This window comes from Microcaecilia unicolor, chromosome 1 (genome assembly GCF_901765095.1).
Source record: "Microcaecilia unicolor chromosome 1, aMicUni1.1, whole genome shotgun sequence".
NCBI classification, from domain to species: domain Eukaryota; kingdom Metazoa; phylum Chordata; class Amphibia; order Gymnophiona; family Siphonopidae; genus Microcaecilia; species Microcaecilia unicolor.
Genome location: NC_044031.1, coordinates 127,300,940 through 127,579,173, shown reverse-complemented (window position 1 = coordinate 127,579,173; position 278,234 = coordinate 127,300,940). Strand labels below are relative to the sequence as shown.

General features: G+C 43.3%; 3 protein-coding genes across 4 annotated transcripts; 1 reads left to right on the top strand and 2 right to left on the bottom strand.

The window, feature by feature from the left end:
* Nucleotides 1-40,862: 40,862 nt before the first annotated feature.
* LOC115468395 (pituitary tumor-transforming gene 1 protein-interacting protein-like) lies at nt 40,863-181,782 on the bottom strand. The gene is made up of 7 exons (XM_030200069.1): nt 181,526-181,782; nt 164,481-164,533; nt 154,991-155,099; nt 145,786-145,894; nt 131,412-131,480; nt 78,911-78,957; nt 40,863-41,207 (listed from the first exon to the last, which is right to left on the bottom strand). The coding sequence occupies exons 1-7, from the start codon at nt 181,629-181,631 to the stop codon at nt 41,158-41,160; spliced, it is 543 nt and encodes a 180-aa protein (XP_030055929.1). The 5' UTR covers nt 181,632-181,782; the 3' UTR covers nt 40,863-41,157.
* A 274-nt stretch (nt 181,783-182,056) lies between these two features.
* On the top strand, nt 182,057-210,323 carry DUS3L (dihydrouridine synthase 3 like). Of its 2 annotated transcripts, none has more exons than XM_030200047.1 (14): nt 182,057-182,219; nt 182,704-182,802; nt 184,779-185,073; nt 188,605-189,255; nt 191,260-191,301; nt 194,501-194,653; nt 195,099-195,215; nt 195,755-195,820; nt 195,909-196,019; nt 196,469-196,565; nt 199,483-199,558; nt 203,702-203,890; nt 205,334-205,462; nt 210,190-210,323. In XM_030200047.1, the coding sequence occupies exons 1-14, from the start codon at nt 182,134-182,136 to the stop codon at nt 210,260-210,262; spliced, it is 2,184 nt and encodes a 727-aa protein (XP_030055907.1). In that variant the 5' UTR covers nt 182,057-182,133; the 3' UTR covers nt 210,263-210,323. The 2 variants fall into 2 exon arrangements, with proteins under 2 accessions (XP_030055907.1, XP_030055917.1); XM_030200057.1 differs by having other exon boundaries at nt 182,157-182,219; nt 182,654-182,802.
* An 11,989-nt stretch (nt 210,324-222,312) lies between these two features.
* Nucleotides 222,313-268,952, bottom strand: SRI (sorcin). Its single transcript, XM_030200034.1, has 8 exons — nt 268,845-268,952; nt 262,271-262,345; nt 257,221-257,290; nt 246,018-246,061; nt 242,350-242,497; nt 239,230-239,343; nt 224,834-224,892; nt 222,313-222,720 (listed from the first exon to the last, which is right to left on the bottom strand). Exons 1-8 carry the CDS (start codon nt 268,866-268,868, stop codon nt 222,694-222,696), a joined length of 561 nt encoding a protein of 186 aa, XP_030055894.1. The 5' UTR covers nt 268,869-268,952; the 3' UTR covers nt 222,313-222,693.
* Nucleotides 268,953-278,234: the final 9,282 nt, after the last annotated feature.

Genomic DNA, 278,234 nt, shown 5'->3' with positions numbered 1-278,234 from the left:
ACAGCGCATATGCATAAAAAGTATGTGCATAGTGGTCTCAGCATGGGCTTTGGCAAATTTTCTAAAGGAAAGCATGGGCATAATTCTGATACCCCAGGAAAATGTGTTTGTTCTTTAGCACACACAAATCTGGATAATTAATGTGTGTACATCTGCACTGTAGAAACTTTGAGTGTAAAAGGAAAAAAACCCTCATGAATTCTACCCCAGGACTGTCTCTGTTCCATCTGGGAAAATTTACATGTGAGCCAACACACACAGAAGGTGTTCTCTCCACAGAAAAACAGCGAAGCAAAGGAAACAGTGGATCCAAAAAAGTCCTCTCACAAGTGGTGTCTCCTTAAACAAGTTCTACTTGTGGATTATTGGTTTGACAGATCATTTTAGCTTGCAGAAAGTTAACTGGTTGTTAATTTTATCCACATGATTATTTTCTATATTGGAAGTGAATAGACCCCTGACGCAGGCCTTTATGGCCGAAACACGATTCGTGTCGGGTCGTGGTTTTATTGATTTGAAATAAAAAACTTGTTTAAGGAGACACCACTTGCGAAAATTTACATGTGTACAGGCCATACATAGATAGCTTTTCCTACACATTGGATCAGCAGCTGAAGCCTATTTCTGCAGGTGAATCATTGTTTTACAGACAGAAATTCTTTTTGAAAAGTATCCTGCCTCTAAATGACTGTAGGCTGAATAAAAGTGTTTGATGCCTAATATTACATTTTTTTGACCGTAACATGAAAAAAAAATCATGTGATCATGATGTTAGTTGCATTGGACTTGGAAAAAGGCTTCTTTTTCCAAGTCTAACATCATGATCACACAATATTTTTCATATTAAGATCAGAAAAATATTATAGCATAGCAGCACCGACCTTTTCATGCACTCATTTTTGAGTGCCATTTACAGAATCCAGCCCATTAACTCTTAACATGGAACATTAATAGTCAATGTGTGTTAAAAACATAGAAAGAGAAACATGAAGGCAGATAAAGAGCATATGGCCTATCCAGTCTGCCCATCCATACTATCTACTTTCCATTTCACTCCCTTAGAGATTCTATGTACTTGTTTCAAGCTTTCTTGAATTCAGATACAGTTTTCATCTGCACCACCTCCACTGGGAGGCAGTTCCACAAATTTATCACAAGTGGAGGTATTGCCTAATGGTTAGTGCTGTGATATGAGAACCAGGGGAACTGGGTTTGAGTCCCACTGCAGCTCCTTGTGACTCTGGGCAAGTCACTTAAGCCTTCATTGCACCAGGTATAAAATAAGTACCTGTATGTAATATATAAACCACTTTGATTGTAAACATAGAAAGGCAGTATATCAAATTCAATCCTCTTTCCGTTACAAAGTACTTCCTCAGGACAATTAGCACCCAGCCAAATGTATGTGAGAATAGCTTTTGAGAGCTTTGCTCCCTTCAGGTCAATGCATTGATGCTGTTCATTTTCTTTTGACCTGAAGCAGGGACGTAGCTATGTGGGGCCACGGGGGTCTGGACCCCCCCTGCCAACGACCCTCTTGACCCCCCTCCCACCGCCAACCCGCCGTCATAGTAACATAGTAACATAGTAACATAGTAACATAGTAGATGACGGCAGATAAAGACCTGCTTGGTCCATCCAGTCTGCCCATGACAAACTCATATGTGTATACCTTACCTTGAATTTGTACCTGTCCTTTTCAGGGCACAGACCATATAAGTCTGCCCAGCAGTATTTCCCGCCTCCCAGCCACCAGTCCCGCCTCCCATCACCGGCTCTGGTACAGACCGTATAAGTCTGCCCACCCCTATCCTCGCCTCCCAACCACCACCCCCTCTTCCCCTCAACTGCTCCGCCACCCAATTTCAGCTAAGCTTCTGAGGATATATTCCCTCTGCACAGGATTCCTCTATGCATATCCCACGCATGTTTGAACTCCGTTACCGTTTTCATCTCCACCACCTCCCGCGGGAGGGCATTCCAAGCGTCCACCACCCTCTCCGTGAAAAAATACTTCCTGACATCTTTCCTGAGTCTGCCCCCCTTCAATCTCATTTCATGTCCTCTCGTTCTACCGCCTTCCCATCTCCGGAAAAGGTGCGTTTGCGGATTAATACCTTTCAAATATTTGAACGTCTGTATCATATCACCCCTGTTCCTCCTTTCCTCCAGGGTGTACATGTTCAGGTCAGCAAGCCTTTCTTTATACGTCTTGGAACGTAAATCCCATACCATCCTCGTAGCTTTTCTTTGCACCGCTTCCATTTTTTTAACATCCTTCGCAAGATACGGCCTCCAAAACTGAACACAATACTCCAGGTGGGGCCTCACCAACGTCTTATACAGGGGCATTAAAACCTCCTTTCTTCTGCTGGTCACTCCTCTCTCTATACAGCCTAGCAATCTTCTAGCTACTGCCACCGCCTTGTCGCACTGTTTCGTCGCCTTCAGGTCCTCAGATACTATCACCCCAAGATCCCTCTCCCCTTCCGTGCCTATCAGACTCTCCCCGCCTAACACATACATCTCCCTTGGATTTCTCCTCCCCAAGTGCATCACTTTACATTTCTTCGCATTGAATTTTAATTGCCAAACCTTAGACCATTCTTCTAGCTTCTTCAGATCTTTTTTCATGTTTTCCACACCCTCCGGGGTGTCCACTCTGTTGGAAATCTTGGTGTCATCTGCAAAAAGGCAAACCTTACCTTGTAACCCCTCGGCAATGTCACTCACAAATATATTGAACAGAATGGGCCCCAGCACCGATCCCTGAGGCACTCCACTACTCACCTTTCCTTCCTCCGAGCGAACTCCATTTACTACCACCCTCTGGCGTCTGTCCGTCAACCAGTTCCTAATCCAGTTCACCACTTCGGGTCCTATCTTCAGGCCGTCTAGTTTATTTAAGAGCCTCCTGTGGGGAACCGTGTCAAAAGCCTTGCTGAAATCTAAGTAGATGACGTCCATAGCACGTCCTTGATATAATTCTCCCGTCACCCAGTCAAAGAATTCAATGAGATTCGTTTGGCACGATTTCCCTTTGGTGAAACCATGTTGTCTCGGATCCTGCAACTTATTGGTTTCCAGGAAATTCACTATCCTTTCCTTCAGCATGGCTTCCATTACTTTTCCAATAACCGAAGTGAGGCTTACCGGCCTGTAGTTTCCAGCTTCTTCCCTATCCCCACTTTTGTGAAGAGGGACCACCTCCGCCGTTCTCCAATCCCTCGGAACCTCTCCCGTCTCCAAGGATCTATTAAACAAGTCTTTAAGAGGACCCGCCAGAACCTCTCTGAGCTCCCTCAGTACTCTGGGGTGGATCCCGTCCGGCCCCATGGCTTTGTCCACCTTCAGCTTTCCAAGTTGTTGATACACAATCTCTTCCGTGAATGGCGCTCTATCCACCTCCTTCTCAGGTGTACTTTTGCCAGTCCCTCTCGGTCCTTCCCCAGGGTTTTCATCAGTGAAAACAGAACAAAAGTATCTATTTAGCAAATTGGCTTTTTCTTCATCATTTTCTACATAGCGTTTTGATGTTTCTTTTAGTCTCACAATTCCCTTTATAGTCTTTCTCCTTTCACTAATATACCTGAAGAAGTTTTTGTCTCCCCTCCTTACATTTCTAGCCATTTGTTCTTCCGCTTGCGCCTTCGCCAGACGTACCTCTCTCTTGGCTTCTTTCAGTTTCATCCGGTATTCCTCCCCGTGTTCCTCCTCTTGAGATTTTCTATATTTCTGGAACGCTAACTCTTTAATCTTTATTTTCTCAGCCACTTGCTTTGAGAACCATATTGGTTTCCTTTTTCTCTTGCTTTTATTTACTCTCCTTACATAAAGGTCTGTGGCCCTGTTTATGACTTCTTTTAGCGTGGACCACTGTCCTTCCACTTCTCGTATGTCCTCCCAGCCCATTAGCTCCTTCCTCAGGTATTCTCCCATTTTGTTAAAGTCAGCTCGCTTGAAATCGAGGACTTTGAGTTTAGAGTGGCCGCCATCCACATGAGCCGTTACATCAAAACAAACTGTTTGATGGTCACTGTTTCCCAGGTGTGCAGCCACTCGGACATTTGACACACTATCCCCATTCGTGAGCACCAGATCCAACGTGGCTCCCTCCCTCGTGGGTTCGTTCACCATTTGTCTGAGCAGAGCACTTTGGAAAGCATCCACAATCTCTCTACTTCTTTCTGATTTTGCAGACGGAACCTTCCAATCTACATCCGGCAGATTAAAATCTCCCAACAACAGCACCTCTCTTTTCTTCCCCAACTTTTGAATATCAGCAATCAGATCTTTATCTAGTTCTTCCAATTGTGTCGGGGGTCTATAGACAACACCCACGTGGACCAAGGTTCTATCCTCTCTTTTTAAGGTGATCCATATCGCTTCTTCCTTTCCCCAGTTCCCTGTCATTTCAGTCGCTGCGATATCATTTCTGACATACAGAGCTACTCCTCCACCTATACGTCCCTCTCTATCCTTCCTAAAAAGATTATAGCCTGGTATGTTTACATCCCATTCATGGGAACCATTGAGCCATGTCTCTGTGACTGCAACTATGTCCAAGTTAGACTCCAAAATCAGGGCTTGAAGGTCGCCTACCTTTGCTGGTGGGGGACCCCAACCCCCGCCAACCGAGGTCCTCTTCTTCCTTCGTTCTGTTTCTGAGTCTGACATCCTGCACATACAACCTGCCGGACATCAAACTCACAGAATAAAGCCATGCAGATCGCAAGGCTTCATTCTGTTTCTGTGAGTCTGACGTCCTGCACGTACAATGTGCAGGACATCAGACTCAGAAACAGAACGAAGGAAGACGAGGACCTCGGCTGGCGGGGGTTGGGGTCACCTGCCAGCAAAGGTAGGCGATGGTGACGGCAGGGGAGGGTTGGCGGCGGCAGGGGGGGGGTCAAAGTTGTTGGTGGTGGTGGCGGGGGGGGGGAATCGGCAATGGCAGGGGGGTCGGCGGCGCCTGGGGGGGCTAAATGAGCCTCCTCACCTCGGGCTCTGGACCCCCCTCCCGACGAAGTATGGGTACACCCCTGAGTCCTGAAGAACCTAGCTCTTGAAAGCAACTCACAAATATATTCAGTCCAGAAAGGAGAAAAAAAAGTACTAACTACAACTTATTTGTTGACCTTTATTTCTACAAATTTTAGTATGCAAATCCAAGCTGTTTGGAGACAAGTAGGATAGTGCCCAAAATGCACTAGTATTTTCTGTTCATATAGCGAATGCTACATACCTGTAGAAGGTATTCTCCGAGGACAGCAGGCTGATTGTTCTCACTGATGGGTGACGTCCACGGCAGCCCCTCCAATCGGAAACTTCTCTAGCAAAGACCTTTGCTAGTCCTCGCGCGCCCGCGCGCACCGCGCATGCACGGCCGTCTTCCCGCCCGAAACCGGCTCGAGCCGGCCAGTCCAGTATGTAGCAAGACAATACAAGGGAAGACACAACTCCAAAGGGGAGGCGGGCGGGTTTGTGAGAACAATCAGCCTGCTGTCCTCGGAGAATACCTTCTACAGGTATGTAGCATTCGCTTTCTCCGAGGACAAGCAGGCTGCTTGTTCTCACTGATGGGGTATCCCTAGCCCCCAGGCTCACTCAAAACAACAACCATGGTCAATTGGGCCTCGCAACGGCGAGGACATAACTGAGATTGACCTAAAAAATTTACCAACTAACTGAGAGTGTAGCCTGGAACAGAACAAACAGGGCCCTCGGGGGGTGGAGTTGGATCCTAAAGCCCAAACAGGTTCTGAAGAACTGACTGCCCGAACCGACTGTCGCGTCGGGTATCCTGCTGCAGGCAGTAATGAGATGTGAATGTGTGGACAGATGACTACGTCGCAGCTTTGCAAATTTCTTCAATGGAGGCTGACTTCAAGTGGGCTACCGACGCAGCCATGGCTCTAACATTATGAGCCGTGACATGATCCTCAAGAGCCAGCCCCGCCTGGGCGTAAGTGAAGGAAATGCAATCTGCTAGCCAATTGGATATGGTGCGTTTCCCTACAGCCACTCCCCTCCTATTGGGATCAAAAGAAACAAACAATTGGGCGGACTGTCTGTGGGGCTGTGTCCGCTCCAGGTAGAAGGCCAATGCTCTCTTGCAGTCCAATGTGTGCAGCTGACGTTCAGCAGGGCAGGAATGAGGACGGGGAAAGAATGTTGGCAAGACAATTGACTGGTTAAGATGGAACTCCGACACGACCTTTGGCAAGAACTTAGGGTGAGTGCGGAGGACTACTCTGTTATGATGAAATTTGGTGTAAGGGGCCTGGGCTACCAGGGCCTGAAGCTCACTGACTCTACGAGCTGAAGTAACTGCCACAAGAAAATGACCTTCCAGGTCAAGTACTTCAGATGGCAGGAATTCAGTGGCTCAAAAGGAGGTTTCATCAGCTGGGTGAGAACGACATTGAGATCCCATGACACTGTAGGAGGCTTGACAGGGGGCTTTGACAAAAGCAAACCTCTCATGAAGCGAACAACTAAAGGCTGTCCCGAGATCGGCTTACCTTCCACATGGTAATGGTATGCACTGATTGCGCTAAGGTGAACTCTTACAGAGTTGGTCTTGAGACCAGACTCAGACAAGTGCAGAAGGTATTCAAGCAGGGTCTGTGTAGGACAAGAGCGAGGAGCTAGGGCCTTGCTGTCACACCAGACGGCAAACCTCCTCCACAGAAAGAAGTAACTCCTCTTAGTGGAATCTTTCCTGGAAGCAAGCAATACGCGGGAGACACCCTCTGACAGACCCAAAGAGGCAAAGTCTACGCTGTCAACATCCAGGCCGTGAGAGCCAGGGACCGGAGGCTGGGATGCAGAAGAGCCCCTTCGTCCTGCGTGATGAGGGTCGGAAAACACCCCAATCTCCACGGTTCTTCTGAGGATAACTCCAGAAGAAGAGGGAACCAGATTTGACGCGGCCAAAAAGGAGCAATCAGAATCATGGTGCCTCGGTCTTGCTTGAGTTTCAACAAAGTCTTCCCCACCAGAGGAATAGGAGGATAAGCATACAGCAGGCCCTCCCCCCAATCCAGGAGGAAGGCATCCGATGCCAGTCTGCCGGGGGCCTGAAGCCTGGAACAGAACTGAGGGACTTTGTGGTTCACTCGAGATGCGAAGAGATCCACCAAGGGGGTGCCCCACGCTTGGAAGATCTGGCGCACCACTCTGGAGTTGAGCGACCACTCGTGAAGTTGCATAATCCGGCTCAGTCTGTCGGCCAGACTGTTGTTTACGCCTGCCAGATATGTGGCTTGGAGCACCATGCCGAGACGGCGAGCCCAGAGCCACATGCTGACGGCTTCCTGACACAGGGGCGAGATCCGGTGCCCCCCTGCTTGTTGACGTAGTACATGGCAACCTGGTTGTCTGTCTGAATTTGGATAATTTGATGGGACAGCCGATCTCTGAAAGCCTTCAGAGCGTTCCAGATCGCTCGCAACTCCAGGAGATTGATCTGTAGACTGCGTTCCTGGAGGGACCAGCTTCCTTGGGTGTGAAGCCCATCGACATGAGCTCCCCATCCCAGGAGAGACGCATCCGTTGTCAGCACTTTTTGTGGCTGAGGAATTGGAAAGGACGTCCCAGAGTCAAATTGGACCAGATTGTCCACCAATACAGGGATTCGAGAAAACTCGTGGACAGGTGGATCACGTCTTCTAGACCCCCAGCAGCCTGATACCACTGGGAGGCTAGGGTCCATTGAGCAGATCTCATGTGAAGACGGGCCATGGGAGTCACATGAACTGTGGAGGCCATGTAGCCCAGCAATCTCAACATCTGCCGAGCTGTGATCTGCTGGGACGCTCGCACCCGCGAGACGAGGGACAACAAGTTGTTGGCCCTCGTCTCTGGGAGATAGGCGCGAGCCGTCCGAGAATCCAGCAGAGCTCCTATGAATTCGAGTGTCTGCACTGGGAGAAGATGGGACTTTGGATAATTTATCACAAACCCCAGTAGCTCCAGGAGGCGAATAGTCATCTGCATGGACTGCAGGGCTCCTGCCTCGGATGTGTTCTTCACCAGCCAATCGTCGAGATATGGGAACACGTGCACCCCCAGCCTGCGAAGTGCCGCTGCTACCACAGCTAGGCACTTTGTGAACACCCTGGGCGCAGAGGCGAGCCAAAAGGGTAGCACACAGTACTGGAAGTGGCGTGTGCCCAACTGAAATCGCAGATACTGTCTGTGAGCTGGCAGTATCGGGATGTGTGTGTAGGCATCCTTCAAGTCCAGAGAGCATAGCCAATCGTTTTGCTGAATCATGGGGAGAAGGGTGCCCAGGGAAAGCATCCTGAACTTTTCTTTTACGAGATATTTGTTCAGGGCCCTTAGGTCTAGGATGGGACGCATCCCCCCTGTTTTCTTTTCCACAAGGAAGTACCTGGAATAGAATCCCAGCCCTTCTTGCCCGGATGGCACGGGCTCGACCGCATTGGCGCTGAGAAGGGCGGAGAGTTCCTCTGCAAGTACCTGCTTGTGCTGGAAGCTGTAAGACTGAGCTCCCGGTGGACAATTTGGAGGTTTTGAGGCCAAATTGAGGGTGTACCCTTGCCGGACTATTTGGAGAACCCACTGATCGGAGGTTATTAGAGGCCACCTTTGGTGAAAAGCTTTCAACCTCCCCCCGACTGGTAGGTCGCCCGGCACTGACACTTGGATGTCGGCTCTGCTCTGCTGGAGCCAGTCAAAAGCTCGCCCCTTGCTTTTGCTGGGGAGCCGAGGGGCCTGGCTGAGGCGCACGCTGCTGACGAGAGCGAGCGCGCTGGGGCTTAGCCTGGGCCGCAGGCTGTCGAGAAGGAGGATTGTACCTACGCTTACCAGAAGAGTAGGGAACAGTCTTCCTTCCCCCGAAAAATCTTCTACCTGTAGAGGTAGATGCTGAAGGCTGCCGGCGGGAGAACTTGTCGAATGCGGTGTCCCGCTGGTGGAGAGACTCTACCACCTGTTCGACTTTCTCTCCAAAAATGTTGTCCGCACGGCAAGGCGAGTCCGCAATCCGCTGCTGGAGTCTATTCTCCAGGTCGGCGGCACGCAGCCATGAGAGCCTGCGCATCACCACACCTTGAGCAGCGGCCCTGGACGCAACATCAGAGGTGTCATACACCCCTCTGGCCAGGAATTTTCTGCACGCCTTCAGCTGCCTGACCACCTCCTGAAAAGGCTTGGCCTGCTCGGGGGGGAGAGCATCAACCAAGCCCGCCAACTGCCGCACATTGTTCCGCATGTGTATGCTCGTGTAGAGCTGGTAAGACTGGATTTTGGCCACGAGCATAGAGGAATGGTAGGCCTTCCTCCCAAAGGAGTCTAAGGTTCTAGAGTCCTTGCCCGGGGGCGCCGAAGCATGCTCCCTAGAACTCTTAGCCTTCTTTAGGGCCAGATCCACAACTCCAGAATCATGAGGCAACTGGGTGCGCATCAGATCTGGGTCCCCATGGATCCGGTACTGGGACTCGATCTTCTTGGGGATGTGGGTTTAGTTAGAGGTTTTGTCCAGTTCGCAAGCAATGTCTTTTTTAGGACATGGTGCAAGGGAACAGTGGACGCTTCCTTAGGTGGAGAAGGATAGTCCAGGAGCTCAAACATTTCAGCCCTGGGCTCGTCCTCCACAACCACCGGGAAGGGGATGGCCGTAGACATCTCCCGGACAAAGGAAGCGAAAGACAGACTCTCAGGAGGAGAAAGCTGTCTTTCAGGAGAGGGAGTGGGATCAGAAGGAAGACCCTCAGACTCCTCGTCAGAGAAATATCTGGGGTCTTCTTCTTCCTCCCACGAGGCCTCACCCTTGGTGTCAGACACAAGTTCACGAACCTGTGTCTGCAACCTCGCCCGGCTCGACTCAGTGGAGCCACGTCCACGATGGGGGCGTCGAGAGGTAGACTCCCTGGCCCGCATCGGCGAAGCTCCCTCCGCCGACGTAGTCGGGGAGCCCTCCTGGGAGGTGGCCGCAGTCGGCACCGCACGCGGTACCGACGTCGGGGACCTCACCCCGGGCGATGGGCCAGCCGGCGCCACACTCGACGGTACCGGAGGCGCAAGCACCGCCGGTACCGGAGGGGTAGGGCGCAACAGCTCTCCCAGAATCTCTGGGAGAACGGCCCGGAGGCTCTCGTTCAGAGCGGCTGCAGAGAAAGGCAAAGAGGTCGATGCAGGCGTCGACATCAGAACCTGTTCCGGGCGAGGAGGCTGTTCCGGGCTGTCTAGAGTGGAGCTCATCGACACCTCTTGAACAGAGGGTGAGCGGTCCTCTCGGTGCCGATGCCTGCTGGGTGCCGACTCCCTCGGCGACCCAGAGCTCTCGGTGCCGACGCGGGGAGGCGACCGGTGTCGATGCTTCTTCGATTTCTTCCGAAGCATGTCACCGGAGCTCCCCGGCACCGACGAGGAGGACGTAGAATCCAGCCGTCGCTTCCTCGGGGCCGAGGCCGAAGGAGGTCGGTCTCGGGGGGGCTGTACCGCAGGAGCCCTCAGGGTAGGAGGAGACCCACCCGAAGGCTCACCGCCACCAGCAGGGGAATGGACAGCCCTCACCTGCACTCCTGACGATGCACCACCGTCCGACGACATCAGCAGACGAGGTCCCGGTACCACCGACGTCGATACAGCTATCCGATGTCTCGGCGCCAATGCAGAGGCCCGATGCCTCGATGCACTCGATGCAGGGGCGGTCGAGGAAGATGGTCTGGACGCTGACGACGTCGTTGCACTCGAAGATCCCGGTGCCGATGCCGACGAAGAGCCCGAGAACAACACATTCCACTGGGCTAGTCTCGCTACCTGAGTCCGCCTTTGAAGCAGGGAACACAGACTGCAGTTCTGAGGGCGGTGCTCGGCCCCCAGACACTGAAGACACGACGAGTGTCGATCAGTGAGCGAGATAACCCGGGCGCACTGGGTGCACTTCTTGAAGCCGCTGGAAGGCTTCGATGTCATGGGCGGAAAAATCGCGCCGGCGAAATCAAAGTCCGAAATGACGGAAAAAGAGCACCAAAAAATTTGTAAGGGAGAAAATCTCGACCGAGGCCGAAAAGAGGCCTACCCCGACGACGAAAGAAAACTTATCGGGGCAAAAAGCTGGAAGTACGGGGAGGATTAACACGAAACCCGGGGGGGGGTTTCCGGAGCACTTCCCGACACTTGAAAAGACTTTTCCGAAGAAAAAACACGTCAAAATAAATTTGGACGCGCGAGGTCGACTTTCCGGGGCTCGATGGCGAAAACACGACCGTACCGAGTGCGGACAAAAGAAGACTGGCCGGCTCGAGCCAGTTTCGGGCGGGAAGACGGCCGCGCATGCGCGGTGCGCGCGGGCGCGCGAGGACTAGCAAAGGTCTTTGCTAGAGAAGTTTCCGATTGGAGGGGCTGCCGTGGACGTCACCCATCAGTGAGAACAAGCAGCCTGCTTGTCCTCGGAGAATATGGTCTGCACTGTTGACCATTCTACCACTATTTTCATTGTTGCCTCTTTTTTAAAAGTATGAAAAAGAGTTTGGTTTTCCATTTGATGGTTGGCATTGGTTTAATGCCAAAAAATAAGTTATGTGTATTTCCATGTTGCAGTATAGTAACTTCTGGTCTAAGAATCATTGTGTAGTGTTGTCTTCAACAGGACGAGTCACAACTTTTCTTTTTCACAGAAATTTATGGAGAGACACCAAGCCTCTGCGGAAATATAGAATCTGATGAGTTGATGTCCTTTGAAATTTCTATAAAGAAGTGTAATGCCAACCCCAGTATGATTTTTCCTTGAAAAATATGACATTTGTAAAAGTTGGGTGCTTTTTGTTGCAACTGTAAATTGTATTTTTATTTCTCATTTTCAGGAACATGTATAACATGATTTTGCAGTATTGTTCATGCAACAAATAATCTCATGAACCCATCTACCTTACATATACTGAAGAGAAAACGACATTGACCCAGAATTTATCTCCCACCTTACCCTCCTCTCTCTATCACCTGTCTCTACCTACCTACCCATCCATCCATTTACTACCCATCCATCCTTCTATTATGTTATACTTAATTTCCTACCTTACATAACAAAATTCTGTGTTACCTATTACTATGTAAGCCACATTGAGCCTGCTTTTAGTGGGAAAGTGCGGGATACAAATATAATAAATAAATAAATAAATAAAAATAAACTCATAGGAGCTAGACAAGCTATAATCCATTTCTCACTTTTCTACATTGTTTAGAATGTTATATTTTGTTACCTGGTTGACAAAATTAACTTTCACCCACTATTTATTTTGCTTTAATTTGTATGTAATGGCCAGGTAATTAAGTGGTTTCCCTGATTTATGTGACTCTATTCCTTATTTGCTGCAATTGTTCAACTGGATTTGATTACTAATCAGACCCACATTTAGGCAGAAGCAACACAGCACAACTGCCTAGGGCGCCAAATACCTGTGCTACAGAGGAGCTGATTCCACTTGTTCTAGAACAATGTTCTATAATCTCTGAGGCAGAAACCTGCTCTCCCCACCACTTTCAGGTTGTGCCTATAAGTGCCCTGCTACTAAAACCTGGAAGTAAAAGGTCTCTGAGGCTAAATCTTGATTTATGAGTAAATTGGTTGCTGAGTTTAAGATAAAGACTGTTCTGACATTCGTAGAATGATTGTACTCTTATGAGAAAAGAGGAAACTACTGAAAATCAGAACAAAGACAGAATCCCATTATTTCCAAGAGCGTGTTCTGTTGGAATCATTTAAAGCTATCAGGGGTGTGTTCAAAATCCTTTTTTAAAAGCTATTCAAACTCTCAGAAAAGGTTGGTGGAGGCTTTTCCTAGCTAGGGACTATTGTACCTCCTGTTGAGGTCACTCAGTTCAGTGTTGTTTGAAGAATCTGCCATCACAATTGCCCATCTTTCCCTGTGTCCTCTTCTTTCTGTGCTGTCCTATTTGATACTGTATTTCCTTTCCAATTTGTACAAATTTTAAATATTGTATATTTAACCAGGTTTCCCATTGACTCAGTATATCAAGTAGGGGCAGTCCAAGGCAATCTGCCTGTTCTGGCATCTCCTTCCTACCCTCCTCAACCCTCTTCCCTGTGCTTACCTTATTTTATTCTTTTCCAAAAGATGGCAATGATTCCTATAAGCTGCCCTGCTGTGGTGCCTTTGGCACCAGCCCCTGTGCTCTACTGTGACCCACCTCTGAGGAAACAGGAAGTTACATCAAGAGGTGGGCCACAGTAGGGAGAAGAGGCTGGTGCCAGCAGCAAGGCAGCTTATGGAAATCGCTGTTGCTGCCACCTTTTGGAAAAGAAAAAAAATAAGGTAAACTTTGGAAGAGGGTTGAGGCGGGAAGGGGAGCATGCCACTCCCTTGAAAGTGCCACCTGAGCCCCTGCCTCAGTTGGCCTAATGGTAGGGACACCACTGATATCAAGTATGAATAAAACTTGGAACTTGGTTGAGGTAGATATTCAGCTGGCAGCAGTAGAAGTTTTTCTAGCCGCCGGCAATGTTATTCCCACCATGTCAGGGCAACAGCATCGAATATCCAGGTTTATGCAGACGGCTATCTCTTATAAAGTTAAGTGCACTATTTAGCACTTAACCATCTAAGTGACACTGCATAATGATAGGACTAACTTTTATGTCGTCCTATTTGGCTGCTTAACTTAGGTGGTTAAGTGCCGATTCCGTCCCCCGGACTGCCCACAAAATAGCTGGCTCTCAGTTTAGCAGTCTGTGGTGATATTCAGCGGCACTAACTGGGCATCAGTAAAGTTAGTTGACGCACCCCATATCAGGTGATACAGTAGATCTTCACTAGGTCCTTAATGGGAAATCCTTTCCCCCTCAACAAGAACGTACTGCCTTGGAGAAGAGTATGCCTGTGCTGAGTAAAGGAGGGGGGACAGCCGGGGATAGCTAAATATTCTGTGGATCCTTGGGGGTGAACCAACTAATAGACTGTTTTGACGTAAGGTACCCCTTACATATATGTGCTGATAAAAGCATGTATACTTTTTATTTTATTTTATGTTTTTATTAATTCACAATATAATAACCAAGAAACAACTTGTACAGAAATATAAGGACACCAAAAAAGAGAAAAAGAAGTTAAAAAAAAACCCCCATTACATCCAGAAAATCAAAAATCTTCTGTCCTTTACATCTAATTCACAGTTAAGGAGGATCCTAAAAGAACAGCATTAAGAAATCGTCCCAAAAAGGAAGAAAGGTAAACTGGCAGAAACACCTTACAGTCTGTTACAATCAAGGCTTTTTTTTGAAGGGGTACTTGGGGGTACTGAGTACCGGCACCTTCTCCATTGTCTGCTAAAATTGACCCATGGACCCAAAGTTTTAATGAAAGAGCTCAGGCTCTACACACAAATTCTGCCTTGTCATAGATTCTGTGACTGGTTGCAGGGGACCTGGCTATTGTGGGGTGGGTCCCTCAGTGATCACCCCACCCTGGAAGGGTAGCCTAGCATTTGAGTACTGGCACCTTTTTTGCTAGACAAAATGCACTGGTTACAATACACAATATCAAGATGGCGAAACTGGGGAGGCATCTAAAGGAGCTACAAGTGCCTTATTCATGGTGACAAATGTAGATAATTGGGATGGATTAAAAAAAACACATATTTCCTATTTTTATACTTAACAATACATTTAGAAGGAAACTTCAAGTAGAAAACTGCTCCCAATTAAATTACAGCTGGCAGATATAGTAAAAACTGTTTCCTCCCATTTCTGTTTCTTTGGAGATGTCTGGGAACATCCTAAGAAAAGGCACCTGATGGTTTCTAAAATAAATACAAAGTAACCAGTCCTGGTCAACCACCAATGCCAATTGGATTAATAAAGCATTAGCAACTAAGGGGCCCTTTTCCAAAGGCGCGCTGAAAAATGGCCTGTGGTAGTGTTGATGCATGTTTTGGGCACACGCAGAATCATTTTTCAGTACACCTGTAAAAAATATCTTTTTAAAATTGTTGCCAAAAATGGACATGTGGTAAAATGAAAATTGGTGTGCGTCCATTTTGGGTCTGAGACCTTACCGCCAGCCATTGACCTAGCGGTAAAGTCTCACGCGGTAACAGGGTGGTAGTGACCTATGTGTGTCAAATACCACTTGGCACGCACACATCCAATACATGTGTGCGAAAAAAATTTTCACATGTGCGCCAAAAATGAAATTACCACAAGAGCCATGAGGTAGCTGGGTGGTAACTCTAATTTGGCATGCATTGGGCATGCGTAGATGCTTACGCGGCTTAGTGAAAGGGCCCCTAAATCCTCAGAATTTGATTTTTCCAAGAAAGCCGAGATATCCAATGTATCCATCGTTTGACCCCCCACCAAAAAAAAAAAAATCTTTGTCTAGTTGTTTCTTAGACACAAGAAGATGGAGGCTTGTTACCTGCTGCCTAGGCTCTGCTGTAGTGCTGGTGATTGAGGTGAATTGGGCTGCTCTGGAGCTCAGTGATACTGAACACTACATCGAGCAGAAGTCCTACCCAGTGTGACATCATCAGGCTGCTGCTTAAAATCATATCTCCCTGGAATACTTTGGAAATACCCTAGGATTATTTAGTGGTAAGATGGGAAAGTAGAAGGGAACAGTGAAGCTTGCACTATGGCATCTGGAACCCCATAGGTCCTATGGATAGACATGTTAGCTTCTAGTTTCCTGTTGTATATGTTTTAAGATTGCATGTTTTGTTTTTAAACCTCTTGCTGGCCAAAAATGCAGTTGGAATAACAAATCATTGTCTTTTACTAAGGTCTAGCAAGTCCTGTCGATTGGATCAAGCTTTCGCTATTGGGCTCATTTTCGAAAGAGAAGGACGCCCATCTTTCGACTTAAATCGGAAGATGGACGTCCTTCCTACAGGGTCATCCAAATCGGTATAATTGAAAGCCGATTTTGGATGCCCATAACTGCTTTCCGTCACAGGGACGGCCAAAGTTCAAGGGGCATATCGGAGGCGTAGCGAAGGCAGGACTTGGCATTACTAACACTAGGACGTCCTAGACCCATAATCGAAAGAAACAAGGACATCCCTGACGAACACTTGGATGACTTTACCTGGTCATGTTTTTCTTATGACCAAGGCACAAAAAGGTGCCCGAAATGACCAGATGACCACTGGACAGAATCGGGGATGACCTCCCTTACTCCCCCAGTGGTCACTAACCCCCTCCCACCCTCAAAAACATCTTTAAAAATATTGATTGCCAGCCTCAGATGTCATACTCAGGTCCATCACAGCAGTATGCAGGTTCCTGGAGCAGTTTTAGTGGGTGCAGTGCACTTCAGGCAGGCAGACCCAGCCCCATCCACCCCTACCTGTTACACTTGTGGTGGTAAATGTGAGCCCTCCAAAACCCACCACAAACCCACTGTACCACGTCTAGGTGCCCCCCTTCACCTGTAAGGGCTATGGTAGTGGTGTACAGTTGTGGGGAGTGGGTTTTGGGGGGCTCAGCACACACAAGGTAAGGGAGCTATGTACCTGGGAACAATTTCTGAAGTCCGCTGCAGTGCTCCCTAGGGTGCCCAGTTGGTGTCCTGGCATGTTAGGGGGATCAGTGCACTACAAATGCTGGCTCCTCCCATGACCAAATGGCTTGTATTTGGTCGTTTCTGAGATGGACATCCTTGGTTTCGATTATCGCTGAAAATCAGAAATGACCAAGTCTAGGGACGACCAAATTTAAGGATTTAGGCGTCCCTGACCATAATATTGAAACAGAAGATGGACTTCCATCTTGTTTCGAAAATACGGGTTTCTCTGCCCCTGGATAGGGATGTTTTGTGAGGACGTCCTCATCAAAACTTGGACATCCCTTTCGATTATGCCTCTCCACATTATTTCCAAGCTGTAGAGGGGTTAAGCTAAAAAAAAATATTTGGAATCTTCTTTCCAATATTTAGCCACTAACATTTGGAATGGGCTGCCAAATTTTGTAAGATCGACTTTGTCTTATCTCTTTTTTAGGAAACACTCCTATGTTTTCTGCCGTTGGTATTGATTAATTTAGGTATGATTTTTTTTGTCTTCTAATTTAGATCTGATTTCTGTTTGCCATTTTATGCTTTTTTATGTAATGCAATTCCACCTGACTAAGGTGCTTTTTTTCCTTGATTGTAATCCGCAGTGAATCCAAATGGAGATATTGTGGAATATAAGTCAACCATAGCATAGCACAACATATTGTTTCAAATCTTCCAACTAAAATGCTCTCTCCAAATGTAAGCATGTCTCAGCCTTCTCCTTCTTCAGGGGTTTCTTTAAGCCTCATTTTGAAAATGCCTCCTCCTATTCCTGGGAATAATCCTGTGATTAGTGGGCAGGGGAGAATCCCCATAGAAGCTGGCCTTTCTCTCTCATAGTAACATAGTAGATGACGGCAGATAAAGACCTGTACGGTCCATCCAGTCTACCCAACAAGATAAACTCATCACACATGGTGATACTTCATATGTCCTTGTCCTGGATAGGGATGTTTTGTGAGGACGTCCTCATCAAAACTTGGACATCCCTTTCGATTATGCCCCTCCATGTTATTTCCAAGCTGCAGAAGGGTTAAGCTAATAAAAAAAGACTGTAGAAGTCTGCCTAGCACTGTCTTTGCTTCCTAATACCGGTGTTGCCACCCATTCCTTCTAAACAGGATTCCTTTATGTTTATCCTACGCATTTTTGAATTCTGTTACCGTTTACATCTCCACCACCTCCTGCAGGAGGGCCTTCCAAGTATCTACCATCCTCTCTGTGAAAAAATACTTCCTTACATTATTCCTGAGTCTGCCCCCCTTTGACCTCAATTCATATCCTCTAGTTCTGGATCCATATTATCCCTTGGTCCCTCCAGTTTGGTTCCTTTACTGCACCCAATTCTATTGTTAATGGAAGTAGCATTGAAGGATAGTAAGCCTCAGGAGGTTACCTTAATAGATGTTTGGATTTTGCTTCAAAAGACCAATTTGTTTTTGACTGGCAACATGAAACTGAACTTTTCACAAAAGAATGCGCTAAACTGCAGGATCGGGACTCTAGGTTACAACAAACTGAGAAGATAATTCAGAAATGAGATGCTCTAGTGAAAGTACAGTCTGTGGGAGTGGCCCATATTATAGATACTTTAACTATACATAAGCAGATGGAAAATTAAAAAAAATCTATATAGGGCACGGAATTGAGGTTTTTTTTTTAATTTTCCAGAGACCTATCTTCTATCACCTGTGATTTTATTGAGGTCTTGTTTGACTAATGTGTTTCAACCTCACTAATTCTGATACTATAGTTATTTCTAAAGTGTACTGAGTTTCCTCTGCTTCTAATCTACCTAATGGCTCAGCAGGGTGAGAAGCCTTCTATAGCTAACAGATTTCTTGGCATCTTCACAGGATTTCATATCTACTAGAGCAATCCTGGTGGCTACCTTTGGAATTGATGTAGATAAAGTTTAGGGGTCAATATTCAATGCGATTTAACCGGCCATAAAGGGCTCCTGGCATTTTCAGGAGCATTTAACTGATTAGCACTGAACTCAAAACTGGCTATTTGGGGGTGTTCTGTGGGCAGAGTTGGCACTTGGCTAGTTAAGTGGCGATATTCAGCCAGTTTAACCACAATGGACACTCGGCTCTACATCTATGCAGATGACGTGCAGCTACTCATACCCACTGAACCTGACTTACCCATAGCCCTGAATAAACTCACTACCTGTCTAACATCAATTTAAGAATGGGCTAAAAACAACACACTTTGCCTAAACCCCAAGTAAAACTGAGCTTCTATGGGTCCCTAACACAACATCAAAATCTCTTTTGGGAAATATGAATTCCTCTCAGATAAGTCAGGAACCTTGGAATACAGCTGAATTCAACACTTACTCTGATCCCCCATGCAAGCAACCTTCAAGAGCAGCTTAGTATGCATGCCATAATAACATCAAGACTGGATTATTGTAATGCACTCTACACCGGTCTGACTACAAAGGGTCTGCACCAGCTCCAATTGATTCAGAATGCTGCAGAAAGACTAACAGAATGTTGTATGCAACGTGACCACATCACACTATTTTTGCATAAACTTCACTGGCTACCAATACAATACAGAGCTAAATTTAAAACTGTCTGTTTGACTCAAGGCCCTTAAATGAAATGACCCTGAGTACTTGAAGAACAGGATCTCCCGCTACACACCTTCAAGGTCACTAAGGTCTTCCCAAAGAGTTTCTCTAACACACCCTCTCCAAAGGACATCACACAATGTGATACCCACATGCGAACATTCTCCGGAGTAGCCCCCACACTCGCTGGAATGCAGTCGCTGAAAGGCTTCACTTAGTACAAGACTACCTCTACTTTAGAAAGCAGGTGAAAGCTTGGCTCTTCAACCAGGCCTTCAATGGAAGAAGTAAATGACACCAGCTGCACATATTATAGCAGGACATGTTTATCCACTCCTACCCTAGCCAAGATAAGGTTCAAGCACCTTTCTGACCTCATAAGCAACTCTCTTTAACTAGTCCCTTATTTTCTTAGTCCTGTTACTCTATCATATCTGTCTGTATGTTCCATCTTTGCTTACACCCTATACTGTCTATTAAAATGTTTTATTGTGTATTGTGTTGGCATTGTAATGTAGTATACTATGCCATATTTTATTGTTGTTTGAATATTTTTACTGCTGTAATTGTCTATTGCTTATGTTTGACTTATTCTTCCTGTACATCGCCTTGAGTGAATTCTTTCAAAAAGGTAGTAAATAAATCCTAATAAATAAATAGCACTGCATAAAAGTCGGTCTTATCTTTCGGGCCCTTTTACTAAACTCCAGTAAAAGGGGCCCTGTGCCTTTGAGCAGGGACTGTCCTTCTTTGTTTTTTGTACAGCGCTGCGTAACCCTGGTAGCGCTCTAGAAATGTTAAATAGTAGTAGTAGCAGCGGTGGCCATTTTTGCTGCACACTGAGGCCTTTTTAACCGCAGTGGGTAAAAAGGCCGAAAAAAAATGCACTTACCACATGGCCATGCGATGGAGGGGGAGCACTTATTGCCACCCATTGAGGTGGTGATAAGGGCTCCCTTGCTTACCTGGCAGTAACCAGTTTACCGCTGGGTAACTGCTGTAGTAGAAAATAGGGACTTGTTTTCTCTAGCGCTGGAAATGGCATGCGCTAGGATTGGAACTACTGCCAGCACCCACGTTGGGCCGGTAGTTCCAGATTGCCACGTGGTAAGCCCCACAGTGGGCTTACCACTGCTTTAAAAGGGCCCCTTTATGCAGTAACCCATAGCTGGTTAAGTATGTGTTAGTTGGCTACTGCAGCAGCCCAGTGGTACTTCCCACCCCTAGTACACCATCATATCCGGTGTTATACTGAGAGCCTTGCTTTCCAACATATATGCTTGTGGGATCAGGTTTGTTACTGCAGCTTGATCTCTGTCTCAAGATAAGTCAAATATCTGCAATCTCTCATTTTATTTTATCTGACCTGAAACTTCTGACTTTCTGTTCTGCTTCTCCATACTTTTTCTATATTTATTGAAAAAAAAATTTCAAACTTTGTTTTCCCACAGTATCATATACACTGCTTACTAGCTTAAACTGTTAAATTTCTGATACTCGATTGTTTACCTGTATGTTGTGCACTGCTCATACTAGCTTAAAACTGTCAGATTTCTGATATTTGATTGTGAGCACTGCTTTAAAGGTTACTTTGTATTAGCCTCCTGCCCCCCCCCCCCCCCCCAGTTTCTCTATAGCAGTGGCCAGGAGGCAGGCTTGTGTTGCAAAACAGTGGTGTAGTAAGGTGTAGTAAGGTGGTTTAATACAACATTTGGAATTGGTTTCACAGCTAACACATTCTACAGTGGAAAAAGGTAAAAGATGGATACAGCGGAATTCTTGGGATCCTCCCGTATTCGATTACAAAACCTTTAAAACTTCATTTTTTCTTTGCCCAGTCATTTAGATACAGATGTCGCTGCATACTGTAAGCTGCGTCGGCCATCAAAACAAAAAGCGCTCAAGTCTTAAGGTAGTACTTAACAGATCCGTAAGATCCCAGGATCCCCCAGATCTGGCTTTTACACTGTCCGTATGGGGGCTCGCCACTTTTAAGGAGAACGAGATTGGTACGCAAATAGGAGGGTCCAGGTGAATATCCCCAGAGTTAAATACATCAACAGTCTTCTTTTTTCTGAGGATATATGTAAATGTACATATCTAAATGACTGGGCAAAGAAAAAATGAACTTTTAAAGATTTTGTAAACGAATCCGGAAGGATCCTACTCTATCCGTTTTTTTAACTTTTGCTTTCTACAGTTCTTTGATGTCACTATATTTCACCTTGGTGGGAAGGAAAAAGGCCTCAGTTACAACACAGGCAAATTATGTTTGTCCTATAAGAACTCCATCACAAGCCTAAAAAAATCTTCCTCTATCCAAAATTTATATATTATAAGCACTTTCAATATTCAATTATTCAAACTTTTTTCTTATTTTTCCTTTATCTGTTACATAACAACTTTTCAAGGCTGTTAAAACACTTGCATACTGTGAATAATTGCAGGAAGTTGGAAGACTGGGCATTCAATGGCAGATGAAATTTACTGTGGACAAATGCAAACTGATGCACATTGGGAAGAATAATTTGAATCATAGTTACCTGATGCTAGAGTAAACTTGGGGATCAGCACCCAAGAAAAGATTTAGGTGTCGTTGTAGACACTACATTGAATATTCTGTCCACTGTGCAGCGGTGGCCAAAAAAGCAAACCGGAGGCTAGGAATTATAGCAACGGATGGTAAATAAGACCGAGACCACTATAATTAATGTCTCTGTATCGCTCTATGGTGCAACCTCACCTGAGTATTGCGTTCAGTTCTGGTCTCCGTATCTCAAAAAAGATATACAGAATTAGAAAAGGTTCAAAGAAGAGCGAGCAAAATGATAAAGGGGATGGAAATCCTCTCGTATGAGGAAAGGCTAAAGAGGTTAGGGCTCTTCAGCCTGGAAAAGAGATGGCTGAGGGGGAGATATGATTGAGGTCTATAAAATCCTGAGTGGTGTAGAACGAGTAGAAATGAATTGATTTTTTACTCTCAAAAAGTACAAAGACTAGGGGACACTCAAGGAAGTTACATGGAAATAATTTTAAACCCAAATAAAACCACTAAACGAATAGGTAAGCTCTTGAACTCTTGCTGGAGGATGTAGTAACAGCAGTAGTGTATCTGGGTTTAAAAAAGGTTTGGATGATTTCCTGGAGGAAAGTCCATAGTCTGCTATTGAGACAGACATGGGGAAGCCATTGGTCGACTCTTATGGCTAGACTATTCTTATGTTCTTACAATTTGTTTTTCAAAATGCCATAGTGATAGCTGTATCACAGTTAATTAACATAATGCAGAATGTCAAAATGCATATTTATGACTGAAATGTATAGAGGTATAGGTAAAAGTGGGATGTCTGACCACGAAGATACCAAACCTAGAACGATAGCTTAAAAACTTCTTTATTGATGAAAATAAAGACGTTTTTAAGATACCGTTTCCAGGTTTGGTATCTTCGTGGTCCAGACATCCCACTTTTTACCTATATCTGTGTTTTCCCATGGGCGTTCGAGTTCTCCGCTTAACTGCAGATTTTTTTAAATGTATAGAGGGGCATTCTTGATATGACAATCACATGGCGAAATAAATGTTTACCTGAAGATGCTTAAAACACAAGTCCCTAATGGAAAAAAGAAATAAACATGTTTTGATATTCGAAAATACACAAAAGTTTTTTTTAGAAAGAGCATGTACTGTAAACGTCATAGATGTTCTGATATAAGTGTATCCGTTAAGCAAAAATACACTATGCAAATTTGTGTAATGGCGATACTGGTCCCTGCATCAAGAAAACATCTGCAGCAGTGGCAGCACATTCTTTCCATGTGCAAAATGTGTACATATACCTCCTGCATGTGGAGGAATGTTCCTCAGTGTGGATAGTCATGTCTCTTCGGAGGGAACCTAATTTCAGTGTTGCCAGAGACAGAGCTCCTGGTCCTCCTGTGTGCCTGAGAAATTTTTAAGTGCCACCACCACGTGCGACCCTACAACGTCTCCATGAGGGCATGGAGATCTATCAGAGGCAGCTGGTAAGGTGAGTGTGAAACAGTGCCCTCCCCCCCCCCCCCCAGGATCACAGCACCACTCGTGTGCAAGCACCAAACATAGGCAGGGGTCACCTACAATGAGATCCCTTTGTTGTTGCAATGTTATTGATTTTTTTTATAAGAAAGAATAACAAAATATAGGCGAATATTTAATGACAAGTAATTATGCCCCCCCTCCATAACCATTCAATGCTGAAATGAGGGGCTGCACACATCTGGATCCTATTCCCCTCCCCCCCCTGTGCCAGCATACTGATGTGAATGTTGGCAGCAGCTGACTAAAGTACATTGAGCCACCCAAAAGCACACCTTTACCCCACTGCCCATCCCCACCTCCCAGCAGCAGTGCACATGCTCCACAGAAAGGCCACCATGCCATCCTCTGTTCCTATGGTCAACTCAACTCACACAGCACCTGTGCCTGTGTACTGCATACCTCCTCCCCTCCCACCCCCCACCCAAAAAAAAAATCTGGCTGTAGCCATCTGTCTCTGGCTATGTGAGGAGCATTGCACAACATGTCTTAAAAAATAATGTATTTCATGCCAAGTAGGCCCATCATCTGAACACTGTCTCCACCAACTTTTATAGAAGGTTCAGCATACACGGGAACCTTGAGGTGCTTTGGTGCTGGTACCATAAAATACGGTGTGAAGATCCAGGCCTCATCTGTCACATTAGGGAGCGCCTCAGGACCCAACCTAAGTACCATTGACATTGCATTCCTATAACAGCTCTGTCCTCGATCAAAACCTGAGTATGCAGCTACACTCATTACAGTGTGTCCCCTACCCCCTATCCACTAGGATGTGCTGCAGCCAAACTCCAACCTATGAGATGACATGGAAATGGGGGAGGGGAGAAGGGATGTTGGACAGCACACTCCTGTGACCCAAGGAAAAATAGCCAGCATATCACACACATCTACCATGCACATTGCAGCAGCTATGGCAGGGTGCAAAAAACTGTAACCAGAAAGAACCACAGTGGGAATCAAACCTTCATCCCAATGTAATCCTATCCATGACAAGTAGACCACACTAGTCCCTACGAGAGGTTCAAGGCGGTTAACATCTCAAGACACTCACAAATAACAGTCATCATGAGTTTTAACAACCTTGAATAGTTTTGTGTCATCTACAAATTTTGTCATCTCACTTGTTGTTCAGATTTTTTTAAGTTTATTTTTAAGAATGTTACAAAATTTCTAAGAATATATCTTGATACAGAAAAAATGAATAATAAAGCAAATTTTTTTACATTTACAAATTGTATCAAGGAGAAAAAAAAAAAAATATATATATATATTATCGATTTTTAGTCCACTATTGAGGAGGGGAACAAGGCACAATACTCAGGAAAAATTATCAATCGCTTGTCAAAAATTAGGGACAAGAAGGAAGAATCACAGGAATAAATCAAAACAGATTAGGGTGTAGAAGACAACACCACTCCTGGATGCGGAGGTGGTGTTGCTACTATCTTGGAATCCAAAAAGGAACTCAAATGCAAAGGATTAAAAAAAAAAAACCATACTTCACTGAATTCAATTTGACAACACACTTGCATGGAAAATTCAACCAATACAAACCACCCAACTGAAGGACACGAGGACGTAATTTAAGGAAACATTGACGCCTTTTTATGGACCACTCTAGGTACATCAGGAAATATTCTAATCATAGAATTTAAAAAATCTAATTTCTATGACAAAAAAATTGTTTTCATATCCAGTCTCTGTCAGGCTGCAACACAAAAGTCACAATTAAGGTTGTTGGTATTAAACCTAGATTATCATCTTCAAGTGTTTGCGTGAGGTTTAAAGTCTCAAAAACAGCTTCACCTCCTTCAGGAACAGACTGGTCAGTCATTGTTTTTCTATAAGGCTGCAAATAGTAAATTTTTGAGATTGGAGGATATGCTTGTTCTGGTATTTTCAATTTTTCAGATATATATCTTTTAAAAGTTATTAGAGGTGCCACTGAAAACTGTCAGGAAATTTATTACCTGTAACATTTTAGACCTCTGTTGGTTCTCTAAATTTTCAATTTTATTTTGCAGCCACAAAATTTCTTTGATAATATTTGTTTGAATTTGTTAACAGGATTTTATGTCTTTAATATTTGTCTCAATTTTTTCTCTACTGTTGTAATTTTCTTTTCCAATGTAGAGACCTTTTCAAAGGGAATTTGGACTTGTTGAGATAGAAACAACAGTTTTTGGGAGAAAGATGTCTCTAAACCCAAAAGCCTCCCATATAGTATCCAACATTATTGTTGAGGGTTTATTTGGAAAAAAAAAAGACTTACTTGATTCAGATAGTTGCTTCTCCATCTCCGCAGTTGTCACACCAGAAGCGCCCATGCCATGCTGCGGCACACCTATCCATGCGGAAGTGCTCGGCAATCCACAACCCTGCTGTAGGAAGTACTACCGCCCCTTCGGATTGCAGGGGTTCCTGCTCAGATGATCCTTGCTCGACTGCCGGAATTGGCGGTGGATGCCTAATCTCAGGGCTGAAAGATGTATCGGCTTCAAGCTGGGGGAGCGACTCACCTCCTGTCGCTCCCCCTCGCAGCAAAGAATCAAAGCGTCCTTGGTTTCCTGGAACAGCAAAACGATCGATGGGCCCCACTATCAGTGAGACAGGTATAGCGGGGCTTATACGCTGTCTGCCTCTCCGTTTAGGCATAAAGTAAGCTAAGTAAAATGCTTAGAACATAGAGGAGTCAGCGTGAGACCAGAAGTGACTTCACTGAACTCCCTTCAAGCCGCCATCTTGTTCCCCTTTGTTGTTCCAATTTCCAGATCATGTATACATATGTTAAATAGAACCAGTCCCAGGACAGATCCCTGTGGCACTCCACTATTCACCTTCCTCCATTGAAAGAAATGACCATTTAACCCTACCCTATGTTTTCTGTCCAATAAACAATAATTTTTAATAAAAAGTGTTTATTAGTTGAAGAGAATCTAACTGTAAATATGACTTTTGTTGACTTTCTCTTAGAGCTTTCTGTAGAGCCCTTCCATTGCTTACAGATATGAGATTCTAAGAGGCATGCTGTAGCATGCAATGCCCACAATCTAACTATTCTTCATTCTTCAGCCATCCTTGATGACTCCCTTCACACCCTTTCAGCTGTTTTTCCAATCTCCTGGGCTTTCTTCTGCCCCAATATGAAAATCAGCTTCAGAGTAGCCAGGCCAGAATGGTATGATAAGACAGTGGATAATTTAAAAAAAAAACCTGGAAGAATAGTCATGATTTTGACAACTAGGCTGTAATGAAAAAAAAAAAAGAAAAAATACAAAATCAAGCATTTGGGTTCAGAAATCCATGGGCCAAATATAATTTTGGAGACTAAAAGTAGTACAACCAAAAACCAAAGGGGCAGAGAGACATCTCTGCTGACCTCAAGGTAGCTAGGAAGTGTGTCCAAGCATTTGGGAAAGCCAGTAATATACTTAGATACATAATAGCATAATGCTAGTAGAAATAGAGATCATTACCTTTATTCAGGTCTCTGGTAAGAACTTACCTTGTAACATAGTAACATAGTAGATGACGGCAGAAAAAGACCTGCATGGTCCATCCAGTCTGCCCAACAAGATAAACTAATATGTGCTACTTTTTGTGTATACCTTACCTTGATTTGTATCTGTCATTTTCAGGGCACAGACCATATAAGTCTGCCCAGCACTATCCCTGCCTCCCAACCACTGGCTCTGGGACAGACCGTATAAGTCTGCCCAGCAATATCCTCGCCTCCCACCACCGGCTCTGCCACTTAATCTCAGCTAAGAACTTACCTTGTGTTTTGAGTAACAATTCTAAAAAGCAATGCACAGAAGGATACTGATAAGGAGACATTGAAAGGCCTGGAAAATAAAGCCACACATAAAGAGACCGACAAAGTCAAAGATGCAAGGAAAGAAAGACACAAACATGCAAATATTGAGCTGTCTTCAATATGGCAGCACAAGATAACATTTTCTGAGGAATGAAAAGCTTGAGGACAACTGAGTTATCATATAGAGCTGACTGGAAGACGGCTACCCTGAAAGATACATCCAAGACAATACTTTTTCACTGAGAGAGTGGTGGACACTACTACTACTACTTATCATTTCTATAGCGCTACTAGACATACGCAGCGCTGTACACTTGAACATGAAGAGACAGTCCCTGCTCGACAGAGCTTACAATCTAATTAGGACAGACAAACAGGACAAACAAGAGATAAGGGAATATTAAAGTGAGGATGATAAAAGAAGGGTTTTGAACAAGTGAATGAGGGTTAGGAGTTAAAAGCAGCATCAAAAGGTGGGCTTTCAGTTTAGATTTGAAGACGGCCAGAGATAGCGCTTGACATAACGGCTCAGGAAGTCTATTCCAGGCATATGGTGCAGCAAGATAAAAGGAACGGAGTCTGGAGTTAGCAGTGGAGGAGAAGGGTGCAGATAAGAGAGATTTACCTAGTGAACGGAGTTCCCAGGGAGGAATGTAGGGAGAGATGAGAGTGGAGAGGTACTGAGGCGCTGCAGAGTGAATGCACTTATAGATCAATAAGAGGAGTTTGAACTGTATGCAGAAATGGATAGGAAGCCAATGAAGTGACTTGAGGAGAGGGCTAATATGAGCATAACGACACTGACGGAATATTAGTCGTGCAGCAGAAATTTGAACAGATTGAAGAGGAGAGAGATGGTTAAGTGGGACACCTGGAACAGACTCCCAGCAGAGGCTGGAGGAGCCAGTGACACAATTCAAGCACTTAGTGACAGACAAAGGGAGAAGACCACACATCAAGTGAGACTTGGATTATCAGTGCAGGGGTCAGGCATAAATTAGCAGACTGGGTGGACCAAGTGGTCCTTACGTGCTGTGTCTTTATCTTTTGTATGCCAGACCCTGCTTGGGAGCAATACGCAACAAGAGCTCAGTTCACTTGTCAGGGGACAGACCAGCAACACATGGCCCAACTTGGGTTTTGTTTGGTTTAATCAGACTATTTGAATCATCCGTTTTGATGAACTTGTAGTACATACCTTTAATTCTGCTTGGCCCCCATCAATAGCTCAAATATGAGCAGAATTCATAGGAAGATGCCAACTGACTACATCTGCTCTTTAATTCCCTTGCTACCCATCCAATCCTTAAATCATACGACAGCATTTGGTCCCCTATTACCAACACATGACAGCTATTCATACACTGTAGCCACGGCAAAAGAAAAATGCTTTTCTATTAAGTCACGCATGTCTCTGTTCAGCGATGCTGTGATCAGCACACTTCCATCATCTTTGCCAGAGAGGTCCCTTGGGACACTAGTCCTTTTAACCTGTTTCCACACTATAGCCTTGCCCTTATCACAACCCCTTGTCTTTAAATGACAGGCACTTTAAATAGTGGTGCAGGCCTGAAATAGCTTCAGTTGGTTAACTCTTTCAGTATGGGAGACAAACAAGATACCTGCCCAAGCTAAGCCACTTAAACACACAAGAATAAAGATCAAACTCTGAAGGGAATGGGGTGCTTAAATGTTAGTCACATAAACCCGGATTATATAAATGGCGCCCACAGTTGCTCACGCAATTTAAGTAACAAGTCAATTAACATGAATAATTGGGGGCTAACAATTATTGATATCAATTGGCAACAATTTGGATTTACATGTGTATCTTGCTAAGTGCTATTCTAGAAAGATGTGTAACTACTACTACTACTACTACTACTATTTAGCATTTCTATAGCGCTACAAGGCATACGCAGCGCTGCACAAACATAGAAGAAAGACAGTAACTGAGGGGGTGTGGCCATAGGCTGGTCAGGGGCATTCACTAAAGCTGTGCGCAGCATTATAGAATTCGAGGGATCTGCGCCTGATTTACGCATACAGATTTACACCAGATTTCAGTAGCTATAAATATTTGGGTGCGAATCCTGGTGCTATGTGATATTCAATAAAAGGTGCCCAACTTGAAGCATCATTGATAGAACAGCATTCAGCATCCATGCTTTCAGTGCCCAAAGAGAAGCTGGGGCTGGAGCGCTGCGCTTTGCAAAGCCTGTCACAGCTGGGTGATCTAGTTTACCCGATGCTTCTACCATCAGAGCCGAGCCCCTTGCTGCCTTCCTCTGCCCATCAAGCAAGCCAATCTCACGATAGTGCAAGGAAACTGCCCACCCCAAGAGCTTGCTATGCTTTAACAGCTGCACCATCCAGGCTAATTTTGGAATTTTATATGAGCTTGTGACCCTGATGCAGACATTTGTACTGGTGAAACATGGCCATGTCGGGCATTTTATATTAAAATTCTGGAAGCTTTTAATGTATTAATAAAAACTGTGTTTTTTTTTTACAAGGTCTGCCTTGTTGTTTTAGCTTACAAAATTCACATACACAATTATTAAAACACATCTCCAAGGGGGGATTCCATAAAGGGTACCTAAAGTTAAGTGCTGGGAGGATCCGCACTATACTGGCATTTTATAAAGGGCACTATGTGCGGACCACCCTTTACAGAGGTCCAGCTTAGCACGCATCTCACACCTAACTTTGGGCGTGGCCCTTACACCTGCTGAAACTTGGTGTAAATGTTGGTGCACATAAATGATTCTAATGCGACTAATTGCTGGGAACGCCCCTGATTTGCCCATGTCCCTCTAATGGCCACACCCCCTTTTGAGTTGCACACTATAAAATCTAGGTGCACATTTTATAGAATAGGGCAAAGGGCACATCTACGTGTAAACCCATATGACTGCCAATTAGCACCAGTTATTAACAGCTCATTTATTAGTTTGCACACAGATCTGGGACCCACACCCAAATTTGGGCAACCTATATAAAGTCTGAGTGATAGGAGCAGATTAATAAATACAGTCTTTAACTGTCCTTTCTGTATCATGATAACCCAAGTTGTAGCTTTTCTTTCTCAAATGGACCTGAAGGTTAGTGTCAGCACCGAGGAAGATTCTCAGCAGTCAGGAGAAGGTACAAGGTTGGCAGAGGAGCTTAGACATAGTAAAAGAATAATTCAGAAGGAACACGCAGGAGCACAGAGCTGTGTGGACCTTGTACAAGGTTAATAAGACTTTCTTGTTCAAAAGTATATGCAAAAAGTCAGTTTGTAATACTCCAGTTACTTGGGTCTGATATTCAAAATGATTTAAATGGCTAGGAGAAGCCTCTAGCATTTAAATAGCTGATCCAGGGCTAACGGGGCATTTTCAGTGGCAGTATCCAGTTAAATACTGCTCAAAATGCCTTGTTAGTGCCCAAGCAGAAACTAGTTATTTTGGGGCGTTCCGGGGGGGGGGGGGGGGGTGGAGTTGGCACTTAGGCTGAAAATCAGCAATTAACCGACTATGATAACGGCATAAAATGCACTCCAGCTTTGATATTGATTTCTTCATTTTATTTACTGCCTTCTTGAAGGAATTCATTCAAGGCAGTCTACAGCAAGAATAAGTCAAAATAAGCAACAGACAATTACAGCAGTAAAAATATTCAAACAAATACATAGTAAGCTACCAATGTCAGCACCATGCACAAAAAACCACCTTAAGTGTGAAAGTCGTTTACGTTTTGCTTTGTGTGGAAACACATCTATTCTGTTCTTCTGTCCTCTTCCTGTAAGGATCTTTGAATTCTGTCGATGTTTTCGTCCCCATCACCTCCTGCAGAAGAGCAATCCGGGCATCCACCACACTTTCTGTGAAAAAAAATGTCCCGATGTTGTTTTTAAGCTCCCCCTTGCAGCTTCACATCCTCAAGTTCAATAGCCTCCCCGTTTGTGGAAAAGGTTGCTTGTTCATCAATATCTTTCAAGTGTTTAATTCTCTCTCTCCTGTCTCTCCTCTCCTCCAGGATACACACTCATGGGCCGATGATCAGAAGCAACCACGGGCGCTAGAGGTTATTAGAGCCATACTAATGCCCACATTTGCTACCGTCCCAGATCAGAGCCCCTGAGCGCATGATCAATGCACTCGCGGGCTCTGACTGCCAAGTAGCATGCAAATGGATGCTAAACATATTCCTCCCCAATGATCAGTGGGCAGGATGCCAAACATTGGCAAACTGCATGCGGCAAACCCTATGCCAGCTTGGAGCTGCGGTTAGGGTTTGTGGAATACTGGGGTGGAATGGAGAGCCCAGTCCAGCATGCATTTGTATGCTAGCAGGCCCCCATCCCATTCCCACCTGCAGGAGCCCCAAGCCCCACCCCAAACTGGCAACACAGGGGCTGGAAGGCTGGTGGACCTCCAGTCCCCTGCCCCCACCCCCGACAATTTCACGCCCCAAAAATGGATATGGCCTGGAACTGAATACTAAATTTATGCATATAAGGCTAGATTCTATAAATGGCGCCTAAAAAAATCTCTGTCAAAAAACCCCCTCTTAAACATTAATCTATAAGCCATGTGTAAAGTTTGGCATGGTTTCTACAATAATGTGTAAATTTAGAGGCCACCATTTGCATCAACAAAATGTTGCAAATGTCTGCACCTAGATTTATGCATGGAGCACCCATATTCTGTAATTACATGTGTAACTCAACACCACGCCCCCGATCTGCTCATGACCCTCAATTTCTTTGGCCCTTTTTTGGGCCACATGTAAATTTTAGGCGTGGATCCCACATCTAAATTTACATGTGTAAGTCCCACTTAAATCTAATTAGTGCCAATAATTGCTTGTTAAAAAGACCAATTATTGGCACTAATTGGTTGTTATTCTATTAAATTGTGCATGCAAATCGGGGCATGCCTGTACTTGCACACACAATTTTCATGACTTATAGAATCAGGGGGATAATGCTGATTGCCACTGGCTGAACATTGGGCCCCATATTGTTACAAAATTCGGCTTTCTTTCAAATCTGCAGTCATGTATTCTTTTTATTCTTTATTTCAAATGAATACCAGAGGTTCGCATGGCCAAAAAAAGGAGTTCATGTTTCTTTTAAAACACATTTTCCCCATTTTTATTAATTTTTCATGTCCATTGCATCTATTTGTTTCTCTAGGCATGCACTGGATGGATTCAATCCATTGAACATGCATTAATTCATAAGTATATGCACATACAAGCGATTTGTGCATACATATTTTAACCACCTATACAAACTGAATGCATGCTCATGAAAGTACACCTGCAAAGAATATATATGCTTTGCTCACTAATATTATAAGGGGGCCCTTTTACTAAAGGGTTGCAGAGTGGCAACCCGGCACTACCGCCAGCCCAATGAGTGCCGGCAGTAGTTCCACCCCCAGCACGTGCTATTTCCAGCACTAGCAGAAATAGTAAAAAAAATATTTCCACAGGGGGTTATTGCTGTAATCGGGCAGTATTGAACGCTGCCCGGTTACCACCAGGTTAGCGTGGGAGCCCTTGCCACCACATCAATGGGTGGTGGAAGTGCTCCCCCCCCCCGAAATGGCCACGTGGCAAGTGCGAACTTACCACACAGCCATTTTATTTTTTGCCCCTTTTACCCATCGCAATAACAGGGGTCCTGGCGCATGACAAAAACAGCCACCATCACTAGCGCAGGGCCCCTTTTACCTCAGCTTAGTAAAAGGACCCCTAAGCCCCTGCTTATGACATAAGATCATGCTACACCACTATGTACAGCTACAATTTTAGAGAAAGGGAAAAAATTGATTTCAGGATGACAAAGATCTTCATGCAAATATGACTTACAAAATACAAAAACTAATGGAATCCCAACTATCTGAACACATCTATTCACACATTTCTCTAAGGTGTTTTATCTTTAATGAACGATTTCTTATCTAGCAATGCTGGGGATAGGGACAAAGAAAGAAGAAGAAGAAAAGAAAGAAAAAAAGAAAACTGGCGGGTGAAATTCTTGTGTGCAGTCAATTGAATACATGGTACAATGGATGAAAAGAGCCTTATTTGAAATTCATATTACAATGAAAAAGAAATCTGGGGGAAACTAAAAAGAGGGAAGGGTTATGTTATCAGTGGAGTCTAGAAGGGAAAGGGTGAATGGGAACAGGAAAGGGTTTTGGATTAAATTCACTCCTTTTCAGAAGTAGTTCAAGGTCAGTTACATTCGGGTACACTAGGTATTTTCCCCAGAGGGTTTACTACACAAGTTTGCTGAGGCAATGGAGGGTTGAGGGCTAGCTTCTGTAAATGCACCCAAAGATGGACACCAAATGATGCGTGCTAAGGTAGTATTCTGTAAAGCACTGGCTACCAAACCTGGTCCTGGAGGCATCCCCCCCCCCCTACATAGTAAATGACAGCAGATAGACATCCAGTCTGCCCAACAAGATAAACTCATTTTACATGGTATGCGATACTTTATATGTATACCTGAGTTTGATTTGTCCTTGTCATTCCCAGGGCACAGACTGTAGAAGTCGCCCACTGTTCTTGTACTAAAAGTTCTGAAGCTAACGTTGAAGCCCCTTAAAATTTACACTCCAGCCCAACCCTATCTATTCAGTCACGATCAGGGCACAAACCGTAGAAGTCTGTACAACACTGGTTTTGCTTCCCAATAACCCGTGTTACCACCCAATCTCTGCCAAGATTCTAAACACAAAGGAATCCTTCTAAACAAGATTCCTTTGTTTATCCCATGCATGTTTGAATTTCATTACCATTTTCATCTCCACCACCTCCCGCGGGAGGGTATTCCATGTATCCATCACCCTGTGAAAAATACTTCCGACATTACTCCTGAGTCCGCCCCCCCTTCAACCTCAATTCACGTCCTCTAGTTCTACCACCTTCCCGTATTTGGAAAAGGTTTGTGGATTAATACCTTTCAAACATTTGAACGTCTGTGTCATGTCACCCGTTTCTCCTTTCCTCCAAGGTAAACATGTTCAGGTCAGCAAGTCTCTCATATGGTTTCCAACGCAAATCCCGTACCATTTTTGTAGCTTTTCTTTGCACCACTTCCAGTTTTTTACATCTTTAGCAAGATACAGACTCAAAACTGAACACAATACTCCAAGTGGGGCCTCACCAAGGACTTGTAGAGGGGCATCAACACCTCCTTTCTTCTGCTGGTTATATCCCTCTCTATGCAGACTAGATAAGATTTGCATGTAAATCTTGTCATGAATATTCATTGTGGTATCCTGAAAACCTGACTGGCTGGAGTGTCTCCAGGTACAGGTTTGGGAACCACTGCTGTGCATGGAATGACTTTTACAGAATACTAGTTAGTGTGCACCCCCCCCCCCTTTTTATTCAGGAACAGCTCCTGGCCGGTTAAATAGTATGTATCCAGCTAACTGCTAATATTCATTGGAAAGGTAGCTATCTATCTCCACTGAAGATTCAAGGTTAGCGCCGATATTCAGCACTGGATTAAGCGGTTAAATAGATTTGCATAAATAGCAGTCCTATCATTAACCACTAGGAACTTAACCAGTTAGCACTGAATATCAGCTTAACTGGTTAAGTTCTGGTAGGCAAAAATGAAACTGGGTATTGAATGCTGGTCACCGGAAGTGGCCCGGCACTGAATATCCAGGGTCAGCGCTGACTGTGGGATGCCTCCTGCCGGCTGAATATTGGGCTCGTTGTGTCTAACTTTGGGCAAGAGCATTTATGCTTGCCAAATGCTGGTGTAAATGGTCACACCTAACTAATGGCAGTTAAGTGCATAAATGCATTCTACAACATCACACTTACTTTCTGGGATTGTTTCTGACCCACCTATATCCCTCCCATGGCCATGCCCATTTGGGGTTGCATGCTATAAATGTAAGCACATTATAGAATAGCGTGTAGAATAGATCTGAGCCAAACTCTTAAATACTGCCAATTAATTGCTTGTTGACACCAATTATTGTTAGCAGGGCCGCCAAGGTGGGGAGGGGCCCGGAGCCAGTAAGCTTTTCCTTCCCGTCTGCTTCCGGGTTGCCTCTTTCTCCCTGTGTGTCAGGACCCGGATGATTGTATTAATGCAATAAGACAACAGACCAAGGGAGGAAGATAAGGGGGCAGGTGTGGAGGGTAGCCCAAGTGTGTGTGGGGGGGGGGGGGGGGGGGGGGGTCACAGGGTGGTGGCCCTGGGGGTGGCCGGCCTGTGTCTCTCAGTGGGCCTTTTTTAGCACCTAATTAGCTAGTTTACACACAGATCTGTGCCCAAATTTGCACACTCAACTTTGGGCAACCTATACAGAATCTAGCGATAAGCGACTTGTCCAAGATCACAAGGAGCCACAGTGGGGTTTGAATCAGGCTTCACTGGATCTCAGCCCATTGCTCTAATCATTAGGTTATACAGAGATAATAATCAACAATGAATAAGATATTTAGGGGCCCTTTTACAAAGGAATGATAGGGCTACCATGTGGGTAGTGCATGACAAATCAGCTCTACCACCAGGGTAGTGCAGGAGCCCGGGGTACTTCCGAAGTTGGTGCACACAATTTCCCGTGGTAGAAAATAACTTTCTATTTTCTACTGTGGGTGACATTCCCGGTGGTAATCAGCAGTATGACCACATTGTCACACACTGCCCAATTACTGCGGGGTTAGCGCATGAGCCCTTACCAAGTAAATAAGAGGTAGTAAGGGCTCATGCGGCAAATGGCCAGGTGCTAATTTTGACTTAGAGCCTGGCCATTATTGCCAAAAATTGAAATCTGGCTTTTTGGCAGACCGCTGTGTGTGTGGGAAAATCATCCGCTCAAAGTAGCGGTCACTTGTTATTCATGCCTTTTTAAAAGGGCCCCTTAACTTGGTAAATGGAGGCAAATCAGAGACTGATCTCAGATATATCTGCTGCCTTTGATCAAATATACCACCGTCTTTCAGTGGCTCTCAGACCTTCATATCTCTGGTAGCCTGTATTCTTGGTTCCAATCTTACCTTGCCAAAAGGACAGCTTGAGTTTTCTGGTCCTTACTAAAGGAATGTACCTTCACCAATGGAACATTAAATAGAGTTGAGTGATGAGTGAATTGGATTAAAAAGTAAAGCCTCTATCAGATAAGTGCACTAATAACAGTTTTTCATGAATTATTTTCATTATTTTTTGGGGTCACGTCTTGTGCTATGATTAAACAAGTTGAGCTATAGATTCTAGATCTATTGATCTATGTTGGCCACTCAACTATTATGAACACATAAATATAATTCAAAGAATTTCAATATGCACATATTTAAAGTACAGTTATTTATTATTCATTTTTGTGCTGTGGGTCTATTGAAGTGTGTTAAAGATTGAGGAGACTGGATAGACCATTCAGGTCTTTATCTGTCGTCACTTACTATGTTACTATAATGAAACTGTCAAGAATGGAGGACAAGGGAGAGAGGGAAAGAGAATGGAGACAGAAGAAAGGCAATATGGAAAGGAGACAGGAAAATGATTTGGGGGGAAAAAAGACGAGAAAACTAAGACACCAAAATTAAAAAAAAAGAACTTTAATGTTACATTCATTCAGAATGCAACTTACATACAGTATGTACAATCAATTACATTTTTAATTGCATCTTCTAATTGACAAATGGCACTGCTCTAGTCAGCTATATTGCCTGGGTCTAACATTTAAAACACCTGGGTTTAACATTTAAAATGCCTGAACTGCCTTGGTCTAACATTTAAAACACCTGAAGTGCTATTTTTCAAGATAAAATTTTTCTTCAGAGGACATCGGAGACCAGCTATCAGTCATTTTGTTGTTTTAGTCAAACACAAGCCTGGGTTTATGCATAAGCCTTCTCAGAAAAAAGTACTGGCTGCCCTCTCTAACTTCCAATTCCACGCCATACCTCTAATTCTATCTTCCAAGTTAATGGATTCCTTCTATTCTCCACCAATGCAGCCTGCATGCCTGTTCTGAGGGTATGACATCAGAAAGAAGCGAGTGTGATGACCAAGTCAACTTGTGGACCTGCAGTTACAGGCCTCACCTCTGTGTTGAAGCCTTGAGGAGGCAGTGATACTACAATGCATGTGAGCTGGGGCCATGGGCTGACTTGGTGCCCACATTCATTGTTTTCTGATGACAAGAGAGCTGGGAGCTCTGAAGACTTCAAGGGATAAAGGCAAAGTATCACAGATGTGGGTTGAATGGGGCGGTGGGAACCAGAGGTCTATTGTGGTGAGGCACCGAAAGTTCTAGGGCTGTAAAAGCTGTAATCATTCACCGGTCAAGACTTTGTATTACTGCAGCAAATTGGAGGCAGATTCCACAAAGGTCAGAAAACTCTTGTGGCACATTTGCACACATTTAATTATACAGTGGTACAAGGTAATTTTCAAAGTGATTTACCCAGGTAGGTTGGCGGGTCTGAAACTATCCTCCTTTGCCATAGCACAATTACTTTTAGCCAAATGAAACAAGGCAATCTTTGATTTGAGCTGAGGACAAAGGGAAACAGAACATATGCACACGTAGGACGGTCAATGGGTGTTTTATATTGCCCCTCTCCTCTGTTTGCACAAATAGCAGGTCCAAAGTCTGTAGGGGTTTTACTGCAAAAGTTTTTTATGTCTGGGTTATTTCTCTTTTAAAATCTGCAACAAAGTTGGATGTGATTAAAGTATCCATATACTTTGCAACCATGCAGCTATTTGCAAATTGCTCACATGTGCACAAAAAAAAAATGAATGTATTGGCAATTCTAGTTTCAAATAATTCAGTAAATAAAATAGTTTTCTAACCTTTGCAGTATGTTTGTATTATTTTTTTTTTCTTGCTTCAGCTTTCTCTCCATTTATTCCTTTCACTGACTTGCCTGGGCTGCATCTCTCTCCCATTACAATTGATTCTTATGCTAACAATCTGCTGCAGCAGCCTTTCCTCTATTCCTCTCACCCCCTGTTCAGGCAAAAGACTCCTCCTCTCTCTCCCTTTCCAACCCAAACATCAGTCTCCTCCCTCTCTCCCTAATCAGACCAAAGCGTTCTCCTGTCCTCTGCATAGCCTCTGACATCCTATTTTCCCTGCTCCTCTGCTGTTCCGCCTCAGCCAACCATCTCTTCTTCCTTCCTTCCCCCCCACTTTCCCCTAGACAGTCACTGCCTGTCCCCTTCTTTGTCCCAGTTGCTGGTCCCCTGTGTTCCACAGCAGTGACTGCTGCTCCACTGCTTCAAATCTTTTGCCACCAGTGTCATCGTACTATTGTTCACTATGAAAGGCATGTGCAGTGCTAATTCTGTGATTAGGTGGTGGGAACTCATTTTGGAAACATTTTACTACCATAACCCTTGTGTGAAAACTTATGGAGTGTAAAGCAGATGAGCTATTCTTTTCCATAGTCAAAAACATAGCATTTCCCCATTAATGAGGGCAACGGCTTACTGCTATCATTTCTCCAGAATTCACCTAACACCAAGGATTTCAGAAGAAACCGCTTTAATACTATTGTGCTAAGCGGTATATTAAGTCAATAAATCTAACCAAAATCAAATGTAAAGTAGCATTTTCGGCAATATCATTTTAAGTCACTGGATTTCAGGATTAAACCAACAAAAAAGTAAGTTGCATACATCCCTTGAAGTAGAATTTCAAATTTAGAATTAAAACCCCTTCGTAAAAAGTCTAAGATTTATCATAAAACAAACCACTAGTCGAAAATGTTGACTCATTCCCATTCACAGATGGCGTAGACTCTTTCATCATGTAAGGGAAAAGGTAGCAGCATCCCACATCAGGTCTGGAAAAGTTACAGCATTGAAGGGCGGAGGTAAAGACTTTGTAGCAGGAGGGGTTTTTTTTTTCCAAAATATGGAGAACCTCGAAAGCTCTCGCTGTTTCACGCCCTCCTGCTTGCTGCACCTGTAGTCTGGGCCTGTATTCCTGCAGTAGGGCTTCCAGGATGGAGCCAGAACGCAGAAATGCACATTGACCCTTCAAACTCTGTGATAAAGGGTCAGTCCAATATCCAACACCCAAAGCAAACCTTCAAGCCATGTACACCCTCCCCTCTCAGTGGCGGCTCAGGGTTCTATCCCTTTGCAGTCCAGCATCTACCCTTTCCTACCTTTCCCAAATGTCCAGCATCCCCTCTCTTCCCTTTCCTATCCACTCCTCAGTATGTAGCATTTCTCCACCTGTAGAAAATTGAAGAGGGTGCCGTTGCTAGTGCCCTACCCCACCAGGGCAGCCCCCCCAAAAACCAAAGCAAAATCAGCTGGGGTGGGGCCTTGAGTAGATGCATGCTCAAGGTCTGTTACAGTCTGCCTTCTCTGAACTTCCTGTTTAGAGGAGGTAGACAAGGCAGGGTGTGACTGGCTTGAGTGCACACATTTGTTCAAGGCCTCACACTAGCTGGTCTTGAATTGTTTTAGGGTCATGGCAGACAGGACTGATTTAGGTATGGGCAAACAGGGCAATTGCCCTGGGCCCCCATGTTAAGGGGGCCCCAAACCTACCTGAAGTTGAAAGAGGGACTGCCTACAAGTAAGCTTTGGGGCTCCCTCCCTGGTGTCTGCCCTGGGCCCCATCCTGTCTAGCACTGGTCCTGAGGGCAGGGCAAGCCTGGTGGATTAGCAAAGACAGGCTCCTCTGCCTCCCAAAATTAGCCATCTTCCTTACTGGGGCTGCTGGGGCTTGGGTTTCCCCACCAGCTCATTTATATTTTGTACTCAAGTGAGGGTGTGGGTAACTAGGGGGAGGGCAGAGAGAAAATTTGGTGCCCATCCACTTTGGGCTCAGGCCCACCCAATCAGCTGCTGGCTATGCCAGTGCTCAATAGAAATTTTCTCACAAGGTTCCTGCACTAAATCAGGCCACAAATGGTAAGGGGGTGACTGACCCTTGCTCCATTGCTAAATTCCCTGCAGTAACCCTTTCAGGGCCATTCCCCACTTTCTGCCAAGAGAGACAGAGAGAGAGAACATTTATTTACACTTGAGCCCACGTTTCATCAATAAGTGCAAAGTAAGTTACAATAAAAGGACTTACATTTAAATAATCAACTGGCAACCGTCTGAAGTAACAAGAGGAAGCATGTAATTATGCGGACCAATAAGGCTCAGATTAAAAAAAAAAAGCAAGGAGTGTCAAAACAGAACAATTCTGTCAGTTAATGGTGACCTCACAGTTTGTTTTTATGCATTCCAACAAGGATGGCATCAGACTGTTACACTTTAAGCAAGAGAAGAGTTAATTCAAAAACAGAATTTTACAGTTAGGATAAGTAGTCCAAATTAGACTTTTGTGAAGAACTGCCATGCTTCGTTCTCAAATTTTAACATGTTTTAAATTCTACAGAAGCAAGACTTAAGGTGATTGGAATCAACAGCCATTTTCCCAGCTTTTGCTAAAGCCAATGCATCCGTTAACATTTTGTCTTTTTATTAAGTCAAAAAACTCTTCTATAATGGTTTGTTGAGAAGAAACAGTATCTGAATATTAAGCTTAGTATTCTGTACTAGAATTCAATGTATTTTCAGTTACACTTTAATCTTGAAAATTTTTAGGAACCTTGTATTATTTTTCCAACATTAACAAAGACAAAAAGGCTACAGAAATGAACTTAACTTTTTTTTTCTTTTTCAAAAGTGCATTATGCAACATAACTGCAAATCAGAATACCAAAGTGTATAGAGTTTATGACAATAAAGATGCAATTATTAACTAAGTCAAGTGCTGGCCTTATAGTGCTTTAAAACGATGGCAAACATGAGAACAGAACAAAATATTTCACACCTCATATCTGAATTGCAGAAAATGTACCAGGTTTAAGAATGCTGTGATTTTATAAATATAAACTGTGTAAAGAAAAAAAAACCCCTAACACCTCTTAAAAGAAATGTCAGAAAAATGCACAGCTATTTCCCACTCAGAACTGTTCTGTTTAGTTTTCTGGTTGGAAAATACTTGTGGAATATGGCATTATGAACACAGCAGGTGATAGGTGAGGTGCACACATTAGTTTAGCAAAGTTCATCCATTAGCAAAGCATGGGGCAAAATGGCCACTTTGTCCACGACATTTTGCCCAAGATAATTTTCAGATTTTTAATCATTTTCAAACTTGCTGTAAGGATGCTCTAAATCCTGAAGCAGACCTGCAAGACAGAAAAAAGTGTAATAATCTTTGGACATCACTATAGTATATTATTATATCCAATAGCAAGCGTTGCTTATTATGAAACTTAAAACGTAGCAGCATAAGAAGATGGTTAATTCAAAGTCGCAAACACAAACAGAAGGTGATCTCCCACAGGAGAACCGAAGACAGGAAAAACAAACAGTGGATCCAAAAAGTCCTCTCACAAGTGTCTTCCTGAACAAGGTCTTATTCAAATCTACACGATTGACCCGACACGTGACGTGTTTCAGCCGTAAAGGTCTGCGTCAGGGGTCTATAGGATAAAAAATAATAATAAATTACATGAACATGTAATACACATCAATATTAAAACTGAGAATACATGTTAAAACCATTATAAGCTGGATAAAAATAATAATATATAAGAACATAATATAAACAATGAGAAATAAATAATTTACATAGAGATAATGAAAATCAATGCACATAATAATGTAACACATCAGTTACTCACCATCAATAGTACAAATATTTGCATATCCTATAGACCCCTGATGCAGGCCTTTACGGCCAAAACACGTCACGTGTCGGGTCAATCATGTAGATTGAAAAGACCTTGTTCAGGAAGACACTCATTGTGAGAGGACTTTTTGGATCCACTGTTTGCTTTTCCTAATTCAAAGTCGCAGCACTTTTTAAACAGTTATGATCTTGCATGAAATAAATGTTATTTGGACGTTTGTCTTTTATTAAACACATGGCAGCTACCATAATTTAGCAGTTTTATGTTTTAAACCTTGACCATCAGGAATTCGATGATGTATTAAAGTAGCTAATATGGACTGTTAGGACATGTTATCACATTGCAGCTACTTTTCTTATACTAAAGTTAACATATTAACATAAAAAAATCAACTATACATCTTAGTTTCTTGCATCAATGGGTCTGCCTTAATGTTAGCACATTTCAACATGTGTTTACGGCTAATGGGATGATTCGCTTAATTTTGCGGCTCATTATTTTACATAATTTGTACACAGATATTTGTGAAAGCATGTTAAACACACTGATAGTGCAAGTCTACTACATATGTTTACACCTATGCAACACACATACATGTGATACTATAGTGTGGAAGAAACACTTGAAAGTAAATTTTGTCATTCATATTTACGTGCCAGTATCTAATGTCAGTACTAATCACAATAGTAAAAAGGTAACGACCAGAGGGAAGAAACAGTGACCCAACAGGCAGACTTTCCTTAAGGACCACGTCTGAAAAGAAACCTGAATTACCTTCAGCTCAGGAAATGGACACTCCTTGATATTAGTGTAAGAAAACAAGGCAATATATCTGTAAGAAACACATGGAGGGGGGGGGGGGGGGGGGTCACGTGATGCTGCCTGGCTGAATGGACACCTGGTTACCAGCTCTGGGGCACTTCAACTTTTACCAAAATATATGATCTCCATCCAATCTGATCCCTGCTTGCAATGCACTGGAAGGAAGGGAAGAGGTTCCACTATACTCCTTCGAATTTTGGTGCTGATTGTTGAGGATGGCCCAAAAACAAGCAAAAAACTTAACAGCTGTTACAGAGGATAAGCTGGCTAAAATACATACTGCCATCAAGAAAAAGAGGGGTTTGAACTCCAAGCCAACCATACATGTAATGAGGATAGGATAGTGCAGCAGGAGGACAGAGCAGATAATTTTGAGGAACCTTAGAGACAGTCAACAAAGCATGATGGAACGCAGATGGACCAGGAAAATTGGCCTTCCTGACATTATTAAGGAATCTGACCTCCACAATACACTTGCAAATAGCTTCTGGAAGCCTTGGCCTAGTGACCATGCATGTGTCTCTCTATTGAACAAGTACACTGGTTGGGGAAACGGAAAGAGGGAGATCACAACCTAGACCAATCACCCCCAGATTCCTCAGCTACACTGATAAGGAGTTGATCATAGCTAAATACCACACCTAATGTGAGCTGAAGTAGGAGAACATAATATTCTGCTTTTCAAGAGTTCTCAGCACAAGTTACAGAAAGTGCTGGGTCACGGCTCCTCTACGTAACAAGATTTTTAACTGGAAAATAAAATTCTCTTTATTATACCCGGCCTGAGAGCAGACTCCGGCATACGAATAAGGTCTTGTATATAGACTCTGTTAAAGGAACTACTTCCTGCACAGCCTGCCTCCACCCCCTGAAAACATGAGGAATTAAAAAGGTGAACTGTCTTTTTGCAGACCTTTTGCCTTTCTGTGATACAATGCAAATGGAGGAGAAAAATGCATTCTGCCATTTGTGTTGAGATGCTTATTGCTAAGCTTATATCATGAAGAGATCAACACAGTTCTTATTACATTGATTTCTCTTCCACATCAGCTACCGGATTCTTTCATTGTGCTTTTAGTTGCATGGATTCACCCCTGAGGTGTTCATCTGGGTGTATTGCAATTTTTTGCAGATAAGAAGTGAGGGACTTGAACTGCAAACCTAACTTTACACGGCCTTTGCCCCAGTAGCTCTCCAAGTCTAAACTATAACCTATAGCAGACTGGACTATACAGAAACTAGTCTAGTTTGGTTGTTGCTATGATGAATCCTTTGAATACTATATGTTTTGGTTGAAGATCTAAATGACTGACTTTTTATGGTATAAGAGAACCCAGAGCTGGCTCTACAGAAATATGGGTAGACTAAATGGTGGGGGGGGGGGGGGGGGGGGGGGAATGGGGAAAGAATGACTGTGAAAGGGGAAGCATGTGAGTGTTCTTTGGGGTCAGGAAAGACTACACATATCACCCACATTAAAGACAAACAAGAGGTTTTGTACACCTCCCACATGATATCTCCAGCCTGCTACAAAAAGAGAATACTGGCTTGGTTGCTAAGAGCAGGAATTATGAGGCACAACTCATTAGAGTTCTCTATCTCCACCTGCTGGTGGATGGTTACAACCCATTTGTCTGGATTGATCCTTGGGACGTAATGGAATTAAGGGGTCCTTTTACAAAGGCACGCTGAAAAATGGCATGTGGTACTGTAGGCGCAGGTTTTGGGCGCGCGCAGAATCATTTTTCAGCGCACTTGTAAAAAAAGGCCTTTTTTTGCTGAAAATGGACATGCGGCAAAATCAAAATTGTCATGCGTCCATTTTGGGTCTGAGACCTTACCGCCAGCCATAAACCTAATGGTAAAGAATTTGGGCAGTAATGACCTACGCCTGTCAGAAAAAAAAAATATTTTGCGGACGCACGCCAAAAATGAAATTACCGCAAGAGCCACGCGGTAGTCGGGCGGTAACTCCATTTTGGCACGTGTTGGGTGTGCATAGATGCTTACGTGCCTTAGTAAAAGGACCCCTAAGTTTTTATGCACATGGGCCTACAGTTGCAGGAATAAGGTGTGTTAATATTTGCATGTGCTATAAGTGACTCACCCTCCCCTCTCTTTTGGTTACCCACACTGAAACGCCACTTTAAAGAAGTACTATGTACATGTAGATATTAATTCTCTTTTAAAAATCAGCTCACAGCTGCCTCTCCCACCTCCCCAGCATACTTCAAGGGGAAGGGGTGAGGGGATGTCTCTACCTGTACATGACACCTAGTGATCAAACTCACACGTACTAATTCCTAAGGGAGCTGTGGTCTGTGGCCCCTTGCCAAAAGGCAGACTTCTGCTGCAATGGCTATATGAAAATGAAACATTAAAAAAAAAAGAGAGAAGGGTGTGTGGAAAATCCCTGGCTAGTTACAAATAAAGGTTTGCAATATTATAGGCCAACAGAGGCTAGTTACAACTGAGCTGGAAACCTTAAAGGAGCAGTAAAACTGATGGGTGGGAAAACCCCCTCTGTTTATAACTGCTCTCAAAGAGCCACTAATTAAACCTCTTATCATTGCTACATATTTGTTTAATTTTCTAGTAGCAATGGCTTTGTGTTCAGTGCGGTAACCTGATAATTGCCTTGGACCTCCTTGATGTGTCCTTGCCTCAGGGAATAGCTGTCTGAAATTGCCAATTATTAGGTAGCTGAACAATGAGGAGGAAAATTATATAAAGACTTACTGATGACAGACAGCACCCCGCAAATATACAGGACAAATGGTTTGATCTGCATGTGAACAGTCTGAAACATCTAATTCATTTTCAACATTTCATCTGCAAAACAATCTCTAATCTTGTATGAAATGAATTGCACAGAGATCTGAAAGCATGACTTGAGCTACCGAAGTCTTTTTGCTTACCAAAGAAAAGGTCTCCAGTTATGGGGAAAAAATGTTTTATTCTACTTCCGCTCTTGCTAGTGGGCCTGCACACGATGTACTGGATGAGTGTAACCCTTAAACCAATATACATTACAAAATACTACAGCAAATTAATATCCTTTTTAAAAATGGGGGCTTCCCATAGCACTCCCAAAGGACCTGATTTCCTTTTGTTCACAGCAAAAGGGGCCACCGTAATAAAACCAGCAAACTTTAGCAGAATGTATTTGAGGAAAATGATGTGGTAACAGCGGATAGCGTATCTGGGTTTAAAAAGGTTTGGACACGTTTCTGGAGGAAAGTCCATAATCTGATATGCGATAGACAAGGGGAAGATACTGCTTGCCCTGGGATTGGTAGTATGGAATGTTGCTACTAATTGGATTTCTGCCATGTACTTGGGACCTGGATTGGCCACTGCTGGAAGCATGATTCTAGGTTAGATGGACCATTGATCTGACCCACTATGACTATTCTTATGTTCTTATAAGTATGAGACTGGCAGATAACATTATGTGGTTGTACCTCAACTCTCTTTCCAAGCACACTGACCAATCAAGAGGCAGTTTTAATAGTGGCTGATGACATCACTATGGACCCCTTTTACAAAGGCGTCCTAGCGTTTTTAGTGCATGCTAAAAATTAGCGTGCGCTAAACGTTAAGATGCCCATTATATTCCTATGGCCATCTTAACATTTAGCACATGTGAATTTTTAATGTGTGTTAAAAATACTAGCACGTCTTTTTAAAAGACCCCCTATGTGCTTAAACTATACTGAAACGTCACCTGATATGTCTGAATAATCAGCAAAGGAAATACAAAAAATCAAATCAGAAATTCTATTTAAAAGCAAACTGTGTATCTTTTGGGATTTGAAAAAAATGCAGAAAGTGAAAGAAAATAAAATCAATAGAAGATCTATAAATAAATAAATAAATAAAATGATGAAGCCTACTTACACTAGAAAAGGGACCAGAGGCTTCACTCACCCTTTTTGTGCTACAGTGAGTCTTATCGGTATTTATTTTATTTAGAAACAGAAGGAATAGTGTAATCAACAGGACAATTCCAGACAAGACACATGAGAGAAGATGTTATATCAAACTCAAGTTTATTCCTGAGAGTTATTTTATTTAACCATGTATATTCCACCTATAGCTAAGTGGATCAGAAGTTCAACACTTCAGTTGCTACTAACTGTACAACAAACGATTTTTCCATTAATATAACCAGTGCTGCCAGCAAAATGGATTCTTTTAATCTTTTTTACAGTCCAATTATCACTAGGGTCAACCTTAAGAGTCAGCACTCAAGAAAAAGATCTAGGTGTCATTGTAGACAATATGCTGAAATCTTTTGCCCAGTGTGTGGTGGCGGCCAAAAAAGCCAACAGGATGGTAGGAATTATTAGGAAAGGGATGCAAAATAAGACCAAGAATATTACGCTTCTGTATCGCTCCATGGTGCGACCTCACCTTGAGTACTGCATTCAATTCTGGTCTCCGTATCTCAAAAAAAGATATAGCAGAATTAGAAAAGGTTCAAAGAAGAGTGACCAAATGATAAAGGGGATGGAACTCCTCCCACAATGAGGAAAGGTTAAAGAGGTTAGGGCTCTTCAGCTTGGAAAAGAGACAGCTGAGGGGGATATGATTGGGGTCTATAAAATCCTGAATGGTGTAGAACAGGTAAAAGTGAATCGATTTTTCAATCTTTCAAAAAGTACAAAGATGACACAATGAAATTACACTGAAATGCTTTTAAAACAAATAGGAGGAAATATTTTTTTCAAACAAAGAATAGTTAAGCTCTGGAATTCGCTGCCGGAGGATGTGGTAATGGTAGTTAACGTATCAGGGTTTTAAGAAAGGTTTGGAGAAGTTCCTGGAGGAAAAGTCTATAGTCTGCTATTGAGACAGACATGGGGGAAGCCACTGTTTGGTAGCATGAAATGTTGCAGCTATTTGGGTTTCTGCCAGGTACTTGTGATCTGGATTGGTCACTTCTGGAAGCAAAATAGTGGGCTAGATGGACCACTGGCTAGTCTTATGTTCTTATCTGGAGAACTATTCTAGTGGCTCACTTTCTTCCACAAGCAGGAGTATGGTAATTGAACATGCCTACTGTGCATCCATATTCTTCATATTCTCCTTGCGCTTTTAGCAAAGAAGAGGGCTCTCTCCAAGTATGGAATAGTTTTTAACAATTCACCGGGGTTAGACAACTGTGTCATCTTCGGTTGCTCCACACTTATTATTATTATTATTTATTGTACTTGTATCCCACATTTTCCCACCTCTTTGCAGGCGCAATGTGGCTACAAAACATCATGGATAATGGAATGAAAAGAGAATAGACATTTGGTGTTACAGAAGGATGTTGGATTGCATGGTAATGGAATACATGATAGTAATATAATAGAAGGCATTATTAACGTTTCTGGAAATATGTAAGTTTCACATGATTTGATCTTTGTGGTATATCTTGTCGAAAAGAAGGGTCTTTAGTAGTTTACGGAAGTTGGTCAGTTCATAGGTCTCTTTTAGGTTGCGTGGCAATGTGTTCCAGAATTGCGTGCTCATATAGGAAAAGGTTGATGCGTGCATTAATTTGTATTTTAGACCTTTACAGTTAGGGAAATGAAAATTAAGGAATGTGCGAGATGATTTTTAGCATTCCTGGGTGGTAAGTCTATCAAGTCTGACATGTAGGCTGGGGCATCGCCATGGATGATTTTATGTACTAGGGTACATATTTTGAACATGATACATTCCTTGAGTGGGAGCCAGTGTAGCTTCTCTCATAGGGGTTTTGCACTTTTGTATTTTGATTTTCCAAATATGAGTCTGGCCGCCTTGTTCTGGGCTGTTTGGAGTTTTTTTGAGTATTTCAGGTTTAAAAAAAAAAAAACCAAACGTCTCTTAGCTTAGGTTCCCATGTTTTGTTTTGTTTTTTAACTCACTACTTGAGAGACCAAAACTTGCTTCCAAGAAAAGAAGACAATAAATATTCCTACCACTACAAACTGCACAGGATTGCTAGACCTACCACCTGCTGGTGACTAAGAATACTGGTTGGATAGGTGCTGCACAGTGTTCTAAAGTTATGACATCACAACTCATTAGTCTGTACTACTGGTAGGATGTGACAAACCCCAAGCGTCTGGACTGGTTTTGTGGTACAATAAGGAATATAAAATTAAATGATTAATACAATTCTCAGTGTTTCCATTCTGAATTAGACTGAATTGTTTTCCTTTTTTTTAGCAGGTTCTACCCAAGCAATATTTAGGGGGAAATTTATCAAGGAGTGATAAAAATTCACCTTTTACTGTAGCTTGGTAAGTACATAAGTATTGCCATACTGGGAAAGACCAAAGGTCCATCGAGCCCAGCATCCTGTTTCCAACAGTGGCCAATCCAGGTCACAGATACCCGGCAAGATCCCAAAACTGATCCCAAAAATGATCAACTGTATTTAAATTATGTATTGACTTTATCATAACCTTACTCTGTAAGCCACATTGAGCCTGCAAAAAGGTGGGAAAATGTGGGGTACAAATGCAATAAATAAATAAATAAAATGTACAAAACATTTTATACTGCTTATCCCAGAAATAGTGGATTTTCCCCAAGTCCATTTAATAACGGTCTATCGACTTTTCCTTTAGGAAGCCCTACAAACCTTTTTTAAACTCCGCTAAGCTAACCGCCTTTACCACATTCTCTGGCAACGAATTCCATAGCTTCATCGCATGCCCCCTATTCCTAGTATTTTTGGAAACATGAACAGACGCTTCACATCTGCCTGTTCAACTCCACTCATTATTTATAGACCTCTATCATATCTCCCCTCAGCCGCCTTTTCTCCAAGCTGAAGAGCCCTAGCTGCTTTAGCCTTTCCTCATAGGGAAGCTGTCCCATCCCCTTTATCAATTTCGTCGCCCTTCTCTGCACCTTTTCTAATTCCACTATATCTTTTTTGAGATGCGGCGACCAGAATTGAACACAATATTCGAGGTGAGGTAGTTCCAAATTGGCGCACAGGCGCCTATGTGGTTTAGTGAAAGGGCCCCTAGGTGTTACTGTTGAATTATATTAGGTGTTCATTCCTCCCCTTACGCTAGCCAGAAGTGAACCCAGATTTCCTCTATGGCAGCGTACAGCCATACCAGAATCATGAGGATGGCTATTTTCCATTTCTTTTATGACAAGCTAAGACACTCCATAGATTCATGGTAATATAGTAAACTAGTAAAAGAGGCCCGTTTCCAACAGAAATGAAATGGGTGCTAGCAAGGTTCCAGGGTCCCCTCCCTACCTCCCTCTCTCTCTCCTCCGAGTTCCAGCCCCCTCCCCTCTGAGTTCCATGCCCCCCCAACCTGCCTCCCTCCCTGTCCTCCGAGTTCCAGGCACCCCTCCCCTTCGAGTTCCAGGCCGGCCCTCCCCTTCCAGGCCCCTCCCCTCCCCGCCCGGTCACGTTCCAGGTCCCCCTCCCCCCTCTCTCCCCCCTCCCTCTCGTCCCGTGCCCTCCGAGTTCCATGCACCCACTGTCGTCCGAGTTCCACAACCCCGCGCCTCCCTCCCTCTCTGTCTGTGGCCTCCCAGTGGAAGCAGGACGTGTGCGGCTGCTCCTCCCTTTCGTAAGTGCCGGCTGTTCTGTAAAACCTTTTACCTCGTGGTGCGCCGGCAACAGTGAAGTCGAGCAGGCACGGCAATTCAGACTGCCTTCGCTTTCGCCTTCTGTTTCAGCTCTGCCTCTGGTCCCGCCCTCATTTCCTGTTTGCGGAAGGGCGAGATCAGAGGCACAGGTGAAACAGAAGCGAAAGCGAAGGCAGTCTGAACGCCGTGCCGTGCCTGCTCCACTTCACGGTTGCCGGCGGACCAGGAGGTAAAAAGTTTTAAAGAACAGCCGGCATTTAGCACTTACGAAGGGGAGGGGCTGCCGCACATGCCTGCTTGCACTCAGAGGCCACAGACAGAGAGAGGGAGGGAGGCGTGGGGTGGTGGAACATGGAGGAGAGGGGGTGTGGAACTTGGATGGCAGTTGAAGGAGGGAGGGAGGTAGGGGGGCATGGAACTCGGAGAGGTGGAACTCGCAGGAGAGGGGGGTTGTGGAACTCGGACGGGAGTGGAAAAACTCGGGGGCCCAATTCTGTACTCACCTCCGGTGGCTGGTGCTGGCTTCCCTCCCCTCTCACTTCCCATTGGTCCGTCCTGTGATGTCATCCCCAGGGTGGACCAATGGAAACTGTGTTACGAACCCCGGCATCCAGACACAGGTGCAAATTAATATATAGGATGATCAACCAAGATAAACAGAGGAAGGACAGAATTTAGAATATTCTCCTGTATTTTTCCTTCCTGTTTATCTTGATTTATATTTGAGAGGGAGCGTTTTTCTTTTTTTTGGTGGTTTATTAACATAGTAAATGATGGTAATTAAAGACCAGCATGTTCCATCTAATCTGTTGCTCCGTACTGGTTATCTTCCTCTACTCCTTTGTTTAGGGTTGCTTCTCAACTCATTCTGTAAGCCTTTAACCTCAGTTGTACAGTTTAGAGCCTGACCACATTTTAACATTTCCATTAGTGCTTATAAAGAAACAAAAATGACATCAGATTTTGGGAAGAGTGCAGTTTTCATTTTGTTCCCTCTACAAATGGGGTTATAGTTCTGTCATCCATCATCCCCAAGCCTGTTCAATGTATTTTATAAAACCATGCAGAGAGGATGGGACAAATCAGTTACACAAAAAATTGAAAACACTGCTAGGATCATTGCTAGAAGCAACTGTGAATATTAATGAAATACGGTTAGCCAATATATGCTAATAGTAAATTAGCTGAAGTAAAATGTTAATTTATTTACATCAATAAAAAACAGCAATAGCCATGGAAACAAAAACAATGGCAACCCCTTGATGAATAACACCCATCCAGTGGTGTGCTGGAGCAGGCTCTCACAGGCTCTCGAGAGCCGTTTGTTAAGTTTTTAAGAATTTTGGGAGCCGGTTCTCCATGGCTTCTTTAACAAATGGATCCCAAAATGTGGGCTTGGGCCCCTCCTGAATTCTCTTTTACTTTGCTGGCGAGAGAGAGCCCCCTGTTAACAATTTACCAGCACACCCCTGCACCCATCTAACAGGAAAAAAAAATGCTGGAAGTATATTACTTCTCCTGGGTGCTGTAATAATCTAATCTACAGCTGGTTCTCAGTAGCATCATAAGGACATTATATACATATGAAGGTTAAGTCTATAAAGGGACACCTCCATTTAAGTGACTGTAATGCACCTGTTCTGTCAAGAAAAGCAGGCACCCACTTTTCTTTATAATATACCAGAGTAACGTGCCAAGACTTTGCCCATATTCTAGGTGTGATCTCTTACTCTAGCCATAAGAACATAAGAGTAGCCATACTAGGTCAGACCAATGGTCCATCTAGCTCAGTACCCTGCTTCCAGCAGTGGCCAATCCGGGCACAAGTACCTGACAGAAACCCGAATAGTAGCAACATTCCATGTTACCAATCCCCAGGGCAAACAGTGGCTTCCACATGTCTATCTCAAAAGCAGACTGTGGACTTTTCCTTCAGGAACTTGCCCAAACCTTTTTTAAACCCAGATACGCTAACCGTTGTTACCACATCCTAGTGAGTTCCAGAGCTTAACTATTCGTTGAGTGAAAAATATCTCCTCTTATTTGGTTTAAAAGTATTTCCATGTAATTTCATCAAGTGTCCTCTAGTCTTTGTACTTTTTCCCGTTCTACACCACTCAGGATTTTATAGACCTCAATCATATCCCCCCTCAGCCATCTCTTTTCCAAGCTGAAGAGCCCTAAACTCTTTAGCCTTTTCCTCATATGGGAGCAGTTCAATTCCCTTTTATCATTTGGTCGCTCTTTTTTGAACCTTTTCTAATTCTGCTATATCTTTTTTTGAGATATGGTGACCAGAACTGAATGCGATACTCAAGGTGGTCGCATGTGGAGCGATACAGAGGCATTATAGAATTCTTGGTCTTTTTTTAACCACCCCTTTCCTAATAATTCCTAGCATCCTATTTGCTTTTTTGGCTCCCGGCGTACACTAATCTACACACGTAACCGTACACCCGGTCTATACTCCGCCCAAACATTGCCTAGGTGAATACCTACCAATAAACTACATACTATGGCACATATGCCCATATTTGCATAACAGCACTTAGCTCGTAAAATAGTCATTTACACGTATATGGTGCTTCAGTTCAGCCTACAAACCAATGCACTGCATCAGTTCCAGAAGGATCTGTTGGTATCCTGACCTCCCAAAGCATGTGCACCAACAGAAAATATGACACATCCAGAGCCCCTGTGAACTGAGGTCCTCACAGTGCTTATATATGACTAGGAAGGTGGAAGTTCTGAGTAATGATAAAGACCAGTCAGTCCCCTTTAAAGACTATGGTCCCAGGAGAAAACTCCCAAATTATAGACAGAACAGGTATAGAACCCCTGGGGTAGAGGAAAATACTGGTCTGGCCACTGGAAGGGATTAAAGGGCCCCACCCTGACAGGCTGAGAACAGTAAAAGCAGCTAGCAAGCAAGGAAAGAGGTCCGGATGATGCTCAGTTTCCGTGGCTAACCAAACAGTTTGTGATGAAACCACAGAAAGAATGGGTGTGGGGGGGGGGGGGGGGGGGGAGCTCTCCAAGTCCAGGTATGAGCAACATCAAGTGGGATTGAAGGAGCACGTAGCTGGATATTTGAGGAATGCAAATCTTATGAAAGAGAAAACAGAGGATTGGGAGAGCCCACAGATTCCCACTGCAGAAGAAAGCATGGAATTCCTTGATGAGGGTGAAGAGATGCAAGATAATGAAATGGACTTTGATATAGAATAAATCCAAGAATGCTGTAAGCACTTAATTCACTTTCACAACCGGTTTATACACAAGTAGAGGTGGGAAGCCACAGTATATTGAAAGCTGTGGGAGGCAGAGGTGAGCTGCTAGTCCCACTTGACTGAGGCTGTATAAATGAAAAGAAAATTATTGCTTTGTTTTTTTAATATAAACCTGTGAAACAGGCTATTGGTAAACTTTGTGAACAGAGAGCCAGCTCTGCCTTTGTGGAAACCTTGTGAGAATGGAGAAACACATGCATTACTTTTGGTTCTGTATACTTTAAATGAATTGTCTGTGATATTGTTTGGGATTACAAACTGCAGGAACTTTTGTTTCTGAGTTGGAAAAGAAACAAAAAAACCTAGCCTGGAATAGTTTATGGGCCCTGGAATGAACTTGCCAAGATTTGAGTGATCCCAGGTTGTAAACAGAGAGGTTTCTGCGGCAGAGGGGGGCGGGCCCCTGATTATCACAGTATGCAGCAAAATCAAGGTCAGTTTATAAGCAAAGAGATGAGGCAGGAAATCTTCAGAGACAATGATCTTTATTTCAATATTTGGGTTACCTCAGAATTCTTTATATGCAACCCAAACGGGCACTTCCATCGCCCATGCTGAATCAACAAAAGAAAATTTCCATAAACAAAATGTGAGAGGGTTTATATTAGTCTGTAATGATTTGTAATGCCTGGGAAATTGGATGGCAGGGCAGATTACATTTTCCATTAACTCACCAGGGTTAAACTGTTGGGGCAGTTACAAAAAGACAATGAATTAGTCAAACATTTAAACACTAGCCTGGCACCAAGGTTAAATACGTAGGGTCCTGATAAAATCACATGTGTCTTTATTGTCTTACTTTTTTCTTATATTTAGTTCCAATGCAAACAAATGTTTAAGAGTAAATATTGTATATTTTTCCCAGTATAAGTATAGACAAAACAAAAGATACATCTGTGTATTTTCTTTTAGCAGGCCAAAGACTTTGCAATGTCCATCACGAGCTCCCTTTTACAAACGCTTGCCAGAAAATTACTTTTAATAGACGGTAAAAGTGCTTTAGAGGCTCAAACGCCCTTTACAAGTACAAAGTGAAGATTATTATGGTCCTTTGGGCAGTTCCTTGCAGGGAAATAAATTAGAGCATTTGCTACGAGATTATGGTGCTCATTTCAAAGCACATAGACTTACAAAATAAATACAGTACCCTATATAACTTTGTAAGTCTATATGCTTTGAAAATGAGCCTGTATATCATTTCAAACTTTGGGGCGAGGCATTTATTACTCAGGTCATGAAAATGACAAAAGGCTAAGATGTCCCTGTTGAGATCAAAAGCTTGTTTATGAAGTTAAGGGCCCTGTTTATTAGCATTTTTAGTGTGAATTAATGCTAGAGACACCCATATATTCCTATGGGTGTCGCTAGCGTTAGCGCACACTAATATTTAGCATGCGCTAAAAAATGCTACAGCATCTTAGTAAACAGGCCCTAAGAGTCTTTCAGGCACTCTCAAGCTAGAACATATCTTGTCTGTGTCTGAAGCTGATATATTTCTCACAGATTTTACTTCTCCAAAACACCTGTACCTCTTAAAGAGACAGCACACATTAGAAAGCGTTTTGGCATAAGAAACCTAGGGGTCCTTTTACTAAGGTGCGCCGAAAAATGGCTAGCGGTTGTGTAGGCGCAGGTTTTGGGCATGCACCAATCCATTTTTCAGCATGCCTGTAAAAAAGACCTTTTTTAAATTTTTGCCGAAAATGGACATGCGGCAAAATGAAAATTGCTGCACGTCCATTTTGGGTCTGTGATCTTACCGCCAGCCATTGACCTAGTGGTAAAGTCTCACATAGTAATCGGGTGGTAATGACCTACGTGTGTCAAATGCCACTTGCAGCGCATCCAAAAATAAAAAATTATTTATCGGACGCACACTAAAAATGAAATTACCGCAAGAGTCATGTGGTAGCCGGGCAGTAACTTCATTTTTGCGTTACGCAGCTTAGTAAAAGGGCCCCCTACTCTCAATATAAAGAGTTCTGAACAACAAGACATCCGAGTTCTTGGCATGCCACAACTAAACCTCACATTGAAAAAAAAAAAAGAAACTGGATTTTGATGAAATAAAATTCATGGAAGGAAGCTTTTGAATTGATTTAAGTTATCTTACATCCCTATCTTACTTTGCTCTCAGATGCTAGTCAGTCTGTATGTGACACACAGCCAACGAGAAATGCTTAAATGTTCCGAATGTGGAGTAAGTTTATCAGTGCGAGAAATAAATTCTCTTCTTTAAAGCAGACAAGGGGATTAAAATGTCTCTCTTTCCTCTCTGCTGCATCCATCTTTTAAACAATGGACGGGGAGTTTCACATTAGTAAAAGCAGAATAAACCACAAAATCAAGGCCCAAATATAGAAAATTTCACATAATGCAGAAATCATGTGTAGTTAGTCAATTTCCAAACTATATATTTTCCCTATTGTAGGTATAATTTTTTTTTGTACTGAAAGAAACTTTTTCCCACGGGAACACTACATTGAAAATCTCAAGGATTAGCCCAAATCCCCCAAAATGATATAAAATAACATGTGTGCTAGAGAGAAGAGTTTATCCTCAGTGACAGTCCCCGGCCTCCAGTTCTTAAATTATGAAGATAAAGAATGCATCCGGATAATCACGTCTTCCAATCGGATTCCTGCCTTTTCTTTTACCTCCAGTCTGATCACATGCAACATGATATGGAATGAATGCATCACTTTTAGCGGACTCACTAGGCATCTGAGATTAACAATGGTATGCTTGCGTTTTTAAAATGAGCAAACGATCCAAAAACAGCTGAAGTAAAATATGCAACATAGTACTGTTTTTTCTGCACTAGCCTGTATTCTAGGCTGGGCACTTTAAGAAAAGATGTACTGTTAAGATTTATGAAGAATATATTAATATATCAGCTGAACTTTTACATCACTAGCCAGCAGTATTCTTCAGCAGTTCATACTATATAAATGTAGAAAATGCCATATATCTGTGCTTCCTGGACCAAAATATGTAAATTAATCAGAAGCTACAGTCACTATTATCAAACATGTCCCAAGAATTCTGCTATATGAATATCCTGGAGTTAAAAATCTGCAGTCCTCAAGGACAAGATTTGGCAACCTTTGCATAAAATAAATGCCTGTCAACAAGATCTAATCATGTGCTACATTGCATTGCAAAACCCTGCTTGACATGGGCAACTTTGCCCTCCAATCTACCCCTTCACCTACGAGGGCAGCATTCTTCCCTCACTAAGGGACTTGTTTTATTAAACAAGTCACACAAATTAACAGTGCATATACGTAAAATCTGACAAGAGTCAGAATCCTACTGCTAGGTTTGGCGACACAATTTGTAAGATTTGCATTCCTCAAGGGAAAGGGGATGGGTCTTGATATACTGCCTTTCTGCAGTTACAATCAAAGTGGTTTACATATTATATACAGGTACTTATTTTGTACCTGGGGCAATGAAGGGTTAAGGGGTCCTTTTACAAAGGCGCGCTCCACGCTGAAAAATGGCTTGCGGTGGTGTTGGCACAGGTTTTGGGCGCGCGGTGAGCTATTTTTTAGCATGCTTGTATAAAAGGCCTTTTAAAAATTTTTGCTGAAAATGGACGTGCGGCAAAATGAAAATTGCTGCGCGTCCATTACATGCACCTGAAAATAAAAAATATTTTTCAGACGCTCTTATCGGACGTGTGAAAAAAATGAAATTACTGAAAGAGTCACACAGTAGTCTGGCGGTAACTCCATTTTGGTGCAGGTTAGGCACGCGTAGACGCTTACGCGGCTTAGTAAAAGGGCCCCTTAGTGACTTGCCCAGAGTCACAAGGAGCTGCAGTGGGAATTAAACCCAGTTCCCCAGGATCAAAGTCCTCTGCACTAACCACTAGGCTATTCCTCAAATATCCAGCTATGTGCTCCTGCACTCCCACTTGAGGCTGCCCACCACTGGACTTCGTCTGTACTGCAACACCACTTCTTTTGAATTCTCTCCCCTTGACTCTGCGTACGAACATGCATGCATGTTTTGCAGGAAGCGTCATCAGGGGAACGTTATTCTGTAGCGGGAACAGCTCAACTTCTACCTTCACCCGGCTGAGACGTGCTGTTCCCGCTACAGAATAACGTTTCCCTGATGACGCTTCCTGCGAAACATGCACGCATGTAGGGAACCAAAAATGCAATGAAGATAGGGAACATTCTTTGAATCACATTTATTTTACTGCACGTCATTGAATGGACTGGGGCCCCAGCTGGACTAAGCTGGATCAACTACCACCACCTCACAGCACCAAGATAAGTAGCCCATCCTACGCTGAAGTCTATTTAAAAAGATATGCTTTTTGAAGCTTTGACTTGTACAAAGTTTGCCAATGTATAAGCACTGTTGACAATAGTAATACTATAGCACCACAGGTAGGAGGTAGGCGCTGGTGCTATGATGTCAGGTCGGATATGAAGCAATTCAGGACTGCCAGTCAGCCCAGTGAAAGCTACCCAATCACTGAGCACCATTAGCATATTATATAAAAAATTGCACATAGCATTGTAGTTAGTTTTTTATGGTTTTTTTGTAGGTAATACTAACCTAATAATAGGAAAACTGAACGTTGTTGCATACCCCAGAGGAGTTTTGCTATTAAATTTTAACTGCCAGACCCTTGACCATTCTTCTAACTTTCGGAGATCCCTTCTCATCGTTTCTACTCCCTCCAGGGTATCCACTCTATTGACTATCTTCGTGTCATCTGCAAAAAGGCAAACCTTTCCTTCCAACCCTTCAGCAATATCTCTCACAAATATATTAAACAAAATGGGCCCCAGCACCGACCCCTGATGAACCCCACTGCTCACCATCCTTTCCTCCGAGTGGATTCTATTTACCACCACCCTCTGCCACCTGTCGGTCAACCAGTATCCAGTTCACCACTTTCGGTCCTAAGTTCAGCCCTTTCAGCTTATTCAGCCCTTACAATTTAAGAACACCACATTACAGAATACGCTTGGCGAGTTGTGCGTGTAAATCTTGATTAATGCCAATCAGTGCTGATAATTGCATGTTAACATCCAATTGACAGCACTGATTGGCTAGTTAACCAATTAAGTTAAACCAGTGCCGTAGCGAGGGTGGCCGACACCCAGGGCGGGTCGCCATTGCGCAACCCCCCCCGGGCGCAGCACAGCGCACCCCCTCTCCCCGGAGCGCATTCTAACTAGCATAGGAAAGCGGGGAGCGGGCCGATCCGCCCCAACTGCATGTCGCTGGGAGCTGCATCGGCTCCGCTGGTTCCCTGCTCTCTCTGCCCCGGAACAGGAAGTAACCTGTTCCGGGGCAGAGGGAGCAGGGAACTAGCGGAGCCGACACTCCCCCAGCGGCATGCACCCGGGGCGGACCGCCCCACCGCCCCCCCCCCCTTCCTACGCCACTGAGTTAAACACATTGTTATAGAATTATACTTCAATTTCCATGCATAAAGTAAGGCATAATATATAGAATCCTGGGGTAAGCGCCTAAATTAGGTGCAGATCCCCCAAATTTGATAATACTGTACACAAATTCTTGGAATGCCCATACCTCTTCTTGTGGCCACGCCCCCTTTTTGGATCCACTCACAAGAAGTTAAGGGCACATCTTTATAGAACATGCCTAGAAAGATGTGTGCATAAATTCTAATGCTTGCCAATTACCGCTCAATTACTGGTGCTAATTGGTTCATTATTCAATTAAATTGTGTGTGCAATTTGGGCGTGCGCCATATATAGAATCCAGGGGTAAACAATAACCTATACTGGCCTGTTCTTTGCTGGACTCCTGGCATCAGTGAACCCATCAGTGTAACACTGAGCGTGCCTCCTGTCACACCGTGCACCTCTATTTGGCAAATCTGTTGACATTTCTTTTCCTGGTAATTCTGCAGTGGGGAAGGGGCTCAGGGTTTCTGTTCTGCTTCCTACCACTTAGGGAGACCGATGTAACAAGGTGCGCTATGCTTACTTCCAACCTTTTGGTGCACATTTTTGGTACTTTCAATTTAGTACAAAAAACTGAGCCGGCCCAGATGCACTAAACTTAACGAGCCAATAACATGCCATTAGTAAACCCTAGCATGCAACAAATGACATTTCCCGATCACAGTAGCAGCTAATGAAAACGGAATGCAAATCATTATAATGAGCTGCAGTACCACTGCAAGGCTATTATAATGATATGCACTAATGTTTACCGATTCCCCTTACAGTGGAAACCCTAACGCGAGGTCTGCACCTCTCATTAGGCAGGGGCTGCTGTGGGAAAAAACAAGCTGCGCGTCTGTGCCTAACATTGACGTCCTTCAAGGACATCCCTGACGAGCACTGCTTTCTTTTTTCCCTTCTGCCGCCCCCCCCCCGCCCGAGGTCGCAGCCGCCGCTGCCGCTCCCCCTCTCTTGAAATGACAGCTTCCCCGTCATCCTCTGCACCCCCGTGGCCCTGCCCCCGCCGCCGCTCCCCCTCCATCTGCCACCGGGCCCTCACAGCGCCTCTCACCCCCGTGTGAAGACGCTGCACTGGCCGCAGCAGGCAGCAGCTGATCGCTTGGCTTGGGCACTTCCCTTCTTTCCTCCTTGGCACCAGTTACCTACGTAAGTTACTTATGTCAGACGAGGGCGGGCCAAGGAGGAAAGAAGGGAATTCCCGAAGCCAAGTGATCAGCTGTTGCTGCTGCGGCCGATGCAGCGCCTTCACACGAGAGTGAGAGGCGCTGTGAGGGCCCGGTGGCAGATGGAGGGGGGCGGGTGGAGGGGGGAGTGGTGGCGGCGACGACCTCAGTGGGGGCGGCGGGGGCGAGGCCAACGGGGTGCAGAGGATGGCAGGGAAGCTGTCATTTCAAGAGAGGGGGGAGCAGCGGCAGCAGCCTGGGGGGGCGGGGCTGTGGAAAGCTCTTTCAATGCAGGGGGGGGGCGGCGGCGGCAACCTCGGGCGGGTGGGGGGCAACGCCGTCTATAAAGGCCAACCATAGGCACGTCATTTTTTTTGTTTTGTTTGTTTATTTTTTGATGTCCTTGGCATGCGCAGAGCAGCCAGCATAACGCTTGGCTGCTCGCTGCTCTGCGCATGCTCTACCGGCTGATTCTCCGACCGTTTTACGAGGGATTAGAGAATGCAAGTGTAAGCTCCTTTGAGCAGGGACTGTTAAACTGTACAGCGCTGCATAACCCTAGTAGCGCTTTAGAAGTGTTAAGTAGTAAGTAGTAGCTGCAACGAGTGGTGTAGAATGGGCGTAGATAATGGCGTAGAATGGGTAAATATAATCGATTTTTTACTTTTTCAAAAAGTACAAAAATCCGGGGACACTCGAGGAAGTTATGTAATACTACTTTTAAAACCCACAGATTGTAATACACTATTACATTTTTCTATTTGTCATCCGTGCAAGCTGCATGAAGGAATCTCTGTAGGCCAATTTTTACGTTTAAAATGGATTTGTTTATCAGTACAGGAATTTAAGTATTAAACTGCCAATTTGTTTCAAAAGTTTGTATAACGTTACTATCCCTATACTGTTTTTAAAAAGGCTTATCAATGCACCTGGTGAGGGTAAAGAGTCCATCTGTTGTTACGTGCTATTCAGGAACCGAGTGAGATTGACGTGTTTTATTGTATTCCCTTATGGTTCATCGAGTTCGTGCAGTGATTTTGAAATATTGGCATGTTCTTCAGTTACATCAGTGTTTCTCCACTTCCCCACTATTTGCCTTTAAAAAGTGATAGGACTCTTAGGGATATTTTGGTTCCATCTTATCATCCCCCTCTGCAAACCGGTGGGGCCCCTTTACTAAGCCGAGTAAGCATCTACGCACGCCCAACGCACGCCAAAATGGAATTACCGCCCGGCTACCGCGTGGCTCTTGCAGTAATTTCATTTTTGGCGGCATCCGAAAAATAATTTTTATTTTCGGATGAACGTATTGGACGTGCGCCTTGGCATTTGACATGCAAAGGTCATTACTGCCTGGTTACCGCGTGAGACTTTACCACTAGGTTAATGGCTGGCGGTAAGGTCTCAGACCCAAAATGGATGAGTGGCAATTTTCATTTTGCTGAACGTTCATTTTTTAGGAAAAATTTTAAAAAAGGCATTTTTTTGTAAGTGCGCTGAAAAATAATTCTGCGCGCCCAAAACACGCGTCTACACTACGACAGGCCATTTTTCAGCACACCTTAGTAAAAGGACTCCTTAGTGACTTCTGAGATTGTTAAAGGTCATTTTCCATGTGGACACTGCAGTGTTTGTGGATCTTCTTTTTCTGGTCCTCCATTGTTTCTGAATGCAATTACTAACTGTTTTCACACTACCTACATGTCAGACTTCTCAAGCAGTATTTGCTATCTAGTGCCCATGCCTTTTGGTATGTGTTGGTAAAATTATGAGACCTTTAAAAACTAGGTTAACTGAATACCGTAGACGGCTACAATGCCAGGATTGTATTGCACTGTTTGGCTTTGTCCCACTCTTTTAATGATCTATGTTTTGCTACTATAAAAGTACTTACCTCTTCTCCATGAGAAGGTGACCTTAATGCTTGTCCTTTACAAAGAGAGAAATGATGATACTTAGATTATCCAGTTGAGAACCTAATGGCCTGAATAGGTCTATTGGTAAGTAACTGTCTGGTTTCTAATATTGATATCTATGGTGTTGGTCAATAAAGTTTGTTGTGATTACGTTTTGGCATCATCACATATTAGACGTCATCTGCCTCTTTAAAACTTGCTGTAGTCCTCTTCTCTTCTGCTTAGAGCTGCCATTAAGAAGATCGGTGGTACATTGCTTTGAAGATTTGTGAGTCATTAAGTATTTTTATCTTTTATGTTTAAATCATTTTTATTGATGACAATCAGATCATATACATTTCCACATTGATTCTATCATCATTTCCATTTTTATTCCGTCCCCCCCTCTCCTCCTCCCCACCCTCCCCTCTTCCCCTTTCCTTCTCCCTTTAATTTATCTTATACATACAGAGTTGGCTATTAATTATGGATTAGTTACATATTCAACAGTTGGCTTTGTGCAGCCGGGGTTAGAGTTCTCAAAAATGGGGTCCATCTTGTCAGAAATTGTTCAAATTCTTGGCTTGGTCTGTCTTTGTGGTATAATCTCTCCATTCTTAGAAGGAAAATCATCTGGGTCCGCCACAGTTGAATCCGCGGTCCCTTTGCTTCCAACCAGTCTACGAGTATGGTCTTTTTTGCTACCATCACTGCCCGTTTTGCAAAATCCGTGTATCCTCTGGGCCTAGATGTACCCAGCTCCAGCTTTCCAAACAACATCAAGGGCGTACCTCTCCATGTTGCGTCCCAGGTTCTCCGAGTATGTTCTACGATAGTCATCCAGAACTTCTGAACTTTCGGGCAACTCCAAAACATGTGCCCCAATGTTGCTCCTTCCCCCCCAACATTTTGGACACGCCCCATCCGGAGACAAGCCCATGTGGAACGCTCTGCGAGGGGGAATATGGAGTCGTGCCGCAAACTTATATTGGAGCTCCCAGTATGCTGACCAAGGAGTTGTTCTTCGGATCGTCAGTATATGAGACTTAAACACCGTTGCTGGAATTGGCATTGGTAAGTCTCCACTCCAGACCTCAGCTTGTTTGACATAGTCCATTTCCAGCTTGGTGTCTTTGATATGTCTATGGTGGAATGATTGGGGCACCTTCTGTTGTGAGTTCAAAGACAGAGCTGAGGTCAATTCCTCCTGGGCATCCTCTGTCAATGCCTCCCATGGCAAGCTCCTCACGTAGTGCCCCAATTGCCAGTAGTAAAATTGATCTTTAGGTCCAAAAAGTTGTGCTTCTTTTAAGTCATTAAAAGATTTTAATCTCCCATCTTCAGTGATTATATTCAACAAATATATTACTCCTTTGGCTTTCCATTTTCTAAATGTTTCATGTAGATCACCCGGAGGGAACGCCGGGTTTCCGCCCACTGGCAAGAAGGGAGTGACTCTGTGGGAGAAATGATGCAATCTGCAGATCCATGCCCACGCTCTCTGCAGGGTGGGCAGTATATGAGATGTCATCAGCGCTGGTACCGGCGTGCATCTCAACCCATGTAGATAGCTACTGAAATGATAGTTTTTAAAGAGGGTCATCTCGATTTGAGTTGCAGAAAAGTCTGCCGTGCCTCGGAACCAGTCATTTAAATGTCTCATGGCACATGCTATTGACAGTGTTCTTATGTTCATTAGGCCCAAGCCGCCATATTCTGTCGGAGCGCACACCATGCCCAGTGCCATTCTTGACCGTTTCCCGTTCCATATGAATTTTTGGAGTGCAGCGTTCAACTTCAGTTCATCTGCTTTGTTAAGGTATAGGGGCAACATCTGGAATCTATACAGCCAACAAGGTGCTATCATCATGTTACACATTGCTATGCGCCCCAGCAGCGAAAGCGGGAGCCCCTGCCATTGCTTCAATTTTGTTATGGTCTCCTTTAACAGTGGGATAATGTTACGCTCATATAGTTTTGTTAAATCTTGTGGGATTTGCACTCCTAAGTACTTCACCTCCTCAACTCTCTGTAAATTAATTACACTTTCCCTCTCTCTCCCTTCTACCTGCCCCATAGGGTATAATTGCATAACATTGGATTTTTGCATGTTTATCTTAAATCCCGAAAGTGCTCCAAACTGAGTAATTTCTCGAATTAGAGATTTGACTGATGTGTTAGGTTGCTCTGTCACTATCAACAAGTCGTCTGCAAATGCCATTGCTTTGAGTTTTCTTCCCCGTATTTTTATCTTTTAATAGTACTGTGTTGGTGGTTTTACAAATATATTGAAAGTTACATCTTTTGTAGTTTCCGGCAATCCTATATTTATTTAGTTATTTATGAATTTGTATCCCACATTTTCCCACCTATTGGTAGGTTCAATGCGGCTTACAAGATTCTGGAGTAAACTGGTTACAGTTTGTTCAGAACAAGGTTACAATTTATATTGACCAATGCGATTAACAGATGTCATGATTATGACAGGTTTTATGTGTTTGTATCAGGGGCGTATCTGCGTGGGGCCACAGGGGCCTGGGCCCCCGCAGATTTCGCCCTGGCCCCCCTCCCCGCCGTCAACCCTCCCTTGCTGCTTACTTTTGCTGGCGCCGAGGTCCGACCCGCAATCTCCGTTTTTCGTCTTCCTCCGTGGCCATGCTTCCAGGAAGTAACGCTGCAGTGCTGATTCGTTGAATCCAGTTCGGCGTCTGACGTCAGACGTCGAACTGGAGTCAACGAATCAGCACTGCAGCGTTACTTCCTGGAAGCATGGCCACGGAGGAAGACGAAAAACGGAGATTGCGGGTCGGGACCTCGGCGCCAGCAAAAGTAAGCAGCGGGGGAGGGTTGACGGCGGGGAGGGGGTGGAGAGAGGCGGCGGCGGCGGCGGGGGGGGGGGGGGGGGGGGAAGGGAGGCAAAAATGTGCCCCCCCTCTCTGGCTCTGGCCCCCCCTACCGCCGGATTCCAGATACGCCCCTGGTTTGTATTTGTTTCAGGTAAGTCCGTTAGGGATGAATTGGGCGATGGTAGCTTAGTTTAGTTTCTGTTCATTGTCGTTGTCTTGTGTTGTTATTCAGTAATGTGGTTGGCTAATTTAATATGCTTGCAACAACTCAGGAAGCAGGCCGTATGCCGAAACGCCTTGGTTTCATTGTTGGCATTGGGCATTACTGTTTAGTTTGGTGCTGACGTCTTGTTTCAGATAAGTGATCGCAACTTATTCTACTTACCTCTGGATTGCTGGGATTCTATATTTGATACATAGGATCCTGTTTACTAAGCTGCACTAGCATTTTTAGTACACACTAAACACTAGAGTGGTCCATATATTCCTATGGGTGACGTAGAGGAGCATTTTCGAAAGGGACGTCCGCGTTTTGATGACATCCTCGCAAAACGTCCCCATCCAGGGGTGGGGAAACCCGTATTTTCGAAACAAGATGAACGTCCATCTTTCGTTTTGATAATACGGTCAGGGACGTCCAAATCCTGAAATCTGGTCGTCCCTAGACTTGGTTGTTTCTGATTTTCAGCGATAATTGAAACCAAGAACATCCATGTCAGTAGCGACCAAATGCAAGCATTTGGTCATGGGAGGAGCCAGCATTTGTAGTGCACTGGTCCCCCTGACATGCCAGGGCACCCTAGGGGGCACTGCAGTGGACTTCAGAAATTGCTCCCAGGTACATAGCTCCCTTAACTTGTGTGCTGAGCCCCCCCAAACCCACTACCCACAACTGTACACCACTACCATAGCCCTTACAGGTGAAGGGGGACACCTAGATGTGGGTATAGTGGGTTTCTGGTGGGTTTTGGCGGGCTCGCTGTTTCCTCCACAAACGTAACAGGTAGGTGGGAGATGGGCCTGGGTCCGCCTGCCTGAAGTGCACAGTACTCACTAAAACTGCTCCAGGGACCTGTATACTACTGTCATGGACCTGAGTATGACATCTGAGGCTGGCAATCAATACTTTGAAAGATATTTTTTGAGGATGGGAGGGGGTTAGTGACCACTGGGCGAGTAAGGGGAGGTCATCCCCGATTCTCTCCAGTGGTCATCTGGTCATTTCGGTCAGCATGACCAGGTAAAGTCCAAGTGTTCATCAGGGACACCCTTGTTTCTTTCGATTATGGGTCAAGGATGCCCAAGTGTTAGGCACGCCAAGTCCCGCCTTCACTATGCCTCGGATTCGGTAATAACAGCATAACCCTTTTGTTTCTCTTTTGGAAGTACTACCGGACCTTTCTTATCCTCTGGAAAGATCAATTTTTCTTGAGTTTGTTCCCCTTCAATATTTATTTCTTCTAATACAAATTTTCTTAACAAATCCCTGTGAACTGTTTTATCCCCAAACTTTTCATTTCTGATTTTTACAACATTGAAATTCTCCCCAAACATTTCCACCACGGTATAAGGAAAAGGTTCCCAGGTGTCCTGTATCTTGTGTCTGCCTGGAAATCTCTGTCTCCGCAACAAGACCCGATCCTCCACCTGCAGCACTCAAGACATCTGTGAGGAACCTGGACCAACATCCTTTCTTGTGTCTGGAGGAGATACATAAACTCTGGTTGAATTTCTCTTTGCTCAAGGACGATTCAGCTGCTGGACCCTGTCTGGCTCCACTGACAAGATGACCAGAAAGGGTAACTGTCCCAGCCTTCCTTTTCAGTTCTACCGCTTCAGCCTCTGCATACTCCATATCTACGACAACCATTTTTTCAGGATATTCTTCCGAACCTGTATCCTCCAGAAATGGGCGGTTCAACTCTTGAAGACTTAGTCCCTTGGCTTGTTTAATGTGCACGTCTTCTTTCCATTTTTGAGCCTCCAGTTTCAGGGTACTCTGTGCTAGTGTTTGCTTCCGATCCCGTCTCTCCCTCTCACGTTCCAGACCATACTGCTGCAGCCAGACCATCTCACTCTGGAAACTTGCAGGCCTCTCGTTCTCTTTGCTCTCTTCAAATTCTTTGGTCATGTCCATGATGTTGGAAAGATCAGGATCTGCCTCACATGGTACCACCAACTCTGCTATTTCCAACAACTCAAAGTTACCCAGCACTTTCTGTATCTCTTTCTCTTCATATTCAGTGTCCGGGCAACTGGTTAGCTTTTCTTCTTTCTTCTGTCCAAAAATCAGCATTTCCTTCTTGCTCGTTTCCAAGCCAGTCACGATCACTTCTTTTTTACTCTTCCCACAAACGTTACCTCTTAACGATTGATCACTGTCTGTTCTGGTTTGTTTTTCCCTGTGCTTCTGTGTAACCAGGTTATCAGCTACTAGGCTCCTCTCGGGTAAGTTCATCTTTTTGGTAGCAGAAACCAGTACCGCTGTTGTACTCTTCCTTGTTTGATGACCAATTAAGAACTTTTCTGGCATTACCGGTATGATTTTGCTCACATTTCCCTGCATCTTTATCATGCTAATAGATTCCCTACTTTTGTTGCAACGCTTCTGGGAAATGCTGGACCGAATACTCGCCATCTTCACGGGCTCGCCCATCAAAGAAAACAGGTCTCTGAATAATCCCTCCAGGTACCGAAGGACATTCATGCCCACTATGCCGTGTACTGTCTGACTCTCTACTTGTCCATTATTGAAATTATCTTTAACAACGAAAATACACCGCTCCGGCACTAATTGTCCCAAGCACTGGACATCGGCATCTATATATCCAAGCACAGGCAGATCAGTCCCATTCACTGCTACCAACTTCAGTTGACTGGCATCTTGCAGGCAAGCGGTATCCGGGAAGTTTTTATAGAAAAAGCTCGCCAAGATGGTTGAGACACTGGAGCCAGTATCTACTGTGCAGAGCGTTTCCACTCCATTTATTAAAACTTTTAGTATCGGGCTGTTTCCAATCGCTCGCTCCCCAAAATAACTTTCTTCCGGATTCTCTTCTTTATTCACATATTTCTGCATCCGGACAGATGGCTTTCCATCACCCCCCTTCACAGGAGCCAAAGTATCCTCCCGAGCATTATTTGTTTTAAAAGTACCACTTGTACTGGGTTGCTCTGGGTTATTCCTGTTGTCCCTAACAACCGGATTTTTGCCTCCTTGCTCACTTCTTGGAAGGTTACCTCTCTCAGACTGGCAATTCCTAGCTATGTGCCCCGGCTCCTGGCATCGATAACAAATCAGCTCACCCATGGCAGTTCTTGAGGGTCTCTCTCCATAGGAATTCCTAGGGTATTCTCTTCTAATATTGGAGTACCTCATTTGCTCTCTCTCCATCCTTTGACGTCTCCATTCTTCATCTTGCCTTTCACATAATTTAGCAACCATGTTAGTCAACTGCTGCATCATGGAAACCGTTGCAGACTCCTCAGGACGATAATAATCTCCGGCATCTTCTCTTGGTCTTTGTAGAATACGTTTAGGCCCTGACTCCCAGGTTGCCAGACCTCTCTCCTCCCCAGCCCACCTGATGGCTGCTTGCATCAGCTCCGCGAAAGATAATCTTGGGTTATCCTCGCTTCGCTTAGCCACTTCTCGCTTCAATGACTCATCTCTCAAGCCCAAAATAAACTGCTCCTTCAATGTCTCGTCAGGGTCTCCAACTCGTCTTCGGTCTCGGGCGATGATTGCCTCCAGCTTCTCCTGCAATTTATATGCATACACTCGGATAGAATCCCTATCCCCTTGGCGAAGATTGTAGAATTCTTGGATTCGTAAGCCCAACGCCACCTTGTCGCCATACACCTGCTTCAACAGTTCAAAGATCTCCTCAACTGTACAATCCCTGGGAAGAGAGTACTTTACTGTGTCCAAGGCTATCCCCTTCAGATGGTCACGCACCATGTCAACCTGGTCTTCTGCTGGAATCCTCATAAGTCTCATCCGGGTCCTCATTTTTTCAATCCACTCACTGATCTTTAAATCCTCTGGTCCTTTAGGAAATCCACTAAAGTCAGGAACAGACCTGTCCTGCGGGATGATCACCGTATGCGCTACGACTTGAGGCACGGGAACAGCGTGAGCTCCAGATGCTTCCCCTTCCATGTTCTTCTTGCTCTAGGAACGGGCGTTACCACCGAAACAGAGACTCCAGACAAACTCAAGAACACCTAACCAGAACACTTAACCTTATCCTAAATAAATCACACTTTTATTTAATTAATTATCTTTATTGTTAGTTGCCTCCCTTTAAAGAATCTCGTCCGGAGTGGATATACCCACACTCCAAATTCTGCAGATTAAGCCCCCAAATTCAGGAAAATCCTGCCGACTACGCCAAATCTGTACCTAGTCCCCCCCCCAGACAGGGTTAATTCCCAGAAATGTGGTCTCAAATCAGCGATGTTATAGTCGTGGCTGCTGTCAGAAAACACACTCAGGATTAGGGGACTAGTGCAGGATACTATCCTCGTCTTCCGCCCTCAAAGGACGGAAGAGGAATGAAAACTAAAGTTCAGGATTTTTCTGATCAAGGAGAACAAACTTATTTTCCCAAGTTGTTTAAACAAGTTTAATTTAATAACTAAAGCATTTAAAACGAACATAAACTCAACTTTCTTGTACAGTAAATCAAATTTTGCTTAAAACTCTATAACCAAACATATACTAATAACTTTTTATCTTCCTACAGATACCAACATCTACTTGTATCTAGCGCACATTCAGATAAGTGTCTTTTTCTGCAATCTGTTCCTTAGGAAATGTAAAGGTTATTATGTATCATTCACGTGAGTATAGTCTGACAAGAATTTGATTCTTTGCTTTGCTCTCTTTTCAGGTTTTCAGTCACTTTTCTTTGCCCTGGACTTTGGGTAAGTATCTCTTTTTTTATTTTCTTTCATGTGTTTCTGTGTATGTCTCTTTCCTATTATGTTTCTTGTTCAGTGTATACAGTTACTTAGCTGTCGAAGCTTTGTCTCTTTTTTCTTCCCGGCCTTGCTTGCGTTGGAGCTCGTGAGTTGTCCGGTTTTCTTCACTTTTTCTTTGGTCTTCCTCCTTCACCTCTCTCTTAATTAAAATAATTGGAAGGAAAACCTTACTCTTCCTACTTTCTTCTTTTAATAATCTTTATCAGGGAGTGCTGTCAACAGCGGAACTGTGGGCTCTATTTAAGTAAAATCAATATAAATAAATGGCCCTTACTTTCCAGTGTCTATGCTATTGATTTCTTTTCCCTACTTATTCAGAGAGAGATGGACCGTCCCTTTCACACAATTACTCTTGCACAATTCTCAATCACAGTTCTTCAAATTCCCATTGGTAAATTTTCCTTTAACTATTACTCTACCTCCCTTGGATTATTCCTTAAATTTATCCCTAAAACCTTACCCAAATACACCTAAAGCTACTATTACTATTACCCCAATAACCCCTTATTAACAAATTCCACTTAACTCCTACCCTGTACCCCAGTTCATACCAACCTAACAAAATTTTAAAACTTATACTAGAAATCACATCCTCCTTACACACCTTACTTTCATTCACCAACAATTCCCAGAAATTTCCCCCAAAATCCTCACTTTTACTTTTGAAACCCTCCTCTCACTACCAGCACCTTCTCAACACCTCCACTCTCTCTGACCAACAATCTCACTCTGACCAACTGCAACACCCCGGTTACCTTGGTAACCAGCCTTGGCTTGCGTTCCAACCCAGCCTTGGCTTGCGTTCCAAGACCTTTCCAGCCAATCCCTGACTAGAACCAACATTCCACTCTCCACTGCTGACCAGCGGAATTCTGGCCAGCAGTGCAAAATCCCCATTTTAACCCCATAGAAACTAATGGAAAAGTAATAAAATTAAATAAAAACCCTATAAAACTATATCCGAATCACCCCAAAATTTCTACACCAATTAAACTTCCCATTCCCTATTAAATCCTGCTTTTAAAATTTAAAAATACCATTTTTTTCAGTCCACCCGCAATTATCTCTCCTAAACCCCCCTCAAAAATCCCAAAATAATTTAAAACCTACTCTAAAAATTCAATCCCCCTCCCCTCTACCTGCTACGTCGAATTTAAAATTTTACCATGTAATTAACCCCTTAAAACCCACACTACACCAGAACACCCCCCAAAAATATTAAAATTTAAAATGTAACCCCCCCACAAAAATAAACAAAAATACCCCGATCCCAAATATGCAAAAATATTTCCAATCCGTCAAACCCCCGATTTTTTAAAAATAAAAAACCCAATTTATGTAAATTAAAAATCAACCAATTAAAATTCCGGGCCAAACGACCCCTTACCTTAATGTATCTTTTCCCCTCACTTGATCCCAACCAACGGATCCGGTCCCGCTGGTCCTGGCCCGAAAACGGAGTCAAAAACAAAAAAAGAACCGAAGCCGGCCCAAAATTTAGGCCCCGGCTTCGGCCTACACGGAGCTTCGCGCCTCTCGTGCACGCGCGCGCACGCCAACTCGTCGTGTTTCCTCTCCTCCTCCTCGTTTCTCCAGTGCAGAGGGCCCGCCGGCCCCAAACAAACCCGAAAATGCTGCCGCTGCCTCCCGCAGCTCCGTAGCAACTCTTCACCCCCGGGGACATGCTCAATCGTCCCCGGGAGTCGCAATTCGTGGCGCTGCCTGGCCTCCACCCCCGGGAACGTACCCAACCGTTCCCGGGAATAAAAAAACACGGCGCTGCTTCGCCAGACTGCGATCGGGCCCACACCTGCCCAGAAGACACCCCGTCCCTCCGGACCACCCGAACAGCCCCAGAACGACCCCTCTCCCCCACAAGGTGGGACCGGACTCCCCCACAAGACTCCCCAGGTAAAAAAAAACTTTTCTTCTTTATTTTAACCCCCTGTTACAATACACCCCCTTGAACTTTGGCTGTCCCTGCGACAGAAAGCAGTTGGGGACGTCCAAAATCGGCTTTCAATTATACTGATTTGGATGACCCTGGGAGAAGGACGTCCATCTTCCGATTTATGTCGAAAGATGGGCGTCCTTCTCTTTCGAAAATGAGTCCACTTGCGTTTAGTGAATGCAAAAAATGCTAGCACGCCCTTAGCGCTGCTTGGTAAACGGGGCCCATAGTGTAATCTTTATATAGTAAAAAGATTTTTTGTAGTTTGGGAAGGAGTGACAAATGATTTGAAATTTAACTTGAGTCTTGGACTTGGAATAGTTGTGCGCTATATGAAGTCCAATGACCATGTTATTTATGTTTATGATGTCACCCTTCTTTTTTTACACGTTTTATATTTTGGTTAAACTTACAGCTGTGTTTAGTTTGTAAGTCACCCAGATACCTTCTCCCTTTTATTATTAAGGGCCCTGTTTACTAAGCAGTGTTATAGGCGCGTTAACATGTACGCACGTTAACCATGTATGTGCCTATAATATCCCTATAGGTGCCTTCATAGCTAGCATGCGCACTAAGTGTAGGCGTGCTAAAAACACGAACACACCTCAGTAAACAGGGCCCTTAGTGACCAATACTGAAAGGGTAGGTTTGATATTCCTCTTGTTTTTTATTACTTTTAAAACAAACATCAGGAAATATTTTTTCACTCAACGAATAGTTAAAGCTCTGGAATTCATTGCCAGAGGATGTGGTATCAGTGGTTAGTGTATCTGGGTATCATAGATTTCAGTAACTTTCCCAATGGGCTAAAACAGATATTAAACAATATGGGAGACAGTAAGGATCCTTGTGGGACCCCACAGCCCGATGACCAAGGGGAAGAGTTCTCGTGGTTGACGGTCACTGTGTAATTCATTTTTTTTTTTAAGATGAAAACTATTCAAGCACCCTACCAGAAAGGCCAATTTAATTTTATCTATATAACAGTTACAGCAGTTCAACTGGGACAAGAGAATTTGTACTACTAACCAACAGACAGATGGATCAAGATAGCTCCTGAGTTTCCTTAATTTTTCCAATAATAAAAAGGATTTTATTAAACTACCGCATTGATCTGTAACTCAAGTGACTAAATACTTGTACAAAAATACCCAAAACCTTCAGGCTAGAATTGAACTTAAAACTGGCCTTGTCTAACCTAAACAGATCATTATTCTAGATGTCATCCTGATGATCTTGTTTTATCTCTATTAAATTTCAAAAAAATGTCTCAAAATCCAATGATCTATTAAATCAATACAATCCTGTATTCTAGCGGAAGTTTCCCCAACAGTCTAGGAAATTGGGAGTAGAAGCATAAAATTATCTGCATAAAAGGAACATTAAGGGCCCTATTTACTAAGGCATACTAATGTTTTTAGCTTGCGATAAACGCTAGAGACACCCTTAGGAACATATGGGTGTCTTTAGCGTTTAATGCGTGCTAAAAACACTAGCGTACCCTTGGCGCAGCTTAGTAAACAGGACCCTAAATAAAATGGGGGATAGTGGTGACTTTTGAGGGTCACTACATTGCATTCTATATGTTTAGTGAAGTTCCCTGCATCTTCACCCTCTAGGATCTTTGGTTCAATCCCCACCCCCCCCAAACCAGTACAAAATATTTCCCATAATTCCAATCTCATTTAACATTGACAACAAATTATTTATTTATTTATTTGTTGCATTTGTATCCCACATTTTCCCACCTATTTGCAGGCTCAATGTGGCTTACAATACATCATGAATGGTGGAAGTATATTAGAAAATAGACATTTAGTGTAACAGAAGAATCTTGGGTAACATGATAATGAAGAAGCATGATAATAGTATAACAAGCAGATATAACAAGCAGATATTATAAAACAATTCTGAATATATGTGGAGGAGTGGTGTATGGTCCACTAAGTCAAAAGCACTGGAAAGGTCGAATTGCATAAGGATAGTCTTTTGTCCTTTACCCAAGAAAAGACCTTCAGCTAACAAAGAGCCCAAAACTGTTTCTGGGCTGAGATGGGCGACTGGTAAACCAGTGTTCTTAGCATGATTAAGAGTATTAAGTTTGAAAATGGGCCTGCCCAGATCTAAGCAACAAGATACAAATACAGATGACTATGTGTATGCATGACTATATGCAACAGAGGGTTTGGAAAGAATTCCATGAACCATGCGTTCCCCACCTATTAAAAATTGGTGTTATGTTGCCCACTCTCCAATTTTCAGGTACTATAGATGATTTTGATGATAGTTTAAAAAATGGTAATGGCAGGTCTGCAATTTCATTTTTCAGTTCTGTCAGCACGCTGGAATGTATACCATCTGGTCCAGTTGATTCGTTAATTCTTGGTTTGCAAATTTGCCTTATTACATCTTTCAGGTTTACCGAGATTTATTTCAGTTCCTCCAAATCATCACCTTTAAATATAATTTCTGGCATAGCTATCTCCCTTACAACTTTTTTCAGTAAGGACTGAAGTAAAGATTTAATCTGTCTGCTATGGCCTTGTCTTCCCTAATGCCCCTTTTATTTCTCAATCATCTAATGGCCCAACTGACTCCCTCACAGGCTTGCTTCAAATATATCAGAAAAGTTTGTTGGAAGTTTTTGCTTCTATGGCAACCTTCTTAAATTCTCTCTTTGCCTGCCCTGCAAATGCTTTGCACCTAACTTACCAGTACATATGTTGTTTCCTGTTTTCTTCAGAGCTACAGATAAAATTAAAAGAACTGTGGATTTTTCAGCATAAGCACATTAATGACAAAGAACGTGGCAGCATGCTACCTCTGAAGCTGTGAATAGGGGGCCTTCCACAGTACCAAATTAATACAGAATCTCCTGAGGTGAAACCTTAAAACTAGATGTCTTCAAGTCCTCTTGATGGCACAGCCAGGAGACCTAATGGTGTAATTTTTGCTATGCCAGAGGTCTAATGGAAAGTAAAAAAAAAAATTACATTTTCCATATACTAATGTAAACCACCTCACAGTGTATTTGTCACACACTAACATTTAAGCACAAAAGGTGTGAGCACACTTATGTGAAACACTACTTTGCAACAAAACCATCACACAGATCAAAACTCAGAAGTCAGTGACTAAAACTGCTGCTTTCTGTGTTCCCCTAGGACCAAGGCAACTGTGAGTGACATCCGCAATGCATTATAAATGTGTAATTACCATTTAAATTAAGTTAGAAGGGCTGGTTGTAAAATAGGAAAAGAAAGAGACATTTCCTTAAAGCCAACCAAGGGTTGACATTTCTGACAAGATCATCCTAGGGGCTAATAAAGCTATCGTTATTCTGCCACTCATCCTTTCCCCATTTAGCCCTGAATCCCCTTTGCTGGGCAACTGAGAGAAAAAAATGATATAATACACATCTTCCATAATTATTTTGTCTTTCATTTGACACTAGTATTTTTCAAACACACTTGAACATCATATGTATTTAGCATTAGAAAGCCGAAAGAAATGAGAACGTGAATGCACAAACCTGAAAACTTCAGGTGCAGTATTACTTTTCAGAACCAGCTCGATTATTCTCACAAAACTGAGACCAAACTACCATCGGCGGAGGGTACACTAACATTCACAGTATCGTGTATCATTTTAGACAGAAAAGCCATTAGGTTAGCAGCAGGAAACTACCCAGGCTAAGAAAAGCAAAACCAACAAAATCCTCATTAGCCTGTACTGAAATACATTTTAAAAAATCCAATTATTTGAAATCTACTGATTGTGATGTGCCATGAATTAAACATGCACCACAGTCACAGCAATAAAATGTCTTGTTTTCAACACAATTATCACTGGATAAATCATAAGCAGTTTAGTGGCTGCCAATATTTTTCAATTAAAGCACAATTCTTGTTTCATTTTGGGATGGTGGGGTTATTCCTGCTATTTCTGTTTTAAAATGGCACATCACGGTCCCCAACTAATTCTGAGCACCTCTGCTATTGATGCTGAGTATCTTACAGGCAAGGCATCTTCTGGGTAATTAATAAGTTGCCTAATTTCTGTAGCAGTTATGTGCACAAGTTATGCCTATTTTACAGAAGGAAACATGCACGTTTTCTTTAAAAAAAACCCCCAGAATTTACTTCCCCTCCTCAGAGTAGCCACATCTGCTCTGAGGCTCACACAAATATACCAGCAAATTTTATCTGCATTTGCGCTTTTCTTTAATTTTAAACAAATGCAGCCCAGACTCTGGGGCCCTTTTTCTAAAGCTTACCCTAGAATTCTATAAAAAGCCACTAAAAATTCCATGTGCAATTTCATCAAACAACAAGCCAATTAACGCCAATAATTGAGATCTTAAGCAATTATTGGTGCTAATTGGATTTAATTAAAATTTACATACATAAATTTTACACGCGAGTGCAAAAAGGGGGCCCAGCCATGGGAGGGTCATGGGCGTTCCTTTAATTTATGCATGGTTATAGAATAAAGGGGATCCAAATCTAATTTAGGCATGGGGATTTACACTGTTTCATTAGTGTAAATGATCACGCCTAAATGTAGTCGCAGTTCTCGGCTCTAAGCTCCATTCTATAAAACAGTGCCTAACTTTAAGCGCCATATATAGAATAGCGCTAATTGCTAAGGGGGACTTTTACTTAGGCATGCTGGCGTTTTTAGAGCGCACTAAACAATAAAGACGCCCATAGGAATACATTGGCATCTTTAGCATTTAGCGCACGCCTATTTTTATCGTGCGCTAAAAACACCAGCACACCTTAGTAAAAGACCCCCTAATTTTTGTTAGGTACCATTTATAGAATTTAGTCCTTAGTGTGCACTAAATGCTAAGAAGCCCATAGGTATAAAATGGGGCTTCATAACATTTAGCACACACCAATTCTGTTAGTGTGAACTAAGCTTTACTAAAAGGGACCCTCTGTCCCGACTCCACTCCTGGAAATGCTTCAGCTCCTTCCTGGTAAAAGCATGTAACCCACAAAGAGCCCAGGAAATTTTAAATGGCTTGTAAAATGACACTCTTCATGTCCTAGTTACCTGAGGCAGCGTTAAATATTTTGATACCCAGGCCTTGAAATTTTGTAATTAAGGGCCCTGTTTACTAAGCCGCGCTATAAGCATGCTAGCGTTTTTAGCACATGCTAAATGCTAGCACATCTTAGTAAATAGGGCCCTTAATATTTTAAAATTTAAAACCACAAAATGTAAAAAAAAAAAAAAAAAGTTGAATTTTAAAAAATTCCCCATGGAAAGTTTATTTCTAGGAAATAAAACAATAAATTATTTTTTTTAATTTAAAGATATCACAATGAACATGTTCTTTACATATATCAGGAGCACTTACAAGCGCAATGAACAGTGGACATCACTCAATTAGAATGCTAGGATTCTGGACCACATCAGTGTGGTTTCATTGTGCTACACCACACCGTATGCTCTTCGGTGAAGAGAAATTTGGAAACCAAAATAACTTGAAAAGATTGCTTTTGAAGTCTATTAACCCTACCACCTTTCCTTCCCTGGTGATTCCACAGCTCACACAGGGTCCAATGAGTGCCCTTCTATTTCATGGTCTCCTTGCACTGGACTGACCAAGGACAGAGAGCAACTGAGATCAGTTAACACTGGAAAGAAGAAAATCTGATTTGATTTATTTTTCATATAATACAGTGCTGCAGGCTAAAACTATTAATAGCACAGAAAAATATTGTTGGAGATCAATTCAGGCCTTCAGGCACATTTTATTCAACCATACACTCTTTCTGCATGGAAGGGATTTCTATTTAATGTTCCCTCTAGAACTGTTTCTGATTCCTAAGATTTCAGTTTTGCATGAATACAGACACTTTCATTTTGATAAAACAAAGCTATAGCCTCCATGGATCAAATCATCACCCACGGCCAAGTCCTCCACCAAATTCACCATTCTCACTGCTGAATACTTAAATAATTCCCCCGAAGTCCATACAGCAACTAGTGGCACAAAATACTCTACATGCAAAGGGATTGGATTAGCTCATACAGAGTATATCACATGACATCATAACCACTAATGATCACATTCCATAAGTGTGACTAAACAAACATGGTTTCTCCTAGAAGTTAAAGGCAATTGTAAAGGAACTACCATTTTTCTTTTAATAATGGCAAGCAGTAAATATGTGAAAGGCAATTCTATTAGATAAATAAACAGTGTACTAGAGGGTCCTTTTACTAAGCTGCGGGAAAAATTTTCCTGCGCGCCGGGGTCCTTTTTACCGCAGTGGGTTAAGAGCCCCTTAAAAAAATGGCCATGCGGTAAGATTACTCTTACTGTGTGGCCATGCAGGGGGAGCACTTTGCGGTAAGGGCTCCTGCGGTAACCTGGCAGTAACTGGGCAGCACACAGCAATGCCCGATAACCGCCAGGTTAGCGCCGCATTATAAAATAAAATTTTTTCTGGCATGCTGGAAATGGCGCACGCTCAAGACAGAACTACCGCCAGCAGCGGCGTTGGGCCGGCGGTAGTTCTGGGTTAGCATGCAGTAAACCCACACTGGGCTTACCGATGCTTTGTAAAAGGTCCCCTTGGTTTACAGAAGAGTAGTGTTTATGTGCGAAACTGGTGCCAATAAATGGCCTTTATGCGTGTAAGTGCTGGCACTATTCTTATAAACCAATGCTTCTAATCCACATAGGGGTCCTTTTACTAAGCTGCGATAAGCAATTGCGATCATTGACTGGTGCATTTAGTGCACCCAGTTACGCCAGGCATTGGTCTGTTTTGAGCAGGGACTGTCTTTTCTTCATGTTCATTTGTGAAGCGCTGCGTACGACTGGTAGCGCTATAGAAACGATTTATAGTAGTAGTAGTCATAAGTGGGCATGCCTAGCTTTTGGCGCACCAATGTGAATTTGGGCTAATATTCTATAACAGCTTAGGCACACCCTTAAACCATTGCAGAATTGGTGCTAAGCACATGCCATTGTGACACCTACATTCTGGGGCCAGTTCATTGAATTGTCACCTTAGCTTATACTGGTTATATATTTCTACTTGTCAAGTCTGCACAGACAGCAGGGGTTCTACTGTATTTCTTCTAATTTTAACTCTGTATAGCCATTACACAGGAAATTATTACTCATACTAACAGAAGCTTAATTTCACATACCGTATTTCTTGCGTATCTCATCATGCTTTGCCTTCCTTTCATTCTTCCTATAATAGGAATTAGAATAAAACAAATATTACACTTTTGTAACCCGATGAGAGGAAGAAGACCATTTTCATAATAATGTTTCCAAAGGCACAAAATGGGGGAAGAACATCTTTGAAAGCATATATACAAAGAATGTAGTAAATCCCTGTGTTGTTTCACATCATTAAGGGGCCCTTTTACTAAGCTGCGGTAAAAAGTAGCCTGTGCTACTTTTGGCATGTGAAATTGGCATGCACTGGGCCATTTTTTAACACAGCGGGAATAAGGTCTTTTTCAAAATGGGGCAGTAAATGGCTGTGCGCTGATATTAAAATTAGCGTGCGGCTATTTACTGTATGAGCCCTTACTGCCACCTATTTAGAAGGCGGTAGGGCTCATGCGCTACTTGTGTGGTAATCTGGCAGCGCACAGCAATGTGGCTGCACTGTCAATTACCGATGAGAATGTCCCCCATGGTAGAAAATTATTTTCTACCATGGGAAACTGTGCACGCCCAACTTTGGAACTACCGCTGGGTGCCCACGCTACTCCAGCGGTAAGGTCAATTTGGCATATGCTACCTGCGTGGTAGCTCTACTGCGGCTTAGTAAAAGGTCCTCCAAGTTAGAAAGTTCTGATGGGAAAATCAAATAGTCTCAAACATTTGAGCTACCAGAGAAGATCACAGCCCTTGTACTAATTATCTACATGGTGTCTGGAAAAAACGGGACTCCTTACATAGTTTCAAAGTATTTTGCAATTTTTTAAAAACTTAGTATGACCTTTGAAAATATATTAGTATATGGGTTTTTTTTCTTATTTAATTCATAACTTGCGTTCAAAGTGTCCTCATTCAGCCTTGACACATTCACGTAGTCTTCGATACTACTGAGCTGTTGACTCTATGAATTCTAGGGTTTCATGAATTAAGAGCTCAACTGTTTTGTGCGCTCGATGTGCTGGAGTTCCATCCTGTTGAAAAATAAAATACCTATAAATGTCTCAAATTTCAGGCAGAAATTTCTGCTGCAGTAGGACCTTTTGGATTATTAGGAAAAATGTTGGGGGTCCTGTTATTTCCTGACACCGTGTATATACTTAGATGCTAGCACAGTGAAGAGGACACCTTGGTAGTTTTGGTCTGGGGGCAGAAGTGAAGTTACTTGTAGCAGGTGTTCTCTGAGGACAGCAGGCCGATATTTCTCACAACTGGGTGATGTCATCTGACAGAGCATGGTGTGGACTCTGCCTAGTGCTCTGTCTCTTTAAGAGGCTTTTGGCAGCATACCCCATGCATGTGCGGGTGCCTTTCCGCCCAACGTATGAGCGCAGGACCAGCAGTCTAATGACATAGCTAGGAGGGAGGGTTTGTGAGAATGACTGGCTTGCTGTCCTTGGAGAACATCTGCTACAGGTAAGTAACTGGGTTTTCTCTGAGAATAAACAGACCATATCTTCTCACAACTAGGAGAAAGGCACTACTAGGCTCACCAAAAACAATACTAGGACAACAGGGACTTGCAACGGCAAGGCCTAAACAACCAATCAACCTAAAAACAAAATAAACTGGATGTGAAGGTGTAGCCTGGAACAGAAATAATGGGCCTAGGAGGGTGGAGTTGGATTCTAAACACCAAATAGGTTCTGCAGCACTGTCTGCCCAAACCAGCTGTTGTGCCAGGTATTCTGCTCAAGGCAATAGTGGGATGTGAACATCTAGACTGAAGACCACATTACAGCCTTGCATACCTCTTTGATACAGGCTGACCTCAGGTGGGCTATTAACACAGCCATGGCTCCGACATTGTGAGGCATGACATGATCCTTCAGAGTCAGCCCAGCTTAGGCATAAGCGAAAGAGATGCAGTCTGCCAGTCAACTTGATAACATGTGTTTGCAGATGACTACCCCCATCCTGTTTGGATTTAAAAAAAACCCAAAAGCTGGGTGGACTGTCTGGGCTTTAGTCTGTTCCAGATAGAAGGCTAAGGTTCACTTGCAGTCCAAGATATGAAGTGCACTTTTGCCAGGATGGGCATGTGGTTTGGGGAAGAATGTTGGTAGAACAATCGACTGATTAAGATAGAACTCTGATACTACCTTAGGAAGGAACTTAGGGTGCGTGATGAGGAATACTCTGTTATGATCAAGCCTAAAGCTTACTGACTCTGCGAGCTGAAGTGACCTCCACCTAAAACAAGACCTTACAGAAATCAAGAGTCTCAAATGGAGCGTTCATCAGCTGGGTGAGGTCAACGTTGTTCAAAAATACCATCTTGAAAGCCCAGACCAGATGCATTCCATGTATTAAAAAAGATGGACAGAAAAGAAAACGACAGCCAGCGTGGTTAAAAGGTGAAGTGAAAGAGGCTATTATAGCCAAAAGAATGTCCTTCAAAGAATGGAAAAAAAGACCCATATGAAGAAAATGAGAAGCAACATAAGCATTGGCAAGTCAGATGCAAAGAACTGATAAAGAAGGCTAAAAGAGAATATGAAGAGAAACTTACCACAGAGGTTAAAACTCACAGTAACAACTTCTACAGGTACATCAGAAGCAGAAAGCCTGCGAGGGAATCCATGAGACTGTTAAATCACGAAGGAGCAAAAGGGGCACTCAGAGAAGATATGGCCATAGTGGAGAAACTGAATGAGTTCTTTGCTTCAGTTTTTCTGGAATAAGATGTAAGACATTTACCTGTACTGGAAATGGTTTTCAAAGGTGATAATGAAGAGGAACGGAAAGAAATCTTGGTGAACCTAGAAGACGTACTGAGCCAAAATGACAAATTAAAGAGTAGTAAATCACCTAGACCAGATGGCATACATCCAAGAGTACTCAAAGAACTCAAGCAAGAAATTGCTGATCTGTTGTTAGTAATATGTAACCTGCCATTAAAATTGTCCTAGTACCTGAAGATTGGAGTGTGGTCAATGTAACACTGATTTTTAAAAAAGGTTCCAGGGGTGATCTGGGAAATTACAGACCGGTAAGCCTCTCGTCAGTGCTGGGTAAAATAGTGGAAACTATTATAAAGAATAAAATTAGGGAACACATAGACAAACGTGGTTTAATGAGTCAGCATGGGTTCAGCCAAGGGAAGTCTTCTCCCACCAATTTGCTTCCTTTCTTTGAAGGCGTCAATAAACATGTGGATAAAGGTGAGCTGGTTGATGTAGTGTTATTTAGATTTCCAGAAAGCTTTTGACAAAGTTGCTCATGACAGACTCCTGAGAAAATTAAAGAGTCAAGGGATAGGAGGCAATGTTCTGGTGTGGATTAGGAATTGGTTACTGGATAGAAAACAGAGAGTAGGGTTAAATGGTCATTTCCCTTAATGGAGGAGGGTGAATAGTAGAGTGCCGAAGGGATCTTTATTGGGACCGGTGCTATTTAACATATTTATAAATGATATGGAAATCGGAACAATGAATGAGGTGATTAAATTTGCAGATGAGACAAAACTACTGAAGGTTGTTAAAACACATACGGCGAAAAACCGCAGGAAGACCTTAGCCAATGGTTTTCAAGGGTGATGATGTAGAGGAACTGAAAGAAATCTCGGTGAACCTGGAAGACATACTGGCATCCAAATTTAATGTGGACAAATGCAAAGTGATGCACAGTGGAAAGAATAATCCGAATCATAGTTACCTGATGCTAGGGTCCATTTTGGGGGTCATCACCCAAGAAAAAAGATCTAGGTGTCATTGTAGATAATACACTGAAATCTTCTTCTCAGTGTGCAGCAGCAGCAGCCAAAAAAAGAAAACAGGATGCTAGGAATTATTAGGAAAGAGATGGTAAATAAGACTGAATATACTATAATGCCACGGTGTGACTTCACCTTGAGTATTGTGTTCAGTTCTGGTCGCCGTATCTCAAAAAAGATAAAGCGGAAATAGAAATGGTTCAAAGAAGAGCAGCCAAAATGATAAAGGGGATGGAATTCCTCTCATATGAGGAAAGGCTAAAGAGTCTTGGGTCTTCAGCTTGGAAAAGAGACGGATGATGGGAGATATGATTGAGGTCTACAAAATTCTGATTGATGTAGAACGAGTAGAAATGAATCGATTTTTTTACTTGTTACAAAAGTATAAAAGACTAGGGGATACTCAAGGAAGATACACAAAAATACTTTTAAAACAAATAAAAGTGTATATGCCTTCCTATGCTTAGGCCGTTCCTAAGGGCTAGGCCTAAAGCCTGTACTTTGCTCAGTTTGGTTCTCACATATTAGCCTACTAACTCAGCATCTTGTGTAACAATCATTGCTTTCTCAGGAGCTGAGACCTGACATTTCATAACATTTAGTTTGCAGCTGAGTATGTTTTTCATATAAGGTGGATGTAACCTTGGCAGTTGCTGACAGGCTGAGGACACAGTGTGAGGGTTAAGGGAGATAGACAGAGAGAGGACACAAGGGTATTGTTCTGGCTGTACACGCAGAACTGACACAGAACTCATAAGTAATTAACCAATGGCCACAGACTGTTCACGTGCAAACACATCAGGAGAGACTACATGACCAATCCATATATGGTATAAGACTACCTAATGGTTTTGGTTTATGGGAAATCACATGATTTCTGGGAAAATGTAACTTGTAACAGTATATATGTGATGTCCGGGGCAGTATTAGCTGAGCAGACCTTGTCTGTCAGGATGTGCACAGCTGATTGGCAACCTGCTCCAGGGAGAGAATTATTTTTTGTATTTGGCTCTGCAAGATATCAATAAAGATAATAACCGATTGCGCCTGAGCCTAAGTTCTCTGTCTTACTATTTTTTGTGTTTTCCCCTCCCTGCGAGGGCTAAGGAAGGGAGAAAATAAATCACAAAAGGAAATATTTTTTTTTCACGCAACGAATATTTAAGCTCTGAAACTCTTTGCCGGAGGATGTATCAGGGTTTAAAAAAAGGTTTGGACAAGTTCCTGGAGGAAAAGTCATAGTCTGCTATAGACACGTGGAAGCTACTGCTTGCCCTGGGATTGGTAGCATGGAATGTTGCCACTATTTGGGTTTCTGCCAGGTACTTGTGACCTGGCTTTGCCACTGTTGGAAACAGGATACTGGACTAGATGGACCTTTGGTTTGACTCAATATGGCTATTCTTATGTTTTTATGTAATGGAGCATGTAACCATGGTGGACAATTTGGAGAACACACTGGCTGAAGGTTACAAGGGGCCACCTTTCCTAGAAAAAAAATCAGTTTCCTCCTTACTTGTAAGTCGTCCGGAATATCTACCCTGGATGGCGGCTATGCTGTCTTGGAGCAAGTCAAAAGCTTGTCCCCTGGTTTGACTGGGGAGCTAGCTGGGGCTTCGGAGTGTGCTGCTGCTAGGGCTGGGTAGTGTGGGTAGAAGGAGTGAACCTACGCCAATGAAATCTGAAGGCGCTCCTTTGAGGCCCAGCTGAAAATCTCTAGAAGGAGGCTGCCGAGAGAAGGACTTGATGGTGTCAGAGTGTTTCTTAATGAGGTCGTGACCTCCTCTACCTTGCCCCTAAAAAGATTATCTCCTCAGCACAGAATGTCCACCAACCTCTCTTGAACCACTGATTCGAGGTCTGAGATGCGCAGCCATGAGAGTCTATTCATCCCAACTCCTAAGGCAGACATAAGAACATAAGAGTAGCCATACTGTGTCAGACCAATGGTCCATCTAGCCCAGTATCCTGTTTTCCAAACAGTGGCCAAGCCAGGTCACAAGTACCTGTAGAAACCCAAATCGTGGCATTGGATGCGATGTCAAAAGTATGCAATGTCAAAAGGTATATCCTACACTCCTTTTGCTCCATAGCCAGCTGGCAAAGCTCTGAAACTTGCTCTGGTGGGAGAGTGTCAAGAAGGTTCAGCACACTTTGCACCATGGTCTTCAAGTACAGGCTCGTGCATAACTGGTAGGCCTGAATGTAGGAGATGAGCATTGAGGTCTAGAATACCTTTATTCCAAAAGAATCCAGAGTCCTGGCCTCCCTGCCCAGGGGAGCTGAGAAATGAGTCCTGGAGATTCTGGCTCTCTTGAGAGCAGATTCAAGCACAATGGAGTGATGTGGCAACTGGGCTTTCTTGAATCCACTTTCTTAGGGACAACTTGCACAGAGAGCGGAGTCTCCCAATTCTTCATCTGTGCATCCATGAGGACGGCATGGAGGGATATGGTGACCGCCTGCCTAGGGGGAAGAGTCATAGTCCAGAATGGTCAGCAATTTTGCCCTAAGCTCATCCTCAGTCTCTTAACTTACAGGGGATAGCAACTGCAATCCTTTTGACAAAACTGGTGAAGGAGAGACTCTCATGTGGGGACTTCCTTCTCTCCTGTGGCAGGGAGGGATCTGAGGGCACATCATAAGACTGCTCCTCCAAGAAGTAATCTGGCTCCTCATCAGAGTCCCACTATTGGTCCATCTCAGATTCAAAGAACTCCTCCTTGAAGAAATGAGCCCATACCTGCCTCGATCTACTGAAGGAATTTCCAGGCTAGTCCGGGCACCACAGTATGTATCCGCCACCTGACCCCAGAGAAGCGTGCTCCCCATGATGTCGAGCAAGATACTGCATGGTACAACCCAGAGCCTGATGTCAGCCGAGGAACCGGTGTCAGCAGCTGCTCCATAGGCGAGACTTGGGCCTCCAAAGAGGGCTGGAGCTGTGATGTAGGTGGCACAAGCACCCTTGATGCTTATGCACTCTGCTGATGCAGCAAGCCCACCAGTTCCAACCAGACCATGACCTGGAACCGGTCATCGAGGGTAGCTATCAGCAAAAGTGGGGCCAGTGTCAGTGTGGTGATAGCCTGCAAACCAGTTGGTGCCAAATTGGAAGCCTGAGCCCGTCTGGAAGGCAGCTGCAGTATTGGCACCTCCTCAAGAGAGGGGGAGTGCTTCATTTGACACCAATGCCCCTGTGCTCCCGGTACAGAGTTTCAAGGGGGACCGATGCTTGCTGTTCTTTGGCTTGCCTCAATGCCAAGCACTGGAGTACCACGGTACTGATAAGGACATCATTGAATCCTCATGTCACCTCGGTATCAGGTTCAATCCAGACCAGTAATACTAACACAGTGCCTGACGTCAAGGAAGGGAGAGACCACCTCGATGCCGGTGTATTCCCAGAGTCTGAATGAGCTGTCTCAGCCATCAAGGCTGATGCTTCTGATGCTGATGGATGGACTTGGCACCAAAAATATTTTTGTGCTGGATCTCCCTGGCTCTCCGAGTCCTCTTTTGCATGTGTAAGCAGAGGACACAGGAATGAGTATGTGTCACTGGCCATGATGTGTGAGCCTTTGGATCATAATGGGGCCTCTGAACTGTTGGTGGGATCTGGAATCGTCCCACCAAACAGTTGATGGATTGCCTTGTCGAGAGGGATCCAGAGGGTGGCCCTGAAAAGAACCCTTGAGGGCAGGCCTGACAAACCAGGACCTGAAGTGGCCCTGCAAAGGACCCATAGGAGCAGTCCTGGCAAACCAGGACCTGAAGTGGCCCTGAAAAGGACCCTTGGGGCCACTCTGGACTGGAGGCAGGACGTTTAGGCAGGCTGGACAGGAGACACAGAGGCAGGTTGAACTGGAGAGAAAGGGGCAAGCTGGACAGGAGATGATAAGGCAAGCTGTACTGGAGAAACAAGGACAAACTTGACTGGAGACGCTGAGGCGAGTTGGGCTGAAGACACAGAGGCAAGACCACAGTTGAGAGAGAGCGAGGGCTGAGTGGGTCCGGGTGACATCACTGAGGAGCGTCCAGAGGGCTAAACGACTTGCTCAAGATCACAAGGAGGGTTACTTGGCCTGAAGGGGTCCCCAAGACCTGCCAGTGGAAGCTTTTCTCCACACAAAACCTGGCAGTTGGCGGCGCTTTTCCTGGGCTGCTGCAATGCCAGTCACCCCCTCCCCCACACATGCTTGATTGTTCTGAAACTGAGTGTGCACGAGGGAAGCCCGCCCTCTCGTGCATGATCAGTTTTCGCACATGTGTGGAGGGCCGACCTCCCTTGGGCATGCCCTGTTTCAGATACACCAAGCATCAAAGTTGCCAGTTTGTGGTATTCCCGCCAAATTGGGTGGCTGCGGGATTTTTTTGAAAGCCGTGGACTGTGGGGTTTTGGGCTCCTTTTTTATGCTGTGGCCCGGGTTGGGTGCATTTTCACTGCTGCGGCCATGGGTTGGACACTCTGTTTGCTTGCCCTCTCCTATTGGTCCTAATTGGACCAACAGGAGGCCGAAGGATGCGGTATCTGGTTCTCTTAAATTGCTGCATGCAGTGCACACTCGACAAGCCTGCATCTTTGGTTCTTCAGAACATGTTGAAGTGCATGCCACCGGCTCCAAAAGTTGTACCTGCGGTGCTCTCTGAGAAAGGGAGGGATAAACCTTTCCCTTTACCCTGCTCGCTGGGTTCGGCCACACTCCATCGGGGATTCAAACCTGTACTTTGAGTAGGGGGAGCTCATTGAGCATGGTGGCATGTGGCGGGGAGCAAACTTCCAGTCTTAAGGTGATATTTGGGTCAAGAGGCCATTCTTTACCCCCTCAGTGGCTGCTGTGTCAGAAAATAAGACTGTCATGTTGTGCCCATCACACATTTTGATAGGACCAGCCGCAGCTGTGTTTATGCTTCACAGGAAAAGGAAAAACACGGTGAACTTCACAGGCAGGCAACTGGCCAATCACCATTTTGGTTCCTATGCACTAACCATTGCAAATCGCCAGAGTCCTTCCTCCTTCCTGAACATCAGAGCCGCCGCCTGGCACCTACTGCAGTGCCAGTCCAGCTCCCAAGCTGATCACAGCTGCCTCCTGCCCAGCCATGGCCAAAGTAATCACAGTGAAAACCAAGCCCTACAGTGATCAGAAGCCCGGTGCCAGCAGCCTCAGGAAGCAGGTCAGCATCTTCTAGAGCAAGGCCTACAACGTGGAGAATTTCATCCAGAGCATCATCACCACCATCAAGGCGCCCAGGAGGCAGGACGTCATGCTGGTGGTGGGGGTCAACAGCCACTTTTATATGAAGGAGGCCATCTAGCTTATCATCCAGATAATGGTTGCTAACGGGGTAGGTGCACCGAGCATGGCTTAATGCTGCTTGGCCTTCGGTTTCAGCGCTGCCTCATTCATAGCACCCAGAAAATCATCTTGCAATAACCTTGGGCTGGAGCCTGTTGGGAGCTGTGCAGGAAGAGGGAGAGTAAGTATCTGGGAAGGCTTCCTGAAGATTATGCTGTTGGGGCTGGAGGGAGCACTCTGCACTTAGGCCTTAACAGAGAGATTGTGAATCACCCAGCTGTTCTATCTACATTGTTCTTTATTGTGGGTAGCATTTTTATTTTATCTCACTAATATTTTCAAACATGCTGTCTTGTACAGCATATGTATGTACACAAAGGAAGAACTGGTTTCATCGGTTAGAGTAGTATTAGCTCTAAATTGTAAATCATTGTGCCATTTGGAGGGGCTGCTTACAAGGACTCCTTATATTCGTGTAGAGATGTTTTCACCTAGTAAAGTACCACCAAAACAGACATCATGTTATGAGAATCAGGAACTTAACAATCAGACTTACTAATTATAAGTACAATTTTTTTTAAAGCATTTATTAGGTTGAAACCTGGGAGCATTTAATATCTTGTTTTCCTGTGCCTACAGGAACAAGTTCCCACAAGCCATCTTTTTTCTTTTGATGCAGGCACAGGAAAAAAAAGACGTTAAATGCTCCCAGGTTTCAGCCTAATTAATGTTAAAAAAACACAAAAACAAATTGTACTTATAAATAGTAAGCCTGGTTTTAATCACCTGATTCTCATAACATGAAGTCTGTTTTGGTGGCCTTTATCATCATCACTGTGATGTATTACAAAAATGCACTTGACTTTTTTTATTACTATTTTACAGAGAGGGATTGAATAATGAGGGAAGGGCTTCCTTCTTATGTTGTGGAAAAAATATGTTGGTTCAAGCTGCTTGCTATGTGAATATCCCCATTATTGCTACTAAGTATTACATATTAAGGGCATTTGCTTTGAACTTTGTTTATCCAGTCCTTACATGCATATGGTTTTGCTTTTTAAACCCAAAGGTGAATCCTAAGGGTGGTTGCACAATTAGGTATAAACTGTGTTGTTTTTGACTTTACTTGTTGTGGACTGCTAAATACTTACACAAATTAATGTTAAAGTCTACTTTTTATGAAAAAGAAAAATGAAGATAGCTTGAAAATATTAATAATATTGTGCTGTTGCTGATTATGATTCTTATGATGATGCTGCTGGTTATGCTGATTATGCTGCTGATGATTACAATGATTACAATATCAATATTCACATCAACCTTTTAATATTCAAATCAACATTATTAATATTCATGTTAACTTATAATATTGGCTATTTTTGGGCTACTTTTGGCCAGAAATTTGGCTGGAAAATTTTTCGCAATCTGGCAACTCTGCCAAGCATGTGCCAACTGCCAGGCTTCGCATAGAGGAGGGCTTCCACTGGCAGGGCCTGGAGACCACCACTACCCAAAGCAGCAGACAGTGCCTCAAATGGGGGAGGGGGAATCCAAATTGAAAGGGCCCAGGCCCCCAAGGCCCATACCACTGGATTCAGCTTTCTCTGTAAGCTTGAGCCACACAATACAGGAAATTTAGGCTTATTTCGCAGTTTCATATCCCTTGAGACTTGAAATAGTAAGACTTTCTGAACTTCCTGCATCATGCTGCTGAAACTTACAGAGACAGCTGAATCGTGCTGTGGTAAAAGAGCAGAAAACTCGTGAGGCTGCTGTACAAAAAACAAAATTTGGGGACATGAAACCCTGGGTGCCAGTGTCCAATTTCTAGGTATCCTGGTGACCTGATGCCCAGGATTTGTCAAGTGCTGTATTAGAATATGTCAGGTTTTAGAATATACAACATGGCTGGAGCCTGTGAGAAAAACCCCACTCATTGGCCTTCAATCTCTGGCACAGCAGTGGTAAATATCCAGTTTTGGGGTGGGCTATCCTTGGAGTCTTTGAAGCCAGAGAGGCCCTGGGATTAGCTAAAGGAAGAATCCAAGATCCTACTACTACTATTTAGCATTTCTATAGCGCTACAAGGCGTACGCAGCGCTGCACAAACATAGAAGAAAGGCAGTCCCTGCAATAGTGGAGGGAAGCCTCCAAACCCTGCCAATCATAGCTGAGAGACTGCTAAGGATTGCTAAGAAGAAAGATTTGAAGCATTACAGCCAGCAAGGTAGGGCAGGCTTCTGTATCTGGTGGCAGACTGTTAGAGAACCTTTAGAGACCGCTGTGTTTGCATTAAAATAATATGTATGTTGAATCGGAACTGCTAGCTTGAGAAGGGAGACAGGCTTATGGTGTGTGTGTTGAACCTAATCATGGGGCCCTTTTACTAAACTGCAGTTAGCCCAATGCAGGCTTACTGTACACCAAACAGGAACTACTTCTGGACTACTGTAGCAGCCCAGCGGTAGCTCCCACCCCCAGCATGCTCCATTTCTGGTGGTAAATGCTCCCCCCTGAAATGGCCACGCGGTAAGTGGTTCACTTACTGCATGGCCATTTCTTCAAAAAAAGAAAAAAAGACAGTCTTTTACCCACTGCGGTAAAAGGGGGCCTCATTGCGCAACAAAAACATGTGCTGACCCTAGCGCAGGCCCCTTTTACCACAGTTTAGTAAAAGGACACCTATATGAATAAAGGATTTGTTTTGCTGCCTTTAACTATTGTTTGGCTGTGTGTTAAGATGCTCAAAGTCCCATTATCACAGTGAGACAGAGATTGTGTGTGTGAAAGGATGGCGGGAAAGGACAGATACAGTATCTGGGTCAGGTTAGGGCAGAAGGGGGTAATCACAAATTTTCTGCTAGTTATGTTTTATCTATGGGTTCTACTGGAATGTCTGTGTGTGTGTGTGTGTGGGGGGGGGTGTACGCTGGAATTAATTTGCATAGCTTTTATTTCATTATTAGATTTTTTTTATCTTTTGTAATTTCCCACCTTGAACTTTAGGAAATGTAGTAATAAATCTAGTAATAAATCAAATAAAATGAACGTATAAATTCTGTGTCACATTTAGGAATTCAATCTCAGCTGAATTTCGTAAGTTGAGGTCCAAAATAGCTCCTAGTAGAAAGTCCAGCATAACAGGTGTCCCTCAAAACCAATAATAATAAAAGACTGCTCGTCATTATTTCAAACTTCTGTGACATTTTCATACTCCTGAAAACATACCAAGACATAATTACATTTTATCTTTACTTAAAATGAAAAGACTCCTTGCAAATATATGCAATATGCAGAATTTGACTTTTCTTTTAAATAAAAATCAGTATCTTAATATTACAGCACATGAACTAAAATATTTTTTTTATTAAAAAGATTATGAAGCACAAATAGCAGGCGGTTAGTCTTAAGAATTATAAGCCAGTGGAAAGCTATATGACATGCAAGGCTTAAGGACAGAAAATAGAATGTAATTAAATCCATTTCAGAATGATTTTTAACTGATGCTTTTTCACATATAACATTACCTCCAGTGACATACTGCTTTGGAAGCAATCATGGGCGTAGACTGGGGGGGGGGCATTGCCCCCCCAAACGACGACTGGAAAGGCAACTTTTTTACCTGAAGTCGCAGCGACGAACGGGCAGGCAGCGCTGCGGTAGCAAAAGCAACAAGGAGGCAGGTTCGACTCCGCCCTTCACTTCCCTGCCCTCTCAGCGTCCCGCCCGCCCGAAAGGAAATGACATCAGGGGAAGCCTTTTACTACCGCAGCGCTGCCTGGCTGTTCGTCGCTGCGACTTCGGGAGTGGAATGGAAGTGAGCCAGCCTATCTCGTCCACTGTAAGTAAGGAATATATCACTGTTTCCACTCCCCCGCGCAGCCGTCGCCGTTCACTTAACACAGCAAGCAAACCTGTGAGCTGCTGCATCCACGTTGTCGTTTTACAGATGCTGCGAAGGGGGAGAGAGGGGGGGGGGAGACGCTGGATAGAAGGGGGAAGGGGATGGACAGAAACAGAATGGGCAGGGGAGAGAGGAGAATTGCTGGACAACAGGGATTGATGGAGGGGACAGGGGAGAGAGGAAATTTGATGGAGATGGATGGAGGAGAGGCCAGGGGAGAATGGAGAGTTGCTGGACGGAGCGGAGGGCAGGGGAAGGAGGAGAATTTCTGGACATGGATAGATGGAGGGAAAAGGGGAGAGAGGAAATTTGCTGGAGATGGATGAATGGAGGAGAGGGCAGGGGAGAATGGAGAGTTGCTGGACGGAGCGGAGGGCAGGGGAAGGAGGACACAGGAGGATGGTGGACATGGTGAGTGAAAAAATATCAAATGGAAAGAAGACACTGGGACCAAAGCGAATAGAAAAACGAAATGATCAGACAACAAAGGTGGAAAAAAGTATTTTATTCAGAATTTATTAATTGGAATATGTCAGCTTTTGGAAATGTGCATCTGTGGTATGGGAAAGGGGGTGGGGAAATACTACTGGAGAGGAAGAGGGAGTGCTGGGTAAGGAGGAAGGAAGGAAGGAAGGAAGGGAGAAAGAGCTGGCTTTTTTGGGAATAACCATAATGTATATGTATGAGATATCTCATACATACTCATTATGGTTATTCCCCCCAAAAAAAGCCAGCTCTTGCTCCCTTCCTTCCTTCATATTAGCATAATTTGCATATACATATATGCAAATGAATATGCTAATATGCCCCACCCCTTCCTTTGCCCCCCCCCCCCCAAATGAAACAGTCAAACTACGCCTATGGAAGCAATGATACAATTCCATGGGATGTCCAGCTCCTAAAGATGATTTTCAACCTCTCTAAGGGTTACAAAGTGGAACTAGCGATTCCTGCACAGTAAACGAGACAAAGTCCATTCAAGTCCTATGGGCTTCCTCTCATTTGTCACTTGGCTTTGTAAAAGAAGCTCTAACTTATTTTTATATAAAAATATCATATGGATAACATTAAAAAAGAACGTATTAGGGGAGTCACCTCTAATTCCCTCCAGTGGTCAGCTGGTCATTTAGGGCACCTTACGCCCAAATCCCACCCTTAATATGCCTGACACACCCCCTTGAGATTTGGACAAACTGAAGAACAGCATAGAAAAAGGTCTGAAAAATAGGTTTTGAAAATACTGATTTGGACGTTTTTGTGAGAAAAAAAAAAGTCCAAATGCTGCTTTATGACATTTTTTAGACCTTTTTCTCTTTCGAAAATGAGCCTCATAGTTTTTAATTTAACGGTTACCAACTGCCAAAAATTAGTTGGCTCAGTCTTCTTTCTCTGCATGTTAGTTCAAATCTGCTGAGACCCACTACAATTAGTTGTAAAAGTTTTTAAAGTGGAAGGTAAGACAAAAACGATCAGACCACATCAGAGGTTCCCAAATTTGATGACTTATTAAAACATTCACTGAAGCTCCAGAATACGCAATAAAATCTAATTTATGGCCCTTTTCATGTGTGTGGGAAGTTGAACCTGCAGTAAAATGTTGGGATTCCAAAAACTGAATAAACTGCAACACATATGGATCCATATTATCCTCAAAATGTAGATTAAGATCGCCTAGAATCACTAACCCCCTATTTACAAGCCGGGTCGCAATGTGACACAGCCCGTCGGCATTACTGTACCGGCAGCCACTAAAAAAATGTGGAATAATAATAAGATATTGTCTCAAATTTTTTTTTTTTTTGTTACATTTGTACCCCGCGCTTTCCCACTCATGGCAGGCTCAATGCGGCAGGCAATGGAGGGTTAAGTGACTTGCCCAGAGTCACAAGGAGCTCCCTGTGCCGGGAATCGAACTCAGTTCCTCAGTTCCCCAGGACCAAAGTCCACCACCCTAACCACTAGGCCACTCCTCTAATAACTTTGTTGAGTAAGATTCCAATTCTTAGGGGGTCTATATATCAACATCAGTCCCAGTTTACTAATATGACTTGACACAGCGACTGTGTTTCGGCGCAAGAGCGCCTGCCTGCCTCAGGACTTTTAGAATGTCATGTATGCTTTATTTTACCATCTATCCTATCTATCCAATTCTATGTATATAGAATGGAACAAGTTGCTAGGCAACCATATGCTGTAGAAAAGCAAAGTCCATATATAAAACCCTCGCAATTCTTGAAGTAAATCGCAAAAGAAGCCCACTGGCATCTGGGCGTCTCCCTTGTGTTTTTATGGATGAGCCTACCCACCCTAAAGCTCCTGCCTCATGTGCCGAAATACAGCCACTGTGTCAAGTCATATTGGTAAACTGGGACTGATGTTGATATATAGACCCCCTAAGAACTGGAATCTTACTCAACAAAGTTATTTGATTATTCTGTCGGGCATGTCGTTCATAGGGATTGAGCGTTCCTCCACGTCCTGTGGCTGATCTCTCCTGGATTAAACTTGACCAGAGTCACAAGGAGCTGCAGTGGGACTCAAACTCAGTTCATCCCACTGCACTAACCACTAGGTAACCATTTTTATTTTTTGTGTCCTCTTTTTTTTTTCTCTCTGCAAATACGGTAACCTTAATGTCAGCTCTACTCCTCAAAATGGCTGCCGTGACCTCTTGTAGCAGTCTCGTAAGACTGACACTGTAGGTCATGGCAGCCATTTTTAGAGCAGAGCCAGCATGGGCAGGAGCAACTGGTGATCACTCCTGCCCTCACTGCACCCCTAAATCACCAAAGATTGTAAGACATGCCCGAGGGGGGCACCTAAAGGTGGGCAGGGCAGAAGAGGCAACTCCTGTTTGGAAGGAAGGGGGAGGGAAGGAGACAACGCACACAGTTTCAGCTTCCACTGAAAACACAAGGTCAGTTTTGGCCAAAACTGAAACCATGGCCATAGCCTTTTGGCTGAAACCGAAACCAGGCAGAAAAAGGATTCTGGGTCAATTTCAGGAACATAACTGAAACCAAAATTCGATAGGCCTCTAATTGAAGTCAGTGGTCAAATTTAATTTACTGGAAGAGTGGCAGCATCTTTAACCCACATGTAGAGATTATAATGTATTCTTGTGTTCACCAAACCCACTCTAGCATAGATATTGGATAATTGATAAGGATTCTATATCTGCTATCTCAATACTAAAATAGGAACCTGGTCAGACCATGCGCCAGTCGTGACCGAGATGCATATGGGTGGAAAGACTAAGGGTCAACAATACTAAAAGTGGAATGAGCCTATTAGTAGACTGAAAATAATGCCAGCAATTGAGAAAAGATATTAAATAATTTTGGATACTTAATGATATAGGAGATGATACTCTGGGAGAATTTGAAAGCAATTATAAGGGAGAAAATAAGTGTTGCAGGAATACACAGGAAGCAAACGAGGGCAGAAAAAGCACTTCAGCTCCGTAGAGAAATCATATGCTTAAAAGTAGAGCATGAGGACAGCAGGCACCAGAGATGTTTATAAGAAATTAGAAAAAGATTAAAGATTAACCAGACTGACAAAGATTACTACCTACTGAGAGAGAGAGAGAGAGAGAGAAGCTCGCAAGCCCTATTACAGTCCAAGAAGCACTCTGGGAAAGCAACTACCAATGGGCAAAGCACCAGAGCCAGACTGTTTTTCTTCCAAATTCTATAATGGCTTGCTGACTGAGCCATTAATTAGGATGCTTAATGATTTAGAGAGGGGAGAATTACTGCAGTCTCTATGTACGGCGGAGGGGGGTGATGATTATTCATAAGCCCCTTTGGTCTGTGGGTCATATGGACCTGTTTTCCTGCTGGGCACAGATTATTTTATTTATTTATGACATTTGGATCCCACATTATCCCAAACAAGCTCAGGTTCAATGTGGCTTACATTCATGAAAAACATCAAAAATATTATACAGATAATTAATTACAACATTTAACAAATTAGGAATAATTGTGTGCTTGTCATGAAGTTAGGCTAGAATATTGCTTATGTTGAACCATATAAGACAGACGGCAACATTAGTTTATTGTCTTTTGATAAGATATGTACTTAACAGAAAAGCCTTTAGTAATTTACAGAATCCCAGATAATCTTCTAAGTACCTTGATTGCTTGGGTAGAGAATTCCAAAGTTTTGTACTCTGATATGTGAAGCCTGTGACAAGGATTGATTTGTAAGAAAGACCTTTGCAGTTTGGATAATTGAGTGTGAGGTATTCTCTAGATGTTTATTACGTGAAGGTAAATCAATTAGTTGTTGCATGTAGGAAGGTGATTTGGTAAACAGTCATACATATTTTAAAGGTGATCCTTGCGTTTATGGGAAGCCAGTAAAACTTTAACAAGAGAAGAGAAGCCTTCTCAAAGCAAGGCGCACTGCATACAAGGCGGGCAGTGGTATTTTTTGCTGTTCGTAATTTTTTAAGGAGTGAGATTTTAATACCTGCATATATGGAATTACAATAATCAAATTTGGATAGTACTAGAGATTGGGTGATAGTACAAAGCGTGGAGCTTGGGAAGAAAGGACGCAACCTTTTTAACTTCCATAGTATATGGAAGACGCTTGAGAGACCACCTTCAAGTATTCCATACAGGGACAGCCTGAAGGTCTATCAAGCCCAGCATCCTGTTTCAACAGAAGGCAATCCAGGTCACAAGTACCTGGCAAAATCCCCAAACAGTACAATACATTTTCCCCAAGTCCATTTTAATAATTGTCTATGGACTTTACCGGTCGGTGATTCCTCATGTGGAACCTTGCATTACATAACTATAATTCGGGGTTCCTCTTTCCCACACGCATCACTTTGCACTTGCTCACATTAAACATCATCTGTCATTTAGATGCCCAGTCTCATAAGGTCCTCTTGTAATTTTTCACAATCCTCTTGCGATTTAACAACTTTTTACCTCACTAGTTACTCCCATCTCTAGATCATTTATAAGTATGTTAAAAAGCAGCGGTTCCAGCACAGACCCCTGGGGAACCCCATTAACTACCCTTCTCCATACATGCGCACACATCTAAAAATCGATTCACTTCTACTCATTGTAAAACACTCAGGATTTTGTAGACCTCAGTCATATCTCCCTTCAACTGTCTCTTTTCCAAGCTGAAGAGCCCTAAGCTCTTTAGCCTTTCCTCATATGGCAGGAGTTCCATCCCCTTTATCACTTTGGTTGCTCTTCTTTCAACCTTTTCTAATTCCGCTATATCTTTTTTGAGATATAGCGACCAGATGGGTGTATGGTAGACCAGGACCAATTCTCGGAAGATTGTGTTTGTGAGGAGCTGGCTAAAGTAGATAAAGCGAAGGGGACTGATGGGATACATCTGCGGGTACTCAAGGAACTCAAAGAAGTTCTGGTAGCTCCATTGTCTGACCTGTTCAATGTTACCCTAGAGTCTGGCGTGGTCCCAGAGAGCAAGAGAAGGGTAGATGTGGTCCCTCTGCACTAGAACGGAAGCAAGGAGGAGGTTGCGAATTGCAGACTGGTCAGTTTGACCTCAATGGTGAGTAAACTAATGGAAACGCTTTTAAAGTGGAGGACTGTGAGGTTTCTCAAACTGAATGGACTGCAGGACCCGAGGCAGCATGGTTTCAATAGAGGCAGATCTTGTCAGACAAATCTGATTGACTTCTTTGACTGGGTGACCAAGCAGCTGGACATGGGAGGCACACTAGATGTGGTGTACTTAGATTTTAGCATAGCCTTCGACACGGTTCTGCACAGGCAACTGATTAAGTAAACTGAACGCCCTCGGTATGGGACCTAAAGTGACCGGCTGGGTTAAAAACTGGTTAAACAGAAGGAGACAGAGGGTAATGATACGTGGAGTTTGCTCTGAGGAAAAGGATGTTATCAGTGGTGTACCGCAGGGATCAGACCTTGGGCTGGATCTTTCTAACATCTTTGTGAGTGATATTATGGAAGGGATGCCTGGTAAGGTTTGTCTCTTTGCGGATGATACCAAACTCTGTAATAGGGTGGACACTCCGAAGGGTATGGACAGAATGAGGAAGGATCTAGCAAAGCTTGAAGAATAGTACAAAAATTGACAACTAGATTTAATGCTAGGAAATGCAGGGTCATACACTTGGGTCACAAAAACCCAAGGGAATGGTACAGTATAAGGGGTGAAGTGCTTTTGTGTACGAAAGAAGAGAGGGACTTGGGGGTGATTGTGTTTGATGAACTTAAGGTGGCCAAACAGGTAGAAAAGGTGATGCTCAAAGTCAGAAGGGTGCTCTGGTGCATAAGGAGAGGGATGACCAGCAAGAAAAAAAGAGGTGATAGTGCCCTTGTATAAGTCTCAGGTGAGGGCCCATTTAGATTACTGTGAGCAATTCTGGAGACCATACCTACGACAAGATATAAAAAGGATGGAGTTGGGCCAGAGAGCAGCTACAAAACTGGTCAGCGGTCTCTGTCATAAAACATATCGGGACAGGCTCATGAACCTCAACATGTATATGCTGGAAAAGAAGTGGGAGAGAGGGGATATAATAGAGACGTTTAAATAACTCAGTGGCATTAATGCACAGGAGGTGAGCCTTTTTCAAATGAAGGAAAACTCTGGAATTAGAGAGCATAGGATGAAGTTAAGAGGAAATAGGCTTAGGAGGAATCTAAGAAAATACTCCTTCATAGAAAGGGTGGTGGATGGGTAAAATGGCCTCCAGGTTGAGGTCGTGGAGACAAGGACTGTGTCAGATTTTAAGAAGGTGTGGGACAGACACGTGGGATATCTTAGGAAAAGGAGGAGTTAGTGTGTTACTGAGGATGGGCAGACTGGATGGGCCATTCGGCCCTTATCTGCCGTCATGTTTCTATGCTTTCCATTTTAACCATGCTGGCTGTCGTTTTCTTTCCACATTCTAAATACGTGAAATGCATCTGGTCTGGGCTTCCAAGATGGTACTTTTAAACAACGCCCATGCCTGGTTGAATGTCCTAACCTTTCCAGCCGATCCTTTTAGCTTCTTTTTAACCATTTTCCTCATTTTATCATAGTCGCCTTATTGAAAATTAAATGCTGCTACAGTAGATTTCCTTTGTGGCTTCACTCCAGATAGTAGCTCAAACTTGATCATGTTATGATCACTGTTTCCCAGTAGATCCAACACCATTACTTCTTGTACTATGCCCTGCATTCCACTAAGGGCTAGATCTAAAATGGCTTCACCTCTTGTCGGATCCTGGACCAGTTGCTCCTTTATTATACCTAGGAATTTTATCTCCCTGGTGCTCACTGATGCAACATTTATCCAGTCAATATTGATGTAACTGAAATCAGCCATTATTATACTATTGCCCAATTTGCCAGCATTCCTAATTTCTGTAAACATTTCTTCATCTGTCTGTTCGTTCTGTCCTGGCAGACGGTAGTCCAGCCATACAAAATATTCCTACCCTTTGCACATGGAATTTCTATCCATAATGATTCCACGCTGCTATCTGTTTCATGTACAATGTTTATTTTGTTTGACTCAATTCCCTCTTTAACGTATAGTGTAACCCTCCCTCCAATTTTACCTCTCTATCATTACAATATATTTGAATTGCATTTGGAAGCAAAACTTTGTGCTAAGCTCTACTGCAAGGTTTCTGCATTAGCTCCTTGGTATCTGTGGCCTGCATAGTGCACATACACATCAGTATATCATTGATCATGTGCAGCTCTCTTGAATTTCTGCATCTCAAATACATAACTGCATTTTTTTTGCATACAACTTAGCTTCCGAGCACTTTTGACCACTCCTTGAACTTTCTTAGGTTGTGCCTCATTTTGTTTACTCCCCTTGGGAGTGTCCATTCTGTTGCAAATCTTGTCATATTGAAAAAGCAAACAAACAAAAACCCTTTTGCTTACAGGGACCAGAGTGTGACCAAGTTAAAAATCCCTACAGGGGAACAGAACAGAGAGGCCCAGAACAAGGAGGCAAGGTTTTCCAGGGAATTCCCAGGAAGGGATGCAGTGTCCAAAGATGGGACAGAAGGGAATTGCACTTCCACACAGGTCTCCACTATAATGCGACTAGAGTTGTGTGCGCAAATCAGGTCCTATTCTGATTTGTGCGTGCAATTTAATTATCTTAAGCCAATCAGTGCCGATAATTGGCACGTCACAAAGAATGATTGTCACTAATTGGCATTCATTAGAATTTACGCACACACCTTGCTAAGCATATTTGTAAACTGATGCGCATAAATTCTAATGTGCACAGCTGAAAAGAGCAAGGAATGGGAGGGTCGTGGGTGTTTCTAAAACAATTATGCACGCTAATATAGAATACACCTGCTCTGTGCCTAACTTAGTCACTGGCATTTGCACCAAGGTTTACTTGGCGTAAATTCCCACAACTAGATTTAGTTATGTGGACGGGCCCTAGGTGTAGTCTATAAACTGTGCCTAACTTTAGGCATAGTTTATAGAATACGCCTAGGCATATTTTTTGGTGCCGATTTTTATGGCACCATATATAGAAACTAGTCCTATAAGTATCTGACCAGGCTGAGAATAGAAGACTGCTAAGGTAGGATGTCTTTTCCTGAGAGTTTTAAACCTGTGTGACTAGGCATTGGGTAGGCCTGGGTTAGAAAAAAAGCTGTCTTTAACCTGCTGCATCCTGTGCTTCAGGTCGGGCAAGAAGCTAACACTGGGAGGACTTTTCACTGACTTTATATGTGCAAGACAGCTAAACAGGCTTCAGTATATTTTGGTTTAAGAAATAAAAAGCCCTATATTCAAAATAATTTAAGCAGCCAGGAGTAGCTTCTGACCACTCAAATTGCTTGTGTGGGGCTTTCCGCTGATATTCAGTGAAACTTACCCGGTTAGTGCCGCTGAATACCACTACAAACCGAAAAATGGTTATTTTGTAGGCGGTCCAGGGCTGGAGTCAGCATTTATGCAATTAAGTGCTGATATTCAGTACTTCGCCACTTAAGCGGCTAAATCAGACTGCATAAAACATAGTCCTATCGTTATGTGGCATTGCTTATATGGTGAAGTGCTGAATATTGCACTTAACCGTACAAGAGAGCTAGCTGCATAAACCCAGATGTTATTACTACTACTAACCATTTGTATAGTGCTACTAGACGTTTGCAGTGCCTGGACATGGCCTGGCATTGAATATCAGGGCATAAAGCTGGTGAATGTTCACTGTCACTGGACAAATATTTACTTCAAAGTAATCTCGTTCATATTCCATACCTGGTTCAGCTGTTCTGTGAAGGCTCAGCACTCAACCCTCCCTTATGCTATCACAGTGGATCATTCTGAATGTAAACAGGACATCCTTGCAACCCAGATGCCATAGCTGTGCTACTTTAAAGCTTATGAGAAAAATATATATTTGTCAACTTTAAGGATACGACTTAAAACTGAACAGCAGCCAGAAGAGCATTGTGCATCCAGTATTAAGTGAAGTAATATCCTGATAGAACAAAAAGTACAGATGTATTCATTGTTTGTATTAGAATGTAGGTTTCTGAGAAATAATTGTTTAATTTATTGTGAGGATTAGATCTACATGAGTTGCCTTTTACATGCAATTAGAGAGAAGCCAGAAGCCCACGCTTCTCGGTATATCTTGAGACTGCCTGCCAGGTGTTTCTGTGATGTTGTTTTAGTGTGAAATAGACATTTAAGAATTAAAATCTCTAATTTATGGTTAGTAATCTACACCGTGGAAGTCTCTTTCAGGGCAGTAATGGATGCAGACTTTGTTTATATGTGATAAATAATAGTGATGGGCATAATCGAACGGGGAAGACCATCTCTAAGGGCATCCATCTCTAAGGACTTTCCAGCGAAGGGGCGGGAAAACCCGTATTATCAAAACAAGATGGACGTCCATCTTTAATTTCGATAATGCGGTCGGGGACGCCCAAATCTCAACATTTAGGTCGACCTTAGAGATTGTCGTCCCCGGTTTTTGGCAATAATGGAAACCGAGGACAACCATCTCAGAAACGACTAAATCCAAGCCATTTGGTCATGGGAGGAGCCAGCATTTGTAGTGCACTGGTCCCCCTCACATGCCAGGACACCTACTGGGCACCCTAGGGGGCACTGTAGTGGACTTCACAAATTGCTCCCAGGTGCATAGCTCCCTTACCTTCGGTGCTGAGCCCCCCAATCCCCCCCCAAAACCCACTCCCCACAACTGTACACCACTACCATAGCCCTTAGGGATGAAGGGGGGCACCTACATATAGGTACAGTAGGTTTCTGGTGGGTTTTGGAGGGCTCACATTTACCACCACAAGTGTAACAGATGGTGGGGGATGGGCATGGGTCCGCCTGCCTGAAGTGCACTGCACCCACTAAAAATTGCTCCAGGGACCTGCATACTGCTGTGATGGAGCTGGGTATGACATCTGAGGCTGGCATAGAGGCTGGAAAAAAATGTTTTTACATTTTTTTTTGGGTGGGAGGGGGTTGGTGACCACTGGGGGAGTAAGGGGAGGTCATCCCCGATTCCCTCCAGTGGTCATCTGGTCAGTTCGGGCACCTTCTCGAGGCTTGATCGTAAAAAAAAAGGGACCAAGTAAAGTCGACCAAATGCTCGTGAGGGAGCCCTTCTATTTTTCCATTATTGGCCGAGGACGCCCATCTCTTAACTATGCCCCCGTCCTGCCTTCGGTACACTGCCGACACGGCCCCGTGAACTTTGGTCGTCCCCGCGATGGAAAGCAGTTGAGGACGCAAAAAATCGGCTTTCAATTATGCCAATTTGGGTGATCTCGGGAGAAGGACGCCCATCTCCCGATTTGTGTCGGAAGATGGGCGTCCATCCCTTTCGAAAATAAGCTAGAGTGTGACCCAGCGAGGGGACACTTGCTGTCATCACTAATCAACTGAATAACATTTACTGTCTAGTTTAACAAAGCACTTCTGGGAGTCTAGGCAGCTACAGTGTTCTGATTAAACAGATGAAAAATTGCACACCTATGGAGTGGAGTAGAAGTCCAGTGGGTAGAGCACTGGGCTTGACATCCAGAGGTGCCTGGTTCAAATCCACTGCTGCTCCTTGTGATCTTGGGCAAGTCACTTAGGGGCCCTTTTACTAAACCGCGTAAGTGTCTACGCACGCCCAACGAACACCAAAATGGAGTTACCACCCAACTACCACATGGCTCTCGCGGTAATTTCATTTTCGGTGCACGTTCGAAAAATGTTTATTTTCGGACACGTGTATCAGATGCACGCCAAGTGGCATTTGACGTGCGTAGGTCATTACCGCCCGGTTACCGCCTGAGACTTTACCACTAGGTCAATGGCTGGCAGTAAGTTCTCAGACCCAAAATGGACATGTGGCAATTTTCATTTTGCCACACGTCCATTTTTGCCAAAAATAAAAAAAAGGCATTCTTTACAGGTGCGCTGAAAAATGATTGTGTGTGTGCTCAAAACACAAGTCTACACTACTGCAGACCATTTTTCAGCGTGCCTTTGTAAAAGGACCCCTTAAGCCTCCGTTGTCACAGATACAAAATTAGATTGTGAGCTCTCCAGGGATAGGGAAATACCTAGTGTACCTGAATGTACAGAAAGGCGGTATGTGAAATAAACATGTTAAGAAAGGGGGGAAGACAGAGGGACCCGGGGGGAATAAGAGAGGAAAAGAATAGAGGGTAGGACAGTACTAAGGAAGACAAATGAGGGTTAAAAGAGGGGAAGTCTGGAGATGGGGGACTGAAAGAGGGGTGGGGGAGTGAGAGAACATAAGAGTTGCCATACTGGGACAGACCGAAGGTCCAACAAGCCCAGTATCCTGTTTCCAACAGTGGCCAATCTAGATTACAAGTACCTGGCAACATCCCAAGAACAGTAAAACAGATTTTATGCTGGTTTATCCTAGAAATAAGCAGTGGATTTTCCCAAGTCCATCTTAATAATGGCTTATGGATTTTTCTTTTATGAAATTATCCAAACATTTTTTAAACCCTGCTAAGCTAACTGCTTTTACCACATTCTCTGGCAACGAATTCCAGAGTTTAATTACAAACTGAGTGAAAAAATATTTTCACCAGTTTGTTTTAAATTTACTATTTAGTAGCTTTATTGTGTGCTCCCTATTCCTAGTATTTTAGGAAAGAGTAAACAAGCCATTTACCTCTACCCATTCCATTCCACTCAGTATTTTATAGACCTCTATCATATCTGCCCTCATCTGTCTCTTCTCCAAGCTGAAGAGTCCTAGCCGCTTTAGCCTTTCTTCATAGGTATTCCCACCCCCTTTATCATTTTTGTTGCTCTTCTCTGTTTCTTTTCTAATTCCGCTATATCTTTTTTGAGATGCAGTGACCAGAATTGCACATGTATACATGGTGCGGGAACAGGTTGGGTAGATGAGAGGGAGACTGCGTGAAGCAGTGAGGCCCCTGAGAAGGGACTAGTTGAGACTGTGGTGACAAGTAATGTAATGGCACTTTAAGGGTCTGATATAGTGATGGGTTTTATTTTTTCCCTGTATAGGCAGAATAGGAAAACAGCCTTAGTATAATATCAGGCTCTATATAGGACATACAGTAGACCTAGGTGGGGGAACAATCAGTGGCTACTAAGTTAGTAGGCTGGCACCTATATCTGAAGAAAATTTGTCAAGGTCTTAACTACAACTGTTTGTGACATGATCCCTTCTCCCATTTTAGAGGCCGCAACCATACTTTGGATTGACTATGAATTTCCACTTGTGAAGAAGATGTGTTCAGTGCCCTGAAAAGGGTCCATTTACGTGAGGCAGAGTAACTAACACGAACAGATGGCTGGCAGTGCTGCTCACATTTATTCCACAGGAGGGTCCAATTATTTACACCTCAAATGTTGCTAATAACAGAACCCTGTTTCATGTCTAATGCCACAATGGTGTAAAGTGGATTTATGTGCCCAGAGCCAGTAAATACATGCATTCACTAGAAGAATACCAAGCTGCTATAGGAATGGATGAATAGATCTGTTAAGCACAATACAAATGATTCAAAACATAGGAAGTATTAGTCCTATGAAGTCAATTATTACAAATTCTTTTAGTACGGATGCTAGTGGTGTTAAAAGGAATCTTGGGGCCCTACTTAGTACAGATATTTTGACACACACCCTCCCCCCCAAACAATTCCTCCTATTATGCAGCTTGACCATTTAATAAGCAGTAGCTAGAGACCAAACTAGAGCTACTGTACTTCCTTATCCAAATGTGCCTGCAGAGACATAAACTGGCTAGAAGTATTTCCCAAGTTTTTTTTCTTCATTTTAGCAGCTGAAAATTAACATAACCCTGGATGATAAACAAAATAAATTATTACTCAAACATATAGAGCACAGCTGTTGTGTTTCTCAAAGATTAAACAAAATATAAATATGTCAACTAATGTTTAACGTTTTTTAATGTTTTATTATGTGATTTTAATATACTGCCATTTCTGCGAACAGGTCACAGTGGTTTACAATAAAAAAATATGTCATAAAAGTATGACAAGGAAAAAGAAAATAACTCCATTAAATATAGGAAAGGCACAGTCTCACGAGTTAAAACCACACTAAAATAATAAGGGCCCTGTTTACTAAGATGTGCTAGCGTTTTTAGCACGCACTGATCTTAGAGACACCCATAGGAATATTGGCGTGTCTCTAGTGTTACTGCGCGCTAATTTTTAGCTTGCACTAAAAATGCCAACTTAGTAAACAGGGCTCTAAATGACAAAAGTCTACACTAATAATAAAGTGAAGGATCTGCACATAGGCAAACCCGACTCTATATAGCAGGTAAATCGAAAGCTAGATTGAAAAAAATTAGTTTTCAGTAGTACCTTAAATTTATATAGATAAAGTTAAGTTCTAAACGAATGTGGGGAGATTATTCTGAAGCTTCAGTATGAGAAAAAAATAGGCAGAATTCCTGGTTGATTCGTAATGAACATATTTGGGTGATGGAAGAAGGAGTGGAGGAGTGGCCTAGTGGTTAGAGGAGTGGAGGAGTGGCCTAGTGGTTAGAGTGGTGGACTTTGGTCCTGGGGAACTGGGTTTGATTCCCACTGCAGGCACAGGCAGTTCCTTGTGACTCTGGGCAAGTCACTTAACCCTCCACTGCCCCAGGTACAAATAAGTACCTAAGCTGCATTGAGCCTGCCATGAGTGGGAAAGTGCAGGGTACAAATAAAAAAAATAAAAAAGAACAAGACGGTGGGCATATGGAATTATCACAGACACCAAAAAAGATGGAGTACAAGAGTATAAGAACTTATGTACAATACATAGAATTTCAAACCAGGCTTGGATAAGCAATGTCAAAGTGACTGAAAGAATAATTGCACATCAACTTACTTTCATACCTTCTCCGTTTTATACAGTTCTCAATCCAGATTTAGACTGTCCTACAGTACTGAAACTATACTAACCACTCTCAAGGCAAATTTCAGAAAAGAATTGAGTATAGGCAGAAAAATAATAATTCATCAACTTATTTCAAGTGCTTTTGACGTGGTTAACCACAACATATTATTACACTTATTAGATCTATTCGGGATCTGTGGTAAGGTCTTATGTTGGTTTAATGGTTTATTAAAGTTCAGAAACTATCAAGTAAAACAATCTGGTCACTAATCTCGCCATGATCACCCAACTGCAGTGCTCCTCAGGGTTCACCACTTTCATCCATATTATTCAATGTCATGATGACTCCTTTGGGTAGTATACTTGAAGCAAATGGTTTTAACACCGTCGTGCATGCTGATGACATCACAATTTATATTCCCTTTGTGAATGACTTACAAGACATCTTACCAATCACTAAATCAGCCCTAAACTTAATGGAATCCTGGGCAGCTGATTTCAAATTGAAACTTAACAGAGATAAAACTAAACTCCTTATATTAACCAATCAGTTTCATCCCACACCTTATAGTAATTTCTCTATTAACAATATAACATATCCATTAGATACAACAATGAAAAACCTGGAAGTATACATCGATCAAGGGAAATCCGCAAAAAAGTGGAGAACTCAAAGTTCCCACGAGAAATACACAAACTGAAAAGGAAAAAAGTGGGGAAAGGACCATGGACTCCAGAAGCAGAAGGGACAATCTTGTGCTTAAAAATGTTTATTGATGAAAGACTTAACACAATGCTGTGTTTCGGCCCAAAAGGCTTGCTGACTTTATCTGAAGGCTGGTATTGTTCGTCACTAAGGTCTTTTTCAAAACCATCTTCTTGACTGATACATTCAGAAATATTTAACATCTGAAGATTGTTAGATCTTTCCATTCATAAGACTCCTGATGCAGGCCTTTTGGGCTGAAGCACAGCGTTGTGTCAAGTCTTTGATCAATAAACATTTTTAAGCAGAAGATTGTTCCTCCTGCTTCAGCAGTATACATCGATCAACACCTGACTTCCAAATTTCAAAAACAGTCGCCTCTATCTTCAGCTCACTACAGAAGTTAAAACGCATTGGCAAAAATTCTTAATACTTTCCAAGCTCGACTATTGCAACGCTATTTATGCTGGATGCAAGAACCATAAATTTACAAAAATTCAAACAGCACAGAATACTGCTGCCTGTCTGGTCTGCAGGGTACCACGTTACTCAAAAGCTTCCCCTTTACTTCTAAAATTACATTGGCTTCCATTAAAGGCCAGAATTACCTTTAAACTATGTGTATTTTTATAACAGTTCTTGTAAGACATATTACTACTACTACTATTACTACTTATCATTTCTATAGCACTACTAGACGTACGCAGCGCTGTACGCTGTATCTCTTTCATACATGCAAAACCTCAATGTAATGCCTAAACAAAATACTCTAACCACTTCTAGAGACTTTTATCTTTTCACTATCCTTGTTGTAAGAAAGGTATCTACAAATCTATTCATACTCCAGACTTTTCTTATCAAAGCACAAAGAAATGGAATTAGTTACTATTTCTAGTAGACTTACCACCGAATACTCACCTCTCAACACAACAAGAACAAATTCACTGCCATTAATACACCAAAATTGAACCTTCCAATTTCGGATACCCTAAAAATTCTTGAAGTTACCATTGATCGACACCTAACTCTTGAGAGTCATGCGAAAAACACAAGAAGATGTTCCACTCAATGTGGAAACTAAAAAAAGTAAGACCTTACTTCCCAAGGACCGTCTTCCGCAACCTGGTACAATCAATGGTACTCAGTCATCTAGACTGCTGCAACGCATTATACGCTGGCTGCAAAGAGCAAATAATCAAGAAACTTCAGACAGCTCAAAACACAGCAGCTAGACTCATATTCAGGAAAACAAAATATGAAAGTGCGAAACCACTACGAGAAAAACTACACTGGCTCCCACTTAAAGAACGCATCACATTAAAAATATGTACCCTAGTTCACAAAATCATTCACAGAGATGCCCCAGCCTACATGGGTGGGAGGCGGGAATAGTGCTGGGCAGACTTGTACGGTCTGTGCCCTGAAAAAGACAGGTACAAATCAAGGTAAGGTATACACAAAAAAGTGGCACATTTCTTGGGCAGACTGGATGGACCGTGCAGGTCCTTTTCTGCCGTCATCTACTATGTATGTTACATGTCAGACCTGATAGACCTACCACCCAGGAATGCTAAAGAATCATCCCGCACATTCCTCAATCTCCACTTCCCCAACTGTAAAGGTCTAAAATACAAACAATCGCCATGCGTCAACCTTTTCCTACTTGAGCACACAATTCTGGAACGCGCTGCCGCGCAACATGAAAACGATCTACGAATTAACTAACATCCGCAAAATACTGAAGACCCATCTCTTTAACAAGGCATACCACAAAGATCAACAAATGTGAACTCCTACACATATATCCAGAATTATCTTATAATATTTGCTTGTTACACTACTATCCTGTTTCATCAATATCATGTTACCCAAGATCCTATGTAATACTAAATGTATACTCTCTTATATACTTCCACCATTCATGATGTATCGTAAGCCACATTGAGCCTGCAAATAGGTGGGGAAAGGTAAAATTATGTATCATACCTGATAATTTTCTTTCCATTAATCATAGCTGATCAATCCATAGACTGGTGGGTTGTGTCCATCTACCAGCAGGTGGAGATAGAGAGCAATCCTTTTGCCTCCCTATATGTGGTCATGTGCTGCCGGAAACTCCTATGTCGATATCCAAGCTCCATCCGCAGGACTCAGCACTAAGAGAATTACACCCACAAAGGGACACTCTGCCCAGCTCACCACCGCCGAAACGGGGCACTGGGCCATGGACCAGGACCCCGTCATTGGGTACGAGACCCTGGGGGAGGACCGGAGGGCGCACCTCCGGGACGGCGGTCTCTGCGAAAGTTCCTCTTGAAAGAGGGGGCAGAGGAGCCCGACTTGCCCGGGCGGTACCGACGGGCTTCCTGAAACCGTCCTCTGGAGATACCGGGGCGAGCACTGGCCCGAGCCCTGACCTCTGGTAACCTCTTGCCCTTAGACGTGCTGAGATCGGTCACAATTTTGTCCAGCTCGACCCCAAAGAGCAGCTTGCCTTTAAAAGGCAACTTAGCCAGGCGGGACTTAGAGGCGTGGTCCGCAGACCAATGTTTCAGCCAAAGTCACCGCCGCGCAGAGACCGTCTGAGCCATACCTTTAGCCGAGGCTCTTAAGACATCATACAGTAAGTCTGCCAAATAAGCCAAGCCCGATTCCAGGGCTGGCCAATCAGCCCTCAAGGAAGGATCCGAGGGGGAAGCCCGCTGCACAATCGTCAGGCACGCCCTGGCCACGTAGGAGCCGCAAACTGAGGCCTGCAAACTTAAGGCAGCCGCCTCGAAGGACGACCTTAAGGCCGCCTCCAATCTTCTGTCTTGGGCGTCCTTTAGGGCCGTGCCACCTTCCACCGGCAACGCCGTTTTCTTAGTCACCGCAGTGATTAAAGAATCCACGGTAGGCCAAAGAAAGGCCTCCCGTTCACTTTCAGGCAAAGGATAGAGGCAGGACATAGCCCTAGCCACTTTGAGGCTCGCTTCCGGGACATCCCATTGAGCCGAAATTAAGGTGTGCATGGCATCATGCACGTGGAAGGTTCTAGGCGGGCGCTTCGTCCCCAGCATAATGGCGGAGCCAACAGGGTCTGAGGGAGAGACGTCCTCTGGAGAGGAAATCTTCAAAATGCTCATGGCCTGCACTAACAGGTTGGGCAAATCCTCTGAGCAAAAGATCCGCGCTGCAGAGGGGTCATCCGCGCCATCCGAGCGGGAATCCGTCTCCTCCAAGGAATCCCCAAAGGACCGTTGGGAGAACTCAGATACGCTGCCCTCATCTACATCAGAGGAAACAGAGTCCTCTAAGGCCTGGGAATCCACCTGAGGGCGTTTACTTCCGGGGGCCTCAACCCCTTTATCGGACAAGGGAGAAGGGGCAGCGTTTTGCATAAGGAAGGCCTGATGCAGCAGCAAAATAAACTCGGGGGAGAAACCCCCCAGACTGTGAACTTCAGCAGCCTGGGCCACAGCCCTAGACGCACCCTCAACCGGCGCTCGCAAGAGCGGGGGAGAAACATGCTGCGCATCCAAGATGGCGTCCGGCGCGACACTCCGCGAAGGAGCCGCGCGGGAAGAACGGCGCTTAACTTTAGCCGCTTTTATGCCGTCGCCCAAATCAAGAGCGGCCATGGCATTAACGTCTCCCAGCTCAAGGGTGGCCCAAGAAGAAGCCGTCCGAGCAGAGTGGCCGGCCAAGATGGCGGAGGCGAGCAGTGGGGGATGGGCGTTTATGGCGGGAAAAACCGCCGCACCGGAGGAAGACCTGGGACACTGACCGGCCTCCGAACTGACACCAAACAAGGGCGAGTCAGACTTTAAGACCCCCGCATCCCCGCTAGAAGTGCACACGCGGTCCGGGGAGCGATTCTTTGCGCCCTCGCCTTCCGACGCCATAGGCCACGTGGAGATCGATCGGGGAACCCCCTGCCCGCTATAAAAAGGTAAAAATTACCTGCTTCTCGCTCCGAGCTGTAACGACCTGGTGTCCCAGTGAGTAGCTGCAATAAACGTTTAAATAAACGTCGAAATAAACGCCCTTAAGGACGTCCAAAATTTTTTTTTTTTTTTTTTAATGGAGCCAGCGGGAGGGGGGAGAAAAGGAGGGACCTGGCGCCACCAGGTTTGCACTTGCTCAAGAAGAGCCCTCAACCCCAGGTACTCAACAAAACCTAAAAATTAGGCTTGGAGACCTTGCCAGAGCTGCTGCTGTGTGTGACCACCACCTGCTGAGATAGAGAACATACTGAGGAGTTTCCGGCAGCACATGACCACATATAGGGAGGCAAAAGGATTGCTCTCTATCTCCACCTGCTGGTAGATGGACACAACCCACCAGTCTATGGATTGATCAGCATGATGATATGGAAATGTGGGATACAAATGCAATAAATAAATAAATTCTATATAGAGGCGTTGTGTGCGCTAATTTGGCCGCATGGTCAAATTGCATGCACAACTTAATTAACAAGCCAATCAGCGCTGATAATGGGTATTTAACCAATTAGTGGTACTAATTGGCTTTAATTAGAATTTACATGCACAACTTTCTAGGCATATTCTATAATGCAGTGCACATAAATTCTAATGAGCACAGTTGAAAAGGGCATGGAATGGGCGAGTTGTGGGTGTTAAAAAAAAAAACTATGCACACTATTATAGAACACACCCGATCTGCACCTAATTTAGGCATAGGTATTTAGGTCTGGTTTTAGGTGACCTAAATGAGTGCACCTAAATTTTAGTCACAAGAATGGCACGTGTGCATACTCTATAAACTATGCCTAAAACTACGTCTAACTCTAGGCATAGTTTATAGAATCATGCTAACTGCGTGGAGAAGTGTAGACAGTGGGGTTCCGCTGGGGTCTGTGCTGGGACTGCTGCTTTTTTAACATATTTATAAATGATATAGCAATGGGCGTAACTAGAGAGGTAATTAAATTTGTGATGACAAAAAGTTATTCAAAGTTGTTAAATTGCAAGAGGATTGTGAAAAATTACAAGAGGACCTTACGAGACTGGGCATCCATGGCAGATGATGTTTAATGTGAGCAAGTGCAAAGTGATGTATGAGAGAAAGAGGAACCCGAACTATAGTTATGTGATACAAAGTTCCACATTAGAAATCACTGTCAATAAAAAGGATCTAGGTGTCATCGTTGATGATACATTGAAACCTTCTGCTCAGTGTGTGGTGGCGGTAGAATGTTAGGTATTATTAGGAAAGGAATGGAAAACAAAAATGAGGATGTAATACTGCCTTTGTATCGCTCCATGGTGCGACCACACCTCGAACACTGTGTGCAATTCTGGTCACCGCAACTCAAAAAAGATATAGTGGAATTAGAAAAGGTACAGAGAAGGGCGACAAAAATGATAAATGGGATGGGCTCTTTAGTTTAGAGAAAAGATGGATGAGGGGAAAATCATAGAGGTCTATAAAATAATGAGTGGAGTGGAACGGGTAGTCGTGAATGGCTTGTTTACTCTTTCCAAAAATACTAGGAATAGGGAGCACTTAATGAAACTACAAAGTAGGAAATTTAAAACAAATCAGAGAAAATATTTCTTCACTCTCACTGTAAGCCTGCACTTACTTTAGAACTGTTGAACTCCCGTTTTTACAGTAGCCTACATTCTTACTAGAGCTGCTGAGCTCCAACCTTCATTATAGTCTGCTCTTGGGGAAGATTTTCCTCAGCCATCATCTTCCATCTTTCACAACATAATTTCACACCAGGCTGACGGTTGGCGACACCAGCAAGTATCTTTCACAATAGAAAGCCTGCTTCTAAGGTGTCACATGAAGGGGTGTGCCAAAGGGACACTTCCTTTTGTGTGTCCCTTCTGCCTCACTTTGAACTTTATTGAGGTGTGATCCCTCAGAAGAAGGTCCCACATTCTAGAACCTAATAAGGTCTCCTATCTTCTTTGAACTTGAATACAACTACTGAAACGTCAAACCCACCCTACACCCTCTAAACTTCATTAGTATCTGCAGTTCAGAGCCCCAGTCCACCTAGGAGGCTATACCAGACCTTCCTCTACCACTGCATTGCAACAAACCAATCAAAAGGTGTGCCGATCAGTTGATAACCCCTCCCGCTCCACTTTGAATCTGCCTACAACTGCTGAGGCTTGCGCCCTGTGTGTGACTTCGGAAGTATTGTACTGTTTTGGGATCTTGCCAGGTACTTGTAACCTAGATTGGCCACTGTTGGAAACAGGATGCCGGGTTTAATGGACCTTCGGCCTGTCCCAGTATGGCAATACTTATGTTTTTATTCTACAGCTCCATCAGTTTTCCACAGAAAGTACAGGAGACATCTTTGGAATCTTGTTTCTCTTGGCTATTCGTATCTCTTCCTGAATGCCAAATCTGTTGAATTTAACAACTTGCTGGCTCAGACCAAAGTACATTGAGTCCAGCATCCTTTCCCTGACAGTGGCCAATTCAAGTTGCAAGCACTCAGGATTCATTTCCATTAGGGAAATGGAAGTAGGAACCTGATTTGACTGAGCTTGTAGATTGCTGGTGTTGGGGCATGCCCCTAAGGACACAAATACCCTCTCTCCACTGCATGTTAAATGTTAGCATGCTAGCCCGGCTGGCATGTTAACATTTAAGTCAACCAGAACCTGAGCTAGTGCTACATTTCATAGAGCCCAATATCCTTAGTAAATTTAGCACTGGGTAGAGAGAATAAAGTGATAACAACTGATAAACTCATCACTCCACTTGGGTATTCTGCATGTGTGTGAAACAGGGAGTATTTCTGAGGATGTTACCTTGGAGGTTCTGGATTATACTTTCTATCTAAAATCCTAAACTTGGTTTCTGGAATTTCCTTGGTACTCATATGTACCATGACAGCTGGCTCCTCCCCAGCACCATCTAACATCCTATCTAGGTGATGCAAGAGGTCTGTAACCTTTGCACATAGCAAACAAGTTAACAAAAATTTCTCATCTGTCCTAATTTGCTAGTAATTAGGCAACAAATTAATGTGAAAGCTAAAATGTTAACAGCATTTATTGACTTGGCCCCCTATAAATCAATATGCCTATTAGAATCCCATGAGTTCTAGTACATCAATCCCTTGTGTTACAGAAACTCAATCAACGGAATTTTGCACAGCAGAATTTACTTCTTGGGACCTTAGTTCAACTTAGGGAATGAGGAATTTTTCTAGAAAAGAAATGAAGATGAGATGTGGCTAAGTGTCAAAAATGAGGGAGCAACCAGCTTGAAAATAGATTTCCACATTCATTTATATGCTGTGGGAGGTAGTTTTTATTTATTTCAGCTAGTAACTCAGAATCACTAGTTGGGCACAAGAACACCATGAAAGTTACCAGAAATGAAGAGAACACCAACATAACAATTCTGCCATAACTGGAGGAAATTATCTGTCAGTTACAAACTGACTATGAAGAGTCCTGTGGGATGTGAAAGAGACTGAAGCAGGTATATGTGTCCCAGGATCAGCTGCAGTGCTCCATATCCAGAATTCTTACACACATAGGAAGATGCCAAAGGACTGCTGAAACACGGGACACCCAGTGCTTGAGTGTCTATGGGTTAAAAGAGACTTCCTTTGTGCCTGAACTAGCGGTGAGTGCTGGAAGGCTACAGAGGCTAAAAGCAAACCTCAGTATGGCATTTCTTTCATGGGAGCTCTTTGGTTACTGTTATTTTTGATTTTAATATAAAGTGCTGAGTGCACATTGAAGATTTCCACCTCTCTGATAAATCTTGATTTGTTCATCAGAGTCCTATCGATAATGCTAACTTTAAATGGGTCTCCTTTCTTGTATGGATATTATAAACATGCATGTGATTACCAAAAACAGTTATTACGCAGTGTCCCATCTACATCTTCCATACATCTGATAATCGCAGTTCAGCTCAAAACATTTCTCCTCTCTCTCTAGCCAACAGCTAAATACCTAATTGCAGAAAAAGACAGATAATTACCCAGCTGCCAAATCTCACCAGAGAACACAAAGAAATAAACCTCCAAAGACAGAGTTGAATCTTCATCTTAATGTAACCCTTTCATTATATCAAATCTCTATTCTTCAGTTCCATAGTTAATTTTGATACTGTCTTTCCCCAACTCAAATCACTTCATAAATCCAATACAAAATAATGAACATATAAAAACTAACAAGAAATTTTAAAAAATGCAAAATCGACAGACAAAACATGAGAGCACTTTGTTTCTGTATACTAGCTAAAGCAAATAATCAAAAGCTGCACATCTAGATAAAAGTGGCAACCAATACTCTAAGCCAGCAACTGTTCAGATACCCTGAATATAAATCTCTGATAGTAAGTCTAGTAGTGCTACAGAAATGAAAAGCAGTAGCACTGACAAGATACCAAAAACTTTGGAATTGCAAATCTAAACTCCCTAATCTAATATGCTTAAATAGCAGGTCAATTAAACCTGAACCCTGTTTTCCACAATTAATGTTTAGAATTGAAACCTAGGAATATTAATTACAGATAATAATTCTGGACGTCATAAAGAAGCGTATGCAGACTGCCATTCAAGTATAAAAGCAATTTTAAACAAGTACAAAAGCAATTTGTTTCATAACATCTAAAAATCTGATGTTTGCTCTGTCTAGGCTTTATTTGAGGCCAAGTTCCATATAATTTGAATGCCATACACACTAAGGTCTGTGCTCACATCCTGACCATTTTAAAATCCCTTATTCAAACGTACAAATTCTGCAGATCTCATGGAGTATAACGGAGTGATGCCATTAATTTTCCAAGGCAAACACTTTTACAAAGGGCAAAAGCTAAGCTAAATTCATCAGAAGTGATGTGTGGAAGGACCAGAGGCGGTTCAAGGCAGTCTGCTGCTTGTGGTGAAGGATGAAATGAGCACCACTCGAGGCACCCAAAAGGGGGGGCTCCCCCTGAGTGCTTCAAGGATGGAACAAAGGGTTTCCTCACTCGAAACACTGGTCAAGCAATTGCTCATGAAAAGTGAACACAACTTATCATGTCAGGTCATATAATAGAAAAAAAAAAAGAGTTTTGCAATTGCTGGTTATATTCAGCAAAAAATGCAGCAGTTAAATTATATAGCCAGGGACTCTAAGGGCCATGTTTAATAAGCCGCACTATAGTCACGCTAGTGGGTATTTTTTTTTTTATTTATGAAATTTTTAATTACAATCAAGTATAATATTTGTACAGAAAAGAAAAAAAAACTGGCACGACAATATTTATTTTACAAAATCATAAAGAAATCAAATTTCCCGCCAGGTATTACTCAAGTCCACTATTAGGGTTCAAGATGTTAAACAAATGGAAATTTAAATTTACAAGATATAGTACAGGAATCTGCTAGGTCTGACTACCCAAATGATACCAGTTAAATTAACTATCAAGAGAGCAATTATTGGGACCACCCACTATTTCTTCTAGCTGTTACAAAAAGCTGTACGTCGGGGAGGATCAAAAAACACCAGCTTCTCATACATCTGCACGCAGTTATGGAACGCACTACCGAAGGCCATCAAAACAACGCAAGACCTAACCATCTTCCGAAGGCTAATGAAAACAGATCGCTTCAAGAAGGCATACCATAAACACCCATCCTGAATACTAAATAACAACACTACACACGATCTATACAAAACCAAAATCTTATCACATGATAAACACTACCACCCTAAACCTTATGTCAAACAGGGTCTCTCTATAGTCGATGACCTAATGTAGATTATAATCCAATTTAATATTCAGTACCGTCATGCAATACCATAATGTATTGTTCTTTACCATGTATGTACGCACATATTCCACATATGTTATGTTCCATGTATGTTACCATGTATGTATGCACCTTAACGCAATAACATTTGTAAATCTGTTACCCGGAAATGGCATCCGTCATTACGGCAAATGTAAGCCACATTGAGCCTGCAAATTGGTGGGAAAATGTGGGATACAAATGCTACAAATAAATAAATACATCATACTTAGTCGACTGGTATTTAATGACGCATTTACAGGGGTATCTTAAAAAGAATGTAGCCCCTAATTGAATAACACCTGACTTCATCAGCAAGAATTGCTGATGTCTCTTCTGAGTATCTTTGGCGACATCAGGGAAAATTTAGATGCTCAGTCCAAGAAAAGTTTTTTTCTTTATTCTTAAAGAACAGTTTCATTAACAAGTTCTTATCGGGTGCTAAGGCAACAGTAGCGATTAGAGTTGATGGTGTTACCAACTCATTGTCCGAAGATTCCAATAATGTGGAAACATCTAGTTCTTGATTACCTTGATTTTGCTGTGATTAGTAGGCAAATAATAATATATTTGAGAAAATGGAGGAACAGCTTCTTCAGCCACTCCTAATATTTCTTTTATATATTTTCTTTACATATCTCGCAGAGAAATTGTGAATTGTTTAGGAAAATTTAGAAAACGGAGATTGTTACTTCTTGATGAGTTCTCGAGAAATTCAGTTTTCCTTCTTAAAAATGCTAAATCTTAATTATGTTTTCTTGATAAGACTATCTTTTGAACCTCTTTTTCATATTCCTTATTTTGTTGCATTAGAGTTTCCACTCTGGAGTGAACTTCTTTAGTTTTCTGCTCTAATATAGATAAATCTTGGGTCAATTTTTGCACTTGAGGACACATTGCTTTACCTAAATCCACAATAAGAGTCCATAAACTGTCCAGGGTAACTTCATTGGGTTTATTTATAGATATAGGAAATTGTGTCACTGTTACCTCAGTTTCTCTAGTAGAAATGACCTTGCATATGGTATTGAATGTAGTATTTATTCTGCATCCACAGACGTACCCCTTGCCAAAATGGATGCCAGAGCAGAACAACTATTTTAAGACAAAGAAACACAACCAATGTGTAATAAAAATACAAAAAAATTGTCACGGATTAAATGCCTGGAAAGTGGCAAAGCAATTTATAGTAATCAAAGCAGTATGAACAGGGAAGGAAGATGCAAAGAAGACATGAACTAAGTTCACATAAAAGAAGAGTTACATTCTGATGTTGTATACAGTTAAGGAGAGATAAGGGCAACAATTACCAGAGACTAAGTAGCATAGTGCTTAGCGCATGGCCTGAGAAACTGGGCAAGTCACTTAACTCATAAAACAGCAGATCAATGAAAATTGTCCAAAATCTAAATTTATTCACCACAACAGGATTAAAACGGAATAATTAAAAGCTCGGCACAGCCATGTTTCGCCCTTTCAAAGGCTGCATCAGCCGTCAGGGGCTATATAAACCAAGAGGTGTAAATCCAGTATATCACCCTATTGGTTAAAGGCAGTCTTCTCTGCAGTATCAGAAAGGCGGTATATCAAATCCTATCCCCTTTCCTTTTCCAAGCACAGCCTGGGAGAACAAAGATATCGTCAATTTCAGATGTGGAGATGATGTGATTTTGTTTGAAACACTTGCATGAAGAGCCACGTCTTCAAGCCTGATTTAAATGTGTAAATGTTTTACTGAAATCTTACGCGAGAAGGCACAGAGCTCCATAACAGTGGAGCCTGATAACAAAGCTGTGCAGCAAGTGACCTTAAGCCGTATTAGTGAGGGCAAAGGAAGAACCATAGGTTGGTTTCTCTTCAGTACCGGACCAGGCACATTGTGAAGTAATAATAAATTCAGAAAAAGATGCTCAGGACCTACAGTGGGGGAAATAAGTATTTGATCCCTTGCTGATTTTGTAAGTGTGCCCACTGACAAAGACATGAGCAGCCCATAATTGAAGGGTAGGTTATTGGTAACAGTGAGAGATAGCACATCACAAATTAAATCCGGAAAATCACATTGTGGAAAGTATATGAATTTATTTGCATTCTGCAGAGGGAAATAAGTACTTGATCCCCCACCAACCAGTAAGAGATCTGGCCCCTACAGACCAGGTAGATGCTCCAAATCAACTCATTACCTGCATGACAGACAGCTGTCGGCAATGGTCACCTGTATGAAAGACACCTGTCCACAGACTCAGTGAATCAGTCAGACTCTAACCTCTACAAAATGGCCAAGAGCAAGGAGCTGTCTAAGGATGTCAGGGACAAGATCATACACCTGCACAAGGCTGGAATGGGCTACAAAACCATCAGTAAGACGCTGGGCGAGAAGGAGACAACTGTTGGTGCCATAGTAAGAAAATGGAAGAAGTACAAAATGACTGTCAATCGACAAAGATCTGGGGCTCCACGCAAAATCTCACCTCGTGGGGTATCCTTGATCATGAGGAAGGTTAGAAATCAGCCTACAACTACAAGGGGGGAACTTGTCAATGATCTCAAGGCAGCTGGGACCACTGTCACCACGAAAACCATTGGTAACACATTACGACATAACGGATTGCAATCCTGCAGTGCCCGCAAGGTCCCCCTGCTCCGGAAGGCACATGTGACGGCCCGTCTGAAGTTTGCCAGTGAACACCTGGATGATGCCGAGAGTGATTGGGAGAAGGTGCTGTGGTCAGATGAGACAAAAATTGAGCTCTTTGGCATGAACTCAACTCGCCGTGTTTGGAGGAAGAGAAATGCTGCCTATGACCCAAAGAACACCGTCCCCACTGTCAAGCATGGAGGTGGAAATGTTATGTTTTGGGGGTGTTTCTCTGCTAAGGGCACAGGACTACTTCACCGCATCAATGGGAGAATGGATGGGGCCATGTACCGTACAATTCTGAGTGACAACCTCCTTCCCTCCGCCAGGGCCTTAAAAATGGGTCGTGGCTGGGTCTTCCAGCACGACAATGACCCAAAACATACAGCCAAGGCAACAAAGGAGTGGCTCAGGAAGAAGTACATTAGGGTCATGGAGTGGCCTAGCCAGTCACCAGACCTTAATCCCATTGAAAACTTATGGAGGGAGCTGAAGCTGCGAGTTGCCAAGCGACAGCCCAGAACTCTTAATGATTTAGAGATGATCTGCAAAGAGGAGTGGACCAAAATTCCTCCTGACATGTGTGCAAACCTCATCATCAACTACAGAAGACGTCTGACCGCTGTGCTTGCCAACAAGGGTTTTGCCACCAAGTATTAGGTCTTGTTTGCCAGAGGGATCAAATACTTATTTCCCTCTGCAGAATGCAAATAAATTCATATACTTTCCACAATGTGATTTTCCGGATTTAATTTGTGATGTGCTATCTCTCACTGTTACCAATAACCTACCCTTCAATTATGGGCTGCTCATGTCTTTGTCAGTGGGCAAACTTACAAAATCAGCAAGGGATCAAATACTTATTTCCCCCACTGTATACAACAAATCTACCATTCCACAAGAACAGGATCCTTGTTGTATGACTTCACAGAACTCACAAAAGGACCCTAGCTAGGAAAAGGCAGCACTGTAAATATTGCAGTGGGACCTAGAATATCAATACACCTTTTGGAAAAACTGAACAAGCTGGGATTACTACAGGTTCCTGCATAGAATCTCAATATTAACAGAATACCTGGCCTTTAGTCTCACACATACTTAACACAGACAGATCCTCACCAAGTACAGAATAAATTACCACAAATTAAAGAGAAATATGTAGACAAAAAAATAAAACAAGCCACACTGCATGTAGTACACCAGAGAAATAGAAAAGAGGCATTTTTCCAATACTATGCAAAATATAAAGTGCATCTAACTGACTTTCTCAAACAAACAAAAAAAGCCAGCATTGACTGAGCAGATGGGAAGGAAAAGTAGACTTCTCCCATCTAGAAGGGAAGGCTCATTCTTGAGTCAGTATCTGCATCGGCTAGCTAGTAGTCATACTCGATCCTTCAAGAGCTGGAGTTCACAGGTGGCAAGTACAGAGCCACTGACCTATGGATTTAGTGGAAAACTGGACAAATATGATGTTATATGAGAGACATTTGGTCAGTATTGCCTATTCTATGTTCTAACCCTGTTGGTACTCGATATCCTTATTTCCCCTTCAACCCCATTTTCTTTTTTTCGTCTTTGTCAACAGGTTAATAAATATTGGCTGCAATTGGTGATGTGCTACTTCCCCCATCCTTAAAACACACATATCCAGTCCTGGGGCCTAGGGTCATGCACAAAACCTTTCATGGAACTAGTTCTTGCTCCAGGACTGGTTGTACTAAGAGTATATCTCTTGTGCTCCATTGTACGTGTGAAAGTTATGTTATGGACTCAATTCTCCAAACGATGCCCAAATTTGGGAACCCAAAAAATGTGCATTATGCGCTATTCTATAAACGTCGCTCCAGGATGGGTGCTGTTTATAGAATAGCGCTTAGCGCCAGGACCCGCGCACACTTTTGTGTGTGAGGATTTACACCAACTGAACCCAGGTGTGAATCCCCATGCCTAAATTAGGCATGGATCCTCTAAATTCTATAACACTGAAAGCATAATCTAGAAACGCCTGACCCGCCCATGCCCACGCTTCCTTTACAAACCCAAATGGAAAACTTTATGCGCACATCTTTATAGAACAGAAACCACAACGATGCACATGTAAATTCCAATTATTGCCAATCAGCATCAATAATTGATTGGTAGTGCCCAATTAATTGGCGCTAATTGGCTTAAGTAATTAAATAGTATGCACAAATTTTGAACACTATATATAGAATTAGGGGCTATACGTCAATTTCTGCTGGTCAACTGGCTTTCAGTTATTTACTTTGGCTTGTGTTCTTTGTACTCTGTGCTTTTTGTTAAGTGAAAAGAGTTATAACCCACCCTCCAAAATAAAAAAAGAAGAATGAGGGACCAAGCTGGGCAAGGATGACAGCAGTGAGGGTTGGGGAATGGAGAACTAAGCACACACAGGTACGGGCATAAACCTCAGTGTTGATCCCCTTTCTCTCCACACACACAAGGTATTTAATGAAGTATATCTTTCTAGTCTTGTCATAATGAATACAAATGCAATTGGTTTTATTTTTCCAGCATTTATCTTGTCTGAAAACAGCAGATGCACACAAGTACAACTAAAGGAAGAAAGCTATGTGTTTGTAAATGAAAACAGAACAAAGATTCTTAATCTAATTTTACATAAATTATATAAGTGGAAGAGTAGCCAAGTGGTTAGAGCACTGGTCTTGCAATCCAGAGGTAGCCGGTTCAAATCCCACTGCTGCTCCTTGTGATGTTGGGCAAATCACTTAACCCTCCATTGCCTCGGGTACAAACTTAGATTGTGAGCCCTCCTGGGACAGAGAAATATACAGAGTACCTGAATGTAACTCACCTTGAGCTACTACTGAAAAAGGTGTGAGCAAAATCTAAATAAATAAGATATACAGACCTCTGTACTCAAACAGCCAAAAACAGTAACATTTGCATGTCTTTAATATATCCCCTTCTAAAGCCAGACTGGAGAAGAAATCACTTCTGGGAGTGACTGGGTTTGACATATATCATACAACTCATGGGGTTCTGGAGATCCTTCTGGCAGGTCAAAGTCTTACTTCAAGGCCCCTAGGGCTTGATTCACTCTCTTTTGAGTTTAAGAAACCTTCATTCCAGATTGTGTTGTCCCCAAAATAAGAAAGTTTACTGATAAACACACTGAATAGTGATGAGAAGACAAACGGCATATTTCTTTCTGATGCCATTTGTAAATTAAAGCTGAAGAGTCACAAAAAAAGTTCATATCAACGAAGAGATCTCCCATGACAAAAGTACCTCACCAGATTACTGCAGGTATCCATACTCCTATTTCTATTGCAATTTCAGACATTTATGCAACCTCCTACCCAAAAACAAGATCCAAAGTGGTTTACAATGAACTGGAAATTCTTCCTAATTAATCCATTTGGAAGGGGGGAGGAATTTTATAAACTTTGTTTTGCACATAAAAGGGTTTTTATAAATTTACCCCAGGGTTTAAGCGCATAAAAGTACATGCAGTGTCAGGAAGGCGTGTACTTATACATGACCCACATGTTGGCATGATCTGAGGCAGAGCCACGATTTACAAATGGACTTTATAAAATATGAATATAGTTCACACGCTACTTTCTGAACTGGTATAAATGCCTTTGGCTTCTAACTACAATTTCAGCCAGTTTATCACTAGTATTTTGTAAAGACACTTAGGTGCCTATCCAGCTTATTTTCGAAAGTGATGGGCACCCATATTTCGACCCAAATCGGGAGATGAGCGGCCATCTCGCAAAGGCGCCCAAATCGGTATAATCGAAAGCTGATTTTGGGCGCCTTCAACTGCACTCTGTTGCGGAAACGGCCAAAGTTGACGGGGGCGTGTCGGAGGCATGGTGAAGGCGGGACTGGGGTATGGTTATCGGCTGAGGAAAGATGGGCACCTTTGGCCGATAATCGAAAAAAAATGGGCGCCAGTAGCGAGAATTTAGAGCACTTTTTTTGGACCCTTTTTTTTCTCGAAAAAGTCCCCAAAAAGTGCCCTAAATGACCAGATGACCACTGGAGGGAATCGGGGGTGACCTCCCCTGACTCCCCCAGTGGTCACTAACCCCCTCCCACCACACAAAAAAAGAACTTTCACAACTTTTTTTTTCCAGCCTGTATGCCAGCCTCAAATGTCATACCCAGCTCCATCACAGCAGTATGCAGGTCCCTGGAGCAGTTGTTAGTGGCTGCAGTGCACTTCAGGCAGGTGGACGCAGGCCCACCCCCTCCTACCTGTCACACTTGTGGTGCTTAATGCTGAGCCCTCCAAAAAAAACCAAAACCCACTGTACCCACATGTAGGTGCCCCCCTTCACCCCTTAGGGCTATGGTAATGGTGTAGACTTGTGGGCAGTGAATGTTGGGGGGGATTTGGGGGGCTCAGCACACAAGGGAAGGGTGCTATGCACCTGGGAGCTCTTTTAATGTTCTTTTGCAATTTGTAAAAGTGCCCCCTAGGGTGCCCAGTTGGTGTCCTGGCATGTGAGGGGGACCAGTGCACTACGAATCCTGGCCCCTCCCACGACCCAATGCCTTGGATTTGTTCATTTTTGAGATGGGCACCTTCAGTTTCCATTATCGCTAAAAACCGATAGCGCCCAGCTCAAAAACGCCCAAATCCTAGGCATTTGCCCCGCACAACCCGTATTATTGAAAAAAAGATGGGCGCCCATATTTTTCCCAAAATGCGGTTTGTCCCGCCCTTTCGTATGGCCGCCCATGGAGATGGGTGTTCACGTTCGATTATGCCCCTCCACGCGCCTTTAGGAAATAGGCACTTTCTTACTCTCTGTGATGTATTACAAAAATTACCCGCTTAGCATTAAGCGTAATAACATAACATAACATGTTTGTGTCTTGATGTACTGCTTCCCCCTCAAGAGTTTACCCGATAGTTACATATGTTAAGATGGGAACACATTACTATTCTAGCTACAAAATGCTTTACCTAAAACAAAAATGAAATTACACCAGGCAGGCCTTTGATTTTTTCATCTCAAAGGCAAAGTTTCTATTTATCAGGATGACGTACCCAAATCGCTTTCAACCTGATGAAACAGCAAACTCCTGAAATACCCATTTACTTTTTAATTTGGAATATCTCAGATCTGTTTCTTATTCTGGCTCTTGATGTTGAATAGCTGGCTAAGTGTCCTCCTTCCTCCTTGTGTTGCCTCAGCAGCGAGGAAGTCAGTGGGGTGCCTCCAGCTGCCGATGCAGGCATTCCTCAAGCATGATCAGTTCATGCACAAACTGAGAATGCTTGGGGAGTGCATTGGTGGTACCCTGCTGACTTCCTCGCTCCTGAGGCAGTACAAGAAGGATGGGGATGACTCAGGAACTGGATTTTATCAGCTGGCGGGGCTTCAGCTACACCATCAGACATTGAACAGATACTGTAGCTTTGAAGGGGTCTTTACCCATTCTTTCTCTCATGTGTCCCCCATGCCTTCACCCGTTCTCTCTCTCTCTCTCCATGCCCCCCTGTGCCTTCACCCATTCTCTCTCTCTATGCCCCCCCTGTGCCTTCACCCATTCTTTCTCCCTGTGCTCCGTGTGTCTTCACCCATTCTCTCTCCTGTGCCCCCCTGATTTCACCCATTCTCGCTCCCTGTGACCCCCCATGCCTTCACCCATTCTCTCTAATATGTCTCTCTTCCCACATTTTTCCTCAATTCCCCCTGGCCTCCCATGTTTTCGCTCGCTCGTCATCTTTCCCAGGCGGCAGTGGCTCTTCTCTCCTCCCCTCCCGGTTTACCTCATCAGTTGTTTTGCAGTAAATCTTCGCCCTGCAGCGGCCAGTAGCTTATTGAAATGCTGCCTCAGCCTGCAACGGCCTTTCCTTCTAACCTGGCACCCTTTTCTGAAAATAGGAAGTTGTGTCAGAAGGGGGCAGAATGGGTCAGAAGGCACAACCCGGTGCAGGCTGAGGCAGCATGTCAGTAAGCTCCACTGCAGGGCGAAGATTTACTGCAAAACAACTAACGAAGTAAACTTGGAAGTGAGGGAAGAGTCACCGGCGGTCCTAGAGGGGAGCAAGAGAAGGAGGACTGGGTGAGCATGCAGATGGAGAGAGAGTGGTTAATTATCAACCCTGATTAATTTTTTAAATCTCGATTAATGATTGACTGGCCCTAAATTTTTTTTTTTTACTTTAGTGTGTTTTTCCTGAAAAGACTGTCTATGTGTTCAGTAACTTTATTCTTTGTAATAGTTCCCACTATTTTGCCAGCACTGAAGTCAGGCTTACCAGTCAGTAATTTCCTGGATCATCCTTGGAACCCCTTTTAAAAATCAGCGCTACATTGGCCACCCTCAAATCTTAAGGTACTATGAACAATTTTAATGACAGCTTACAGATCACTAATGGCAGATCAGTAATTTCATGTTTTTGAGTTTTTTCAGTACCTTGGGGTGCATACCATGGTCCCAATGATTTACTACTCTTAGGGGTATGTTTACTAAGGTGCATTAGCGTTTCTAATGCACCTGTAAAATTAAGGCGCGTTAAACGCTAACGTGCCTATACATTTCTATGGGCGTGTTAGCGTTTAACGCGCGTAAACCATTTACATGCGTTAAAAACGCTAATGTGCCCATAGCGCCCGTTAGTAAACATAGGTGTTAATTTGTCGATTTGGCTCAGTATATCTTCCAAGTTCACCAAGATTTCTTTCAGTTCCTCTGCATCGCCACCCTTGAAAACCATTTCTGGCACAAGTAGATCTTTAAGCAACAAGACAAAAAAGTGAGGCAGACTCGAAGAGGATGTAAAAATGAAATTTTATGACTTTTACATCCTCTTCGAGTCTGCCTCACATTTTTGTCTTGTTGCTCATGTTTGCGTGAGGTTTTTTCCTCCTTTTTCGTTTTCCTTTTCAGGTAGAGCGTTTACATCTTCTTCAGTAAGACTGAAGCAAAGAATTCATCCAGTCTCTGTGATATGGCTTTGTCCTTCCTGACTGCCCCTTTTGCTTCTTCATGGTCTAACCGTCCTACAGATTCCCTCACAGGCTTCTCTTCATATTCTCTTTTAGCCTTCTTCACCAACGCTTTGCATCTAACTTGCCAGTGCTTCTTATTTTCTTCATTTGGATCCTTTTTCCATTTTTTGAAAGATGTTCTTTTGGCTCTAAAAGTCTCTTTTACTTCACCCTTTAACCATGCTGGCTGTCATTTGCTCTTCTCTCCACCTTTATTAATATGTGGAATACATCTGATCTGGGCTTCCAAGATGGTATTTTTCAAACAATGTCAATGCCTGATTTAAAGTACTAACCTTTGTGGATGATCCTTTGCTTTTGTTACATTTGTACCCCGCGCTTTCCCACTCATGGCAGGCTCAATGCGGCTTACATATACAGGTACTTATTTGTACCTGGGGCAATGGAGGGTTAAGTGACTTGCCCAGAGTCAAAAGGAGCTGCCCGTGCCTGAAGTGGGAATCGAACTCAGTTCCCCAGTTCCCCAGGACCACAGTCCACCACCCTAACCACTAGGCCACTCCTCCACTCTAGATTCTTTTTAACCATTTTTCTCATTTACTCAGTGTCACCCTTTTGAATATTAAATGCTGCTACAGTAGATTTCCTTAGTCACTTCACTCCATGTTATGACCACTGTTTCCCAGCGGGCCCAATACTGTTACCTCTTGTACTAAGTCCTGCATTCCACTAAGGACTAGATCTAAAATAGCTCCCCTTCCTGTTGGTTCCTGGACCATTTGTTCTAAGAAGCAGTCATTTATTACATCTAGGAAGTTTACCTCCCTAGCACTCCCTGATGTGACATTTATCTAGTCAACAGTGGGATATTTGAAATCACCTATTATTATACTGGTCGCCCAATTTTCCAGCTTTCTTAATTTCTGTTAGCATGTCTTTATCTGCCTGTTCGTTCTGTCCTGGCAGACAGCAATATAGCCCTACCAGTACCCTCTTTCCCTTCATACATAGAATTTCTATCCATAAAGATTCCACACTGCTGGCTCATGCAGTATGTTTATTTTGTTTGATTCAATTCTCTCTTTAACACATAATGCAAACCCCCTTCCAATGTGATCCACTCTATCATTGTGATATAATTTGTACCCAGATAACACAAAGGGGCATAATCAAACGGGGACGACCATCTCTAAGGGCATCCATCTCTAAGGACATCCCAGCGAAGGGGCGGGGAAACCCATATTATCGAAACAAGATGGGCGTACATCTTTCGTTTCGATAATATGGTTGGGGACGCCCAAATCCCAACATTTAGGTCGACCATCTCAGAAACGACCAAATCCAAGCCATTTGGTCGTGGGAGTAGCCAGCATTTGTAGTGCACTGGTCCCCCTCACATGCCAGGACACCAACCGGGCACCCTAGGGGGCACTGCAGTGGACTTCACAAATTGCTCCCAGGTGCATAGCTCCCTTACCTTGGGTGCTGAGCCCCCCAACCCCCCTCCAAAACCCATTACCCACAACTGTACAACACTACCATAGCCCTAAGGGGTGAAGGGGGGCACCTAGATGTGGATACAGTGGGTTTCAGGTAGGTTTTGAAGGGCTCCCACTTACCACCACAAGTGTAACAGGTAGGGGGGGATGGGCCTGGGTCCGCCTGGCTGAAGTGCACTGTACCCACTAAAACTGCTCCATGGACCTGCATACTGCTGTCAGGGAGCTGGGTATGACATTTGAGGCTGGTACAGAGGCTGGCAAAAAAAATTTTAAAGTCTTTTTTTAGGGTGGGAGGGGGTTGGTGACCACTGGGGGAGTAAGGGGAGGTCATCCCCGATTTCCTTCGGTGGTCATCTGGTCAGTTTGGGCACCTTTTTGAGGCTTGGTCGTGAAAAAAAATGGACCAAGTCGGCCAAGTGTTCGTCAGGGATGCCCTTCTTTTTTCCATTATTGGCCGAGGACGCCCATCTCTTAAGCATGACCCAGTCCCGCCTTCGCTACGCCTCCGGGAACTTTGGTTGTCCCCGCGACGGGAAGCTATTGGGGAACCCCAAAATCAGCTTTCCATTATGCCGATTTGGGCAACCCTGAGAGACGGACGCCCATTATTTAGATTGTAAGCTCTTTTGAGCAGGGACTGTCTCTTTGTATCAGGTGTTCAGTGCTGCGTGCGTCTGGTAGCGCTATACAAATGCTAATAATAATAATCTCCCGATTTGTGGCGGAACATGGGTGCCCTTCTCTTTCGAAAATAAGCCTGACAGTGTCCCATTGATTGTCCTCCTTCCACCAGGTCGCAGAAATTCCTATTATATCTACCTCTTCACTTTGTGCTATATATTCTAGCTCTCCCGTTGTTATTTTTTAGGCTTCTAGCATTTGTATACACACATTTCGAATTGTGCTTTTTCCTTACATCTATAAGCTGCTTAAAAGTTGACAGGGATAATTTGCTCTCTTCAATCTGCTTTCCCCTTAAACAATACTGGCTTTGTTCACTATTGTTAAAATCTTGCTAATGGGATTCCCTAAATGTCCTGTTTTAATAGTATCAAGGATACCCCACTCCGAACCATATGTTCCTGAGCTGTCGGCTTTCCCGCATCCCCCCCCCCATACTAGTTTAAAAGCTGCTCTCTCTCCTTTTCATGTTTAAACAATTTTATTGAAAATAAAACATGGGAAACAAACCAGCATGGTAAATGTTTTTGTCATTAGAAGAACAATCAAACAAAAACAAAACGGAAACACTTCCCTCACCCACCTATCCTCCCCCCTTACATATGTAACTTTTCCCTCCAGCATTCCATCCTCTAAACTCCCCTACAACAATCCAAATAAGTGCAACCATAACCAGCATTAGAGGGCCTGGACTCTTATGACCCTCTAAGCCCAAAATTAAAGAGTATAAAAACCTATCTAACCCTCACCCCCAATCCCTATTTAAAGAATTCCTAATTTATTAGCAGATTGAGACAACATTAAACATACTTTTATATACTGTTAAGAATGAGACCATGACCTCATGGATTAAAGGTTTGCAAATAAAGATCCCAGACCAACAGAAACAGTTTTTGCGTTTAGATGATCTCTTCGGCACCTCTAGCCTCCCATGTCACCAATAAGTCCCTATCTCCTTTTTAAAAGTTAGTGTCAGCAGCCTGGGTCCATCCTTGTTAAAGTAGAGTCCATCCTTTCTGAATAGCCTCCCCCGTCCCAGAATGTTGTCCAGTTCCCAACATATTTAAATCCCTCATCCCTGGCACCATCGTTTGAACCACACATTGAGACTTCGGAGCTCTGCCTGCTTCTTGGGTTCTGCATGTGGAATGGGGAGCATTTCTAAAACTGTTACACTGGAGGATCTGGATTTCAGTTTTCTACCTAAATTTGGCTTCTAGAACCTCCCTCCCACATTTTTCTGTGTCATTGGTACCCACATGTACCAAGACAGCTGGCTCCTCCCCAGCACTATCTAAAATCCTATCTAGGTGATGTGTGCTCATCACAGTTCACAAATATTAAAAGTTAGGTGCAGAAGCCAAAGCATTAAAGACAGATCACACCGAATATGAGAGGGATATGGCAACTTTTGACCCTCAGGCTTTGCTTGAAAGAATGCCCTCAGTAAATTTGACTGAGGGCATATAACATGGCTGAGCGTGACTCCTGAGGCACAACAAGAAGTCAGGGAAAGGGGGCAGTAGAGGGATTGGAGGGAGAGAGGTATTAGTAGAAGTGTGTTAGTGATGAGTAAGAGGATGGTGATTCTGATTGGATACAAGAAAAGGGGAGGGGCAGGCAGGTGAGGGCTTATGGTTATTGTTCTGATTTTGGTGGGCGGAAAAAACATTTTAGATTATCAGGGGTTGGGAGGATAAATGCAGTAGGTAGGAGTTTGTGAAAATTTTGTCCCACCCTGCCCTCTTATTGTGGATTTTTGATTGCTTTAATGGAGGTGTATTCAGGCATGTATAGAATGGATGGAGGGGGTGGGTGTAGACGGCGGTCGCAACTGGTAGAAAAGAAAGGGTGATTTTGGTCCAGATGCGTTTTTCGGTTGGGTGCTGGGAGCAATGAAGGGGTAGAGGTAATTGTTTTTTCTCCCAGCTTGTGTGCAAAAACTCCACGGCTGATGGTCGAGGCTTGGAATCACCACAAGCCTTTCTGGGAAGTATATGGATAATATCTTTGAAAATGTTTAGGCTGATGACAGCTAGGTCATCACCGACTAGCTGGGGTTTGGGAGAAGGGAAATAGGGAAAACTGCTCTGGGAGGATATTAAAGGATAATTAATGCTGACTGTTAATTTGTTTTGTTTTGAACTGAGCATTGTTAATAAAGCTGCGGCCAATGTTGTGCCACATTGATGTTGGTGTTATGATGAATTTGTTTTAGTGGAAAAACAGGTTTCCAAAGGAGTGGTGTGAACGCCAATGTTATGCTGCACAATTGGACACGGCCCTAATATAAAGTAGAGAAAACATTTTTCCCTGCCTAATAACAGGCAAGTCAGAATTTTGACAAAGTGCAGTGTTGTATGCAGTAGTGAGAACCAATCTTTCTGAGCATGAAGAGAAAGTCAGAGGATGTGTGAGGTTGCATGTGAAATGTTAGGGACCGGGGAACATGCTTATTGCAGCTTGAGCCCATATGTGGGGTTCTGCTTCTTAGTGGCCACTGGAGCACCTCTTTGAGCAGGGACTGTCTTTCTTCTATGTTTGTGCAGCGCTGCGTATGCCTTGTAGCGCTATAGAAATGCTAAATAGTAGTAGTAGTAGTAGTAGTAGCCTCCCGTTTACCATAAGAGCCGGCTGATGCTTAAGTATTCAGCACACTGAGTTTCTGCAATGCCTCCATGTCCTTTCAGACACCCACACTCTGGGAGGTCTCCTGAACAATGAACTTTGTTAAATCTGTGCTCTTCAAAAATCCAACTGCAGGTGCCCAGAACATTCTGGCACCCATGTGGTTCAAGACTGTACAACTACCACAGACAGAATACTCCCTCCCACCTCACCCAACCCTGTGCACTCACAGAATCCTCCATCTGCAGAGGAGACATACTTTCCATTTTTGACATCCCAACCTTACCGTTTCAGAGCCTGCACTCTTCGGTCCTCTCGCTCTGCGATAAACCGTTCTTCCTCTGCATCCAATCCACTGTGGGGCATAAAAATTCATATCAGGTTAGTGGGGTTTTTTTTTTGAGGTCCTAAGAAGGTTAGGCAGGCTGAGCTTACATAATAGCAGCTTTTTAATTATCTTTTGGCAAAGGACTTACCACACCTAATGCCCCCCATCCCCCTTGTATTTTTTGCCAGTAGTAAAAGTCTGCTGACTATTCACAAGGTGCAGTTATGTCCCTTTATCTCATCATCTCATTGAGGGTTTTCCTTCTATATTTACGTTGCACTAGTACCAAATGAAATTCCTTCAGCCACAAAATACGGAGCATGTGAATGTCCACAAGCAGCTCGAGACATGGTATAGTGGTACCATCAAATCACTACTAGGGCTGTTCATGTTTTATTGTGTATGTTCTGATGTACACTGCCTAGGACTAAAGGATAGTGTGATTTAAAAATGTTTCAAATAATTAAATACAAAAATATAAGTGTATTTTAAAATCAATTATAGAAATTTGCCCATGCACATTGTGGAAGCAAAATGATAATACAAGTGCATGAGGGATATGTCTCTGATTCAGGCAGGGTGCTCATAATCTAGTGCTGGAGGGCCACAACCCGATCTGGTTTTCAGGACATACATGATCATGGGTAACCCTATGGAAGGTATGGGGCCTCCAATCCCTCAAACACACTACACTTCTCTTTCTTTTTCCCACCAGCAGTATAAAGGTGGGATATCTTCCAAAGCCCGTCTCCTCATCGGCCAGCTTCAAGCTGAAGTCTAAACTGCACAGAATCTCACTGTCTCACTGGAGCCAGCAGCCCTGTAAACGCCTGACTTCAGAGTGAAACCGGCAGCAGGAAGGCAGATGTAGGTAAGAAGCAGTGGTCTCTTCTCACTGGTAGGAGAGGAGCAAGCTGGACAGCATGGTGGTGCAGGGCCTGATTCACCATACCCTAGGGATGGCCCTGTCCACTATGAATTCTTCTGCCCCCTTTCAACTGAGAAACACGTAATGCATGTATTTTGGTTAACTTTAAAGCCAGAACTGGCTGCAGCCTTTGGCAGACTGCAGAGACCACCACTGCTCTAGAGCACAGGTTCTCAACTCAGTCCTCAGGACACACCTAGCCAGTCAGTTTTCAGGATACCCACAATGAATAGGGCATGCAAATCTATCTCATGCATATTCACTGTGGGTATCCTGAAAACCTGACTGGATAGGTGTGTTCAGAGGACTGGGTTGAGAGCCTCTGCTCTAGAAAATGTAGGTGCATATATCTTTATTATTTCCCAGATTTATAAAAAGGAAAAGGAATACTTTAATCAATAAGGTTGTGCTATCCTCCCAATTTTTTCCCCTTGAAGCGTTGTTAAAGTAATAACTAGACATGTGGAACAACTAAGTCTTGTCACATGCCTAAAGTTTGTTGTGGTTCATAAGGAACAGACTGAGAATGCTGCATCCAGGCATCGGGAGCAGAACTGTGGTCTTCAAAGATCACAAACAGGTTTGATTCTCAAAGTAACCAATTTATGCAACTTAACTTGTTCTCAGATCAACCATGCATTCTGTTATGCTTGAATGAATATTAATTGTGGATATTCTGGGAAGAAGGCCTGTTTTTGGCCCTTGAAGACCAGGGTTCTATACAGGGCCAGTCCTAGGGTCTCTGGCGCCCCCCTGCAGACTATGAGTTGGCGCGTGCGGCGCCCCCCCCCCCACATCTCCTTTCTCTCTTCTCCCACCCTGTCCCTATCCAGCGATTCTCCTTCGCCCCCATCTCCCTCCCATTTATGGCCAACTGCCCGCCCTCTTCTCTCTCCCAACATCCCCCTTTTCCTTCCCTGCGTGGTTTAAGTCTTTTTTAATTTACCTCCGTCCCAGCAGTCTCGTCATTTGAAAGCCCTGCCCCGTCTCTAGCCTTCCCTCCCTTCGTGAGTTCGTTGCCTCAGAGTCCCGCCCTCGAGGAAATGACGTCAGAAGGTGGGACTCTGCGGAACGAACTCACAAAGGGAGGGAAGGCTAGAGACGGGGCAGGGCTTTCAAATGACGCGGCTGCTAGGACGGAGGTAAATTAAAAAGATTTAAAGCCCCAAGGGTGGCATGGTATGGCGCTGCAGCGGCGCCCTTGAAGGCAGGCGCCCCCCTGCGGTGCTTACCCCGCTTACTGGGTTTGACCAGTCCTGGTTCTACATATTTGACATAGGTGTTCAGCAGAAGGAGCCTTAATATGATTGGACTGCTTGCATTTCCCATTAGTTGAAAGTCACGCAGTCAAGCATTTAGATGTGACTGACAACCAAACAGCAGCAGCGATCCAAGGAAGGACAAAAACAGCAGGAGTTTACCCAAATGTCAACTTTATGTTTAAATCATTTTTATTCAAACAATACAACAATAACAACTTTAATGGAAACATGACCCAACCTTCATCAGGGGTCATATAGGTTTCCATAATACATTCACAGACTCAAAGCATTTACTGCAATACCTGCGTTTAATAGAAAAATGAGGTCCAGTGTCAAAAGTTAAATAACGCAGCCAACAGCATCTACACAGAAAAAGCTCTGGTCCAATTCTAAAAGTCAGTAACCACCAAGTGGGCAAAGGCTAAGCATTTAGATGTAACAATAAAACATTCAGAGATGTACAAAATATTCTATACTACCAGCAAAAAAACAAAAACAGAGGTCTTCTTTGGATGTGCAAAAGTTAACTCATTCATTCTGCATTATGTGTTGTTATAATTCCTTATCAGGGGAGAGCAGGAAATGAAACACTGAAGCAAGTAGGAGAAGAGTTGAAATAGATGAACCCTGCGGTCCTCTCCTTATTGTCATCATGAAGTAATTTGCTACAAACAAGCCAGAAGAGTAGGGTGAAAGGGAAGGCACTTTCAAAAACCACAGGGAAGGCTAAAAGGTTCTTGTATGTATAGTTTATTCAAAATACCCCTTCACCCTACTCTTCTGGCTTACTTACAACTAGGGATTCCTGTTCCTCTTGCATTAATAGGGTAACAGTGCCATGTAGTGGCCAAGTGAGAGAATTAAGGGAAAGGGGAAGAGTTTTTGGATTTAGTTCACACCTTTTTTCAGTTGTTGCTCAGAGTTACACTCAGGTATACCAGATATTTCCTTGACACTGGAGAGTTTACAAATTAAGCTTGAACGTAAAGCAATGGAGGATTAAGTGACTTGCCAAAGGTCACAAGGAGCATTAATGGAATTTGAACTGAGTTCTTCTCTGGTTCTCTGCCTAATGCTCTAACCATTAATTAGGCTACCCCTAAAGGGACTGAATTAGCACAAGTCTGAAACTTGTTGATATTAGCAGCTTGAGAGGAACAGCGAAAGGCAGAGATACCCTCTTCTCAATCACTGGAAACTATCCAGCTTATTTTTGAAAGAGAAAGACGCCCATATTTCGACCCAAATCGGGAGATGGGCGTCTTTCTCCCGTGTGCGACCAAATCGGTATAATCGAAAGCCGATTTTGGTCGTCTTCAACTGCACTCCGTTGCAGGAACGAACAAAGTTGACGAGGGCATGTCGGAGGCGTGGCGAAGGCGGGACTGGGGCGTGGTTATCGGCCGAGGAGAGATGGGCGTCTTTAGTTAATCGAAACAAGGGCGTTTTGGACGAGAATTTGGTCCGCTTTATTTGGACCCTTTTTTTTCAGGTCCAAGTCCCAAAAAAGTGCCCCAACTGACCAGATGACCACCGGAGGGAATCGGGGATCACCTCCCCTGACTCCCCCAGTGGTCACTAAACCACTCCCACCAAAAAACCCCCCACTTTAAAAACTTTTTTTTCCAGCCTCTATGCCAGCCTCAAATGCCGTACCCACCTCCATGACAGCAGAATGTGTTCTATCCTGTGACAGCCTTTCCCTGGTTCTGATGTGGGTCTCGGGTGAGTGTGACACCCTGTTATGCGCACTGCAGAGTCACATCAGCAATGCATTGTGGTGGGTGTAGCATATTGGGCTCCATGATTCCAGTAGCTTGTGTTAAATGCTCACGATGTTGGTAGTTGGTAGGCTCTACTCCCATGGTGCTTTTCCCCCTGCTTACTGGGTCAGAGTGTGCCCTGTTTTGTTTCCGGTAGTCCATGAGGTAGTGGCCATTTTTGTAACACAGTTTCAGATCCCTTTCACGTGTTAGCCATGTTACAGAACTTAGTTCTTCCCTTCAATTTTGCTGAAAGAGGGCATTGTACAGCATTCTGCCAGCTCTGACCTACTGCTAATCTCAGTACCAGGAAGACTCTTTGCCAGTGGGGCACAACCTCTGATCTGTAGTTAACTGTGAGTAAGTGTGCTTATTCCAATAAAGGACGTTTTTGGAGAGATTAGTCTTCAGGTGTCAACTGGTGTGCCAAGGTTATACAGCAGCAACAAGTCCTAGAGGCATGCGTGTATGCAGGTCCCTTGAGCACTTTTAGTGGGTACCGCAGTGCACTTCAGCCAGGCGGACCCAGGCCCAACCCCCTTCCTGTAACACTTGTGCTGGTAAATGGGAGGCCTCCAAAACCCACTGTACCCACATGTAGGTGCTCCATTCACCCCTAAGAGCTATGATAGTGTTGTACATTTGTGGGTAGTGGGTTTTGGGGGAGGGAGGTTGGGGGCTCAGCACCCGTGGTAAGGGAGCTATGCATGTGGGAGCATTTTCTGAAGTCCACCGCACTGACCTCTAGGGTGTCCAGTTGGTGTCCTGGCGTGTCAGGGGGGCGAGTGTACTACGAATCCTGGCCCCTCCCATGACCAAATGGCTTGGATTAGGACGTTTCTGAGCTGGGCGTTTTTATTTTCCATTATCGCTAAAAAACAAACAAACGCCCAGCTCACAAACGACTAAATCCATGGCATTTTGGTCCATAAAAACTGTATTTTCAAAACGAAAGATAGACGCCCATTTTTTCGAAAATACGATCTGTCCCACCCCTTCATGTACCCGTTCTCGGACATAGACGCCCATGGAGATGGGCGTTTGCGTTAGATTATGCCCCTCCACATGTCCCACTGCTACTGAAGCCCATGTCTGTATAAAACCAATGGGAAAGTACATTATTTTTATTAGGATTTATTTACCACCTTTGTGAAGAAACTCACTTGGTATACAGCAAGAATAAGTTGATCACAGGTAATAGACAATTACAGCAGTAAAAATATTTGAACAACAGTATATAGTATGGCATAGTATGCTACTTAGAATGTCAACACAATACACAATAAAACATCTGAACAGACATCATACAGTGTAAGTGGCAGTAGATATAGACAGTTAAGATAGAGTAACAGGTGTTAGAAAATCAGAGGTTAATTTAAAGAAAGTTGCAAGTGATGTCAGACAGGTTAATGAATATAATCTCAGTTAGGGTATAAGTGGATAAGCAAGGCCTGCTATAGAATATACAGCTGGTACTAGTTCTTGTGTGTGTGACTAGCTAGTTAGCTGCTACTTCCATTAAAGCCAAGCTTTCACCTGCTTCCTGAAGTAGAGACAATCTTACATTGAGTGGAGGAGTAGCCTAGTGGTTAGAGCAGAAGTCTTGACATCCAGAGATGGCTGGTTCAAATCCCACTGCTGCATCCAGAGGTGGCTGGTTCAAATCCTATTGCTGCTCCTTGTGATCTTGGGCAAGTCACTTAACCCTCCAATGTCTCAGGTACAAAACTTAGACTGTGAGCTCTCCAGGGACAGAGAAATACCCAGTGTAACTGAATGTAACTCACCTTGAGCTACTACTGGAAAAGGTGTGAGCAAAATCTAAATAAATAAATTGAGCAAAGCCTTCCAGAGTGTGGGCTATTCTGGAGAAGGCTTGTTGGCAGGTGTCACATTGTGTGATGATGTCCTTTGGTTAGGGATACTTCTTGGGAGGACCTTAGCAATCCAGGGAGGTGTGTAAAATTCAAGTACTCTGGTCCATTTTCTTTAACGGTCAGACAGAGGTTTACATTTAGTTCTGAATTGTATTGGCTGCCAGCGAAGCTTTTGAAGAAATGGTGTGATGTGGACACATCACTTACAACTTTCTATCAGTCTTGCTGCAGCATTCTGAATCAATGGAGCTAGTGCAAACCCTTTGTTGTCAGACCAATATAGAGTGCATTACAATAATCCAATCGTTATATAAATATATTTATTAAAACTTTTTATATTTTACTATATCTATAATCCAGGGCTCCACCTGTGATGTCATCCGTTCGTGGTAATCTGTGTCAGCTGTCCTTGAGAACATCCTACTACAGGTGAGTAGCATTGCTTTAGAAGGCACTGATTTGCAAACTTTATTTTCTTACTCCTGTTAATCTCTCTTATCTATCTGTATGTTCCATCTTTGCTTACACCCTATGCTGTCTATTAAAATGTTTTATTGTGTATTGTGTTGGCAATATAATGTAGCATACTATGCCATACTTTGTATTGTTGTTTGAATATTTTTCCTGCTGTAATTGTCTATTGCTTATGTTTGACTTATTCTTGCTGTACACCGCCTTGAGTGAATTCCTTCAAAAAGGTGGTAAATTAGTCCTAATAAATAAATAAATAAATAATTCTAAGCGAATTCTAATAAAACAAAATCAAACAAAACATAACATGAAAACATAATATTCTAAACATTCTGTTCCTAATAACATCGTTTGCAAACAACTGACAATAACATTACAAACAAATCAGGCTGTGGCACAAACACCTGCTGAAACAACAGAGGCTTTAAAACTTTTCTACAAGGGTCCTCAAAGCTCTCACATGGTTAGACAAAGTGTTCCATAACTTAAAGCCTACCACATAAAACAATTACATTTCTATACTCATCCAAATAGATCGCTTTAAAAGAAGGAATAACATTAGCCGAGGCAGTTCTTAATCTGGTAGGTTGATGCAAATGAAAAGCAGAAGCAATCACTGGAGATACTCTGTTAACACCCTGAAAACAAGCAACAAAATGTTACATTGCACCCTAAGCTGAACAGGGAGCCAATGCAAACGTACCAGTGCTGATGTAATGGGTTCAAATCTAGACAGTCCGAGCAGAAATCCAGCAACCACATTCTTCGCAATTTGTAAATAGAAACACAGAAAAATGACAGCAGATAAGGGCCAAATGGCCTATTCAGTCTGCTCTTCCTCAGTAACTACTAGCTCCTTCTTTTCCTAAGGGATCCCACGTGCCTGTCCCACATTTTCTTAAATTCCACATCCTCCACCGGGAGGCCATTCCACGCACCCACCACCCTTTCCGTGAAATAATATTTTCTTAGATTCCTCCTAAGCCTATTTCCTCTTAACTTCATCCTATGCCCTCTCATTCCAGAGTTTTCCTGTACATTAACACCACTGAAGTATTTAAACATCTCTATCATATCCCCTTCTTTCCTGCCTCTCTTCCAGTGTATACATATTGAGATCTATGAGCCTGTCCTCATATGTTTTATGGCAGAGACCATTTACCAATTTGGTAGCTGACTCCATCCTGTTTATATCTTTCCGTAGGTGCGGTCTGCAGAATTGCACGCAGCACTCCAAATGGGCCTCACCAGAGACTTATACAAGGGCACTATCGCCTTTTTTTTCCTGCTGGTCATCCCTCTCCTTATGCACCCAAGCATCCTTCTGGCTTTGACTGTCGCCTTTTCTACCTGCTTGGCCACCTTAAGGTCTTCGGACACAATCACCCCCGTCCCACTCTTCTTTCATACACAGAAGCACTTCACCCCCTATACTGTACTGTTCCCTTGGATTATTGTAACCCAAGTGCATGACCCTACATTTCTCAGTATTAAATCTTTGTTGCCAAATTTCAGACCATTCTTCAAGCTTCGCTAGATCCTTCCTCATGCCATCCACACCCTCCGGGGTGTCCACCCTATTACAGAGTTTGGTATCATCCGCAAAGAGACAAACCTTACCAGACAGCCCTTCTTCAATATCAATCACAAAGATGTTAAAAAGGGCCGGACCGAGGACCGATTCCTGCGGTACACCACTGATCACATCCCTTTCCTCAGAGCAAGCTCCATTTACCACTACCTTCTTGTCTCCTCCCATTTAACCAGTTTTTAACCCAGTCACTTTAGGTCCCATACCAAGGGCACCTGTATGGAATCGTGTCAAAGGCTTTGCTAATATCCAAGTACACCACATCTAGCACCCCTCCCATGGCCAACTATTTGGTCACTCAGTCAAAGAAATTAATCAGATTCGTCTGACACGTCCTACCACTAGTGAAGCCATGCTGCCTCAGTTCCTGCAGTCCATTCGATTTGACAATCCTCACAATCCTCCACTTTAGAAGTGTATCCATTAATTTACTCACCACAGAGGTCAGAATGACAGGTCTGTAATTCCCAACCCCCTCCTTACCTCCGCTCTTGTGCAGAGGGATCACATCTGCCCTTCTCCAGTCCTCTGGGATCACTCCAGACTCTAAGGAAGCATTGAAGAGGTCAGGCAGCGGAGTCACCAGAACTTCTACAAGTTCCTTGAGTACCCTTGGATGTCATCAGGCCCCATCGCTTTGTCTATTTTTAGTTTAGCTAACTCCTCACAAACACAGTCTTCTGAGAATCGGTCCTGGTCTACCTCACATCCACCCCCCTCAGCATTTGTTTTCTGTGGTCCTATCCCCCGGCCTTTCATCCATGAATACAGAACAGAAATAACTGTTAAGCAGTTCAGCTTTATCCTTATTGGCTTCTACATATTCTCCCCCTCAGCTTTGAGCCTCACAATGCTATTTTGGCACTTCCTCCTTTGACTTATATATCTGAAAAATGTCTTGTCCCCCAATTTTACCGTATCGGCTATCTTTTCTTCCATTTGTCTCTTCACTTTCCTGACAGCTTTTCCAGATTCTCTTAGCTTTTCAAGATATTTTTGCCTGTCTTCCTCTTTCTGAGTCCTCTTGTAACTTACGAAGGCTGATCTGCTTTTCCTTACCTTTTCAGCTACTGTGTTCGAGAGCCAGGGCGACCTTCTTTTCCTCTTACTCTTATGTAATTTTCTAACATAAATGTTAGTCACCTTTAAATGTTTTGCCCCTGCTGCTATTCTTCCTCTTCCTTGAGAAATTACCCCATTCAACACCTATTTAGGCAGTCCAGACAGCAAACCATTACAATAATCAAAGTGAGGTATGACCGCACTCTGAATAACTGTTCAAACATTCTCTGATGTTAGTCCTTCAAACATCTAATTAGTACTATTTCTTGCAAATTTAAACTAACAACTTTAAGTACATGAGTTCTCACTGTCAGTGCTAGTCAAGAACACCACCATTTACTAAATGGCAAACAATTCCATCAATATAAATGGTATCAGGAATGTCCGACAAATCATGACTGGACATCAATATAACTTGTGTTTTTGCAACATTTAAACTCAAATGATTTGCCTTCATCCATTGTTCTATAGTTCTTAAATACAAACAAAACTCAATACTCTTACTGAGAGACATCTCCACCTTAAAGAAAAAAATTGTATGCTGTGCACATAGATTCTAGTCCACCTAACAAAACACATAAAGTGCGGAGAAAGATGCAGAACCTTGTGGCACACCAGTGGTTAAGTTAACAAAGGCAGGTTTTTAACAACACAACATTGCCTTTGGTCCAAGAAAGAAATAAACCAATTCATGACAGTTCTATCAATACCAACAGAGGTCTAACGGTTTAACAGCGAAACATGATTACTTGAGTCAAACGTTGCAGATATCCAGCGATACCAAAATAAATGAAGACCCTTTATCAACACCTGCTTGAATACTATCAGTCACAGAAAGAAGCAAAGTCTCAGCATCATGCTCTGAATGGAACCCAAATTGGTAATTGTCCAGAATTTGATGTGTATCTAAAAAAAAAAAAAGGTCAATTCATTGTGTAAGTACTACTTTCTCTATAATCTTGGCCATAAAGCATAGAGACAAGATAGGTCTAAAATTCAACTTTTGAGGCATCCAAGTTTCCAGACTTTAATAATAAAGGCCTTAGCACTGGCAGTTTTGAGCAAATCAGGGAGCCTGACTTCCCATAACGCAGGGTTTACAATATGCCCAACTGGCTCTAACGTAATAGCTTTCAAAGCCTTAACAATAGATGGATGACAAGGATGAACAGCACAACCAGATTTTATATTACGCAACACAGACTTTATTTGCTCAAGACTAACTTCCGCAAATACACTCCAATTTTGCGCCTTAACCAAGAAAGGACTGTCCATCAACCTAGATTGCACTGGGTTGAACAAAGTTGTAATATCTAAAATTTTTTTTACAAATGCATCTGCAAACTGCTGACATGATGTAGATTCGTGTTCGTTTTAAGATTTTGTTTGTTTTTAAAGCTCTTAATAACTGTCTCACTCCTATTTTATGTTCTACTTTTGAAACTCTATCAGCCGGTACATCTACTGAGATCATCTCAAAAAGTGCTTTTGGATGCTTATCGTTGGCTAAGGCAGCATAGCAAGTATTAATAAATAAATAAATTCATTCATTTTTTCATATCATAGGTCCCAGACTTTGGAATATGCTGCCTGCTGAGTTTCGTGCAATGTAAAACATGATGCAATTTAGGACAGAATTTAAAAAACTTATTTTTTTCATCAGGTGAATGGATCAGAAAAGTAATGAGCTTGGAACATTAGTTTTTATGAAAAGGTGAGAAGCACGAATGTCATTTTAACAAATGATTTGATACGAGCTTGTTTTATGTAATTTTGTTTTGTCTAATTTTGTTAGTTTTATATGCTATGTAATATGTTATCTATTTAGAATTTCGAGATAATGTGGAACATAAATACATTTTATTATTATTATTATAAAACCACTGCTAACCAAATTCAAAGTTGTTAATTTCTTTAGTGTAGAAAACAATTGAGGGGGAGGAATCAATTACTTTCATGGCTTGAACCATTTTCTGAGACTTGCCTTCTCAATGTATGGAGAGATGCAGCATAGTTGTCACAAATGATAGAAGTAGCAATTGAAGGTTGCTTGGATTTGTGAAACCAGTGTAAGTGTTGAGCCTAGCTGTACACCCCAAGGTTCCTGACTTGTGATTTAAGGGGGAGTTCGTATCTCCCAAAAGAGATTTTGATGTAAGGTATGTGCTCACTTATGATAGGGACCCATAGGAAACAGGTAATCAGTTTATTGGGGGCTGTAGGTAAGTCTGGTTCAATGGGTACGAGTACCTGCAGGTAATTTGCGTAGATGTTGACAGAGTATCCATTGACTGAATCAGTTCGACTAGTAGCTTGAAGTAGATATTGAACAGAATAGGCAGCAGTGTGACTCTTGTGGTACCGCACAGGTCATCGGTGCCCATGGTGGCAACTAGGTGCTGCTGAACAGTATAGACTATTGGCCACTGGATAGATCGGATCTGAACCAAGCAAGTACCGTGCCACTGATACCTGTTTCTGCCAGTCGTGCTAGCATGAATAACATGTATAGAATGTTAGTACGTTTGGGAAGCTTGTCAGGTGCCCTTGACCTGGATTGGCCGCTGTCGGGGACAGGATGCTGGGCTCGATGGGTCTTTGGTCTTTTCCAGTATGGCATTACTTATGTACTTATGATATCGTGGTCCACAGTGTCAAAAGCTGCTGAGAAATCAAGCAGTACTAAACTGAGGCAAATCCCCTGTATCAGTTTCTATGAAGATCTGGTAGGGGATACGAGAACCATTTCTATTCCATAACCGGTCTGATTCCAATTTAACATGGATCTTGCCAGTTTATCTCTTCTAGTCAAATCGCTGTTTAACATAAACTGTTTGTTCTACAAATTTTCCTTCATAATAGATGTTAGATACTGGCCAGTAACTTTCGAGCTTGTCTTGGTCAATGTTGTTGTTGTTTACAAAAGGATGCACCACTGCCCTTCTTAATGCTGTTGGTAGCCGCCCATTAGAGAGGAATTGTTGTGGCCCCCTTCTATGAGTCCCCTGCTTGTCTGCTGCACTGCCTTTGATGGGGAGGGGTTGAGGGACCTGGGAGTTGGTCAAAGGCCTCTTAGGATTTTGGCAAGGTCCTCCTCTATTATTGGGTTAAAAGAGTTCCATATGTCTGCATAAGGGAAGGGTGACTAAGAGCCCTCCAGTGTGCTGGTTTGACAAAGGGCCTCCCAGCCCTTGAGACTGGTGTCTGTGGTGACCACCATCCGTTCTGGAAGTGCCTACACCGTTCCCTCAAGCAGACAGGCACTTCGGTTCAGGACCCTCCTATTTGGGCTGGCCATGGTGCCACAGACCTTTTCTGAGGTCATGATGGTGGCCACTGCCTACTTCTGAAAGGAGGAAGTGTAGGCACATCTGTACCTGGATGACTGGCTGATCCAGAAGGATTCAGAGGAGGACAGCGACATCTTGGGTCATACATGTGGGAAAGCGGAACCCGAAATATAGCTACGTAATGCAAGGTTCCACATTAGGAGTCACCGACCAAGAAAGGGATCTCAGTGTCGTTGCTGATGATATGTTGAAACCCTCTGCTCAGTGTGCTGCGATGGCTAAGAAAGCAAATAAAATGTTAGGTATTATTAGGAAAGGAATGGAAAACAAACGTGAGGATGTTATAATGCCTTTGTATCGGTCCATGGTGTGACCGCACCTCGAATACTGTGTTCGGTTCTGGTCGCCACATCTCAAAAAATATATAGTGGAATTATAAAAGGTACAGAGAAGGGCGACAAAAATGATAAAGGGCATGGGACAGCTTCCCTGTGAGGAAAGGCTGAAGCGTTTAGGGCTGTTCAACTTGGAGAAAAGACAGCTGAGGGGAGATATGATAGACGTCTATAAAATAATCAGTGGAGTGGAATGGGTAGACATGAATCATTTGCTTACTTTCCAAAAATACTACGACTAGGGGGCATGCGATGAAGCTACAAAAAGAGTAACTTTAATATGAATCAGAAAAAATATTTCTTCACTGAAAGTGTAATTAAACTCTGGAATTTGTTGCTAGAGAATGTGGTAAAGGCAGTTAGCTTAGCGGTATTTAAAAACGGTCTGGATGGCTTCCTAACGGAAAAGTCCATAGACCATTTTTAAAATGACTTGGGAAAAATCCACTGCTATTTCTGGGATAAGCAGCATAAAATGTATTGAACTTTTTCAGGATCTTGCCAGGTATTTGTGACCTGGATTGGCCACTGTTGGAAACAGGATGCTGGGCTTGATGGACCTTTGGTCTGTCCCAGTGCGGCAATACTTAATGTACTTATGTACAGCTCTTGGACAAGCTGGGTTGGGTGGTCAAGTATGCAAACAGTCACACAGATCCAACCCAGGAACTGAGCCGGCAGGCTCAGAAACACGAGTTTTGTGCCCAGGCGTTCCCCAGATCATGTGACTACCTGCAGCAAGTGGGGCTGACGGCTGCCACCCTCAAAGTAGTCCCATGGACGCAAGCGCACGTGTCCCCTTCAGAGGGCATTTTTGTCCCATGGAGTTCAAAGTCTCAGGACTTTGTAGTCCATCTTCTGCTGTTGCCCCTCCCACCTCCATATGGGAACTGAGCTGGTGGGATTATTCAGCTTATCTCCTTCAGGGAATGGTGTTGGCGCTTCCAGAATGGAAGCTTTAGTAAAAAAGGCCCCCAAGTGAATTGATAAAATTTGTGAACTGAATTTTTTTTAAAAGAAAAAATTTGGAACTCAACTTACCCCCTTGTTTACTAAGCCGCACTAGCGGCTGCCACACAACAATGTCAACACAGCCTATTCAAAGTGACTGGACTGTGTCAGCATTAGCGCAGCTTAGAAAACAGGTGGATTAATTTTCAGAATTTAGAAAGAGCTGGGAGAGACATTTGAATGGAAGGAATAAGTATGGTGAAAGCTAATTCATATATCAGTCTTTTTCTGAACTGAATTTCACTGGGTAGTCAAGCCCATCAACTGATATTTATAAAAGTAAAACTTGGAGTGCGAATTTGTCCATGAAAAGGATTGAGACATTAAGTGGGTGCAGGGTCTAGGGATTATACTACTCTGAATTTGGAGGAGTTGCTCTGGTGAGCAGTAAATAGAACTCATTTAATTTTTAAAATGGCTGCTGCAAGAGAGGAGGCAGCTTTCAGTTTTCTTGGCTGGTCAGCTTCTAGCTTGTGAATCTTGAGATTATTTTTCCTAGGTATCGGAGATCACATTTTTCTGGTGGTTTTTAAGGGGTTGCTTTTATAGGCCAGTCTTTCAGTATGCTTTCTATTCCCCACAACGGTAAAAAAAAGTCCTAAAATCATACAATCAGACCACTATGTGGCCTAAATAAGAAGATTCATAACTAAAATATAGATTCATAACAAAAGATATTTACCGTCTTGAGTTCTTTCTGCAGTAGCAGCAGTAACAGCAGCATATACCGACAGACAACAACAGAGCTCCAGCTAGGACGGACATGGTAATGATAAATACCTCAAAGTTCACTGGAAAATAGAAAGTAGTTTGTCAAGTAAGATTTTGGTTACACTACTACAGTCATTTTTCTTCTCATTATTCATGGCTTCATTTAAATACCATATTTAATAAACCAAACATTTTAAAACATTTTCATTGATATGTAAAGGTATTTAAGATATTCCCATGTTTGTATTTAAGGTGATGGATGCACTTAGAACCTATTTCAACTCTAGTTAATTAGCATTTTATTTGCACGGCTTTCATGGAAGAAAAAAAATGTATTCTGTACAGTCATACAGACATTTTTTAAATCTCTGATTCAGCAAGTCATTTAAGAATTGTTGGGTTTGAATACACTTTTCTTATGTCCCACCTGTTTCTTTTTCGGTATCTTTTATGATATTTTCCTCATTCGTTTTTTCCTTTATTGTTGCCACAATATATCTCATCATGTCATCTCTGAGTACTGTCTTAGCACTTTCCCAAGAGAGCATTGCAGCCTATGCCGTTCATTCTCATGTTCATATTGTTTCCATTTATCAAATAGAAATTCCTTAGATTCCTGATCCCAGTTCGACCAAAAAGGCATCCTTCCAGCATCTGTCTCCCTTTCTACCCACTGTGGCCCAAGTGTACATATGGCTGGGTTATGGTCAATATTAATTAGTACTTCTATATTTGCTTTAAATAAATTGAGGAAAATATCAGGTATTAACAAATAATCAATGCATGACAGTGAAGAATGAACTTTGGAAGCAGGAGTGTCTATTCCAAAAGGATAGGTTTCCCTTTAACCAGCTGATTTTAGTAACATTTAAGAATAGGTTGGAGCAGGTTTTAAAGCTGGAGGAGACTACCATATCTTTAAAGCATCATGGTGTAACGGGGAAGTTAGGATATCCCAATAGACAGGTTGTGATAAAGGCAGCCCAGGTGCATTTAAATGAGAGAGAGAGAGAGAGAGAGAGAGAGAGAGAGAGAGAGATGATTCCCACTTTGACTGCTAAGCAGATTGTGAATACAATTAATATACATACTTTAAATTTTCCATATGTGAATGCCAGAAGACTAAAAAGTTAAGACTAAATGGTTAGAATGTGTGACACAAAACAAAGATGTGGACATAATGGGTATCTCAGAAACCTGGTAGAAGAAGGATAAACAATGGGACACCGTGCTTTCAGGGTACAAATGACATTAAAATAGAATGGATTAAATTGGTGGAAGGGTGGTGCTATATGCTGAGGCTGGCATAAAGTTAAACAGGATAAAAGCCCTGGGGAAAAGGTATAGCAGTGAGGATATACTATTATGCAACTAGACAGGATGAAGGAGAGATAAATGATATACTAACAGAAATAAGGAACACTAATAAACTGGACAGTACAATAATAATGGAAGCTTCAACCACCCAATACTAATTGGGTAAATGTCTCATTAGACCGTGCTATGAAGGCAAAGCCATCAACAACTGTTTTATTCAGCAGCTGGTCCTAAACAAAGAGAAGGGACTGCTCAAGATCTAGTCTGCACTGTGATGTAGAATTTTATGGGAAGGTAATGGTGGTGGAGCATAATGTTCAGACAGGCTCCTGGAGGTAAATTCATAACCCATTATTAGGCACGTAGACTTGGAAAAGTCAATGTTTATCCAAAAAACACAACAAAAAGCACCAGGGGTCTTCAAAGAAAAGGGATCAAGTCTTTAATTGTATACGTTGATGAAGCAATACTTAAATGGGTTGAGTGAAGGGGGCGGGGCTCAGGCAGGGAGGAGTTTAAATGCCCTGAGGCTGAATAGATCAGGGAGGCCCCAAGTGCAGAGGACTCCAAAGGTGTGGTAAGTAGGACTGCAGTACCTACGAATAGCCTGGGGCAGAAGAGCAGCCTTAGCAGAGAGTGCTACCCTGTAAGTGGCAGAACCAGAAGCAGATTTGGGGTACATAAGTTCTGCCATACTGGGACAGACAGAAGGTCCATGTCCAGCATCCAGTTTTCAACAGTGGCCAGTCCAGGGCACAAGTACCAAGCAAGATCCCAAAACAGTACATTACATTTAGTGGATTTTCCCCAAGTACATTTGATAATGGCTTATGGACTTTTCTTTTAGCAAGCTATCCAAACCTTTTTTAAACCTCGCTAAGCTAACTGCTTTTACTACATTCTCTGGCAACAAATTCCAGAATTTAATTACACATTGAGTGAAGAAGTATTTTCTTCAATTCGTTTTAAATTTACTACTTTGTAGCTTCATTGAGTGCCCCCTAGTCCTAGTATTTTTGTAAACAGTAAACAAGCGATTCACATCTACCCGTTTCATTCCACTCATTATTTTATAAATCTCTATCATATCTCCCCCTCAGCTGTCTTTTCTCCAAGCTGAAGAGCTCTAGCCACTTTAGCCTTTCCTCATAAGGAAGCTGTCCCACCCCTTTTATCACTTTCGTCACCCTTCTCTGTACCTTTTCTAATTCCTCTATATCTTTTTTGAGATGTGGTAACCAGAACTGCAAACAATATACAAAGTGTGGTCGCATCATGGAGCAATACAAAGACATTATAACGTCCTCACTTTTGTTTTCCATTCCTTTCCTAATAATACCTAACATTCTATTTGCTGATCCATTTCCTGGTTGGTGATTCCTAATGTGGAACCTTGCATCACGCACCTATAGTTCGGGTTCCTCTTTCCCCATGCATCACTTTGCACTTGCTCACATTAAATGTCATTTGCCATTTGGATGCCCAGTCTCCCAGTCTCGTAAAGTCCTCTTCTAACTTTTCACAATTCTCTTGCGATGTAACAACTTTGAATAACTTTGTGTCATCAGCAAATTTAATTACCTCACAAGGAGTCCTTTTACTAGGCAGCGGTAAGCCCAACTCAGGCTTACTGATCGCTAAAATGGAAGTACCGCTGGGCTACCACAGCAGCCCGGTGGTACTTCCGACCTCTAACGCACCGTCATTTCAGGCACTACAGAAATTTGTAGCGACGCATAATACCCAGCAGTAACTGGGCAGTGCCGTGCGCTGCCCGATTACTGTAGGAGCCCTAATGGGTGGCAGTAAGGGCTCCCCCTGAAATAGCCACAAGGCAAGTGCTTTACTTGCAGCCCGGCCACTTCTGGCAGGAAACCGAGACCTGCCCTTTTAACAGCTGCGGTAAAAGGGGGCCTCTGCGCACGTCTAAAACCCGTGCCTACGCCAATGCAGGCCCCCCTTTGCCATGGCTTGGTAAAAGGGCCCCTAGGTACTCCCATCTAGAGATAATTTATAAATATGTTAAAAAGCAGCAGCAGTACCAGTACAGACCCCTGGGGAACCTCATTATCTACCCTTCTCCATTGTGAATTTATTGTGCATACTGACCATTTAACCCTACTCTGTTTTCTATCTTTTAACCAGTTTTTAATCCATAATAATACACTACCTCCTATCCCATGACTTTCTAATTTCCTCTGGAGTCTTTCATGAGGTACTTTGTCAAATGCCTTTTGTAAATCCAGATAAACAATATCGACCGGCTCACCTTTATCCACATGTTTGTTCACCACTTTAAAGAAAGATTGGTGAGGCAAGATTTCCCTTCCTTAAATCTATGTTGGCTTTGTCTTTTTAATCCATGCTTTTGAATATGCTCTGTAATTTTGTTCTTTATAATAGTCTCTACCATTTTGCCTGGCACCGATGTCAGGCTCACCAGTCTATAATTTCCCAGATCACCTCTGGAACCTTTTTTAAAAAATCGGCATTACATTGGCCACCCTCCTATCTTCTGGTACCATGCTTGATTTTAAAGATAAATTACATATTAGTAACAATAGTTCCGTAAATTCATTTTTCAATTCTATCAGTACTTGAGATGAATACCACCCGGACCAGGCGATTTGCTATTCTTCAATTTGTCAAATTGCTCCATTACATCTTCCAGGTATATAGAGATTTTATTCAGTTTCTCTGACTCGTCAGCTTTGAATATCTTTTCTGGCAGCGGTATCTCTCTCAAATCTTCCGTGGTGAAGACCGAAGCAAAGAATTCATTTATTCTCTCTGCTATGGCTTTGTCTTCCCTGAGTGCCCCTTTTCCCCTCAGTTATCTACTGGTCCAACCAATTCTTTTGCCAGCTTCTTGCTTTTAATATACCTAAAACATTTTTACTATGTGTTTTTGCCTCCAACACAATCTTTTTTTCAAAGTCCCTCGTTCATTACATGCCCTCTTGCAACCTGGTTGACAATGTGATTTGGGAAGTAAGGGCCAAGCAGTGCCCAGTGTAGAATATTGAAACTGGAATGCTGGGAATTCCAGTAAGAGACAAGGTGATTGAGTTGCCTGGCGGAAGGGTGACCAAGCGTGTACATAGGCCAAAAATAGCAGGGCATGAGAGAGAGATTTTATGAGTATAAGAAGTGATTTTATATGACTAGTATCCCTGACCTGTGGAGATAACAGGCTACACATGTCTCTGCATGTAAATAAATCTTTTCCTTTCACCTTTAACCCTTGTGTGGCTGTGTTTCCTAAGGCCCCAGGCCTGTCTGAGGAGTATACTACCACAGTACAATATAGGGAAAAGATTGTTAGGCCCACCTCAAGAAGTGGCTAATGCCTTTAAAGGGTTTTATCAGAGGCTTTATGCCCTACAGGGAGGGGTGGTGGTGGCACACATTATGGAGTATGTAAGACAGGTTTGCTTGCTGAGGCTGTAGAAGAGGGAGGGTTTGAATGTCCTATTAATAGGCTCAAGCCAAGGAAAGCATGTGGGCACAGTGGATTTGGCATTGAATAGTATAAGAAGTTTGCAACATGCCTGGGTCCTGTATCAGCTAGAGTCTTTCAAAAGGTCCTGGACATGGGGAAGTTCCTTCATTCTATGTATGATGTATCTATTGAGGTGATACTTAAGGGAGACCAAGGGATGATTCTGCACCCTACTGGCCAATCTCTTTTACCGAGGCAGATGCTATAATCTTTGCAAAGGTGCTGGTAGGAGGGCTGGAATGTGTTGTGAGGAGGCTTGTACATAGGAATCAGACTGGGTTAATACTTCTGCATCAAGCAAGTCACAATGTGCTGTGAGTTTTAGGTACAGGGCTGCAGCTTTGATTATACTTAACACCAAAAAGGTATTCAACAGCACAGAATGTCCTTTTATGCTGGATACTCTGGGGGATTCTGGCAGGGACCTAACTTTCATTGATGGGTACAGGCACTATACCAGATCTGATGGCAAAGGTTTTGGTGAATAATGCTTGGTCAAATTATTTCCAGATTCAGTGGGGGGCGTGGCAAGTGTCCGCTATCCCCTTTGTTATCTGTGTTGGCCACTGAGCCCTTAGCCAGGGGTGGGTATTTCAGTTGAGACGCTGGAGCAGGTGGTCACATTATATGTAGATCAATATCGTCCTGTTGTACTTAACATCTCTAGATCATTCCTAGTGCTTCAGGAGCACCTGGCTGAGTTCGGAACCCTATAGGGATACGTCAGCATGGAAAAAATCTGAAATAATGCCATTAGATAGGGGAAGTTGAGGTGACGTCCACGGCAGCCTCTCAGATGGAGCAAGCTGTGTATTAGTTGGTTGGGGCACTGCCTGCAGTTAGAATAAACTGGGTGCCTCGGGCTCTTTATCTGTTTTCTATGTTGCCCACCAAGCTCCCATTGGGCTATTCGAGACCCTGGATAGGATTATTGTGTGGTTCATTTGGGCTAATAAGGGATATGAACCAGATGAAGATTTAAAGACTCAAAAGGGATGGGGGAATTAATCTGCCTAACCTTCATAGGTATTACCTGACCACTATGTTTCATCTGCTAGCATAGTGGACCTCCCCCTCCAAAAGACAGCACTGGTAAGAGGCTGCATGGAGAGGCTCCTTATCCATGCATGGGTGGGGGGGGGGGGGGGGGGAGTTGGTGACAACTATACAGGGCTATTGTTGGCTGAGGGAGGAGAAGGAGGAATGGGGTTTTCCTCTGTTGATGGCTGTTTTGGCATGTCTGGAGCATAGGAATTGAATTCAGTGCCTTTTAGAAAGGTGTGACTATAAGTGCACCATCCTCAATCCCTATAACAATAAGAAGCAAAACGTTGGCCACTATCGGTGGGACCATCGTGTGGTTTTCCTAAGACTCTGTAATAGAAGATTTATTTTCAAGACACGTGAATCTGTGTATTTAAAAATCAAGAAGCGTGGAAGTCTTTCAACATAATTTGCACACTAGGATGAAAGGGTTTTTTTGAGCCGGTGACGTGAAGCTTTTTTCTTCCATATTTACATATAAAATATAAATGATGGATAAAGTGAGGACAGCTGAGTTTTGTCAAATGTGTGGGGAACAAGGTTTAACTAGTCTCCTGCACGACAATGGGGAACTGGGAGCTCTTTAGACTATAGACAGAAGCAGGGGCGTAGCCACGGGTGGGCCTGGATGGGCTCGGGCCCACCCAGCAACAGTGCACCTCATAGGCGCCCAAACTGTAACTTCAGCTTTCTCTCCTCGCTCCTCCCAGCCACCCGCCGGCAGGTTTTGTTCCCTCCCTGCTCCCTCCGGGCTCCCTCTGCTGTCATCCCCGTCCGTGAGCGGTGTTAGAGCCGTGCGGTGCCGGGGCCGTCCACACGCTACGAGTGCTTGCGCTGGCCCCGCCTCTTCAGAAAGAGTATCAGAAGTGAGGCCAGCCGCAAGGAAACGTGTTGACGGGCGCGGCTCCTTTGCAGAAATGCAGAGCTGGACCGAGCCGGCGGGTGGCTGGGAGGTGGGCGAGAATAAAAACCGCAGCGGATGGCTGGCGGGCGGGAGAGGAGGTGCAGCATGTCAGTGGGTGGCTGGGGGGAGGGAGAGACAGGAGCACTGTTGGGATCAGGGAGTGTGGGTAGTGCTAGGTGAGGTGGAGGAATAATTGTTCGATGTGGGGGGAGGGATGGAGAGATGCTGCAAGGGGAAAGAGAGGGAGAATTGTTGGATATGGGTGGGGTGGGGTGGGATGGGATGGGGAGAGGGCGGGAAAGGCTGCATGGATGGTAGGAAAGAGAAAGGGAAAAATGCTGAACAATGGGGGAGGGGAGAGAGATGGGATAGGAAGATGCTGGTGGTGGGAGGTAAAAGGGATAGGGAGATAGGCTAGAGGGTGAGGATGGGAGAAAGAGGGAACAGATGCTGGGCTGGAAGGGTGGAGGGAGGGAGACATTGGGAATGGTGGAAAGCATGGGGGAGATGCCCAGGGAGTGGAGATGGCAAGGAAATAAATGAGAGAACAGTGATTACAGTGGTAGAAATATGGTAATTGTGCGTAGATTGAAGATGGAAAGGAGAATGATAGGCTGGGAAGGAGAGAGGTGGGGAAATGGGAGAGCTAGTGGGTGAAAGGAAATGGAAATATGATAGATATCTTAAAAGTAAAAAGAAGGAAAAGATTTAGAAAGAGGATGAAATTTGAGTTTACAGAGGCAGAAAAGAAAAAAGAAAGAAAGGAAAGAGCTAAAATGGAAAGATCAATATTTCAGAGGCAGGTGTAGTGAGGAAATGAAATGACAGGAGAAAAAAGACAAATGGACAGCCACTTGAAGAATTAGCAGAAAACAGACAGGAAAGCGGGAAAGAGAAATTGGAACCAACATGATGGAAAAATAAATGTCCAGATAATAACGGTAGAAAAATCTTATTTTGAATGTTTTAAATGGAATATGTTAGCTTTGGGAAATGTGCATAGTGGATGTCTTTTTATTGTGTTAAGTTGAAAAGGAAATGCGCTTTTGGTTTTTTTTTCTCCAGTGTTGCAGTGCATGCTAAGCTTCCCAGTTCAATTTTGTCTAAATATTTTTATTTCTAATTTGTGATCCCTTGTTCTGTAATTTGTGAGGGTCTGTCAGTGTTACTATAACGGCAGATGAAGAGATTGGAGAGGAGAGGGAATTAGGGGAAGGGCTTCTTTATTTTCTGCCCTGGTCACCAGCATGGTTAACAGCAGCCCTGACCCTTGCTGTGGCTAGTGGGGATCCCCAAACCCTGTCAGCTGGGGATCTCCTCCGGGACTGGCCGGAGCTCCTTTCCGCCGAGCTTGGCAGATGGGGGCAGCATCCTGGAGCCACTGACAACTAAGCATTTATGGGGTGCTGGCATCAGTGGCTCGAGGAGTTGCTACTGCCTGCTGGGCTTGGCGGGTAGGAGTTCTGGCCATCTCTGGTGGAGGTCCCCAGCTGACAGAGACTGGGGATCCTCATCAGCTAAAGTATTTATATTTTGAGTTGGGAAGTGCTGGGGGAGAGGGGGGAGAGAGAAAATTTTGTGCCCACCCACTCTGTGCTCAGGCACACTCAAAATTGGTTGTCTGGTTACGCCACTGGACAGAAGTGACTATGTATAGGATTGTCAGGGAATTCCCCTCCTGAAAATGCAGCAGTGCTTATGCCTGAGAGGAGTGAGGGAGGGGAAACAGGCAATGAAACAGTGGTGACAACAAAGTGTGGCATCTGCAGCTCTGGGGGGGAAGCAGATATCTCCTGTGGGGGTGGGGGGAATGGTACAGGGAGGTGTGTTCAATCAGGCGAATGGAGCTCCTGAGAGAGGGCAGTAGGGGAAAGTATTTTGCGTTTAAGCCTTGAGAGTGGATGTGTACTGGGAAGAAAGTTGTGTTGGATGCGTACCAGATGAGTGGATGGCTGAGGGGTAGGCAAACTAGGGGAGGGGTGGAGGGTTGGTGGAGAGGAATAGAGGGTTAAGTTGGTGGGGATCTTTCAGAGAATTATATAACGTGTCTGAGGAAGTTTGGGGCATTTGAGGATTGGTAGGAAGAGGAGTACACATCATGTTTTGTACTGGAAAGCCTGGGGTCTTCTGATGGGAGAATATGAATTGGGTATTTCTTTGTACTCTGTTGATGGGGAAAATAATGTTTTGTTCTGTAGTTTGCAGATTTTGTGACTGTTGTTCTGCAATAAAATATCAATTTAAAAAAACCTCTTATTGGGGAACATCATTATCACCACTGAGGGCATCTCATCCCGATAAATCAGAATTACGCTGAGTCTACTGCAATTTCTCTCTATTGTCAGTATGAGAAAATTGCATATTCTACATTACCCTGCACTAACCAAGTCAATTCAGTCTGGTACTTACTCCAGCAAAATCCCCAGCGAACATCAGACAAAGTGCACAGAGACGATGATGGGAAAATGCTTCTGACAGGATAGTCCATGCATGTTTTATTGGTGTAACACCAAAGGCACTACACAGAGAAAAATAGAGCATGTTAAAGTCACATTAGTCTTGTAGGTTAACTAGTGGGAATAACAGAAAAGCAGTAATTTATATTTTCTTCACTGACAAAGATGTGTTTGAACAAAATGAAAGCTATCACAGTTTGCTACCTCTATTGACAGTTCTGCAAGCAACAAAGAATCTAAATTGTGCTTTGATATCCAGCTTCAACAAAATGAGTTTCTTTCAAAAATAAAATCAGTTTTGTCTCTTGTTGCTGAAGGGAGTAAAGAAAAGGAAATTGAGGAGGTCCCAAAGCTAATGTATAATGGTGACTATACACTCTAACCTTTTGGTCTGTGGCCCTGTCGATACAAACAAAAATACATTCGCTCATGCGTACTTTAGGGAAGAGATTCTCAACCCAAGCCTCAAACAACATACCTAGTCAGCCAGTCTGCTTTTACAGTACTTGCTTGGTCTTGTAATTAGAAAAGAGATGTCAAAACTAACAAGCTACTACAGCTGGAATGAATCAGAAATTGGTTCCTATATCACCAGATTAGAGACACAGTCAATATATTCAAGGCTACTGTCACCAAACTTGCAAAAGCATCTGCCTATTAGTGGGCTTCTGGGCAGATAATGAGAATTACAGATTATGGCTTCTTTTCAAAAGGTCTTGTTTCCTTGCAAAACGTAATCTCATTGTGTAACACTGTATTTTAGAAAATATATTCACAATATGATGCTAGTACTGTGTAAATTTTATGGGGCATGCACTGTATTAAGAATAGCCATACTGGGTCAAACCAATGATCCATCTAACCCAGTTTCCCGTTCAATAGTGGCTAATCCAGGTCTCAAGTAACTGGCAGAAAACCCAATTAGTAGCAACATTCCAGTTACCAATCCCAGGGCAAGCAGTGGCTTCCCCCATGTCCATCTCAATAACAGACATGGAATTTTCCTCCAGGAACGTGCCAAATCTTTTTTTACTTTCAATTTTTATTGACGATTCAAACATAACCAATACAACTGTTCCAAAACAGAAAATATTTGACCATACAGTATAGTACAGAAACAAGAAGCCACTAAAATGGGCCGCCAACAAGTATTTCTCGTTTATCTCCCTTTACTCTCGTCCCACCCCCATGCTGTAAAGATACAATCCAGCAGTAAGTGTAGTATCAAATCCCTCCCCCCCTTAGTGCCCCCAAACCCCCTTAACCCTCCCCTCTCAACCTAACCCCAGATGTTAAAACAACACAAAGCCCCCTGCCAGGTCCAGGAGGGTCTGGTTTCTTATGACCTCCCGAGCCCACTGGATCAGGGAAATTAATAACATCGTACTTCCTTACCCTCTACCCCCCCAGGTACCTTCACGGTTAATTGTTTCTCCTATATAAGTACGCAAATATGGAACGAACTACCTAAATCAATAAAGACAACACACAACATAAATAATTTCCGTAAATTATTGAAAACTAACCTATTCAACAAAGCATACTACAATAATCCATCCTAAATACCAGTTAATCACAATTTCACACCGAATCTTCACCAAACATTATTCTGTACTTCCTGATTGTCCATACTAATCAACAAGATTTAAGTTTAATATTTCTGATTGTCCAAGTTAATCTATCACGATTGAAGTTAATCCAACATCTCTTATTTCTGATTATGAAAATGCACTTTCTGTAATTGTATTCCTAATTCTCTCTGTCTCCTTCACCTTAAATATGTATTTTTCTTCCGGAATTGGTGATCACCATTATGGAAAATGTAAGCCGCATTGAGCCTGCAAATAGGTGGGAAAATGTGGGATACAAATGCTATAAATAAATAAATTGTGGATCTTACATGGAGTCCAAGCTCAAGCAGTAGTCCGATCAGCCACTCAACACCTTCACATTATATTGATCACCAAACTTCTACTCATCAGACTTACAAATCTTGACCAACTTAAATAAAAACAGGTTCACTTATAATAACCTATTAAGCAATAGGGCTAGTAACTCCATATTTATGCAGGCTACTCAATATTATTCAGAAAACAATAAAAGCGGACACTTAGCTAATTATTTGAAAGCTAGATCTGAAAAGAAACAAATTTTTGCTGTACAAAGTGATAATAATGGTTTGATCACAAACCCTAGTGATATTGCTGAATGTTTCCATGCTTTCTACACCGAACTATATACTTCCGAGATAAACCCACTAACCATTGATTCCTCACTATTAGATAGATGAATCTCCGCATCCCACACTAGACCCCTTTGATAAAGTTGTCTTAGCTATACCTATTTCATCTCAAGAAATAGAAATGACTTTGAAAGGTATGGCCAAAAAAAGGCTCCTGGACCTGATGGTCTTACAGTACAGTTTTATGAGGCTTTCAAATTAGAACTAGAACCAGTGATGACTTCATTCTTTAACCACTTTATACAAACAGGTGAATTGCATGGCTCATTTACTGAGACCACAATAATCGTTTTACCTAAACCCAGTAAAGATCCATTACTTGTACAAAATTATAGACCCCTTTCCCTAATAAATATTTACGCCAAATTATATGCGAAAATCATAGCAGAAAGAATACAGTGCTACTCAAAACATTACTCCAGATCAAACAGGCTTTATGCATGGAAGACACACCTTCGATAACACTAGACTTTTCACTAAATCCTAATACATACACAACATTTCATGTCCCTATCATAGCTATAGGGTTAGATGCCATATGAACATAAGAGTAGCCATAGTGGGGGGAGGGGGCGTGTCAAGATAGCTGCCTGAGCACGTCGGCTAGTCGGTCTGAGCTGTTTTCTGGCGTTTCTTCTACTACTTTCATTGTCTAATGCCTCATACCAAAAGGAAGGGGACGGTGATGGGCCAACTTTCGCTGGCCAGAACCTCATCCCCGATCCAGCAAACGCTAGACCGACATGCTACGAGCATCCCACTGAATACCGGAGCATTGGAACCTGCTTTGAATGCCGATGGAGGAGCAACGACGCTCGTGGGGACTGAGACATCTTTATCCTCTCCGGAGCTTAATCCACCACCATGCCCTGCATACTTTAGGGGTATAGAGGAAGGCCCAGCTGAATCGGGAACCGGTAGCAGCAAGGCCTTGGTCGGCAGCATTCTACCCCAAACTGCAGAGGAAACATGCTTGGAGCCTGAAGCTCCCATGGTGGCTACATTGGAGTCTATTTGGAGAGCAATTCAAGAATTAACAACTGCAGTTACTAAATCTGCTCAAGATACATCTCTTCTCGTGAATAAAGTAGATGCTTTAACTTCATCGTTAGTAAAAGTCAAACAAGATTCTGCGAATCAAGCTTTACAGATGCAGAGGTTAAAATTTTTAAATCTATTACTGATGTATTGATTAAAGACAAACTTTTGACAAGTTGGAAAATAGAACAAATAGAAAACTATAACAGGCATCTAATTTAAGTGTACTGAATTTCCATGGTTACAGGAATAAACGCGATGGATTTCTTTAAAAAATATCATGTAGAAATTCTTCAATATCTTTCTTCTGCTATTCCTCCATTCAATAAAATGTATTACCTTCTGGAAATGTTAAGTAACAGTAGTAGTAGTAGTAAAGAGTAACAGGAGTAAGAAAATAAGGGACTAGACTAGGAATGGATAAACATGTCCTGCTATAATATGTGCAAGTGGTGTCATTTACTTCTTCCATTAAAGGACTGGTTGAAGAGCCAAGCTTTCACCTGCTTCCTGAAGTAGAGATAGTCTTCTGTAAAATGGGAGGAGGGGATAATGCTGGGCAGACTTATATGGTCTGTGCCAGAGCTGGTGGTGGGAGGTGGGGCTGGTGGTTGGGAGGAGGGGATAGTGCTGGGCAGACTTCTATGGTCTGTGCCCTGAAGAGAACAGGTACAAATCAAGGTAGGGTATACACAAAAAGTAGCACATATGAGTTTATCTTGTTGGGCAGACTGGATGGACCGTGCAGGTCTTTCTCTGCCGTCATCTACTATGTTACTATGTTATTACCTTCCACTATCTCCTCGAACCGGAGTAGAGCCAATGGGCTCTGAAAATTTGCCTCAAGTTCAGGATCCTGTGCCGGGAATTCAGGATATATCTGCTCTATTGGAAGAATCTTTGTCAGAAGTAACAACACGACGGACTTTAATAGTATCATTTGTATTTGAACAGGACTTAAACGTGGTAATAAAGTTATACTTTAAGAACTCATTAAAAACTTTTTGTGGCCATAGAATATGGACTTTTCCTGATGTGACAAAGACAACGCAAGACAGAAGGAAAATATTTCTAGCTCTCAGGGAAGAGACGAGGGCGTTAGGAGCAACATTCCTATTGGCATATCCATGTAAATGCCTAATTCAGTTCTTGGGCAATAAATATGTTTTCTTTGAGCCAGAACAACTTCGAACATTTTTGGATATGAAGAAACTAGCCAAATAGACCGAAGGAATGATAGATGGAATAACTGATTAAGACAATTATAGGGTGGGAATATTCAGGCCAGGCCATTTACTTATAATTTTGTTTGGAGTTTTATTTTGGATCTCCTCATCTAGAAATCTCTCCCCCTCTTCATTGCCAACAGCGGTCTAAGAGATTGGTTGTAAATTCTTTTAAAATTATTTTCTTTTTTACTATGTGTTTAGTTTATCTCTGTATTTCAGTTTGCAAGTTATGCCATAAATTAAAAAAAATTTTTTTTTAAAAAGAGTAGCCATTGAGGGGCATAATTGAACGAAAACGTCTATCTCCATGGCCGTTTATCTCCGAGAATGGGTCCGTGAAGGGGCGGACCGAACCGTATTTTCGAAAAAAATAGACGTCCATGTTTTATTCGACAATTTGTGAGCTGGGCGTTTTGTTTTCAGTGATAATGGAAAATGAAAGCGCCCAGCTCAAAACAAATAAATCCAAGGCATTTGTTCGTGGGAGGGGCCAGGATTTGTAGTGCACTGGTCCCCCTCACATGCCAGGACACCAACCGGGCACCCTAGGGGGCACTTTTACAAAACAAAAAAAAGGTCAAAGAGCTCCCAGGTGCATAGCACCCTTCCCTTGTGTGTTGAGCCCCCCAAATCCCCCTCAAAACCCACTGCCCACAAGTCTACACCATTACTATAGCCCTAAGGGGTGAAGGGGGGCACCTACATGTGGGTACAGTGGGTTTGGGGAGGTTGGACGACTAAGCATTAAGTAGCACAATTGTAACAGGTAGGGGGGGGGGATGGGCCTGGGTCCACCTGCCTTAAGTCCACTGCACCTCCTAACAACTGCTCCAGGGACCTGCATACTGCTGCCAGGGAGGTGGGTATGACATTTGAGGGTGAAAATAAAAAGTTGAGAAACATCATTTTTTGTGGTGGGAGGGTGTTAGTGACCACTGGGGGAGTCAGGGGAGGTCAACCCCGATTCCCTCTGGTGGTAATCTGGTCATTTAGGGCAATTTTTGGGGCCTTATTCGTGAAAAAACAGGGTCCAGGAAAAGTGCCCTAAATTCTAGCTACAAACGCATACTTTTTTTCCATTATCGGCGAAAGGCGCCCATCTCTGTTCGAGTGATAACCACGCTCCAGTCCCGCCTTCACCACGCCTCCGACACGCCCCCGTCAACTTTGTACGCTTACGCGATGGAGTGCAGTTGAAAACGTCCAAGTTCGGCTTTCGATTATACCGCATTATTCGTTTTTGGGAGATAAACGCCTATCTCCCGATTTAGGTCGCAATATAGGCGTTTTTGTCTGTCGATTATAAGCTGGATAGTGGGTCAGACCAATGGTCCATCTACCCAGTATCCTGTTTTCCAAACAGTGGCCAAGCCAGATCACAAATACCTGGCAGAAAAGGCATTTGACTGTGTTGAATGATCATTTGTGTTTCAGGTTTTAAATTGGTACAGGTTTGCCCCAGAAGACATCCATATGATTAAGGTACTATATTTGCTCCCCACCACTAGAATCCAGATAAATAACATCATATCTGCACCTTTCCACCCTACTCATGGCACCAGACAAAGGTTGCCTCCTGTCATCTGCACTTTTAAATTTTGTATTAGAATCCCCTTTGAAAGCCAACAGACTCTCTCCTCAAAACTATAAACTTCCGAGATAAACCTACTAGCCATCCAGGTAAGGATGCACCTGGACATTCTCCTTCTGCAGGAAGGCTGCTACTACCACCATCACCTTGGAAAAGGCGTGAGGGCCCATCACCAAGTCAAATGGCATAGCTCGGAACTGATAATGCCCCCCGAGGATCATGAACCTGAGGAAACGCTGATGTGCTGGCCACATGAGAATGTGGAGATACGCCTTCTCAAGGTCCAGGGCGGTGAGAAACCCCCCGACTGCACTGCCGTGATCACAGACCGAAGCGTCTCCATGCAGAAGTGATGCATCTTCAAAGACCGACTGACCTGCTTGAGGTAGAGAACCGTACCATCCAAAATCTAGATACTGCATTCATAGTAAATGACAGCAGATAAAGACCTGTACGGTCCATCCAGTCTGCCCAACGAGATAAACTCATTTTACATGGTATGTGATACTTTACATGTATACCCGAGTTTGATTTGTCCTTCCATTCTCAGGGCACAGACTGTACAAGTCTGCCCAGCACTCATCTTGTACTAAAAGTTCTGAAGCTAATGTTGAAGCCCCTTAAAATTTACACTCAAGCCCATCCATATCTATTCAGTCACGATCAGGGCGTAAACCACAAAAGTCTGCCCAGCACTGGTTTTGCTTCCCAATTACTGGCGTTGCCACCCAATCTCCGCTAAGATTCTGTGGATCCATTCCTTCTAAACAGGATTCCTTTGTGGTTATCCCAGGCATGTTTGAATTTTGTTACCGTTTTCATCTCCACCACCTCCCACAGGAAGGCATTCCATGTGTCCAACACCCTCTCTGTGAAAAAATACTTCCTGACATTACTCCTGAGTCTGCACCCCTTCAACCTCAATTCATGTCCTCTAGCTCTACTGCCTTCCCGTCTCTAGAAAAGGTTTGTTTGTGGATTAATACCTTTCAAATATTTGAACATCTGTATTATGTCACCCGTTTCTCCTTTCCTCCAAGGTATACATGTTCAGGTTGGCAAGTCTCTCCTTGTACGGTTGGCAACGCAAATCCCATGCCATTTTTGTAGCTTTTCTTTGCACCGCTTCCAGTCTTTTTACATCTTTAGCAAGATACGGCCTTCAAAACTGAACACAATACTCCAAGTAGGGCCTTACCAATGACTTGTAGAGGGGCATCAACACCACCTTTCTTCTGCTGGTTATACCCCTCTTTATGCAGCCTAGCATTCTTCTGACCACGACCATCACCTTGTTACATTATTTCTTCACCTATCCGATCCTCGGACCCCAACTCCCTAAGGTCGAGCTTACCAATCTCTCCCCTCCTATCCGGTATCTCTGTTTTGGTTTCTGCACCCCAAGTGCATCACTCTACACTTCTTGGCATTAAATTTTAAACCACAAAGCTGGGGATAATCAAAGAAACTAGAGTAAATTATATCACCAATACATTTAAACATAAATACTCCAGACACTTAATGAAACAATATCCAAAATAAATTAAATTTTAACAGCCAGACCCTCAACCATTCTTCTAACTTTTGGAGATCCCTTCTTAAAGTTTCTACTCCCTCCAGGGTATCCACTCTATTGGCTATCTTTGTGTCATCTGCAAAAAGGCAAACCTTTCCTTCCAACCCTTCAGCAATATCTCCCACAAATATATTAAACAGAATAGGCCCCAGCACCGACCTATGAGGAACTCCACTGCTTACCTTCTTTTCCTCTGAGCGGATTCCATTTACCACCACCTTCTGCCACCTGTCGGTCAACCAGTTTCCTAACTAGTTCACCACTTTCGGTCCTAAGTTCAACCCTTTCAGCGTATTCACGAGTCTTCTGTGGGGAACCCTATCAAAGGCTTTGCTGAAATCCAAGTAGCTTACATCTAGCGAACGTCCTTCATCCAGTTCTTTGGTCACCCAGTCAAAGAAGTCAATAAGATTCGTTTGGCAAGGTTTTTCCTTTGAGCCATATTGCCTCGGGTCCTGTAACCCGTTGGCTTCTAGAAAGTTAACTATCCTTTCCTTCAGCAGCGACTTCATTATTTTTCCTACCACCGAGTGAGAGTTACCGGTCTGTAGTTTCCCACTTCTTCCCTGTCTCCACTTTTGTGAAGAGGGACCACATCCACTCATCTTCAATCCCGTGGAACCTCTCCAGTCTCTAAAGATCTATTATATAAATCTTTAAGAGGTCCCTCCAGGACCTCTCTGAGCTCCTTCAGCATCCTGGGATGTATCCCATCCTGCCCCATAGCTTTGTCCACCTTCAGATTCTCAAGCTGTTTATAAACTTTCTGTGTTACCTGTAGTCTTCTCAAAAGGGTATAGGGTAGACCCAAATATAAATCATTGCTATAGTCAAAGGATGAAACAAAAGCCTGTACTACCATTGGCAGGTAGGAAAGATCATAATTTCCTAACCCTCTGTATCTGGAAAATATGGCGAAGCCCTGTATCATCCTCCAAAAAATCCCCAAAAAACAAAACCCCCCAATCCTTTAAAAACTGTCCCTGCTGTTTATTGCATCTTCCTCACTTTTAAATTGAAGAACGTAGTCTCTCAAACTGGATCCAACTCCTTCATGCAATCAGTTATTTGTTTTTGCATGTTTTGTATCTTATTACTATGTAACCCACAGCGACTTAAATATCGCTGTGGGAAATTAAGACTGGCTGCATTTAGGGCTCTTTAAGTTGTGTTAAGAGGCAAATAACGCAGCTTGATAACTTCCTCCTAAATGACTTAAGGCCAGAAGTGCTGAAGTTTCTTTTAAAAGGATACCACGGATGAACGAAATTAAATAGTACACACTGTGAAACAGCATTCTCAGCGGTAGCATCAATGTGGGGAACAGGAGAGCTGCACAGGGAGCTACATCCTGATGAATTTAAAAGGGGTTTCAAAACACTTTTGTTTATGCAGTTTGTTGCTGATTAGGTTTTAAATTGGTGATGCGGGGTGAAACACATGGAGTTTTCCAGATATGGGGGCAAACTAAAGGAAATTATATTTAAAAATAAATAAATAAAATAAATAAATAAATAAACAAAAGGCTCCCAAGCACTACATCATTGGGTCAAATGCCAAATAAAGCAAAAGCACTTTGTCTCCTGGAAAGTTTCCATTTTTTTTCCTGGAGAAATCATTTTTCAGAAATTACATGCCCTGCTCCTTGAAGCATTTCTACTTCTAGTCAACAGCGAACAGTTGTGCAATGGTGAACAGCTGTTCTATCACATGGACAAACAAGCACACAACTGCCACAGGACCCAAAAAGAGATGATAGGTACTTACCGAAACATTCGTTAGACACTGTTCACAGGACTTTGAGGAGTAGTGGGAACATGCTGGAAAGAGAGGAAAAGAAAAGATAAGGGTCAGTCACATCTCTTTTGAAAGCATGCATAGAAAAATATTATGGGGACAAATCTGTAACATGGTGCTTAGAATTAGGCATCCGGAGGACCCACATTAGAAGCAGGCGCCTATGTTCCTTTATAGCATATTAGTGTAACTGGGTCTTGATATGCCTAATATTTAGGCACAATCATTTATGCTAGACATAGAGCTGGAGTGAAATGTGAGCACCTCAGCACGACAGTAACCGACATAATTAAACAGTATTCTGTAAGTTAAGCATGTAAGTGGGAGCCCTGTACTTGCGTATCCCCCCCTTGCAAACACACACATGTATTCTATAAATGCCGCCAGCGCCTAAGACTACACGCCTCCATTTACATCAGTGAAAACGTGACGTAAATCCCTCTGCATAGGTTTACGCGCACTGGGCCATATTCTATAACTACATACAGTGGGGGAAATAAGTATTTGATCCCTTGCTGATTTTGTAAGTTTGCCCACTGACAAAGACATGAGCAGCCCATAATTGAAGGGTAGGTTATTGGTAACAGTGAGAGATAGCACATCACAAATTAAATCCGGAAAATCACATTGTGGAAAGTATATGAATTTATTTGCATCTGCAGAGGGAAATAAGTATTTAATCCCTCTGGCAAACAAGACCTAATACTTGGTGGCAAAACCCTTGTTGGCAAGCACAGCGGTCAGACGTCTTCTGTAGTTGATGATGAGGTTTGCACACATGTCAGGAGGAATTTTGGTCCACTCCTCTTTGCAGATCATCTCTAAATCATTAGAGTTCTGGGCTGTCGCTTGGCAACTCGCAGCTTCAGCTCCCTCCATAAGTTTTCAATGGGATTAAGGTCTGGTGACTGGCTAGGCCACTCATGACCCTAATGTGCTTCTTCCTGAGCCACTCCTTTGTTGGCCTTGGCTGTATGTTTTGGGTCATTGTCGTTGCTGGAAGACCCAGCCACGACCCATTTTTAAGGCCCTGGCGGAGGGAAGGAGGTTGTCACTCAGAATTGTACGGTACATGGCCCCATCCATTCTCCCATGATGCGGTGAAGTAGTCCTGTGCCCTTAGCAGAGAAACACCCCCAAAACATAACTTTCCACCTCCATGCTTGACAGTGGGGATGGTGTTCTTTGGGTCATAGGCAGCATTTCTCTTCCTCCAAACACGGCGAGTTGAGTTCATGCCAAGAGCTCAATTTTGTCTCATCTGACCAAGAACCTTCTCCAATCACTCTCGGCATCATCCAGTGTGTTCACTGGCAAACTTCAGACGGGCCGTCACATGTGCCTTCCGGAGCAGGGGGACCTTGCGGGCACTGCAGGATTGCAATCCGTTATGTCGTAATGTGTTACCAATGGTTTTCGTGGTGACAGTGGTCCAGCTGCCTTGAGATCATTGACAAGTTCCCCCCTTGTAGTTGTAGGCTGATTTCTAACCTTCCTCATGATCAAGGATACCCCACGAGGTGAGATTTTGCGTGGAGCCCCAGATCTTTGTCGATTGACAGTCATTTTGTACTTCTTCCATTTTCTTACTATGGCACCAACAGTTGTCTCCTTCTCGCCCAGCGTCTTACTGATGGTTTTGTAGCCCATTCCAGCCTTGTGCAGGTGTATGATCTTGTCCCTGACATCCTTAGACAGCTCCTTGCTCTTGGCCATTTTGTAGAGGTTAGAGTCTGACTGATTCACTGAGTCTGTGGACAGGTGTCTTTCATACAGGTGACCATTGCCGACAGCTGTCTGTCATGCAGGTAACGAGTTGATTTGGAGCATCTACCTGGTCTGTAGGGGCCAGATCTCTTACTGGTTGGTGGGGGATCAAATACTTATTTCCCTCTGCAGAATGCAAATAAATTCATATACTTTCCACAATGTGATTTTCCGGATTTAATTTGTGATGTGCTATCTCTCACTGTTACCAATAACCTACCCCTTCAATTATGGGCTGCTCATGTCTTTGTCAGTGGGCAAACTTACAAAATCAGCAAGGGATCAAATACTTATTTCCCCCACTGTACGTAAATTTTGGAATGCCCATGAAATGCCCATTTCAACACCCATAGCCATGCCCCTTTTGAACTCCGTGCTTTAGAATTTAGGCGTAGTTTATTACACAATACGCTTAGGGGTACGTTTACTAAGGTGCGTTAGCGGTTTTAAGGCGCCTGTAAATTTAAGGTGCGTTAAACGCTAACGTGCCTATACATTTCTATGGGCGCATTAGCATTTAATGCATGTTAAAAACACTAACGCACCCATAGCGCCACTTAGTAAACATTGGCGTGAGTTGTATGTGTAGATTCTAATTATTGCCAATCAGTGCTCATTATTGCTTGCTAAGTGCTGTTATCAACGCTGATTAGCTTGTTAAGCCAATTAAGTTATGTGCATTGTTATAGAATGCGCCTGGATTTTAGCGACGATCTCTAGGTGTGCTATATAGAATCCAGCAGTATATATTTATTGGAGACCAGGTCTGTGTCTGGATTTAACAAAGCATGGGACAGGCACATGGGAGCTCTAAGGAAAAAGAGGAGTTAGTGGTTACTGAGGATGGGAAGACTGGATGGGCAATTTGGCCTATATCTGTTATCCTGGAATAGACTTCCTGACCCCCTACGTCTTGCCCCATCCTTGACCATCTTTAAATCTAGATTGAAAGCCCACCTCTTTAACATTGCTTTTGTCTTGTAACCACTCGCCTCCACCTACCCTCCTCTTTCCTCTACACATTAATTGATTTGCTTGCTTTATTTCTTGTCTATTAGATTGTAAGCTCTTTCAGCAGGGACTGTCTTTCTTCTATGTTTGTGCAGCACTGCGTACGCTTTGTAGCGCTATAAAAATTGCTAAATAGTAGTAGTAGTATATAACCATGCGCTAATTCTCTTAATGTGCGTTAAGCCATAATGCCGCTCGATGAATTCCCCCCTTAGGGGTCCTTTACTAAGCTGCGTTAAGGGCTAATGCACTCCTAACATAGTTTTAACTTGGCATACTGCGGTAACTGCCAAATCTGTGCGAGCTAAAAAAATGTTTTAAATTATTTTTCCGAGAGGGCATCAGGGGGGCAGAGCGTGGACGTTCCTCCATTAGATACGTTACTGTGCACTAACCGGTGCTACAGAATGAGTGGGGGTAAGTGCTCATGTGGTAATTTTATTTAATGGCGTATGCTATTGCGCAACATTAGCGCACAGCCATTAATTAAAAAAAAAATTGGCCATTTACATTTGCGGTAAAAGTGGCCTTAATACATGGAAAAACCCATGCAAGGGCAGGTTAAGGCCACTTTTGCAGCAGGTTAGTAAAGGACCCTTTGGAATTAAAAAAACATCAAAGGTTATCCCAGATTATACCAGCCTCCGAAATCACTAACACCCCCCCCCCCTTTCTTTTTTTTTAAAGTTTTTATAACAAAAAGATGAATTCTAATCCAATCTTATATGGTCTTTGAATATTTCTGTATATCTTTCTTAACACAAACTGAAATTTAATCATTCCGTAACATTGTGATACAATTCACATGCTTTTCTGTTTTGACTTATAAGATTTATTGTGAAATACATTATGCTTAATTGCAGCCAACTGCACTATACACTATATATTTCTCTAAATATCTGCATTTGTAAGCCACATTGAACCTAAACATTGTTTGGGGAAATGCAGGATATAAATATCAACATAAATAAATAAACAAAAGTGGGTATTTCCAGAAGATCACTTATGCATGTAAATGCTAGCATACTATCTAAGGGGTCCTTTTACAAAGCAGCAGTAAAAAGTGGCCTGCAGTAGTGTGGACTCGTGAAATTGGAACGCGCTGGGCCATTTTTACTGCGGCTGTGAAAACGTTTTAATGGGGGTAGTAAATGGTGACGCACTAAAATGAAAAGTAGCGAGCGGCTATTTACTGCTTGTGCCCTTACCACCACCCTGCTGACCTAGCGGTAAGAGTTCATGCGCTAACTCATGCAGTAATCAGGCAGCGTGTGCCAATGTGGCCAAAGAGAAATATTTTCTAACACAGGAAACAGCGCATGCCAACTTCAGAGCTACCGCTGGGCGCCTGTGCTACTCTAGCGGCAGTGTTGATTTGGCATAAGCTACTTGTGCATTAGCCCTACTGCTGCTTAGAAAAAAGGACCCCTAAGTGCACACATATGTGCATAAATAGTAGCATTCTAAATATTTACACACATAAATTGTCAGCCCCAGACTTACCCGGTAAGTGCGGAGCTGCCAAGAAGAGAGACAGATTGGCCAGCCCTGCTATTACACTACACCCCAGAGCAGTGGCGTAGCTAGACAGCCAATTTTGGGTGGGGCCTGAGTCCAAGTGGGTGGGCAACAAAATTTTCTCCACCCCGCCCTACCTACCTCAAAATATAAATTACACTTTCTCTGAATTCCCCTTTTACCAGCTTGGCAGGCAGCAGCACGCCCCTAAGCCACTGATACCGGCACCCCAAGAACGTTTAGTTGCTCGGTGGTTCGAGGATACTGTCGTCGACTGCAGAGCTTGGAGAATGGAGTTCTGGCCGTCTTTGGATGAATTCCATAGCTGGGTACGTTGGGGATCCCCACAAGCTATACAGCAAGGATCAGGACAGATGTTATCCCAGTTCAGAAAAAAGAGGACAGCCCCACGCCTCCGAACCCCCCTCCTCTCTGCCTCCTCTACAATTTCAACACCTGCCATTACTATCACACAACTAAGGGTACAGGAGTGAACACTATGTGGCAACAATATCAAAATGCTTACTAAGCAAACACACTGAGGGGCATTTTCGAAAGAAACACCTAAGTTGGAATTTGCTGCCACACACTGTTTGAAGAGGACGGATGCACGAATGAGCCAATCATCGAGGTACAGGTGAACTCTGATTCCCTGGCACCAAAGGAAGGCTGCCACCACCACCATAACCTCGGTAAATGTTCTTGGTGCCGTGAAGAGAATGAAGGGCAAAGCCCTGAACTGCAAGTGACGGCCCAGACCTGCAAAATGTGGAAACCTCTGATGTGGTGGCCATTCTCCTGCTTGAACCGAGGCTATGACTGCTCTTAGTGTTTCCATCTGAAAGCGGGATACTCGCTGGCAACGGTTTAGACTTTTAAGATCTAAGACCGGATGAAAGGTGCCTTCCTTCTTTGGGCCAATGAAGTAGACGGAGAATCTGTCTTGTCCCTGTGGGCTGTAAATCGTAACATATCATAAATAGCATTTGCCAAGTAAGCCAATCCCGTTTCCAGCTGGGCACTATGGTACCCATCTTGTGTTGCAGACTGCTGATGCCACTTCAGGCATGCTCTAGCCACAAATGAGCTGCTCACTGTCGCTTGAAGGCCCAACGACGCCACTTCTAAGGCTTGTTTCAGTGAGCCTTCTAGCTTCCTATCCTGTAGGTCATTTAGGGCAATGCTTCCACCAGCAAGGTGGTCTTCTTAGTCACCTTTGGAACAAGGGAGTCCACCCTGGGAAGCTGCAATTTCTCTTTCTCCTCCGGAGCCAATGGGTAGAGGTGAGCTATGGCTTTTTCCACTCTCAGCCCCACGTTCGGTAAGACCCATTCTGCTGTAATCAATCTTGAATGTCTGGATGCATCGGGAAGGCCTTAGAAGGCACTCTAAGCTCACTCATGATCAGCAACGATGGAACTCCTGATGACGCCGAAGCAGAAGGTTCCTCAATGGAAAGCAAAACCAATGCCTCAGAAATAGAGTAGGAGCTGCTCTTTATGAAACAACCTCAGTACTTTCAGGTTATCTCCCTCCTCTTTCAGCGATGGCTCTTCTGAACAGACAGGCCACATCAGATAAGGAGGAAGAAGCAGAGACAGACCTCCAGGAGTGGGCAGAAGAGGCTAAACGAGATCTCTTAAGAGTCAGAGGGGCAGAAAGGCGAGAAACTGAAGCACCTTGCAGCAACTCTGACTGTCCCCGCTTCAGTAAATAGGCCCGGTGTAAGAGAAATATAAACTCCAGAGAAAACAAAGACCCCAATGCAGATGAATATTCTCTCAGGTGCTGAGGTTGTAAAATGGCGGCTATGCTCTGCGGACAATCAGTTAGAGGCTGTTCTGCACTACCAGTCATCCCCAGCAAAATGGTGCCCGTTCCCGCGCTCTCCTGCATCAAACTGTGCTCCAGTCCTGCCAAAGAGCCCCAAGCCCCCATCACATTTAGATGCTGTGCCAAATCCAAAATTATACGCTACTGACCATTTCCCCCCATGTCTTGTTGGATTCCCAGCTTGCACACAGTACAGTGCCTCAAAGCTGGCCAGTGGGTCACACAGTGGGAAAAACACTTAACTGCCTCCACGGGAGTCACCATTCACCCTGACTGGCACAAGTGCTGAACAACACGGTCTCAAGCGGTGAGTCAGGATCCCTACCCTGCATTAAGCAGAACTTGCAGCCCTCCAAGCGGTTCTGAATCAAACTTTAGTCGGACTTACCACTGCTAGCTACTCCCCCCAAACTCACAGTCTCCACAAGTCTTACCTCAGATGAGAAAGAATCAGGACTGATACTCTGTCCCATGCTCTCTGGTAAACCTCTTTCCTTCCCCCCCTTTTTTTAAAAGCTTGTTTTGCTGAAAAAGGAAAGCGGTGAAGGGAGTCAAAGAAGTAAATTTACGGGGCATCAAAGACAGGGATCTGAAGACCTCCAATATGACTCTACCATACTCAAGCCACCCGCAAAGCTCAACTGGACCAAGAGCAAATCACTCAAAACCAGAGGCTGAAAAGTGTGTCCATCCACCTGCTGGAGACAGAAAATACTCAGGAGCTGAACTGGATGCTAAGAGAGAGATGTCTCAGCTCAGTTCTCTATCGCCACCTGCTAGATGATGGACACAACTAGGTTCTGGAATAGTAGGAAGCTATGTAATAGAAACAATTTTATTACAATTCAATAGATGGAAAAAATCACCATGATAACACCATTTATTGCTGTGGTAAGCACAGGTTAGTGCTTACTGCAGCTTTGTAAAAGGGCCCTAAAGCCTGCATATTCCTTAATTTAGCTGCGGCAACCTGAGAATCACAGAAGACATGTTTCATTTAAATTCAGGGTAATAACCAAGACTTCTTTTCCTCGACTATGATCAAGCTGAACGTTTTCTCCATGCTGCACTAGAACAGATTGTGTTTCGCGCCAATAGAAGCTCAGATTTGGCTAGGGCTAACCCCTTAAGTCTGGCAGAAACAGCATAAAAAGCTCCTGTTCATACACACATGGCAGTTCATCTTGCTAGACTGAATTTAATATTATAAATTTGTATGCAGATACTGCCTTGGTATTAAAAACTTCCAGAAACTTTAACGATGGTGGTAAGATGACCGGATACTTGTGACCAGAACTGGCAACAATGGGAAACAATGTGTTGCGCTCCACAGACCTTGGTATGTCAGCACAAGAACGTAAGATGAGCCATGCTATTAGACTATAAACTGTAAATCTATAAAACGAAAGCGGTTTCACCTGCAGTTATGGTTACCTTGCAGGGCTGAGGAGGGAAAACATTTTTTGTAATCCCACTGGAAAAAACATTACAGGTTAAGCAGGGTAGGGTTTTGAGAAGTCCCTGTGTGAACAGGGCTCTAGGGGTACCAGAAACCAGACATGCAGGAAAAAGTGATTTGTCATTTTAAAGAGGTTTTAATTAATGCCAGACCACTCCATGGCAAAAATAAACATTTTATATGATGGACAGCAGATTGTGTTTTTTTTTATAAAATCAGACGAGACACAGAAGGGGAGATTTGTTTTTAATAATTGTGCCTTGCAAGATATGTTATTCACCAACCTAAAAATGAGAAACGGGAGGATGGCAAGGGGCCAAGGGGTAGCAATGATCTATCAGAGCTCCTTATCATTCATTGGGTGATGCGTTTCCCAACCAGAGGGGACTAATCCCCTCATTCTGTAATGAACACTTAAATGTAAGCGCCATTTACATACTCAGATTACAGATTACTAGCAGATTCACAAAGAACTGCTAGCTGGACGCTAACCCCCGAATTCTATAAAGGTGACTAAAAATTGTGTGTGCAATTTAATTGAATAACGAGCCAGTCAGTGCTGACATTTGAGATTTCAACAAGCAATTATTGGTGCTAATTGGAATCAAAATTTACACGTGTGAATTTAGGAGCAGGTCTAAAAAGGGGGCACGGCCATGGGAGGGTCATGGGCGTATAGTGGGAGGTGTTCCTTTAATTTACGCGCGTTGCTATAGACTAAAGGGTATCCATGCCTAGGTATCGTTGATGCAAATGGTCGCGCCTAAATGTAGTTGCAGTTCCCGGTGCTAAGCACTATTCTATACATGGCGCCTAACTTGAGCACCATTTATAGAACAGTGCTAAGTGCTATTTTATTCGGAGTCGATTTTTTTTAGCTGCCATTTATAGAATTTAGTCCTAACCTTGTATTTGTTCTTAACCGGACTTGGCGAACGCCTTTAGGGTATTGTGTAAGCCACATTGAGCCTGCAAATAGGTGGGAAAATGTGGGGTACAAATCTCTCTATATAAAACATCTCTATAACATTCTATGAAGCCTCCAGCCGGAAGTGTGAAGGGGGCGAGATATCCGGTTTCCCTACGAGTGTCTGCCCCGCCCTCTCTGTAACACAGTCAGTGAAGGAAAACAGCAGAGCACGAAATCAAATCGCTGGCTCTGTAACAGTGAAGGACTCAGAGGGGGGAGGGGAGAGAGGCCAGAGGGCAGGGACACACACACTCCCACATGCACACAGAAGAAAACATTGCTAGCCCCCGTTTCATTTGCATCAGAAACGGGGCTTTTTTACTAGTGTAACAAATAAATAAAAATAATTCTAGCATGCAACTAGCACAGCACACAAATGAAAGGAGGCGTCTCCCACAATTTCACACTCCATGGGCATGGCGTAAGTGGGTATGCCTGAGTGTTGGCCTATAAGTGCCAACTTATGCTAGTATTCTGTAAAGGAATCTGGGCAACCAGATGCTCTTACAGAATTTGCCCTTAGCGCCAGCATTTTGGCATCTAACTTTTAGCACAGTTTATGGCTTATTAACATTTAACATACTGCCTTTCAAAAGCAAACTGCAAATAACAAGGCCGTCGATAAAAGATAGAAAAGAACCGCATCTTATAGATAGGTCAGCACAACAAATAAGACACTTGCCTAAAATCACACAAAGAGAAGAAAAGAAAAGAAATATAACAAAAAGGCTTAGCTAAAGTAAGCCAATATAAATGTATTAATACATAAATATACAACAGGTAGCAACAAGGTGACCTACCTGCATTATTACTGTCATGTCCAAGTATCAAATACCTTGCTAAATAAATATGTTTTTTAAAGCAATTTTAAATCTGGGAAACAAAAGTTCTTGTCCATTGTGTGTAGGTAGTGAATTCCGTAATAAAGCTGCAGAAGCAAAAGTGGACTTGAGACGAGCAGCCGAAACAGGTGGGATTTGTAAGCGACGGTCACTAACAGAACAGAGTACACGCAATAGAGTGTAGGGAATTATCACAGAATTGCCCCCTAAGGGTTAGATTCAGTAAAATGGCTCTCAGGGTTATTCTATAAAGGTCACTCCAGGCTGTGCGTCCTTTATAGGATAGTATGTAGTGCCAATTCTCGCACCCAAATCTGGGTGCCAGGACGTATACCTGCTGAAACCAGGTGTAATTCCCGGCGCCAATTTTGGGCATGCATTCCCAGTATTCTCTAACACTGTGCACAAATTTTAGGAATGCCCTTGACCCGCCCATACCCACGCCCCCTTTTGGGTTGCACGCTATGGGATTTAGGCGCCGAGAGTTACAGAATAGCGCACAGCCAGATGCGCGTGCAAATTAACATCAATAACTGATTAGCACTCAATTATTGTGTTAATTGGCCTGGTAACCAATTAAGTTGCACACGCATCTCAGGACCACGACAAATTTTGGCACCCTTTATAGAATCCGGGGGTAAATGATTTTGATGTACATGTGGATAATTCTTGATCAAAGTTGTGTGGTCTGGCTTATCATATGTTATTACAGAAGCATCACAATGCTAGACACAGCTTTCTACCCAAGAAAAAAACATTTCTAAGAAACCGATCAGTGACGTGGGAACAGTATAAGGCCAACTTGACATTGGAGACCTGGTCAAGAGGTTATAGGTGCAAGAGGTAGAATTGATCAAATTGTTGTTTTTGTAAACTTAGCAGTAGATGAATGGAGGTATGACCTATCTGGGCAAACAGTAGATCCAAAAAAAAACTGTTTTAGATAAGGCTGTCCCTAGAAAAAGAGTGGTGGAGTCCTTTAATAAAATCCATCTCCACTGTTCTCTCAATAGGAGAGCTATGAACCAGGAAAAAAAGTTAGAAAGGTTATGGCCTAACTCTCACTGTGACTTAGATAAGGAAAATTGCAAAGCTCAGGCAGCGAGATAAGGACCAGCAAAGATATCAGTCAAGAACATTCACTTCTTTATCTAGCTAGAGCATCTGGGGATCCTTTTGTCCTTGTCACACTAATCAAATGTTCAATCAGTAGGAGTGGAATTTGATGCGTCTTTCCTTTGTTTACTAAGCAATGTTCTAGGCGCGTTAACGTTTTTAACGTGCGTTAACCATGCATATGCCTACATGGCTAGCACGAGCGCTAAGTGTAGGCGTGCTAAATACACTTACGCACCTTAGTAAACAGGGCCCATAGTCTTATTTTTGACCACATAAAACATCCTTCTTCTTAATGTGCTCCTTTTATTTCTTTTTCTGTTCAAACTTCTAACAAGAGATCTCGACTAGATCTCAAATTCTTCCTGGAACATATCTTTTTAACCTATTGTGTAAATACACCTGGACTATACTATACTAATTCCACAAGACCTGTTTTTTATATTTTTGTTTTAACTCAAAATTTAATTTTAAACTTCTTGTGTTTAGTTTTTATTCCACTGGATTCTGGTTTACTATTTATAACTTTTTTTAAAGCATACTTAAATATAAACCAAGTAGTACATTTGTTAAGAAAAATAGCTTTTTACATAAGAATAAAACCCCACAGTTAACTATACAAAGTAATGCTTTACTTAACTGTTTTTTTAAACATTGTATGCTTCCTAAATGAATACTGTTAAGGCAAAGCAATCCCCTGTATAAAGCATTTGTTCTGACACTTTTTTCATAGCTATATGAAAAAAAAAAGTTTGGTTAACTGTAAAGCAAAACAACAGCTTAAAACAGATGCTGTTCTTTTTTGTCTTTTGTTTTTAAACACCTCACACTGTGCCATTACGGTCTCATCCCATGGCTTTTCCTACCACCTCTATGCTGATGACTCCCAAATCTACCTTTCTACCCCTGATATCTCACCTTGCATCCAAACCAAAGTTTCAGCGTGCTTGTCTGACATTGCTGCCTGGATGTCTCAACGCCACCTGAAATTAAATATGACCAAAACCGAGCTTCTCATTTTCCCCCCCAAACCCACCTCCCCGCTCCCCCCGTTTTCTATTTCTGTTGATGGCTCTCTCATTCTCCCTGTCTCCTCAGCTCGAAACCTTGGGGTCATCTTTGACTCTTCTCTCTCCTTCTCTGCTCATATCCAGCAGACCGCCAAGACCTGTCGTTTCTTTCTTTACAACATCCGTAAAATCCGCCCCTTTCTTTCCGAGCACTCTACCAAAACCTCATCCACACCCTTGTCACCTCTCGTTTAGACTACTGCAATCTGCTTCTTGCTGGCCTCCCACTTAGTCACCTCTCCCCTCTCCAGTCGGTTCAAAACTCTGCTGCCCGTCTCATCTTCCGCCAGGGTCGCTTTACTCATACTACCCCTCTCCTCAAGACCCTTCACTGGCTCCCTATCCGTTTTCGCATCCTGTTCAAACTTCTTCTACTAACCTATAAATGTATTCACTCTGCTGCTCCCCAGTATCTCTCCACACTCGTCCTTCCCTACACCCCTTCCCGTGCACTCCGCTCCATGGATAAATCCTTCTTATCTGTTCCCTTCTCCACTACTGCCAACTCCAGACTTCGCGCCTTCTGTCTCGCTGCACCCTACGCCTGGAATAAACTTCCTGAGCCCCTACGTCTTGCCCCATCCTTGGCCACCTTTAAATCTAGACTGAAAACCCACCTCTTTAACATTGCTTTTGACTCGTAACCACTCGCCTCCACCTACCCTCCTCTCTTCCTTCCCGTTCACATTAATTGATTTGATTTGCTTACTTTATTTATTTTTTGTCTATTAGATTGTAAGCTCTTTGAGCAGGGACTGTCTTTCTTCTATGTTTGTACAGCGCTGCGTATGCCTTGTAGCGCTATAGAAATGCTAAATAGTAGTAGTAGTAGTAGTACTTAAAAAAAGAAAAACAAAAACAAGAAGCTCCATCTAAGTTTGCCTATCTGTAATGCAAAACAACTCCTGTATAAAAAACAACAACAATTTTTCTGTCTGGGCTGCTGGTTTTATTATCCCTGTATTCTAGAATTCACAGGTCATGATAAGGCTCAATATGGGGAGTGTTCTCATTCACTGTCAGGTCCACAGGACTGGGAGGTAGATGCACTAAAAACCCCGTTAAAGCCCTTCCCTTACTGATTCCTTAGCGGATCGGTAAGCAATGGGAATGCATCAAGGAAATCGCATGCAAATGAGCTGGTCGCTGCTAGCTCATTTGCATGGGATTTCCTTCCAAGCCAGTCGGCCAGCTGAGCATGCGCAAAGCAGCCAAGTGTTATGCTGGCTGCTCTGCGCATGCCAAGGACGTCCTTTATGGACGTCCTTCACTGAAAGAAAAGTCGTCCCCATAATCGGGAGGGAGATCAGGGCTATGAGGAAGCTCCCGATGCTGCTGGCAGCTTCTGCTCCGGCCGCCTTGCTCCTGTCTGTCTGCCCCGGGGTGTTAGCAGCACATCCAATGCCCCTCCTCCAGTTTTCTCTCAGCCAATCACAGCACGTTTAGTTGTCACTGGTGCCAGCTAAACGCGCTGTGATTGGCTGAGACCTGGATGAGGGGCATAATTGAAAGAGACATCCAAATAGTTTTTTGATTTGGACGTCCTCGCACGTCTCTCTCCGGCGGTGGACACCCATCACAAAACAATCTGGGGGAAAAACGCCCAAGTGCTCGTCGGGGACATCCTTTTTTTTTTGTTTTAGTGAAGGACGTCCATGTTAAAAACTTTAGAAGGACGGCCCTGACGAGCACTTGGACGTGGCTAGGCAAAGGTTTCCAGCTGGTTGCTTTTTTGTTGTTGTTTTGAGTGAAGGACGTCCATAAAGGAAATCCCTTATGAGCACTTGGCCATTTTTTTCCAGGTTAAATTTATAGAAGTTTTTAGAGGCGAATAAATCCCACGCAGCCCCAACGAGAGGTACAGACCTCCTGTTAGATTTTCCACGGTTAGGCAATCAAAAAACGGTAGTGCATCTCATAACAATACAATTTATACACATTATAATACTAATTTGCTCATCTGCATTCCGTTTTTGTTAGCTGCTACCAGGGGCCTATCTGGACTTCGGCAGGAGGGGGGGCCAAAGCCAGAGTGAGGGGGCACATTTTAGCCCCCCCCCCCGGCACCGCCAACCCATTGCCAGACCACCCCCCTGCTGCCAACTTTGACCCCCCCTGCCGACAACCCTCTCCACCCCCCTCCCGCTGCCAACCCTCCCCCGCCGCCTACCTTTGCTGGCGGGGGACCCAACCCCCGCCAGCCGAGGTCCTCTCTTCCGTTGCAGCAAAGCTTCCTTCAGTTTCAAATGCTGAGTCTGACGTCCTGCACGTTGTATGTGTAGGACGTCAGACTCAGAACAGGAAGCTTTGCTGCAACGGAAGAGAGGACCTCGGCTGGCGGGGGTTGGGGTCCCCCGGCAGCAAAGATAGGCAACGGCGGGTTGGCGGCGGGGGGGGGGGGGGGGGGGAGAGGGTCGTTGGCAGGGGGGTTAAGGGCCAAATCTACGGGGGCCCAGGCCCCCGTGGCTCCACGCAGATACGCCCCTGGCTGCTACCATGACACGACAATGCCCTTTTGTGCACATCCTGGGTTACTACTTGCACGTTAAACTGGCTAGAACCAGTTTAAAACCCACGTTAATGGCTCGTTAAGTTTAGTGCATCTGGCCCTGAGTGCAGAAACCAGCTCTGCAGGGCAATCTCACACAATTGTCTTGAAAACAGGGGGGGAATCAGCTCTTGAAGGCACAGCTCAGGAGCTTCTGCCTGTGTGAAGGGAACTGATAGCCTAAGGAGCCAGACCCCCTACAGTTTCTTATGTATGTTGATCTTAAAAACAGCTTAGCTTTTTTTTTGTCTATATGTGCCCTTTAAAGCAAAAGAGGAGGAGGTGTTGATCCTTTTGTTTTAAAACCTTAAACAGCTATCATTCAGCAATCAGTTTTAAAAATAAACACAAGGTATTTCTTTGAAAGAAAAAAGAAAACAAATGCCTTTTTTTTTTCCTGTGAGAATAAATGGTTAAGCTCTGACAAAAGTGAGTTCCAGTACTCCCTGGTGTTCTAAGACTCATGAGTTCAATGCCTACTCTTCCAGACACCCTCCCATCAACTTCCCTAATAACAACTGGATAATAAAATGAACATGCTAGTTTCTCCTTTAAGGCTCCTTTTACAAAGTGGCACTACCGATTAGTATGCACACTACAGATTAACAGCAAGCTGAATGTGAAGAAATCCATTCAATTCCCCTGGGCTTCAAACTTTAAAATAGATCTTCATTGGATAAATACCAGAATAACAACACTTCCGCTGGTATTCTCTCACCTACTCCCCTGGCTTATCTTAAATCTTCCATTTGTACATGTTTGAGTCCACCAGAGAACGACCCCACCAATTGTACCTCTGCTAAAAAAATACCAATTGATTTGGCCTAGTGGTTAGGGTGGTGGACTTTGGTCCTGGGGAACTGAGTTCAATTCCCACTTCAGGCACAGGCAGCTCCTTGTGACTCTGGGCAAGTCACTTAACCCTCCATTGCCCCAGGTACAAATAAGTACCTGTATACAATATGTAAGCCTCATTGAACCTGCCGTGAGTGGGAAAGCGAGAGGTACAAATGTAACCAAAAAAAAAAACCCAAACCTAATTAGAAGGAAAATAAACAACTAAATTTACAATTTGTAAATACCTAAAATTAGAAGCCCTTTTATTGGCATAAAAACTGTACATATGTTTCCAAATACATAAATGTCATTTACTAAGTGGCCATTTTACTAAAGTGTGTTAAAACATGGGTTCAATACCTTTTAACGTGAGACTTTCCAGTGTGTTAAGCCCAGATTCAATACGGCACTTTCCGATTAAAAAAAAAAAAAAATCTTATTGCAGGTTATGCACTAATGTTGTAATTAGTGCATAGTACCTGCCTTGAGTTAACGCAGGAGCATTTACTGCCTCCTTTGTAGGTGGTGCTAAGTGTCCCCTTAGCACACACTATGTATAATGCACTAGCTGGATAACACAGGAAGGCCCATGATACACTTCCTCCACAAATATTTTTAAGAAACCGGTAATGTATGGGTTAGTCTGTGAAAACAGCAAAGTACCGCAAAATACTATAATCCATTTTGTGGTAACCTGTTAGCGTGTGCAAACCACACATCCTTTAGTAAAAGGCTCCTATGAGTGCAAACTAATGCCATTAATGCAGCGTTTCCCAAACAGTGCGCCACGGAGAACTAACAGGTGTGCCATGGGGCAGATGGGAGGTTCACAGGCAAGCACCGGGACATCACTTAATATGTCAACATATTTAAACAAAGTTGTACGGAGTTCCAGGAAATCTACATGGCTGGGGCAAGCTACCAAACAAGGAGCCTGTGAGCCTCCTAAAAGGGCAATCATGATTGGGAAGCAAGGAGTGAGGCTCTTTGTTTCCAAATCAGGATTGCCCTTTTAGGCTCCAGTGGCAAATCACAGCTGAGCTGTGATCGGTAGCTAGCTTGCCCCAGTCATATGTGGCAGGAAAACAGTGGTCCTCCGTCGGTGAGAAAGATTTTGTAAGCAGCTGGCAGAGAGAAAGAGATAAAGGTAAGCACAATTAATCCTGACCCTGTAAGAAAAGCAAGTTTTAAAAAAATCACAAAGCCAAGGGAAGGCTTCTGGGTTAGCGACAGGCACCATGTGGGAATTGCTATCTATTGCTGCCAGGGACCTGTTCAAACAGAGGGAAAATTGTGGGTGGGGTGGTGGGGGGGAAGGTGAGGTGCTGCAGGAGGAATGAGGGGCATAAGTGTTGGACATGAGTTGGAGGGAAAGGAATGGGTGAAATCTTGTATATGGGGGTCGAGGGGAGGGTGCCAGAGAGAAATACTGAACATAGGGGTGGAGGGAAGGGGTGCATGGGGGAGAGAGGAAGAAATACTGGACATGATGTGAAGTAGGGGGGTGGTAGAGACCTGTGTGGTGGGGGCGGGGCAGGGGGGTGCTGCAAAAGAATTTCTCGGACTCAAAGGGTGCCTTGAACTGAAAAAGTTTGGGAACCACTGCATAAAATGAGCCTTGCTGAAAATAATGTGCATTCATGCTGGTAACATATGTGACCACTGTGAAGAACAGAATAAAATTAGTTGCAAAATCATAACGAATGCATGATAATAAGATATAGTACGTAATGCTGCCTGCCACTCTTAAGAGATAAAAGCCCTATTTAAATACATATTCTTATTACAAATAAGTACCTCACTGGCCTTGGCCAGAGCCTGGGGATTCAGGCATTTGGTGACAACACAGATCTACAGTTAGAACACAGGCAAATGCTATTATTATTTTTTTGGGGGGGGGGGGGGGGCGGGGGCACAGAAGACAGATGACCCCCTACTTCACCCGTCCCAGAAGGTAACTCTTTGACAGACTAAGCTGGTCTCCTCCCCCACCATCCCGTTACCCTACATCTGATTATTTGAGTAGAGATTATTATATCCTTACGGTAGTGGAGGATGGGCGCCGGGGCAACGGTGCTGCGGGTGGCCAAGGCCGGGGCGCAGCTCCAGCAGGAAACGGCGAGCAGGAGGAGGTAAGGAGGGGGCCCCATCGAGACTGTCCGTCCGTCCCGCTACAGCCCGGGATCTCGGCGCAAGGATGGTGGAGCCGCCGCACGGGCGTAGTCAATTTGCAGGAACGCAACTACTTCTACTAATTAAAGGGCCACTTCCTCGTCTCTCTCTCTCTCTGCCCCCTGCTCACGTGCAGAGGAAGCGAGTGCGATCAAGGAGGTAACCAGTAACCACCTCCTTCCTCGAGTGAGTGTGATCTTACTGCGATGGAGGGAGGAGGGGGCGGCTCCACTCCACGCCTCCCAGCCAGGGAGTCACGATCGCAGAGCCTCGCCGGGAAACTCGTGTAGAAATCTTTGCCCCCCCCCCCCCCTTAACCCGAGATACCGAGGAAAATGCGGGGCACGGGTAGAGCAGGGTTGGCTCGGGCGTGGCAATCAGTGAAACCCGGATCTTTGTGATCTGCACTGTCTCTTTCCCATTCCAAGCCAGGCTCTCTCTCTCTCTCTGTACACTCGGGGGTGTGTTTCACTCCGGATCATGTGTGAGAGTGGGGCGAGGATGAGGAGGAGGAGGCTCGTCGTGCTTCCGTTTCCTCTGGAGCCGGCGTGCCGGGCTCAGCACAGGTAGCCTGCTAGTGGCCCTATCCTTTGGGTTTGTTTGTCCTCTGTGCAGGAAAATGGGGGGGGGGGGGGGGAATCGTGACCCCCAGAGGGGTCAGATGAGTAGGATCCTAACATAATATTTGTAGTGGCATGTGCTATGGATTTTTTTCTTTTTGCAACGGTAGAGCAACAAATAAGGTGGTCATATTATTTTTGACAGTATGTCTGGCGGACAGGAAAGAGCAGGCTCGGTGTATCTGCATTGCTGCCCCTGGCCAGCCCAAGAGTCCACTCCAGACTCCTTTCCCTATCTCACCCCAGCCCCCGTGTTTTCAGTTTATTTCAACAACGTGTTAAAAAACAGTGATCTTCCTTAAAACCCGTTCCTTGTGTGGAATCTGCAGTACTGGGTGAACTGTTCATTTAAGAATTTCTTCTTCCATTTTGTATCTCAGCAAAAGAAAAGCATACTAAAATCAGATCCTTAATTCTGGTTTACTTATACAATGGGAGAAGCTGGAGCAGCTAGCCAGAGCCTTGAAAATGGCAACTGGAAGAGTGGGATTGATGCCCGTGACAGCGGAGTGGCAGCCATTAAGCACAAGTAAGTGTCAGTTCCTGCCAGCCAAAGAGGCACCTGTTTTAGCAAAAGCGACAATCCTGAGTGCTAGAAGACTGAAGGTGGTTCCCAGGGCCAGATGCACTAAACAATCGTTAGAGCCCTTCCCTTACCGATTCCCTTAGCGAATCGGTAAGGAACGGGCTGCATTAAGGAAAGGGAATGCAAATGAGCTGCTCGTTGTAGCTCACTTGCATTTTCTATTCCATCGTTAAACAGTCTGACAATCGGCCGGTCAAGCATGCGCAGAGCAGCCAAGCGTTATGCTGGCTGCACTGCGCATGCCAAATACGCCTCCCTGTGCCGCCTGAAGATGCTGCGCTGCTCACCCCCTCCGATGCGGCTCGAGTGCAGTTGAGGACGCCCATCCAAAAAAAAGTCCATTTTGGCAGTCATTCCCCCCCCCCCTCCCCCCGCAATAATAAAAACGTCTTTTTTGGCAGTGCTTCACACAGCTGAGAGACCTGGAAGTCCCTGAGCCAATCGCAACACGTTTAGAGCTAAACAATTTGCTCATCTGCATTCCATTTTCGTTAGCTACTATGGAAAAAAGTCTTTAGTGCATGCTGGCATTTACTACTTGCTCGTTAAGTTTAGTGCATCTGGCCCCCAGATCCTTAATCCCACGTTCTTATTTGGTTTCTGACACTGCACCCTTTGTTATAGATTCCTGTTCATTTTGCTTGGTAGCCGTGTTAATCCACTTTTAAAGGTAATAAATAGAGAGAAAAACAAAGAAAAGAAAAGAAGATGCTATCTTTTTTATTGGACTAAATCCCAATAAAAAAATTTAAATTTTGCTTTCAAAGGTAATACATTCTGTTTTAACTTTCTGTATTGTTTGTCAAGAATAAAACAGAGATCACCAAACAATCAACATATTAACATAACTTATGTAAGCAGAATATTACTCAACACATAATGATTTAGGTGTTGAAAGATTAGACACAGACATATAGCCCCAAATTCTATAAATGGCGCTTAAAATTGTGTGTGCAATATGAGTAACATTAACATTCACAATCAATCAGTTATTAACAGCATTCACATTCAATTATTGGTGCTAATTGGCAACAATTTGGATTTATGCATGGATCTTGCAAGGTGTTCTATAAAGAAGCATGTGTAAATTTTTTAATGTGCAACTGAAAAAGCAACTGAAAAGGGGATGTGGCCATGGGAGGGGCATGGCCGGGTCAGGGGCATTCAGTAAAGATGTGCACAGTATTATAGAATTCAGGGATCTGCGCCTAACTTACGCACGGGGATTTACGCAACTATATTTTTTCTGTAATAACGTGTTCAACACAGCTACCTTTAATCCCTCCCCATGTTGGAGGTGCCTCCTAGATTCATCCCAGTCATTTTCTGAATGTGAACAAGCTCAGATCTTGCACAGATTGCTCAAGGATTTTGAAGACATCTGTTCTAGTGCAACTCAAGAAGGATTTTATTAGACCTTGTAATGCGTGGATAAGGCATGATCATAAAATGGGGTAAAAGCGGACCATATGCACTTGTTTTTTATCTGAGTATAACAATTGAAGGCTTCAAAAATATTCTGTGTCTGCTCAGTTTACAAGAGAAATGAGTGTGATTTGCTAACTTATTTTGTGGCCCTGGAATCTGTTTCTTGCTGTAAGAGTAATCCTGAGAAACAGAAAATTCTACTTAAAGATTGCAGAATAGCTAGATCTTTTGTGTGTTACTGCCACCTACAAGGATCTGATTGCCAAACAAGTTAGAAATTTTCCAGAGGATTTGGGGAAGTTTTACATTTTGTATTTTATTTTATTTATTCTGCATTTTGAATTTTAAGCTACACAGAAGTGTTAACAGTCAGGAGATATAAATCTCTTAAATGCAATGCAGTGAAGTGAAATTGTATTGTACCTACTAGCAAGAGTAATGAAGTGACCTGAACATGTTTGAAAAATGTTTTTTTTTTCTCTCTTGTATAGATATCTTACCACAAAAGAGCAGTTTCACAGCTTCCTTGATGCAGAAAGCAAAGAGGCCAAGAGCGAATCTAAAGGCAGTCAAATGGATAATATTGATGCAGACTCTGGTGACTTGATAGAGCCGGAGACAAAAAAAATGAAACTGGATGACGGGAGTGAAGAAAGTAATGTGGTGACCCAAGAGGCTGAGGAGACCAAAAAGGAGAAAAAGAGAGCAAGGGGGCAAAACAAACGGAGACCTTTCATGAAACCATCAGTCTTTGATGGGAGGAAGTTGTGTCCCTCCATAACCCAGGTGTGTACAGCGAGGTTCAGTGAAATGGAACGACCATTTTAGTATAAGATAGTGGTGACTTATTTCATGACAGCTTATCAGGGGCGGTCGCTATTGCTAAGCTTTGCCAGTTGTCTGTGAATCGTGGTGCGTTTTCATATGCCCTGTTCCGAAAATGAGTTCAGTTTGTGAAAATTTCTCCTATGAGTTCGATTCCCGGCACAGGCAGCGCCTTGTGACTCTGGGCAAGTCATTTAACCCTCCATTGCCCACCGCATTGAGCCTGCCATGAGTGGGAAAAGTGTGGGGTACAAATGTAACAAAAATAAATAAATATGCATATGTTAAAATAATTTAAATCAGAACGGGGCAGCCCTTCGTAAAACTTGAATGGTGGAAAGATTGCTAAATAGGGGTCTAATGAGACTTACTGTGCCGCTGCAAGGAAGCCGTGATAGTGGAAACATGGCTTCTGCCAATGCTGCGCAGAAAAGCAGCGTTCAGGAAGCACAGCAGCCACTTTCCCACATGATGGTCGCTTATTTTTTTTTTACATGTCTGTACCCCTGCCCAATTTTATAAGAATCATTTTCCATGTGTAAAACATGCTTTCCAGATGGAAAATTAGGGGCCCTTTTACTAAAATGTGGTACGTTTTTGCATTTATCATGTTTTAATAACAAATCGTAATGCAGAGTAAGTGCAAAGACTGTGTGTTAACTGTCAGGGGCATGCCTAGCCTGTGCTCTGCAGTTACTGCTTTAAGACTGTTTGCAATCAGTGCAAATGCATTTACCACCTCCGCTTGAGGCAGCAGTAAGTGCACTCCACACTAACTGCAGAAGTGACATTTACTGCACAGTAACGTAGTAGATGACGGCAGATAAAGACCTGTACGGTCCACCCAGTCTGCCTAACAAGATAAGCTCATAGCATAAGGTATGATGTGATACTACATATGCATACAGTCAGTACCCTGCACTAAGGGGTCGTTTTACAAAGTGACAATTTGGAGGTACCGCCGGCCCAACGTTCCAGCCCAAGCACACGCCATTTCCCACGCTGTGGAAAATAGGGCTTGATTTTTTTTTTTTTTGGTGCGGTGGTTACCTGGCAGTAATTGGGCAGCACCACGCACTACCCGGTTACCACTGTGTTAACACGGGAGCTCTTAACCCCCACCTCAGTAAGTGGTGGTAAGTGTTCCTCCCCCACATATGGCCACACGGTAAGAACAATCTTTACCACATGGCCTTGTATTTTTGCAGCCTTTTTACCCGCTGCAGTAAAAAGGGCCTCAGCGTGTGTCAAAAACATCCCCTGCCGCTACTACAGGGCCCTTTTTACTGCAGCTTGGTAAAAGGGCCCCTAAATGCAGTGTGCAATGTACAGAGTCTCCGCCCATAACCAGCCCAGTTCCTGCTGGATTCTATAAATGGCACTCCAAATTAGGTGCCAGAAAAGATCGGCACTAAACGCTATCCTGTAAATGTCATGTGCCTTTAACAATAGTGCCTAAGGAAGGATTTCATGCCTAACTATGGGCTTTTTTTTTTTTTTTTTACAAAGCTGCACGGCAAATGAGCGGAAGCCCATAGGAATCGCTAGCACTGCTTTGTAAAAGAAGCCCTATGGGTTTCAGACTTACGCCTGCTGAAGCCTGGTGTAAATGCTGGCGCTCAAGTTAAGCACACTGACCCAGTATTTTATAACTACATGTGCAACTTTTCAGAACGCCCCTGATGCGGCCATGCTCCTCCCATGCCCACACTTCCTTTTGAGATACGTGCTATGGGAGTTAGGTGCACTGCCTTATAGCGCGCAGCCAGATGTGTACGCAGATCTTAATTGGTACCAGTTATAATTAATTGCACCCCATTATTGCGGTTAATTGGCTCATTAACCAATTAAGTTGCATGCGCATCTCAGGATCGAGCCCAAATTTTAGCACGTAAATTTGGGGGACCTTTATGGAATCCAGGAGTTAATGTGTGAGTAACAGTTAACCACACTCAGTCAGTAACAGCACATTTTAGTAAAAGAGATGCTTAGGGACTCATTTTCAAAAGAGAAACAACATCCCAAAATGGCATAAATCTGCATTTGGACGTTTTCCCCCTCCAAAATGTCCAAATTGGTATTTTCAAAACCAATTTTTAGACATTTTTCTATGAAGTCCATCAGAAGTGCATTCAGATCACAAGGGGACATGCCAGGGGCATGTTAATGGCAGGATCTAGGCATTCCTTTTTCTGCTGTAATGGAACAAAACAAAAACAGCCAGGACTATAAGTTGACTGTCTTGGTGTAGACCTGTTTTATTAATGAATAATCCAAAAAAAGTGCCCTAAATGACCAGATGATCACTGGAGGGAATCGGGAATGACTTCCCCTTACTCCCCCAGTGGTCACTGATCCCCTCCTACCCCCATACTGTGATTATAAATTACTTACCAGCCTCTATGCCAGCCTGAGATGTTATACTCGGGTCCATTAGAGCAACATGCAGGTCCCTGGAGTAGTCTAGTGGTGGGTGCGGTGCACTGTAGACAGGTGGACCCAGGCCCATATGGCCCCCTACCTGTTACACTTGTTGTGGAAACTGTGAGCCCTCCAAACTCACTAGAAACCCATTATATCCACATATAGGTGCCCCCTTCACTCATAAGGTGAAGTGGTCTACAGTTGGGGATAGTAGGTTTTGGGGGGCTCAGAAGACAAGATAAGAGAGCAACAGTGTACTTGGGAGCATTTATTTGAAGTTCACTGCAGTGCCCCCTAGGGTGCCTCATTGCTCTCCTGGGATGTCTATGTGGCCAGTCTACTAAGAATACTGACTCCTCCTACATCCCAATGGCTTGATTTTGTGTGTTTTTCACTTTTTTTCCCCGAAAATGGCCTAAAAAGGTAATGCACAGATCACAAATAGCCATTTCGAAAAAAAAAAAAAAAATTCCTGTTTTGAAAATGACTATATTCCCCTGTTGAATTTTGGACATTTTTAGCAAAAGATCCAAAGTTGGACTTAGATGTCATATCGAAAATGCCCCTCTTAGTCTCTTACACGTGAATGTCCTTTCCTGTGTTTAAATTTTAAAAAAGAAAGGAAAGAATGACTTTTGAAACACGCTAATTCACATAATTTGCATAACTAATGATCGTACTGGACAATTTATAATCTTCACTTCCTTCGACCCCTTGATGCCTGATCCACACCTACCTCATCTGACCACAATATAACTTTGTATCTGCTATCAACCGAATTGGTGATCGCCTTTACGGTACTATGTAAGCCACATTGAGCCTGCAAATAGGTGGGAAAATGTGGGGTACAAACGTAACAAATAAATGAACAAATTAATTTTTTTCTTATTTTGAAGAGTTAATAAAGAAGTAGTTTCTGGTAGTAAACTGTTGTGCTTTTACATCAGTTTCCCAGCCTTGAGTTTGCAGTCTCCAAATCTAAATAAATCTAGCAAATTATCTGAAGACTAAAATGATAATGGTGTTTGTGTCTTCAGAATAATTTAATTTTCTTCCTTTTGTTGTAAGGAATCAACTAGCAAGTGCTATTTTGGAGAGAAGTGTAAGTTTCTGCATGACGTTCACCAGTACATGACAGAGAAACCGGCCGACCTTGGAGAGAAATGCCACTTGTTTGAAATGTTTGGAAAGTGCATCTATGGCGTAACCTGCCGTTTTGCCAAAGGACACCTGGATGAAGACTACAAAAATGTAGTGAACAAGGAGTTGGTGAAGCAGTGGGAAGGAAAGGGGATGGTGAAGAACAGTCTGAGCAAAGACCTGCAGCAGCGTTTACGGAAGAGAAAAGTGCCCTTTGAAAAATCAGATCACTTTTTGAAGCAGCTGAACATATCTGCCAAGGCAGGGACTGCGAAAAGTAAGTGGAGGGACACTAAGGCTAAGCAGGCGCCTGGGAGCGAGGCAGACGGCTGCAGTCAGGCACTTGAGGTGGGTCAGGAAGCCTCTGGTCTGGATGGCACTAACACTGAGGAGTCGGAGTGTCTGCATGACCCTGCTGTGAAATATCCTCCATCTTTGGAGGCAGCTGGAGAAGGTCGTGGGGACACGAGTCAGGAGAATGCTTGTCAGGTGGAGGCTGAGGCGGGAACTCCTGTCAAGACAATTGGACCATTAACTGATGAAGATGCTATAAAACTCAGGTCTTGTGAGAAGAAAACAGTAAGTATCTTAAATGTTACTTTCATCTAACCTGTATGCGATGTCAGCTGTAAAATGAGTCACAAAAGTCTTTCAACCTTTTTATTAGGGACCACTATATTTAGGGACGTTAACGAAAGTGCATTGAAACAGGCATGGACATGCCTAGTGGCTCATTGGCAAGTGCCAATCACTGTTATATATAAAGGGCATTTCACGCAGTTCCCAGCAAGGCTGTGGAGTCGGAATTAGTAAATGTCTTGACTCTAAAGTGCTTATGTTTGCCAATTCTTTAGATCCAGAACAAAACATTTCGAGCCTAATATCAGTTGGAGTCAAAGTCCAAGGTTTTGTGTACCAACTCCACAGCCCTGGTTCCCGGACCAGGTCTTAAATTCCTTGGGCTACTTGGGGATATTGTGGAGGCAGTGTTCCCAGCTTCTGAGAGGGAGAGGGTTAGACGTTACCCAGCCTTGACAAGGTTATTATCAAACTTCAAAGCTGCTGTCCTATCAGACCCAGCAACAGTATAACAAGAGTGCCTTAATTTTAGCACACTTACAGGAGTACTTACTAAGCTGCAGTAAAATTTGTCACCGAGTACCACAGGTTTGTGACTCAGGCAGTAAATTTCATTTTGTGTTTGCTGCAACCTGGAACTTGCAATGCAAAAACAATGGGTCCCAAGTTGAGCCCACAGGGGCTAGGTCAGTGCTTTTACCAATTACCCCTCCACCTCTGACTCCCTTCCCTCCCTCCAACCTGGCACCTACTGGAGATCTCCTTTGTGGATAGTGAGGATGCAGGAGTGATCTCTAGATTCTTCTACCTTGGCAGCTCCTGACTTCAAAATGCCTGCCGTAGCCCCTTAGCGGTAGCCTTTCAGTACTACTCCCAGGGGCTGAGGTGGCTATTTTGAAACCAGGAATTGCCAGGGCAGGAGCATCTGGGGATCACTCCTGTCCCCTGCTGCCCACCAGGGAGACTCCTGGTAGTTGCCAGGGAGGCTTTTATGGTAATACACTGGCTCCTTTAAGAGGCTCACCAGGAGCATCAGCTGCCAGTTAGCCTGCACTAACTGCATCTATTCTCTGCCCATCACCAGCCCAGTTCCCACCTTCTGTGAATTAGCGTGTTCTGTCATGCCACCACAGTAACAGTTACCACACTCATTCGGCAACTGCACGCTTTAGTCAAAGAGCCCCTTAGCCTCTTACTTTGTGCGTGTCCTTCACTGTATTTTAATTTAAACAATGAAAGGAAGGAAAGAAAGATCATGCCACCGTAAATAATGCAGTGTGCAAGCTTAAATGCAAGTTGCATTTTTCATTTTGTATGCTTTCCGTCTGATTATTAGGTAAAGTGCGATTATTAATACAAAAAAATGCGCAGAGGTGGAAGAAGGCTCTACCAGTGGTACATGTTGGAGTTCTAGTATGGATCTGGATAGGCCAGCTCCATAACCCCGAATCTTGTTGTGCACTCTCAATATTTTGAATTATCTGAGTGCTTTGTCATGTGAGGAGCTGGCATTAACACTCTTAGGGAAGGGAAATAAGAAAAGTTTTGGACCCAAGCACAGCTAATACCTCTCTAAAACTGATTAATAAACCTTTTGTCTCCCTTCTCTTGTGAAAAAGTTTCAGCCAGAACTCTTTCCAGGGTAGCCGGAGAGTGGCCTCTGTGCCAGTACTCTAGATTAGCCAGTCAGAAATGTGAAGAGGCTGCCAGCTGATCTCAGTAGAAGAGGAAGAAGTTTTTTAATTTCTTGTAACTGGATCATTTCTCAGAGCACTGGGGAATTCCAAATGGGGAAAGTTAGGGGAAGGAGGCCTCTTAAAATGATTGATTTAAGAGGTGTTATGTTGTTCAGTGTCCCACTGGCTCTTCACCCTTGAGCCTGTTATTGAAACTGCAGCTTTAGGAAGCTGCTCTGTAGCTTCCTACATTCCTGCATTCAGTCTAGCTCTTTACATTGCCTTTGATTGCCATTCTGAATAATTGTTCTTGTTTTTCTCCCTTTAGATCAATTTTAGGAACAAACTTTACCTTGCACCATTGACCACAGTATGTATATCTTTTGCTTTCACATAAGACTATCATTTTTAAGCTGTTTTATTGTACAGTAACCTGGAGTGGGGGGGGGGGGATTTTAAGTGTCCCACCTGACTGCAAAGTCTTCAGATTGTTTTGTACCTATGAACCTAGCAGGCAAATTTCAAAGGAAATCTACACACATTTTCTTTTGAAAATTTGTTGAGGCAGGTACCTGATGGCAAAAGTACTTGCAGGTTTTGTCTCTTATTTTTCTGTGGGTAGAAGAAACAGATTTGAAATTCAGCCACAGGAACACTCCTTTCTAATGTGGCCTAAAGTCCACTTGTACTTATTACTATAACTGTTCTGAGCGCAGTGAAGTTTTAGACTGGTAAGTTTACCTAGGGATATGGCTTTCAAATTGCTCTCCCCTCCCTCCATGTATTGTATACAGTTTGTTTCAAAACATATCCCGTGTTATACTGCTACCTAAATTCAACTACAAATAATACTGGGAAGAGAACCAAATCTTGTCAAAGATATAACAAACAGTAGGAAGTTCTCAGAATAAACATCATCAAACACTATCAATAAATTAAAACATGGGGAGAAGAAGCCTCAAAGAGCTCCAAGCTTGCAAGCATACGGAGCTGGAACTTTCATCATCGGCTAAAAAAAACTCCCAGAAAAGCAGTCTTTTAATGCATTTATTTCAACAGCTTAACTAAAAAATCAGTGAAATGGCGCTTGGCTGCTCAGGTGTCATTTTCTCCCAGCTCATACAGAAACAGAGAACATGACCGATGGTGGACAGTGTTTCGTTATACTGCGTCAGGGTCAGTGGGCCAAGTTCTGCAAAACAGAGAAAAAAAATCATCAACAAAACAATACTCATGAAGTGACAATCATACAAAATGATACTGCTTACTTCATTTCATACGCCGTCTGCTCACGCTGAGAAAGGGAGGCAGACACAATCAAACAAAATGGCCTTCCTTATAGCGAAACCTGACGTCAGATGCTGAAACTCAAACAAACCAATCAAAAACCAGAGCAACCCAAAACAGAAGCAGGGCAAGACAAAAAAATTCTCCTTATTCACAGAAAAAAGTATCAGAAAAAAATAATAGGAAAAAAGTAGAAAAATTGGCACCATTCAATTCGTGCTTTCAAACCATGGGATATTGTAGACAGAAAATCCATTGTTGTTCTCCTTGCAGTAGGAGTCTTCGTCTGTCACCACCCCTAGGTAATGGTGCAACCCACTGCAAAACCAAACACTGAAGAGACTCAAAACTGTGTTGTAACTCAGAATAGTGGATTGCCAAAGGAGAAATAGATTTCTCAGTCCTGATGGTGCTCTTGTGCTCAACAAGCCAAGTACACAGTCGAATAGACACCTGCCCGACATACACCTTTCTACACGGGCAAAGTGTCCATGCGTTGCTCTGGTTTTTGATTGGTTTGTTTGAGTTTCAGTGTCTGACGTCAGGTCTCCGTTATAAGGAAGGCCGGTCACCCAGTCTTAATAGCCGTGACAAAAAAGCCCTGACAAAACAGCCTTGTAACAAAATAACCCTTGACATTTCACAACCTAACAAAACAACCCTTAACAAAACAGCCCCCTATGAAAAAATAACACCACAAAAAATATAATAAACTACAACTGAAATCTTCACTGATAAAGACTCCTACTAGCATTCAGTTGCGTAAAGCATATATAAATAAGCAAAATTCTATAGCTACAAACTGGTATTCATGATCTGTTCTGCTATTTAAAGAAACTATTCTTCCATCAACATGCTAATTTAAAAAATATATATATATTGTCATCATTTTCATAGTCTTACCAACCTTATCCTGTTTGGCAAGGTAAGATTATTAGGAAAAAAATGCAGTCCCATATTTTGGGCAGCCTGATCGGGCCCTGTTGTCGGGAGGCTAACTTGTCAAGGGTTATATTGTGGGCAGGCCGTTTTGACAGTGGCTGTTATGTCAGGGACTATTATGTCGGGAGATTTTTTTGTTTGGAGCTTTTTTGTCAGGGGCTATTTTGACCAGGTACCGGAAGGGCCATATTGTTTGATTGTGTCTGCCTCCCTATGCTCAGCCGTGTGCAGACGGTGTATGAATTGAAGTAAGCAGCATCATTTTGTATGCTTGTCACGTCATGATTATTTTTTCCTCTGATTTGCAGAATTTGACCTGCTGACCCTGACGCAGCAACCAGGCAGAAATTAGTTTTGTGTTTTATAACTTTCTTTTGGGTTTGACCTGGTAATGTAACTTTTGATGCTAGAGAAGAGGGAGGCAACATGTCCCAAATGCTCTGGGTTTTTTCGGGGGGGGGGGGGTGGTGGAGTGGGGGCACTCTGATGTAATTTTGAGCTCCTGATGTATCTGAGAGTAAGAGAGCTTACTTTGGTACAAATTGTATCTTTAATTTCTTCCATCTTGTTTGTGAATCTCATATTCCACCCAGAAGTTACCTAGAAACATGATGATGATGTAAAACCAGTTTTTTCCCTGTATTTTGCAGGTACTTTCTTGGCAGTTAGTGCATTTGTAAATATTTATTCTGGTCCAGCATATTGCCAATACTGTACTTTACAGTTGATCACAAGTTTTCTTCCAATGAAGAAGCACGATGGGTTAGAAAAGGGTAACACTTTAGTGGCCCTGTTTCTCACCATTGTTCATTGTCTGTGCACTGAATTTTTCTCTGTAACTGTTCTGATTCCTCGGTCCTGATAAATTTTACAACGGGATTCCAGTAATACAGATTTCCTATGTCCTTAAAGTTAACTTGAGGTCTGCTTCTTCCCTCTGTCTGCTTCATGTGCATCTGATCCACAGGGAACCTGGAATCTCTCCTACTCCAACCAGATGTTTTTGCAGCTGGAATTGTGATGGAGAGGGATGGGGAAGGATCTGGATAAGCTTCCTCCCCCCCCCCCCCCCCCCCCCGAATTGTGTCCCTCTCGCAGGATTGAATATTCACTGACCTGCCGGACAGTTCACATTCCGTGGCTTCTCTTTCAGCAGTGCACATCACATTCCAGCATAGAACCAACCTTTATTAGAGCCAATAATGAAAACAAAAGAACTCAGCATTCTGGTACTACCCTTAAACCCTCTACACTAATTCTGACAGGGTGTGATTCGGGGAGTGGGAAAATGAATTACTGGAGTTCACAAATCCTCCACTGATGACTTTGTGTTTTTTTAGTGCGGTAACCTCCCTTTCAGAAGAATATGCAAACGTTTTGGAGCGGATGTCACCTGTGGAGAAATGGCTGTTTGCACAAATTTGCTTCAGGGACAGTCCTCTGAATGGGCCCTGTTAAAGCGCCATCATACAGAAGATTTATTTGGCGTTCAGGTTTGTCCCCATCTCGTCAAGGGTCATCAAGTCTCTTATTTTCTCCTTCATGATCTGTAACCCTGTACAGCTACTGCCCAGCTGGTATAAACTGTGCCCACCGCGTCTCCCCCCACTTCTTTTCCCGTAGGAGAGGAAAATTGTATGGTGTAATTTCAGACTTTGGATATTGGCAGTTAAGGCTTTACTGGGGGGATCCATGTTATAGCTCTGGCTTATATTGGAAGTTTCCAAAGGGATATCTTATTTTTGTGCACACTGGAATTACTGAAAATCCTGGTATTATAACATCACTAAGACTTGCTGATGTAATTTATGAGAAACATATTGCTTGTCTGGGGTATTTATCGCATGGCTACTTTAGTGCACAGGTATTAAACAGTGGGTCATGCCTATCAACTGAAGAAGTTGTTTGGAAAACTATTTTTATGCTTCCTCCCTGCAGCTGGAGGGCGCCTTCCCAGACACAATGACAAAGTGTGCAGAACTCTTGAACCAAACCATTGATGTTGATTTTGTGGATATCAACGTTGGCTGTCCAATAGACTTGGTATATAATAAGGTAGGGTTTCTGTTTTGTTTAAACTGTTTGTTCAGCTTTTGTTTTTGTAGCAGCTACACCTTCTACCTTCTGCTTCTCACCTTCTTTGATCAGCAGTGAATGAAGCAGAGATGGGAGCACAGTATTAGCATGGACCTAGCATAGGACTTAGTAGACAGCAAATTTATTTTGGGGTGTTACTTTTGGTCCATGTGCTGCCCGGTGCGAATCTCCAAAACGTTAGCCAGAGTGAGCACTTTGGCCTTTTTTGTCCAGCATGTAAATTCCCTTAACGTAGGAAATACTTGGTATCTTAGAAATGTTTGGATTGGGCTGGTGGTTCTTTTTCCCTCGCCTGTATTGCGCATGGCGGCTGTAGTCTGGAAAAGGTTGACCAGGGTTTTGTGATGCTGTTCCTAACCACATAGTGACCTTTCCCCAGACAGTTCGGAAAATGGACCTTTTCTAACTCTTCTCAAAAATGTAATCTCCTGCTCCACTTCCCCAACTCCTAGGCAGGAAATGGCTATAATTTGTTTTTGTTTTTTTTGATACAATAGGGTGGTGGCTGTGGCCTAATGAATCGTTCAGCTAAATTTGAACAGATTGTCAGGGGGATGGAGTCTGTAAGTAACTGCCTCTTTTCTGATGACAAGAAGACTGTTTTTAAACATTTGCCTTCTAGTCTGAGTGTCATGTGTGGTGTTATTGAAGGTGCTTGATGTTCCTTTGACTGTCAAGATCCGTACCGGTGTACAAGAAAAGGTCAACATTGCCCACAAATTCATCCCTGGTCTCCGGGAATGGGGAGTCTCTTTAGTAACGGTGAGTTGGGGTGTGAAAGGGTGTGGAATTCATTCAGGCTGAGAGGGCTTTCCTTGTTGATGTTGATCAGTTGTTATGTGGCATGTAGTACTTGTCCAGTGTTGCTTACTGGGGCTGTGGGGGGTAAGGATGCGTTTGGGTCTCTCCTTGCCAAAACTGCGAAGCCGATCCCACATCTGTCTCACAGAGGGCTGTATCTCTCTTCCACTAAGGGAACATCCCTAGGAAGGAAAAGGCTCAACTGGAGGGTTAAAACCTTAGTGCCCACAAACGATGGCCTGTGGTACCTCAGCCTCCCCTGGCCACATAAATGCAACAGGTGGTGCTGAGGCAGGTACTGGTTGGGTTGTGAGCCCCAGGAGGCCTTGCCATGCTGTGAAATAGTGCTTGTTTTGCATTGGAGGGAGTTCCTCTGTGAGGTACTCTATAAATTGTGCTTCTCATTTCAGCTTCATGGCAGATCCCGGGAACAACGCTACACGAAGGCTGCCAACTGGGAATATATAGATTACTGCGCTAAGATAGCTGGCCCACTGCCATTGTTTGGTAAGACCCCCCTCCTTTTCTTTAAACCCTTTGAGGGAAGCAGACCACCACAGGAGCCCCAATTTGTTGACTGTATCTTACGTTGATTGTAGGCACCGTTATGTGGTGGACGGTGATTGGTAGCAATTAGTTGATAACTACTTTCATTGTTGAAATGGTAAGTTGAATTGGTTCAAAGGTGTTGTATACAAATTATGCCATTCACATGCTCTGATCGTAATGTAAAGGAATCCTATTCAGAAGGAATGGATCCTCAGAAGCTTAGCGGAGATGGGAGGCAGGGTTAGTGGTTAGGAGGTGGAGCTAGTGCTGGGCAGACTTCTACGGTCTGTGCCCTGAAAATGGCAGATACAAATCAAAGTCAGGTATACACATAAAGTAGCACATATGAGTTTATCTTGTTGGGCAGACTGGATGGACCGTACAGGTCTTTCTCTGCCGTCATCTACTATGTTACTATAATGGTTTCTCAGTTGCAAATCAAATAGACTATGAACTGACTCAAATATCTTTTCCTGTAGATTGAGAGAAAAAAGTGAGCTAAATATCTCCCGATATTAAAGAGTCTGGGCATGTGCAATTTGAAACACAGTAATGGGGTACGCACACAAGAGGAAGCCTATAAGTTCATGGTTATGTTTACAAACAACACTAAGGCCCCCTTTTACAAAGCTGCAGTAATGCCAACACAGCCCATTCACTTCCCTGCATTCCCCTGCTAAGGCTGTGTGTCCAGCTGAAAGGGTACATGGCACTGTCCCTGGAAGTTTGTTCTGTTTTCTTAACACAGGGATTAAACCTTATTTCAAGGCAAGTATAATCTGTTTAGCAGCTTCCCAAGAAAATAGTAAGGGCTGGGTGAAGATGAACATTTTGTAGATGTTGCAAGTTTTAAATTTCTAAAATTAAATAAATGTTCATTTTTTGGACTGGCTCATTGCTAGCATTGCTATGCAAAGTGACCTGGAATTGATCCTCGGCCAGGTCTGCTTTGTAGATGGGCCAGGGCTGAGGGTAATGCAGGGACAGTGTTCCCTTGTACAATAGTGATATGTAGTGGGTGGGTTTAGGGCCTATGACTGCAGGTTCTGGAAGGAGCTCAGATGCTTGTCCCTCAGTCTAGAAATATCAGTGGTGCAATGACCAAGTACAAGTGGCAGTTCTGGATAGTTAAAAGTGAAGGTTCATGGCATTAGATCTCAGAACCGGTTCTGACTGAGCTGGAAGCCAAAAGAAGCTGTGGAAATCTGCCAGGTCAAGAGCCATTTTTAACTTTCAGGGACCCATTTGGCGTCCAGCAGCGGGCAGAAAGATCAGGGTTTGACTCCTAGGCCTGCCTTTGACTTCTTGGGTCGACTTGGATTAGGATTGCTGTGGAGATAGCATTCATAACCGGGCAGGGGGGTGGTAGGGGGGAGGAGGAAGGACAATTTGTGACATGTGTCTGGAGAAAATTGCAGTTAATGATGCCTATTGAAAGATGCTGGTTCAGAAAGCTAACTGGGCACCCTGGATCTTGGGAAAAAATTCACATAGTAACCATGTGTTGGAAGCAGTTTTGTTTTAGGCATCACTCTGGCATAGTTAATGGCCTCTTATGTATTCTTTTGAATGCAGTGTGCGGCCATGTATGCTGCGCTCAATCCCATTACTGCATGGCTTGTGCGTGTGTACCCCGTGAGATCAGTGCAGCTGAGCTGACAGCAGCTTTCTGCATCAGCCTCTCAGTGAACAAACGGGATCAGTTTGGGGGGCGCGGAGTGAAGGGATCGAAGGGGCTGTGAGCTGAGTGGATTTTCCCTCCCTGTCCTTGTCCTGATTCCCGACAGATCTTCTGATTCCTTCTTTTCTCCCCTTCTGTACCTTAATCACTTTTTCCACCCGTATCGAAATTGGAGAAGCAACAGCCTCCACCTTCCACTTCAGTTCCATTGGGACAAAAGAAACAAAGTTCTGGGTTGGCAATCTGGCATGATCTGGCAAGACATCACTATTAAATTTGCCTCCTCTCAGATCCCCTCTCTCTCTCTCTCCCTCCCCCCCTTCATTCCCAGCACTAATCACTAACTTGCCATGATCCCTTTTCTGCCCTCAAAAAAAGGATCAAATAAATGAACTGGACACACAAGAAATGCTAGAAAATGATTTTCTTTTAATAAAGGAATATACAAATGCAAATAATTTTATATGCAAATATATGTAAACATGTGCCACCCTCCTACAATTCAGCCTGCTAATTTTCCAGTGCACCCGACACTGAAATGAGTTTCAGAGCCAGCCCAGCCATTAGGGAGCACTAGGCAGTTAACTAGGGGCAGCAAAAAGCAGCTGCAATGAAAGCAAACCAATAGATCCTGACTGCCACGCAAACTCAAAGAAATGTCAAGAAGTATTTTTAGCAGCAGGAATTATGGGCAGTTTTCAAGTAGCCCGTTTACTCAGATTATTCTGGGAAGTGTGGTGTTGGAGTTAATTTGGTATATATGTGTATGTGGGGATTCAGAGCAGATGCGTAGCCATGTTGTGACGCCAGGGGGAGCGGTGCAACAGACTGCCTGAAAAATAGGCACCGGCATCGTTGGAAGTCTGTTTGGGGGAGCAGTCGCTCCCTTGATGCCCCACCTAGCTACGCCTCTGATTCAGAGTTGCAAGGAAACTGGCACTCTAGGCAAGTCGCCTTCAGCCCTGACTCTGGTTGGTGGGGTTTTCAGAATAGCCACAATTTGTGCATCACTTTTGGAAGTTCTGGCCTACTCATATAAGGGGGTTTAGTAGTTAGCAGTGTATCTGAAGTAAAAATAAGACTGTTCTTATTTCACACACTGAATTATTTCCTGTCTGCACTATGGAACAGCTTAAAATGCAGCACGACAGATTCCATGTTACTGTTCCATTCACACACTTTTCTTTGCCGCAGGAAATGGTGATATTTTGTCTTATGAGGATGCGAATCGAGCCATGCAGACTGCAGTGTCGGGTATCATGATTGCCAGGCAAGTCCGCACATGTAGTGCTGGTGTGCTTTCCCTCATTTTTGGAGGGCTGGTGATGTTTTGTGTGTGCTGATGCTGTTTTGATGGTGGCCTCAAGAGGGTGCACTCTACTTTCCAACACGTGGCTCTGAGAAGCATTTCTATGCAGCTAAAGGGAAGTAACCGCCCAAGCAGATTGCAATAAAAAAGATGGGGAGAAAGGGGAATATCACTGGGGTGGGATGTGAGCACCTCTTTTATAAAATAGGCTGTTGGATTTTTGTCAGGTCTCTGCTAGTGTGAAATGTTAAGGTTAAAGCAGACATAATCTCTTTGCAAGGGTGTTCTACGAAACAGCATTTGCCAGACTAAAGTGCCTATTGGGTAGAGGTCTGAAGATTAATGGCTGTTTTTATTTTGTTTTAAAATCTCCTTTAACTGTGTTCCATTTTTTTTTTTTGTTAAACAGCTGTTAGTACATATAGATTCTCTGTGTTATGCCAGTTGCTTGTTCCTCTATTAATACTCTGAGGGCTTTAGTGATTTCTTTGTGGCAAAAGAGAGGAAGCCCATAGGAACTGAATGAGCTTCCTTTCATTCGCTATACACAGGAATTGCTAGAACGACTGTAAAAGAAGCCCTGAAATTTTAGAAGGATTATATCTATTTTTCCAGGAAACCATTTTTTAAAAAATCACAACGCTTTTTTTATTACATTTTCTCAGAATTGCAAACATACTATTTACCATTTACATCTCTGAGACTGAACAGTCTGATGCCAGATTAATGTCTAGTTTATCATATGACTTTCATCTCAAACTCTTAACAAGAAGTGTCGGCACTAGGAGGAGCACTCCCCATCCATCGAGGAGGTGCCGGCGTGGGGGTCTCCTTGCTACTGGGACTGGGTACCTGAGTCAACACCAGTAGTTTAGCAGACTGTGTCTGAACTGACACCCCAGCCTTTCCTGATGTTGACCCTCGAGGAGCACAACTGGGTCATGCTCCAGGAGCACTTGGTGAGCATTCTACAGCAGAGTGCATTGGCATCAGGGTTTCTTGCACCAGCCATGCCTCTACCAGCTGCCTCGCAGGGCCCTCAGCCTGTGGTGAGGCCACCATCGGTGCCGTGTGCTGTACTGGTGTCGACAGCCGCCCATGCCAGTACCCCTTTGACGTTGATGGAGGAAGCTTTCTCTGGAGTCTAGGGTGGAGCCTGTAACTTGATGCCATTCCAGGCAAGGACTAAGTTCCTCATATTGAGGCAGGCTCGATCCCAGCCCTCCCATGAGGAGTTCTTTGCTGACAACGATACAGAGCGCTCATGGGCATCAGATGAAGATCCAGGGTACTTCTCAGAGGAGGAGGAGTCATATGGTATCCTATCAGACCCCTTCCCACCAGAAGGTTTGTTGACTGCTCCCTTTACTGTTCCACAGAAACCCAATTAGTAGCAACATTCCATGCTACCAATCCCCGGGGCAAGCAGTGGCTTCCCCCGTGTCCATCTCAATAACAGACTATGGGCTTTTCCTCCAGGAACTTGTCCAAACCTTTTTTTAAACCCAGATACGCTAACTGCTGTTACCACATCCTCTGGCAGTGAGTTCCAGGACTTAACTATTCTTTGAGTGAAAAAATATTTCTTCCTATTTGTTTTTATTTTTTATTTATAACTTTCACAATATTACATTCACATAAAATAAATGTAAGCAAAACAGGAAATACTTCACAGGAAAAATAAAATATCCATCCTTTATACATTCAAGGATTTACTGAAAACAACATATTTACTTAGTCCACAAAATAAGGATCAAAATACAAAGAAATGAAAAGGAAGAAAAAATAAGAGAAAAACTCTAATACAATATTGAGAGGATGAGGTTCAAGCCACTACCAGCAGTTTTAGCTCCCTTCTGGTGCTTTCAAGATTTGCTCGTTCCCACTTTCTTTAACAGTTACAAAGTGCTTCAATTTATCTGGATCAAAAAATACATAATGATTATTATTTAAGAAAATAAGACGTCTACATGCAAATTTCAATTTAAATGTGCCTCCCAATGCAAGAATCTGAGGCCTAAGCCCCAGGAATTCTCTCCATTTTTTCTGTGTAGATTTACTAATATCTGGAAAAACCTGTATCCTTGATCCATAAAATTGAGCGGCCATGAATCTGAAATAAAGTCTTAAGATATTGTTTCTGTCAGTCTCGAAAGCAAAAGACACTAGGAGAGTCGTGCGTTCAGTGATAGTCTCAAGAGATGTTTCAAGAAATTCCGTCACATTCAGATCCGGAGGATCCCCTGGTGTTGTTTGAATTCCTGTGATGTAATAAGCTTTTATAATCGGAGGAAAAGCTTCTTTTGGAATCCCCAGTATTTCAAGAAAATATTTCCGTAACACTTCCACCGGAGGTAACAGAGGGTTTTTAGGGAAATTCAAAAATCTTAGGTTGTTACGCCTAAGTTGATTGTCCAAGAATTCAACTTTCCTTTGCATAATATCTCTGTGTGTAACTATATTGCCCACAAGAGTTTGGAGTTTTTTAATTTCAAGTAAATTAGACTCACTTTTCACCTCTTGAACTTTAATTCTCGAGTCTGTTAGCTGCTGTTGAGTTTTAATGTCCTTCACTTCAGTACTCAAGGAAGACGAAACTTGTTGGAGGGACGAGTTCATAATCTGGATTGCGTCCCAGAGGGCCTCAAGGGTAACAATTGCTGGTTTTACTATCACACCGGGTCCCGCAGGTGGAGGTGCCTGGATGGGAGAGGGCGCAGAATCCATTCCTCCCGCCCTCTGCTTCGATGTTTTACCATCCAGCATAGAAAAACCTACAGGGCCACTACCCACCTCCAGGCTCTCCGACTGAGGCTCCACTGCAGACTCTAATTCTCCACCCGGCCTCGGCAGTGCAATCTGATAGGGCGGACTAAGCGACGCCGCTTCTACACTAAGATCCCCAGCAAGTTGTTGTTCTGGGGATCCAACCAAGGTAGGGACTTGAGACCCCAGCGGCCGAAGCCCAAAGGCTTCCAAAGTCGGCTGCCGCAGTGCTGACGTGTTCGCGGGGCTAGGGGCGGCTTTAGCCCCAGTCTTCCCCTTTCTCTTCACCATAATACAGGTGAAGGAAAGAGAAACGCTGCGACAGCTTAGCTCGAGACTCGGAGCTTCAGGCAGCACTTCCTCTCACGGACGCCATCTTGATCCCCCCTTCCTATTTGTTTTAAAAGTATATCCTTGTAATTTCATTGAGTGTCCCCTGGTTTTTGTACTTTTTGAAAGAGTGAAAAATGGATTCACTCTTACCCATTTTACACTACTCAGGATTTTATAGTCTTCAATCATATTCCCCCTCGTCCGTCTCTTCCAAGCTGAAGAGTCCTAACCTCTTTAGCCTTTCCTCATATGGAAGGAGTTCCATCCCCTTTCATTTTGGTCGCTCTGATTAATTATATCCTCAACAGCAATTTGTTTGCAGCTTAGGGGACCAGAATTATCCAACCCTGATTCAGAGGGGAAAAAAATGTTGCCTCCCTATCATGGGGAATTCTAAATTGTTATGGACACAAGATCAGTTCCTCACTGTACATGGGGGAAGACTGGCCAGTGTCTGATCTGTCTACTACTTGGTTCTATTATTCACTTGGTAAACAACCAGACAGTATAACAACAGTTTTACTTTGGAGATGAATTGCAATTTAAAACTACCAGAAAGTTGTTTTGAATAGTATTTATATAGCACAATAGTTGGACATCCAAATGGTTCAGTTGGTGGCTGTGTTTTTTTTGCCTTCTATCCTGTGCAATACTATCAGGATGCGGAGAAATGGCAGTTTGATTGTTTCACCGAGAAACAGGGGGACTTTTTCTCTACATTACTGTTGTAATGGGGCAAAAATGTAATGCTAAATTATTAGAAATTACCTCCAAATGTAGGTGTCTGTTTTATAGAAAGTTTAAAATGTGTTGGGTTTGGTACATTATATGAATATCGCTACTTACCATGCAACTTTTCCTTGGTAGCAGTTCCTCTGTACAGATTTTACAAATGACCTTCAGAGATAGTTATTGTGGGCAGTGAGAATTAATACTTAATTTGTTTTCATAAAGAGAAACCACTGTAAATATATTTACCTGGGACTTTTTTGGGGTGATTTACAGAGGAGCGCTGGTCAAGCCTTGGCTGTTCACTGAAATTAAAGAGCAACGACACTGGGACATTTCCTCCACAGAAAGATTTGAGATTCTGAAAGATTTTACAAATAACGGGCTGGAGCACTGGGGATCAGACACGCAAGGGGTGGAGAAAACCAGGCGGTTTTTACTGGAATGGTTATCATTTTTGTGCAGGTAAGCACTCTTCCTAAATCTCCTATTCTTAGCAAAACATCAGTGCTGTGTGCTTGCTTTCGTTTTGTGCTTTCTTTTCCAGGCAGGACCCACTGCAGAGGCAGGGTGTAGGTTTCTGAAATTCAAAGCTGAACTATGTTTGCCTATAACCAGTGTTCCCAGTTGAGTTAGCTGGATACAGATACTACAACAGCATCACTGCTCCTGAGGGAGTTGTTTTTCTTTTTACTTTTGTGCTGGAGAACATGCTCCAAGCCTGCAACATCACACACAAACCCCTCAAGCCTTATCCTTACCTGTCAGGTGGCAGAGTAGCAAGTTAAAGCAGGGGTTATCGAGATTTTGCCAAAATTGTTGATGTCTGGCCGTGGGGTATATTGTAGTTCTTCAGATGCTCTACTTTACTTTGGGTTATGTTTTTAGAGCTGCACAACCAGGACATTCAGAAGGTGAGTTGTGCTGCAGGCTCGCAAAGCAAATAAAAAAACCAATTCAGCAAAGCCTCTTTTTTTTTAATCTATCAGCAATCTTTCCCATCTTTCCTTTCCTCCTGTGACCCCTCCACACATCCATTTCTATCTGCTTGCATGCTAACTTTAGGGTTGTAATGTTTGACTAACTACCCTGAATGTAGACAGAATTAGTGTGGTACTCATTAAGGCTGTGAGGCTACGGCAGCAGTGTCCTGCACCCTGCAATAACAGTAGTGAGCTCTCTCCCCCCCCACCCCGCTCCAACTTGGGCATCTGTGTGCTCCATTTTCAGGATGGACCCATAGGTAGGGCAAAAGAACTGTGGGCTGCCACACACAGCCTCTTCTCAATTTAAACAGTTGACCCCTGTCAGCTGGACTCTTGGGTGAGTTTGGTGCCACTACTGTAGGGGTGGGCAACTTTTATACACAGAGGGCTGCATGAATGTCAGTACTATCCCAAGCCGGTCACTCAGAGAAAATAAATACACCACATAGTTCACTGCCAACAAAACTCAATGTGATGATGGAATGAACATAAATTATTACCATATACTTCTGTCTTTACAGTTGTTGACACTGTAAAACAGGACATGTCCTGTTGTATCCTTCAGTGGTTCCATTGACAACACAACTCTGGTTAATGATGTTTGTGCAGGCTGTTTTCTTTGTATACTTCCCATGGTCTCTGAGTCTGCATAAAATTTAGTGATGGACTGCAGATTGTCTACCCCTGCGCTACAGTATAACCCAGCTACAACCAAACCTCAAATACTAGGGCTGAGAGCTTGAAAGGAGGAGCCCAGAAAGAGCGTGTTTTGTTATGCGCCTGTGCAAGTGCCTTTGCTCATGGTGGGCTTGACCTGCCTATCAGCTGGAGAGCTGAGTTGGGGCCCAGGCATGATTTGTTAATCTTTAGCATAGATTTGATATTCTGTTCACTGATACGTATCCCTTCATTTGGAATTCAGATACATTCCGGTTGGACTGCTGGAGCACATACCTCAGAAAATCAATGAGCGACCACCTTACTACATGGGCAGAGACTACTTGGAGACTTTAATGGCTAGCCAAAATGTATCAGACTGGATCAAAATAAGGTAATGTTTTACACTATAGATGAAATAGCCAAGGGACTGGCCTAGGATGTAATTGTTTAAAACCAGGTATATTTCATTAAAGAAGACAGTTTTCAAATGGATATAAGTGACCCTCTTGCCTGGTGAAGTAGCTGTCTCCTCTACATCCTAGTGGAAGGAAAGTACTGTGCAAAAACAGTGATAGGAATTCTATAAATGGCACTCAAAAATGGGTGCCTGAGAACCACTGGCTTTAGGGCAGGGGCATCCTCGTTCCATAAGGGACTGCCTTATCCTTGGGATGAATGGATTCAGCAGAGCTCTTTTGACTGGCTCATTTATTAGCTTTTCCCTGATATTGAAGGGCAGCTAGGGAACATTATTGACTCATTCCTGCTGTTGGACCAGTGATAGAACTTAACCTCTGATATTGAGCCAGCAGCAGTCAGAATTTGTTTTAATCGCTAGCACCGGCTAGATTAGCCCCAAATATTCATTGGCAGGCCATGTCCAGGCAACAATATTTAAGACTAACCAGGCATGTACTGTCTACTGGATGTTATGCGGGTCCCTATTAAATGTTGGCAGGAATTCACATAAGAGGGTATGTCTAGGCCTTAACCCCCCCCCCCCCCCCGAGTACCCCTGGGAATGGTAGTGTAGCAGGAGGGAGTAGGACTAAGGCCAGGGTCAATGAGCACTATTTTACACCCAGAACCAGACAGGGTAGGAATGGTAGGGGACCATTCCTACTTCCTCTCACCAGAGGACCATGGCTGGCCCCCATTTAAGTCTTGGGGATGCTTGTGGGGGGTGGGGGGGAAGGATTGGATCAGAAAGGAGGGGCTCTGAGTGAAGGGTCAGATCAGAAGTGGGGGAGGGGGATTCCAGAGTGATCGGATGGGAGGGCCTATAGCAGAGGATCAGGACTGGGGGGGTGGGAGACTTGAGGGGGGGGTGGTCAGATCAGTGACTCAGCAATTGTGATCTGAAGTTATACAGCTGCTGGCCGATATTCAATGCTTGCACCCATATAGCTAAGTGACCAAATATAGGACCACAAAAATGGCTGTCCTATTTGACCACTTAGCTATGTGGGCACTGGCACAGAACATTGCCAGTATCCACATGCCTCCAAACTCTGTCCCCCACAACATCCCTCCACTGCCTAGTTTTGCTTTGTGTGGTCTTAGATGATATACAGCAGCACTCCCTGGTTAAGTCTCTCTCTCCTGCCCGTTTAAATTGTTTTGGAATATTGACCCCTAAATGTTTGTGCAGGCAGTCCTAGTTGAAGCGAGTGTAGTCCATGTATAAATTAGGTTTGATAGAGGGTAGTTTTGTGAGTTAGTAAAGCTGGCATTTTGATGTGTGTGATTTTCCTGTCAGTGTTTGATGACATCATGGTTGTGAGAGCAGGCTGTCAGTAAATGTATCAGTTTGTCTTCTGCATGGCAATTAAGGGCTAAGGGCGGGATGCTCAACGATTTGCAATAGAGGGAAACTCTACTTTGAATCCAGCGAAGAAAAATCCCTGCGCATGCTCAGAGTAATGAGTATGCAAATTAATCCGTCAAAATCATGGTATTAATTTGCTGCTCGCTCTGTGCTAACTTTGGCTCAGGCATTGACAGGAAAGTTGACTGGGGGGGGGGGGGGGGGGAAGCATGCTGCAACCCCTTTCCTAAATTAAAAAAAAACCTTATGGCCCCTGACACCCCCCTCCCCCAAACATTTTAAAAAGGGCCTGTCGGTGTGCCCCAACCCCCCCTCCAAAAAGTAAAACACAAAGCTGGTGGTCCAGTGGGACTCCCTCCCCTCCCTAGCTAGGCCAGGCCTACCCAGAGCCTCCTCCCCCCCCCCCCCCCTCCAGCTGGGCCAGATCAAGCCTGGCCTGACCCCCCTGACTTAGGCCTGTCTAATGGATAACCAGCTCACCCTCCCCCATACCCTGTATCTTAAAAGTTAGAAACAAAAATAAGGACACCATCTTGAAAATGGTGGTGCCCAACCCAGAACAGTAACAGTACATGCAGGGATGTGCTTTATATGGCAATTAGGCCGCACCCAGCGCATCCCTGCATGCACTGTGCTGGTTGGGGCACTGCCATTTTCAAGATGTTAGCCTTAGAAGCAGGAGTGAGTGGACATTGCTCCTGCTTCCAACTTTTAAGATACGGGGTATGGGAGTAGAGTGGGGTGGGCCAGTTACCCACTAGACCACCAGGCAGGCCTGTCAGGAGCCCAAGCAGGATGGGATGGCTGGCCGAGGGGGGGAGGGGCCCAATGGACCACCATCTTTTTGTTTTAGCTTTGGAGGCCTTGGGGGTGCCGAGGGACCACCAGGGCTATTTGAGGGAAGCTTGTATGAGGCAGAGTGGTTAGGTTGGTGGGAGGGAAGGGATGCCGTTAGTCACCTTTTCTCTAAACGAACCCTTCCAACACTGTCCCAGACCTAGCATTAGGTTTCAGGAGCTAAACGCGCCTGGGTACCTCTTCCTTTTTTTTTTTTTTTTTCCGCATTTGTGCAGGGTGCCTAATGCCCGTTTTTAAATGCGGTATGTATACCCATGCTGAAACCATTAGAGCAGTACATGAACGCCAGTTCTACTCTGGCGTTACTTGCTTTTAGTGCTGGCATTAGGTCTTTGAGCATCAGGGGCCTAAGGCTATGAAGAAGGGGAAAGAGTTTTCTGAGGCGGGAAATGTTGGGTGTTTCCTTGGCTCCAGGAGGTCAAATTAAGCAGATCACAGGTGACAGTAGGGTGAAGGATTTTGAGAGGAAGTTTTGTGATCTCTGTCAGTGTAGTTAACCTGCCTAGCTGAATAACTTAATTCATTGGCTACTTTTCTCATTTATACACCTTGTTGAGAGAGGAACAGAAGTTATTGCTTTGGTTTGTTAGACAAGCTGCCGTAGCTTCTTTTTCATGCAGTGCGGTTTATTTTTGTTTTAAGGTATTCCTGTTCATATGAAATAATAATATATAACATGACTTTTAAGGTAGGAGGAATGTTCTCTCTGATCAGACTTATTATTTGTTCACATATAAGGTACAAACATTACTGTACAGAAGATCCAGAAGAATTCTTCCTTGCCTATATGTATAATAGACATATTAGCTGATGTTTGTTTAGCAGAATTATTTTGTACTGCCTGTTGCATTCTTAATAGAGAGAGATTATACATTTAAGGTATTCTTATTTTCTGCAGCTCAACCACTTCAGTGGCACTCTTTTGCTATACAAACTGGATATTTTTATTTAGTATACTTCAGTGTTAAATTTGGTATCACATTCTCCATTAGCATCACAGAGCAGAACAGTCAGATGCTTTAAAGAAGTCAAGATGTAGCCAGTGGTGTGCTGGAGCCGGTTGTTAAATTTTTTAGCATCTTGCGAGCCGGTTGTTCTTCAGGGCGAGCTGGCTCTCCTCCCTCCCTCCCCCAAGCTACAGGGTCCCAGGCTCTGAGTCCAGTGTACATACCTGAAGAAGTCAACCACCCTGGTGGTCCAGTGGATTCTTCGGGGCAGGCAGGAAAGATCGCCAGTCTTTTCTGCCTGCTGCCGGCGCTGACCCCCGCTGCCGGATCACTCTTTAAAAATGGCCACCGAGACTTCTGCTGAAGTCTTGGAGGCTGTCCTTGTAAGACTCGGCGGCCATTTTGAAGAGTGATGCAGCAGTGGGAGAGTCAGTGCCAGCAGCGGGCAGGAAAGACTAGGGGTCTTTCCTGCCTGCCCAGAAGAATCCACCGGACCACCAGGTTGGTTGCCTTCTTCAGGTATGTACTGGACTTGGAGCCTGGGATCCTGTAGCTCGGTGGGGGGTGGGGGGAGGAGAGCCGGCTCGCCCTGCACCACAGAATCTCAGTCTTCACAACATTTTTAGCTTGTGAAAAATTTGTTTTTGCTAGTTATCTTATATGTGGTTTAAAGATCAGCTGTGTATTTATTATTATATGCCTAAGTAGCAAACCTTATGACAAATTGAAATCATGGTATGGATGGGCAGATTTGATATGCCATTGGTCTTTATTTAGGGTACTATTAAAAAAAAAAAAGTATTTTCAAACATGCCAGCTTGTGCAGCATACGGATACACACAGAGGAAGTATAATAAGGGAATAACTTTTCATAGGTAGAGTAGTAATTTGTTATAAATCGTAATCGGTGTGTTATGTGGAGGGGCTGGTTGAAGGGCCACCCTACTAACCCTGTTATATTGGTGCAGATATTTTTTTTTCTCCTGGAAAAGGCCTTCTAAAACAGACATCATGTTATGAGAATCAGGTGGTCAATGGAAGTTTCTATTTATGTATTTACTTATTTATGGCATTTTATCCCACATTAAACATGAATTAGATTGCAACGTGGGAGCATTTAATTTTTTTTTTTTTTCCTGGAGAGAGTAATGCATTGTCTACCCCCCCACCCACCCCCAGGCTCTCTCCCCGGCTATAGCCAGCTCTGCAATTTTTTTTTGGGGGGGGGGGGCGCAGAGGTGGACCAGGGAAGAGCCTGTTGTTAAAAATTTACCAGCACATCACTGGATGTAGTCAAAGTATTTTCTGTGTATGCAGCAGAAATACTGGCCTAATCAGAACAAAAGCGAAATTTCTAGCAAAAATAGCCAAAATGCTTTTTAAAACAAGACAAATGTTTGACACACAGAGAATATCTCATAGTAGTGTATGGTTATATTTAGATGTTCAAGCTCTCAAATTTAAACTGTTTTCCTTGTGTTTCAGTGAGATGCTTTTGGGACCTATACCTCCAAACTTCACCTTCCTCCCAAAACACAAAGCCAATTCCTACAAGTAAGGAATTATCCCGGAGTTCTTCTGATACTTCCATATTTTAAATAAAAGCTTTTATAATTTTGTCTGCTGTCTCCTGGTGTGGAATATCCGCTGTAGTGAAATACTTATGACTGAGAGATGGTGCCTGTGGAAATAGCTCTCCTTCAGTTTGACGCCTGGACAAAAATGCTAGGTCATCTAATACATGCTAAGGATAATGAAAGTATTGGAGTACATGGAGGCATCATTTTTTAAAAATAAAAAAGGGCAACATGTCTAAAAAGAAACATAAGAGTACTGCTTCGACTTTTGGTTCCAGCAGAGGGGAAGGTACTGCATGTAAGATCAACTGATGTCCTTGGTCAAAAGTTCTTCAGTTTTTAGACCTACAACTGGATTTTGAAAGGGAAACTCCCCTTCTGAAAGCACCTGGTTGCCAGTGCTGGTGGGGAGCCTTTTCCCCTTCATATTCACAGGCGTCTCTACAGCGTGGCAGGTGGTACCCCAACCAAAGCTCCACGACCCTAGCTTTGGTTGGGGTAGCAGAACCAGTACCTGGTTGCATGGCAGCTCTGTCTTCTCATCGGGGCTGGGCCATGTGCGTTCTCTGCTGCTGTTTGAAATGTGGGGCTCTGTGTCTATGGAGCCCTGCACAGTTCAAACTTCATTTTTTTCAATCACAGTTGAAAGAGATGATGATGAACTGCACAGAGCTACATAGACACAGAGCCTTGCTGTTCAAAGAGCAGCGGAGAAATCATGCAACCCAGCTCCAATGAGAAGACAGAGCTGTCATGCAACCTAGTTCAATGGTTGCCAGCACAAGCTTGACTGCAGCAGGTTAGGTTTGGATGGACTGAGGAGGAACAGGGAAGAAGCTGAATGGGAATATGAGGTGGGAGTGGAACAGAGCAGAAGTTGGCTTGGGACTCAAGGGTGTGGGAGAAAGGGGAGAAATGCAGAACAGTAGCTGGATGTGACTGGTGGGGAGAGGGGAACAAGTCAGAAGCTGGATGGGACTCGATGGGGAGGGAATGAAACAGCAGAAGCTGGATGAGACTAGGAGGCGAGAATAGGGAACAAAGCATAATTAAAATTGGACTTGAAAGAACTGGTACTTGGTGGTTGAATGGGAGTGTGTTAGGGGGCCGAACAAGGAATTATGGATGGGGCAGACAGAGTGGGAATTTTGAGATGAATTGTGTGTGTGTTAGGGAATGGTGAAACTGATAGGAATTTCATGAGGGTGTGTGAATGGGGGTGTTAAATGGGTTTGGAGTATGAGTGAGCATATGAAATGGGGTAAGAGAAAGGGGATGAAGTATAGGGAGAGGCTGAAACGTATTGTGAATTACTTGGAGGAATGGAGTGAGGATGAGACGTATTGACTAAGTACGGGGGATATTGTGGAGGGGAATGAAAGAAGAAGGGGGTGAGTCTGAGGACGGAAATGAGATTAAAAATATGGTGAAAGAGTAGGAGATTAGAAGAATGGCCTGGAGGCAAGGGAAGGAAGGAGAGACAGGGATGGAGATGGGGGCTGGTGAGGCAGTGGAGGGTACATGAGGGCTGTGATGGTGAGTACCGAGGATGGAAATGGGGGGGTCTAGGGAGTGGGTGAAACTGGGGAAGGAGAGAGACAGAGGGGGCAATGAGAGCCCTGCAGAGGAGATGAGAGGGAGATTGGAAAAGCTGGTAGGGAGATGAGGGGTGAAAAGAATGAGATTAAGGACTAGAGGGTGAGAGAAAGGGAGAATGAGGGGTAAAATCAGAAAGGCATGGATATAACGGCAAAGAAAAGGGGAAAACAAAGAAAGATCTGTGCTAGACAGATATAGAGATGAAAGTGAAGAAGATGAGAGAGAAGAAATGGAAGGCCAACGTGGACAAGACAGATATGCAGAAAGTGGAAGAGGAAATGGGACTAGCCTAATTTGCAAAATGAAATGCTCAAACATCAAAGGTAAAAAAAAATATATGAAATGTATTTTTATTTAATACTTTTTAAGGATTGAAATGTGTCCACTTTAAGAAATGCACATCTTTTCTTATTTTTGGATTTAGCAGAGTACAGGAAAAAAATGTATTTCTGTTTCTCTTTTACCAGTATTTTCGTTGCTTATAGAGTCTGGCTTTCTTGAGAGTCGTCCTTTCAGTTTTTGTCTGCATGGTGTTTTTTGTGGTTCCCCTATTTTGTATCAAATGAGGTTCTGTCCATGTTCTGCATGTGTGATTGAAGTGAAGGAATCTTCTAGCATGTAATATCTGTGTTGAAATCTGTAACAGTACAGCTTGTTCTAGTTTCCCAGTGGTAGCTATACTGGTGCCATAGAGCAAAGGGGTAGTACCCTCTTGCCAGTCAGGATTTCAGGATATCTGCAATGAATATGCATGAAATTGATTTTCTTTTCTGTTCTATATGAGTTTTTTTTTTATACTGCTTGCATCCCTAAAACAAGGTTCACTGTGGTTAACATCTTAGTCTCCACAATGGACGAATACATAAACTTGTTCCCAGCATAATCATAACACTTAGGCATTAGAATTTGCATCAAATAGGTTCTTTTCAGTGCTGTCCAAAAATAAAAACAGGAAGGTGAACATTTTACTTCTCATGGCAACCTGTTCCAAACTCTTGCACCTTGAACAGAGAGAGAGAGAGAGAGAGAGAGAGAGAGAGAGCAATCATAAACAGATTTAAAAATGAATATTCTTAAAAGAAGGAAATCCAGTTTGTAATGTTTGAGTAAAACAAACAGTATGGCATGATGAAAGGAATCTGAAGCAGCTCTGTAAGCCTGTCCGAATTCTGGAGAAATAAGGGTTTATAGACCAGGCATGCTAATTTGAAGCTAATACGCTTCTGAATTGGTAACCAATGCAAGAGCCTCATTTATGGGGTTACACTGTCAAATCTAAATCTCCCTTTCCAAAGATTAACAGAGTTGCAACCTCCTGTGTAGCTTAAAGGACACATTATGATACAACACATTACAGTACTTCAATTGTGGCAAAAGAATTGTCTGCACTAAGGATCTAAAGTTTTGTGGCTGCAGTGAAGAGCTGATTGCATGAAGCTGCCTCAATCTAAAAAAAAAAAAAATCAAACTTAATATGATTGACAAAACTCAACCTAGAGTCTAGGAATTTCTCCTGATACTAATGTGAACTCCTTACATGGAATAACATCAAAATCTCTGAATCATAACACCTTTGTCTTCTGTTTATTAAGCTTCAACAATGTTTATATGTCCACTGATCTATAAGTGAAATATGATTTTTTTTATGGATATCAAAGTGTCTTCAAAATTTGACAGAGCAGGACATAGTAGATACTGTCTGCATAAGAGAGGACTATAATCTCTAAATTGAAAAAGGAGCCCAATGAAATAAGAAGCACATTAAACAGGAAGGGGGGGGGGGGGCAATGGGGAACCCTGCAACCAGGATTCCAGTAAGATGACATATCATCCTTCCTTCTCATCCTATATGTCCTTTTACCCAAAAACTGTGAAACTCACCAGTGAAGAACTGTTCCTGTTAAACCCAACTCACTTGAAGCAGAATGACTGCTTGACCTCTACGCAGAAAGTATCTCATTTTTTATGTAAGTGTCAAAAGCATTGTTAATGTCTGGTTCTAAAACCATGTTGAGTATGATGCAAATTGTTATGAAGTTCTAAGTATTGTTTTAACTGGTCATTCACCGAGAACTCTAATAATTTGGCCATCCATAGGATACTGGCTACTGGGCGGTAATTGTCAATATTAGTCAAATCCGCTCCTGTAGCCTTCAGGAGAGGAGTCAGAACAAAACTAGCTAAACATAATTGCAAGACAGACTTCACAAAGCAAGTAACCACGTAACAATATTTGTAGGAAATGTCATTTTGGCTTGCCCTCCTGTTGCTACCCCAAATTTTTCTGTCTAGAGAAGCCATTGTGCATACTTTATGGATAGAGATTCTCCTTTTGTATAGTTTCTTGGGTCTCTTTTTAGGACTTTTTTCTAATTTTGAGAAGGCACTGACATTATTACTGTACAGAATTTGGGAGTGAGTGAACGGCAGGCACAGAATTTGGGAGTGAACGGCAGGCACTATTGAAAAATAGTGCACACTAATAACACTAGAAAAAAAACAATTTAGGGTGTTCCCCCTCATGCTTCAGGCTAAAAATGACATGGGAAATGTTGACATTTCCCCACCCTTTCACATGCTAAATGGAATTGATTCATAATAGTGCTTTTCTTCTTCTTCATGGCACCATACCGCTGGAACAACTTACCCATCCCTTCACTCTGAACTTTTATACAAGGCTTTAAAAGCTTCACTTAAAACTAATTATTTCAATATTGCATTCAGTGATCTTTTAGGGATGTAGGCCTTGATACTTCAAATGTCTGAGGCAGCAGCTGCTCAGAGTGGTGAGCTCTACAAAGGCACAGTTCCATAAGGGAAAGTGGTCTCCTAGATTCAATGTCTGTGTCAATTGTATTATGTGGGCAAATCTAGGAGACCGATAAAATTGAGACTGAATGCGCATAAATCTAGGATCAACACCGAAACTTTGACGGCTCCTATTGTAAGTCATTGGCACCAAAACACCATGAGTGGACTGATATGAGATGGTGTATCATTGACGAAATACAAATGGGTATTGAAGGAGGTGATATAGACAGTTTATTGAACTATAAAGAGCAATGGTGGATATTTACACTGGGAACTGTGTTTCCAAAAGGTTTGAACTTAGAAATTGATTGGGCAGCAGCCCTGTAAATCATTCATGACATCACGTAATCTCATTGGTAGTCAAGAGCCATGTGCTTTACTTAAATACATCAGACCGTTAGTGAGTACAACAAAAAGAATGGCGGATAGGTGGCAGAGCCGGTGGGGGGAGGCGGGGCTAGTGCTGGGCAAGACTTCTACAGTCTGTGCCCTGAAAATGGCAGATAACAAATCAATGGTAAGGTATACACAAAAAGTAGCACATATGAGTTTAGCTTGTCTGGCAGACTGGATGGACGATGCAGGTCTTTTTCTGCCGTCATCTACTATGTTACTATGGATACCAATGGAGAGTGTGCGATTGTTAGTATAAGGTATGTGTGTGGGGAAGGGGAGGGAAGGTTAAGTTCTATTTGTTGGGGTAGAAGTACTTTGTGTTAGTTTAGCCACATGGGGGGAAAATATCAGACGTTCATACATGATGATGTTAACTTTTCTTCTTAAGTTTTGAATAAAAATGATTGAAACATAAGGTATGTGTGTACTATATAATATTTTAAGCTCTGATTTTGTGAAGTTGGTATTCTGATTGACATTTTTAACTTATAGTTGAGTGGACCACACCCTGAGGCAGCAATGCTGCATGTAGGTGGAGTTCTGTTTACAGCAATAATTGATCTAAGAATATGCATGAAGTAATATAAGAGTTTTTAAACATTGAAGAACAGCTATATATAAAAAATGAGTTTGTATACTAATAAAACTAAATCAAATTTATGATGTCAGTTGGATTACCTTGGAGAATATGTTATCATTTTAAGAAGAAAAGAAACAATTGATACATCTGAATCAGCTAGGTTGGCATTATAATTAAGCACCTTCTCTGCACAAAGTTGAAGGGCTTAAGGAAGTACTGAGAATAGGGTGAGTGTGATAAGAAGGGAAGAATAGAAAATGAAAATAGCAGGGAAGGAGGAATAAATGTGATGCTGGAATTGGACAGAGGAACTATTGATATGGAGCACAGGGATGAGCTGAGGCAGACCAGACAAGGGATAGGGCAGAGAAGATGGAAATGTGGGTGGGAGGTTGTATAAGTAAGAGAAGGCCCAGTATGTCAGAAGAAAAAGGGAGGGGCAAGCTTCTCCATACAAGAAGCTGTATTGATATTGTAGGGACTTTTGGATGCATAGGTTGGAATATGTTTTTTTACTGGGTTTTGTGTTAATCGCATAAGTGCCTTTTCTATGTACTTGAACTTCAGCTGTGAATGCACAATTGTACATTGCTGCTGCTGTACATCTTTTACAGATCATTTAAAGATTGATAGTTCAGTGATATACTTGAATTCCATATGCATATAATTTGGCCAATTTTTTTTTTAATGTAGAGCTTCTGAAATAATAAAGCCATGGATGGGTCAGCAGTAGGTTGGGGATTAGAACAGAAGAGTAAGCCTAGAAGTAGTCTAGTAGCGGTTAGACCAGAGGACTGAGAACCAAGGAAAGCTATGGTTTTAAATCCTGCTTAGACTTGTGATCTTGGGCCAGTCACTTCCTAAACTGTGAATGTATCATCTAAAGTTCAGCACTACATTTCACAAGCACAAATTTGATATTGGCAAGTCCCATTATAGAATACTAGCATTAGTCTGCAGTTACTTGCCAACATTTAGGTGTGGCTGCTTCAATCCTGTCAATGACTGGTGTAAATGTCTGACACTAAATGTTATAGTTGTAACTGACATGATTCTAGAAGCTTAGACTGTACATGTTAGGCACACCCCTCCCTTTGCAAGTTATAGTACAGATTTTGAACACTAAATTTATAGAATACCACTGAAGTACAGTTACATATGTAACTGCCAATTAGTGCCTAATTTGCAAATTAAGTTACAACTACCCGTATTCCATTACCTGTGTGCACAATTTTGCACACTAAGTGCAGAAATGAGTATACAAGATTATAGAGCATGGGGGGGGGGGGGGGAGGTTAATGCTCCACTGCCTCAGGTCCCAAACTTGGGGGGGGGGGGGGGGTCTTTTACAAAAGATTACGGCATACTATCGGCACCAGGGCCCATTCTAGTCCTGTGGGCCCTGCTGCACATAACATGGACTAATGTTTAATAAAAGACCCCCTTAGACAGTTAAGCCTTCTAGGACAGAAAAATATATCCTACACACCTGAATTAACTCAGTACTAATGAACAGGCATGAATAACATCAAAAAGAAGGGAAGTGAATAGCTGGAGGGAGCCACTGATAATCTTCATTCACCAATCAGCTCTAGACCCGGCCCTCAGCAAGCATTTACTCTTCAAGAGCACGTCTGCCTGAAGATTCCACATCCATACAAGAGTTCTTATTCAGAGCTGGCTCAACCATTAGAAAAGACAAAGGTGAAGATGTGTCTGCAGGCTCACCAACAGCTGGCAGACTTTTTTTTGCCGACATCTGTTCTTCTGGAAGTGTGCCTGGTCCTTAGCTGAAATTGGGTGGCGGAGCAGTTGGGGGGAAGAGGGGGTGGTGGTTGGGAGGCGAGGATAGGGGAGGGCAGACTTATACGGTCTGTACCAGAGCCGGTGATGGGAGGCGGGAAATACTGCTGGGCAGACTTATATGGTCTGTGCCCTGAAAAGGACAGGTACAAATTCAAGGTAAGGTATACACATATGAGTTTGTCTTGGGCAGACTGGATGGACCATGCAGGTCTTTTTCTGCCGTCATCTACTATGTCCTGTGGTATGTAATGTTTTTAGGTGCCTGGTATCGCCAGCCTAAGAACAGGCCGATATTGCAACTCACAGGGCATGGCTTAAAGAGTATACCCATAGGACCACAGCAGGCCTCTTGGAGCACTGAGGAACAGCCATAGGACTTAGGAACTCCTTGAACTTGGTGAGCTTATTTTCCCAGTTACTGATTATTAAAACTGGTAGTTTTGTTTGATATGGAGAAGGAAAAATAAAAAGTGATCATTAAGTGGCCCTTGGATACACCTGTTACCAGGAACTAAAATCTGGACACAATTAATACCCCACTACCAGAGGGCGCTTCTTTAAGACCCTTGTCCAGAACTTTTCCACCTCAGTCAACTTTGATTGGTCCCCAGCATGCAGGAGAATTAGATCAAGAAGTATCTTTCTGCTGTGTGTCTCTCTTCCTAAAGAAGTTAGCCTTCCATCAGAATAAAAACACTATAACTTCATCTTTAAAATCAGGTATCTTTAAAAGCAGGATGTTAATCTTAAAGACATAAGACTGCTATCTTATGTACAGAATTACTATTGAGGGAGGTGGTGCCTCCATTTTTTTTTTAAAGATGTATATCCCCCTTTAACTAAAGTGGGTTAAGTACAGATAAAATTCAGAAAGTCCAAATGGCAGTGACCAATGCTTTCACAAAATAATAAGCCTTTAATTCTCTTAAACTGGTAAGCATTTGCACATGATCTCAGAGTAGCTGGAAGTTTATTCCACAGCAAAAGGCTCAGCTATTCAGAAAGCATAGGCATGAGGCTCTGCATAACAATACACTGGCATTTAGAACCTCCAACTGCTGCAGTAATTGAGTTAGCTGGTGAATATTCAACACTTTCAAAAAAAATAAGCTGGAATATTTGCATAAATTCTCTGATGAATTAGTACCAGAATCTTAAAACACACACACTATACATTACTGGCAACCAACCAATAAAGTGACTAACATAGGAGTAACATGAGTCGATTTTGGCAGCCCTACAATCAAACGTGCCACCGCATTCTGGATGATCTGCAGAGCCTGAAAACAAGTGTCATGCCTAAATAAAGGTAATTACAATAATCAAATTTGGTTTGTACCAGGCTCTGCACCACCATCTGAAAACTTGAGGCTGGCAATATCTTCAGATTGCTTAACAATCGCAGCTCTAAAGGAAGTAGATAGCACTTGATTAAACTTAGAAATCAAATTTGATGCACATCAAAGTGGATTACTACCTATAGTGGGGAATGGAGACTTCCTTCCAGGAATGGATAATTTTAGATTTAAAATTTGGAAGAAAAAAGGGCTTAAAATTATACAAGACCTGGTAGACTCTGCAGGTAGGCTGAGAGGAGTGGAGTCATTGGGGATAGGTGAAGTCTCGTGGACGGATGTCTTTGCACATCAACAGATATCTCACTATATAATAGGGATTCCCACGCAATTTCTCATAGCAGATGTGCCCAATAAAATAGAACAATTGTATGAGATGCCTACTGAGGAAGCGGTCTCAATATCACTCCTTCACAAAAGACTGATACAACACAAAAAACATCAAACTATGAGCCAGCTTCTACTGAAATGGTCAGCAGATTTTGGAAGGGAGGTGACATTGCATATGCTGTTGAGTTGTTTACGACAAATCCCTAAACGAATAAACAGTGCAGAATTAAGAGAATGTCAAGGAAGGGTGATTTTCAGGGCTTATACATCTAAATCACGGCTTTTCAAAATGGGAGGAGTAGGAGAATCAACTTGTGGGAGATGTGGAAATGTGCCCTGTACATATTACCATGCTCTGTGGGAGTGCCCGGAAGTCCAGCAGTTCTGGACTAAAATATTTAATTTTTTAGGGTATTTGGAACACAAAAGAATTTCGCTGAAACCGGAACAAGCCCTATTAGGGATGGACGAAGGGTCTGGGGCTGGTGCTGTCCACCATAATTTGTTGGTCTACAAGGCCTGCTTAGTGGGGAAAAAATGCATACTGGTCAACTGGGTTACGCAGGAGCCTCTGACATACTGGCAATGGCGTAATAGATTTCATGCTTTACTGTTGATGGAAGTTCGAGCTGTCGCCTTGCGATTTAAGAGACAAAAAGAATTATATCTTATTTGGAGAAACTATATACAGGTCCTTGCACCCCACGCACGTAGTAACATTATTAACAGATTGGGGGACCCTCGCATTCCTACCTGACAAATCCTGTAACATAACAAATAAAAAGGTGGTCCAACATCCCTAGGACTCAGGAACTGATGCTTCAAAAAAGGGGGGGGGAGGGGGGGAGGGAATTTGTAGGGAGGGGGGAGGGAAGAACTTCATTAATTCGATTGGGATAATAAACGAAGAGGGGAGGAGGGCATACTATCCATGATGAGATTCGACATCTAATGTTCTGTAAAGTGTTAAAGACGAGATAGAATGTTATAATGTGATGGGTGTTAAGGATGTTGTTTTTGATAATTTTATTATTAGATTACATACAAAAGTTTGAAAAAAGTGATGACGATGTTGGTCTAAATCAAACAAAAAAAAACTTGTTCATATTACTGACAATGTTGGATTTATATGTTGGAAATGTCATCAATAAAAATTGTTTCTACACTAAACTTAGAAATCAAAGATGTAGAAAACAAAGTTAAAAATGTTGAAAATTTACCTAAGACAAGAGATTTCTATTATGCAGACTGCTAGTACAGTAGCAATTCAGTTAGAAGTAGGAACCTCAGGTTACTTAATTGTCCTGGCACACATCTTTCTGCTGAAATACTACTTGGGAAATATTTTAAAAGTGCTTAGCTTGCCCAAGTTCTTGAGGATATTGCTTTGGTAAAATGTTACTATATATCAAACAAAAAGCTTGATGTGTGCAAGAGGGTGACTTGGCTCAACTGGGGCCCTTGGAAAGTGCTAATTTAACTGCCTTTCTTGAGGGGTGCTATCCAGTCTTTTGCATTAAGTGTCACATGTATGATTATCTCCTAGTTAACAAGAGGTTATATGTGTGCTTAATGCAAAGAGATCCTAGCTCTCAGAGAACAAGTCTCTTCTTTTAAGGCTAAAATAGCAGACTTGGAGGAGCTGAGGGAGAGAGGTTCATAGAGACCTCCTACAGGGTACTTGTACAGACGTCCCACTTTCAGTCTAGCAGCCCCTGTGCTGCCTTGGAGGAGGGAGGACTCCTAAAAGAAAAGCATTACCCTGGTGAAGTAGGAAGTAATCCTGTAGCCAGGACCTGCCCACCAGGGGATGCAATATCCTCTCACACAGAGGATGTCTTCAGGAGCTTCTATCCAGGTGGGAAAAGTTAGGACAGCTGTTTTAGTTGGTGAATCAAATCATTAGGAATGTAGACAACTGGGTGGCTGGTGAATGTGAGGATCACCTAAGCACTTGCCTCCATGATGTGAAGGTGGCGGACCTCATGTGTCACCTAGACAGGCTTTTAGATAGTGCTGGGGAGGAACCAGCTGTTTTGGTACATGTGGATACCAATGACAGAAAAATGTAGGAAGGAGGTTCTGGAAGCTTGGGTAGAAAGCTGAAATCCAGATCCTCCATGGTAGCAATTTTGGAAATGCTCCCTGTCCCACGAGCAGGACCCAAGAGACCGGCAGAGCTCTGAAGTGTCAATGTGTGGTTGAGATGGTACAGGAATGAGGGATTTAGATTTGTTAAAATCTGGGTAACATTCTGGGAAAGGGGGAGCCTATTCTGAAAGGATGGACTCCACCTTAAAATGGCTGGAACCAGGCTGCAGGAATTAACATTTATAAATGGAGATAAAGCAGTTTTAAAATAAATAGGAGATTGTGGGGGTGGGGAGCCAACAATCTCCCAGGAGTGCATGGTTTGGTGTGGAGTATCCTTCAAAGGACAGTTATGGAATTCCAGTAGAGGTTTCAACAACGGTGAAAGAAAGCCAGGAGTGTTTAAAGGGGAGAGCTGAGTAAAGGATGCAAATTATCCCCATCAACTTCTAAGCAGCTTGTAGAGGCAGGGAAAACCCACAATTTGAAAATGTCTGTATACAAATGCTAGAAGCCTAAAAAATAAGATAGGAGAGTTGGAGAAATAGCACTAAATGAAGAGGTAGATATAATAGGCATCTCAGAGACCTGGTGGAAGGAGGACAATCAATAGAATGTGGATTGGATCAAATTGACAGGGGTTGCACTATATTAAAGAGAGAGAATTGAGTCCAATAAAAAACATTCTACAGGAAACAGCAGTGTAGAATTCTTAGGGATAGAAATTCCACATGTGAAGGAAGGAGCATTCTTGCAGAGCTGTTCTACCGTCTACCAGGACAGAATGAATAGACAGATGAAGAAATGTTTACAGAAATTAGAAAAGCTGGCAGATTGGGCAACACTTACCTGCAGGAAGGGTGGGTGATTTTCAAGTTGCCCATTTATCTGGGTAAATCAGGTTGACATTGCCCTCGTGAGTGCGATCTAGGGTGCTAAATACCCTTGCACTAGCCCTGTTCTCATTATATATATTATGGCCAAGAAAATATCATGGACAAACCTACTTTAGTCTGGTGACGGGGGCAGTGAAGAAACAGATAAAGAAAAGGAAAACAGACCATGTTTTCTACTGATGTTTTAATAGGATATCAAAATAAAATACATGACTCATAGCATTTTAGAAACTTTTAAAACCAATGATATTAGCTACAAAATTCCAAAACATTTTGTAGAATGATTGTAGTTAGTTTAAACTTAAACACACTCCTCTGAGGAAAGAAAGCAGGACTGAGTCATTTTTTAATCAAATTTTTTGCAGATTTGTATTTAGTGTAAAAAAACTAAATGTTTTGTCACATACATATACATATATATATATAAAGCTATGGTTTGATACATTTTAACTGCTAATGTGCCACCTGCATGCTATGCATGGATGACAATTATTTTGGCTAACGGAAGCAAGGATGCAATTCATGCTTGTCCACATCTTCTTTTGCATTCAAATGCTCATAACGCACTGTATAAACTGATGAGAGAGAGAGAAAAAAAAACAGCAGTCAGAGGCCAGCTTTAAAAACTAGCAAATGGTATCTAATTCACAGCCTGGGACAATGAATAAAAATACCCCCTCCTCCCCCAAAAGATGTTTTTTAAAATGCACACTTGTGTTCATATTATATATAGCCAGATTGAGAGTATAAACTCAAACACATCACAGGTGAAAAAAACATTACTTCTGCATCCTTCGTAGATTTACCTCAACACACACGATTGTTACACAGCTACTGCATTTTGAAGAAATTAGTGTGGTTGCCATATTAGTTCACTTCTATGCACAGAGCTGAAGAGCAATCAAAAATTACTCTGTTTTACTGGACTAGTTTAATACTTTGAATGCCTTTCATCAGGTTTGTATTGATGAACAAACTATAGAACCTGCAAAGCACTTATGACATACAGTAGTAAGTTACAAAAAAATATTACCATTTTATAATGTCTTGTTCTTCCTACCAAGCAAGGACCTTTTTCTCCACTGGTTTACCTATCAGAGCACAGGAACCACTCTTGGGTCTATTTTTCAGAAATGCCTAAAGCAAACAAATCAGCTATCCAGTCTGACAATGTCCCATGATACAGCTGTGCAAAAGGTGTGAACCGAGCCCAGTGGCATTCCTAGCCTGTTCCATCGAGGGTGGGTTGCCGCTTCCCCCCCCCCCCCCCCCCACCAAAACACATCACTCCCCACCCAAGAGCATCACTAGACCTTTCCTCCCAGCAAGGGGGTGTGTGGAGCAGGCACATGGCTGTCTGCTCTGCCGGTATCCTGCCCCGGAACAGAAAGTAACGTTAGAGGGGGCAAGGAACCGTTAGAGGGGGCAGGGGACAGTTAGAGCAGACAGCTGTGCACCTGCTCTGCGCATCCCTTTCTGCCTGCACTGGGGCAGACTGCCCCCACTTGATATGCTACTGCTGAGTCCAGTGTTGGTCTTGCTCCCCCTCAAAGATAAAATGTGTAACCTGCATATATCAATTAATGTTTCTGGCATAAACTTTGTGATCCAGTCCAAATCTGATGGGATTAACAGCCAACGCAGTTCAGTTTGAAATATTGTTTAAAATGCAACTGGCAGGAGTTCTGTGATACTGTTCTGGTAAAGTAAAATTGAAACTGGCAGTGATCACCCAGCTGAGGTGCTGTCCGCTAGTGAACTTGAAACTGAAATGGATATATTGGATATATTGTCTCTTCTCCATAAGGGTCTTTCAAGAGAAGACTCTCGGTGTAGATCAGAAGAAATTCAGTGTTTGTTCTGTGACTTTCCATGTATACATTATGCATAGTGTTTCTGCTTTTTGTGAATTATAAGCCAAACATTTCAATAGCACTTCTATATTTTTCTGTTTAATACTCCTTTCTCCAGTTACCTGAATGTGAGTAAAACAGCTTAGCTGGAGCTGGGCACTAGAGGACACAAGTTCAATGTCTAGCTCTACTTAGTTCAAAGTTCCTTAGGGAGAAGGAGCAAAGTGAAAGCTGAGCAGCAGAAAGATTTCCTATTAAACAGAAAGGAAAAAAAAATCACCTAATCCAAAAGCCTGAGGAAGCGCTTTCTAATTCCTGTCTATGGCCTAGTCCTGTTCCACAGGAGAGAGTAGAGTGAATCCATGCAGTCAGGAATTAATAAGAGCAGCAAGAAGTGATAAGCAGTGTAAAGAACTTAAATACAAAACAACTTACGCATCTAGTTTTTCCTACATAAGCACACAACTGTGGAACGCATTACCAAAAGCCTTGAAAACGACGTACAACCACCTAAAATAACGGAAATCACTAAAAACCAGCCTGTTTAAAAAGGCATACCCTACCGATCCAACTTAAATGACTAATCTCTGCAACACAACCAAACTAAAGCACGTAACAGATATAACACAACTCTTCTGTTCTCCAATTCCCTAATGTGGCTGTGCCACATGAACTTGATCTTACACAACATCACCCTATATTTGTTCACACCGGAGCCTGCAAAGGCCTCTCCGGTACTATGTAAGCCACATTTAGCCTACAAATAGGTGGGAAAATGTGGGATACAAATGTAACAAATAAAGAAAAAATATCAGTCAAACATGCAATTACTTACATCGTCATACTGAAAATTGACTACACCTTGCTGAGCTGCATCCCTTCTTCTGAACGTATCTGGAATAATTTAAAAAGGAAAAAAAAAGTTTGCACTTAAGATGAGACAAACCATAAAAATTTACATTAAAAAAACCTTTTTCTAGAATTCAAATGCATCTGATATGTGCAAGCTTGAAAAAAAAAAAGTTTCTTGGCAATTCATTGGTGTGCATGATAGCTGGCACAGATCATAGCACCTGAACATCCAGATGATGAGGGATTTAGATGTGTTAGGAACTGGGCAACATTCTGGGAAAGGGGGAGCCTAATTCTGAAATACAGACTTACCTTAACCGGGATGGCACCAGTCTGCTGGCGCTAACGTAAGAAAAAGTAGAGTGGCTTCCAGGTTGACTCTCGACCAAAATGGCTGCCTCGAGTATTTGCTCTGTGCTTGCCAAAAGGAAAAAGTTTCCTGTATTTTGCTTAGTGTTTTTTTCCCTCTTCATCTATAAAAACAGCATTGCAACTGCGAAGATGTCCAGCACAAAGCAGAATAAAATTGAGACCCTTTTCCTCCAGCATATAGCAGCAAACATCCTAAACAAAATCTCAGACACCTATCATAATGGTGAAGCCGCGTGAAGTAAATGAACTGCAGGAGCGTATTCTAGCAGAGCTCACACAAATTAAAATTTGATTTGAGACAGTACTTTGGCGATTAGCAGATTTGAAGGAAGATGTAAATATAAAGGAAAAGCTGGATTTGGTATGTAAGCAACAGGTGTTTCTCAAAGGCTGTGTGGTACAAAATGAATTTATGACTAAAGAATTACAAAAGACACTGGAGAACACTCAAGTGGAGCTAGAGGCTAAATTGTACCAGACATATATTAGGCTTAATTGGAGTGGAAGGTCTGGTTTCAGTGACTTATTGAGCTAGGCCTCAATTTTCAACAGCAATTTGAAGTTGAGGGCACACAGAGTGCCCACCTGATGACCAGGGTTCATGCAAGGGCAGAGACCCTTCTTTCTGAAAATTTTAAAGGTATCTACAGGCTCTAGCAGTATTGAATATGGTGAAGTCAAACAGGAATGTCGCCTGGAATGGGGTAAAATTAATGATTTTCCCTGACTTGGTTCCGGTGATTGCGAAGAAACGTAAAGATCTCATTTATCTCAGACCATAGCTTACTTACCTAATTTTCTACTTCTTTGATTCTATTTGATTTGTTTTATTGTAACTGTAACACCTCTGATTTGGCAATAGCCTATCAGCGCATTGTAAGCCACTTTGCGCCTGCAAAACTGTGGGAAAAAAGTGGGGCATAAATGTACAAATAAATAAATTTCAGGATGTTTTACCCAGCTAGGCTCCTGGTAATCCTTGCAAATCGCACTCCACTTTGAAAATCCTGAGGCTCTCTGGAAAATTTTCAATGATCATGGCCAAGCTACTTCATGATCCTGAAAGTTTCTCAGATTAATATGTCCTTGATGCTGAATTGTGTGTGCACTACTTACAAAATTGCTGTTGAATCTTCAAGCTCTTGTTTCTATTTAGTCTGTTCATTATTGTTGAATCAGTTATTGTATCCTGTTCCACAAAATTCCTTGGATGTGAGGTATCAGATTCTAATTTAGTCTGTGGAGCATACATCTTGTGAATTTATTGTTGGTTGTATGCAGGAAAAAGTACCAGAATATTTTTTATCTTGCACAGAAGTGAGCGGTCTAGTGTGTGTATGAGAATGAGTGGGATTGGCTTTATGAGTGCAAGTACAGCAGGTGGTTGGATACTGATAAGTCTCTCTTATATATACATACATATATATACACATACTCTCTCAGGATGCAGTTTGGCTTTTCTTAAGTTTTGTTTTAAAATTAATGTCATTTAGCTTTACAGGGCTTTTCGATCTGTTTTATGTTATTGCATTATGGGAGGGCTAAAAATTGTATCACTTAATATTAATGGTCTTAAACATCTTATCAAACAAACGCATCCTTGCTCATATCTTTTTTTGGCTTTTTTTTCCCAAATATGTTGTCTTCAAGAAACTCATGTATCCACTACAGAAGCCTGTAAATTGTGTGATGGGTGGGTAAAAACATTATTCGGCTCCTGCTGTGGAGCAGAGATGTAGAGTTGCCACCGATTCGATCTGCTAATGTAGATGTAATAGATTACCAATTTGATATTAAGGGTAGATGGGTCTTAATTTAAAAAGAGGGGGCAGTAGAGAGCTTGTCCTGGTAAATATATATGTGCCTACTGGTCCTGCCTCCCAATTCTTTGCAGAACTTACCACCATGTTAGCTACAGTCAAGTAGCAGATCCTTTCATTGATGTTACTAGGGTGTCTAGAACCTTTACAAGTTTATCAGATGCTAAATACTTCTCAAATACATTGAGGTTTGTTGATCCGTGGAGAATCCTTAATCCAGACGGTAAGAATTATACTTTTATTTCTCAAGTACATCAAACTTGTTCATGGATTGACTGTGCTTTAATTTCCAAATCCTTAATTGTGGATGTTGAAGCAGCACGTACTGGTAATACTGTCTCAAATCATGCTGAAGTTTTGTTGATATTCCATGACTTGCTTCTTAATTCCTCAATATGGAGGTTCAATAACATACTCCTTCAAGATTCTACATTTATAGAACTAGTGAGTATTGTCATCAAGGAGTACTTCCATTTCAACAAATTATCTAATAGATGTGTTGCTGGCACTAGGGCAGGTAAATTGTTGCACCCTATTTGAAAGGAAGTAAGCAAAGATCTATTATTCTCGCCATTAAATACCATAAGGGTTCTGTACTTAAACATTTTTATGAATATTGTATCGTTGTATGCTTCTGAGGTGCAGGGGTCTACTGATGTAACTGATTCCTTCCTTTCTAGTATACAGAAGCCAGCTTTTTCTAATGCAGATAAAGCCAAATTAGAATCTCCAATTACTACTAATTAAATACAAAAGGCCTTGAAATCCTCCAAAAACAACAAAACACTTGGTATGGATGGTTACACTGTAGAATTTTTCAAAACTTTTTAGGCAGACCTGATTCCTTATTTACTTGAACTTTTTCAGACATTTCTATGTCGGGGAGAAATGAAAGGGTCAATAACTGAATCCCTCATGGTTTTTGCCTAAATCGGGACGAGATCCTTTAGAACTTACTACAAGCCAATTTTGTTACTAAATGTAGCTCCTAAAGTATACGCTGAAGTATTAGCTGCTAGACTTTCTACTTTAATGGGGCAACTGATACCTACAGACCAATCAGGTCTTATTTTCAACTGACAATAACTCCTTCAGATTGTATCTTTACTTTTACAAGTCACAAGTCTCCGCCTCGTCCTGCCTTCTCCACAGCACTTCATACGGAGAAGGCATTTGACATGTTTTCAGTACCCTGATGGCTTTGGATCTATTTTTATTTCTACGATTCACCTTTTATACTTCAATCTTGTGCCTAGGCTATATGTGAATAATATGATATCTAATCCTTATCAATTGTATAAGGGAACCAGGCAGGGTTGCCCCCTTTCCCTTCTTTTTGACCTTGCCCTGGAATCCTTATTATGTGCTATTAGACAATCACCAAATATAAAGGGTATTCCCTATAGGAGATGAAATATAAATTGTCTGCATATGCGGATGATGTCCTGTCTTACTGATCCCCCTCCCCAACAGACACACTTCACTTCCAGCTTTATCTTCTTGAATATATTTGGAGCCTTGTCAGGTTAGAAAGCGAACTGGACAAAAACTGAACTTATGCCCATGAATGTATTTGCTACTAAAGACCTATTTGTGCAATTTCCCTTTTTATGGAAAAAAAATGGTGTCAAATATCTAGGTGTTTTGTTGTTCCCTGATCTTGATGCTTTGAAACCTAATGAATCTCAAATTTTGTCTAAAATTTCTAAGTTATGTGATAATTTGGTCTCTGCTCCAGTTAGATTGGTGGGGTATTGCTGGAAATACTATAAAAATATGTCTATAGCGCCTATCAATGTACCATATGTCATATGTCCATGATTCCAATTTATTTCCCCATCTCATTTTTATAAAGCAGTTGAGAAAGTTCTTGCTGCATTCCTTTGGAGAGGTAAGAGACCCCCTATTGCTTTATGTACTCTCCAACTGGAAAAATAAAATAAGGGTGGTGTTAATTTTCCCTATTTTTTCACATATTATTCGGCCTTTATTCTCAGACAGGGAGTTCACTGGTTACACAACACTTCCTCTCACTTACTGCCTGCCTGGTTTCACCTTGACAGGGACTTTGTTGCTCCTATGTGTCTGCAATATCTACTGAACAACTTTGTCTCCATGCCTTAAAATGAATGCTATTTTATCATCAACTCTTAGCATTGCAGTCTTTGGATACCTCGTTTCCAACAAGAATTCTGTCTACGAATCATATGTTGTGGTGGAATTCTCTTCAAAGGTTGATGTACATCCTGATTCCTGGCAGTGTTATAGAGATACAGGTATCTGGTCTTTGGGTCGGGTATTGGATCAAAAACGCTTACTGTTTTACTGAACCGAGAAAAGATTTGTCTTCCTTTCCCAGAATGCTTCAAAGTGGTTGCAATTCACGCATATTATAAGACAAAACTGCTGGATTTCAACATGCTTTCTTCCACATCTAGATTGGATTTCTGTACCTCCTCTCCCTCACATATGCTTCCTGCCTCAGGGCTCTAGAAACAGCTCCATCATTGTACCAAGACAATCCTCCTGTGGTGTCCTCCATTTGGATTCATGAGACACAAACGTCTATACCCGCCTTCAGACTGGAATCAAACCTGGTCATTACTGGTTACATGCTTTACTTTGGCATCTATTACACAATCCTTATATTTTATAATGCATCATGTTATATGGACTCCTGTCCAGCTATTTCGTCAAACTATCAAACCTTTGATGGTCTTGACACACTTCTCCATAAGTTTTTCAGTAATCATACTCAAACGTTTGGTCCCTGGTATGGAAAAAAAATTCAACAAGTGTTGTGCATTACAGATCATGTTTTTTAGGTTTCTTTCACTATGTCTCTTTTGGAGTGTGGAGAGTAACACTTATTTTGTATTTTAATTGCAGTTGCTCAAGATATTTTAAGACACTGGAAATCTTTGAAGCAGCTTAAAATTCAAATGTGGTGGACTTTAGAATGTCATATATAGATACGAGTCTATTGCCTATGAAAAATCAGGGAGCTATTGAAAACATAGTGACACATGGTCATCTATGATAGCTTTTATAGTCACATTAGGGTATGTATTGGAATAGTTTTGCATTTGGTTCAAATTTGCCCTTGTGTTCTCTTGTAACTTCTGTGTATAAATCATCCTGTATCCTTGGAACAATAATCTTTTCATTTCAGTCAGTGTTTCCTTCTTTTTGGATATTTGTTACTTTTCTTTTCTGTTGATATACCATCTTGATTCAACATTGAAGACTTGAATCAGATTGCTTATTTTGTTTTATGTTTTTGTTTTCTTTTTCCATTTGTAACTTTTATAAATCTCAAAATATATTGAACTTAAAAAAAAGACAGAAGCTTTTCAACTAAAATGGGGGATGGGGGGGAGAGGAAGCCGGCAGTCACTCAGGAGCACATGGTTTTGATTGAGTATCCTTGAAGTATCTATTGAAACAGGACATTTAGGGAATCCCAATAGAGAGGCTTTAATAATAATGAAAGAAAGCCAGGAGTGTTTAATGAGAGAGCAGAGTAAAGGATGCACATTATCCATTGCAACTTCTAAGCGGCTTGTAGAAGGCAAGGGAAAAACAATTTGGAGTACTTGTACACAAATGCTAGAAGCCTAAAAACTAAGATGGAAGAGTTAGAGTATGTAGCACTAAATGAAGAGGTAGATAATAGGCATATCAAAGACTTGGTGGAAGGACAATCAATGGGATACTAACAGGGTACAAATTGTACCACGATGATAGTGGGGATCATATGGGGGGGAGGGGTTGAGCTATATGTTAAAGAGGGAATTGAGTCAAACAAAATAAACATTCTACATGAAACAGATGGTGTGGAATAATTTTGAATAGGACTTCCATGCGTGAACGGAAAGAGTATTCTTGTAGGGCTGTATTACCATCCGCCAAGACAGAACGGACAGATGAAGAAATGTTTACAGAAATTAGGAAAGTTGGCAAACTGGGCAACAGCATAATAATGGGCGATTTCAATTACCCCACTATTGGCTGGATAAATGTTACATCAGGGAATACCAGGGAGATAAAATTCCTAGATGGAATAAATGACTGTTTCTTGGCGCAACTGGTCCAGGAACTGACGGGGGGAGCCATTTTAGATCTAGTCCTTAGTAGAATGCAGGGTATAGTACAAGAAGTAATGTGTTAGATCTGCTGGGAAACAGTGATCATAACATGATCAAGTTTGAGCTACTATCTGAGTGAAGTCACAAAGGAAATCTACTGCAGCAGCATTATAAAAGGGAGACTATGATAAAGTGAGGGGAATGGTTAAAAAGAAGCTAAGAGGATCAGCTGCAAAGGTTAGGTCTTTAAATCAGGCATGGATGCTGTTTAAAAATACCATCTTGGAAGCCCAGACCAGATACATTCCAAGTATTTACAAAGATGGAAAGAGAAAACGAACAGCCAGCATGGTTAAAAGGTGAAGAGAAAGAAGCTATTACAGCCAAAAGAATGTCCCTCAAAGAATGGAAAAAGGACCCAAATGAAGTAAATAAGAAGCAACAAACACTGGCAAGTTAGATGCAAAACACTGATGGCTAAAAATATAAACAGAAGATTGCCACAGACGCAAAAACTCACAGTAACAACTTTTTCAGGTACATCAGAAGAAGAAAGCCCGAGAAGGAATCTGTGGGACAGTTAGATCATGAAGGAGCAAAAGGGGCACTAAAGGAGGACAACGCCATTCGGTCTATATGGAAGATGCAAGATCTACCTGTAACAGAAATCATTTTCAAGGATGATGTGGAGGAACTGAAAAATCTCAGTGAGCCTGGCAGATGTACTGAGCTAAAATCAATTAAAGAATAGTAAAATCACCTGACTGATGGGCATGCATCCAAGGGTTCTGAAATAACTCAAATATGAAATTGCTGATCTGCTGTTCGTAATCTGTAACTTGTTAAAACTGTCCATAGTCCCTGAAGATTGGAGGGTGGCCAATATGTAACGCTGATTTTTAAGAAAGGGTTCCAGTGTGATCTGGGAAATTACAGACCAGTAAGCCTGAAATTAGTATTGGCTAAAACAGTGGAAACTATTATCTCTCTATATAAAAGGCAACACCAACGTTCTTTGAAGCCTCCAGCCGGAAGTGTGAAGGGGGCGAGATATCCGGTTTCCCTATGAGTGTCTGCCCCGCCCTCTCTGTAACACAGTCAGTGAAGGAAAACAGCAGAGCACGAAATCAAATCGCTGGCTCTGTAACAGTGAAGGACTCAGAGGGGGGAGGGGAGAGAGGCCTGAGGGCAGGGACACACATACTCCCACATGCACACAGAAGAAAACATTGCTAGCCCCCGTTTCATTTGCATCAGAAACGGGGCTTTTTTTTACTAGTAAAGAATAAAATTATGGAATACAAACATGGTTTAACGGGACAGAGTCAGCATGGTATGGTTTCAGCCAAGGGAAGTCTTGACTCAATTTGCTTCATTTCTTTGAAGGCGTGAATAAACATGTGGATAAAGGTGAGCCAGTTGATGTGCATCCAGATTTTCAAAAAGCTTCTGACAAAGCTCCTCATGAGAGACTCTAAAGTCATGGAATAAGGCAATGTTCTATTGTGGATCAGGAATTGGTTATTGGACAGAAGGCCATTTTTTTTTCTATGGAGGAAGGTGAATAGTGGAGTGCCACAGGGATCTGTACTGGGAACAATGTTAATTAATATATTTATAGATGATCTGGAAAGCGGAACATGTTAGGATGCTAGGAATTATTAGGAAAGGGATAGTAAATAAGACCGAGAGTACTATAATGCTTAAATTGTTCCATGGTGTGACATCACTGAGTATTGCGTTTCATTCTGGTCACCATATCTCAAAAAAGATATAGCAGAATTAGAAAAGTTTCAAAGAAGAGCAACCCAAATTGGGGATGGAATTCCTCTCATATGAGAGAAGGCTAAAGAGGTTAGGGCTCTTCAGCTTGAAGAAAAAAAAAAAAAAAAAAGACAGCAGAGGGGAGATATGCGAGGTCTACAAAAATCTGAGTGGTACAGAACAAGTAGAAGTGAATCAATGTTTTTACTCTTTTTTAAAGAAGTACAAAGACGGAGACAATGAAATTACATGGAAATTCTTTCAAAATAAATAGGAGGAAATATATTTTTCACTCAATGAATAGTTAAGCTCTGGAAACCACTGCTTGCCCTGGGATTGGTAGTATGGAAAGTTGTTATCTGGGTTTTTGCCATGTTCTTGTGACCTGGATTGGCCACTGTTGGGAAACAGGATACTGGACTAGATGCACCACTGATCTGATCCAGTATGGTAAGATTAGTTCTTACCTGATAATTTTCTTTCCATTAGTCCCAACAGATCAATCCAGAGACTTGTGGGTTATGTCCCTCTACCAGCAGGTGGAGATAGAGAGAACGTCAGAGCTTTACTATATATGGTCACGTGCAGTCACCTTAACTTCAATATTGTCGATACCAAAGCAGTGGAAGACAAAAGAGGAAGACCTCTCCTGCCTGCATAAAGCCCATGTAAGCTCCTTAACCGCTCCTGCGGGAGGGTAACAGAAGGTTTCCTTTATGTTTTGATTTGTTTTGCCTTTTTTTTTTTTTTGCCAAAAATCATGTGAAAGGAATCTGATGAAACTGAGGCACTCAACCCAGAACAACAAAGGGCGGGCCTCTGGATTGATCTGTTCGGACTAATGGAAAAAAAATTATCAGGTAAGAACTAATTTTACCTTCCATAGCATCCAACAGATCAATCCAGAGACTTTTGGGATGTTCCAAGGCAGTCCTCAAGTGGGGCAGGGTACTACAACCTCAGCAGACTGGAGCAATGATCCACAGGCCATGGTTACATGCACTGCCACGCCAAGCCTGCAAACCCTGGCAAGGGAAGGACAGCAGATCAAGTGGACAATCTGCAAAAGCCACCCATGGAAGGACAGAGGACCAAGTGGCTGAACTGCAAAGGGCAGCCATGAAAGCCAGACAGGACACGGAAAATACCTCTGGAAGAAAGCGCTGCCACCCATAACGGGTGAGACTGTCCCATACAGAGGCCAGCTGAAGAAATTGGCTCTCTCAGCCAAAGGCCACTGCAACACTTGAAGCCAGATTCCCTTTCTTGAGACCAGCCAGACAACATGAGGGTATGCCAGGAGGTATTTCTGCTCAGCAGGTCAGTATGTCTGCTTCTGATCCTGCCACCACTACATCTGCTAATCTTAAAATGGTGAGCACTAGAAGACCGCTACAGTCTTTAGCAGTGCATAAGGCTATGTAGGAAATCACTTCTGCTCAGTGGGTCATCCCAGGCACTGCCCCACTATGCAGAGATGTAGCTAGGTGGGGTGCAAGGGGAGCAGCTGCTCCACTAAAAGGATTTTGAATAAAATGGCATTTATGTGGAACAGCTCTTCAGCTTCACATGGACACCTATTCTACAAAAGGTCTGCTCCCCTTGACATCAAAACCAATATGCCCACATCTGCCAATCTAAAAATGGCGAGTCTTCTTATGGTACATTCCTATGGTCCCGAGCAAAGCAAGAAGCAAAGAGTTGACCAATGGAACTCGCTGGCCACTTCCAAATAGTATAGGAGTATATGGTGAACATCCAAGAAGCGGGAAGAGAAAAAGGTAGAAAGGGATGGAAGGCAGAAACCACTGTATACAGAGAAGACAGTACTGTGCGCCCGTCAGCAGTAGAAATCCAGAGGATCTCAAACGGATGAAGTCGGGAGTTCCGAGAACCTGCCTGGACTGGATTGCTAAAGAAAACTAGGCTGCCCAGGTCGATAGCCTTGGTGTCGTAAAGATAACGGCGAGCCTGACCCAACCAAAAAGAACTTGTAGACATGTCCTCAGGAAGACGCTGAGTCTATAAGTCACCCAAGTCTTCCACCAACTTCATGGTGTCCTCAAACAATAGTTACCCTGAAAAATTAGCTGAACCAGCCATCATTAGAAGCTGCATTCAGCACCCAAAAGCGCAACCACCTCAAATGGCAGGCTGTGACTGCCAAAAACGTCTGTTTATTTGACGCCCGAAACAAATCATAGAAGAAAAGTGGCAAATAAGCCAGCCTCGGTATCCGAAATCTGTTTCTGCCAGCTACGGCACGGCCTAGCAGCCTACAAGCTGCAGATAGCCACCTTCAGGGAGACAGAATTGAAATATCAGCAGAAAGCTGTGTTGAAATCACTCATTGAGACTAAGTTGGATTGAAGGGAACCATAGAGATGGGGACCAAAGCAGAGAAGGAAACCCTGATGTGGTCTGATACAGACTCAGGCCCATGGGGGAATGTCCCAAAAAAAAAAAAAAAAAAAAAAAAAAAAAAGAGAACCTTGTGCCCATAACTTCAACCTATTCCCATATCCTGGACCTGGTAGAGAAAGTAAAACCTGATTTGGGTTGGCACCTGTTGCTGAGAAGCAAAAGAAAGAAGACTTCCCAAGCCTATATAGAACAGCACTCCCCGATAAGGCAAGATTTGTGAGGGAAACAACTGACTCTTGGTGACACTACTAATCCTAAGAACTGAAGCGAGTAGGTATCTTGGATGAAGTTTGCAGAGTCTCTTGATAGACAGAGCCGCAAATCAGCCAGTCACGAGGTATGGATGAACCTGCAATCCATCCTCACGAAGGAAAGCTGCCACCATGACCTTGCAAAAATGTCCTCAGCAACATGGAAAGGCTAAATGACATGGTCATGAATCGCTAAGATCCCTCTGCAGCAAGGAGCACTGGGAATATGAAAGTAAGTTTCCTTGAGGTCCAGGGAGGCTAGAAACTCTCCCCATCAGACAGAACTATTACACACTGCAAGGTTCCCATTGTGAAAAGCTGAACCATAAACACCCTAGACTCTTATGATGTCCAAACTCAGCTAGAAGGAAGCTGCCTGGTTGGAACTACAAAGCAAAGGGAACAACTTCCCATTCCCCAATTGCAACTGGGGACAGACTCGACTGTACCTAAAGGAAGAAACGTTGGGAAGGTGGCAATAACTGCCTGACAGTGTTTGAGTTTGCATGTAGAAGCCAAGAAAAATCTGTAGTGAAGTCCAGGTTGTAACTGTGCAATAGAAAAACTAAGACACATTTGAGCTGAGGTAATCTTGGTCTACTCCTCCTGAAACCAGTACAGGAGTCCTGCCTGAGGCATGAACTGAGACTCCATCACTGGAAGATGCAGCAGGCATAGGTTGACCTGGAGTTGAAACAGAGCTCATTCTACCAACAGCCAGGTGGCTTGTCGTAGTGGAAGTGGAAACCCTGAAAGTGGTTTTCCTGGCCCCAGAAAACCTATGACAAAACCAAGCGGATTAAAAATCATCCTTAAACTTGTCCCCTGGCAATCTCCGAGACGTGGAAGCCCCTCAGGTCTTTACCCAACTGCCCTAGATCTTCTCCAGTCCCAAGATTACTTCCAAAGGCAGGTTGCCAATGTGACTTGGAAGCCACATCAGTGGTCTGATCCCTAAGCCAGCACTAACTTCTTGCAGATAGGGACAAGAATTGGCTGGTGTAACTGTGCACTATAACTGCTGTGCACTGGAGCCAACAAGTGCGGCTGAGAACCAGCGACAGATGGTGTAGCAGAATATGGCTGTTGCACCATTGCGCACTACAGATAGCAAGCTGCAGTGGGTCGTGAAGCAGCACCCCTAGAGCTCTGTGCTTACTCTCAGCTGATTGCAACATCTATTAAGCTACCTCTACACTGACGTAGCTCCTGGACCACTGCTCATGAAATTTAGGTACACCATACCATGAAAAAATAGCATAGAAGCAATTAGAGGTACCAAGTACGCTGCAGATACCAGGGTAGCTGAGGCTAGTATGCAAAGGTGTGGCCAGTATCAGTGTGCAAAGAGAGAGAGAAGGGAAATCTTTAGTACAGTAGAGTTCTGATAACTGTTCCAGTCATGCAAGAACTGCTTGGCCAGGCAAGCAATAAGAGAATAAAATAAAATATGCCCCACTGGAAACGTAGCCCACAGTTTCTAATAGGATGAATAAAACCAGCCTTGAACCTGTAACCTTCAGGCTGAAAGGTCAGCCACCTCCCTGAATAAAACTAGTTTGATGTAAACAGCAGGGGCGTATCTGGACTCCGGCGGTAGGGGGGGCCAGAGCCAGAGGGAGGGGGCACATTTTAGCCCAACCCCCCGCCGCCGCCCCCCCCACCGCCGAGCCCCCACCGCCACCAATGTGACTCTCTCCACCCCCCTCCCGCCGCCAACCCTCCCCCGCTGCCGTTCTTACTTTTGCTGGCGGGGGACCCCAACCCCCGCCAGCCGAGGTGTGCTTCCACCTGCCGCTGCCGTAAAAACATCTTCTTCAGCCGGCGGGGGACCCCAAACCCCCGCCAGCCGCCCCGCGGTGTTTGAAATTCATCTTCGGCCTCCGTGGCCGTGCTGCTGTGATAGGCGCTGTTGAAATCCACTTCGGAGTCTGACGTCGTTGTACGTTGTACGTGCTGCGACGTCAGACTCCGAAGTGGATTTCAACAGCGCCTATCACAGCAGCACGGCCACGGAGGCCGAAGATGAATTTCAAACACCGCGGGGCGGCTGGCGGGGGTTTGGGGTCCCCCGCCGGCTGAAGAAGATGTTTTTACGGCAGCGGCAGGTGGAAGCACACCTCGGCTGGCGGGGGTTGGGGTCCCCCGCCAGCAAAAGTAAGAACGGCAGCGGGGGAGAGTTGATGGCGGTAGGGGGGTCCAGGGCAAAATCTGCGGGGGCCCAGGCCCCTCAGGCCCCACGCAGATACGCCCCTGGTAAACAGTACACACAGAGCAAATGCCACCAGGGCAGCACAAAGTTTGCAGGATTACCATGGAAACCGAGAGAAACCCGAGAGGCCTGCACTAGCCTCAAAATGTAACATTTTTCACTGAAACTTGGAGTCAACAGCCCTAAGCCTGACTACTAAACAAACTGTACTGCCATGCTCTGAGAAAGGGGAAGAGGGAAAAAGTGAAAAACCTAGAGTAGGATCCCTAATCCTGATACCTTTCTCCCGTCCATTAAAGATGTACACACACCCTGAACTTCCTCAAGGAGGGTCCAGAAATATTCCTTAGTGGAAATCACCAAGTGAAGTACAGGCATCTCTACCAGAAGACTTTCAGATAGTACTTTCCAAGCTGCAGCTTAAGGCTCTCGCTGCCACAGAACAGCTGCAGGGGACTAATGGGTCTCCGAACTCGCCCCTGGAAAGCTGTGGGAGACCAGAGGACTCCCATAGGAGACTGCAAACTTCTCTAGGCCTCCTTTCTTAGAAGCCCTTAAATAACAAATATGTAAAGCCTACATATAAAACTGCCTGAATCCAGGGGAGCGCTGGGGCTTCAGCATTGCCATGTGGAGTGGCAAGAAAGATGGTGCCATCAAGCGTGCACGCACATCCAAGAAAACTGCCCTGTGCCCACCAAAATGAGCTGGGAGGGAAGGAGCACACTGCTTCACGGAGTTGAGCTGTACAGTGGATCTCCAGCATGGGAAACTGCAGCAGCCCAGTGGCTCCCACACTGGGAGCCGCTTTTGCTCTGCCCACTGGCACAGATAGGATAATGACTACTCACCCCCTCGGGAATCGCTGTTGCATGACAAGTCGGTCCTCACACTATTCAGCCAGTACTGCAAACCGACATGAGCTTGCCGTGCTGGACAAATCTCAGACAGATTTTTTTTTTTTTTAATAGTGTTCAAACGTTTTTTTTTTTTTTAAGGCAGGAGAGGACGCCGGAGCAAAAGAAACCTCAGACTCCTTTTAAAGTCAGGAGAGTGAGAACCAACCCCAGTCAGACAGAGAGGAGGGGTTGAAGGGGGAGGAAGAGAGGGACCCGGCACCACCAGGTGTGCACCAGAGTCCCAGGACTGGGACACCTCAGACCCTAGAAGCTCAACTAGACCCAGGGGACCAGGAAAGGAGCCAATCAATCCAGAGCTGCACAGATATGACCATCCACCTGCTAGATAGAGAGAATACTGAAGTTAAGGTGACTGCACATGACCACATATAGTAAACCTCTGAAGTTCCTATCTCCACCTGCTGGTAGAGGGACATACCCCACAAGTCTCTGGATTGATCTGTGGGACGCTATGGAAGGTTTTTCTTATGTTCTTAGGATAAAATCTGACAAGCTTGTTTTTGGACAGCAATCCCTACTCCAACTTACCAGTGAGAGATCGAAGCTTGACACAACATGCAATATAATCATCAAACGTAATCTTTCCATTGCTGCTGTATCTTTTGCCGATTGTGTTCACTGCCTGAGGACTCAGTCTAAATCCTAGTCAACAAAAAGGAATAAAGACCGTGAAATGACAGCAGCTAGAGGTGTCCAACCTTGTGTACATTATCTAAACTTGACGTGTCTGCTGAAACTAATGAAAAAAAAAAACAGATCATAATACTTAATTCAATCTTAATGCTCAAAGCAGAAATGATGTCCTCTTTCCCTAAGTGCTTGTTCTCTCTCTAGTTATTAGTTTTGGCTTAGATACTAAAGAACAGTTGAGTGGATGACCTAACTGCACTAGCTTTATAGACAGGTGTGAGAACTGACATCTCCTGTGTGGGAGGGAGCAGCAAGGAAGGGATCCTCTGGAGTCCCTGCAAGTGACCTTGACTGGCTGTGGTTGGGGAGAGAGAGAGGATGCTGAACTCAATGGAACATCAATGACCCAGTGTGACATCTTCGAGTCTGAATCCTCACTTTTACCCTTAACAAATCTCTCTTAAACTCCTTTTACACCTTTACCCTTTCATCACTTAAGGATTAATTTAGATAAGGGAACTCAGGTGTTAAGTAAAAGGTTACCAGACCTGGGCACCTGAAAATGCTGCTGGAACCAATATGGAATACCACAGACATGTTCAGTTTTGCTTTAAGAACAGTTATCTATATTCCATCAATGTCCCTGCCAAGCAAACAAAACTGTTTGCAACAAGTGAAACAGGTTCAGTGAAAACTGTTGAATTTTATTTCTTGAAAAGTAAAGACCTACAATACAAGCATAAACAAAACATAAGCTATCAGCAGACTTAAACAGGAAAAGTAGAACAGAGTATACAATGAAGCATAATAGCATAATACACTCAAACCCCCTCCCCACTATGCCAAGATAACATTGCTACTATAAATTTCAGGTCTTTAACCAACATTATAGCGAGCCTCATTAGGTCTTTGTCTAGCCTTTTTGCAAGATCCAAGGAGACTACTTTTGTACTTCTCTGTACAAACATAGGCTTGGTCTTATCTAGCAACTCATTTTTCATTAGCTTTCAATCATTCAATGCCCCCCCCCCCCCCCCCCCAACTCCCTTATTTACTCCAAAAAAGTAAAAAAAAAACCACACACAGTTTGACAGCATAGTGGACCCCAATTCCCACTGCTGTTAAAGCGAAGTAAGTATGGGTGATCATGAACATATGTATGCATCCCAAGTAGGAAAAGTTTGACATTTAATAGACTATCTAGCCCCATTCTGTACCATCAACATTAAAGTGAATTAAGCCTGGGTGATCATGAACATAAGTATGCATCCCAAGTAGAAAAAGTTCATTTAATGGACTATTTAGCCCCATCAACATTAAAGTCTATTAAGTCAACTCCAAAAACCAGGTACATCTCCACTCGTCCATATGCTAAGAATGATTAAGAAAACTAGTTCTGCTTTGTTAATAAAAAAGGCGGCCGCCTTTGATCACTCCAAAAGATTCACATCTAAAAGAAAACCCACTATGGAAAACTGTATCAAGTGGCCTAATAAACATTCCAGATAGCATGTTACTATCAAAAGAAGTAGTTTTTTGTTTTTTTAATCTTTGGGCATGTCCCAAAAGCATGAGAACAAAATAAGACATCTATATTGCACTTTTTGCAAAGCGGAGTATCCACTCGTTCTGTCTTGTATACCTGCACTTAAGATACGTGCAGTGGAGAGCTTGAAACGGATATTCCTGCAAGTCTGTGTTAACTGATATCTCAGGAAAGAACATTAAGTGAATTGGGTGAGATACCTAAATCTAAGCTCCATCTGGTTTTCAATGTCAAAATCTTTTAAGAGGTACAATATGCAACAAAACTTGACAGACTAAGATGCACTAACAAGTTATCAGCAAATGCTGAAATCTTAAAGTCTAGTTGTTGAAGGCGCAAACCTTTGACTTCAGGGTTTGTCTGAATACCTCTAAAGGGTCTAAAGAGAAAACAAACAAAAGTAGGGATAGAAGACAACCCTGGCAAGTGCCTCTGCGAATGACAAGTGTTATTGACATCTGTTCACCCACATCACTGCCTTAGCATCTCCAAAAAAACTTCCATGCCACATTTAATACTCCAAACAGAAAGTCCCAAATCATGTGACTGAAAGCCTTCTGTGTCAAAACTAACAGAGAAGGAATTCCCCATCTCTCTACCTCTTCCAATGCATTAAGAATCACTCTAATATTTTTAACTACTTTATGACCTCACACAAAAAAACTTACCTGGGGTGTCACTAGAGATGGGAGTATCTGTGCCAATTTGTTGACGAAAAGTTTTGCAATTTAGCCTCAAAATTTAATGATATAGGGCGATACAAATCAGGGTTCTGTGGGTCCTTCCCAGGTTTTAAAAGTACTATTATCTGAGCCAGCTTTAGTGATTTGCGCATTTCCTGTGAAATTACTATATGATTAACACTACTAAGGATGGGCCGATATTCCCCTGGAGAATCTTATAGTATTCAGCTCTATAGTTATCTGGTCTTGGCATTTTACATAAAGCGTCCTGTTGTATTGCAATTTAAGTTCCTCAAAGGAAACATGTGCATTCAACAAGGCCTTATCTAATGCCAAAACAGAGGGGAGGGGAGTTTTCCAAACGTACGTCAAGGCTATCTCCCTTGGGATCTGGCATAGATGTTTTTATAAAAATCTGATATCATCTGGCCCCCCAACACTAAATTGTAAAGTTTGGAGGGATCTTTCCCAGAATTAAGCAGGTCAGCCAACATTTTACCATTTTTGATGCCATCTAAATACAATTGAATCTCATAATAAGCAAGCAACTTTTTGGTTCTTTGATAAGCTAGCACATTCAAAGCTGTTTGAGATGCCAAAAGACTCTCCTTCTGCTGTTCCACAGGGTACACCCCAAACAAGAGACTGTTTTCTCACTTGTTCTAGTCTCAAAATTTGTTTATCCCTTGAATTTTGAATAGCGAAAACCATTTTGAGAATCTGAGCTGCAGTGAAGATTGCTGGATATCAGTAGTGAGGATGAAAAACTTGTAAAGTGTTTTCACTTACCCATTGTCTCTAGAGCTCTGTGGAGTTCCTGGAAATCTACTGTCCCACTTCGGTCACTGTCAAAACTCATAAAGTGCTGTCTCCAGCCATTTATTACGGCCCCAAGTTCCTTGAATTCATTAAACCCCATTTTCCCAGACATATCTCGCTAGAAAAGAAGCCATTAAGGACCACAACAAGTGCTCCTGCTTTATATAATACACTCACTTGGCCCTCTTCTCAGTAGCATATCCAGGACCGATTTTTTTTTAAATGGGATCTGATGTTGACATGGGTGGGCACTAGGCAGCGTGGAGGTTGGCAATGCTTCTAATTCTCATTTGCTTATGTTGCCGCCGCTGACTAGGTAAACCGAATACGTGTATTTAAGAGCAGCCACATATATAGTATTCTATGCACATAACCGTGTGCCTCACCATGTGTATGACCATCTTCAAACTACACACCATCAAATTTAGGTGCCATTTTATAGAATAGCACATAGCTGGAATATGAGCATGTATGTGCATATATAATTCATATAGAGAGCATGTATGTGCATATATAATTCATATAGACTGGTATTCTGATCATTCATGCATTTTCTTGGCAACTAAATGTTGGTGCCCTCTTTATAGGATTAGTCCCTAAGGGTCTAACAATATCTCAGGTCTATGAGCCTTAAGATAAAGATGATGAGGCTGTGGCTTCGTGATTAACACTGGTAATGAAAACTGTTGAATTCTTCTAGCTTATAGAGCAACCAAATGGATCATTTGTAAGACTGATGGAAGCAGCCATTTCACATCTAGAGGCTTATGTACTCAGCTGCAACAAAATCTCATGCAAATGAGTTAAGGTTGCTAAACGTGACATGAGAAATAAACTACACCTTCAGGTGTAGTAAATTTTCTTGCAATAAAGCTGTGTTGACCTTTGCACCTATTGATGTGCCTTACTTTTGCAATGTGCATGTAGATAAATACAATCAACTCATAAAAGTCGAAACATACACTTTTGCTCAAGGATAAAAAGGTGAGGTTTACTGTTACAAAGGGCTAGACTTTCAGGCACCTAAAGTTTCTAGAATCATTCAAGAGGAAGGAGGCTTAGGTCAAACCTCCTCTTAACCGTCTTGATATATCTCAATTTTTAGAAATTACCCAGGAAGTTATTGCCAAGCATGCTACTTTGTTGGTTACATTTTCTTCTGAAGCTTGTCAAGAAGGAAATTTTGACGTTATATTTTTCTAAAAAGGCAAGCTTTTGTGGTCAGCAAATACATATCTGCCTAGATGTGGCTAGGCAGACTTTTTGTTTAATCAAGCTTGGAGTGAAAAAAAAGACACTATGTTCCTGTATACAGTAAGCAGGCAGATTGTGCATGCTTTTTTGAGCATGCGTTTTTTAGCGGACTTGAGTTATATCTGAATCCAGCTGGCTCATTTGAGACCCATGTTGGGTATAAGTTTTATATACAGGACATGTGGAGGGGCATAATCGAAAGGGACGCCCAAGTTTTGCTGAGGACGCCCTCAAAAAACGTCCTGATGGAGGGGCGGGGAAACCCGTATTACCGAAACAAGATGGACGTCCCATCTTTCGTTTCAATAATACGGTCGGGGACGCCCAAATCTTGAAATTTAGGTCGTCCTTAGGGCTGGTCGTCCCTAGACTTGGTCGTTTCTGATTTTCGGCGATAATGGAAACCAAGGACGCCCATCTCAGAAATGACCAAATGCAAACCCTTTGGTCTTGGGAGGAGCCAGCATTCGTAGTGCACCGATCCCCCTCACATGCCAGGACACCAACCGGGCACCCTAGGGGGCACTGCAGTGGACTTCATAAATTGCTCCCAGGTACACAGCTCTCTTAACTTGTGTGCTGAGCCCCCCAAAACCCATTACCCCCAACTGTACACCACTACCATAGCCCTTATGGGTGAAGGGAGGCACCTAGATGTGGGTACAGTGGGTTTGTGGTGGGTTTTGGAGGGCTCACATTTGCCACCACAGATATAACAGGTGGGGGGGGGGGGCCGGGTCTGCCTGCCTGAAGTGAACTGCACCCACTAAAACTGCTCCAGGGACCTGCATGCTGCTGTGATGGACCTTGAGTATGACATTTGAGACTGGCATAGAGGCTAGCACAAAATATTTTTAAAGATTTTTTGAGGGTGGGAGGGGGTTAGTGACCACTGGGGGAGTAAGGGGAGGTCATCCCCGATTTTCTCCGGTGGTCATCTGGTCAGTTTGGGCACCTTTTTGTGCCTTGGTCGTAAGAAAAACAGGACCAGGTAAAGTCGTCCAAGTACTCGGCAGGGACGCCCTTTTTTTTTTTCCAATATGGGTCGAGGACATCCATGTGTTAGGCACGCCCAAATCCCGCCTTCGCTAAACCTCCGACACGCCCTCGTGAACTTTGGTCATCCCTGCGACGGAAAGCAGTTGGGGACGCCCAAAATCAGCTTTCGATTATACCGATTTGGGCGATCCTGTGAGAAGGACAGCCATCTTCCGATTTGTGTCGAAAGATGGGAGTCCTTGTCTTTCGAAAATGAGCCTGACAGTGTGCAAATAAAGGGTTTGGTCCCGCTTATGAAGGCTCCTGGTACTTCTTTTGTTGCTTGGACCTTGTTTTGTGCTTTGAATACCCTCTCTTTGTTGTTGTTTAGGCAGACTCATTATCAGAGGATAGTTCCTTCAGCTGAGGCCTAAGGCTTCAGCTATTTGGGCTATATTTTTCCTTAAGATTTCCTTGCAATTGCTTAGTTGTGTATGAGAATAGTAGATATGTTTTCAGATACAAACGCCTTTGGAAACTTTCCTGCACAGCCCTGTTCAAAGTGAAACTGAGCCTTGATTCTTAGTATTTTTTTCCCAGCTGCAGGAGGTTTAAGGGGTGTAATGTATAATATTTTGTTTTTGCTCTCTTATTTCTTAAGGTTTGCATATTTAGACCCTTAGTGCAATTGTATTCTCCATCTGGATAATTTGAGATGGGTTATTTGCTTATGATGTATTAGTTATAATTTTGGGACTTTCCTATTTTTTTTACTTATGCATTATGTGCATAAATATAAATTGTTTAAGGCAAGACTTGGAAAGATTTTGGAAAGTTTTGACAATATATGGAGGATACAATGAAGAATTGCTTTGCATATTTGAGAATTGGGTATCTTTCCCCCATGTAATTTAGGTGTGGGCTGGGAGAATGGGGCAATGCTTTTGAAGTTAAGGTGATCAGAGTTGGGCAAAACAGACTAGATTAGTGGATGTTGGCAGTGCTAGTTCTGATCAAAACGTTATGACACCATGAAGTGATTTAAGTACTTTATGGATGGGGGGAGGTGTAAGATTGCTATTTTACACTTGTATTTTTAATTGTATACCACTCAACAACCTCAAGACATGGAGGCAATCTAGAAATTTTACAAGAAAATAAAATATTTTACCTAATTATGCAGCTCATTAGTTTTGCAAAGATGTTGCATCAACATTTGCATTAGCTAACATGCACAGAATTTCACCACCAGAATAGCATGCCAGTTTAATGCACACGTGAACTGCTGATTCTAAGACTACAGCAGAGAAGGTTTTTGGTGTAAAGACTACAGCAAGAGGTTTTTGTTTTTTTTTTTGTAAAACCATCACAATGGTGTTTTCTGTACAGTGAGTATAAAAGGATACATCCAGCATAGATATCATAAGCCGGCAGGTCTCCAAGTTGAACGCTGTAAAAAAGGATAGAGAAATCAGTATTTTCAACACACTTCATAGTTTGTTTTCAGCTGAGCAAGTTCGTCTTGCTTTTTTAGGCTTCCTGTACACTGCAGCTAGCCCCAGAGACCATGCTGACATAAGCCTACTTTGGCAACCAACCTGAGCTTCCCCCTCCTTCTACCCCCAGTTTCAAAACTTCCTTCTTCCTATTGGCCAAGATCCACAAAACCATGTATGTTATGTTCAGTATATTCCAAATCAAAGGCATTCAATCACTTACTCAAATCATCCTTCCCACTACCCATGTATTTATTTCTATCTTTCTCTTCATTGCTTCTCTGCTCCACCCTCTATCACCCGTCTCATCTAATCTTCAAGACTTTCCCCAGTTACCTCTTCTGTACCCCCAGTCAGGGCTGGCACAACCCAGTAAGTGTGGCAGGGGATAACAACCCTTTTTTGGGGGGCACCAAAATCCACTTTAAGTCAGGCTTATCTGTCAAGCCTGGCTACTCTCATCCTTCCTTTTCCCAGTTCCAGTTGGTCCAGCATCTCTCCGCACCGCCCTCTCATCTTGTCCTGCCCAAGGAGGTTTTATAACAGGAGATAGCATGACATCAAAAAGTTGAAGCTGTTTCCCCTACGTAGCTGCCATATTGGCATACCCTAAACAAACTATCAGCACACAGATGTACACAGAGGAACCGTCAGAATGGTTACCAGAGGTTACATTTTTTTACCTTTGGGGGCGGGGGTCCTGGGGGGGGGGGGGGTGAAGAGACTTCTGTTGGTGCCTGCAGATGGGGGCTGCATGAGCTGTGGTTTTGTCATTCTGTAACTTGAGGTTTTGGTTTGATTTTTTTTTTTAAACCGAGTGTGAAGGAAAGGGTCCTTGGGGATGAGCTTTGGTCCCGCCAGGAACGGCAGACTTGTTTTTGGAGCTGCAGGAGGCTCGATTTTTGTAGGAGACAGCTTTAAAAAAGGTCCTGGCTCTACCTAAGCCTCAGCGCTGAGTTGGGGGACTTCTGCAGCTCAAAAAAAACAGGTCTGCCACTCCTGAGAGCCTCTAGCAGGACAGTGATTCATTCCTCTCCCCCCCTCTTGAGGTAAAACACCTCAGGTTACAGAACTGTTATAGCAGTAACACCAGGCTTCCCAAGACAGATTACAACAGTTAAGATGAACCCATCAGGAAACAGGATATCTCACTGAAATCTGGCCGTGCATTACTTTATTCTACAGAACAGTATAGAAAAATGATCACAAAATAGAGTTTATTACTGCTGTTATTTATGCTGTTTTACTGATTTTTAATTTATTCCATGATATACATCTATAAACAGGTAGCTTTCAAATAAAAAAAAAAGAAAATCCATATATAGGCAGACAAACGCTCCACTTTGTTTTTATGTAGAAACTAGTAAAAAAGCCCCGTTTCTGATGCAAATGAAACGGGGGCTAGCAAGGTTTTCTTCTGTGTGCATGTGGGAGTGTGTGTGTCCCTGCCCTCTCTCCCCTCCCCCCTCTGAGTCCTTCATTGTTACAGAGAGAGCGATTTGATTTCCTGCTTTGCTGTTTTCCTTCACTGTTTGTGTTAGAGAGAGAGCGAGGGCGGGGCAGACACTCATGGGGAAACAGGATATCTCTCCCCCTTGACACTTCCGGCTGGAGGCTTCATAGAACGTTTGTGTTGCCTTTTATATATAGAGACTAGACTTTGAGCCCGTAAAAACGGGCTATTATAGGAAGGGGGGGTTGAAAGGCCCGCCCCCACCGCCGAGTTCGCCGCTGCCCCTCCCCCTCCGAGTTCGCGCCCCCACCACCGAGCCGTCACCACCCACCTTCCACCCGGCCGGGCCCTCGCTCCGCTATTGAAACAGCGAGGGTCCGGGAACGCAGCACTGAGCTCTGCTGAGCTGCCTTCGTTCTTCTTCTCTGCCTGCAGCTGCCTGTCCCGCCCTCGTGTGACGTAACGTCGTCGAGGGCGGGACAGAGGCAGAGAAGAAGAAGGAAGGGCGATGTCGGCAGCTCAGCAGAGCTCCGTGCTGCGTTCCCGGACCCTCGCTGTTTCAATAGTGGAGCGAGGGCCCGACCGGGTAGAAGGTGGGTGGCGGCGGCGACTCGGGTGGGGGGAGCGTTAGACGGCGGTGTCCCTCCCTCAGCAATGCGCAGTACAGACCCTCTGTGTTCCGCCTCCTGTCATCACGTATTGACGTGGGGGCGGGGCAGAGAAGGTCTCTACTGCGCATTTGCGAGTGAGTATGGTCACTCGCCGTTTATATGTTTGATATGTCAGCATAAACAAGCCTAAAGTCATATAGCAAAGCAGTGCAAATAAAGCAAGCTCTGGAGCACTGACAAAGACATTTTAAATATAACCCTCCTCCCTTCACAGATCCCTCAAACTCCCCTTATATCCCCTCCTAACAAAGAATGCAAAACCAAGGAGGTTTACTAAACAATTATGAACCTCAGAAGTTTGCTATTGTTTTCAATAGTGTCGAACGTTTGGGGTCACTCAATATGGAGGCAAGCTCTGCCCACTACTTTCAGCCTAGAAAATAGGCCAGACAGGAGACAGCATGAGCCCATCACCAACTTGGTCTTGCTTTCTTGGGGGAAGGGGTATCAATTTCAGTTTGTCTGCATTTTTTTTGTGGTTCCCTATTCTGTATCAGGTGAGGATCTGGCCATGCTCTGCACATGAGTGAGGTAAAAGATTCTAGCACGTAAGGGTCTGTGTAGGAAATTAACAGCCCAGTTTGCTCTAGTTTTCCAGCAGTAGGTATACTGGTGCTGTAGAGTACTATTTACAGCATTATCTGAGTTTGGGTTGTCATGGTTTGGGAATGTGTGCTATATAGGTTTTGAGTGTCATTTTGCAAATTGTCTGGCCTTATTTAAAAGCAGGACCTTGGTACCCAAAGTAAAAATGATCGGACTTGTGGTGGTCTCCTCAACCATAGGGTTCATTCTACAAATTTTGTCTCAGATCTATCCAGCTGCTGCGAAATTCCCTTCTATCACTGCCTTAATTCACTCACTGGTTATTTCTCAACTCAATTACTGTAACTCCCTCTATCTAGGTATTTAGATTAAAGATCAACACTGTCTACAATTAGTACAAAATACTGCCACAAGAGTCTATCACCTTAAGAAAATTGACCATACTCCTTCTCAACTTAAATCTTTGCACTAGCTTTCCATTTCTCATCGCATTACTTACAAAACCCTTTTAATTGCTTACAAAACTCTTGCAGCCTCCGAACCCTGTATATACAAACTCAAGCTCCAAGATCATTGCAACGCAATCTTCTCTCCACTCCTTCTCACAGAGAAATTTTCCATGAACACAGCAGACATACAATGTTTTCCTTCCAAGGACCAAAGCTATGGATCTCTCTGCCATCTCATTTTCATCAAAATCGCTTCATCAGCCCGCTTTAAAACAGAACTTAAAACTTTATTTCATAACACGTACACCGAAAGCTATGGAACTCACAGACCCAAGAGTGTACAGAGGAATATAACTGATTACTTCAAGTAAGCCTGTCAGTTACCTTAGGCTGTATACTGTATGTATAATAATAAACAGTACTATACATATGTTTATCAGATGTCAAGCTTCTTTGGGTCACAACGGTTAAATGCACGCTCTGGTTAACTGCATGCATTTCTTTGGTCCCAGACCCTGGCACGTAAGCGGATTGCACTGTGTGTGTGTATTATATATATATATATATATATATATATATATATAAATCCCCACAGTATATAAATTTTAATCCAAGTTCTAAGAAATATTTTAAATAAGAGAGTTTCTGTGGAATTTCATAGAATCAGTTTCTGATCATATCTGGGGAGAATTCCAAGTTTTTGCTTCCTGGTATGAAACGTTAAACGTAAACATATTTATACCATTTAACATTTTATAAACAAGTTTTATACCCTTTACCAATATAAAATGTAAGATTAACTGTTCGTTACTGCAGAAAGTCCTATTTAAATTTATTGAATATTACAAGACAGTTCATGTAGTTCTGGGACTAGAGGAGCTAGACTATATATATATATCCATGTAAATGTCAATATTTTGCCTTGGCGCTTCTGTGCAACTTGGAACATACTGAGAGGCAATTGGAGTGCCAGAATGAGGCCTGGAATTCCCAGATGGCATTAGGAACACCAGACTGAGGCTTGGAACACTCACTGAATAGTGAATAGCATCCAAAAAACCACGGGAGACTGTTAGGGTTGGGAAGAAACAGGCCTACAAGTAAGTAATAGTGTCAACTCTTATGGGTACAGGTGGGAATGGATGACAACAATTGTGGGGATGGGTAGGGATGGAATGGAACTTAATGAGTACTGGTGGGTACGGGAGAACTTTCTGACCCCATACAACTCTAGCAGGTTCCTATATGTTAGGTGCACCAATACCAAGTTACAGTAGTCAATAACTGAACCTAGGTTCCATTATAGAATATGCTCCTACTGCACAGACACAGAACACCTAAATGTAGGTGCTCAGTTATAGAATTGTCCCCTTAGTGTCAAACAATACCCACCAATAATACTAATGAATAGGAAATCTCATTCTCATTCTATTTCCTATACACACAAGGGGATTATTCAATTAGCAGGACCTGCTAATCATATTAAGTCCTGATAAGCCTAATAATCAATGGCACTGTCTGGGTAGTGCATCTGAATATTTCTTCTGACCATCATGACGCTATCTGGATAATGCCAGTACGGTCCATGGGCAGAGCTGGCAGATATTTGCATTTGCAGCACCACTATCTGGATAAGTGGCTGAATAACTTAGCCTTTTTTCCGTCTTAGGCGTAAGCAGACTGGCTGATATTGACATTACAACAGCAGTCACTAACTGGATACTGCCACTGAAGATCAGAAATTTATTTTAACTCATAGCAGCTGGCATTAGAATTTGCTGATCCCTGTAGGCTCAATGCTACCCTCACAGTTTCTGCACCAGCTATTTATTTCAAAGGTGATTTCTAATTTATGTTACCTAACCCTTCAATCATCTTTGAACATAAACAGAATAACTTATTTATTAAATACTAGTAAAAAAGGCCCGTTTGTCAGAAATGAAACGGGCGCTAGCAAGGTTTTCCTCGGACTGTATGTTTGAGAGAGAGAGTGTGTGAGAGATGGAGTGTGTGTGTCAGAGAGAGAGAGAGACAGAGTGTGTGTGTGTTTGTGTGAGAGAGAGTGTGTGTGAGAGACAGAGTGTCTGTGTGTGTGAGACTCTGTGTGTGTGACAGAGAGATAGAATGTGATACACAGAGAGTGTGTCAGAGAGAGTGTATGTGAGAGACAGAGTGAGTGTGTGCCCCCACCCCCCCTCTCTCAGGACCCCTCCCCCCCTTTATGGTCTGAGGGCCCCCTTCCACCCCCACCTCTCTGGTCTCAGGACCCCCCTCACCCTCTCCTGCCCCCCTCCAGCCACCCATGTCCAGCGACCCTCCTCTCTCCCCTGCCCCCCCTGCTGCCACCCATGTCTAGCGACCCTCCTCTCTCCCCTGTCCCCCCCCCTGCAGCCACCCATGTCCAGCGACCCTGCTCTCTCACCTGCCTCCCTTCCAGCCACCCAGGTTGTGTAGCGAATTCTTCGGGGCAGGCAGGAAAGATCCCCGGTCCTGCCTGCCCGCTGCTGGCGCTGACCCTCCCCCGCTGCCGGATCGTTGTTCAAAATGGCCGCCAAGACTTCCAATGGCGGACTCGCGAGACTTCTGCTGTAGTCATGGAGGCCACCCTTGTAAGTGTCGGCGGCCATTTTTAACAGCAATCCGGCAGCGGGGGAGGATCAGCGCCGGGAAGGCAGGACCAGGGATCTTTCCTGCCTGCCCCGAAGAATTCGCTACACAACCTGGGTGGCTGGAAGGGAGGCAGGTGAGAGGGCAGGGTCGCTGGACATGGGTGGCTGCAGGGGTGGGGGCAGGGGAGAGAGGAGGGTCGCTAGACACGGATCAGCTGTGAGGCATGGAATGTTTTTTTTTTCTTTTTTCGCTGGTTCTGAAGTTCACAGCATAATTGCAACGGTGACATCATCCTGACTACGGAGCCTAGCTCAGCAACTCCGAAGGAGCCACGGACACAGGCAGCAAGATTAGAACGTTGGAGGTGAGAATTATTATATAGGATAGGCATGAAGTTCTACTCTAAGAAAGGAAACATAGCAAGAAGATCACTTGCAGACTTCTCCCACAAGTGACTCCATTGTAACCAAGGAAATATTCAAATTTTGTTCCTCAGTATACTTAGTACCAACAGAGCTTTCAGGATTACTGGTGCGGAGAACATTACACAAACCAGCTGCTAGATATCTAACCTGAAAAGCAGGACAAACAAGAGGTCAAGTTTCAGAAATATCCAATTGGGTAACTAAGGCATTTTCTGAACAAGTGGGGGGGGGGGGGGGGGGGGATTTTATAACAGGGGCTCCTAGGCAGGAAAGGCAAATAGAAGCTTATTGTCTATTTTAGACAAGGCAATGTATGCTCTAAGAATGTGCATAGGAAAACTTTATTGTTTAGCTTCAGTTTGTTTTTCGCTGTTGACTAATTCATCCCCCTCATTTCATCTGTTTCCATTAAAGTCAAGGGGACAATTTTCTTGTTTAACAGTGATGTTTCTCCATTTATTTTCACTAAAAACTGTTTTAATACTTATTGATAGGTATCCATAACAGAGTCAACGCAATACAAGCCATTAGAAGAGGCATGAAGACCCCACAGCACCAAAAGAGGGGCAAAGGACATGAACAGTGACATGAAGACTCAAGCCACAGCACCACAAAGAATGGAATGAAACCCCAAGGTCTTGGGGAGAAACAAAGCAGCATAAGAATACACCAAAGCTCTTAAATAGGGATAAAATGGCACCTAACATTAGCAAGAAGAGTCCAACTGGGAGAGGGATAAAGTGCAACAAAACTGGCTGGATAATCCCGAAGCAGCGTGAGAGGACTAAGGCAGCTTCCCACCCTCAGCGATCATATGTGCCATTTTGTAAACAGAATGTAGGAATTGACAGGAATATAGGCCTGTTTCTATGGCTGTTCTGAGATCCTACTGGGGTTTTGGAGATTTTTGTAAAAAAAGGGGGCAGGGCTTTGAAAGGCTGCTTCAGCCAATATTTAAACACATTTGTGGGCTATAAAGAGGTGGGCAAATAAGTACCTTACTGCCAAAATTTCAAGAACTATTCTGTAAATACATGCATATCTTACAAGGGGAATATTTCACAGGTGGTCAGTGACCGGGCAGAGCATAGGAAGGGGCTCACCCTTGTGTATGTAATTTACAAAACAATCTAAGTTGCACATACCACCAGAATCTAGCTGCACACATTCACATCAGCTCTATAGCTGGTTTAAATGTTCATGCTTAAGTGCATATGCACATACAAGCGATTATGCTAGTAGGCACCTACTTTCCTTTACAGAATACACTCACATTAGTTGCCCATTTATAGAATTGCCCTGCTAAATCCTTTGAAACCCGATCCCTTAATGCACACAACTTTTTACATGGCATACCTTCTCTGAAAGATGATTTTAAAAATGGGTTCCATGGCCCTTAGTTGTCACTTACTGCAGCTCTCAGGTCCTCAGCATTTTAGTGTGCTGAGTGCTGTCTTGCTTGCCTTTGGTATAGGCAAGAGGAAGGGAAGATTTGGGCTTGTTCTCCTGCAGCTATCAACCTCTGGCATGTAGCAGACTACCCTTGAGGTATTTTGAGCATCAGGAGTTTACAGTGGTGTTACTTCTGCTGCTGGTCTGGTGGAACTGATTGGCAACAGTTTTGAAGGGTCTACTCTGGTGCCTTATTACCCCAGAAATGTTCAGCAGAGGGGGAGCAGTGAACTTCAAGAATGAGGTACTTAGCTCTCCTCTCCCTCTTGTGGTGTTCTTTTCTAAGGAAGGAGAACAAGTGAAGCAGGGATGATTGCTGGGCATCTCTGCACAACTGACAGACCCTATGGAAATGCTGTGGGAGATGTTTCTGGTTTGTAGTTTAGAGAAAAATCAAGAGACCTACCACTGATACTTCAGAGGTACTCTGGGATGCTATCCACGAGCTTAATAATTTTTCAAATATTTTCTGGCTGGTTTGAGGGTGGTAACAGATTTACTTGCTACCAGACTTTAGACCATGGAAGTTAAAGAGGTCCAGGAATTAATCTTATTCGTATCCTGTTTACAATTAAGTGGGTAACAATTTAAAAAAACCCATAAAAATCAGCAGAGAAAATACAGACAATATCAAATAAGACAATAAAATTTGTTATCATCAGCTAGCCACTCCATCAGGTGTACGCCAAAGCAAATAGGTAAATTTTAAAATTCCTTTTAAATACATCAAAAGGATGACAAAAGACAAAGTACCAGGAAATTTATTCCAGAATGAGGGGCCATTGTTTTGCGCCAGTGGACGAGCACGTTGTAAAGCTAATTTACAAGAAATAGTCTGGAACAATTCCTTTCAGAGCATTAAAAATGTGTCAAGTTGTACTGTGTGAACTGTATCAGGAGCCAATGTAAAGCTTTCATTGAACTAGTCACATGATTAATTCATCCCAATCCCATGATTAGTCTCACAGCAACAGAACTCCAAAGCCTGCAAAGAGGAAGACAATCCCATATACAAGCTGTTACAATAGTCTAATCTAGTCAGAACAAGATGTTATACCACCACACAAAAATCCAATGATGGAATCATGGGTTTGATCTAACACCAAGGACAGACTGACCATTCGGGCAACCGGGCAGTACCCAAGGGCCCAGAAGCTCTGCCCAGTTGCTTGCTGCATACTACAATCCCCCCCCCCCACCCCATCTTGAAGGGTGCTAGTGGTTTAGTGGCTTCTGCAATGGGGATGGGGAATGGCAAGAAAGAACACTCTTTGCTGCCTTTTGTTCTGCCCGGTGCCGCTGTATTTTCAAAATGGCTGCCAAGACTACCATGGGAAGTCTCGGCCACCATTTTGAAAACAGAATAGCAGTAGTGAACAAGAAAGAGTGGGGTTCTTTCCTGCTCCTGAAGCCACCACTGGACCACCAGGGCCCTTCAAGATAAGACTGGGAAGGGCCTACTGAGGCTTGGGGGGCTGTGGTGTGTAGGAGAGGCAGCAGCTGTGGCATTGGGGCGGGGCCCAGATCACTGTCAATCCACCTTAACACATGCAATTGATAAAAGCATCCCGGAACTCTAGCAAATGTAAGCATTAAAGTTTAGCTGTGAATCTAATATTGCTCCCAAAGTCATCATGAAATTGAACAGGATTATGCATTCCAGTCCTCCCCCACCTTTTTGACGGCATCGCTAAAAATCTTGATAAGATTCAAATTGAAATCATGTGCATTCACCCACTGAGAAATATCAAAACAATGTAACAGTTTGCACAACCAGAAAAATGCACATCGAAATCCTCAACACTGTACATAGCGGCAGCAGATACAATTAAACATAGCTGACAATGTGGGCCTTTGAGGCACCCCTGCACTCATCTCACAGGTAGCAGAAACTATAGCCACCCATTTTACAATCATCTGTCTGTTCTTCAAGTAGGATGCAAGCCAGTCATATACAGTGCCTTGCACATCCATAGTCCAAAGCAGCTGCAATAAAATATTTCAAACAGTATCAAATGCAGAGGACATATCAATGTATGTTATGATCTAAGTGCCAGGAAGTTTCTCTGTAAATATTTGATGGGATTCAATGTACATTATTCAACCCACTCACACTGTCACTAGGACAAGACTCGCTTTAAAGGAGTACTCTATAAGATTTGATTAGCTACGGCATACCTAGGTGCCCAAGACAGGAGGCCCGTGAAATAGGCAGCACAGCGAACACGTTCATGCTTCAGAGTAGAAGCTTATTTAAACTCGTATATGAATAGTCACATCTTAGCAATTCAGACATTGAAACACATATGGAAGAGAACCCCATGTTAACAGTTCATGTTTATGGTACAGAAATGTGCACATGGTTATGACAAAAATCATCTGACTTTGCTTCAAGCCCATTATTAATACTTGGGCAGTCCATTACTTCCTGTGGAACAGCGGATCCTAAACATGTCCTTTGGAGCATAGGAGCTAGTTGTTCAAAGGGATTGTGGGTACTAAATCCAAAAGTTACCTCCCCCTGTGCACAAAATTTGCTCAATACTGGAGATATGCAAGCACCAACAGAGCTACCACCTTGCTATAGCAAGCATTCAGATTTCCAGGATAGACACATCCCAATATGCATGAAAGATCTGCATGCAAGTGTGAATTATCTTGAAAACCTGACCAGCAGGTGCTCCTCAGAAGAGACTTTACAATTACTGCTATAAGAAAAAAAAAAAAAAAAAAAAGCTAACAAAAGAGAGGCCCTCACTAATAATTCAACATAGAACAGTTACATTCCATTTAAGGTCAATGCAGATCACAATAAACATCGTATTAACATTAACGCCATAGAAAATCTGAACATACTGGATTAAAAAAAAAACAAAAGAACCCCCCCCCCACACACACACACATCAGTAAAACTAAAACAGCATACATTATTTTTGGAAAAGCCAGGTTTTCAGTCAACATCCAAATAGAGAGAAAGATTTAGGCAGAGCATTCCAAAGTTTATCACTATTACACATTCTTTGAGGGAAGAGATTTTACTTCTTGGGCAGATCATAATGTTTGCTGCAGCTTAGTAAAGGACCCTATAATACAAATATTAGACAAAAGGATTTGAGGCTGATTTATATTAAAGGTTCTCATAGATATAGAAAATTAAAATAGGTTTCTAAAATGCCAAATCTCAGAAATCTGGAAATGCTAAGTTGAACAGTCCACAAAGTGGGAAGTATATGGTAAAGCTCCTAGTTAATTTGATCTATTACTTCTCAGTGCTCCAAAATTCAAAACTAAACATTTTCTCTTGAGAATTTTTGTTTTCTTACAAGGTTGAAAAAATTTTTTTTTTCCCAAATCTCAGATAAATGGATTAAGTGCATCAAATGGCAAGCAAGGAATGCTACATTTCTCAGACAGCTAAGCAGTAAAGTGAAAACAGCAGCATAATATGGAGGGGCCAATACAGCCACAATACACACCACCATTCTCTATTAATTAAGTTTAACTTACGTTTGTATCCCCCAGCTAACCCCGCCTGGGTGAGACATCGCTGCAGCTCCTCTGCATCTATTTGCCCATCCTTTGGAAAGCAGAAAAGGAGTCTTAATCTTTGTTTTTTAATCTTATTTTGTCATAATGTCTAGATTTGATGACAGTGCAAACAGCAAAATATGACTCCCTACCAACACAATTAATACAGTGCATACAATTCCTCATTTGAACAGCAGCAATCTAGGACATTGGACATCTCCAAAAAACCTAAGACAAAGGAAACAAGAATCTATAACAGCTATTTTATGAAAGAAATGATTTAAAGTGTTACCAGGCAACAGTAAGCAAAGTGATTCTGGGCCTATCCTTACTCATGGCCTGACTACTGCAGGTGGAGGAAAGCTCTGAATCATCCAAGTAAGTGTTCGCATGTAAACAAACATTAACTTCATTTTGCTTACTGTGGCTGAACATTTGTTACAGAGGTGTGTTTATGGGAAGTTCCTTACAGGGAGGTAACCATTAAACGCAATTACCACAGGGCAAGAAACTTATGAGCAACTGTTCACCTTGCAATTAATCTTTAGCAAAGGTGAAAGCTGGTTGTGTTAAAGGTGACTGACCCAGCCAAACAAACCTCATACTGAAAAGCAACAAATCACAAAGACTTTTACAAGGCAAATGCGACGTACTACAGTAACCAACACAAGCCCCAAGTATATATGCTACTGCATGTTTTCTGGGGATTAAACAAGTTCTCCCATTTCTAATCCCACTATTTTCACCATTCCCTTCCCAAACAGCATTCCTGAATGGCTTCATAGACTGTATTCCAAAAGCTGGTCCAAGAAAGTTATATTGGATTAGTCAAGCACTAGCTGCATTACCAACCTTAGATCTGACTAAGATAAGTATAGTTTAGTATTAACAGACAGACTGGGAACGTTTTTTCATGATTGCATTAACTTGCTCCTCCAGCCTAACTGCAGACGTTATTATGACTCCCAAACCAGAAGCCTTAGTGCAGCTTGAAGCATTAACAGGACCTACCTTATGGCCATACTTAGGTGGGGACTGTTCCATACACCAATCCACAAAAAATTTTTTCTGGGCTAGGTATCCTCCACAAACTCTTTACCAAAAGATTTGTCAACAATACAAAATTTCTGCAACAGGTTCAGTTTTGGGGACATAAATTTGGGTATCAGCAAATTGTTTATTAAATTTAATATACTGCATTAGTTGCAGGCAAATTAAAGCCTTTTACAATAAATATTTTAAAAAGTAATAAAACAAACAAAAAAATGCCATTTGCAGATATTTTAATAGATAAAGCTCATCTGTTCTTTCCCAACTCATTTTTTTTTTATTACATTTGTACCCCGCGCCTTCCCACTCATGGCAGGTTTAATGAGGCTTACATGGGGCAATGGAGGGTTAAGTGACTTGCCCAGAGTCACAAGGAGCTGCCTGTGCCTGAAGTGGGAATTGAACTCAGTTCCTCAGGACCTAAGTCTACCACCCTAACCACTAGGCCACTCCTCCACTACAAAGATCAGTTTCAAAAACATATACCCAATCCAACAAGAAAGCTAAATGGTCAAACATACAGACACAATCCAGACAATACAGGCATTCACACATAACAACATAGTAAGTGACAGTAAGTAAGACCTGCGATCCATCCACTCAACAGTCTCATTCATTCTCAATTCTAGACTGAATCAACAACGAACGTGATATTATATACCTGATCATGGTCGGTCTTTGTTGTTTCAGGAGGGACATTGCCCATAAAAGTCTGCCTGGCTCTATCCTTATGTTCCAACTACAGGAGTTGCTGTTGAAGCCTATTCGAATCCATCTTGTCATTTGCAGGACACAGACCATAAAAGGATGCGCGGCACTGTCCTCACGTTCCAAATTGCTGAAGTATGTCGACGCTCTCTACAGACCATTCTAAGCCGCATTGCTATATGCGGACTCAGACCGTACAAGCCAGCCTAGCACCAGTCTTAGTTGATATAGTCAGAGTTGCCAACTAAGCACCACTTGACATGCAAACATTTGCAAACCTTTAAGCTTTGTTTTTTTATACCACTCATTTTCTAAATTAGAGATCCCCTGTGTTCATACCATGCCACCATGAATTCCGCCACAGTTCTCTTCTCCACCAGCTCCCTTGGGAGGACATTCTAGGCATCAACCACCGTCTCCGTGAAAAAGAATTTTCTGACATTACTCCTCAGTCTACCACCCCACAACCTCAAATCCTGTCCTCTAATTATACCATTTTCTCTTCTCTTGTCCCTCCTCTCCTCTAGGGTATACATATATTCAGGTCTTCCAGTCTATCCTCTAGGTTGTATGTATGTACATTTTTGTCACCTTCCTCTGGACTGCTTCAAGTCTTCTTACATCTTTAGTGAGAAACGGCCTCCAAAATGGGGCCTCACCAACGACTTGTACAGGGGCATCAACACCTTTCTTCTGCTGGTTACACCTCTCTATATAGCCTAGCATCCTTCTGGCTACAGCCATCGCCTTGTCACACTGATTTGTCACCTTCAGATCATCAGATTCTATCACCCCAAGGTCCATCTCCCTGTCAGTGCATATCAGCCTCTCACCACCCAATACATATGCCTCTCTTGGATTTCTACTCCCTAATTTTTACTCCCCAGGTGTATCGCTCTGTACTTCTTTGCATTGACTTTTAATTGCCGATTATTCTTCTAACTTTTGCAGACCATTTTTCATAGTTTTCCCACTCCCTTCAGAGTGTCCACTCTGTTACAAATCTTGGTATCGTACAAAAAAGGCAAACCTTACCTTTCTAACCCTTCGGCAATGTCACTCACAAATATACTAAGCAGAATCAACCCCACCACCGATCCTTGAGGTACTCCACTACTGACCTTTCCTTCCTCTGAGTGATTTCCATTAACCACCACCCTCTGGCATCTGTCAACCAGTTCCTAATCCAGTTCACAACGCTGGTCTTAAGTTCAGCCTGTCAAGTTTATTTAAGAGCCTCCAATGAGGAACGTCAAAGGCTTTGCTGAAATCTAAGTATATTATATCTATTGCACATCCTTGATCCAATTCTCTGGTCACCCAGAGACACAGTTTGAAAAGCCTATCCTCTCTACTATCAGAGCTAGGCAGGAACAACCCAATCTATGTATACATAAAAACAATTGTGCAAGATTGAAACTTAAACATCCTCCCAATGTGTTAAAAACCAAGAGATTGGAAAGTCTTGAGAAACTCAAAGACTTCACAGGCCGACTGCACCATTTTGATCCTTTCAGTATAATTAAAGGAAGTAAACCAGTCTAACACTGCCCTTTTATCATTAGATGGCCAAGTCTACCTCCAGTGTGGAATCCACCAGATCAAACAATCAAGAAGTCCTAATCACTATCTAATGTTTTTAAGTCCTCTAGCAAGGTTGCCAAACTGTGCCACAATCTTTCCTAAAGCCACGCTAATAACTAAGTGGAATCTTTCAATGTCCAAATGTTCCTGGACTTGAACAATGACCAAACGCTCCACCGATTGACAACATGGTGATTGCTGCTCAGTGCTGCTTTCTTGGTAAGAACCAAGCTTGCCTACTTTAAAGAGGGGTTCAATTCCCTTAAACTGTCTAGACCTATTAAATCTAGTGTTAACGTTCCCCTCAAAAGATCTAACAATTACAATGGACAAAGGTCCAGCTGGGAATCAGCTCTACAGTATAACTATCCATCTTAGTATTTCTTTAAAATTTTCGTTAGGTTCTCTGATTGAATTCCTGATAAGCAGAACTCATCTCACTTAAGACATTTTCTTGCTTTCTGCAACAGTTCTAAGAGGCCTTTAATATTTTTGATCTCATCAGCAAAATCGTGCTAGTTGACATGTCATATGGTGCTAAGGAAACTTGTAAAAGTTACCTCTCTTTACTGACAAAAATAAAGAAAAAACCTCACACCTCATCTATAGAAAAAGTTTATCTTCAATGATAAACAGATGTATTCACAGAACTCCTGACATGTTTATTTTTTTGTTATTAGGTCCCATGTATACAGCAAAGAATCCTCCTAAATGTACAGGGCTGAAGAATGTAGCCATCTCCCATCCTGTCAAGCATGTTTACTATTACTACAGCACCACAGAATTTCAAACAAACAATTTATTCTGGGTTCACATCTGCTCAGCTTATCAAGAACTGCTGTGGAAGTGCCTAGTATTCAGAGCTAGTCTCATGATGGCTGAAATATCTCTTGGACTGGCCAGTTCTTGAGGCATAGACGGTGCTGAATTTTCATTTTTTTTTTCTACACGAGGATACACAGTGCTATATTTGAGCACAATACCCCATCTTTGGGGAGGATTTAAACTTTTCAAGCTTTGATTTAGCAGCAGTCCAAATGCTGTAAAATACATTCAGGGGAGAACAAAAGATCCCCCCCCCCCAAATATTCAAAGCCATTTAACCAGCCAGGAATAGAACCTGGCCGGTTAAATGGCACTTAGCTGGCTATCTGGCGATATTTAGCAAGGGATAGCCGGCTATCCTCTGCTGATTATTCCCAATTAGCAGCTAGGAGATAGCCGGCTATATCACCAATATAGCCAGCTATTCCCTAATATTCAATGTATAGCTGGCTATTGTAAGCGGCCATATCAGCCCATGTAAACAGCTGGCATATCTTTGGCCAGTTTAAAAACTTAACTGGCTGTTTATGAATATCGACTTAGCCAGTTATCTTTAAACCAGCTAAAAGTAAACCGCATATTCAACACTGGTCATTGGAAATGGCCTGACATTGAATATCTGGGCTCACCACCAACTGCAGGAATTAGCCAGGCTCCCTCCTGCAGTCTGAATATCAGCCCCAAGCTCATTACGGATCAAAAGTCAAAAATAATGCTTTGGTTCAATAAAACCCAAAGTTACTCTGCGTGCATATGTGCATCCACACCTCTTATGAAGTGGAAAGCAGTTTTTACATGTCATCTTGACTTTTAAAACCTTGACAATTAGGCATATTTATTTATATTTAGAAAGGTAACTCACCTGACCAGCTACTGAAACAAAATATCCATACCATGGGTCCTGAGCTTGACCAGGTCCACCTGGAGCGCTGCCATACTATTGGACAAAAAGTAAAAATAAATTAACACATCAATGATTCTGGCCACTGATGAAAGAATTCACATTTATGCACTCACCAGCACCCCTAAGAAATGGGTTTCTGCATAAGTGATCTACTAAATGCACCCTACTTGGTCTCAAAGCCATATTAACAAACTTAGGGACAGAGAAGCTCTTAGTTTCCAGACATCTTCCGTCTTTGACCATGTTAACCATCCTATCCTTCACCAGCAGCTCTCACCATCTCTCTCTGGAGGTGTATATTCTTTGTTCCAATATTATTGGGAAGGAAGGTCTTTGTTGATCTCAGATACTTTCAATAGTCCTGGAGGTTTCTCAGGGTCCTATATTAGGCTGTCATGAAATGCCTAGCACCATCTGGTGTTAACCCTGCAGCCACCTAAAGGGTCTTTCCCAGCACTGCTCAGGGCTGCCTGCACCTGTGCTCCACACTGGCAAACCTTTAATCCCACTTCACTGGATTTCTCTGGCCCCTGGGCGAGTCTCCCACCTGCAAGTTAATTCCCCGGTAGTTTCTAAGGACACTGGGGCCACAATCCCAGGGGTTCCACAGTTCCTAGAAAACACCCACAGACCAAAAACACAACCACTATGATTCTTAGTCAGTCCAGGACAGCATAGCTAATAGGTTTATTATCAGAAAAGTGAACAGTGAAAGTCTCTGCATTCCAAATTCCAACGCCTTTGAGGATAAAATGGTTTATTTCTAAGTTAGATAAGATGTCTGGAAAGGCTAGTTAATGAGCTAACACTGAATACTGATATTTCATACTATCATCTTTTCCTGGTATTCAACAGCACCTCCTCTTCTTCCACCTGCAACAGTGTGCAGCATTTAAGACTCAAGTGAAAATTTTGTAGGATAATTACCAAAAAACATCTCCGTTCATCTATGAATTTCCGATGTCCAGAAGTGCTTTTTTGCTCCGTGTGCCACATCGTCATTGTGTACCATTTTTATTCATGTTCTTGTAATTTCTCAACTTGATTACTGTAATTCTCCATCATGCCTCAAATGACAATGGGAAGACTGTTCAAAATACATCTATTAAACTGCTCTTTAGTAAGAAATTTGATCACATAACCCTCTTCTTCACTTCCAAGCACTGGCTCATTAGTTTTAGGGTTCCTTTTAAAGGTTCTCTCCACTACACAGTAGGTTTCATATATTAATCTACCACCACTATCTAGTCTGCTTAGCTTTTCTTCTCAGAGGACATTCCATTCTTCCTAACATGTTAACTATTCCATCTCACTTAAAACTGTCTGCTATACCCACATCCAAACCTAATGAGTTAATGTATGTATAGTGACGTGATGAATGTTTCTCTTAATTATATGTGTTTTAGAATATTCATTATTTATATATATTTTAATAATTTGATGTATGACATCCTATGTTTTTGGTTTGTACATTATTTTATATTCATGATTTTATGTTTGTCTATTTTTAGCTCCTGACGCAGCCCCTTTGGGCGAAACACGGCCTGTGTCAGGCTTTATTCTGGTATACAGTATCATTAATAAATTTTTTGATGTTATACTGATCTGCTATATATATATATTCACTCAAAGAATTAAAATAGGGGGACCATTTAATTTCCTCTTTCAAGGTCTTAAAATTGAAACAAAGGAAAATGAATGCAATTTTAAGAATTGCCACTCTCCCCCCACACCCTAACAACAACAAAAAAAAGTCACAGGCACCCCCTTCCCTTCCTCTTGTCCAGTGTATGTTTCTTTACAGTGGTGGAGGAATCCTTGGCTGCTTCAGCTTTGCCAGCTAAACAATTACAATTGTGCACACACTGACAAACATTTATTTGAAAATGACTGCCTCTCAGCAATTTCCACATTACTAGTTTCAAGGACAGTTCAGAGTGGAGATCAGGATCGCTGTGATCCTCCGGATCCATACCTCTTGCGAGATAAGGAGGCGATATTGTTGTTGCAAGACCAACATAGGTTTTTAGACTTCTAAAAATCAGAGGAGCTGAACTGGAAAAATCCCAAGTGCAAGGTCCCTCAAAACTTTTCAACTGACGCCTAGAGAGACGACTTCTGGCAACTAAGTGCACTTGGATAAATGTCAGGACTGTATTCTCAAACATTTTGTTTTAACTTTAAAAGGAGTACAATTCCTAATAACTAGTCAAACAATGTATTATGTTTGTCTAGTAAAAAGATGCTGCTTTAACAATTTGCTACAGGTGTGTGCAAACAGTTAGGCACTCCTGGTCAAAAAGTATGTTTCAAGTAATCCCTAAGGGGCCCTTTTACTAAGCCACGCAAGCGTCTATGCGCGCCAATATGGAGTTACCACCCGACTACTGTGTGGCTCTTGCGGTAATTTAATTTTTGGCGTGCACCCGAAAAATATTTATTTTGGGGGCACGCGTAACAGATGCACGCCAAGTGGCATTTGACGCGTGTAGATCATTACCGCCTGGATTCTTTACTATTAGGTCAATGGCTGGTGGTAAGGTCTCAGACCCAAAAAGGACAAGTGGCAATTTTGATTTTGCCGCACGTCCATTTTCGGCAAAAAAAAAAAAAGGCCTTTTTTACAGGCACGCTAAAAAAATGGATCGGCGCATGCCCAAAACCCGTGCCTACACTACCACAAGCCATTTTTCAGCATGCCTTAGTAAAAAGACCTGTCAGTGAACAGCTGATACAGAGTTCTATAAACCTAACATCTTTCTGCTAATTCACAGAAAAGTGAATATGGTAGGTGCACACTTTCAGTCTGTACCTTGTAGAACCTCCTTTGGCAAAAGTAGCTTCTGGATATTTTCTGTAGTCAGTTAAGTCTTTCTTGCAGAACTTTTCTAGCTCAGAAATATTTCTAGGTATCTTTATGTTCTACACTTTATAAGTCTCCCACAGGATTGTCAATATATTCAAGTCTGGGACTGAAGCCCGTTCCAAAACCATCTTTTTTTCCTGTAAGAACTTCATGGTTGGGTTTCAGGTACATTTTGGATCACTGAATATTTCAACCTCACTCCTACCATAGGTATAAAGCGAGCTTCTTAGCCTTTAGCTCACTCTAATTCTGCAAAACTTCCCAATGCAAATTTGTGTAGAATTTCCACAGCTGGCAGGTGCTGGAGCCTGACCAAAAAAAAAAAAAAAAAAAGGACATTCCAAGTGCCTTCCTCTTCCTGTAACACACGGCTCCAGCAGTGTGATCTGTCTGGAACCAAATTGTCCTGCTGCCTTTATGAGACTGAGCAAAATACAGAAGAACAAGAACGTCGCAGAACAAATCACACTCGGGAGACCGCGAAGGTGACAACGATGCTGTGTAGTCTAGAAGATTTATTAAACAGCACTACACCTTGACTCAACACGGCCGTGTTTCAGCCCACTGGCCTTCCTCAGGAGTCTCCTTGTGTTATGTACAAAAGTCTGTCTGTATCTCTGGTTGTGATGAAATGTATCAATACCTACTGTAGTAATGACTAAAAATAAAAGAGAGATGGGCGTGAAGTGCTACAGACAGTGCCGCCTGCTCACTGTGCATACGCTGTAAGAACTTCTCAAGACTAGTGATGCTCAGTTTCAGTCCAAAGAATGACAGTGAGAACAGCACAGGATTTCAAGGCAGCTGGGATATTAAGAGGGGCTGGGGAAGAGACTAGGAGAAGGGACTGTACATGAATGGGAAATATGAGCTAGAAACAGGCTAATAATGAGTGTGTGTGTACATGGGGAGTGATCTGTTTAAGGTTAGGTCTCTTGATTTCATTTGGCAATTTGCAGAGTTCAAGAGTTCAAGGTAGCACCCATTTTCATTTGCTGACATTTGTACCAACAAATACACCTCTGTTGACTTCCTGAAGCTACCAATACTTCTGCCTGCAGCTCGGAGTTCCCCTAGGACTCACCTGCTAAAGTGAAATCACTAAAAGCCAGAAGCCTTATAGCGCATTATTGGGAAAAATCTGTACCAAGTTTTTAAAAGATTTTGTACCTTTGTGTATTAACTACTACACCAAAGACAGCAATTATATTGTATTTTGATAAATGTAGAATAGAGATGTTTGCAGAATTTTTAAATATTGTATGCATAATTCCTCCAGGAGTTTAAAAAGAAAAAATCCCCACAAACTGACAAGTTGATTACAGAAGCCCAAGGTTGTTGAAAGCAGACAGAACAAATCACAAGCTGAGATGTTAGATGGGTCAGAATATTTAGCCATACAATTGATACAATTGTATTTATTTATTTGTTACATTTGTATTCCACATTTTCCCACCTATTTGCAGGCTCAATGTGGCTTACATAGTACCATAAGGCATTCACCAATTCCAGTATCAACAAACACAAAGTGATTTTGTGGTAGAATAAGGATCATGTGTGACAGCCGTGTTGGGGAATCGTAGAAAGGAAGAGTTATTTTATGACCATTACGAGCATTGGTTTAGTTGTGTTGTAGGGTTCAGGCCTTGACCAAGTAAAGCCCTAATAAGTCACTAAACATTTTGGACATTAGCCATCTTAAAATTAAAAAATAGCCAGAGCCACTATGCATACTCACAGGGCCGGTCTAACCCGGTAAGCGGGGTAAGCACCGCAGGGGGGCGCCTGCCTTCAAGGGCGCCGCCATACCGCGCCACCCTTGGGGTTTAAATCTTTAATTTACCTCCGTCCCAGCAACCACGTCATTTGAAAGCCCTGCCCGTCTCTAGCCTTCTCTCCCTTCGTGAGTTCATTCTGCAGAGTCCCGCCTTCTGATGTCATTTCCTCGAGGGTGGGACTCTGAGGGAACAAACTCATGAAGGAAAGGAAGGCTAGAGACGGGCAGGGCTTTCAAATGACGCGGCCGCTGGGACAGAGGTAAATTAAAGACTTAAACCATGCTGGGTGGCAAGAAGAAAAAGGGGGATGTTGGGGGGAGAAGAGGGTGGGCAGGTGGCCATAAATGGGAGGGGGATGGGGGCGAAGGAGAATCGCTGGGCAGGGTGGGAGAAGAGAGAAAGGAGATACGGGGGGGGGGGGGGGGCCAGAGACCCTAGGACCGGCCCTGCATACTCACTGTTTGAATACCATTACTGCATCTTTTTAGGCATCATAGCTTTGGAATAGTAGACAATCCCCAGAAAGATACTGAACAACTGTAAGTAAGGAGGGAAAAAAAACTCCACTACTACACCATGCCCACCAATCAAACTATGAGAATAAGTATGTGCTAATACTATATATCCAATGCCAAAATTCCTACTTCTTCAATAAGTAATTGGAGGAGTGGCCTAGTGGTTAGGGTGGTGGACTTTGGTCCTGGGGAACTGAGGAACTGAGTTCAATTCCCACTTCAGGCACAGGCAGGTCCTTGTGACTCTGGGCAAGTCACTTAACCCTCCATTGCCCCATGTAAGCCGCATTGAGCCTGCCATGAGTGGGAAAGCGCCAGGTACAAATGTAATTAAAAAAAAAAAAAAAAGATTAGTTTGGGAAAATCTTAAGCACAGCTTACTGCACTGGGGCCAAGGAAAAAGGGGCACAAATGTTAAAATAAAGAGGCTGGAGAGATGAAAGGAATCAAGCAGGGTTACTGCCTAAAACAGAGCTTGCTGCTGTGAACGACTGGGAGAAGCAGAAAGGAACTATAAGTGGAAAAAGATGCTGGATAATGGGGACAGGAGCTATACTAGAGCTGTAAAACAAACTCTGAGGGTGAGAGGAACTAAGGACATGGAGTTAGGAACTCCATATATATCATGGGGTTTTTTTTGTTACATTTGTACCCGGCGCTTTCCCACTCATGGCAGGCTCAATGCGGCTTACATGGGGCAATGGAGGGTTAAGTGACTTGCCCAGAGTCACAAGGAGCTGCCTGTGCCTGAAGTGGGAAACGAACTCAGTTCCTCAGTTCCCCAGGACCAAAGTCCACCACCCTAATCACTAGGCCACTCCTCCTACATCTTAAACACTTATGTCACCTGTCCATTCATAAACAATAAAGAATCATTACCACTGCTGCTCATGCAATTCTGTATGTTGATACTTCTAGGATGGAATGGAAACAGTAAAACATGGATGATAAGGCACCTAACAAGTTTGCATTTGTACCGCTTCCATTTTGTCAGTATATCTTCAGCAAAGTTGATGCCTTTCCAAAAAACATGCTAGTTATTCCATGATTTTCTAAGGTTGTTGCTGTACATCGAGGTGTTTTTTTACACAAAATATACTTGCACTGCTGCTATACCGTGCAGCACGAATAATTAAAATCAGGTTCACTAACCCCGATTCCACAAAACTAAGAAAATCAACCAACCAACTAACTATCCGGAAAAAAAGAGAGATCCCGAGAATCTTAACTATTTTCCCTAAAGAATCATCTGCTAGAAAATACTTCTATTGCTTTGTGAAAGAAACATGCTTTGCAGAGACTGCACAATCTACACGCACCCAGGCTAGCGATCGCCGGTGCTACTTTGCGTTGTAAGAATGAAAGGCACTCACCACACCCTGGTAATGATAAGCCATTGAACTACTAATATCGCTGATCACTAGAACTCACAGCTATCCCACGAACTTCCGCAAACCCGCACCTTATAATACAGCCACACCCACCCGAACTCGCCCCCCGCGCTACCCGGAACAACACAAACAAACGTCACACGGGCAACCCCCAAGTAAGTGTGTGTGTGTGTGGGGGGGGATAAGGGTTGGGGAATTCCAAGGAGGGGCCAGGATGGGAAAACAATATGAAATTGTAATATGAAGGCTATTATTATTTTTATTCCCACGAACGGAACGAATGATTCTCAGAGAGTAACACTGCACGCCTGCTCTCCCCATCTATTAACTCGAATGGTATACGCCTATAAAGGGTTTGGGGTTTTTTTTTTTTGCCTAACTTTATTTAGTGAGCTTGGAGAGCGTGTGGCACAGAGAGCTATTGATTTCTTGTCTATTCTAACACAGACCCTCCCTGGTGAAGTTAGCTAGATTTAGTGCACAGATTTTAAATTTATAGCTCAATGTGAGTTACATTTAGGTTACAGTAGTATTTCCCTGTCCACAAAGGACTTACAACCTAGGGAGTCCTTTTAAGATGCAGTAAGCACTAGCGCCTGTTTTATCATTCATGGGACACCAGTGGCGTAGCCAGAAGGCAATTTTTGGGTGGGCCAACAGGTTGGATGGGTGGGCACTAGAGTTGCCAACTTTTTTTTGAAAAAGAAAAAAAACAGCAAACCTGATGCACCCATGCTCTGTCCCTACCCCACTCCCCATAACTTCAATGAGGGTTGCAGTGCAGGCTTCAGTGGCTGCAGGCCAATTGAGAGCTAAGGGAAGTACAATAGACTGCACTATTCAGCCCCACTGAGCCATGGTCCTCCAACACATATATGGTATTGAAGCCAAACACATTCTGCATCCAGAGAACCTCCTGGCCGTCCACCAACAATGGATACAGAGCACAGCAAGGACAATTCACCATAAAACTCATCATATAAAGAAATTTTTTCTAGTGTAATCTCAATTACAGACATATTATAAATTAACTTTAAAAAATCTATAAAACAAAAGTCACTCAGAACCTAGAACAAATCTACCATGCCAACACTAACTTCCAAAAACAAAGATCCTACCTATGAAAAAGAAGTGCCTTAAATATTATAGTAGGGCCCTAAAATACAAATACATTTATCAGGAAAGCTGAACAAGCCAAATTACTACAGAATGCTACATTGAAACTTCATGCTAACAGAATACCTCAGTCACACACACAAGACACAAATGCCAAATACAGAATAAGTGACCACAAACTCTAGAAATATAAATTAAACGGAAACCCCAAGAAACTAGACCTTGCATGTAGTACACCACCAGAGAAACAAGAAAGAAAGGCACTTGCTCCTGTGCAAAATATAAAGATGGCACATGCCAGGGATGGTGTTAGGGGATGCAACTAGGGCAATTGTGCTTGGTTCCTTGGCCAGAGAAAGCCTGCATGCTGGAAGCTGAAGGAGCAGCCTGGTAATGGACTTTGGGGTCCTTTCCTAGATTTCTGTCCTGGACCCCAGCCATGTTTACCATCAACTTTGGCAAGATGTACATTCCAAATCCAACATATTATATTCACAACATTGAAAATAAAATATTTTTTTATACCTTTTTGTTGTCTGGTCATTTTTTCTCAAATCATATTGGTCCCAGTCTCTGGTTTCTGCTTCCCTCTGTCTTCTCTTAACTCACTTGCCAGGGTCTCCTATTTGACATTTCTTCTTTCTTCATGTCCATCATCCATCTCCCATCTCTGTTTTCCTATATTTCCTTGTTCAGTATCTCCCCTGTGTTCATATCCCCTCATCCATCATCATTCCTCTGTGCACCTATGCACCCCATGCCCAGCATATCCCTTCTGCATTCCTATTCTCTCCCTTGTCTGGTATCTCCCCCCCCCCCCGTGTCCATATACCCCCTCTCCAGTGTCCAGCATTTTATCTCTATTCTATATCCCCCCCCCCTTGGTCAGGCATTACCCCTCTGTGCCCATGTGCCATCCCCATACAGCATCTCACATTTGTGTCCCTGTCCCCATGCTCCCACCTAATGCCCATCATCTCCCTTCTGTATCTGTATACGTCCCTAGGTCCCCTTTCTCCCTCCTCCACACCAATGTGTCCCTCTCCTCCCTGATCCCACCCCAACCAGCTTCTCTTCCTCTCTTTCCTTCCCCTTATGCATCTGGCTCTTTCTCCCTGCATCTCTCTCCCTTCCCTCTGCATATCATCATCTGCATATCCAGCACCTCTCCTTCAGCCCCCCCCCCCCCCCACACACACACACAGGTCCATCATCTCTCCCTTTCATCCAGCCCCCCTACATGTTCAGCACCTCTTTCCCTTTCATCCAACTCCCACACATATCCAGCACCTCTCCCCTTCACTTCAACCCTCTGCATATCCAGCACTTCTCCCTTTTCCCTCCACCCCCCTGCATATCCAGCACCTCTCCCCTTTCTTCCACCCCCCCTATATATCCAAAACCTCTCCCTTCCCTCCAACCTCCCCTCTGCAAATCCAAAACCTCTCCCCTTCCCTCGGCAAATCCAAAACCTCTCCCCTTCCTTCCAACCTCCCCTCTGCAAATCCCAAAACCTCTCTCTCTCCTTCCTGCCAACCTCCCCTCTACAAATCCAAAACCTCTTCCCTTCCCTCCAACCTCCCCTCTGCAAATCCCAAAACTTCTCTCCCTTCCCTCCAACCTCCCCTCTGCAAATTCCAAAACCTCTCCCCTTCCTTCCAACCTCCCCTCTGCAAATCAAAAACCTCTTCCCTTCCCTCCAACCTCCCTTCTGCAAATTCCAAAACCTCTCCCCTTCCTTCCAACCTCCCTTCTGCAAATCCCAAAACCTCTCTCCCTTCCCTCCAACCTCCCCTCTGCAAATCCCAAAATCTCTCTCCCTTCCCTCCAACCCTTGCAAGTCCAGCACCCTTCTGTTCCCTCCCCTCCCTGCCTCCCCTTACTGGGCCAGCACGCAGCACCCCACTGACTTCCTCACCCTCTCCCACCCCTGCCGCAGTGCTTCATTTAATGTTGTTGTCGGCGCTGCTGTTACAGTTTCCCACCCCCGCGGCGGCGCTTTACACTTTACCCGACGGCAACGCTACAGATGCAGCGCTGACGTCCGACGTCCTGCTCCGGGGCCTTCCACGCTGATGTAACTTCCTGTTACGGAGGCGGGACGCGGAAGGCCCCGGAGCAGGACGTCGGACGTCAGCGCTGCATCTGTAGCGTTGCCGTCGGGTAAAGTGTAAAGCGCCGCCGCGGGGGGTGGGAAACTAACAGCAGCGCCGACAACATTAAATGAAGCGCTGCGGCAGGGGTGGGAGACGGTCACGGCAAGGATCTGCTTCTGGGCGGGCCTGAGGCTAAACTGGGTGGGCCTGGGCCCATCCAGGCCCACCCGTAGCTACGCCCCTGTGGGACACACAGGCATGCCGCAGTAAGATTCCAATCTGCGCATGCAAACTGAGTGCCAAAAAATATTGTAATTTTTTCTGTGGGCTTGTTGGGGGAAGAGAATACAGTAGGTGGTTCTGTGCTAATCAGTTGCACATCTACAAAATGGGTTGCGGTGCTCACACGCTAATTTTTGTTAATGGCCATGCTTGTTAAAAGACCCTAAGTTTGTACCTGATGCAATTGAGGGTTAAGAGACAAAATTGCAAGATGACAACTGACTTCCACCATGTAAAAAAAATCAATATTATGAGAAAAAAAGACATATTTCATGTAACCCCCTTGTCTGCACACCTAGGCACCTGGTGTAAACCTGGGAAGCTGGGTGGAAGGGGCATACAATTCCTATGGGAGCATTAGCATATAACGTGCATCAACCATTAACATGCGTTAAAATGCTAACCTGCCTATAGCGCATCTTAGTAAACATACCCCTTGGTTTGGGACCAGAGGTGGGACCCAGTCCCAAAGAGAGGTTGCAGCAAGCTGCACCAGACTTTTACTCCATAATTCACTCCACACACAGTCTTTCTGTCTGAACCAAACTTTATTGTCCTTTATCTTCATTGATCAAGTAGTAACTATTTACAGTTCTTTCCTCCTCTTTCCAGACATAGATGAAAATGCAATTAATGGTTACTTTAATTCAGTGCTTTTTTTTTGTAGGAAAAAAGGTACAGGTATTCATTATGGATGGGGCCACCATCTGTGGCCCCACCCCTATAATAGCCACACCCACATTGGCCACACCCCTTATACCAAACATGGTGCATATAAACAGGCATCATTGAAAATAGTATACCAGTATAGAACAAAATAACTTGTGATTTTTTTTCATTATAAATAATTTCTGTACGTTGTTACAGCTCCAGTATACCCAGTGCAAAATAAGACAGCAGATGTAAATTCTCAAATTGGACATATTCCAAACACTAAAATGAAAATAAAATGATTTTTTGTACCTTTGTTGTCTGGCGACTTTGTTTTTCTGATCATGTCAGTCTCAGTCTCTGATTCTGCTGCTCTTTTTCTGTTCTCTTAACTCCATTTCCAGGGCTTCCTTTTACATTTATTTCTTTATTTTCCTCCTTTCTTCTTCATTTCTTGCCCTACATCCATAAGTAAAAGCTGGATCCTCCGTGGAATTGATTGGAGGAGGTATAACGTGGATCCAGCTTTTGCCTATTTTCTCCACCCATGTGCAGTTTTTCTCCTCTCTTCTCTTTCCCTTATCTCCATCCATGTACATCTTCTTCCTTTCTCTTTTCTCCCCTCCATTCACGTCCAGCATTTCTCTTCTCTCTTCCCTCCCCTGTATCCATATCCAGCAATAATTCTCTCTCCCATCTCCTCCATCCAAGTCCAGCATTTCTCCTCTCTCCCCTGTCCACCCCTCATTTATCCATGTCCAGCAATTCTCCTGTCTTCCCTGCCCTCCCCTCTATCCATCCATGCCCAGCGATTCTCTTTTCCCTGCCCTCTCCTCACATCCATGTCAGCGATTCTCCTCTGCCCCCTGTCCCCCCCGGCCATCCAAGTCCAGTGATTCTTCTCTCTCCCCTGCCCTCCCCTCTCATCCATGTCCAGCGATTCTCCTCTCTCCTCTGCCCTCCACTCTCATCCATGTCCAGTGATTCTCCTCTCTCCCATGCCCTCCCTCCCATCCATGTCCAGTAATTCTCTCTTCCCTTCCCTCTCCTCCCATCCATGTCCAGCAATTCTCCTCTCTCTCCCCTGTCCACCCCTCCCATCCATGTCCAGCAATTCTCCTCTGCCCCCTGTCCTCTCCTGCCATCCATGTCCAGTGATTCTCCTCTCTCCCCTGCCCTCCCCTCTCATCCATGTCCAGCGATTCTCCTCTCTTGTCTTTCCCTTATCTTCATCCATGTACATCTTCTTCCTTTCTCTTTTCTCCCCTCCATCCATGTCCAGCATTTCTCTTCTCTCTTCCATCCCCTGTATCCATATCCAGCAATAATTGTATCTCCCCTCTCCTCCATCCAAGTCCAGCTTTTCTCCTCTCTCTCTCCTGTCCACCCCTCATTCATCCATGTCCAGCAGTTCTCCTCTCTCCCCTGCCATCTCCCTATCCATCCATGTCCAGCAATTCTCCTTTCTCTCTGCTCTCCTCTCCATCCATTCCAGCATTTCCCCTCTCTTTCCTGCCCTCCTCTCCCATCCATGCCCAGCGATTCTCTCTTCCCTGTCCTCCCCTCCCATCCATGTCCAGCAATTCTCCTCTGCCCCTTCTCCTCCCCTGCCATCCATGACCAATGATTCTCCTCTTTCCCCTGCCCTCCCCTCTCATCCATGTCCAGCGATTCTCCTTCCCCCGTCCTCCCCTGCTATCCATGTCCAGCAATTCTTCCTCCCCCCCTGCCCATCCTCCTTCTCCCCTGCCTGCCTGCTTGAGAGTCTGGACCCCAGCCAGCATCAGCCAGTTCAGCGATTAAGAGAGGCTGCCGGTGTCGGGGCCTTCCCTCTGCAAGTCCCGTCTATGCAGAAACAGTTAGTTGAAATAAGGTAGGCGGGACTTGCACAGGGAAGGCACCGACGCCGGCAGCCTCTCTTAATCACTGCCGAGTTGCTAAAGAAGAGGGTTGCGGAGAAGAGGGGGGCGAGCAGGACTCACCGGGAAAAAAAAGGTGCCAGTATGCCATACCGGTGCGTACCAGCACAAAAAAATCCCTGCTTTAATTCCCAGATGGTTAAACCAACACTCACAGTTTAGGATATCTGCTGTTCATATTGACAGATGTTAAACATATTATCAGTGCTCAGTTTTTATTCACTTACAGTTTTCCCAACCTCCAGTTGTTGGCAGGTGGCTCCAGTACACAAGATGGTAATAAATGATAGATTGTTATACCCTTCATCCCTGTATAGATGGAAAAAGGCACCCCAGTTGTTGTAACAGAAACACAAACTGACGTCCTGCTCCTTTCTTTTAGGATTTAGGGGCTGATGCATAGCGGCACCTGTTAAATATGAGTGCCATGATAAAAATTACTGAGGGGGGTCTTTTACTAAAGATTAGCTCAAGTTATCTGGAGCAGGTTCCATTTTATTGCTATGGGCACTGCTTCAGATAACTCGAGGTAATCTTTAGTAAAAGACCCCCTGAGTCACTAGAAGAGCAATCCATATAACATTTATAACAAATCTTATTTGCTGAAGGAAGAGCCAAGTTTAAAGAATATTATCTACGAATAGGCCGAGTAATATAACTGGACTAAATTAATGTGGTCTGATGGACTACAACCATAAAAAATTTTATGGACTAAACAAACCGTCAAGTCCACTCAACCAATGAATATCCCTAAACAATGGAGTCACATGTTCAAATGTCTTACAGCTAAAAATTAATCTCACTGTGCAATTCTGCAGCAATGAAAGCCTTTTTAAAAGAACCTGATTAATGCCAACATACAAATAACTACTGTACAATAGTCCAGATGTGACAAAACTATAGCCTGTACTAGTATTCTAAACTGTTGAAAGAAAGGAAGATCTTATAGCTCTAATCTGTTTTAATTTAGCAAACACCCCTTTTTACAAATTAACAACTTGGTGTTTAATAGATAGGACTAGGGGGCATGCAATGAAGCTACAAAGTAGTAAATTTAAAACTAATTGAAGAAAAATTTTCTTCACTCAATGTGTCATTAAACTCTGGAATTCGTTACCAGAGAATGTGGTAAAGGCGGTTAGCTTAGCGGGGTTTTAAAAAGGTTTGGCCGGCTTCCTAAAGGAAACGTCCATAGACCATTATTAAAATGGACTTGGGGAAAATCCACTGCTTATTTCTGGGATCAGCAGCATACCATCTATTGCACTTTTTGGGTATTTGTGACCTGGATTGGCCACTATTGGAAACAGGATGCTGGGCTTGATGGACCTTTGGTCTGACCCAGTATGGCAATACTTATGTACTTACTACTACTATTTAGCATTTCTATAGCACTACAAAGCGTACGCAGCGCTGCACAAACATAGAAGAAAGACACTCCCTGCTCAAAGAGCTTACAATCTAGTAGACAAAAAATAAAGCAAACAAATCAATTAATGTGTAGAGGAAAGAGGAGAGGAGGGTAGGTTACGAGTCAAAAGCAATGTTAAAGAGGTGGGCTTTCAATCTAGATTTAAAGATGGTCAAGGATGGGGCAAGACGTAGGGGCTCAGGAAGTTTATTCCAGGCATAGGGCGCAGCAAGACAGAAGGAGCGAAGTCTGGAGTTGGCAGTAGCGGAGAAGGGAACAGATAAGAAGGCTTTATCCAGGGAACGGAGTGCACGGGAAGGGGTGTAGGGAAGGACGAGTGTGGAGAGATACTGGGGAGCAGCAGAGTGAGTACATTTATAGGTTAGTAGAAGAAGTTTGAACAGGATGCGAAAACGGATAGGGAGCCAGTGAAGCGACTTGAGGAGAGGGGTAGTATGAGTAAAGCGACCCTGGCGGAAGATGAGACGGGCAGCAGAGTTTTGAACCGACTAGAGAGGGGAGAGGTGACTAAATGGGAGGCCAGCAAGAAGCAGATTGCAGTAGTCCAAACGAGCGGTGACAAGGGTGTGGATGAGGGTTTTGGTAGAGTTGCTCAGAAAGAAAGGGGCGGATTTTACGGATGTTGTAAAGAAAGAAATGACAGGTCTTGGCGATCTGCTGGATATGAGCAGAGAAGGAGAGAGAAGAGTCAAAGATGACCCCAAGGTTTCGAGCTGAGGAGACAGGGAGAATGAGAGAGCCATCAACAGAAATAGAAAATGGGGGGAGCGGGGAGGTGGGTTTGGGGGGGGGGGGGGAAATGAGAAGCTCGGTTTTGGTCATATTTAATTTCAGGTGGCGTTGAGACATCCAGACATCCAATGTCAGACAAGCACGCTGAAACTTTGGTTTGGATGCAAGGTGAGATATCAGGGGTAGAAAGGTAGATTTGGGAGTCATTAGCATAGAGACGGTAGGAAAAGCCATGGGATGAGATTAATGAACCAAGGGAAGAAGTGTAGATAGAAAAGAGGAGGGGACCAAGAACAGAACCCTGAGGTACGCCGACAGGCAGAGGGATAGAAGTAGAAGAGGATCCACCAGAGTGAACACTAAAGGTGCGGAGGGAGAGTTAGGAAGAGAACCAGGAAAGGACAGAGCCCTGGAATCCAAGTGAGGACAGGGTATCGAGAAGTATGCTGTGATTGACAGTGTCAAAAGCAGTGGAAAGATCAAGAAGAATGAGGATGGAATATTGACCTCTGGATTTAGCCAGTAATAGGTCATTGGAGACTTTAGTAAGCACAGTTTTGGTTGAGTGGAGAGGGCGAAAACCAGATTGTAGTGGGTCAAGAATAGCATGTGAGGAGAGAAAATCAAGGCAGCGGCGGTGAACAACACGCTCAAGTAATTTGGACAGAAAGGGAAGGAGGGAGATGGGTCGGTAATTAGAGGGACAAGTAGGGTCGAGTGAAGGCTTCTTAAGGAGAGGTGTGACCACAGCATGTTTAAAGGGACAGTCGCAGTGGAAAGTGAGAGGTTGAGAATGTGACAGATAAAAGGAATAAGAGCAGGAGAGATGGCATTAAGAAGGTGGGTGGGAATGGGATCAGAGGAACAGGTGGTACATTTTGAGGAAGAAAGGAGAAGTGTAGTTTCCTCAATAGTAACTTCAGGAAAGGAGGAAAGGGACTTATTTATTTATTTATTTTATTGCATTTGTATCCCACATTTTCCCACCTATTTGCGGGCTCAGTGTGGCTTACAATATATATTGTGAATATGAACATACAATATGTTACAGTTCGATTATGGGTTAACATTGTGAGGAGTTATGTGAAGACAGAGTCAAGTCAAGACATCGTTTGGCGTAGAAACACTGGAATGGTACAGTGGG

Coding starts and splice junctions, on each gene's coding strand:
- LOC115468395 (XM_030200069.1), bottom strand. CDS start 181,631: ATGGGGCCCCCTCCTTACCTCCTCCTGCTCGCCGTTTCCTGCTGGAGC. Junction 164,534..181,525: donor GGCGCCCATCCTCCACTACC/GTAAGGATATAA, acceptor CTCTCTTTCCAG/CATGTTCCCACTACTCCTCA. Junction 145,895..154,990: donor TCGCTGGGGATTTTGCTGGA/GTAAGTACCAGA, acceptor TCTATTTTCCAG/TGAACTTTGAGGTATTTATC.
- DUS3L (XM_030200047.1), top strand. CDS start 182,134: ATGTGTGAGAGTGGGGCGAGGATGAGGAGGAGGAGGCTCGTCGTGCTT. Junction 182,803..184,778: donor GTGGCAGCCATTAAGCACAA/GTAAGTGTCAGT, acceptor TCTCTTGTATAG/ATATCTTACCACAAAAGAGC. Junction 195,216..195,754: donor TAGACTTGGTATATAATAAG/GTAGGGTTTCTG, acceptor TTGATACAATAG/GGTGGTGGCTGTGGCCTAAT.
- SRI (XM_030200034.1), bottom strand. CDS start 268,868: ATGGCTTATCATTACCAGGGTGTG. Junction 224,893..239,229: donor CAAGCTTCGATCTCTCACTG/GTAAGTTGGAGT, acceptor AAATTATTCCAG/ATACGTTCAGAAGAAGGGAT. Junction 222,721..224,833: donor TCAATTTTCAGTATGACGAT/GTAAGTAATTGC, acceptor CTCTCTCATCAG/TTTATACAGTGCGTTATGAG.